The 288,358-nt window shown below is 41.6% G+C and overlaps 3 protein-coding genes and 1 long non-coding RNA gene across 6 annotated transcripts; 2 read left to right on the forward strand and 2 right to left on the reverse strand.

Annotated features, from left to right (window-relative positions):
• The first annotated feature begins 50,192 nt into the window (after positions 1-50,192).
• On the forward strand, positions 50,193-126,311 carry fbxo25 (F-box protein 25). Of its 2 annotated transcripts, XM_063038639.1 has the most exons (10): positions 50,193-50,472; positions 74,274-74,368; positions 77,366-77,415; positions 77,502-77,594; positions 92,323-92,416; positions 105,334-105,518; positions 106,962-107,144; positions 109,845-109,988; positions 124,375-124,401; positions 125,669-126,311. In XM_063038639.1, the coding sequence occupies exons 1-10, from the start codon at positions 50,348-50,350 to the stop codon at positions 125,756-125,758; spliced, it is 1,086 nt and encodes a 361-aa protein (XP_062894709.1). In that variant the 5' UTR covers positions 50,193-50,347; the 3' UTR covers positions 125,759-126,311. The 2 variants fall into 2 exon arrangements, with proteins under 2 accessions (XP_062894709.1, XP_062894711.1); XM_063038641.1 differs by lacking the exon at positions 124,375-124,401.
• Positions 126,312-128,348: 2,037 nt separating this feature from the next.
• LOC134340989 (testis development-related protein-like) lies at positions 128,349-214,146 on the reverse strand. 2 transcript variants are annotated; one of them, XM_063038655.1, is made up of 4 exons: positions 213,870-214,146; positions 212,979-213,038; positions 147,324-147,418; positions 128,349-131,259 (listed from the first exon to the last, which is right to left on the reverse strand). In XM_063038655.1, exons 1-4 carry the CDS (start codon positions 213,939-213,941, stop codon positions 130,923-130,925), a joined length of 564 nt encoding a protein of 187 aa, XP_062894725.1. In that variant the 5' UTR covers positions 213,942-214,146; the 3' UTR covers positions 128,349-130,922. The 2 variants fall into 2 exon arrangements, with proteins under 2 accessions (XP_062894725.1, XP_062894730.1); XM_063038660.1 differs by lacking the exon at positions 213,870-214,146 and adding an exon at positions 213,675-213,741.
• LOC134340985 (uncharacterized) lies at positions 213,983-240,476 on the forward strand. The gene is made up of 3 exons (XM_063038644.1): positions 213,983-214,485; positions 214,928-215,063; positions 239,931-240,476. Exons 1-3 carry the CDS (start codon positions 213,983-213,985, stop codon positions 240,045-240,047), a joined length of 756 nt encoding a protein of 251 aa, XP_062894714.1. The 3' UTR covers positions 240,048-240,476.
• Positions 240,477-267,256: 26,780 nt separating this feature from the next.
• On the reverse strand, positions 267,257-276,893 carry LOC134340996 (uncharacterized). The gene is made up of 2 exons (XR_010016695.1): positions 273,509-276,893; positions 267,257-268,058 (listed from the first exon to the last, which is right to left on the reverse strand). It is a non-coding gene; the product is annotated as an uncharacterized LOC134340996 (long non-coding RNA).
• Positions 276,894-288,358: the final 11,465 nt, after the last annotated feature.

Raw genomic sequence — 288,358 nt, forward strand, 5'->3', positions numbered from 1 at the left:
AAGCTGTCTTATCCCCCAGTATGAAGGCTGCGTTCTGATCTTTCAGCCGTGCTCAGACCTCTGCTGTCAGCCATGGCTTCTGATTTGCCCTAACATGGATGAGTTTAATAACAGTGACATCCTCATTGCACTTCTCTATATAGCCAGTCACAGATCTCGTACATCATCGAGATGATGTACTAGGTAGGTAGGTAGTCACCTCCCTGAACATGTTCCAGTCCATATTTTCAAAGCAGTTCTGCAATGCTGAGGTTGCTCCTTCTGGCCACACCTATATCTGCCTTTGAACTTGTTTAACTCTTTTACTCAGTGGGCGGTATGCAGGAATTAGCATAACAGATAACCCATGATAAACCATAGCCTTCTTGTCTTTGACACTCCCATCATGGAAAAAGAAAGTATTGCTATCTATCCAATCCATTCCTTTCATAGTTTTTTTTTAATATATTCGGTCACCTCTAGGCCTTCTCAGCTCCAGCAAAAGCAAACACAGCTATCTATTCTCTCCCTATAACTAAAGTCCTCAATGAAGTGGAAATGCAGACAATAATTGCTTTGAGACAGAGCTGGACAGTGTGTTCGCAGAAGTAAGTCGAGAACATGCATATGCTAATATCTCATATAACGCATGGATCTTGTGATGTTGTGATCCAGCAGGCGGCGCGGCACGGCCTTTCAGATCTGGTGCTACTTTAATTTAGTTTTTTTATTTAATTTTAAGGCACAATTAGGGTTTAGGGCAATGGATAACAGAGCGACTATCTACCATTGCCAGGTACGGCTACAATACAGAGACCGCTCAAAAACAAACCTTCATGAAGATCTGCTGGTTAAATTGTGCGACCTCGGCTTGCTGAGGGAATCGGGCCCACAGTCCTCGGAGTCGCCTGATGCCGGTGGCTAGAGGTGGGGACTTCGTAAGCGGTGTGCGAGGCGAGCGGGCAGGAGTCCGCGCCAGGAAAAAAGTAAGCCCTAGCTGGCTGGCTCTCCTGTCCATTCTCCTCTCTAATGTCCGCTTGCTGAGGGAATCGGGTCTGCAGTCCTTGGAGTGGCCTGATGCCAGTGGCCGGAGGTGGGGACGTCGTAAGTGGTGTGCGAGGCGAGCGGGCAGGAGTCCGCGCCAGGAAAAAAGCAAGCCCTAGATGGCCGGCTCTCCCGTCCATTCTGCTCTCCAATGGACATTAAATTGGAGTACATCCGACTCCAACGAAACACTCGGCGGGAGTACAGCTGTTTATTTATGTAATAGTTTTTCCCTCAAGCCATCAGACTACCAACCTACTGCCCTCTGCTGTGCCTATTATCTTGTTTATTATTTATTGTAATGCCTGCACTGTTCTGTGTACTTTATGCAGTCCTGGGTAGGTCTGTAGTCTAGTGTAGTTTTTGTGTTGTTTTACGTAGTTCAGTGTAGTTTTTGTATTGTTTCATGTAGCACCATGGTCCTGAAAAACGTTGTCTCATTTTTACTGGGTACTGTACCAGCAATTATGGTCGAAATGACAATAAAAAGTGACTTGACTTGACTTGACTTGACTTGTTATATTAAAGAAACTGAACCAAGATACACTGGATAGTTTGAGCAAACATGTAATTCAGATCAGATTCAAATTGTGCAGGAGGGGTTTGAATAGAAACCAGTGTGGGATGTGCCGGAGCCTACATCGGCATCCTGGGGTAAGATGATTTGATTTCCAATATCACACTTACCTTATTTTGTGCGAGATATGATGCTGGTTAGTGGAGACTATTTCCTGGCCATGACCTAATTCTCATTTCATCCAAATGACCTGCATTTTACTGACCAAATGGTCATTAACTTATCAGTCAGGTTGTTTCTCAAGCTTATTGAGCCAATTGAAATACCTTCAGCCTAAATATTCTCAATTTAGCTTCCTTGTGCGCTTGGAAATATCATACAGTCTCTAATATTTAGAGTAATGTATCAGAGAAGAATGGCGGAACTTACTCTTTCCATACGGATTTCAATAACTCACTGTCTCAAAGATATATTCCTGATCATCTTTATGAAGAAAGAAACTGCTACTCCTCCTTTTTAAAATTCTCCCCATTCACTTTGAACCTATGCATCCAGCTCAAGGTTCCACTGACATGGCTAAATGACTCTGACTATCTATCCTATCTCTGTCCTCAGAATTTTATAAATCTCGAAAAGATCAATACTCCAGCCCTCTACTTTCCATTAAGAAAAACCCCAGCCTTTCTAATCTTTCCTTTTAACAATAACATTCCAATGCAGGCAACATGCATCTAAGCGGATGAGCTTAGAGCATGGATCAGTAATTGGAGCTATGATGTTGTGGGCATAACAGAATCTTGGATGGCTCAGGGGCAGGAATGGCTACTTAGAGTGCCAGGCATTAGATGTTTCAGAAAGGACAGGAAGGGAGGATAAAGAGGTGGGGGCATGCCACTGCTGATCAGAGATAGTGTCATGGCTGCAGAAAAAGAGGAGGTCATGGAAGGATTGTCTACTGAGTCTCTGTGGATGGAAGTTAGAAACAGGAAGGGGTCAAAAACTCTACCGGGTGTTTTTCATAGACCATTCAATAGTAACAGGGACATCGAGGAGCAGATAGGGAGACAGATTCTGGCACGGTGCAGTACTAACAGGGTTGTTGTGATGGGGGGTTTTAATTTCCCCAATATTGATTGGCATCTCCCTAGAGTGAGGGGTTTAGATGGGGTGGAGTTTGTTAGGTGTCATCAGGAAGGTTTCCTGACACAATATGTAGATAAGCCTACAAGAGGAGAGGTTGCAATTCATCTGGTATTGGGAAATGAACCTGGTCAGGTGTCAGGTCTCTCAGTGGGAGAGCATTTTGGAGATAGTGATCGTAATTCTATCTCCCTTACCATAGCATTGGAGAGGGATAGGAACGGACAAGTTAGGAAAGTGTTTAATTGGAGTAAGGGGAAATATGAAGCTATCAGGCAGGAACTTGGAAGCATAAATTGGGAGCAGATGTTTTCAGGTAAATATATGGAAGAAATGTGGCAAATATTCAGGGGATATTTGCATGGCGTTCTGCACAGATCTAGAAAATTAGAAGGCTAGCAGGAAGCAGCACGAGAATGAAATTAGGCGAGCCAGAAGGGGCCATGAGAAGGCCTTGGCAAGCAGGATTAAGGAAAAACCCAAGGTATTCTACAAGCATGAGAAGAGCAAGAGGATAAGACTTGAGGGAATAGGACCAATCAAGTGTGACAGTGGAAAAGTGTGAACAGAACCGAAGGAGGTAGTGGAGGTACTTAATTAATACTTTGCTTCAGTATTCACTACGGAAAAGGACCTAGGCGATTGCAGGGATGACTTACAGTGGACTGAAAAGCTTGAGCACATAGACATTAAGAAGGAAGATGTGCTAGATCTTTTGCAAAGCATCAAGTTGGATAAGTCACCAGGGCCAGACAAAATATATCCCAGACTACTGTGGGAGACTCGGGAGGAGATTGCTAAACCTCTGGCAATGATCTTTGCAATCATCAATAGGGACAGGAGAGGTTCCGGGGGATTGGAGGGTGGCAAATGTTGTTCCCTTATTCAAGAAAGGGGGTAGAGATAGCCCAGGAAATTATAGACCAGTGAGTCTTACTACAGTGGTTGGTATGTTGATGGAGAAGATACTGAGAGGCAGGATTTATGAATATTTGGAGAGGTATAACATGATTAGGAATAGTCAGCATGGCAGGTTGTGCCTTATGAGCCTGACTGAATTTTCTGAGGTTGTGACTAAACACGTTGAAGAAGGTAGAGCAGTAGATGTAGTGTATGTGGATTTCAGCAAGGCATTTGATAAGGTACCCCATGCAAGGCTTATTGGGAAAGGAAGGAGGCATGGGATCCAAGGGGACATTGCTTTGTGGATCTAGAACTGGCTTGCACACAGAAAGCAAAAAAGTGGTTGTAGACGGGTCATATTCTGCATGGAGTTTGGTATCCAGTGATGTGCCTCAGGGATCTGTTCTGGGACCCCTTCTCTTCATGATTTTTATAAATGACCTGGATGAGGAAGTGGAGGAATGGGCTAGTAAATTTGCTGATGACACAAAGGTTGGGGGTGTCGTGGATAGTGTGGAGGGCTGTCAAAGAATACAGCAGGACATCGATAGGGTACAAAACTGAGCTGACAAGTGGCAGATGGAGCTCAACCCAGATAAAAGTGAGGTGGTTCATTTTGGTAGGTCAAGTATGATGGCAGAACACAGTATTAATGGTAAGACTCTTGGCAGTGTGGAGGATCAGAGGGATCTTGGGGTCCAGGTCCATTGGACGCTCAAAGCCACATGGTCCTGCCATGTTTTGTCACCCTGCAACCTTATCCTTCAATCTCTTTGAATTATGGAGGACAGCATGTGTATAAATGTCTCTCTCCAGCAGGCTTCATCATGATCATTATGACTCCAGTATTTCTACTATTTTTTAATGTTTCTTAATTGTATATATGATTTGTTTGTGTTCTATCACTGAGCAGCAGTGAACCATCTGATTGGCCTATCAGAGTCCTCTTTGGGAACTAGTTGACTTGATCAGCATTTCTGATCTGGCTATTGTTCATGATTGCACTTAATAATGAAAAAAAGCAGCTGCGCAGGTTGACTCTGTGGTTAAGAAGGCATACGGTGCATTGGCCTTCATCAATTGTGAGACTGAGTTCAAGAGCCGAGAGGTAATGTTACAGCTATAAAGGACCCTGGTCAGACCCCACTTGGAGTACCGTGCTCAGTTCTCGTCACCTCACTACAGGAAGGATGTGGAAACTATAGAAAGGGGGCAGAGGAGATTTACAAGGATGTTGCCTGGATTGGTGAGTATGCCTTATGAGAATAGGTTGAGTGAACTCGGCCTTTTCTCCTTGGAGCGACGGAGGATGAGAGGTGACCTGATAGAGGTGTATAAGATGATGAGAGGCATTGATAGTCGGAGGCTTTTTCCTAGAGCTAAAATGGCTAACACAAGAGGGCACATTTTTAAGCTGCTTGGAAGTAGGTACAGAAGAGATGCCAGGGGTAAGTTTTTTACACAGAGAGTGGTGAGTGTGTGGAATGGGCTGCCTCCGACGGTGCTGGAGGTGGATACAATTGGGTCTTTTAAGAGACTTCCCAGATAGATACATGGAGCTCAGAAGAATAAAGTGCTATGGGTAACCTGAGGTAATTTCTAACGTAAGTACATGTTCGGCACAGCATTATGGGCCAAAGGGCCTGTATTGTGCTATAGGTTTTCTATGTTCCTTTGTTTCTAACATCTTGGTGAACCTCTTCTGCACTCTCTCTTTTGCGATCTTCTGCCATCATTAATTGTCTTGGCTTCCTGCTTAAAAAGCTTAATCTGATTTGTGAGATATGATCTGCCCTGCACAAAGCCAAAATGACTACTCCTAATCACTCCTGCCTTTCTAGGTGAACATAAATCATGTCCCTCAAACCTTTTCTGAAACTTCCCTTCCACTGATATTATTGTGTTAAATAAAATCAGATCACACTTTGAGGGTCACTTCTTCCCAGACACTGCTTTGAGTTCTTTGTTGATGCCGTGATGCTTAGAGTGCTCTTTCCTTTCAGTTCAGCTGATAATTTCAGGCAATTCTAAAGTACTTTCGGCCTTTGTTGGTGCCTCAGCTTGCATTTAGTACTTTCAGAGTGGCAGAAGTTCACAACACTTGCATCGGATCTTACATAATACTTGACAGTAATGAAATCCATGATTTGTACAATTTTGCTTCCAGTTGATAGTGGAAAGAAATAAATAATGTCCTTTGTGGTTAAATTTAGACTCTTTTCTCTCATTCATATCCTTACTTTAGCTGCTCTTGCATGAAACTGTCTGCAAATCTTCCTGGAGTTATCCTTCAGGACACTGAGAAACTCAAGTGCAAAGAGTTGGAAGCCCATGTGCTACCAGCCCTAAAATTTATACAGAGAGCAGAAAAAAGAGCTGTCCTCTCTTACTTAAGGCAAATGACAAGTCCAGCACATGGTTGCCCAGGAAGCATGTCCAGGGATGCTTGGGCAATGTGTTGTGACTCCATGAATTTACAAAGAGATTAGATGGAAAATTTCTTAGCGGCTATGGGCCTGTACAGATCAATTAAATGTAATGAGATGTGAATGACTAGAATTAGAGGAGTACATATTTCCCAGAGGGTTTTATGACTGAAAGATAAGAAGGCAAATCTATATAAGTACATATCACATGACAGAACATGTGTATAAATATAGGAGAGAAAACATTTTTCTTTTCTGACCACTCTTTCTAGAAAGATCCTTTATTGCTTTTTTTCATATAATGAATAACTCAAATTAACAGAATAAACATGGAGTTGATGTTTTCCCTGTCAGGATGTCGAAATACAGAAATCACAATTGCAAATCATGGAGTTAGCAATTCTGCTTAAAGATAAGAAAAACAATCTCTTCACTTAATGGTAGTGAACCTTTGTAACCTCATGGTGATAAAAAGAAAATGGAATCCCAGCCCCTGAGAAGATTCAAGGCAGACAGCAAAAGATTTTCAGATATTAAATTGCTCAAGGGAAATGGGGATGGTGCAGGAAAGTTATGTTGATTAGCCACAATCTTATTGAAATGTGAAGAAGGCACAAGGGGATGATTGGACTCTATCTGCTTCCCTTTCTTACATTCTTGTTTTGTTAACAGGCTTACATCATGTCTTTCAAAGCAGTACAGAATCTCAAGTCTTGTATTCTTTGTTTCACAGCTTCCTGCAGGCACTCTATACCCGTCATATCTCAGGGTATTCATATTCTTTTGTTTCAGCCTTTCAATAAGAGTTGGCTTACAAAGGTCAAAGCACTGCATATCAACTATCAACTTATAAATATTTTTTGACATTTCTGGGCACAAGGATATAAAACAACATTCAGACAGCTTGTAATTTTTAACAGTCGTCGTTCTGCTAAAGAGAAGCAACTCAGTTTAAATAAAATTGCATTTATGTCTTGAAGTAAACACAAAAGTTAATAGCATCCATAAAATTGATTTCAGGGAAAGGGAAATATTAGAAACTGATGACATATAAATTAGCAAACAGGTTCTTTAAAGTTAATCTTGCAGGCACAGTGCAGTGAATATGCATTGAGTATACGCTTATGAAATTAGTCCTAAGGCAGAAGGGAAAATAAATGATTTGATTGACTCCATCTCAAAACAACGACATCTGTAATCACAAAACTTCAGACAAAATCAAACTTCAAAACTATATTTCAAAACTAGTTAAATCATGCTGACAGCACGAGGTAAATTAACACAAATCCCCAGCTGAAAGAGAAGAAAATTCTGAGGACACTGGAGAAGGTGAAGCAAAAGTCGAGGCCCCAAACTGGAGATTGTGGGAATGTCTTTATGAATACTTCATATCCTATTCTCTTATATCTACACTGATCAATTCCTCTGTCAGTCTTCTGACTGCAGGCTACACATGAAGGCTGCCTAAAAAGAGATCATTGTAATCTCTTTTTCTCTGGGCGTCTCACTGAAAGTTAAGCCAAAGACATTACATTCAACCATGTAAGACTTACCCAGCACACGCTTCAAGATACACCCTATCCCACACAGCAGCCAGCTCCGATATATTCACTTCAGAGGATTCACATCCTGCAAAAGAGGAGAAGGTAAACACAAGAGATTCTGCAGATACAGAATCAAAACTTCAAAACTGTAAAGGGTGACAAATACAAGATTGAAGGTGTTTTATTTCAATGCACGCTGTATAAAATGTAAGGTAGATGATTTTATAGTGCAGATAGAGATTGACATTTATGACATTGTGGGTGTCACAGAGTAATGGCTGAAAGAAGATTGTTGTTAGGAGCTTACTATCTAAGTATATACAATCTATCCAGAGGACAGACAGGTAGCAGAGGAGGAGGAGTGATTCTGCTGGTAAAAATGAAATCAAATCTTTAGAAAGCAGTGACATGAGTTTGGACGATGTTAGATACTTGTTGCTAGAGTAAAGAACCAGATGGAGTTATTTACAGGCCTCCATAAAGTAGCCAGGATGTGGTCTACAAATTAAAACACAAGTTAGAAAAATCATGTCAAAAAGGCGATGTTACATTAGACATGGGAGATTTTAAAATGCAGATTGATTTGGAAAATTAAGTTGTTGCTGGACCCCAAGAGAGAGCATTTATGGAATACCCCTGAGATGGCTTTTTCGAGCAACTGGTTGTTGACCTCATGAGGAGATCAGTAATTCTGAATTAGGTGTTGTGTAATGAACCGGCTATAATTAGGAAGCTTAAGACAATGGAACATGTAGATAATAGTGATCATAATATGAAAGAATTCACCCAGCATTTTGAGAGGGAGAAGCTAAAGTCAAATGTATCAGTATTTCAGTGGAGTAAAGGGAATTACAGCAGCATTAGAGAGGAGCTGACCAAAGCTGATTGCAAGAGGACACTAGCAGGGATGACGGCATAGAGCTAATGGCTGGAGTTTCTAACAGCAACTCGGGAGGCACAGAATAGATGCATTCCAAATAAGAGAAAGTATTCTAAAGTCAGGATGATGCAACCGTGGCCAAGAAGGGAAACAAAGCCAATACAAAAGGGAGGGAATATAATAGAACAAAAATTAGTGGAAAGATAGAGCATTAGGAAATTTTTAAAAACCACCAGGCAACTAAAATGTCATAATGAAGGAAAAGATGGAATATGAAGGAAAGCTAGCCAATAATATCAAATAAGATAACAGAGGTTTTTTTTAAAAGATATATAGAGTATAAGAGAGGTAGATATTGGACCACTGGAAAATAATGCTGGATATATAGTAATGGGGGGACGAGTAAATGACAGACAAAATGAATATGTATTTTGCATCAGTCTTCACTGTGGAAGACTAGTAGTATGCCAGAAGTTTGAGAGTATCAAGGGGCAGAAGAGAGTGCACTTGCCATTACCAGGCAGCTAGTACATGGGGAATTGAAAGGTCTACAGGGAGATATGTTAGCTGGACCTGATAGACTACACCCCAGGGTTCCAAAAGAGGTAACTGTAGAGATTGTGGAGGCATTAGTAATGATAATTCAGTAATCAAATGAGTCTGGCATGGTTCCGAGGACTGGAAGATTGCAAATGTCACTCCATTCTTCAGGAAGGGAGGGAGGCAGAAGAAACGAAATTATAGGCCAATTAGCCTACTCTCCATCTCTGTTTTGAATGGATGCCCCTCTATCCTGAGGCTGTGCCCTCTTGTCCTAGACTCTCCCATCATGGGAAACATCCTTTCCACATCTACTCTGTCTAAGACTTTCAACATTTGAAAGGTTTCAATGAGATCCCCCCTCATCCTTCTAAATTATAGCATGTACAGACCTAGAGCCATCAAATGTTCCTCGTATGATAACACTTACATTCCTGGAATCATCTTTGTGAATCTCCTCTGGACCCTCTCCAATGCCACAACATCTTTTCTAAGATGAGGAGCCCAAAACTGTTCACAATACTGAAGGTGAGGCCTCACCAGTGCCTTATAAAGCCTCAGCATCAGATCCCTGCTCTTGTATTCTAGACCTCTCGAAATGAATGCTAACATTGCATTGGCCTTCCTCACCACCAACTCAACTTGCAAGCTAACCTGCACAAGGACTCCCAAGTCCCATTGCATCTCAGATTTTTGGATTTTATTCCCCATTTGGAAAATAATCTGCACATTTATTTCTACTACCAAAATGCATGTCCATGCATTTTCTAACATTATATTTCATTTGTCACTTTCTTGTCCATTGGCCTAATCTGTTTAAGTCCTTCTGCATCCTACCTGTTTCCCCAAGAGTACCTGCCCCTCCACCAATCTTTGTATCATCAGCAAACATGGCAACAAAGCCATCTATTTCATCATCTAAATCATCTAAAAGCATAGATTATTTTCTAAATAGGGAGAAAATTCAAAAATCCAAGGTGCAAAGGAGGAATTGTGCAGGATGATTAGAATATAAAAACAAGGATGTAATGATGAGCAACCAACACAAAATGCTGGAGGAACTCAGCAGGCCAGGTAGTATGTATGGAAAAGAGCGAACAGTCGACTTTTCAGGCTGAGACCCTTCATCAAGACTGGAGAAAAAAAGATAAGAGGTCAAACCAAGAGGTGGGGGGAGGGCAGGAAGAAATACAAGGTGATAGGTGAAACCAGGAGTGGGGGATGGTGAAGTAAAGAGCTGGGCTGTCGATTGGAGAAAAAGATAAAGGGTTGTAGAAGGGGGAATCTGAGTTCCTCCAGCAGTTTTGTGTGTGTTGCTTGGATTTCAAGCATCTGCAGATTTTCTCTAGTTTGTAATGTAATGCTGAGGCTGTGTAAGACACTGGTGAGGCCTCAGTTGGGGTATTGTGAGCAGTTTTGGGCTCCGTAGATAAGAAGGTATGCGTTGAGAGGGTTGAGGTGGCTTCTGCTGCTGTTAGTGCTCGTCACCTGATGTCTAATCAAAAGCAGCATCAGTCGTGCTCATGATGATGTGGAGAAACCTCTCAAAGTATAAAAAGTCAATTCTCAGTGGAACCCCCACTATCCAGAAGATGCTCCCTTCTCACTGCACCCATCAGGAAGAAAGTACAAGAGCCTCAGGATTCACACTATCAGGTTCAGGAACAGTTACTTCCCCTCAACCATCAAGCTCTTGAACCCAAGGGGATAACTTTACTCATCTTCACTTGTCCCATCATTGAAATGTTCCAACCATCAATGGACTCATTTTCAAGGACTCTTCATCTCATGTTCGACAGTTATTGATTATTTATTTATTATTATTATTTCTTTCTTTTTGTATTTGCAGAGTTTGTTCTCTTCAGCACACTGATTCAACACCTAAGTTGGAGGGAATTTCATTGATTCTGTTATGAGTATTATTCTATTGTAGATTTATTGAGTATGTCCGCAAAAAAACAAATCTCAGGGTGTATATGATGACATATATATACATTGATGATAAATTTACTTTGAACTTTGATGTTTTGAACTTTGAAATTTGAATTAGCAAAACAAGATCTCTGCATAAAACCATGCTGAGACCTAATCAGACCCAACCTTTCCAAGCAAAGATAATCAGAATTTTCTCAACAATGTCCTTACCACTTATGTAAGGCTCAGTTCTAATTTATTGCCTTTCAACTAATGGTGATTTTCAGAAGTAACAATTTTCAAACATAGAAATGATTATTGTAATAAAAGCGTTTCCACGTGTTTATGATTGAAACATTACGAGGCCTTACATTGATCGTGGTTGACCATGGATGTCATGCCCTAGCTGCCTACATGATACACAAGCCAGAGCAGAGCTATATGGAGAGCAAACCATTGCTCACGTAGAATGCAGCAGATGAATCAAAAGGAACGGCAGAGACTGATACAGTTTGGCACCAATGCCATCGCAGGAGTTGTCAGTCACCAGTGAACTCAACGTAGGATTGCCTTAGGGAATTCAGCTCCGAATTTCTCCGTGGGGTTTACTCCCGAAGTCTTCCCTATGAGTGGGTATAGCTGCAAGGCAGCGGAGGTTGGAGATCTGAGTTTTCTTTCTCCTGGATGAACTGCCAGCCACAACTGACAAGACCAATCTGCCCAGAGTGACTGGTTTTAAGATGCCAGTAACTCACCTTTGCCTCTTCTCCTGTCAGTAGAAATGGTTCTGTTGGGCTTAGTAGCCAAGTCACACATAATGGCCAGGAGCTGTACTTGGTTGTCAGAGGCTGTTTGAGACACACACCATTGGGAGCATTTAATAAGTAGTGGGAGCTTATCCCCACTACCATTTCCAGCCATAACAACTTTAAGGAATCTTGAAACATTAATATATGAATTAAAACTGTGTTATGGTAAGGCCGTGTAGATAGTGGAATGGATCCTATTGATTAGCATCAATCTCCAGTGTAATTAATGCCAATCCAAATAAAATACTTTTCTGAGATATTATTCTTCTCATATCCGTGTTTTAGTCAGAATTCCTTTACTCGCACGTTAGAAGAAATCAATGTGTACATAATACATGAGTCAATCTGCAAATCGATACAAATACAATAGAAGCTTAGAAAAGGCTATGTTTTGCATAACTGATTTATGGATCAAGGGCAGAATTTAACTGACCAGCATTTACAAGTATATTTAAAGTACCAAATTCCAGTGGATGATTAGTAGATTTTTTTGTCAAATTCAATTAACAGGAAGAACTAAAAGGAAAGATTCACAAAAAATTTAATGAGTTTGTATTGAATTGTAGAAAACTTCCACAGAAGGCCAGTGGGCACTGCCAAAGCTGAAGGAGTACTAGATTAAGTGAATTTACCATAAAAGTTAATATATAAGCAGAGATTTCCAGCAGAACCACAAGGAAAGTATTGATTTTATCAGCCACGGGAGAGGTGCAGCAGAGAACTGTTCACCCACTAGCAGACAGCCAATATCTCATGAAAAACGTGACAAGCCTTATGACGTACTGCTGTTCAGATGTAGTGAGGAACCTCAGGCTCTTCTTGTATATTCTGTATCATATGCACTGATTCCTGGAATGCAGCTAGTTGTGAATTGCAACTATTAGACAATGACCAGGAGGTGGCTTCTGCTGCTGTTAGTGCTCTTCACCTGATGTCTAATCAAAAGCAGCATCAGTCGTGCTCATGATAATGTGGAGAAACCTCTCAAAGTATAGAAAGTCAATTCTCACTGGAACCTTTTACCACAAGCAAGTAAGCCAGTAGCTGTAGTATTGAGTGGTTTCCATGCAACCTACCATCTTAAATCAACGGACTGGAGCCAGTTTTGCAATATGCGGCCAGTTTTCCACTTTTGAGCTCTACCCTATCCATCCTTAATACACAAATCTCTCAATACTAAAGTTCATCTGCTTGGCTTATGGCGGACCTGTAGATGGAGCCAATTTTTTCTTCTTAAGCAATCTTTCGGAGCCATGGATTACCTGTTTATATTCTATTTCTGAAGAATGAGAAATGAGTTTTCATGAATTCTTACAATACAGGGAGGCTATCGCACACCAGCCACCATACGACACTAGCAAAGCAAAGTATTTTTCCATTAACAAGGATGTCCATAAGAGTTTAAGACATCAAAGCAGAATTGGGCCATTCGGACCATTGAGTCTGCTCTGCTATTTAATCATGGCTGATTTATTTTCCCTTTGAACTCCATTCCTTTGCCTTCTCTGTAACATTTGACACCCTTACTAATCAAGAACCTGTCAACCTCTGTTTAAAACATATCCAATGACTTAGCCTCCATGGCCATATGTGGTAATGAATTGCACAGATTCACCACCCTGTGGCTAAAGAAATTCCTCCTCATCTCAGTTCTAAAGGGACATCCTTGTATTCTGAGGCTGTGCCATCTGATCCTTGTCTCTACCCCAATATTGGAAACATCCTTTCAACATCGACTCTACATTCACCTTTCAATATTTAGTAGGTTTCAATGAGATTTCTCTCATTCTTCTAAGCTGCAGCTAGTACAATTCTAAAGCCACCAAATGCTCTTCATATGTTAACCCTTTCATTCCAGGATCATTCTCATAAGTCTCCTCTGGACCATTTCCAATACTCCGAACAATTTAATGTCTTGCCAAACTCTGACAACATCAAAGCATGCATATTTGATAAACAAGGCACGATGAATGCACTGCTGGAGCAAATTCAAGCCCATTGTTTCAAAAGCATCCAATACTAAGTGACTTCTTTTATTGTTCAAGCGACATTTGCAATCCAGTATTCTTAATTCCCCAATTCCTTTGTCCGTAACTTAACATTTATTTATCAGATTAGCTGCTAAACCATTTATTCATTGGTAAGGCCCAGAGTTTGAACAGCTTTTAGTAGTTTCAGCAGTTTCAGTAACCAGCCGAGGTTGCTGGCCGTAACTGCGACTTGTAGCAACCCCGATGCAGAGATGGAACTGTCTGTTGTTCTTCAATGTTTGTCTCTTCTTGTCCTCACCTCTGTTGGGTAAGTCAGGCCATTCTGCGGTTGCCCTGTGGGGGGACCTGTCTTGTCTTGTCTTTGCTTCTGTTGGGTAAGTCAGGCCATTCTGCCGTTACCCAATGGATGGACCTGTCCCATCTTGGTGTGGAGATAAAGTTGAGTCCCGGATTGTCTAAGGATAAGTCCCGGCTCTCTGTCTCATGTTAGTGTTGTGTTAAAGATGAGTCCCGGCTCTTCGAAGGATAAGTCCCGGCGCTATATTGATGTACAGTTCCCAGTCTGTCTCTGAGCTCCAGCCTTCAAGTTATCAGCCTCCGCATTCCAAGACCCCAGCCTGCAGCGTCAAGCCTCAAGACCCCAGCCTCGTCCAGTCCTGTAGCCATGTCATGTCCTTGCCTAGTTCTGGTGTCCGAGCCCAAGGCAAGACCCGGGTTCTGGGTCCTTGTCCAGTCTCTGGCTTGGAGTCCAAGCCCAGGCTCCTAGTCCTGTTCCTAGTTCCTCATCCAGGTCCTACTTTCCTGGTCAAGTCCTAGCCCAAGTCTGCGTTCTTGTCCCTGCTCCTTGTCTGTATCCTGTCACATCCCTGCTCTAGTCAAGTCCTATTCTTAGTACTTCAGTGTCTGTGTCTTGCACTTGGGTCCATCCCCAACGCTCCCCCTTTGTGACAGAGCGATTGTCTACCGAGTCAGTCTTTGAACAATCACTGTATTGGGAGTGTACTATAGATTCCCCCAATAGCTACTGAAAAGCACATCAGAAGGCAGATTTTGGAGAGGTACAAAAATATCAGGGTTATTGTCATGGGTGATATCAATTTCTCTAAAATTGATTGGCACCTCCATAGTGCAAAAGCTTTAGGTGGAGCAGAATGTGTTAGGTGTGTTCAGGAAGGATTCCTGATACAATTTCTGGAAAGGCCAACTAAAGGAGTAGCCACACTATCACTAGCAAAAAGCAATGAATCTGGTAAAGTGACAGATCTCGGTCGGTGAGCACTTCAGAGACTGATCACAGATTACTAATATTTAGTATAGCCTTGAACTGGGCTAAGAGTGATGCTATGGGAAAGTATTTAAGAGGCAGTGGGTGAATCATAATGCTCCTAGACAGGAAATGGGGAGTGTAAATTTGAAATAGATGCAACTCATGGAAATCCATAACAAAAATGTTGAGGTTGTTTAGGAAGCACCTGCATGAGGTTCTGGATAGGTTGGCATTACAGGGAAGAGATGGCATGATGTAGGAACCTTCTGAACAAGAGAAGTGGAACATTTAGTCAAGGGGAAGACTGGGATTGCCTTAATATCTTTTTCATCCAAGTTTCCCTAATCTTGCCATCTTTTCCTTCCATCTTTACCAGAACATGCTGACCTTCAACTCTTTCTAAAGTTCTTTTCATAGAATCCCGCTTGTTAACTATTATTTCAATCATGAGTATTGACTCCTAATCTATAAGACCACAAGGTATAGGAGCAGAATTAGGCCATTTGGTCCATCAAGTCTGCTCCAAAATACTTCATAGCTGATCCAATTTTCCTCTCAGCCCCAATTTCCCCTTATCCCTTCATGCCCTGACCAATCAAGAAACTATCAATCTCTGCCTTAAATATACATAAAGGCTTGGGATCCATGGCTGCCTGTGGCAAAGAATTCCACAGAATCACCACTTTCTGACTAAAAAAAATCCTCCTCATGTCTGTTCTAAAAGGATGCCCCTCTATTCTGTGGCTGTGTCCTCTGGTCTTAGACTTTCCCACCAGAGGAAACATCCTCTCCACATCCACTCTACCAAGGCCTTTCACCATTCAATAAGTTTCAATGTCACTTCTAAACTCTAATGACTACAGGCCCAGAGGTATCAAATGCTCTTCAAATGACAAGCCATTCAATCCTGGAATCATTTTCGTGAACCTTCTTTGAACCTTTTCCAGTTTTGGCACATCCTTTTGAAGATAAGGGAGCCAAAACTGCTCACAACACTCCGTGAGACCTCACTAGTGCTTTATAAAGTCTCAACATTACATCTTGGCTTTTATATTCTAGTCCTCTTGAAATGAATGCTAACATTGCACTTGCCTTCCTCACCACAGAATCAAACTGTGAATCAACTTCTAGGAAATCCTGCAAAAGAACTCCAAGTCCCAGTACACCTCAGTTTTTTGTATTTTCTCTCTATTTAGAAAATAGTCAACTCTTTTATTTCTTCTACCAAAGTGCATGACCATACATGTCATGACACTATATTCCATCTACCATTTCTTTGTCCATTCTCCTAATCTGTCTAATTCCATCTGTAGCCTCTCTTCTGTCTCAAAACCACCTATCTGCATATCACCTGGAAGATTTGCTACAAAGCTATCAATTCCATCATCCAAATCATTGACATATAACATAAGAAGACTTGGTCCCAACACAGACCCCTGTGGAACACCACTAGTCATGGGCAGCCGATCAGAAAAGACTCCATTTATTCCCACTCTTTGTCTCCTGCCAATCAACCACTGCTTTACCCATGCTAGAATCTTTCCATTAATACCATGGTATTGTAGCTTGTTAAGCAGCCTCATGTGTGGCACCTTCTCAAAGGCCTTCTGAAAATCCAAGTACACAACATCAACCGATTCTCCTTTGTCTATCTTGCTTGTTATTTCTTCAAAGAAATCCAACAGATTTGTCGGGCAAGATTTTCCCTTGAAGAAACCATGCTGACTACGGCCTATTTAATCATGTGCGTCCAAGTACCCTGAGACCTCATCCTTAATAATCAACCAATATCTTCCCAACCACTGAGGTGAGACTAACTAACTTTTTGTTTTCTTTCTTCTGCCTCTCCCTCCTTGAAGAGCAGAGTAACAACTGCGATTTTCCAGTCTTCTGGAACCATTCCAGAATCTAGTGATTCTTGAAAGATCATTACTAATGCCTCCACAATCTCTTCAGCACCTCCTTGAGAACCCTGGGGTGTACACCATCTGGTCCAGATGGCTTATCTACTTCCAGTTTCACAAGAACCTTCTCTCTAGTTATGGTAACTTCACACACTTCATGACCCCTGACACCTGGAACTTCCACCATACTCCTAGTGTCTTCCATAGTGAAGACTGATGCAAGATACTTATTCACTTCATCTACCATTTTGTTTCGTTGTCCCCCATTACTACCTCTCCAGCATCATTTTACAGCAGTCCAATATGCACACTCACCTCTCTTTTACACTTTGTATATCTGAAGAAACTTTTGGTATCCAATTTAATGTTACTGGCTAGCTTACGTTTGTGTTCAATCTTTACCTTCTCAACTACTTTTTTAATTAGCTTCTGTTTTTTTTAAAGCTTTCCTATCCTCTCCCCACTAATTTTTGCTCTATTATATGTCCTCTCTTTGGCTTTTATGTTGGCTTTCACAGGGTAGTGTCATCTTTCCTTTAAAATACTGCTTCCTCTTTGGGATGTATATATCCTGTGCCTTCTGAATTGCTTCCAGAAATTCCAATCACTTCTGATCTGCCATCACTCCTGCTAGTATGCTTTTCCAATCTAACCAACGCCTCTCTCATGCCTCTGCTATTCCCTTTACTTCACTGTAATACTGATATATCGGACTTTAGCTTCTCCTTCTCAGATTTCAGGGTGAATTCGATTATAGTATGATCACTTGCCCTGAAGAGTTCTTTTACCTTAGGCTCTCCAATCAATTCTGCTTCCTTGCAGAACTCCCAATGCAGAATAGCTGATACTCTAGTGGGATCAGCCACAACCTGCTCTAAAAAGGCATCTCGTAGGCACTCTAGAAACTCCCCCTCCTGTAATCCAGCACCAACCTGAGTTTCCCGATCTACCTGCATCTTGAAGACCCCATAATTATTGTAACATTGCCCTTTTGCTATGCATTTTCTACCTCCAATTGTAATTTGTAGGTCACATCCTTACTACTGTTTGGGGGCCTGTAGACAACTCCTATCAGGGTCTTTTTACACTTGCAGTTCCTTAGCTCCATCCACAATGAATCAACACCTTCCTTCTGATGTCACCTCTTTCGAATGATTTGATTTCATTTTTTACCAATAGAGTACAGCTGCCCCCTCTGCCTTCCAGCCTGTCCTTTTGATACAGTATGTATCTTTGGTTATTAAGCTCCCAGCTATATTCTTCCTTCTGCCATGATTTAGTGATGCCTGCAACATCATACCTGCCAATCTGCAGTTGTGCTACAAGTTCATCCACCATATACTATATACTGCACACATTCAATTACAGCACCTTCAGTCCTGTATTCACCCTTTTAAATTTTTCCCCCTTATACTTTGCAACTCATCCTGTTGTCTGCAATTTTGCCCTACCAAAGGCTCTACTCACTACATATTGCCTCTGTTTGTAAACTAGCTACTTCATCTTCTGCACTATCATCCACCTTTCATATGATACTTCTTGATTTGGAATATATGTAGTTCAGGACACTAGTCGCACCATGTTCAACCTTTTGATTCCTAACTTTGTCTGAGGTCTTACCAACATTTGCCTCCACAACTCTCCACTAACTGCTATGGCTCTCTGGTTACCATCCCCCTGCAACTCTAGTTTAAACCCCACTGTGCAGCATTAACAAACCTTCCCACTTGGTCCACCTCCAGTTCAGGTGTAAACTGTCCCTTCTTTACAGATCTCACCTTCCCTGGAAGAGAGGAGAATGATCCAAAAATGTTATTCCCTCCCTCCTACACTAACTCCTTAGCCACATATTAAGCTGTATAATCTTCCTAGTTCTGGCTTCACTAGAATGTGGCATGGGTAGCAATCCTGAGAACACAACCCTTGAGGTCCTACCATTTAACTTAGCACCTAACTCCCCGAACTCCCTGTGCAGAATCTCATCACTCGTCCAAACCATGTCATTGGTACCTACATGGACCACGACTTTTGACTGTTCATCCTCCCACTTAAGAATGCTGAGGACTTGATTCAAGATATCCCTGGCTCCCAGAAGGAAACATACCATCCAGGAATCTCATTCTTGTCCACAGAACCTCCTGTCTGTTCCCTTAACTAACAAATCCCCCATCACTACAACTCTTCTCCCCCTTTCCTTTTACCGTCCTCTCCAAGACTATTTAAATTAGCCTTCCACCAATTCAATATCTTAACTTGAGGACCAACCTTATACCTTTCCATAACAATGTTGAAATTTACAGAATAATGGCCACTTTTCACAAATTGTCTCTCCACCAATACTTCCAACAACTTCCAGTTTCATTTCCCAAGATTAGGTCAAGTACAACACCATCAGTGGTAGAGTGATCTAGACATTATCTACAAAACATTTTTGGACACACTAAACAAATCTTGCCCCACCTAAGCCCTGTGCAATAAGGGAATCCTAGTCAATATTGAGAAAGTTAAAATCCCCCACTACTACACAGTACCCCATTGCTCTTCTAAATTGTTACTTGCATATTCCTGCCTCCTGCTAATTATTAAAACTCTATAACCCTTGCAATATCGTCACTCCTACTCATTCCTCTGATTATAACAGCAAATAGCAGACCAAGATGGCATCAGTGAACCATGGCAACATGCTGAGGGCTGCTCACAAAATTTCTAAATATACCTCTTTTGAATTGTTTTTACTGCAATCTGCAGCATGTAATTTCCCTTTAAGCAATGCATGTTTGAACCATCTATTTCACTAGCTATTTCACGATCTTCTGAAAGACTCAGCAGACATAACCCTCAAGCATGTAGGTACAGCACCCTTATGCAGACAAAGATACATCACCGTGGCTGTAGAGAGGAAGGAGGGCCGGACTTCAAGCCATGCTGAAACGCAAAGGGGTGAGACGCCCTCCACCCAGCATTTTGTTTTCAAATGTACAGTCACTGGAAATCAAGACTGAAGACCTAAGGTAAGATGGCTGTATTGGAGGGAAGTGAGAAATTGCTGCATTCTGTGTTTCATGGAGACATAGCTCACTCAGAACACACTGGATGTGGTGATCAGACCTGAGGAATTCTCAGTACACAGGATGGACTGAACTACTGATTCACAGAAGGACAAAGGTGGGGGTCTGTGTTTCATGATGAACTCAGACCGAAGCTAAGAGCAAAAGAGCAAAGCTCCAAAGATACGGAAACAAAGATGGGTACTGGAGGCAGAGGAGGGCTATGGAACTGCTTCAGTTCGGTGAAAAGGGCTATGTTCCAGGATTCATCAGAGGATCTGAATGAATGCACCACAATTGTCATAAACTGTATAAAAATAGTACTAGACAAATCTATCCTCAGAGTCTTCTCCAACCAGAAGCCCTGGATGAACCATGAGATCCACATTCTTCTGAGAGCCAGATCAGTGTCATGCAGGTCTGGAGACCAAGAAAGATACAAAAGGTTCAGCTACAACCTTTGGAAAGCCATATCATGAGTGAAGTGGCAATTCTGAACTAAACTTGAATCACTGAAGGATGCTTGACAGCTGTAGTGGGGCTTGATTGCCATTAGTTCCTATAAAGTTAAACCAAGCGACATGGGTGACATCAAGGCTTTGCTTCCAGACGAGCACAATGCCTTCTATAAACAAGAAGAAGTCTGCAGATGCTGGAAATCCAAGCAACACACACAAAGTGCTGGAGGAACTCAGCAGGCCAGGCAGCATCTATGGAAAAAAGCACAGTCGACATTTCAGCCCAAAACATGGACTGCACTTTTTTCCACAGATGCTGCCTGGCCTGCTGAGTTCTTCCAACATTTTGTGTGTGTTGCTCAATGCCTTCTATGCTTGCTTTGACCATCAAAACCTTCAGGAACTTTCACGAACTTCACAGCCCCCAATGACCCTGTGATTTAAATCTCTGAGGTCAACATGAGAACATCCTTTAGGACAGTAAACCCACAGAAAACTTCCAGCCTAGATGGGGTTCCTGGTCGAGTACCAAGGACCTGTGCTGATCAATTGACTGTGGTATTCCTTAACCTCACACTTCAGCAGTCTGAGGTACCCACCTGCTTCAAGCAGGGTTCAATTAGACCAGTACATAAAAAGGAAGTGGGAACCTGCCTCAATGACTATCAGAATCAGAATCAGGTTTATTGTGACATGAAATTTGTTAACTTAGCAGCAGCATTTCAATGCAATACATAATCTAGCAGAGAGAGAAAAAAATAATAATAATAAATAAAATAAAAAATAATAAATAAACAAGTAAATCAATTACGTATATTGAATAGAATTTAAAATGTACAAAAACAGAAATACTGTATATTAAAAAAGTGAGGTAGTGTCCAAAGCTCCAATGTCCATTAAGGAATCGTATGGCAGATGGAAAGAAGCTGTTCCTGAATCACTGAGTGTGTGCCTTCAGGTTTCTGTATCTCCTACCTGATGGTAACAGTGAGAAAAGAGCATGCCTGAGTGCTGGAAGTCCTTAATAATGGACACTGCCTTTCTGAGACACCGCTCCTTAAAGATGTCTTGGGTACTTTGTAGGCTAGTGCCCAAGATGGAGCTGACAAGATTTATAACGTTCTGCAGCTTCTTGAGGTCCTGTGCAGTAGCCCCTCCACACCAGACAGTGATGTAGCCTGTCAGAATGCTCTCCATGGTACAACTATATAAGCTTTTGAGTGTATTTGTTGACATGCCAAATCTCTTCAAACTCCTAATAAAGTATAGCCATTGTCTTGCCTTCTTTATGACTACATTGATACGCTGGGACCAGTTTTGATCCTCAGAGATCTTGACACTGAGGAACTTGAAGCTGCTCACTCTCTCCACTTCTGATCCCTCTATGAGGATTGGTATGTGCTCCTTCGTCTTACCCTTCCTGAAGTCCACAGTCAGCTCTTTCGTCTTACCGACATTAAGTGCCAGGTTGATGCTGCAGCACCACTCCACTAGTTGGCATATCTCACTCCTGCACACCTTCTCATCACCACCTGAGATTCTACCAACAATAGTTGTATCATCAGCAAATTTGTAGATGGTATTTGAGCTATGCCTAGCTACACAGTCAGGTGTATACACAGAGTAGAGCAGTGGGATAAGCACAGACTCTTGAGGTGCGCTAGTGTTGATCGTCAGCGAAGAGGATATGTTATCACCAATCTGCACAGATTGTGGTCTTCTGGTTATAAGTTGAGGATCCAATTGCAGAGGGAGGTACAAAGGCCCAGGTTCTGCAACTTCACAATCAGGACTGTGGGTATAATGGTATTAAATGCTGAGCTATAGTCGATGAACAGTACCCTGATGTAGGTGTTTGTGTTGTCTAGGTGGTCTAAAGCCATGTGCAGAGCCATTGAGATTGTGTCTGCCATTGATATATTGTGGCAATAGGCAAATTGCTATGGGTCCAGGTATTGTCCAGTAGCACTTACATCCACTGTGATGAAATGCTTTGAGAGGTTGGTGATGAAATATATCAACTCCTGCCTGAGAAACAACTTGTATCTGCTCCAATTTCCCTACCATCACAACAAGATGCGAATTCATTGGTTTTTCACTCAACCCTGGAACATCTGGATGGCAAAGATGCATATATGAAGATGCCCTTTATCAATTACAGCTTGGCATTCAATACTATCACTCCATGAAAGTTAATCAAAACTTCAAAAGCTTGGCCGGAAGAGCTCCTTGTGCAATTGGATCCACAATTTCCTCACTTGCAGACTCCAGTTAGTTTGGATTGGCAACAACATCTCCTCCACAATCTCCATCAGCACAAGGCTATGTGCTTAGTCCCCTGCTCTACTCACTTTACACTTATGACTGTGTGGCTAAGTACAGGTCCAATGCCATACTTAAGTTTGCTGACAACACTACAGTTGTTAGCCAAAGCAAAGGTGGTGATGAATCAGCATATAGGAGGGAAATTGAAGAATTGGCTCAGTGGTGCCACAACAAAAACCCTTCATTCAATCAACACACACAAAATGCTGGAGGAACTCAGCAGGCCAGGCAGCATCTATAGAAAAACGTACAGTCGATGTTTCAGGCCAAAACTCTTCGGCAGACTTTCACTGAATGTCTGCAAGACCAAGGTGCAGATTATTGACTACAGGAGGAGGAAACCAGAGGTCCATGAGCCAGTCCTCTTCAGGGGATAAAAGTGGAGAGGGTTAGCAACTTTAAATTCCATCTGTGTTATAATTTCAGAGGATCTGCCCTGGGCCCAGCGCATAAGTGCATTTATAAAAATGGTACAGCAGCACCTCTGCTTCCTCAGAAGTTTGCAAAGATCCAGCATGACATCTAAAACTTTGACAAACTTTTACAGATGTGTGGTGGAGAATATATTGACTGGTTGCATCATGGCCTAGTATGGAAACACCAATGCAAATGAAAAATCCTATAAAAAGTAGTGGATATGGCCCAGTCCATCATGAGTAAAGCCCTCTCACCATTGACTGCATCTACATGGAGCAATGGTGCAGCAAAGCAGCATCCAGCATGGAGGATCCCCACAATCCAGTCCATGCTCTCTGCTCACTGCTGCCATCAGGAAGAAGGTACAGGATCCTCAGGACCCTCACCACAAGGTTCAAAAACAGTTATTACTCCTCAACCATCAGGGTCTTGAACCAGCAGGGATAACTTCACTCACCTCATCACTGAACTGTTCCCACAAACTGTTAACTCACTTTCAAGGACACCTAATTGCTTATTTATTTATTATTATTATTATTACTTCCCTTTTCCTTTGTATTTGCACAGCTTGTGGTCTTTTGCAAATTGGTTCTTCATCTGTCCTGTTGGATGGTGTCTTTCATATTGTGCTTCTTGGATTTAATGATCATGCCCGCAAGAAAACAAATCTCAGGTTTGTATATGGTGACATATAGTTTATACTTCAAAAATAAATTTACTTTGAACTTTGAACCTTGAAATGGTCATTCCTCTTATGTTTTACCCTAATGACCAAAATATAGATGGTACCTCCAGGATATCCTCTCCAATTACTGCTGCTATGTTCTTCTTAATTCATGGACTGATACCTCCTTCCTCTTAGATATTCTGCTCTGTCATCTCTGAAACGTCTGTATGCTGGAACATTAAGCTGCCAGAACTGTCTCAACCTTGCTTACATGATTCAGTAGTACCAGAATTCCAAATACTGTTCCATGCCTTTATCTCATCATTGTGAATTCATCGGCAGCTCCAACTATTCCTTGTGGACTGACAAAAGCTCCAGCTGGGCTCACTTCCTGCAGGTATGGGCAGCAGGGATACTGGAAATGTATCTGATCAGCCTCACTCTGCAGGAGTATACCACTGCCTTAGCTTCCATATCCTTTATCTCCCCAATTCCCTTCTGCTGAGAAAGAGGGATAAAATACATAGACACTGTTCACCTTCGGCATCAAAGTCTGACATTCACCATAGCCCACACTTGGACTTCAAAGTTGCTGTCATCATATTACCTGCATCTCTTTTGATATCCCTCATTTATTTTGATCATGCAAGTACTGCAGAAGCAACCTTATCTCACTTACTCAGCTGCTTATTAAGTATGGTGAATTATAATAATAAATTCTAGACAAATCTAGCTCTGCTCCTATCTCCAATCACCAATTTCTGGAAAAAGGATGTAGAGGAGTTGGATTGAAAAATCAAGAAAAGACTTATTATAAAGTATTGCAGCAGTGTGATGATGTGATAGTCATCTAATCCACAAAATGCATATTAATCTTATTTTGTGAGTATCACATCATTGCTGTCTATTGGAAACAAGATGGTTTTTGTCCAGAAATCTAAGTGCAACAGTCAGAAGGTTCAACTGTTATATTTCAAGTACAATGGTTGCATTGCTACAATTGTGGATGTTACATCAATATTTATACACATCACAAAACTCTGATTTCCCTTTTCCATGAAATGAAGCCAGTGCCGTATATAGAAGGTAGACTTTTGCCCTAATGTATTCAATTGAATACACTATTATTTTCAAAGCCAAGGAAGTCGAGACGACTGCAGTCATCTTCTAGCATCAGGGATGACTACTGATGAAGGAGTACAGAGTCAACCACAGATGATTAGTACACCAAGACTGTGAGAACAGTCCAAATTAGACAGTGAATGCCTCTTTGAATGGCTCAGTTGGAGGTCAGACAGTATTTCCAAGACAGATCTCTTGCATAATTGAAAGGTTTTAAGTAATGTTAAATTATATGAGGAAGGGAAGGAGAAATTTGTAATGTATACAACTTAGGTAGTAATATATTTAACTGAATGTACTCCAAGATACCTAATTTGTTTCACAAATGGCAGCTGGGGAAAAATTCGACATTTGCACTCTATAATTCTGCAATCCAATATTCTTCTCTTCAGTGGTCATCCAATGTGAACTTCATCATTATTCTATGCCAGGTAACTGCAAAGGCAGATTTAGCTTACAACAGTGCAAAAATGCTTTCATTTACAAAATAACACACTTTTTCTGATAATTCCAATGTGTTCAGAGGAAGCTTTCGCAAGTAGCTGACAAAATAGTACAGATATTTTACATGACAGTGTCTTTCACAGTTAAATTGGTGCCTAGGAAGTTTGTTTGAATATACAATAGCGCTGTGAATGTAACAAACCCTGTGCATTGCCCTCAGAAATGAATACCCATATTGGAGGACCAAGGAAGTTCCAGTTCTAACAAACTCTGAGGAATCTGTGGCAAATTGGCCATAGAATCGTACAAAAGAAAAGCAAATTTTTCATACCACCATGTCCCTGCTGCCCATCAAGTACATATCTCATCCCATTTACCAGCACTTGGTCTGTAGCTTTGGAAATTCAAGTGATTATTCAGGTACTTCTCAATTCTTGTATTCACACTTATTCCCAACATATGATTATAAGCTAGTACAAGGGGGAGAATTAAGTCAACAATCCCAGATGAAGCCAATGAAGGATAGAGACCTTACTCAGCAGGAGTAATCACTAATGCAGGCAGAACTTGTAACTTCCCCTAGTTTCACTGAACTTCCGAGATTAAAATTGAACAGGTTGCTTAGAACACTAATAACGCATTTCCTTGACATATGTTGTCAACAGAACTATCTCGTACCATGCATTGCCTATTTAAAAATCAAAACAAAAGAAGAAAAAGGGTTGTACCACCCTCTTGTGGTGACTGACAGTGATGACAATATTGACCATTGCAAATTCAAAGCTACCAACCAGCAATTCATTGAATTAACACACAGAAAATGCTGGTGGAATGCAGCAGGCTAGACATCATCCATAGGAAGAAGCACAGTCGACATTTTGGGCCAAGACATAGTCAGGATGAAGGGTCTCGGCCCGAAATGTCAACTGTGCTTCTTCCTATGTATGGTGTCTGGTCTGCTGTGTTCCACCAGCAGTTTGTGTGTATTGCTTGAATTTCCAGCATCGGCAGATTTCCTCGTGTTTGCATTTTTAAATTCATTGAATTGTTGCTTTGTCTACATAAAACCAACTCTGATAGCATGATTTTGAAATTGTCCCCAGTCGAACTGAGACACATTTTTATGAAATGTTATTTTATACTGTGATAGGAACAAGTCAATATCTTGCTATCGCCCAGTAGCGCTCATATCAACAGTGATGAAATGCTTTGAGAGGTTGGTCATGACTAGACTGCTGCCTCAGCAAGGACCTGGACCCATTGCAATTTGCCCATTGCCAAAATAGGTCAACGGCACCTGGACAACACAACACAATCAACTATGGCTCAGCATTTAATACCATCATTCCCACAATCCTGATTGAGAAGTTGCAGAACCTGGGCCTCTGTCCCTCCCTCTGCAATTAGATTCTCGGCTTCCTAACTGGAAGACCACAATCTGTGTGGATTGGGGATAACATCTCCTCACTGACAATCAACACTGGAGCACCTCAGGGGTGTGTGCTTAGCCCACTGCTCTGCTCTCTATAAGCACATGTCTGTGTGGCTAGGCATAGCTCAAGTACCATCTAAAAATTTGCTGATGATACGACCATTGTTGGTAGAATCTCAGGTGGTTACAAGAGGGCGTACAGGAGTGAGATATGCCAACTAGTGGAGTGGTGTCACAGCAGCAACCGGGCACTCAACGTCAGTAAGATGAAAGAGCTGATTGTGGATTTCAGGAAGGGTAAGACGAAGGAACACATACCAGTCCTCTTAGAGATATCAGAAGTGGAGAAAGTGAGCAGTTTCAAGTTCCTGGGTGTCAAAATCTCTGACGATCTAACCTGGTCCCAATATATCGATGTAGTTATAAAGAAGGCAAGACAGCGGCTATACTTCATTAGGAGTTTGAAGAGATTTGGCATGTCAACAAATACACTCAAAAATGTCTATAGATGTACTGTAGAGAGCATTCTGACAGGCTGCATCAGGTCTGGTGTGGGGGGGGGGGGGTGCTACTGCACAGGACCGAAAGAAGCTACAGAGGGTTGTAAATCTAGTCAGCTCCATCTTGGGTACTAGCCTACAAAGTACTCAGGACATCTTCAGGGAGCAGTGTCGCAGAAAAGCAGTGTCCATTATTAAGGACCTCCAGCACTCAAGGCATGCCCTTTTCTCACTGTTACCATCAGATAGGAGGTACGGAAGCTTGAAGGTACAGACTCAGTGATTCAGGAACGGCTTCTTTCCCTTTGCCATCTGATTCCTTAATGGACATTGAACCCTTGGACACTACCTCACTTTTTTTAATATACAGTATTTCTGTTTTTTGCAGGTTTTTTAATGTATTCAATATACGTATACTGCAATTGATTTACTTTTTTAAAAATTTTTATTTTTTTCTCTTCTATATTTTGTATTGCATTGAACTGCTGCTGCTAAATTAACAAATTTCACGTCACATGCCAATGATAATAAACATGATTCTGATTCTGAAATAAAGTATTCAAATATTAATATTACTATCAACCTGAAACTTGAAACTCGGCATCTATTCCGAGCATACGTTACCTGACTTGCTGAATATTTCCAGCATTTTCTCTTTTTTGTTTTATATTTCCAGCATCTGCATTCCTTTTTATTTTCATTTGTATTAGTCCACATGATTTGTAGCCCTCTGTGTGATAACAACTTAAGTGCTGTGTGGATCAATATTAAGTGATGAGAAGATACCTGACTCTGCAGCCCTCCAAGGCTATATGCTCCTGAGTCTAACCACGTATGGATAAAAAAATTCTTCCTCAGATTCCCTTCAAACCTCTTCCACTTACCCCAAGCTATGTTCTGTCATTTTAGTTATCCTTGCTTTGGACTATGGTTGGAAATTTATGTATTAACTGTTCACTGATGTAGAAGTCAAGTCAAATTAATTGTCATTCATCTACATACATGTATAAAATGTGTATATCTATATAATATATATAGAAACAAAACAACGCTTCTTTGAGCCTGTGTGTAAAGCACAGAAGTGCACATAACACATGTTAACTTATGAAGGATAAAATATACAGATGAATCACATATAAATAACAGACTGAGTGCATTGATATTAAATATTGTAAGGTACGGAACAGATTAGCCAATGACACTTGGAATAAAGTGCAGCAGGGAGTTCAGAAGCCTAATGGCCTGAGGGAAGAAACTATTTTTCATCCTGACCGTTCTTGTTTTTATGCATGGTAGTCTCCTGCTTGATGGTAGAAAGTGAAAGAGGATACTTGATGGATGAGTGGGATCATTAATAATACTTAGGGCCCTGCGTAGCCCCGCTCCTGATAAATGTCCCTGATGGATTGTAGGGAGACCCTTATGATCCTCTCAGCTGTTCTCACAGTCCTTTTTAGGGACTTCTGGTCAGATGCTCAACTGCTCCCAGGCCAGATGGAGATGCAACTTGTCAGGATGCTCTCAATGGTGCTCCTTTAGAATGCAGAGGGTGGGGTGGGGGGAGCCTTGCTTGTCTCAATCTTCTTAAAACTGAGGAACATTTATCAAACAGAATAGGCTAGAGACAGAGGCAGCCAAACAAAGCACACTGACCTAGAAATCCATTTATGCAGTGCCTTGATTATGCATGGTCTGTGATTGAATTTCTATGAAAAGCTATTAATGAAAGCTGGGAAATTACTTAGAGTCATAGAGTCATAGAAAAGTACAGCACAGAATCAGCCTGTCTGGCCCATGCTAAACCATTTAAACTGCCTACACCCATCGACCTGCACCCGACCATAGCCCTCCATCCATGTACCTATCCAAACTTACCTTAAATGTTGAAATCAAGCTCACATGTAACACTTGCATTGGCAACTCATTCCACACTCTCACGACCCTCTGAGTGAAGACTTTTCCCCTCATGTTCCCTTCGTCTTTTCACCTTTCATTCTTAACACGTGACCTCTAGCTATAGTCCTACCCAACATCAGTGGAAATATCTGCTTGCATTTACCCTATCTAGACCCCTCATAATTTAGTATACCTCTATCAATCTTACTTACATCTTTCCTGTAGGTAGGTGACCAGAACTGCAAACAATACACCAAATTAGGCCTCGCTAACGTCTTATACAACTTCAACATAACATCTCATCTCCTGTACTCAATACTTTGATTTATGAAGGTCAATGTGCCAAAAGCTTTTTTTATGACCCTATCTACCTGAGATACCACGTTCAATGAATTATGGACCTGTAATCCCAGGTCCCTATGTTCTGTCATATTCCTCAGTGTCCTACCGTTCACTGTGTAAGATCTTCCGACTGAAGTGCAACTCTATTAAATTCCATCTGCCATTTTTCAGCCCTTTTCCCACCTGGTCCAGATCCTACTGCAAGATCTGATAGTCTTCCTCACTGTCCACTACTACCCCCCTCCCCCACAATCTTGGTGTCATCTGCAACTTCTGTCGATCCGGTTAACCACATTATCATCCAGATCGTTATCTGAGATCAGAAAGTGATCTTTTGGTTTTCCCTGCATTTATCATAATATGGAGTGGTGTACAGCAATCTTGTCTGGATACCACATGTGAGATTTTCCATAGTGCATGCATAGGCCATGGACAGCACAGTTAGCAGCAAATGTAATATATGCATGATTTAAATGCAACCTTCTTGAGCAGATCCCAAGATACAAATCTAGTTCTGGAAATTTACTTCATGGGTCTCCTTTAAGATAAAAACTTAATCTACATAACAGATTTCCTTCAAGTTCCTTTGCTTTGCAACCCTCTTAGCTAGATTTCAGTCCTAATCATTGACAGGCACTGAATTGCCATAGAAAGTTCAGACCATGTGCTGGTAAGTGGGGCTAGTTTAGCTAAACTCTTAATGGTCAGCATGGATGCAGTGGACTGAAAAGTCTGTTTATGTGCTGTTTGACTATATGAAACACTCAGAATCTCACTATGCATCCCCAGAACTCCTGGATGAACCCCTTTGAGAACTGAGCTCTCTCTACACTCAAATGACTAGCACTCCAATCCTAATAACATGAGACGTAGAAGCAGGCAAAAGGGCATTCAGCACCTTGTGAATGTTCTGCCTTTGAATAATATCATGGCTGATATTTTTAGCAGTTTCCTGAACTAACCTTTCATATATTGATTCCTTGAATATTAAGGTCTCTCGTACAACCCATCACAACCTCAAGGTCTCTATATTTCTCAAATTCTTCTTATATGGCTGTACAATTGAAAAATAATCTCAAATTGTTGATGTAAAATGTTTTCACAGGCACTGAGAAATCTTTATTTCTTTCCCACAACCAGCAATTCAAACCTAAAATAAACTAATTATGAAAATCAGATTAATCTAAGATATTTGAAATAAATTTCAAATTTAGGTTAATAAGTAAAGTTAACTATAATAATACAAAACAAAATACATTAAAGAATATAAAATGTTGAACCACCACTCCCTCCCACAAAATGAGTGATTTTAATATTAAAAACACCTGCAAAATTCTTACTCTGCACAAAACAATCCTTCTCTCAGTTGTGAATTCAGCTTCAGTTTCAAACTGATGTTCCTACAAATTCTGTGTGAGAATATTTCCCTGGTTGCTTACTCTGGCCATTTCCCTCTGTAACGCTATCAGTGGGGCTAACAAAGTAGACTGTGGAGTCTAATCACTGAATACCTCAGAAAAAAAAGAAGATAATTTCAATTATTTAATTAACATAGTTATTTGACCTGCCATGATATTTATTTCTTTATATAATTTGGAGTTTATCAATTGCACTTATTTAAGCAGAGAGCATTTCTGTCAGTTTAATGTACATATCCTAAATGGTAATTTAAGCCAGAGAAATATAACGTAATAAACCTGCTAAATATCCAGGCTCAGTTGCAAAATGGCTTGATGTCTTTATTACTTTGATGACATCCCTTTTCAGCATGTCCTTAAAACAAAGTCCTCCCCACAAACTAGCCATAACAAGAAGAGAAACAATAAACTCTGCACCATCCAGAGTCTGCTGTGCATTTTGAATTTGTGTGTACTACTGTGAAATAGTTATGCTCAGAAACTCACATAGTGCAATGACAAACTTTGCATGATAGAAACTCTCAACTTCAATCAGTGGAGCCAAATTGGAATCAAACTGACTTCAAGTGATAGATGATAATGGATCAATATATGCCTCTGATGATGAATGATACATTATCCTTTCAGAAGTGGATGCCTATATCTCCCCAAGATGAGAAGGGACACATGTGGGATGGAAGATAATCAGATTCAGAATCACTTCATTGCTAATATGTGAAACATATCGGAATTGATTGTTACTTGGTACCAGGCATTAAAACAGAGGACAATACCATAGCAGACAACACAATAGCAACCAACAATTTGCGAGACAATAGTGCAAACAGCTATGAGCAATCAACAATTAGCACAGATATCAATAATCAAACTTAAGTAAATGCCAACATATGAACACACTAAATTATTATCAAAGGAACAAGGAGAACAAGAAAGACCATTTATCAGATGTTGTACAGGAACTTTGGAGATGATGTTTTGTTGAGAAGCTGGATAACTACAGGAAAGAGACTTTGGAGATGATGTGTAGTCCTGATGGTGATGGCCTTGTAGCATCCCCTGATAACAATTTGATGAATAGGTGATTGCTATGCTGGGTGGAGTCAGTAGTAATTTTTTCAGCCCTTTTCTTCACTCTGGTGATGAACAGGTCTTTTAATGTTGATAGCTGACAGCCAATGATCTTCTCCTCTTAGCGGACCGCTCACTGCAACGTGGGAGAGGGAGGAGGTGATGAGAAACCAAACAGTAATAGTGGTGATCACAACACTCTCAATGATGGCTGAGTAAAAATTCATCAGGGAACACCCTGAGATGTTAAATTTCCTAAGATGGTGCAGGAAGAACAATCTCTGCTGGGCTTTCATAGTGATGAGCATAATGTGCTTGTCCCACTTCAAAGAACTGGTAATGGTAGTCCCCACTGGGATCATTGACATTATTCCAGACTTCACTAATGCTACACTATCAACTCTTACCTTTATCTCTAACCACAGCTGGATAAAGCGTGTTCTTCTCCTCAAAGCCTATGATATTTGCTAAATCTGTATTCATATTAGGATGGTATTATTTGTGCATTGCATAAAGATGATAGAGTGCGCAGAGGATTTCATCCTAATATAAATACAGGCATACAAGAATGTTGTCAGGGCTTGAGAACCTGAGTTCGGTGGAAATGTTGAATCGGTTAGGACTTTATTCCCTGAAGTGCAGGAGAATGATGGAAGATCTTATCAAGGTATACAAAATTATGAGGAGTATAGAAAGGGTGAGTGCATAAAAGCTTTATCCCCTCAGTTTGAGTGAGAATAGAATGAGAAATCATAGATCAAGGATGAAAACTGTAATATTTCTGGGGAATCTTGGGGGGGGAGCTTCTTCATTCAGAGAGTGCTGCAAGTCTGGAATGAGCTGCCAGCAGAAGTGGTAGATGTGGGTTTATTGTAACATTTAAGAAAAGTTTAAATAGGTACATGGATGAGATGGTGCAGGTAGATGGGATTAGGTAAAAGTTCAGGGCAGTGTGGACTAGATGGGCCAAAAGACCTGTTTCTGTGCTCTCATGTACTATGACTCTATGACTATCCTCTGTACTTAAGGATGTTATGCACACTGAGCACCACGTTGCAGCTTACCAAGTGTGCAAGTCATGTAACAAACAGTCAGTTGTCTTTGGCGGCTGTTTTAGATCAACTATTGCACTGCACAATAAAACATTGATTTACTGGGTTCTTGTGTCTCTTTTTCACCTTTTAATCACTTTTGTTCATTAGTTATATAAAATAATTGGAGAAATAAGGAAAAATGTCTGTTGAGACATCTGTCTATTGAGATCAACAACGATCATGTTAAAAGGTGAGGCAAGTTTGAAGATACTGATGTGTACTCCTGTTCCTATTTTTTTTATTCCCTTATGTTTTTTGTGTTCTTAACTAAGCAGTTGTATCTGGGAGATAATGTAAAGAAACACAAATTAAATCTAGAATATACCTGCTATGTAGGCACGTGGCCAAATGGTTAAGGCATTCGGCTAGCAATCTGAAGGTCGTGAGTTCGACCCCCAGCTGAGGCAGTGTGTTGTGTCCTTGAGCAAGGCACTTAATCACACATTGCTCTGCGACAACACTGGTGCCAAGCTGTAAGGGTCCTAATGCCCTTCCCTTGGACAACATCGGTGTCGTGGAGAGGGGAGACTTGCAGCATGAGCAACTGCCAGTCTTCCATACAACCTTGCCCAGGCCTGCATCCTGGAGATTGAAAACTTTCCAGGCTCAGATCCATGGTCTCGCAAGCCTAGTGGATGCCTATACCCACTAGTAGTTGACCCAATATGGGGCAGAAACCAGCTAATGATAATATGGCCAAATGTATAATATAGAAATTGAAATTATGAGGAAATTATGACAGGAGAAGAAGAAGATGGCAGCGCGACACAGTGCGCGTGTCCTCTCCAGTGAATGATATCTGTAATCTGTCAAGTAGGGTACCGTGCACAATTCCGATTTGATGGAGACAGACATGAGAGTACGGAGGAACATCTGGAGAAACTTCTGCAATGTCCACTTCGCTGCCGCTGCTACTGTGTGGTAACCGAAATCTCCAGAACAGAAGGCCCCAAATCCTCGGCTTTGCTTGTTTCGGCAGCCAGGGCGAGGTCGAAGGTGCTCAACAGAGGATGGCGCTCGGGAGGCTGTATTGGAGGGACTGGTCGGAGGCACGAAGTTTTCAGATGGACGGACTCAGTGTCGGCTGTTGTCGGCTGCTTCCAATGCATCAACAGTTGTCGGTGCCTGGATGTTTATGGCAGGGAGTTTCTCCCTTTTGCCACCTGCTATCAGGGACTCGGGAGTCCATTGGGACTGGAGACTTTTTTTCCACTGTGCCCATGGTCTGTTCTTTATCAAATTATGGTATTGCTTTGCACTGCTGTAACTATACGTTATAATTATGTGGTTCTGTCAGTGTTGGTCTTTGGTTTGTCCTGCTCTCTGTGATATCACTCTGGAGGAACATTGTATCATTTCTTAATGCATGTATGCATTTCTAAATGACAATAAATGAGGACTGACTGTCCTCATAATTTAATCTAAATTATCTTCTAAATTTGAGTTGCCCTGACAGAGAGATACATAGATTCATAGAAATTCATATAGCTGCACAGCATTGTATAACTCTTTACATATGTGTTATTTTTTCCCCTTTTTCAAGCAATTTCTGTGTGAGGCATACTTTCCTGGATGGGTAGGTTTTCCTGGCAGAGTTTGAACTAGATTGGCAGGGGCAGTAGCATGAAGCAGATGGGAAGATGTAAATTGATATAGTATTGAATGCTAACCAGTGCACAAATTCAGAAGGTAGAGCGATCGAGAAGAAGCAAAGTGTCATGGTCAGTAAGTCTGTAAGGAAGAATAGGCAAGAGCAAGAGACAGTATATACACAATGGGACGGAAGGATTAAAGTGATTTGAATGCAAGGAGTATTAAGGGTTTGGGAGTTGAACATAGAGACTGGATCGATACTAAAGATTGGCTGAGAGACAAGAGCAGATGTTTAATGTTCCAGAGTTTCAGAATTTTAGAGGAAATAGAGAGAGACTTAAAAGGAAGAAAGACTTCTAATCAGAGAGAATATCATAGCAGCACTTAGAGGGAACATAATGGAGGGCTTTCCTACTGAGTATATGTGGACAGAACCCAAAAATAAGAAAGGTGCTATTGCTCTGATGGTATTATACCAGGGATCCCCAACCTTTTCTGCACTGCGGACCGGTTTAATATTGACATTATTCTTGCGGACCGGCCGACTGGGGGGGCGGGAGGGGTGGTGGTGTTCAAGTTTAACAGTGCGTGACCGAGAATGAGGAAAGCTGACTCATATCGTTTCATATTGCCAAATCATATCATTTCCTCGTGGCCCGGTAGCACATGCTTTGCGGCCCGTTGGTCGGGGACCACTGGATTATACCTGCAGAGGCCAACAGTTCATTGGGGTACAGATATGCAAGCAGATTAGAGAAAGGTGCAAAAACAACAAGGTTGTTTTCATGGGTGATTTCAACTTTCCCAATATACACTCAGTGGCCTTTATTAGGTAAACATTGTGATGACAAACCAAGTTATCAGAAGATTGATACTGATGACAGAGATAAGGGAGACAATGGAGAAGCGTTCAAAAAGTTAATGAGAGAGGAGAGAGAGACAATGGAAGAGAAACACAATTAAGAGTATTGTCAGACCGGTTGCTTTGAACCTGAACTGTTTGAAGTTTGATGGACAGGCGATACCCCAGCAGGGGGATAAAAAGAACACGTTCACTAAGGCACGACACACACCACGAGATCACGAGATAATGAGACCCTGGAAGAGCGGTGTGCCCCCACAAGTTGGTGTAGTTTGGAGGTCTGGTCGCGGGAACCGACTATAGACGCACAGGGTGAAAAGGGTACGATCGGTGGGAACCTGGTGTGTGTGTCTGCCCTTGCCTGGGTGCCGGGTTCACTGCGGAAGAACGGTCGTATCTGGAGCGGAGGGGTCACAGTCGGTGACACAAAAGACATAACAAAGGGTCTGCCTGAGAGCTAACTGCAAAGAATATTAAAGGTCTGTCTGAATCAGATTTGCATATTCCCTCTCTCTCTCTCTTTCCAACGGCACAACAGCCATTACTGCGAACTGTACTAAGCTGAACTGAACTCTACATCACTTGAGACTGATCATTTTACCTCTAGACTGCGATAGAGCTTGTTTGATTCATATTACCCTAGTTCTGGATACTTGGATACTTGGTAGTGTGGAGGAGCAGAGGGATCTCGGGGTACATGTCCACAGATTCCTGAAAGTTGCCTCACAGGTGGATAGGGTAGTTAAGAAAGCTTATGGGGTGTTAGCTTTCATAAGTCGAGGGATAGAGTTTAAGAGTCGCGATGTAATGATGCAGCTCTATAAAACTCTGGTTAGGTCACACTTGGAGTACTGTGTCCAGTTCTGGTCACCTCACTATAGGAAGGATGTGGAAGCATTGGAAAGGGTACAGAGGAGAGTTACCAGGATGCTGCCTGGTTTAGAAAGTATGCATTATGATCAGAGATTAAGGGAGCTAGAGCTTTACTCTTTTGAGAGAAGGAGGATGAGAGGAGACATGATAGAGGTATACAAGATAATAAGAGGAATAGATAGAATGGATAGCCAGCGCCTCTTCCCCAGGGCACCACTGCTCAATACAAGAGGACATGGCTTTAAGGAAAGGGGTGGGAAGTTCAAGGGGGATATTAGAGGAAGGTTTTTTACTGAGAGAGTGGTTGGTGCGTGGAATGCACTGCCTGAGTCAGTGGTGGAGGCAGATACACTAGTGAAGTTTAAGAGACTACTAGACAGGTATATGGAGGAATCTAAGGTGGGGGCTTATATGGGAGGCAGGGTTTGAGGGTCGGCACAACATTGTGGGCCAAAGGACCTGTACTGTGCTGTACTATTCTATGTTCTATGTTCTATGTTCTGTGTACATTGCTAACCTGTTGCATTTATATCCTTACGATTAGAGTACTGTGTTATTTATTTCTTTAATAAAACTTCATTAGTTCAGTTAAACCAGACTCCAACTAAGTGGTCCATTTCTGCTGGTTTGGCAACCCAGTTACAGGGTACGTAACAACATATACACCTGCTTGTTAATGCAAATATATAATTAGCCAATCATGTGGCAGCAACTCAGTGCATACAAGTATGCGTATATGGTCGAGAGGTTCAGTTGTTATTCAAAATCAAAATGAAGAAGAAATGTGATCAATGTGACCTTAACAGTGGAATGATGGGCTGGTTTGAGGATCTTAGAATCTGCTGATTTCCTTGATTTTCATGCACAACAGTCTCTAGAGTTTAGAGAGAATGGAGGGAGAAACAAAAAACATCCAGCAAGGGGCAGTTCTGTGGATGAAAACGCCTTGTTAATGACAGAGGTCTGAGGAGAATGCCCAGACTGATTTAAGCTGACGGGAACATGACAGTAGCTGAAATAACCACACATTACAACAGTGGTGAGTAGAAGAGCATCTCTGAACATACAGAACATCAAACCTTGAAGTGAGTAGGCTACAGGTGCGGAAGAATACACCAAGTTCCATTTCTGCACCTAATAATTAGCCCCGAATGTCGACTGTAACCCACACAAAATGCTGGGGGACTCAGCAAGCCGGGTAGCACTATTCCCTCTAAGCTGCATGGGTGTATGGCTGCACAGTAACTGAAATGCTCCCTTGCACATAGCATTTGTTGCCGCGCAGCTGGAATAGACGGGTAAGAAAAATTTTACGAAACATGAAATATTTTATTTTTTGTACTGTATTTCATTGTACTCTTCAATTAATAAATAAAAAGTGTGTTACTTTTCAATTTTTATTCTAATTACTCATAGCATGCATATTACAAAATAAACATTTAAATTGCTGTGCAGCTTTCAGGCAGTGCAGAAACTTCCTGCTCAAAACAATAGTTAATCCATGCAGCTATTAAAAAAAATGAGAGAGAACATTGCCAAGCAGCATCTATGGGGGAGGGGAGGATAAAAGGTAGTTGACTTTTCGACATGAGACCCTACACTAAGACTGGTAGGGTCAGAAGCCAGATTAAGAAGGTAGAGGAAGGGGGAAGAAGTACAAGCCGGCAGTTGTTGACGATCAGTGGTATGGATGAAAATATAGATGGAAGGATTAGCAAATTCACAGACGACAGCAAAATTTTTTACACAATGTAAAAAACTATCAAAGAACACAATGGGTTATAGATCAGTTACAGATCTGGGGCAAGAAGTGACAGATGGAATTTAATATGCATGAGCAGCCTGAAGTTATGGTACATTTTAGTACCAATGTTACAGGTAGGAAAAGGGATAAGATCCTGAAAAGAGAGCCAAAACTGAAAAACAGGAGCTCAAGTGCAGTAATCTCTGGATTGCCAGTGAGGGTAAGAATAGGATGTCTGGCTGAGGAATTATTTTACTTTTATTTGGAGATACAGTGTGGAATATTCTCTTCCAGCCCTTTGAGCCACACTGTCCCAGCAACCTCTGACAATCCCAGTTTAACCCGAACCTAATCATGGGAAAATTTACAGTGACCAATTAACCTACCTGGTATGTCTTTGGACTATGAGAGGAAACTAGAATATCCAGGGAAATCACATACATTCCAGAGGGAGGATGTACAGAGTCTCCTTGCAGGAACAAGGGTGATGAACTGACTACATGCAAATATAATATTGTGGCCAGTTCAGAGATTTGGCTTGCGCAAGGACAGGAATGTTGCTGGATGTTCCCATATTTAGATGTTTCAATAGAAACAAGGAGGGATATAAAAGAGAAGGGGAGTGTCATTGCTAATCAAGGATAGCATCATAATTGTAAAAGGGGAGGAAGACACGGAGGGATTGTCTATTGAATCAGTGTTGGTGGAAGGGAGCAATCACTGTATTGGGAGGATTCTATAGACGCCTGCTGCCCCCCATACCAACAGAGACACTAAGAAACAGATCAAGTGGCAGATTTTGGAAAGGTGCAAAAAATAACAGGGTTGTTATCTTGGGTGTCTTCAATTTCCCTAATATTGATACCTTCTTAGTGCAAAAAGTTTAGATGGGGTGGTTCACCGACACAAAAAAAATCTGTAGGTGCTGGAAATCCAAGCAACAGACTCAAAATGCTGGAGGAACTCAGTAAGGCAGGCAGCATCAATGAAAAAGTGTAAACAGTCAACATTTCGGGCCAAGACACTTCATCAGCCCTGTCCAGCATTTTGTGTGGGTTGTTTAGATGGGCAGAATTTATTAGGTTCTTGACATAATCTGTAGACAAGCCAACTGGAGGAGAGGCCACACTGGATTTGGTGCTAGACAATCAATCAGGTCAGGTGTCAGATCACTTGGTGAGTGAGCAATTCAGAGACAGAGACGATAACAACCTGACTTTTACCGTAGCCCTGCAGAGGGATAGGAGCAGAGAGTATTGGAAAGTATTTGGCTGGGGAGAAGGGAATCATGATACAATTAGGCAGAGACATAGGAATGTGTTGTTATTGAGTGTCTCACCGAGCTGGCTTGTTAGCTTGCAAATGTTTCGTTACCCAGCTAGGCATGGAAAAGGTTTGTAACTTGGGTTGAGGATGTTGTTGTTGAGTGCCTCACCGAGCTGGCTTGTTGCTGAGCTGGGTAACAAAATGTCTGCAAGCTAACAAGCCATCTCGGTGAGCCACTCAACAACAACATCCTCAACCCGAGCTACAAATCTTTTCCAACATCTTACATTGGATTGTAAATTGGGAACTTATACAGTCAAGGAAATTTACAAAACAAATGTGTGGGTTGTTTAGGGAGCAGTTGCTTTGGGTTCTGGATATCTTTGTCCCATTGAGGCAGGGTAAGTATGGTAGGATGAGGAGATGTGGAACAAGAAATGGGCAACATCTGGTCAAGTAGGATCAAGGAAAGCAACGAGGTGTTATCCACTTATGTGAAGAACAAAAGGATGGCTAGAGTGAAGGTAGAACCAATCAGTGATAGAAGAGGAAACACTTGCCTAGAGTTGAAGAAGTTAGGGGTGCTCCTTAATGAATGCTTTGCTTCAGCATTCACTAGTGAGAGAGACCTTGACGTTTGTGATGACAGGGTAAAACAGGCTGATATGCTAGAATATATTGACATTCAGAAAGATCATATGCTGGAACCTTTGAAAAACATTAGTTTAAAAAAAGGCCCCTGGGCTGGATGGGATACATCCAGGTTACTGGGGATTGCTGCACCTTTGGTGATGATATTTGCATCCTCACTGGCCACAGGAGCGGTACCAGATGATTGGAGGGTGGCAAAAAAAAGGTGTTCAAGAGTGTGAGTAGGGATAACTTAAATTTAGCAACTCCCATCGACACTGATTTACCTCTAACCCAATTACAGGTCAACTTAAAATGACCAACTAACCTGGATGTAGTGTACGCGGATTTTAGTAACGTGTAATAAGGTTCCCTCATTCGGGAATCAGGAGGCATCAGATCTAAGAAGACTTGACTATGTAGATTCAGAATTGGTTTACACATAAAGGACTATAAGACCATAAGACATAGGAGCAGAATTAGGCCGTTCAGCCCATCGAGTCTGTTCCATGGCTAATCCCGGACCCCATTCAACTCCATACACCTGCCCTCTCAGCATATCCCTTGATGCCCCGATATATCAGAAATCTATCAACTTCCACTTTGAAAATACCCATGGACTTGGCCTCCACCGCAGTCTGTGGCAAAGCACTCCACCGCAGTCTGTGGCAAAGCACTCCACAGATTCACCACTCTTTAGCGAAAAAATTCCTCCTTACTTCTGTTCTAAAAATTCGCCCCTCAATTTTGAGGCTGTGGCCTCTAGTTTTCAATACCCCCACCATAGGAAACATCCTCTTCACATCCACCTTATCTAGTCCTTTCAATATTCATTTGGTTTCAATAAAGAGTCTCATGCACTCTTCTAAATTCCAAGCACAGGCCAAAAGCTGCCAAATGCTCCTCATATGTTAACCCCTTCATTCCCAGAATCATGCTCGTGAAGCTCCTCTGGTCAAAGGGGCCCAAAACTGTGAACAATACTCCAAGTACAGCTTGACTAGTGTCTTACAAAGCTTCAGCATTATCTACTTGTTTTTATATCCTGTTTTCCTTGAAATAAATGTCAACATCACACTTGCCTTCTTTACCACAGACTCATTCTGTGAATTAATCTTCTGGAAGTCAAGCACATTGACTGCTAAGTTCTTCTGCACCTCTGATGTTCGAATTTTCGCCTCATTTAGAGAACAGTCTGCACTATTGTTCCTTTTACCATAATACATTATCGCACATTTCCCAACTCTGTATTCCATTTACTACTTTTTTGCCCATTCTTCTAATTTGTCTAAGTCCTGCAATCACATTGTTTCCTTAGCACTACCTACCCTTCCACCCAATTTCGTATCATCCACAAACTTTGCCACAAAGCCATCAAGCGATCAACAGATGACATAATATCTACTGCTCTGCATAGCATCCTTACACATCTGGAAAAGAAGGATGCTTATGTGAGAATGCATGATTTTGGACTACAGTTCAGCATTCAACAGCATAATTCCCTCCAGGCTCGACAGGAAGCTCAGAGACCTCGGCTCTGACCCTGCCTTGTGCAGCTGGAACTTGGACATCCTGTCAGATCGCCCAGCAGTTGGTAAGAGTGGCTCCCTCACCTTCACCCCACTGACTCTCAACACAGAAGCTCTTCAAGACTGTGTACTGTCCCCTCCTTTACTCCCTGTATACCCATAACTGTGTCGTCACTCAGAGTTTTAATCTGCTCATTAAATTTGCCGCAACACTGCATTGATTGGTCTAATCTCAAATAATAAAGAGGTGGCCTACGGGGAAGAAGTCATCTCTCTGACACAGTGGTGTTAAGAAAATAACCTCTCCTTCAATGTCGCAAAAACAAAGGAGCTTGTTGTGGATTACAGGAGGAATGGAGATGGGCTAACCCCTATTGACATCAATGGATCTGGGGTTGAGAGGGTAAACAGCTTTAAGTTCCTTGGCATCTGCATCACCAAGGACCTCACATGGTCTGTACATACCAGCTGTGTGGTGAAAAAGGCACAACAGCGCCTCTTTCACCTCAGACGGTTGAGGAAGTTTGGTATGGGCCCCCAAATCCTAAGAACTTTCTAAAAGGGCACAATTGAAAGCATCCTGACTGGGTGCATCACTGCCTGGTATGGGAACTGTACCGCCCCCAATCATAGGATTCTGCAGAGAGTGGTGTGGACAGCCCAGCGCATCTGTAGTTGTGAACATGATTCAGGACATTTACAAAGACAGGTGTGATAAATGGGCCTGTAGGATCATTGGGGACTCAAGTCACCCTAAGCACAATCTATTCCAGCTGCTACCATCTGGGAAACAATACCGCAGCATAAAAGCTAGGACCAACAGGCTCCGGGATAGCTTTTTCCACCAGGCCATCAGATTGATTAACTCATGCTGATTTGAGTTTATCTCTATGTTACATTGACTGTTCTATTCATTATAAGTTATTATAAAGTACTATGATTGCATATTGCACTTTTAGACGGAGACGTAACATAAAGATTTTCACTCCTCATGTATGTGAAGGATGTAAGGAATAAAGTCAAATCAATTCCACTATTTAAATCATTGACAAACAATGGGAAATGTAGTTGTCCCAATACTGACTCCTAAGGAACACCACTAGTCACTGGCAGCCAATCAGAAAAGACCCAATTTATTCCCACTCACTGCCTCCTGCCTGTCAGTCATTCCTCTATCCATGCCAGTATCTTTCCCATAACACTATAGGATTTTATATTCTTAAGCAGCCTCATGTGTGACACCTTTACAAATGCCTTCTGAAAATGAAAGTAAATGACATCCACTACCTCTCCTTTGCCCACCCTGCTTGTTACTTCCTCGAAAATTTCTAACAGATTTGTCAGGCAAGATTTCCCTTCATAGAAACCATGCTGACTTTGACTTATTTTATTGTTAGTCTCCAAAACGTCCTTCATAATGGACTCCAACACTTTCCCGGCAACTGAGGTTAGGCTAATTGGCTGATAAGTTCCTCTCATTTGTTTTCCTCCCTTCTTAAAGAATGGAGTGACATTTGCAATTTTCCAGTGCACTGGGACCATGCCAGAATCAAATGATTCTTGAAATATCATGACCAGTGCAGCAGTTATCTCTGCAGCACCCTCTTTCAGGACTCTGGGATGAAGTCTATCTGGTCCAGGTGACTTATCCACCTTAACACCTTTCAGCTTGCCTCACACTTTTTCCTTTTTAATAGCAATGGTACTCACTCCTGCTTCCTGACACTCATGGATCTCTGACATACAGCTAATGTCTTCCACAGTAAAGAATGAAGCAAAATACCCATTAAGTTCATCTGCCATTTCTTTGTTCCCCCCCACCCCATTACTACCTCATCAGCATCATTTTAAAGTGGTTCATCATCAACTCTCACCTCCCTTTTATTCATTGTTTAACTGAAAAATCTTTTAGTATACTTCTTTATATTATTGGCTAGTCTGCACTCATATTTCATAGTCTCCCTTCTTATAGCTTTTTCACTTGCCTTTTGTTGGATTTTAAAAGTTTCCCAGTCATTCAAATTTTGCTACCACTCATTTTTGCTACCTTATATAGCCTTTCCTTAGCTTTTATGTAGTTATTAACTTCCCTCGTCAGCTACAATTTCCTAGCCCTGGTACTTGAGAACAACTTCTCCTGTGGGACATATCTATCCCGTACCTTATGAACTATTCCCAGAAACCTCAGCCACCTCTGTTCTGGTGTCATCCCCCTCTAATCCACCTGGGCAAGTTCCTCCCTCATGTCTCTGAAATTCCCTTTATTCCATTGTGACACTGAAATATGTGAGTTATGCTTCTCCCTCTCAAATTGCAGAATAAATTTATTATCACTGCCTCCTAAGGGTTCCTTTAAGTTAAGCTCCCTAGGGTGGTTATAGACGGAGTCTATTCTGCCTAGAAGTCAGTAACCAGTGGTCTTCCATAGGGACACCTACTCATTGTGATTATAATAAATGACTTGGCTGCGGAAATGTTAGGGTAGGATAGTAAGTTTGCAGATGACACAAAGGTTAATAGAGTTCTCGATCATGTAGACAAATGTCTAGGTTAAAATGAGACATTTACAGGATGCAGAACTGAGCTGGGAAGTGGCAGATGGAGATCAACCAAGAAAAGTCTGAAGTCAGATTGGAAGGCAGAATACAGAGTTAATGGCAGGAATCTAAGCAGCTTGGAGGAACAGCAGGATCTTAGCTCCACGTCCTCAAAGTTGCCCTGTAAATTGATGCAGTTACTAAGAAGGTGTACATTATGCTGGCCTTCATTAGTCAGGGTAAGGAGTTCAAGTGCCATGAGGTGATCTTCCAGCTATTTATTCCCTGCTTTTTATTCACTTGGAATATTGTGTTCAGCTCTGATTGCCTCATTATAGGATTTGGAAAATGCAGAGGAGATTTACGAGGATGCTGCCTGGGTTAGTGAGCATGTCTTTTGAGGATAGTGAGCAGGGCTTTTCCCTTTGGAGTGAAGGAGAGTGAGGGATGACTTGATAGAGGTGTACAAGATGATACATAGATTGATTGGATAGCCAGAGACTTTATCCCAGGGCAGAATTGGCTAATATCAGGGACCATAATTTTAAGATGATTGGAGGAGGTATGCCAGAGGTAACTTTTTCTTTCCACAGTGTGGTTTGTGGAATGCAGATCAGAGAGGAGAGTGAACCATGGGAGAGAGGTAAGGGGGAGGTGACAGGCTGGTGAGGAGAATAGGTAAGAAGTCAGAGAGAAGAATAGAAGCGGGAGGGGGGAAAGTTATCATAAGTTGGAGAAATTGATGTTCATGCCATCAGTTTGGAGGCTACCTGAATGGAATATAGGGTGTTGCTCCTCCAAATCTGAGAATGGCCTCATCATGGCAGAAGAGGAGGCCATGATCTGACATGTCAGAATGGGAATGGAGATTGGAATTGAAATGGTTGGCCACTGAGAAATTCTGAAATGGAGCGAAGATGCTCAGGAAAGCAGTCCCACAATCTTTGTCGGATCTTACCAATGTGGAGGAAGCTGTGTCAGGGGGATCAGATACAGCAGAACCCAACAGATTCACAGGTAAAGTATTGCCTCACCTGGAAGGACTGCCAGAGGTCCGAATGGAGGTGAGGGAGGAGGTTAATGAGCAGGTGTAGCACTTCACAGTGTGAGTGATCCCTGTGGAAAGTGGAGAGTTGGGGGGTGGGGGGTGTTAAGATGTGTTTCGTGGTAGGATCCAGTTGAAGATGACGAAAGTAGCGAAGGATAATATGTTGGATGCAGAGGCTCATGGGGTGGTTAGGTGAGGACGAGGAATACAATCCCTGTTAAGGTGGGAGGAAGATGGGGTGAGTGTGGATGTCCAGGAAATGGAGGAAATGCAGGAGAGGACAGCATCACTGGTAGACAAAGGGAAACACCATTTTTTTGAAGAAAGAGGACACTTCTGATGTCCTGGAAAGCGGCATTCTGGGATCAGATATGACAGATGAAAGAACTGAGAAAAGGAAATGACATTTTACAGGAGGCGGAGTGAGAAGGGGTATAGTCGATAGCCATGGGAATCTGTAGGTTTATAAAATATGTCGGTAGACAATTTGTCCCCAGAGATCGAAACAGGGAGATTGAGAAAGGGGAGAGATGTACCAGAAAAAGAGCAAGCGAAATTAAGGACAGGTTGGAAGTTGGAGGCAAAATTGGTGAAATTGATGAGCTCATCATGGATGCATGAAGCAGCACCAATGCAGTCATCAATGTAGCGCAGAAAGAGTTGGGGAGGATTTCTGGGGAAGGCTTGGAATATGGACTATTCCACATTGCTAACAAAAAGTAGACATAGCTAGGACCCATGCAGATGCCTTTGAGAATATACCAAGTCTTCCTTAACCAGAAGCCCTGGAAGAACCAGGAGATTTGCAATGCAGTGAATGTTAAATCTGTGGCATTCAGAACTGGTAATTCAGAACTCCACAAGAAGTCAACGTATGACTTGCAAAAGGCCATTGTGAGAGCGAAAAGGCAATTACATGTGATGTGGTAGATACACAATTGTATGCACAACAGCTTTGTCAGAGGTTGCATGCTATTATTTCCTACAAGACAAAACCTAACAGCATAAATGGCTCTGTTGCTTTACTGCCCAATGACTTTTATGCACACTTTGAAAAGGAGAATAACACAACACTTGGTCGAATTCTCACAGCATCTGGAGATCCTGTGATCTCTAAATGGGGCCAACAACAGAACATCTTTAAAGAGGATGAACCGTTATAAGGCATCAGATCCTGATGGTGTGCCTGCCAGGGTACTGAAATCTATGCTGACAACCGGCTGGACGTCATAGACGTCTTCAGCCTCTCACTTGTGCGGTCTGAGGTTCCAACCTGCTTTAAAAGAGCATCAAGGATACTAATGCCCAAAAAGAGCAAGGTGACTCAACAACCATCACCCAGTAACACTCACTCTGCTGTGATGAAGTGCTTTGAGAGGCCAGTCATGGCTATAATTGGCTACTACCCGAGCAAGGACCTAGAATTACTGCAACTTGTCTACTGCCACAGTAGGTCCAACCTCACTGCTCTGTTTGTCCTTGGACCACTTAGACAGCAGCAGTACCTGCACCAGACTGCTGTTTATAGATAACGGCTCAGCATCAACATTCCCTCACTACTTTAAGCTTCAAAAACTATCCTCTGTAGAGATAGAGATTTTTAAAATTGGGGGAGGCATAGATACTTAGACCGTCAGAATCTGTTCCCCAGGGTTCAAATGTAAAACACGAGAGGACATACTTTTAGGGAGGAGTGCAGTTTAAAGGCAATGTGAGGGGCAGGTTTCAGATCAGATTATTTATCATATGTACATCGAAACAAATAGTGAAATGCGCCATTTGTGTTAACAACCAACATACCCAAGTGTGCGCTGGGGGCAGCCCACAAGTGTTGCCATACATTCCAGTGGCAACGTAGCATGCCCAAAATGCTCAGCAAAACAACCCAGAATGCAGCAAAATAGAACAAATGACAAAACAACAACGGCAAAACAAGCCCTGTTCCTCCCTTCCACCCACGCACACACAGTCCTCCAACCCCCGGACAGAACGTCTTCCACCTCCAGCCTCCACTGGACTCAGATTTGCAGATATTAGGCTTTTGATTTCCCCTGTAGACTCACAGAGACTTGCAGACTCAGGACTCCAGACACTAGGCCTCAACTACTGAACTTCCTATCAACCTTTGGATTTTGATCTTTGGTATCAACCCCAGGAATTGCTAGTGATGATGATAACTGAGAACCATGGATTAACACCCAAACTCCAGACTTGCCAGTGATGGGACCCCAAACACTAGGCTTTAAACTCCAGTCCCATTGACCCGCAAACCTGGGGTGGGTTTGTCACCAGCCCTCGTACCTACTGCCTGCACGGAACTCCAATCCATTGACTTGCCGACCTAGGGAGTCCACTAATCCTAGTCCTCACTGGTCTGCCAGCCCGATATTCAACCATGAGTATCCTTAGTCACACGTCCACATTGCTGACCTTCGAGCAAGAAGCAGAGGCCTAGACTCTGCTCTGATCTCTAACCTCCCTACATCTATGTTCCTAAACGCTAGCTGACCCCTACCCTTGCTCTCAGTCCCTAAACCATCACTATGAACCCAAAAACAACTAAACAACAACTACATCTGAGCTGCAACTTCAATACAAAGCACAGATCTGCACCATCTTGACTAGAAGATCATTACTATGGTTCATATGCCGACAGCAGTGGTTGCCTGGTATTTCAGTCTCCTACTGAAATTATTAATGCACAGGCTTAGAAATGCTTTTGCATATCAATTTTTATATTTATGTAGAAGGGAGACTATACTTACGGGAACTTCAATTGAAAACCATACTGTTGGCGGAATCAGCAGGCCAAGTATCAACTGAGGAGGCAAAGGGACGGTTGAAATTTCAGGGCACAGCCCTGCATCAGGAATGAGAGTGTAGAGAATCTATTCCTATAATGAATAGATTTATAGAATTCTAGTCAGTACAGTCAAATTTCTCCATGGCTGTCACAACAGTTACTCACTGCACATTGTACCCTAAGAGGAGGTCCAGTACTGAACCCTCCACGTATATACATTTATTGACTCAGGAAATATTCCTGGATACAGTTCACAAATTACATCCATCTGGGTCCTGAACACTGTAGGTTCTCCAATCAATACAGGGAAATTAAACTCTCCCACAAATACAGCCCTATTATTCATACAACTATGAGCAATTATTCAACAAACCTGCTCCTCAACTCCCCGTTGACAATTGGGAGCCTAGAGTGACCCTTCCCTTCTTTTTTCTAAGTTCTACCCATGTGGCCTCAGTGAATGATCCCTCAAAAGTTTAATTTCAAAGTACTGCTGATATGTCCTCCCTTATCAACGAGGCGACACTCCCTCCTTGCTAAGTTGTACCTCTCTCATGCTCATCGCATCTATAACAGGGAATATTAGGCAATCGGTCTAGTGGTTTTCTCAGCCACATTTCCAATATGGCTATAGCATCCCAGGAATGGGCATGATTAGTCAAATGGTTTTCTTTTTTGGAATATGTTTTTATGTTATCTCCTAACCAATTACTTAATTTCTTTGGAGACATCAGAGATTGAAGATGCTGGAATTCATTTGCATTTCTTCTCACCTGGCCTACCCTTTCTATCCCTTCCCATGGCTGCCTTCCTTTCATAGTTCTGTCTTTATCTCTACTTTCCACACCCCCTCTCCTTTTCTACCTCCCCTCACAAAGTCCCAGCACTGTCCTACTCTATCTGCTCATAGGTTTTTTTCTCTGTTTCCACTTGTCCCACCAGACTGGTCTTTCAGCCCTCTCCCCCTCTATCACTTGGGCCAATGTACCCTTCACCACCTACCTCACCTAGTTAATGCACTTTAAAATCTCCACCCTCTCAATCTGAACAGCAGCATGTGCAAGCCCACCATCCCTTTTCTGAAGTTGCTGACCAGCTCTTTTGTTTAGTTGGCATTGAGGGAACGATTGCTGTCATGATACCATGCCACTAAGCTCTCTCTCTCCTTCCTGTACTCACCATTATCCAGAGTGCAGCCTCAGTTGGAATTAGAACAGACTCTTACCATGGATTCAGTTGCATAGGGAGGCATTGATTCCCAGGTCTGGAATTTGATGATGAGTTTGCTTGTAATAATAGTATTGAAGGCAGAACAGTTTATTGTTTACTCCCCCCACATTTTTATTCTGGCATCTTCCCCCTTCCTTTCCATTCTGAAGAAGTGTCTCAGTCTGTAACGCTGAATATTTATTCCTTTCCATAGATGCTACCTGACCTGCTGCGTTCCTCCAGCATTTTATGTGTGTTGCTTTGGATTTCCAACATCTGCAGCCTTTCTCCTACTTACAGTTTATTGTTTATTGATTAATTTTCTGCTTCAACTTTCCCTAGTTCCTGCCTAATACTCTTGTAACTTGTCCTGCTCCAATTTAATGCTCTCCTGCAAAATCCATACCTGAGTCTATTTTAAAACTTAGGGAGCTCTGATCATTGTACCCTAAATGTTCTCCCTCTGAAAGTTCAGTCACCTGGCCACCCAGTACTAGGCCCTCTATTGTTTTCAACACGTTGATTTAAGAATCCCTCAAAGGTGCATCTAACCCCATCTAAACTTTTAGCAGTAAGGAGTCTTTATGAAGGAATTCGAACTCACCCACTACAACAAACATGTTTTTCACACCTTTCCTTTATCTGCAATTTAGTGTCCCGGTAGTTGCCGCAAATTCTACAGTATAATCTCTTTTTTACATCTTTGATACTTTCAGTCAAACTGTTTATTAGAACAGGAAATATATTTCTTTATGAGATATAATGATTTCTTCTCACAAGGCTGTTTCTCAGTTACACACAGAAAAAAAAAACACCGTACTATTAGATGAACCCGCAACTGGATAGTTTTGGGGAACAAACACATAAGGAAGGGGGAAAAGCACTCGCGTCTTCTTGACGATTGACGTTAAAATGGACCAGTGAAAGCCCTAGACATTCCGGAATAAAGAGGAGGAGCTCACTTTTCATTGGTTTCGAGTGGCTAAATGGGGGTTGGGGTGGAACTACCGCAGCGCTTCTGTCAACAAAGGCAGTGCGGAAGGTCGGGGTTGCTTGTGAAGGAACGTCGCTTGTCAGTTGTGATGTAAACATTCGAGCTGTTTGTTGGAATCACAACGGAATAAAAGCACAGTCGGAGGTGGTTGGAGTCTCTTCTGAGCTAAGGATGCCGTTCTTGGGACAGGATTGGCGCTCCCCGGGAGGGTGTTGGGTGAAATCCGAGGAAGGGTGGAAACGCTCGCAGTTTTACCGGGAAGTGGATAGTCACGGGGAAAAGCAGGTGTGCACACGGTAGGTACTCTTTGCATCCCTCCCGTCGAAACGCCAGCGAGCACAGGTTCGAGTTAGCGGTTTCGATTGTGTTGTGCTTTTGCATTTTGGGGGGTGGGGGTTGCATCTACACAGCATCCTTCCCCAAATACGTCCTCCTGGCTGCCTGAAGTCCCACTTTGCAGCCAGTGCGGGACAGTGAATGGGTGGTCAACGCTACCTCGCGGGAATATACTGTTAAAGGCAAGGTCCCTTGAAGTACAGCGGGATTATTTATTGAAAGGGAATTGTATTGCTGAGGCTATGCGGAGGTTTAGTGACGTGGCGTAGATTTGACTGTTTTTACCCAAATGGATGAATTTGCCACCGAGTTGGGATACAGGATGCTAATTCTTGGGATGAGATGAAGAGGTGAAGAGCTAAATGAAGCTTTCCTTGTACTCCTAGTCATGTCGTACAACACGAACAGAGTTCATATCTGTAGTGACCATCAAGTGATCCAATTTGCCAGCTGGTTTGTGCCCTGCCATCACCCACTATCCATCAAGCAGTGTGTTTCAATTGCCTTCTGGTATGTGTGTGTGGGGTTGGGTTGGTGTGGAGGGTAAAGTTGTCTTGTATATTGGTTTAAGTTGCCTACTGGGCAGTGAGGATTGGATTGGAAAGTGCCCACAGAGGAGATGTCTTTTGGATGATGCAAAGAAAACCAAAATTATAAAAAAACAGAAAAAAGTACATGATAATTGTGAACTCCTTATCCAAATAAAAATAAAATTTAAAGAAAAAAGAAAAAACAGAAAAATTGATAACATTAGGCAGGTTACATGGAATAATATTTATCCCCTGATATCACTTAAAGGAGATTAACTTATTTTATGGTAGGAGATCAATATTTTTTTAAAAAGTTCTTCTAAAACCAAACAAGCAAAAGATAAATTTAATGGACAAGACCAAGTAGAATAGACAGGGAAAGTATAGGAGGAAATGATTGTTTAAAGAACAGAAAACAAGTTGCCATCCAGTAAAATACTGTATATGGATCAATATAAAGTGGAAGCAGTTTCACCCTCTGGGTAATAATTCGTCGAAAGCTGGCTATTTTGTTTAAGGTCACCATTATTTATTCACAGGGCATCCTGTTAAGTAAGATACTTAGAGTAATGTTGAAATGGCAGCAATATAGAAATGACTTTATAGTCAACCATTATTTTTAAGGTTGTTAACATTTTCTGGGCCCATTTATGCTATTTTTATAAATCACAGCACTATCAGATGTAGATAACCATTGGAAGTTTGGATAATTAACCCATGTTAAATTTGTTGTTCCTTCTTGAAAATCTTGTGGTGCAGAAATATGGAATTTTGATGCAAGATATGGTGAAAAATATTGTTTGGTGCCATCCAAGCAGATTGTTCCATTTATACATACATACATTAACATCATAGGAAAAGGAACTGCAATAACAGATTGCAGAATATGGTGTTACAGTTGGAGTGAAAGTGTGGTGCTGGTAGTCAGAATGGTGCAAGGGTCATGACGTGGCAGAATGAGAGATCAGGAGTTCTTTATCATACACGAGGTAAATAGGTTTTTTATTGTCACGTGTTCTGAGGTACAGTGAAAAACTGGTCTTGCATGGGTGTCAGATCTCTTGGTGGTTAAGCGGTTCGGAGACAGTGACCACAACTCCCTGACCTTTACCATAGCTATGAAAGAGCTAGGAACTGATGGTGTGGGAAAGTGTTTAATTGGATGAGGAGGCATTATGATGCTATTAGGCAGGAGCATAAGTTGGGACCAGATGTACTCTGGGAAATGCAATGTGGAAATGTGGAAGTTAGGATAGTTTTGTCTCACTAACACAGGGAAAGAATGGTGGAGTAAAGGAACCATGGTTGCACGAGATGTAGAACATCCAGTCAAGAGGAAGAAAAAAACTTGCTTTGGGTTTAGGAATCAAGGATCAGACAAGGGTCCTGAGAGTTACAAGATAGCCAGGAAGGAGCTTAAGAATGGATCAGAGAGCTAGAAGAGGGCAGGAGAAGACCTTAGTGAGTGGGATTAAGGAAAACCCCCAAGCTGATCTACATGTATATGAAGAACAGGAGGATGACCAGCCTAAGGAAGGGACCACTCAGGGTTAGAAGAGGAAACATGCCTGAAGTCAAAGGCGGAAAGGAAAATCCATAATGAATACTTAAGTATTCCCCAGTGAGAGGGCCCTTGGCACTTATGAGGAAAATGCAAAACATTTGACTGTGCAAGAACATCTTGACATTAAGAAAAGGGATGTGCTGGAACTATTGAAAAACATTAAGATAGATAATTCCTTGGGACTAGATGGGATATGCCCCAGGTTACTATGGGAAGAGAAGGTAAAGATTGATGCTCCTTTGCATTCTCATTGGCCACAGGAATAGTACCAGATGATTGGAGGGTGACAAATTTATATTATTTTTCTCAGGAAAGGGAGTAGACATAACCCTGGATTAATAGACCACTGAGTCTTGCATCAATGTTGGAAAATTATTGGAGAAGATTATTAGAGACAGGATTTGTGAGCACTTGAAGAACTATAGCTGATTAGGGCTAGTCAGCATGGTTTTAATGACGGACAAGTCATTCTTCATGAGCCTAATTGAATTCTTAGAAGACCTGACAAAGCACATTGATGAAGGTAAAGCAGTGAAGCTGTTGTGAATGGATTTTGTAAGATGTTTGATAAAATTCCTTGTGGTAGGTTCATTCAAAAAGCATGGGATCCAGGAAAACGGCTGAATGGTTTCAGAATTGTTTTGCCCATAGAGGCAGAGTGTGGTTGCAGATGGGGTGTATTCTGCCTGGAGGTCAGGGACTAATGGAGTTCTGCAGAGACCTCTGTTCTTTGTGATTTTTATGAATGAGGGATGAGGAGGTGGCAGAGTTGGCTAGTAAGTTTGCAGATGGGCTGGAGGTTGGTAGAGTTGTGCATACTACAGAATATGGTCATAGGTTACAACGGGATACTGACGGGATGCAGGGTTGGGCTGAGAATTGGCAGATGAAGTTCAACCTGGAAAAATGTGAAGTGATTCACTTTGTAAGGACAAATTTGAAGGCAGAATACAGAGTTAGTGGAAGGATAGGGGCACCACACAGTGGCCATTAGTCAGAGGGTTGAGTCACAGCGTCATAGAACATTATAGCACATAAACAGGCCCTTTGGCCCATATAGTTAGTGCTGAGCAGTTTATTTGCCTAGTCTCATAGACATGCACCTGGACCAGAGACATTCATTCCCATCTCATCCATGTACCTATTGAAATTTCACTTCAGTATTGAAATCAAATCTGCAAAAAACACTTACACTGGCAACTTGTTCCACACCCTTTCCACCCTCTGACTGAAGAAGTTCCCCTCAAGCTCCCCTTAATCATTTCACCTTTCACCCTTAACCCATGACCTCTAGTTTGTAGTCTCACCCAACCTCAGTGAAAAAAGCTTGCTTGCATTTACCCTATCTATCGCCCTCATAATTTTGTATACCTCTATCAAATCTCCCCTTAATCTTCTAAAGTCTAGGGAATAAAGTTCTAACCTATTCAGTCTCTCCCTATAATTCAGGTGTCAAGTCTCAGCTGGATATTTGTAAATTTTTTCTGCAGTCTTTCAATTTTCTTTACCTCTTTCCCCTGATATATTTGCATCAACCTGGCATGGCCTTCCACAGACACACACCACTCTGTACAAAGAAATTACCTCTGATTTCCCCCTCCCCTTTACTTTCCCCCAATCACCTTAAAATTATGCAGCCTTGTGTTAGCCACTTCTGCCCTGGGAAAAAGTCTCTGGCTATTTAATCGATCTGTGTCTCTTATCATCTTGTATAACTTTATCAAGTAACCTCTCATTCTCCTTCATTCAAAAAAGAAAAGCTCTAGCTCATTCAGTCTATACTTATCAGAGTTGCTCCAGCAAGTTGATAAATCTTCTCTGCACACTCTCAAAAGCTTCCACATCATTACCAAACATTAGGCATCTGTAACTGAGCACAATTTCCAAGTGTGGTTTAACCATGGTTTTATAGAACTGCAATATTATCTTGGGATCTTAAGTTGAGTAGAGGAGACAGATTTTAAATGAAGTGAGCGTGGGCAATCTGAACATTTTGCACGCCACAGATTCCAAGGAGACATGGGATTGTGCATAATTATGCACTTGGTAAGATCCAATAAAAAAAAGTTAGATTTAAGCAGAGTGGCCACTTTGGGAGCAACCATTGTGTGAGTGGATCAGTGTTAGAGTGGGGAGTTGAAACTTTGGCTCATTGAGGCTTCAGCGAGGAGAGGCGTAGACCAGAGGTAGAATTTTTTTGTTATTTATTTATTCTTTCTTTCTTAATGCACATTTAGAGTAGTGGGGATGCCAGGCAGGGGAGTGGAATGCTTCTCTTGCAGGATATGGGAAAGCTGGGAGACCTCTAGTATCCTTGACAACTACATCTGCAAGAAGCGCATTTAACTGCAGCTTCTGACGGACCGTGTTAAGGAGTTAAAGTTGGAATTGGATAAACTTAAGATCATTCAGGAGGTTGAGAGGTTGATAGACAGAACATACAGGGAGGTAGTTACACCCAAGGTGCAGGACACAGGTAATGGGATGACTGTTACGAGAAGGAAAGGGGATAAGCAGTTAGTGCAGAGTACCCCTGTGGCCATTCGCTCAACAGGATACTGTTGGGGAAGGGGGGGGAGGGGAATGACCTAGCAGAGGAAAGCCACAGCAATCAGATGTCTGGCTCTGTGGTTTAGAAGGGATGGGGGGAGGGAGAAAATGAGAGCTGTAGTAATAGGGGATTTGTTGGTAGGGGAACATTAAGGAGGTTCTGTGGTTGAGAACAAGATTTCCAGATGAACAAGATGGTATGTTGCCTCCTGGGTGCCGGGGTGAGGAACATCTCAGACTGAGTCCATAGCATTCTTAAGTGGGAGGGCGTGCCGCCAGAGGTTGTGGTCCTTATCGGTACCAATGACACAGGCAGGAAGAGTGACAAGGTCCTGCATAGGGAGTTCAGGGAGTTGTGTACTAAGTTAAAGAACAGGACTTTCAGGGTTGTGATCTCAGGATTGCTACCTGTGCCATGCGCGGGTGAGGCCAGAAATGGGAAGATGGATATAAAGAATGTACAGGAGGGAAGTTTCAGATTTTGGTTTCACTGAGCTCCCTTCTAGGCAAGGTGTGATCTGTATAGAAGGGACTGTTTGCACCTGAACAAGAGGGGTACTAATATCCTAGAGGATAGGTTTGATAGTGCTGCATAGGGGTGCATGTGGGGTGGGAGTTAAGCATAAGAGCTTAAGAACATAATGAATAAGAATGGGAGTAGGCCATCTGGCCCATCAAGCCTCCTCCACCATTCAATAAGATCATGGCTGATCTGGCCATGGACTCATCTCCACTTACCTGCCCTTTCCCCATAACCTGTAATTCCCCTACTGTGCAAAAATCTATCCAACCTTGTCTTCAATATACTTACTGAGGTAGCCTCCACTACTTTATCCTGGTTAGTCCTGACGAAGGGTCTCGGCCCGAAACGTCAACTGTGCCTCTTCCTAGAGATGCTGCCTGGCTTGCTGCGTTCACCAGCAACTTTGATGTGTGTTGCTTGAAATTCCAGCATCTGCAGATTTCTTTGTGTGTGTGTTTTTAAACTCCACTGCTTCATTGGGCAGAGAATTCCACAGGTTCACCACTCTCTGGGAAAAGCAGTTCCTCCTGATCTCCATCATAGATCTATTCCCCTGATTCTTGAGGCGATGTCCCCTAGTTCTAGCCTCACCTGCCAGTGGAAACAACTTTCTTGCCTCTGTCTTATCTATCCCTTTCATAATTTTATATGTTTCTATAAGATCTCCTCTCATTCTTCTGAATTCCAGCGAGTACAGTCCCAGGCAACTCAATCTCTCCTTAAAGTCTAATCACCTCATCTCTGGAATCAACCTGCTAAACCTCCTCTGCACTGCCTTCAAAGCCAGTATATCCTCCTTCAAGTAAGGAGACCAGAACTACACGTAGTACTCTAGGTGTGGCCTCACCGGTACTCTGTACGGTTGTAGCATAACCTCCCTACTCTTAAGTTCAGTCCCTCCAGCGATGAAGGCCAATATCCCATTTGGCCTCTTGATAGCCTGCTGCACCTACAAATCAACCTTTTCTGATTCATGCATAAGCACTCCCAAGTCCCTCTGTACAGTAGTATGCTGCAATTTTTTTTACGAATTAAATAATAATCTGCTCTTTCATTTTTCCTTCCAAAGTAATGACCTCACATTTACCAACATTGTACTCCATCTGCCAGAGCCTTGTACACTGACTTAGCCTATCTATAGCTCTCTGCAGACTTTCTATATCTTCTGCACAATTTGCTTTTCCACTGACTTTAGTATCATCAGCAAACTTAAATACACTGCACTCGGTCCCCTCTTCCTGATCATCAACGTACATCATGAACAGTTGCGGGCCCAGTACCAACCCTGCGGTACACCGCTCACCACTGATTGCCAACTAGAATAACACCCGTGTATCCCAACTTACTGTTTTCTATTACTTAACGAATCCTTTATCCATGCTAATACATCACCCCCAACTCTATGCATCCTTATCTTATGGATGTCTTTTATATGGCACCTTATCAAATGCCTTCCAGAAATCCAAGTAAATAATGTCTATGTGTTCCTGTCTATCCACTGCGCTCATTATATCCTCAAAGAACTCCAGTAAGTTTGTCAAACAGGACTTGTTTTTGCTGAATCCATGCCTGAAGGATACATTTCTTTCCAGATGCCTTGCTATTTCTTCTTTAATGATAGCGAAACACCCTGGTTCGCTTGGCTGCGTAAGTCTAGGGAAGACAACCTCCAGGCCAAACTTGTGAGATTGAGGTGTGCTCAATCCCACCCCAGACCCCGGTTTGTGTGGATGCTGTGTCATTTGCTACCCTGTTACAAATTAATGGCACTAAATGACAGACAGTACACTGCATACGATTAAGGGAATTATATTTATGAATCTTAACTGAAGGGTTAGTAAAGAATAACAAAAAGAAAAGCACACATTCTAATTAAACAGTCAAATGTGTACAAGTTGCAGATCATCTTGAACTTCTCAGTCACTCACACACTGGGCCCTTGGTCAACGTGAAAGCACACACCCCTTCCGAACGTCGCTTGCAATCCATCTCGAATAAATGGGTCTCCCACCAGATCGTATGCTACAACCTGTTCTCCCCAGCTTCTTCTCTCTTCATCACCATTTAAACCAAAAACTCCAAGCCCAACCTTAGTGTCCCTCATCAGAGAAACTTCCCCTTAATCTGACCATCCTAATTGGATGGCACACATTTCTCCTCTCTTATCTTCAACGGTAACCCAAACAAGCATGAAAACTGAACAGCCTGCTCTTACAGAGCTGCCAAAATGAAATACATGCAGCATAAAAATATGAACCATGGCATTACAACAGCTTGAAGCACTTTCCCAACTACAGATGTTAAACTAACTGGCCTATAGTTACTTGCTTTTTGCCTACATCCTTTTTTTGAACAGTGATGTGACATTCGCCTTCCTCTAATCCACCGGGACCTGCCCAGAGTCCAGAGAATTTTGGTAAATTATCACCAAAGCATCTTATATAATTTCTTTATACAGAGCGTTGTGGGGGAGTGGAAGGCCATGCTAGGGGTGGTGGTAGATGTAGATATATCAGGGGCTTTTAAGAAACTTTTAGATACCCACATGGATGACAGTACATGGAGGGCTATGTAGGAGGGAATGGTTAGATTGATCATAGAGTCGGTTAAAGGGTTGGTACAACATCGTGGGTTGAAGGACCTGTACTGTGCTGTTATGTTTTATGCTGTTTATACAGTTCAATTCATTACAAGAGTGCTTTGAGATAGTACAAGGTAAAAGAATAACAATGAAGAATAAAATATTACAGTAAGGAGAAAGTCCAGTGAGTGCAGCTCAGCAGTAACTAATTCTCTATCCAGCACAGCATAGGCATTTTGAGCCACACTGCCCAGCAACCCCAATTTGACCCTAACCGTCGGACAATTTGCCATTACCAGTTAACCTACCCAGTACGTCTTTTGGACTGTGGGAGTAAACCTGAGGACTCAGAGAAAACCCACGCATCCCACAAGAAGGACTACAGAGACGCCTTACAGAGGATGCTGGGATTAAACTTTGAACTCTGACATGCTGAGCTATGTAATAGTGTTGCGCTAACCGCTACGCTTCTGTGGTGCAATATCACATTGAGGTAGATTGTGAGGTCAAGAATCCAACTTATCGTCCATTCAGGAGTCTTAGAACAGCAGGACAGAAGCTGTCCTTGAGTTGGTGGGACAAGTTCTCAAGGAATATTTATCACCAGGTGAGAGAATGACTGGAGTAGGAGAGGTACTGTATTTGTTTTTGTTGGCTACTTTCCCCATCAGTGGGAAGTGTAGACAGAATAAACAGAGGGAGGTTAGCTTTGGTGTTGAACTGAGCTGTATCTAGAAATTTCTTGTCTTCTTCCGCACAGCAGTTGTCATACCAAGATCTGTTGCTTCCAGATAGGGTGTTTTCTCTGTTGCAACCTGCTTTAAAAAAAAAATGGGGATGTGCTGAATTTTCTTGGACTTCTGAGGAAGTAGGAGTGCTGATGTGGTTTATCAGCCATACGGTCTATATAGCTGGACCAGGAAAAGTTATTGTTGATATTTATACCTAGGAACTTAAAGCTCTCAATTACCTCCACCTCAGCACCAATGATATAGAAAGGGTTTGTACTCTGCTGCACTTTCTGAAGTCCATGACCAGCTCATTTGTTTAGCTGGCGTTGAGGAAGAGGTGGTTGTCTTCACACCATGCCAATACATTCTGTATTTCCTGTCTTTACTCTGTCACATTGTAGTTTCAGTTCAGTTCGTCATAAGCTTATAAATAGAGTTCTGGAAGACTCTGTCCACACATACATGAGTGTATGGGTGTACAGTGAAGGGCTGAGGGTGCAGCCTTGAGGGGCAGCAGTGTTGCGAATAATCACGGCTGTGGAGCCTATTCTTAATGATTGTGAACACTCACAACACGCTGGAGGAACTCAGCAGGTCGGGCAGTATCCGTGGAAACAATCAGTCAACGTTTCCGGCCGGAACCTTTCGTCAGGACTGTAGAGGGAAGGGGCAGAGGCCCTATAAAGAAGGTGGGGGGATGGTGGGAAGGAGAAGGCTGGTAGGTTCCAGGTGAAAAACCAATAAGGGGAAAGAGGTCAAGCACCTCCGCTCCATCCGCCACAACAGGCAGGATCTCCCGGTAGCCACCCACTTCAGCTCTGCTTCCCATTCCCATTTGGGTATATCCATACATGGTCTCCTCTACTGCCATGATGAGGCTAAATTCAGGTTGGAGGAGCAACACCTCATATACCGTCTAGGTAGTCTCCAGCCCCTTGGTATGAACATAGAATTCTCCAACTTCCCGTAATTCCGTCCCCCTCCCTTCCCCTATCTCTATTTCACTCTGCCCCCTCCCCCAGCTGCCTATCACCTCCCTCATAGTTCCACCTCCTTCTACTCCCTATTGTGTTTTCCCCTATTCCTTCTTCACCTTTCCTGCCTATCTCCTCCCTGCTTCGCCCCCCCCACCCCTTTATCTTTCCCCTTACTGGTTTTTCACCTGGAACCTACCAGCCTTCTCCTTCCCACCCTCCCCCCACCTTCTTTATAGGGCCTCTGCCCCTTCCCTCTTCAGTCCTGACAAAGGGTTCTGGCCCGAAACGTTGACAGATCGTTTACACGGATGCTGCCTGACCTGCTGAGTTCCTCCAGTGTGTTGTGAGTGTTGCTTTGACCCCAGCATCTGCAGAGTATTTTGTGTCTTAATGATTGTGGTCTGTTGGTCAGTAAGTTAAGGATCCACGTGCAGAGTCCTATATATAGGAGTTTGGAGATGAGTTCATTTGAACTTGTGGTATAGAAAGTAGAGTTACAGTCAATAAACAGGAGTTTCATGAGCCCACCATCAACATTATCATCGCATTTTCTGCTTTCTGCAGGGATCACTCTCTTCATAATTGCTGATCAGCTCGTCCCTCCCCAGGCACTCTCCTCTAACCATAAAAGATACAATACCTGGCCTGAAAACTCCTTCCTCATCATCATCCCTTCCATAAGCCGCTCTAGTCTTTCACATCCAGCATCGTTCATTGCACTCGCTGCTCTGCTGTGGTCACCTCTACACTGGTGAGACAGGACACAAGTTGGTTGACTGCTTTGCCAAGCACATTCACCCTGCCTGCAGTTGATATGAGGATCTTGTGGTTGCCATTCATTTCAGCTCTCCTCCCATTCTAATACCGACACATCTGTCCTTCACCGAGATAAGGATAAATGCAGACTAAAGCAATAACACCTTATATTCTGCTTAGGTAGTCTATAAACTCATGGCACTAACAGTGAATTTTCCAACCAACAGTAACTGTACGCGCTCAGTCCATTTAATTATTTCTCCTCCTGATCTACTTGGCCTTCATTATCCAGTAAGACACAGGTGTAGAATCAGGCCACTTGGCACATTTGAGTCTGCTCCACGATTCCATAACGGTTTATTTATTATCCTTGTCAACTCCATTCCTCTGCCTTCTCCACATAATCTTCAACAACCTTTCTAGTCAAGAACCTAGCAACCTCCACTTTAAATATACCTAATGGCTTCACCTCCACAGCCGTCTGTGTCAATGAACTCCATAGATTCATCACCCTCTGGCTAAAGAAATTCCTCCTCATCTCTGTTCTAAAGAGATGTCCTTGTATTGTGTTGTGTCCTCTGGTCGTAGAGTTTCACATTGTAAGAAACATCTTCTCCATGCCTACTCTATCTAGGCCTTTCAATATTCGATAAGTTTCAATGAGACCCCCACTTGTTCTTTTAGACTCCATTGAGTCCAGGCCCAAACACATCAATGGGTCGTATATATAACCCTTTCATTCCTGGGATCGCTCTTCAAAACACTCTTTAAGGAAACCATGCTGACTTCGACCTATTTTATTCTGTGCCTCCCTAGTATCCTGAAACCTCATCTTTAATAATGGACTGCAATATCTTGCAAAGCACTGAATTCATATATAATTTTCCTATAATTTTCTGTAATTTTCTATCTTTTGCCTCCCTACCTCAGGTCTTACGGAGTGGGGTGGCATTTGCAATTTTCCAGTCTGCTAGAATCATTCCAGAATTTTGTGATTCTTGAAAGATCACTACTTATGCCTCCATAATTTCTTCATGCACAACTTTCAGAAGCCCTAGGTGTAGTCAGTCTCATCCAAGTGATATTCTTATTTTCAGAACTTTCAGCTTCCCAGCACCTTTCCTTAGTAATAGCAACTGCACTCACTTCTGTCCTAGCCTTTTCAAATTTCTGATATACTGCTGGTATCTTCCACAATAAAGACTGATGCAAAATACCTATTGAGTTCATCCACCACTACTTGGTCCCCTATTACTACCTCTTCAGTGTCATTTTCCAGCAGTTCAATATCCACTATTGCCTCTCTTGTACTTTTTATATATCTACCAAAAAGATTTTTCAGCCTCTTTTATATTATTGGCTAGCTTACCTTTATATTTCACCTTTTCTCTCCTTATTGCTTTTTAGTTGCCTTTTGTTGATATCTAAAAGCATCCCAATCCTGTAGCTTCCTACTAACATTTGCTATATTATGTACCCTGTCTTTTGATTTTTTGCTGTGATTGACTTCCCTTGTCAGGCACGGTTGCCACACCCTCACTTTCAAATACTTTTTTGGAATGAACCCATCCTGTGCTTTCTGAATTGCTCCCAGAAACTTCCGCCATTGCTACTCCGCCATTGTCCCTGCTAGTGTCCCCTTACAATCAGATTTGGCCAACTCTTCTCTCATGCCTCTGTAGTTCCGTTTACTACCTTGTTACATACCTCCTGGGTATCTTGTGACTGTCTTATGACCATGATGTAATTGAGTATCTTGTGGGCATGATGTAATGGTCTTGTGATGATGGGGTGATGTAATTTTCCCACCAGTGTGAGGTCATGAGATGACATGTTCTCAACAGGTATGTAACGGGAAACCCCTGTTGTTACACAGTTGATTCATTGTTTAATTCGTCAGTTACTCCGTTATGCTGCGTATTCATCTCTTGATGCAGTTTTGTTTTAAAGTAGAATTTTACTTTCTATTGTAAGTCTCGTATTGGAGAGTGAAGACCTTACTAAAGTAAGGGAACCTGAAGGATTGAGTAAAGTTGATGTCGTTTGGCAGTTTAATACAGGATCGACCTTTTTGAATCTTCGTTCAGAAATAGTGGCCTGCATCTGAGATAACCCCTGTAAGATCAGAAAGGTTTGTGCAGTGTTCATTCGCCGGGAAAAGGTCAGATCCTTTAAGCCGTTTTATTTCCTTCGTCGTGAACCCTTTGGACAGAATCAGCAGTAACGTCAGGTCTTCGAAGAAATCCGTTTCCAGAGAAGTCTCTCTTTATTGACTGTGTAAATCACATGGACTTTCAAATTTACCACTTTAAGAACTGTTCCAGAGTTGCCGTATAGCAGTTAACTTCCGGTTAAGTTAGTCGTTTGAATACTTTTTGCTATTGTTGAGCAGAGTTTAATAAAAGTTTATGGTTGTTTTTAAAACATGACTCAATTCTATATTTATTGTTGCTGGTCACGTGACACCCTGCAATACCAATGCATCTGATTATAGCTTCTCCATCTCAAACTGCAAGGTGAATTCTCTCATATTATGATCACTACATCTTAAAGGTTCCTTTACCTTAAGTTTGCTAATCAAATCTGGTTCATTATGCAAGACCCAATCCAGAATTACCTTTTCCCTTGTAGGCTCCACAACAAGCTCATCATCACAAGTCACAGGCCTCCAGCCAGAGAGTGGTTGTAGATGGTTGCCACTCTGACTGAAAGCCTATGATTAGTGGTGTACTGCAGGTACTGGTGCTGGGTCTGTTGTTGTTTGTCATCAGTATCAATGATCTGTATGATAATGTGGTAAACTGGATCAGCAAATTTGTGGATGACACCAAGACTTGGGGTGTAATGGACAGCGAGGAAGACTATCAAAACCTGCAGTGGGATTGGGACCAACTGGATAAATAGGCTAAAAAATGACAAGTTTAATAGTTGCATTTTAGAAGGATCAACCAGTGTAGGTTTTGTATGGTGACCATATAAAAGAGCGTGGTAGAACAGGGGGATTGGGCAATACATATCCATAGTCCCTTGCAAGTGATGTCATGGGTAGATGGGGTCATAAAGAAAGCTTTTGGTACATTGGCCTTCACAAACCAAAGTATTGAGTACAGGAGTTAGGATCTTATAATGAAATTGTATAAAACTTTGATGAAGCCTAATTTAGAGTATTGTGTGCAGTTTTGGTCACTTACCTACAGGAAAGATATCAGTAAGATTGAAACAGTGCAGAGAAAATTTACAAGGATGTTGCCAGGACTTGAGGAACTGAGTTATAGGGAAAAATTGAATAGGTTAGGAATTTATTCCTTAAAGCATAAGATTGAGGGGAGATTCAATTGAGATACAGTATGCAAAATTATGAGGGGTGTAGATAGAGTAAACACAATTAGATTTTTCTACTGAGGTTGGATGAGAACATGACTAGAGGTCATGGGTTAAGTGTGAAAGGTGAAATATTTATGGAAAACTTGAGGGGGATCTTCTTCACTCAGGGTTGGTGAGAATGTGGAACAAGCTGCCAGAGGAGGTAGTGGATGCGGGATCAATTTCAATATTTAAGAGAAAGTTAGATAGGTACATCGATGGGACGGATAACGAGCTCCTGGTGCAGGTCAATGGGACTGGGCAGATTAATGGTTCAGCATGGACTAGATGGGCCAAAAGGCCTGTTTCTGTGCTATTGTGTTCTGTTAATCTAACATGCTTTAAAAAGCCATCTAGTAGGCATTCTGCAAATTCCTTCTCTTGGGATCCAGCACAAACTTGATTTTTCCCAATCTATTTGCACATTGAAATCCCCTATGACCACATTAACATTGTCCTTTTTATATCGCTTTTCTTGCTCTCATTCTAATTTATATTTCACACCCTGGCTACTGTTTGGAGGCCTATATATAACTCCCATTAGGGTCTCTTTACCCTTGTAGTTTCTTAACTCCACCTAATGAGGATTTTATATCTGATCCTGTCTCACTTACTTCTAAAGATTTTATTTCATTTTTTACCAACAGAGCCATCCCACCTCCTCTGCCCACTTGCCTGACCTTTTAATTAAAATGTGTATCTTTGTGAGGTTCCACAAACACCAGATCCATTACAAACTATAACACTGTGTCATGGATTTCTTTACTTTTGCTGTGCCAATACTACTTAATGTAAGTTTACCAATTTACAGTGGATTCTGGTTAATTAAGGTAACTGTTCATTTGGGACAACTCTTAAATTGCAAAAACTAATCGAGCAAATAGCCAAGATTCTCTTTTCTTGGGATACCATGCTGCTTATTTGGGACTGGAGACTGTTGCTGAACAGTTTTTAAGCAGTGTCAGGTATGTGAACTTGTATAGCCTTAGACAGTACAGTGTGCTTAGATTGAACAGTTTAAAATAGCATCAGTTGCATGTGTTTGTATTAAAAGAACAGGGATTTTTGTCCGTGATAGTTTGTGAGAACTAAACAGTAAGGCAATTTAGAATTGTTTTGTTCACTGTAGTTTCAAGCACACAGGCTTAGAGATGCCAGAAACAGCCAGGAATGAAAATGAAACCATTTCACTTCAGCTAGGAATTACAAATAATTTGAAGGTATCGACAATCATCTTGAATGTTACAGTGAAGATGAAGGTTTGGAAAATGCAATCAAAAGTATTTTATGAAGGCAGTCTATTATCTGCACTAGGTGTCTGCGCTAATTTTATTCACTAACAGTCTATCAGACGAACACGGCAGCATATTGGTTGTCCGTCGTATCTGACAATGGCAGTGCAGGGGAGTTTTTAAAGTGGGGAAAGGTTGTTGCACTAGGATAGTTCCACTCTCTCAACCTCGGAAGTCCGGGTCTAGTGGTACAAGTAGTCATCACAAACTGGGGTTTTCCTTGGTCGCAGTGAATGACTATTCTCTGCCTTATCATGTTTGTCACTGTCCATGAAGCGTTGCAGAACTGCATTCTTGGTCTTTGGAGCTCACTGTTGATCTCATCTGCGTAGTCTGCAGGAGCTGACTTTGCATGCTAGGACAGGCCTGTCCCTGTTTCACCCATGTATGAGGCCTGCCAGCTACCCTCACCTGGTTCAGCCTGCCTGTTGAAGGGACATACTGTGATGTGGCTGCTGTCACATGCGAACAGCAACTTGGAGCCACAGGTGAGAGCTGCATGTCAGGTGGGGACCAAAGGTGAGTGGGCTGCTGCAAATTAGACCTGAGAAAACCCTTCACTAGAGGAGCCACTCCGGCTGAATGTTTCAGGGCAGAACACCAGCTGTTTACTCTTTTCTATAGATGCAGCCTGGTCTGCTGAGTTCCTCCAGCATTTTGTGTGGGTTGCTTTGGACTTCCAGCATCTGCAGATTTTCTTGTGTTTGTGAGGTGCTACACCTCCATGGACACTATGTACATGGCTGAGTATGGTGGATGAATTCCTCTGTCAATAGTTATTTGGAACTAATACACACTTCTTCAGTGCTGTGGTAGCATTCGTAGTGTTCTTCTGTATTTCATTTAAATACCTAATTTGTTACTCACTTAAACAGTAGTTTGTCTTCTAAAATGTTGAAATTATTTCCCTGAGACTTTGGCTAATTAGGGCAGCTGCTTAATTGGGCCAAAATGTACTGGTCCCAATGTGTCCTAATTAACCAGAATCTACTCTATTCACAAACCAGACTGATGCATTGTAATTTTAAGGTTCTTGTATTAAGATATAGAACAGAACAGTTTATCATAGCTCTTTGGCTCATAATGTTGTGCCAACCCTTCAATCTACTCCAAGATCAATCTACCTCTTCCCCCCCCCCCCACATACTCTTCCATTTTATATAGTTGGTGGTTGATCCCTTTTTTTGTCTCAGTTAATGGCTTTATAGTAATGGATGTTTAACAGCATTCAGTAGGACCAGTTACTTAAAAGATTAAACCATGCAAGAGCTGCTCTTCCTTTTTGGCTTTCTAAATGCATTGTTGAAGTTTCTTTTATTCTGCTATTTTCATTTTTTGGGGGGCGGATTTAGTCATCACTGCCAATATTTCTATTCTCTAACTTAATTTTAAGGTGTTGCTGGGTTAGTCTTTAATCACTGCAGTTCTTTATTGATGAAAACACTTTCAACATGCTTGAGGAAAGGATGTTCCTGGATTTGGATCCAGTGATAATGATGGAAAAGCAACACGTTTCCTATTTAGGATAGTGTCCCTCTGCATTTGTGCCCATGGCTTTCTTGATGATAGTGGTCACAGTTTGGGAGGTGCTGGCACGCTGGCCTGGTAGAGTAACGGGGTACATTTTGCAGATGATACATACTGCAGCCTTTGCTATGTTGGGGAAAATGAGCATATACGGTAGGGAGATTGATGGATGCTGATCAAGTGGGACTGCGTTTTTCTAAATGGCGCTGAGCATCTTGAGATGGTGGAGCTATACCCACCTAGACTATTGGAGAAAATTGATTTGTTGGACTGTGGAAAGGGTTTAATGTGAAGACTAGGTCACTTGCCACAGAGCCTTTGTTCTCTTCTAGTCATGCCTGTAGTTGTGTAGTGCTGTTCGGCTTTTGGTCAAAATACTGATAGACGAACCTCGTAGGGAAAAGTTATACCACTAGGAATGCTGTGACATAAAGGTGCTTAGAAAAACTCATGATAATCATGAAAAGTAAACTTAATTTTGTGAATCAGATGGTGATTGTTCAATTTTTTTGGTGTTTTTTAAAGACCATAAGATCATAATAAATAGGAGCAGAAGTAGGCCATTCGGCCCATCGAGTCTGCTCCACCATTCAATCATGGGCTAATCCAATTCTTCCAGTCATCCCCACGCCCCTGCATTCTCCCCATAACCTTTGATGCCCTGGCTTCATTCCTCTTCTCACCACCGACTCAACCTTGAGGTTAACCTTTAGGGTATCCTGCACAAGGACTCCCAAGTCCCTTTGCATCTCTGCATTTTGAATTCTCTCCCTATCTAAATAATAGTCTGCCCGTTTATTTCTTCTACCAAAGTGCATGACCATACACTTTTCAACATTGTATTTCATTTGCCACTTCTTTGCCCATTCCCCTAAACTATCTAAGTCTTTCTGTTTCTGCAACACTACCCGCTCCTCCACCTATCTTTGTATCATCGTCAAATTTAGCCACAAATCCATTAATCCCATAGTCCAAATCATTGATATACATCGTAAAAAGCAGCAGTCCCAACACTGACTCCTGTGGAACTCCACTGGCAACCGGCAGCAAGCCAGAATAGGATCCCTTTATTCCCACTCACCATTTTCTGCCAATGCTCCACCCATGCTAGTAACTCCCCAGTAATTCCATGGGCTCTTATCTTGCTAAGCAGCCTCATGTGTGGCACCTTGTCAAAGGCCTTCTGAAAATCCAAGTGCGCCACATCTACTGCATCTCCTTTGTCGACCCTGCTTGTAATTTCCTCAAAAAATTGCAGTAGGTTAGTCAGGCAGGATGTTCCTTTCAGGAAACCATGCTGGCTTTGGCCTATCTTATCATGTGCTTCCAGGTACCCTGTAATCTCATCCCTAACAATTGATTCCAACAACTTCCCAACCACTGATGTCAGGCTAACAAGTCTATAGTTTCCTTTCTGCTGCCTCCCACCCTTCTTAAATAGCGGAGTAACATTTGCAATTTTTCAGTCATCTCGTACCATGCCAGAATCTATCGATTCTTGAAAGATCATTGTTAATGCTTCCTCAATCTCTCCAGTACTAGTAATGTATTTCTCTTGCATTTCCGGAAGGCATTTTATTGCTGCTGTTTCAAAAGTTTTGGCAGAAGTGAAAAGCTTATGTTAAAACTTCATAAAAATCAGAGCATTGAGTACAGGAGTTGGGATGTTATGTTATGTTGAAGTTGTATAAGATGCTGATGAGACATAATTTAGAATATTGTATGCAGCTCTAGTCACTTACCTACAAGAAATATATCAGTAAGATTGAAACAGTGCTGAGAAAATTTACAGGAACTGAAGACCGGAGTTATAGGGAATGGTTGAATAGGTTAGTACTTTATTCCCTGGAGTGTAGAAGTGATTTGGTGGAGGTATACAAAATTATGAAAGGTATACATAGGGTAAATGCAAGGAAGGCTTTTTCCACTGAGGTTGGGTGAGACTAGAACTAGAGGGTATAGGTTAAGGGTGAAAGGTGAAATGTTTAAGGAGGCCATCTGTGGAAGCTTCTTCACTCAGACGATTGTGAGAGTGTGAAATGACCTGCCAGTGGAAGTGGGTTCAACTACAACTTCGAAAAGTGTTTTGTACATGAGTGTACAAGTGGGAAGTACATGAATGGGAGGGATATGGAGGGAAATGGTCCAAATGTGAGTCAATGGCACTTGGCAGAGTAACAGTTAAGCATGAACTAGATGGGCTGAAGGGCTCTTTTTAATGCTGTAGTGCTGTCTGACTCTGACTTATGGTTTAGCATGAAACATAATAGACAACCAGTTATGCCAATGAAAAGCATAAATGATTGTGTTGCCACAGAAACCATGCTCTGACCTCCAATTTTTTCAATTTAAGTAAGTGATTCTGAAGAGAGCTAAAGTATGGTTGCTAGTTTTTTTATATATTTGCTTGTAATATAAAGGAAGGCTCTCTGGCTTATCGCAAACAAGAGAAAATCTGCAGATGCTAAAAATCCAAGCACAAAATGCTGAAGGAACTCAACAAGCAAGGCAACATCTATGAAAAAGAGTACAGTCAATGTTTCAGGCTGAGATGGAGGGTCTTGACCCAAAACGTCAACTGTTTACTTTTTCCATAGATGCTGCCTGGCCCGCTGAATTCCTCCAGCATTTTGACACTATTTGGCCTGCTGGGTCCATATCAGCTCTCGGCGTAATCCCATTATCCTACCTATTTCCCTGTAATCTATTCTTTCAAACATGCTCATGACACAAGAGGTAATAAATTAAATCAACACATTTTTGGAATCTGTGGGGTGTGGTTGATGGGCATTGCAGACTTCCCTCTCGTGTTGAAACGGTGCAGGAGAATCATTTTCCCATCCTTTTAGGGGAAAATGAGCCTGGAGTGTCAGGACCATGACGAGCAATCCTAGAAAAAAATAACTTGAACATCATTCTGCTAGCACAGCTCAGCAAGTTGGTCATTGACATGCTGAGTTGGTGATGGTCAGTGTTAACAACATGATGGTGAGTACACCTTCCAGAGAGGCAAGCAAGTAAAGGAATGTAATCACTGAGTGAGTTTATCATTAAGAATGAGCTAGTCAGCAACTTCCCCTTAAACTAATGACCTGCATTTATGCAATCCAGAAGAGCAAGAGAACCATCACTTGTAAATATCTTTCTCAAATACACAGAATCCTGATTTGGAGCATATTTTACAATTTAATCATCATTATTGGGTGTAAAAGGATAAAGGCTGTTAATGATGGCCAACTAAATGTTGGCTTTCTAATTAAATGTTAGCGAACATGAGGAAGTAATGTTCACATTTCAATTCCAGGTATTTTCTACAATTGTAATATGCACTTAGTCAGTTATAAGATACACTAATTTTGCTTGATTGGCTTGGGTGAAACAAAATGTATCTATTGCATACTATTTTTCTTAGGAGTATCTCTGCGGGAAATCATAAATATTGTATACATTATTTTAAGTGTATGGAATGTACATTAACAGAAGTGTTCTAAGTATTTGCATATCACTTTTATTGCAATTTTGTTTGAAATTTTTAAAAAACTCTGAATTGTCATAAATCGAGGCCCTACGTTTTTATAAGACCATAAGATATAGGAGCAGAATTAGGCCATTTGGCCCTCAAGTCTGCTCCGCTATTTCATTATGGCTGATCCTTTTTGCCTCTCAGCCCCAACCTCCTGCCTTCCCAACCCCCCCCCCGTAACCCTTCATGCCCTGACCAATCCAAAATCTATCAACCTCTGCCTTAAACACACATAAAGACTTAGTCTCCACAGCTGCCTGTGGCAAGGGATTCCATAGATTCTCCACCCTAAAGCTAATGAAATCCTTCCACAACTCCATTCTGAAAGGATGCCCCTCTATTTTGAGGTTGTGTCTTCTGGTTTTAGACACTCCCACCATAACTCTGTCAAGGCCTTTCACCATTTGATAGGTTTCAATTAGGTCACCCCCCCCCCCCATTCTTCTAAGTTCCTCTGAATACTGGTCCAGAGCTATCAAATATTCTTCATATTACAAGCCATTTAATTCTGGAATCATTTTTGTGATCCCCCTTTGAGTCCTCTCCAGTTTCAACATGTCCTTTCTAATCTAAGGGGCCCAAAACTGCATGCAAATACTCCAGGTGAGGCCTTACCAGTGTTTTATAAAGTCTCGATATTGCATCCTAGGTTTTATATTCTTGTAAATACAAAATAATCTGCAGATGCTGTGATCAAAGCAACACTTTCAGTACGCCGGATGAACTCAGCAGGTCGGGCAGCATCAGTTAGAAACGATGAGTAGACGTTTCGGGCCGGAACCCTTCTTACCATTAATACTAATAATACAGTTGATGGTATATACAGTATTTGGATTTTTCAGAAGGCCGTTGACAAGGTGCCACACATGAGGTTGCCTCAGAAGCTACAGGCTCATGGTATTACAGGAAAGATGCTAGCATGGATAAAGCAGTGGCTGATTGGCAGGAGGGTTCCGGCCCGAAACGCCTACTCATCGTTTTTAACTGATGCTGCCCGATCTGCTGAGTTCATCCAGCGTACTGAAGGTGTTACTTTATATTCTAGTTCTCTTGAAATGAATGCTAACATTGCACTTACCGTCCTCACCACGGACTCAGCCTGCAAATTAACCTCTAGGAAATCCTGCATGAGGGCTCCCAAATCACTTTGTGCCTGAAATTTTTTATTTTCTCTCCATTTAGAAAATAGTCAACCTTTTCATTTCTTCTACCAAAGTGCATGACCATACACTTCCCGACACTGTATTCCGTCTGCCCCATCTTTCCCCATTCTCTTAATCAGTGTCCTTCTGTAGCCTCCCAATTTCCTCAAAACCACCTGCCCCTCCATCTATCTCTGTACCTTCTGCAAACTTTGCAACAAAGCCATCAATTTCATCATCCAAATCATTAACATACAACATAAAAAGAATCAGTCCTAACACAGACCCCTGTGGAACACCACTAGTCAATCAGAAAAGGCTCCATTTATTCCCACTCTTTCCCTCCTGCCAATCAGCCACTGCTTTATCCATGCTAGCATCTTTCCTGTAATACCATGAGCCTGTAGCTTCTGAGGCAACCTCATAGAAACATAGAAACATAGAAAATAGGTGCAGGAGTAGGCCATTCGGCCCTTCGAGCCTGCACCGCCATTTATTATGATCATGGCTGATCATCCAACTCAGAACCCCGCCCCAGCCTTCCCTCCATACCCCCTGACCCCCGTAGCCACAAGGGCCATATCTAACTCCCTCTTAAATGAACTGGCCTCAACAGTTTCCTGTGGCAGAGAATTCCACAGATTCACCACTCTCTGTGTGAAGAAGTTTTTCCTAATCTCGGTCCTAAAAGGCTTCCCCTCTATCCTCAAACTGTGACCCCTCATTCTGGACTTCCCCAACATCGGGAACAATCTTCCTGCATCTAGCCTGTCCAATCCCTTTAGGATCTTATACGTTTCAATCAGATCCCCCCTCAATCTTCTAAATTCCAACGAGTACAAGCCCAATTCATCCAGTCTTTCTTCATATGAAAGTCCTGCCATCCCAGGAATCAATCTGGTGAACCTTCTTTGTACTCCCTCTATGGCAAAGATGTCTTTCCTCAGATTAGGGGACCAAAACTGCACACAATACTCCAGGTGTGGTCTCACCAAGGCCTTGTACAACTGCAGTAGTACCTCCCTGCTCCTGTACTCGAATCCTCTCCCTATAAATGCCAGCATACCATTCGCCTTTTTCACCGCCTGCTGTACCTGCATGCCCACTTTCAATGACTGGTGTATAATGACACCCAGGTCTCGTTGCACCTCCCCTTTTCCTAATCGGCCACCATTCAGATAATAATGTTTTCCTATTTTTGCCACCAAAGTGGATAACTTCACATTTATCCACATTAAATTGCATCTGCCATGAATTTGCCCACTCACCCAACCTATCCAAGTCACCCTGTATCCTCTTAGCATCCTCCTCACTGCTAACACTGCCACCCAGCTTCGTGTCATCTGCAAACTTGGAGATGCTGCATTTAATTCCCTCATCCAAGTCATTAATATATATTGTAAACAACTGGGGCCCCAGCACTGAGCCTTGCGGTACCCCACTAGTCACCGCCTGCCATTCTGAAAAGGTCCCGTTTATTCCCACATGTGTGGCACCTTGTCAAAAGCCTTCTGAAAAATCCAAATACTGTATATACCATCAACTGTACTATTAGTATTAATGGTAAGACTCTTGGCAGTGTGAAGGATCAGAGAGATCTTGGGATCTGAGTCCATAGAACACTCAAAGCTGCTGAGCAGGTTGACTGTGTGGTTAAGAAGGCATAAAGTACATTGGCCTTTATCAATCATGGGATTGAGTTCAAGAGTCGAGAAGTAATGTTGCAGCTATATAGGACCCTGGTCAGACCCAACTTGTGTTCAATTCTGGTCACCTCATTACAGGAAGGATGTGGAAACCATAGAGTGGGTGCAGAGGATATTTACAAGGATGTTGCTTGGATTGGGGAGCATGCCTTATGAGAATAGGTTCAATGAACTTGGCCTTTTCTCCTTGGAGTGACAGAGGATGAGAGGTGACTTGATAGAGGTGTATAAGATGATTAGAGGCATTGATCATGTGGATAGTCCGAGGCTTTTTCCCAGGGCTGAAATGGCTAACACGAGAGGGCACAGTTTTAAGGTGCTTGGAAGTAGGTACAGAGGGGATCTTGGGGATAATTTTTTTACGCAGAGTGGGGAGTGCATGGAATTGGCTGCCAGCAACAGTGGTGGAGGCAGATACGATAGGGTCTTTTAAGAGACTACTGGATAGGTACATGGAGCTTAGAAAAATAGAGGGCTATGGGTAACTCTAGGTAATTTCTAAAGTAAGTACATGTTCCGCACAGCATTGTGGGCCAAAGGCCTGTGTTGTGCTGTAGGTTTCTATGTTTCTATGTTTACTTAGTGCATTTTTGCAACTTTAACATGAAATTTTAGAGTTTTCAGAAAGAATATAATTCATTTCAAATGTTTTATCAAAGGAGAAACAATCCTGCAGCAATGGATCAAGTGCTCCCTTGTTAATCTCCTTGTTTCTGTTTTGCATAATATGGCTAGTGAGCTGCTGTCAACAATATATTTCCTGTTTTAAGTGACATTTCCTGACCTTTTACATTCACTAATTATTACTCAGAAGCATTACGTGACTTTTGTATATTTTACAACCAATTCAAAAATGTTCATCTTTGCAATTTCAGATTGAATCTAATATTTTTATTCATGCAGAAATGTGTTTCCATAAAATAGTTTAACATTTTGATTGGATGTGTGTATGTTGCATTTAATACCTATTTGATTTTTTTTTGTTATTTGCCATAGATTGCAAGAACAGCTCAATGGAAATAACATTGTTGAAGACTGTGAGGTAGTAGCAAAAAAGAGGAAGAAGGATCATTTTAATATCAACACACAAAGTGAATATAAGGTTTACTACCATCAAAAAAATGAACAATTAATGTATTTTCTGGCTGAAGACTTAGTTGTTACATTGATTAGTCACAAACAGTTTATTGTTAATTTTTGCTGTGTTATTCTAGGGTATATTATCGTTCTAAGTACCCAACTACATTTGCATACATGTGCATAGGTATACAAGATAACAAGAGGAATAGATCAAGAGGGTAGTCAGTCTTTTGCTGAGGTTGAAAATGGGTACATAGTTTGAAGGTGATTGGAGGAAAGTTAGTATTTCTAGATATGGCAAACACGAGGAAATCTGCAGATGCTGGAATTTCAAGCAACACATTTAACAGTTGGTGGTGAACGCAGCAGGCCAGGCAGCATCTATAGGAAGAGGTACAGTCGACGTTTCAGGCCGAGACCCTTCGTCAGGACTAACTGAAAGAAGAGATAGTAAGAGGATATGGATGCCCTTAAGTGATACAGCATTAAAAAGGGTCATTGGGGCCATCATGGTCACCAGGCATCTAATTATATGCATTAGTGTTTCCTTATTCCCATTAATTTGCAGAGACTCAGCTACACCTTAAGTGCAATTTGCAGTTCCCAATGCACTTACCTGCTTGTGTCTTGGCATATGGAAGGAAATTAGTGCACCATGAAATCCCACACACTGACTGAGAATATGCAAACACCACAAAGACACATTTGTGAACTCTGATGAACTTGGGTTACTGGAGCTAAGGCAGCAGTTCTAGCTGCACCACTGTTCAGTCAAAATCTATTTTTTTTTAAATTACTCAATCACTACAGGATCAATTATTTTGGAAACTAACAAGTAAATCTCTTCTACTAAATCTTGCAAATTGCTTTATTAAGCAACATAATGTCCATTGATAGTTTATGACTATCAAAATGAGCCATGCTATATGGGACATTCTGACTCTGTACTATGTGTGGAAGACAATATATACATGGTCATGTTAATTGACCCTTATTAAGAATATTTATTTCTGACTTGCAGGAAAAAGTGGTTTCTGGACAGTTCTCAGGAGTGGAACACTTGCAATATCTGGGGACTATAATTTCATAATTTTAAGTATATTCTAAGGAAGCCCATTAAGCATAATTTAGAGTCATAGATTATTACAGTATAGAAACAGGCCTTTTGGCACATCTAGTCTGTACCAGCCTGGTCTACCTAGTCCCGTCTATCTGCACCTGGACTATAGCCTACCGTACCCCTTTCATCCATGTCCCTATACAGACTTCTCTTAAATGTTACAGTTGAGCCTGCATTAACAATCTCAGCTGGTAGCTTGTTTCACACTTGTACCTTGCTCTGAATGAATAAGTTTCCACTCAGATTTCACTTATCACCCTAAACCTATAACATCCCTTTTAGTCTCACCCAAGCAGAGGAGGAAATGCTTGCATGTACTTACCCTATCTATACACTTCAGAATTTTATGTACCTCTATGAGATCTCCCCTCATTCTTCTGTGCTCCAAGGAATAAAGTCCTAACTTTTTCCTATAACTGATTGGAAAAATGGGCTGAAAAATAGCAGATGGAATTTAATGCAAACAAGTATGAGGTTTTGCACTTAAGTAGAACCAACCAGGGTAGGTCTTATACAGTGAACTTAGGGCACTGAGGAGTGTAGTAGAACAGAGGTACATAATCCGTTGAAAGTGGCATCACATTGGTCATAAATCAATGTATTGAGTACAGAAGATGGGATGTTATGTTGAAGTTGCATAAGATGTTGGTGAGGCCTAATTTGGAGTATTGTGTGTAGTCTTGGTCACCTACGTAGAGGAAAGATGTAAATAATGTTGAAAGAGTGCAGAGAAAATTTACAAGGATGTTGCAGGTCTGGAGGACCTGTGTTATAAGGAAAGAGTGAATAGGTTAGATTAGATTATGAGAACAGTCGTTCCTCTTTTATTGTCATTTGGAAATGCATACATGCATTAAAAAATGATACAATGTTTCTCCGGAGTGATATCACAGAAAACAGGACAAACCAAAGACTGACACTGACAAAACCACATAATTATAATATATACGTTTGTAGTTACAGCAGTGCAAAGCAATACCATAATTTGATGAAGAACAAACCATGGGCACAGTAAATAAAGTCTCGAAAGTCCCCGAGTCGATCGACTCCCGTGTCCCCGATAGCAGGTGGCAAAAGGGAGAAATCCCCTGCCATAAACCTCCAGGCACTGTCAACTTGCCGATGTCTTGGAAGCAGCCGACCACAGTCGACACTGAGTCCATCCGTCCGAAAACTTTGAGCTTCCAACCAGCCTCTCCCATACAGCCTCCCGAGCGCTATCCTCTGCGGAGCGCCTTCGACCTCACCCCGGCCACTGAAGCAAGCAAAGCCGAGGATTTTGAGGCCTTCTGCTCCAGAGATTCCGGTTACCACACAGTAGCAGCGGCAGCGAAGCGGGCATTTCAGAAGTTTTACAGATGTTCCTCCGTACTCTCACATGCGTCTCCATCAGATCAGAATTGGCTTTATTTCTTGGAATGTAGAAGATTGAGAGGAGATTTGGTAGAGGTATACAGAATTATGAGGGGTATAGATAGGATAAATGCAAGCAGGCTTTTTCTGCTGAGGTTGGATGGGACTACAACCAGAGGTGATTGCTTACGGCTGAAAGGTAAAAAGTTTAAGGGTACATGAGGCGAAACTTTTTCACTCAAAGAGTCATGACATTGTCGAATGAGCTGCCAGTACAAGTGGTGCACGTGAGCTTGATTTCAGTGTTCAAGAGAAGTTTGGATAGGTACATGGATGGAGACCTATGGTCCAGTGCAAGTCATTGGGAGTAGCAGTTTACATGGTTTCAGCATGGACTAGATGGGCTGAAGGCCCTGTTTCTGTACTGTACTGCATTATGACTCAGGGATTCAATAATGTATCAGCTTATATTAATGTCACATCATCCAGTAATATCCTGTTTGCTTTTGGAAATGGTATTTGTTTTGTTTTCCAGACTTCTATAAGGAAAAGTGGATCTACATTCATAAAGGAAGTACTAGAGAAGTAAGTTATTTTTCTATGTGATCCCCATTAACAATTTCTTCAATTATATCTGTTTTCTTTTTAAATCTTTTGACTTCCTTTTCTAGAGACATGGTTACTGTACACTGGGAGAAGCTTTTAACCGTTTAGATTTTTCAAGTGCAATTCAAGACATGAGAAGGTTCAACTACATTGTTAAAGTAAGTAATAATCTGTGAACTCGATTAATACTGCAGAGAGAATATTTGCCTTCTGAATTGAATAGAGCACTGTAGCAATGAGATTCCAATCTGTTCAGTTGTTTTTATTTTACTGATTGTACACAGCTTGTACCACTCTGCCATCAGATTTATGAACATCAATAAACTTGTGAACACTGCTTCACTATTTTACTCTCTTTTTGCACGATTTACTTAATATGTATTTTCGTACTTAATTACTTGTTTAAAAAATATATACATATAATTGTAATTTATATTATATGTACTGTTGCCGCAAAACAACAAATTTCACGACATATGGCAGTGACGATAAACCTGATTCTGATTCTATGGAGCCTAAGCCATGCTGAGCTTGATATCTGGTCACACAGCATTATTACAGCCATGGCAGATGGATTTTCACCAGATACATTCACTTGAGTGGAGTTACCAACCTGCACAGAAAGAGCACCACATGGATATTTACCTAACACCGTGCAGTGGTGCCCTAGTGGAACTACAACACCAGAGATCCAGGTTTTATCCTGACCTTGGATGCTGGATATACAGTTTGTGTGTTCTCCCGTGATACAGAACATTGATCTGTATCAGTCATCACCAGTGGGCTGATGATTCCGCTCACGATATCGTGCTGATCTTAATGTCAATTTATACTAAATGTCCTCATTTCTTCCCCGCCCCCCCCCCCCCAATTCCCTTCACATTCATGTCCATCTAAAAGCCTCCAAACTGTTCAATTCCAGTACTGTGCTTGGTAAACAATTTCAGGCAGCTACCACTCTGCACTTAATAAAATAAAAACTTGCCCCTCATAGCACCTTTGAACATAGAACAATACAGCAAGGAAGGGTCCTTCAGCTCCTGATGTTCCATCAACCTGTATAAACAAACTACATGCTCAATATAACCCTTCCCTCCTACTAAGCACATTAATCTCGATTTCTCGTATATTCATCTGCCAATCTCAGAGTCTTCTAAATGTCCCAATGTAACAGCCTCTATCACCAGCCTCAACAGTGCATTCCAGGCACTCACCACTCTCCACTTAAGTAAAAAATAACTCCCACTGGCCTCCCTACTAAACTTTTCTCAATTCACTTGAACCAGATGTCCTCTGGATGGTATTGCTGAGCTAGAAAAAAGATGCTAGGTAATTACTCCATCTATGCCTGTTATAATCTTTTACACCTCCGTCTTCTGTTGCTCTAAAGAGAAAAGCCCTAGCTCACTCAATCTTTGAACCGTTCCCAATAAAACATGCTCTCTAATCCAGGCAGCATCCCGGTAAATCTCCTCTGCACCCTCAAAAGCTTGTCCTTCCTGTAATGAGGTGATCATAACTGAACACAATATTCTAAGTGTGGTCTAACCCGAGTTTTATAGAGCTGCGACATTATCTCTCAGCTCTTGAACTTAATCCCTCAAATAATGAAGGCCAATCAGCATATTCCTTCAGAAACACCCCATAAACTTGAGTGGCAATTTTGAGGGATCTATGGACATGAAACCCAATACCTCTCTGTTCCTCCACTCTGCTAAGAATTCTTCCATTAGTCCCGTACTCTACCTTGAAGATCAGTCTTCCAAAGTGTATCACTTCGCACTTTTCAGGATTGAACTCCATTTGCTTCTTCTCCGCCCAGCTCTGCATCTTGTCTATATCCCATTGTAACCCACGGCAGTCTTGTACGCTATCCACGGCACCTCCAACTTCCGTCTCATCTGCAAACTTACGAATTCACCCCTCCACTTCATCGTTTTTAAATATATCAAAACTCAGAGGTCCCAGAACAGATCCCTGCGGAGCACCACTAATCACTGAGCTCCAGACAGAATATGATCTATCTACAGCTACCCTCTGCTTTCTGAGGGCAAGTCAATTCTGAGTCCATGCAGGCAAGTTTCCATGAGTCCTGTACCTCATTACTTTCTGGATGAGCCTAACATGGGGAACCTTGTCAAACACTTTACTAAAATCCATATACTGTACACTACATCCACTGCTCTACCTTGGGGCCCTCAGCTTTATATGCTTTAGTGTTTGTCATTTCTGCACCGAGGAACAGATTCTGACTGTCTACCCTACCTTTGCATCTCATGAATTTAAAAATCTGTCAGTTCTTGCCTCAGCCTCTGATGCTCAACTGAGAATAACCAAAGTTTGTCCAACCCTTATTAGCAATTTAAAAGTTTGTCTACTACACCATCTCCAAAGCATCCTTCATATAATGGGCCAACCAGAAATGCATGCAATACTCCAGATGCAGTCTAACCAGGGTTTTATAAAGCGGCAACATAATTTCCTGACTTTTGTATTCATAAAGGTAGTCACACCATCTGCTTTCTTAACCATTATCAACCAGTGTAGCCACTTTCAGGGAGCTATGAACTTGGACCCCAAGATCCCTCTGCTCATCAACACTGTTAATAGCCTTGGCCTTAACAGCACACTATCTCTCTACATTTGACCTACCAAGGTGTAACATTTGGCCAGGTTAAACTCCACCTGTCATTTCTCCACCCATGTCTGTAACTGTAAATGATATATTCTTTGTCAGTCATCTATTCTTTCTGTAGTACTAACACCACTGGTCTTAGTATTACACTACCAATTCCTGTGATTCTGTGACTGCAAGTATATCAGTTTTTGAGAAGCCTGTGAAAGCCAGTCCCCAGATATTTGACAGCACTGTACAAGGCCAGTTGTTTTCAGAGCACCATTGCTATGTTCATATCCAGTACTGGCATCAATATCAGGTGATCTGTTCAGTTTTATTCATCCTGCTTAACCGTAGCTGTAATGGTTACCCTAGAAGATAGGTTGGCCACTTCAGAAAGTATTTAAGAGTCAGCTAGGTGTGAGTCTTGTAGTTGCAAGTAATTGCAGATTGGATACGGATGGCAGAATTCTACTGCTAAAGGGCATTAGTGAACCTGATGGTTTTATACGATGCTGGTAGTTTTTAATGGTCTTTATTTTGAAGACTAGTTTGTGCTTTATTTCCAAATTCTGGATTATTCTATGGTACAAAAAAGATTGCTCTGCACATTGGGGATCACTAGGATGTTGCCTGGGATGGAGTGCCTCATTTACTGTCTGAGGAGAAGCTGGATAAGTTGGATTTACTTCTTTGTCTGTACTTGCTGGCTCAGTAAATGAGCCACAGCCAGCAAAATCAAAGATCCTACCCACCCTGGACGTTCTCTCCTCTCCCCTCTTCCATCAGCCAGAAATTACAAAGGCCTGAAAGCATTTACCATCAGACTGAGGGACAGCTTCTGCCCTGTTAGTATAAGATTATTAAATGGTCCCTTATTACAAAAAGATTGTGAGGTCAAGACTTGTTATGAGCCTGCCCTTTCTTATTTACCTGAATTAATCTTTCTCTGTATCTTTTCACTTTATTCTGAATTTTTATTGTTTTACTTGTTCTACGTCAATGCATTGTGTAATAATCGTGATTTCCATGATCTCTGTGCACGACAGCTTTTCACTGTCTTAGTATAACTGGCAATAATAAACCATTCCCAATTCAGAACCAGTACATATATCATAAAATATGCTGTTTTGTGGCAGCAGTACATTGCAATACATAATAATAAACTATAAATTACAGTAAGAAATATACTGTATACAGTAAATTCTGGTTAATTGGGACACATCAGGACCAGTCCATTTTGGCCTAGTTAAGTGGCTGCCCTAATTAGCTGAAGTTTGACGGAAATACTTAAAAGGTGTTTTAAAAAATGAGCTATTGTTTAACTGAATAACAATTTATGTATTTAAATGAAATACAGAATAAATTGGAACACTACCAATACCACTACAGTACTATAAAATTGCATTGGTTCTTAATAGTTATCAACAGAGGTATTCATCCAGTTTATGCTGCTGTGTTCTTTTGACTGTAAACGAGTTAAGTCAGCGCAGACACCGAGTGCAGATAATGTACAGTCTTCATTGCCTTCCTGCATAATGTCAAAATAAAAAAAGCCAAAATTACCAAAAAGCACTACTTTTTGAATCGGTGTCCATCGGCCCAAGTGGGTAAACATACCACAAGCACACACAACTGACACTATTTAAAATCTGTTTGCTCTGTACTGTCTAATGGCCACACAAGTGCACGTGACTGTTGCTAGTTAGAAACTGTTCAGCAACAATCTCCTGTCCCAATTAAGCAGCATTGTATTCAACATAAATGAAGGGGATCCTGTCTATTTTCTCAATTAGTTTTTGTTCTATAAGAGTTGTCTCAAATAAGCAGCTGTCCTGATTAACTGACGGTGATATGTGCGTGCCTCACTTAAAGTAAACTTGGAAGTTCGACCTGCATTCCTGGACTCTCATGTCTTCCTTTGATTTAGTTTAATGTTTTGAAGTTAGAAAACACAACAGAAGTACCCATGGCTGTGACTGTGGATTTCAGCTGGTCTACTTAATGACTCCCATCAGAGCTGCATGCAGAGTCTCTACTTATTGGCGCCATCTTTCCATCCATTTCCAATTTTTTTAAAAACATTTTTCCATGACATAACCAGAGGTCATAAGTTTAAAGTAAGGAGTAAATGTAAATGAGTCATTTGTATTTTGTTACGTACCCTGTAACTGGGTTGCCAAACCAGCAGAAATGGATCACTCAGTTGGAGTCTGGAGTACTAGAACTAAGGAAGTTTTATTAAAGAAACAAGCAACACAGTAATCGAAAGGATAATAAATGCAACAGTTCAGCGATGATAGACACACATGTGCACAGAATTAAGATAACAGCATCAATCAAGCTCTATCGTTGTCTAGGGGTAAATGACCAAATTTCAAAGTGACTCAAAGTTCAGTCCAGTTTAGTAGTTCAGTTCGCAGTAATCGTTGCCATGGATGGACAATGTGGGGGAAGAGAGAGAGAACAGGAACAACTATTCATACACGACTTCACTCACAGACCGGCGAGATGGCTCACAAGCAACTTTTTGGGCGGGTCCTTGGTGATGTCACCGGAGGTCACCGACTGTGACCCCTCCTCCAGATGCAGTCGATCCTCTGCAGTGAACCCGGCACCCAGGCAAGGGCGGACACACACCGGGTTCCCGCTGATCGTACCTTTCCACCCTGGCCGTTGTCTGGTACTTCCCACCGACTCGTGAGAAGCGTACCGCTTCCAGGATCTCGTTACCTCGGGTGGCGTGTGTCCTGCCTTAGCGAACCGGTCCCTTTTTATCCCCCTGCTGGGGTATCGCCTGTCCATCACTTCAAACAGTTCAAGGTTCAAAGGGGGGATCCGCTCCAGACAGCTCTCTCTCCCCCGTCCCTTCATTACACATCTCCAGACGCTGCTCCATTGTTCCTTATCTCTCCTTCCCCTGAGGGCAGGTGGCAGACCACTTGCTAATGTCACTGATGCTAACCCAGGCCAGCAAACATCTTAATTTTATGTGTATTCTCGTCACACTTCCCCCCTTTAAGGATTTTTACCGGGAGGTAAAAATTACAAACATGAATACATTATTTGATACATACACAAATATTCATCTTTATCAGCTATTTGGCTAACACAGCGAGTTTGAAGCTGTCAACACCTTGACAGACAGTCATCACATTTTCTGTTCCTTTTACACGTGCTATTAATAATCCCTTAGACCAGGCTCCAACTCAGCAAACTTCATAGTGGCCAAAAACACTGATGAATTGCGACCAATGTAACCTCTCATTTGGTTTTGTCCCGGACCACAATAACAAGGGTCGTCCCATTCCGACTCAGTTTCCTCTCGCAAGGGCTTAGTAGGAGGGGGACGGGTATTGACCGCAGAGTTATTGCAAAACTTCCTGCAGTACCCCACCATCTCCAAGAGCCTTCTGAGGGCCCTCTTGTCTGTCGGGGTTGGGAGGTCAGCGATAGCCTGCACTGTAGCTTGCATCGCTGCCAGCTGCCCCTGTGTCACCACAATTCCCAGGTAAGTGACCCTCGTGTGGCCGAATTCATTTTTTTCAAGGTTCACTACCAAGCTGGCTTCAGACAGCCGTATTAAATTGCCAATACACACCTCTGTGTTCATCAGCCCTTTAGTCACTGAATTACTCAATATATATGAGTGTTCTTTACTAGGCTGCCCTATTGTAACAGACATCACCCAACGTCCCAGTTCTTTGCATTTCCTCGGGACAATCAAACACGCGGGTGCGAGTCGTTTAATTACTTCTAAAGATTCGCTTTGTTCGGGGATTAAGGGAGAGACCTTATCAGTAGACCTGGCCAAAACAATAGCCTTCTCCCATCTGACTGATCCCATACTAATCTTTTCAAAATGGTTTTTTTCTCTTAGCAGGGGGCCCCTAGCTTCATTGATTTCCACGCTAACACCGACTAGGTTTGTTAGCATATCAAAAGCCGGTGACCGTCTCAGTTCGCGTCGGTCATGATCAATAACATTCTTCCCCCTGGGCAGCCGGTAAATCTCTTTCATGATTCCACCAACTATTTCCTCCAGCACCGCAAAATGTCCACCGGGGGGTACCTCGTGGGCCATGTTAAAAACCTCATCCCCATAACTCTTTTGCACCACCCCCCATTCCTCATCTGCGGGTACTGTCCTTGATTTCCCTTTCTTCCTTAGCACTTCCTCATCCGCACAATAGCCTACTAGTTCCCTTGTTAAAGCTGTGTCAGAGAGAGCTGTCTCTGCAAAAACCATCAGCCCCTCGTCTCGCTCCTGCGTCTGCACAAGTTCTTTCCTGGCTACTGCTACGTCCGTCCCAGCTCCCTCACTGCCTCTTGTCTCACTACCCTCTTTCTTTCCATTTTCTACCCCCTTCTCGTACAAGGTTGGCAGAAATGTTTCAGCTAAATTTACCACCACAGCTAAATTCACTACCGCAGCCCCATGATGAACCCGTGAGTCCATGGGCGGGGCCTCACTGTTGGCATGCTGACCTGTCAATCTCACGACTGGGAACACGATTCCCCAGGCGATGTCATTACCGAGCAAGACTTCCTCGTCTTTCATCGGTAATTCGGACCTCACCCCGATCGTGACTAGTCCAGAGACCAGGTTGCTCTGTAAGTGTATCTGGTGCAAAGGGACTGACTCTGCCCCTTCCCCTACACCTTTGACCTCTACCTCCCCAGTCTGGGTCTCTGAGCTAAACTCTAATACACTCTTCAGTATTAGTGACTGACACGCTCCCGTGTCTCTCCAGATCCGCACTGGAACTGGTTTTAACCTCTCCTTCACTGACACCAGTCCGGCCGAGATAAACCTCTCGCGCCCTTCCTGGACTTTTTCAGACCTGTCCTTCCCTAGCGGTTCGCTTAACAGCTTGATACAGCCATTCCAAATTTCCGCTTTTCCTTTCCCCATCTCCTTCCTTGGGGCAAAGCACCTGGACGCAAAGTGTCCGGCTTTCCCACAATTATAACAGACGACCCCAGGAGACTTCCTACCAGACTGCTCCCGGTCTACCTTATCCTTTTCACTAGTCCCCGGCTTACTTTCTGACTTTTCCGGCGGACTCTCCCCGCCGTCCTGACTACCCTTCTGGTAGCCTTTACTCGGGGCAAACTTCATTTTATGCGTCAACGCATACTCATCCGCTAACTTAGCAGTTGCGGCTAACGTGGCTGCCTCTTTCTCATCGAGGTAGGGTCTCATACCCTCAGGGACACAACCTTTAAACTGCTCAATCAGAATCAGCTGCAGCAGTCTGTCATAATCCCCCTCTACCCCTTTCGAGGCGCACCAACGCTCACAATATGTTTGCATTTCACGGGCAAACTCCAAATATGGTGCGGTCCCACTGCTTCCTCGCATTCCAGAACCTCTGCCGGTATGCCTCCGGGACCAACTCATAAATCCTGAGGATGGCCTCTTTCACTACCTCATACCTCTGGGCATCTTCCACGGACAAAGCTGAGTAAGCTTCTTGGGCCTTCCCTTTCAGTACACTCTGAAGTAAAACAACCCACTTACCCTCAGCCATTCCTGACTTATAGCCACTTTTTCGAAGTGGAGAAAGTACCGATCCACGTCGGTATCGTCAAATGGGGGAACCAGCCTAACCTCCTGGGTCGCCCGGAACCCTCCACCTTGGTTCGGCACGAGCCCCTGCTCGGCCCTTATCTTTAACTTCTCCAGCTCAAATTCCCTTTCCCTCTGTTTCTCCTGTCTCTCCAACTGTCTGTCCCTCTCTTTCTCTTTCTCCTGCCTTTCTAACTCTCTCTCTTCGTGTTCTAGCTGCCGTACCCGGAACTCGTGCTCGAGTCTGTTTTTCAAGCTGTACCTGTACCGCGTCTCCAGCAGGTTTTTCAATAGACACCACCCCCAGCTCACCTTGGGGAAACACACCTTTAGATACATAGTGCTCTACAATAGCTCTGTGTATCTTCTCTCTCCTCATTGTCGACTTCACCTTAGCAAGATTCAACCGTTTTGCCACAGCTATCAATTCCGATTTCCTGGCATCCTCTAATGCCTCCAAGGTCGGCGCCTTTATAAATTCCTCAGCCTCCATTTCTGCTGTTTGTCTTTTCTTTCTTTCGGAAATTTTAACCTAATCAATTTACTCCATCCCAAATTTAGCGTTCAAAATCCCGGACGAGCCCCCACTTATGTTACGTACCCCGTAACTGGGTTGCCAAACCAGCAGAAATGGATCACTCAGTTGGAGTCTGGAGTACTAGAACTAAGAAAGTTTTATTAAAGAAACAAGCAACACAGTAATTGAAAGGATAATAAATGCAACAGTTCAGCGATGATAGACACACATGTGCACAGAATTAAGATAACAGCATCAATCAAGCTCTATCGTTGTCTAGGGGTAAATGACCAAATTTCAAAGTGACTCAAAGTTCAGTCCAGTTTAGTAGTTCAGTTCGCAGTAATCGTTGCCATGGATGGACAACGTGGGGGAAGAGAGAGAGAGAACAGGAACAACTATTCATACACGACTTCACTCACAGACCGGCGAGATGGCTCACAAGCAACTTTTGGGCGGGTCCTTGGTGATGTCACCGGAGGTCACCGACTGTGACCACTCCTCCAGATGCAGTCGATTCTCTGCAGTGAACCCGGCACCCAGGCAAGGGCGGACACACACCAGGTTCCCGCTGATCGTACCTTTCCACCCTGGCTGTTGTCTGATACCTCTCACCGACTCGTGAGAAGCGTACCGCTTCCAGGGTCTCGTTACCTCGGGTGGCGTGTGTCCTGCCTTAGCGAACCGGTCCCTTTTTATCCCCCTGCTGGGGTATCGCCTGTCCATCACTTCAAACAGTTCAAGGTTCAAAGGGGGGAGCCGCTCCAGACAGCTCTCTCTCCCCCGTCCCTTCATTACACATCTCCAGACGCTGCTCCATTGTTCCTTATCTCTCCTTCCCCTGAGGGCAGGTGGCAGACCACTTGCTAATGTCACTGATGCTAACCCAGGCCAGCAAACATCTTAATTTTATGTGTATTCTCGTCACAATTTGTAATGCTCTCATTGGTGTGGGGGGGGGGGCATGGTAGGGACAGAGACTTCCAATATTTAACAAGTACCTATTCAAACATTGGAACATAGAACACTACAGACAAGTGCTGATAAATAGGGTTGGATGCAGTGGATGTTGTATATTTGGATTTTCAGAAGGCCTTTGACAAGGTGCCACCCATGAGGCTGCTTAACAAGATAGGAGCCCATGGATTTATGGGAAAGTTACATACATGGATAGAGCGTTGGCTGATTGGCAGGAAACAGAGAGTGGAAATAAAGGGATCCCATTCTGGTTGGCTGCCGGTTACCAGTGGTGTTCCACAGGGATCTATGTGGGGCCGCTTCTTTTTACATTGTACATCAACGTTTTGGATTATGGAATAGATGGCCTTGTGGCTAAGTTTGCTGATGATACGAAGATAGGTGGAGGGGCCTGTAGTGCTGAGGAAACGGAGAGTCTGCAGAGAGACTTGGATAGATTGGAAGAATGGGCAAAGAAGTGGCAAATTAAATACAATGTTGGAAAGTGTATGGTTATGCACTTTGGCAGAAGAAATAAATGGGCAGACTATTATTTAAATGGGGAAAGAATTCAAAGTTCTGAGATGCAACGGGACTTGGGAGTCCTCGTACAGGATACCCTTAAGGTTAACCTCCAGGTTGAGTCGGTGGTGAAGAAGGCGAATGCGATGTTGGCATTCATTTCCAGAGGAATAGAGTATAGGAGCAGGGATGTGATGTTGAGGCTCTAAAAGGTGTTGGTGACACCTCACTTGGAGTACTGTGGGCAGTTTTGGTCTCCTTATTTAAGAAAGGATGTGCTGACGTTGGAGATGGTACAGAGAAGATTCACTAGAATGATTCTGGGAATGAGAGGGTTAACATATGAGGAACATTTGTCCACTCTTGGACTGTATTCCTTGGAGTTTAGAAGAATGAGGGGAAACCTCATGGAAACATTTTGAATGTTGAAAGGCATGGGCAGAGTGGATGTGGCAAAGTTGTTTCCCATGATGGTGGAGTCTAGTACGAGAGGGCATGCCTTAAGGATTGAAGGGCACCCATTCAGAACAGAAATGCGAAGAAATTTTTTTAGCCAGAGGGTGGTGAATCTATGGAATTTGTTGCCACGGGCAGCTGTGGAGGCCAAGTCATTGGGTGTATTTAAGGCAGAGATTGATAGGTATCTGAGTAGCCAGGGCATCAAAGGTTATGGTGAGAAGGCGGGGGAGTGGGACTAAATGGGAGAATGGATCAGCTGATGATAAAATGGCGGAGCGGACTAGATGGGCCGAATGGCCGACTTATGCTCCTTTGTCTTATGGTCTTCTGGTATAAATGGTCAGCCATTTAACACATTCTAAGCTAAATATGCACAGCATATGAACAGGTGAGGAGGTTCCAGAACAAGGAGCAGGTTTCTCTGCTCACGACTCCATTGTTAATTGGTTTCAAATTCTCCAACAGTCATTGGGTTTTCCCTGGTGTTTTTTTTTAATTGATATACAAAGGAAAATGACCTTAGATTGTTTCTACTTTCTTCTGAGCACTTCTGATGGATGTATTCATTTATAGAAATAAAAGCTCCACTTATTCTGTCTGCTCAATATCCCACTTCACATTTTACGTTGTAGTTCTTTTTTGCCACTGTTAGTGTATTTGTGAAGTATATTTCAATTGAGCTAATGTACCACATAAGCAGCTGAATATTTTTAAAATACTTTCTGGGAAATGCATTTGAGAATTCTATCCTTCAGCTCACTTTGTGCTTGAGTGCTAATGGGCATCAAAGCCATTAAAATACATTTTACAAATTTCTAAAATAATTTTCTGAAAATAGTGAGGAAATGCTGTGGGATATTAAGCTCAATGGCCAACATTTTGTAAAATAGACCATGTTAACTTTGTCTACTTAAATCTCATGTGATAACTCCCCCCCCCCACAAAAAAGGCAGCCTCAAAATGTGTTAGTACTTTAAGACAGTAAATTTATATTTATCTTAGTCTGATAGAATCTCCGTTCAGTGTATGCTCCACTTGAAATCCTAAATTGAACCAAGGTATTACATATTTCTTTAATCTTGTGTATTGGTATTGGATGATATTGGCATTTACTGAGACATTGGCAAGCCAGTTAGGACTAGTTTGTCCTGTTGATGCAGGATAGTGCAATGCTCCTCTTGCGAGATGTGGGAAGGCAGTATCCGTGACCACTACAACTGCAAGAAGTGCATCCGGCTGCAGCTTCTAGCAAACCATGTTAAGGAGTTGGAGCTGGAACTGGATGAACTCTGGTTCATCCGGGAGTCCGAAGGTGAGATAGATAGGACTTTTAGAGAGGGAGTTTACACCCAAGGTGCAGGACACAGGAAACTGGATAACAGGAGGTAGAAAAGGGTTAATTAGCGAGTGCAGAGTATCCCAGTGGCCATTTCCCTCAAAAACAGGTATATTACTTTAGAACAGTGGTCGGCATATTACTTTAGACTCTGTCGGGGGAGTGGGGCAGTTGACCTATCAGAGGAAAGTCACAGTGGTCGGGTCTCTGGCATGGAGTCTGCCTCCATGACTCAGAAGGGAAGGGGTAAAGAAGAGGCATGCTGTGATGATAGGGGATATGTTAGGGGAATAGGCAGGAGGTTCTGCAGACAAGAACGCAAATCCCAGATAGTATGTTGCCTCCTGGGTGCCAGAGTCCAGGGTATCTTGGATCGAATCCTCAGCATTCTTAAGTGGAAGGGTGAACAGCCAGAAGTTATGGTTCCAATGACATGGGTAGGACTAGTGACGAGGCTGTGCATGGGGGTTCAGGGAGTTAGATGCTAAGTTAAAGGGCAGGACCTCCAGAGTTGTGATCTCAGGATTGCTACCCATGCCACATGCCACATGCTAGTGAGGCTAGAACTAGGAAGATTATACAGTTTAATTTGTGGCTAAGGGGTTGGTGTAGGAGGGAGTGCATAAGATTTCTGGATCATTGGGCTGTCTTCCAGGGAAGGTGGGGTCTGTACAGAAGGGACAGTTTGCACCTGAACTGGAGGGGAATTAATATCCTAGTTTGTTAATGCTATACGGTAGGGTTTTACCACATATAAGTCCAATGTGGCATGTTGGTTGTTGTATTTCACTGTTACTTACAAATGTCATTAAAACAGGAGTTATCTTTTCTCCAGTACAAGTTCTTAGTTGGATATCTGCAGGCTTTAGTTCAATATCTTTGCAATGCCATTCAAACTCATGTTGTGGAATGACTGAAACTGCTGAGGTAGTGTCCAATTCAAATTTAATTTGCTGTTCACTTCTAGTATAAACTATATTGCTTTATTCATGTTAGTTTTCACATGAAAATCTTAAGGCTACTCAGTCCTTAGTCACCCCAGTCATTATCAGATTTTTTGGAACTGCTTTATCTCTTCCATTTAGTTTTCTGTGCCCATCATGTTCTTTGATGTGGCCTACTTTGTTGCATTTTCTGCAAGTTTGGCCTTTAAGCCTGCATGGTTCTGGTGTACACGAGCCCCTGCCACAATGGTGATACAATTTGCTCAGCCAGGCAGGTTTCTGTTTGGATGTTCCAATTTTGTTCGTGCTCAGTTTCATTCATGACTCCAAGTCAACTGTGTCTCTATCTGCTGTTTCCATTGATGCAGTCATTTTAACTGCTCTTTTAAATGTGACTTGTCCTTCTGTTAGGAGCCATTTTGAATGCTTTTTTTGTAAGATTCCACAAACTAAATAATCTCTCAGTGTACCATTAGATCCTTCACTAAACTGTCAGTGCTTGAACAGTCTCTTCAATTCAGCTACGTATGCTGAGATGGACTCCTCTTCCTCTTGATTCCACTTACACCTAAAGCATTCTGCAATCAACAATGGTTTTGGTTCTAAATTTTCCTGCATTACGTTCACAATATCAGAAAAGCTCATTTCAGCTAGTTCCACTGTATGCCTTTCCACCCAATGCACTCCGCAACAGTGGCACTTACTATTGGCTATTTCATTTGCTTCAAAATATTGCTCAATTTGCTCAGTATACAAAATCCAGATATGTGTTGTGCAATGAAATGCGTCTGACTTTCTGATGTAGTCAGCCATTTCTGCTTTATTAAAATGTATTATCATTATTACCTGGTACTCGTTGTTTATGAACCCATGAATTTCATTCATTTTCTGCCTTTATGTTAACACGACCATTTTCTCCTCTTAAAAAGAAAGCACACTTCCTTTTTTTAGACTGGAATATCTCGCTGCAGTTCAACAAATAGGGAGTTGTCTTGGGTTCATTTTAAAACTTGCTGGTCACCACTGTTCTATAATTTTAATTCCAAAACACAAAACTAATTGAGAGAAAAACACAGATTCAGGGATAGTATGTCTAGTCTTATCTTACTTTTAGCAGGGCACATACATATAACCTGGTGACATAAATGACATATGCCATTCATGTACTTTGGCATATAACCCATAATGAATTATCTAAACAACATTGAACAATATACTTACAATATTACTGAGATATTAAATTCAGAAAAACATCTATCTGAATATTCAGGAGAATCATCAATCATTGTCCATCAACAGATATGTAATATTTATGCAGCTTTATTTTCATTATCCTCTAGATTCCCAAATGCAAGGTATGGATTCATTTTAGTGTTGAACACTAAAACATATTGCTTGCAAAATAGTTTCATGGCATAGCCTCTTTGGTGTTCTGGAACCTCCTCTCCTGTTCATATGTTGGGTATAATTGTCTTTAAATGTGTTTAATCTGTTTAAATTTAATGAAGTGTTCTTGCGCAAAATTCTTTTGAATGTGGGACTACATCTGATAATTTTACTAAGGGAAAGAAAAAGGAGTAGTTCTGGTTCATTGACTAAAATGGTGCTAGATTCTACAAGTGATTTTTGCGACATGCAGACACTACCATATAATCCTTTCAGAGCAGCTGATCTCCAGTACAAGTCTAAAGGTATGAAGTGCTTATGAATTGCCCTAAGTGGCATTTGAGATGTAATAACTCCCTTTTTCACTTGCAGTTCAACATATAAAGCACTATTTACTATCATTGCCGCAAAGCACATTGTCTCCTGTATTGAGTATTGGTGTACATTTATTGCATAATTCATTATGCTAAGACATGAACCTTGAAGTGGAAGGATTTCGCTATGTAATTTTATATGTGCACACTTTGATTAACCTGCAGGGAAGCACAATTCATTGATTTTTTTTTAATTTAACAGCTTCTGCAGCTTGTGGCAAACTCACAGCTAACCTCTTTGAGTGGAGTTGCACAGAAGAATTACTTCAATATTTTGGAAAAGATTGTTCGGAAAGGTACATTTTGTTATCTTTTAAAATAAAAAAAAAACGTGAACTTTAAAATAACTATACTAAATTCCTATTTGCCAAGAAAAACATCAATTTTATATTCCAAAGTGTTAAGTATGATTTGATTATATTTGATTTTTGGTTATTTTACAGTGTAAGCTTAACGTATCTTTATCCCCACCAAATAGAATTGTGGCAACCTGGTATTTAGAAGAGATTAGAGATCAGAAGGCTGAGATGGCAGCAGGACAACTAATCACTTGGGACCTTGTATAGATGTGCAGTTAAAAGCATTTTAACATGCTGCATCCCTCCGGAAAGCTATCTTACGCGAGAAGTAGCAATTCCTAACCAAACCTGAATCACTGAAAGATGCTCGACAGCAGTGGCAGGGCTTGAACGCTATTACCGAAACCAAGTGGCTGAGAGATTGCATCGTTGGGGGTTTAAGACTGCTTTCAGGTCAGCAAGAGCTGCATTTTCCCATGCCATCAGGAAGGCACAGTAGGATTACTTACAGAGAATAAACGGCCATTTCTGTGGCACCAGAGACTTGCGGCACATGTGGCAAGGCATTCAGGTTATAACGGACGACAAGTTTCATCCTGTGCATAAATAACAGTGACACTTCTCTTCCTGATTGACTAAATATCTTCTACGCATGGTTTTATGCACAGAGAATGTGCTGGTGAGGAAGGTCCCCCTTCCTGCCCCGAGGAGCAGGCACTCTATCTGGCCACAGCTGATGTGAGGAATACCCTAACGTAAAGCTGTGGGGCCTGGTAACGGACCTGGTCAGGTGCTGAGGGACTGTGCAGCCAATTAACGGAGATTCTAACAGATTTCGTCAGCATCTCTTTAGGGCAGTCCACTATCCCCTCAAGCTTCCAGATGTCCACCATCATCCTGATGCCCAAGAAGGTGAAATTAACCTGCCTCAGTGACTACTGTACAGTGGCACTGACCTCAACAATAATGAAGTGCTTTGAGCTGCTGGTCATGGATCACATTAAATCCCATCTTCCTGCTACGTTGGACCCTTTCCAGTTTGCTTTTCACTCAAATGATTCCACTGATGATGCCATTGCTTCTGCACACCACTCTGTCCTGTCCCACCCGGAAATTCAAGTTCAGGTTTATTGTCATCTGACTTTACATATATACAACCAAACGAAACAATGCACCCACACAGATATATCATTACACTATAAATAAGTTAACAAAATATAATACAAAATCCATGTAGTAAAGAGCAGCACAGGTAAATAGGACAGCAAACAGCTCGCTATCCTGGTGATGAGACCTCGGTGCGGACAGGGTATTCATTAGTCCCACAGCCTGAGGGAAGAAGCTGCTACCCAGTCTGGCATTTCTAGTCCTGGTGCTTCTGTACATTCTTCCTGATGATAGTGGGTGAAAGAGATTGTGGGATGAGTGGTAAGACCAAGGTAACATGCCTGAATGACTGGCGGGCCTGTCACATTCACCTCAATAATAAGCAAATGCTTTGAGAGGCTGGTCAAGGATTACACTTGCTGCTTGCTACCACCCAAACTGGTCCCCGACAATTCACCTACCGACACAACCGATCGACAGATAATGCAATAGCCACTGCTCTACCTACCGTCCTTACACATCTGGAGGAGAAAGGTGCTTATGTGAGAATGCTGTTCTTGGACTACAGTTCAGCATTTAATGCCATAATTCCATCCAGGCTGGACAGAAAGCTCAGAGACCTCGGCCTTGACCCTGCCTTGTGCAGCTGGATCCTGGAGTTCCTGACAGATCACCAGCAGGTGGTACGAGTGGGCTCCCTCACCTCCACCCCTCTGATTCTCAACACAGGTGCCCCTCAGGGCTGTGTACTAAGTCCCTTCCTTTACTCCGTATATACTCATGGCTGTGTCACCACCCACAGCTAATTACATTGATTGGCCTAACCTCAAACAATAATGAGGTGGCCTACAGGGAAGAAGTCATCTCTCTGACACAGTGGTGTGAAGAAAACAACTTCTCCCTCAATGTTGCAAAAACAAAGGAGCTGGTTGTAGATTACAGGAGGAATGGCGATGGGCTAATCCCTATTGACATCAATGGATCTGGGGTTGAAAAGGTAAACAGCTTTTAAGTTCCTCAGCATCCACATCACCGAAGACCTCACATGGTCTGTACACACCGGCTGTGTGGTGAAAAAGGCACAACAGCGCCTCTTTCACCTCAGACGGTTGAGGAAGTTTGGTATGGGCCCCCAACTCCTAAGAACTTTCTACAGTGGAACAATTGAGAGCATCCTGACTGGTTGCATCACTGCCTGGTATGGGAACTGTACCTCTGTTAATCGCAGGATTCTGCAGAGAGTGGTGCGGACAGCCCAGCACATCTGTAGATGTGAACATCCCATGGTTCAGGACATTTACAAAGGGCCTGAAGGATCATTGGAGACCCAAGTCACCCTAACCACAATCTATTCCAGCAGCTATCATCCAGGAAATGGTACTGCAGCATAAAAGCCAGGACCAACAGGCTCCGGGACAGCTTCTTCCACCAACTCAGGCTGGCTGGAGTCTTTGATTGTTGAAGCCAGTGCCCCTGGGCAGTAATCATTTAGGCCAGTTACCGTTGTTCTCTTGGGCAGTGGAATGATAGTGGCTGCCTTGAATCCTGGAGGGACAGTGGATGTTAAGGAAGTCCATTAAGACCTCTGTTTGTGGGGTTACACAGCCCCTCAGCAGCTGACCGGGTACATTGACTGACACTGCAGCTTTGCATGGTTTTACCCTGGCTAGAGTCTTCCTCACATTGGTTGTGGCTGGACAGGGTGTCTGTTCCTCAGGAAGAAAGGGGCCTTTCTTCAATGTCATATCATTCAATTGGTCATACTGCATAGAAAACATTCAGCCCATCGGGAAGAGAGGTGTTGCTGTCAATGATGTGATGGACATGTAATCGGTTATGGTTTGTATACCTTTCCACATGTGCCGCAGATACTTGGTGTCACAAAGGTGTCTGTGGATTTTCTGTGCATCCTCACACTTCGACTTCCTGATGGGATGAGAGAGTGTGCTCTTGCTGAGCGTAGAGTCATCCTGTCCTCCAACCTAAAGGCAGTGGCCCAATCCCTAAGCATTGCCTCATATGCCAGAATACTGGTTATCGACTTCAACTTGGTGTTTAATACAATAATCTCCAAGAAGCTGGTGGGTAAACTAGAGAAAATCTGCAGATAGTGGAAATTCAAGCAACACACATAAAATGCTAGAGGATCTCAGCAGGCCAGGCAGCACCTATGGAAAAGAGTACAGTTGACATTTCGGGCCAAGTCCCTTCAGCAGGATTGGAGAGGGTCTCGGCCCAAAATATCAACTGTACTCTTTTTCACAGATGTACCTGGCCTGCTGAGTTTCTCCAGCATTCTGGTGGGTAAACTGTCTTCATTGGGTCTCACCCCAACTGCTTGTGACTCTATTTTGGACTTCTTGACAGAAAGGCCACAGTCTGTCCATGTTGGCTGAAACACCTCCCACTCCATCACCCCTGAGCTATGGCACTCCCCAGGGCTGTGTGCTCAGCCTGCTGCTGTTCACACAGCTGATATATCTGCCCTGCAAGATCCCGTTCAAACCAAATCATCAAGTTCGCCGATGACACAACAGTGGGTGACCTCATCAACAATGACATTGAGATGGCATACAGAGAGGCGGTAGAGTGACTGGTAGAATTTGTGCGAGCACAACAATGTGTGTCTCAACCTAGATTAGACCAAAGAAATGACTGTGGACTTCAGGACTTTAGGCTGATCACACTTCACCGCACATACATGGATCCTCCAAGAAGCTAGAGTTAGTAGCACCAAGTTTCTGCAAGTGCACATAGTGGATGATCTCACCTTGTCCCTCAACACCACCTCTTTGACATGAAAGCACCGCAGTGTTTCCACTTGCTGAGGAGAGTGAAGGGAGTGAGCCCCCCCCCTCCCCTCCCACTTTACGCAGTTTTTACAGGAGCATCATCGTGAATATCCTGACCAACTGCATCACACTCTGGTACAGGAATTACAAGGTATCTGACTGCAAATACCTACAAAGAATTGTGAGGACTGCTGAGAGGATCACTGGGGTCTCTCTAGAACACAACACAGATATTTATCAGGAAGGTTGTGTACGCAGGACCTTAGCATTATCAAGGATCTCTTTGACTGCCTTAACATGAAATAGGAGTTATGGTAGCATTAGGCCAATAACTGTTAGGATGGGAAACAGCTTCTTGCCCCAGGCTGCAAGACTACTGAACTCTCTGCACCATCCAGGTCACATGACAAAGCATATCTAGTCCTGCCTGAGAAGTGACTTTGATCTGCTCCAATTTGCCTACCGTCACAACAGGTCAACATCAAATACCATTTTATTAGCTCTCTACTCAATTCTGGAACATCTGGACAGTGAAGATGCATACTTCATTGACTACAGTTCTGCATTCAATATTATCATCGTCTCAAAACTAATCAATAAGCTCCAAGACCTAGGCCTCAATACCTCTTTGTGCAACTGGATCTTTGATTTCTTCACTTGTAACCAGTCAGTTCAGCCTGCAGTCTTTTTGGGTAAGTCTCTATTAGCTTTGCACAACATGATGGAGCAAGATTTTCCCATTCATCAAGCAGTGCCAGGTTAGTTGGGGACTGGCATTGGACAGCAATCTTGAGGTCTTGTCAGAAATGCATGATCAGGTTAAGGTCAGGACTCTGACTGGGCCACTCAAGGACATCAATTTTCTTCATTTGAACACATGCCTTGGTTGCTTGGACACAGTGTTTTGGGTCAATGTCCTGCGAAAAGATGAACTTCCTCCCCTGTTTAAACTTTTTGGCAGAGGCTGGCAGGTTTTTATCCAGGATCTCTCTGTATTTAGCAGCATTCATTTTCAGATCAATCCTGATCAAATTTCTGATCCTTGCATCCCCATAGCATGATGCTACTTCCCTCATACAGTAGGGTTGGTGTTACATGTGGCAAATGTTCAGGGGATATTTGTGTGGAGTTCTGCACAGGTACATTCCAATGAGACAGGGAAGTTATGGTAGGATACACGAACCGTGGTGTACAAAGGCTGTAGTAAATCTAGTCAAGAAGAAAAGAAAAGCTTACAAAAGGTTCAGCGAGCTAGGTAATTTTAGAGATCTAGAAGATTATAAGGCTAATAGGAAGGAGCTCAAGAAGGAAATTAGGAGAGCCAGAAGGGGCCATGAGAAGGCCTTGGCAGGCAGGATTAAGGTAAATCCCAAGGCATTCTACAAGTATGTGAAGAGCAAGAGGATAAGATGTGAAAGAATAGGACCTATCAAGTGTGACAGTGGGAAAGTGTATATGGAACTGGAGGAAATAGCAGAGGTACTTAATGAATACTTCACTTCAGTATTCACAATGGAAAAGGATCTTAGTGATTGTAGTGATGATTCGCAGCAGACTAAAAAGCTTGAGCATGTAGATATTAAGAAAAAGGATGTGCTGGAGCTTTTGGAAAGCATCAAGTTGAATAAGTCGCCAGGACCAGATGAGATGTACCCCCGGCTTCTGTGGGAGGCGAGGGAGGAGATTGCTGAGCCTCTGGAGATGATCTTTGCATCATCAATGGGGAAGGGAGACGTTCCGGAGGATTGGAGGGTTGAGGGTGTTGTTCCCTTATTCAAGAAAGGGAGTAGAGATAGCCCAGGAAATTATAGACCAGTGAGTCTTACTCCAGTGGTTGGTAAGTTGATGGAGAAGATCCTGAGAGGATTTATGAACATTTGGAGAAGTATAATATGATTAGGAATAGTCAGCATGGCTTTGTCAAAGACAGGTCGTGCCCTACGAGCCTGATTGAATTTTTTGTGGATGTGACAAAACACATTGCAGGTAGAGCATGATGTAGTATATATGGATTTCAGCAAGGCATTTGATAAGGTACCCCATGCAAGGCTTATTGAGAAAGTAAGGAGGCATGGGATCCAAGGGGACATTGCTTTGTGGATCCAGAAATGGCTTGCCCACAGAAGGCAAAGAGTGATTGTAGTTGGGTCACATTCTGCATGGAGGTCAGTGACCAGTGGTGTGCCTCAGGGATCTGTTCTGGGACCCTTACTCTTCGTGATTTTTATAAATGACCTGGATGAGGAAGTGGAGAGATGGGTTAGTAAGTTTGTTGATGACACAAAGGTTGGGGGTGTTGTGGATAGTGTAGAGGGCTGTCAAAAGTTGCAGCGGCCATTGATAGGATGCAAAACTGGGCTGGGAAGTGGCAGATGGAGTTCAACCCAGTTAAGTGTGAAGTGATTCATTTTGGTTGGTCAAATATGATGGCAGAATATAGTATTATTGGTAAGACTTGGCAGTGTGGAGGATCAGAGGGATCTTGGGGTCCGAGTCCAGAGGATGCTCAAAGCAGCTGCGCAGGTTGACTGTCATTAAGAAGGCCTATGGTGTATTGGCCTTCATCATTCGTGTGATTGAATTTAGGAGCCGAGAGGTAATGTTGCAGCTATATAGGACTCTAGTCAGACCCCACTTGGGGTACTGTGCTCAGTTCTGGTCGCCTCACTACAAGAAGGATGTGGAAACCATAGAAAGGCTGCAGAGGAGACTTACAAGGATGTTGCCTGGATTGGGGAGCATGACTTATGAAAACAGGTTGAGTGAACTCAGCCTTTTCACCTTGGAGCAACGGAGGATGAGCGGTGACCTGATACAGGTGTATAAGATGATGAGAGGCATTGATCATGTGGATAGTCAGAGGCTTTTTCCCAGGGCTGAAATGGCTGCCACAAGAGGGCACAGGTTTAAGGTACTTGGGAGTAGGTACAGAAAAGATATCAGGGGTAAGTTTTTTTTACTCAGAGTGGTGAGTGCATGGAATGGGCTGCCGGCAACAGTGGTGGAGGCGGATACGATAGGGTCTTTTAAGAGACTTTTGGATAGGTACATGGAGCTTAGAAAAATAGAGGGCTATGGGTAACCCTAGTAATTTTTAAGGTAGGGACATGTTCAGCACAGCTTTGTGGGCCGAAGGGCCTGTATTGTGCTCTAGGTTTTCCATGCTTCTATGTTTACATGGCTGATGCACAATATTAGCTTTACATTGCACTTACCACTTAGTGTTGAGGGCAAAAAATTCCACTTTCGTCTCATCTGACCCCAAGGCTTTCATCCACACCTTTACAGTATCTTCCAAGTTACACTTTGCAAAATCTTTACAGGCAAGAAATGTTTTTTTCTAATATAGCCAGGGCTTCTTCCTTCCCATTCTACCATAAATAACCTTTTTGGTTAAGGTCTTGGAGATTGTGCAGCCATGAACTTCATCTCCATTTGCATCCACTGACTTTGGCAGCTCACTCAGAGTGACTGTTGGTGTCACAGTAGTCTTACAAATGCCATTCTTCTCCAATGACTAAGTTTAGAGGGGCAGCCTGACCTACAAGGTGTGGTATTTTTTCCCGCTTTTTCGTAATGGATTGTATTGAGTTCTGAGGTATGTTCAGTGCATTTGAGATGACCTTGTACCTCTTGTCAGATTTGTGCTTCTCTGTTATCTTGCCTTGAATGTTCTTTTGTCGTCATCTTAGTTTGGCCTCTTGAAAATTTACCATATTGTTGGACCTTACAGAGAGGGGAGGTAGTTATTCATAAGAATGACTTAATTGAAAACAGGTAATCCTCCAATTTCCTACTTCAACAAATTGGGTAATACCAAAGGGGATGAATACTTTTACAGCCTCACAATCCTGGTTTTTTACTTCTAGTAAATTGTTGACTGGTTTTGGATTTTTTTCTTTTGATATGATATGATGCACAATGTTTTGTAGATTATCTCAAAAAAATCCTTCTTCAATATATTTTAAATTTAGAAAATGACAGTAAAATGTGAAAATAGTTGTGGGGGCTGAATAGTTTTGAATACAACGGTGGCAGGGAAGAGAAGTGTGCGTATTCATAATTACGACAGAGAAAGTACTCAGGAAGCTGAATAGTCTAAGGGTAGATAAGTCTCCCAGATCAGATGGAATGCACCCGCGTGTTCTGAAGGAAGAAGCTGTGGAGATTGTGGAGGCATTAGCGATGATCTTTCAAAAGTTGATAGATTCTGGCATGGTTCCGGAGGACTGGAAGATTGCAAATGTCACTCTGCTATTTAAGAAGGGGGCAAGGAAGCAAAAAAGAAATTACAGACCTGTTAGCTTGACATCGGTGGTTGGGAAGTTGTTGGAGTCCATTGTCAAGGATGAGGTTACAGAGTACCTGGAGGCATATGACAAGATAGGCAGAACTTAGCATGGATTCCTTAAAGGAAAATCCTGCCTGACAAACCTATTACAATTTTTTGAGGAAATTACTAGTAGGCTAGACAAGGGAGATGCAGTGGATGTTGTATATTTGGATTTTCAGAAGGACTTTGACATGGTGCCACACATGAGGCGACTTAACTAGATAAGAGCCCATGGAATTACGGGAAAGTTACATACGTGGATAGAGCGTTGGCTCATTGGCAGGAAACAGAGAGTGGGAATAAAGGGATCCTATTCTGGTTGGCTGCCAGTTACCAGTGGTATTACACAGGGGTCTGTGTGGGGCTGCTTCTTTTTACATTGTACATCATCAATTTGGATTATGGAATAGATTGCTTTGTGGCTAAGTTTGCTGATGATACAAAGATAGGTGGAGAGGCCGGTAGTGCTGAGGAAACGGAGAGTCTGCAGAGAGACTTGGATAGATTGGAAGAATGGGCAGAGAAGTGGCAAATGAAGTACAGTGTTGGAAAGTGTATGGTTATGCACTTTGGCAGAAATAATAAACGGAAAGTTTATCCCCCTTGTTCAATCCCTTCCTAGCTATGTTCGTGACACTTCTCACGCCCTTAAACTTTTCGATGATTTTAAGTTCCCTGGCCCCCACCGCTTTATTTTCACCATGGATATCCAGTCCCTATATACTTCCATCCCCCATCAGGAAGGTCTCAAAGCTCTCTGCTTCTTTTTGGATTCCAGACCTAATCAGTTCCCCTCGACCACCACTCTGCTCTGTCTAGTGGAATTAGTCCTTACTCTTAATAATTCCTCCTTTGCCTCCTCCCACTTCCTCCAAACTAAAGGTGTAGCTATGGGTACCCGTATGGGTCCTAGCTATGCGTGCCTTTTTGTTGGCTTTGTGGAACAATCTATGTTCCGTACCTATTCTGGTATCTGTCCCCCACTATTCCTTCGCTACATCGATGACTGCATTGGCGCTGCTTCCTGCACGCATGCTGAGCTCGTTGACTGTATTAACTTTGCCTCCAACTTTCACCCTGCCCTCAAGTTTACCTGGTCCATTTCCGACACCTCCCTCCCCTTTCTAGATCTTTCTGTCTCTGTCTCTGGAGACAGCTTATCCACTGATGTCTACTATAAGCCGACTGACTCTCCCAGCTATCTGGACTGTTCCTCTTCTCACCCTGTCTCTTGCAAAAATGCCATCCCCTTCTCACAATTCCTCCATCTCCGCCGCATCTGCTCTCAGGATGAGGCTTTTCATTCCAGGACGAGGGAGATGTCCTCCTTTTTTAAAGAAAGGGGCTTCCCTTCTTCCACCATCAACTCTGCTCTCAAACGCATCTTTCCCATTTCTCGCACATCTGCTCTCACTCCATCCTCCCGCCACCCCAGTAGGAATAGGGTTCCCCTGGTCCTCACCTACCACCCCACCAGTCTCCGGGTCCAACATATTATTCTCCGTAACTTCCGCCACCTCCAACGGGATCCCACCACTAAGCACATCTTTCCCTACCCCTCCTCTCTGCTTTCCGCAGGGATCGCTCCCTATGTGACTCCCTTGTCCATTCGTCCCCCCCATCCCTCCCCACTGATCTCCCTCCCGGCACTTAGCCTTGTAAGCGGAGTAAGTGCTACACATGCCCTTACACGTCCTCCCTTACCACCATTCAGGGCCCCAGACAGTCCTTCTAGGTGAGGCGACACTTCACCTGTGAGTCGGCTGGGGTGATATACTGTGTCCGGTGCTCCCGGTGTGGCCTTTTATATATTGGCGAGACCTGACGCAGACTGGGAGACCGCTTTGCTGAACACCTACGCTCTGTCCGCCAGAGAAAGCAGGATCTCCCAGTGGCCACACATTTTAATTCCACATCCCATTCCCATTCTGACATGTCTATCCATGGCCTCCTCTACTGTAAAGATGAAGCCACACTCAGGTTGGAGGAACAACACCTTATATTCCGTCTGGGTAGCCTCCAACCTGATGGCATGAACATCGACTTCTCTAACTTCCTCTAATGCCCCACCTCCCCCTCGTACTCCATCCGTTATTTATTTTTATACACACATTCTTTCTCTCACTCTCCTTTTTCTCCCTCTGTCCCTCTGACTGACTATACCCCTTGCCCATCGTCTGGGTTCCCCCCCCTTGTCTTTCTCCCTGGGCCTCCTGTCCCATGACATACCCCCTTTGCCAATCACCTGTCCAGCTTTTGGCTCCATCCCTCCCCCTCCTGTCTTCTCCTATCATTTTGGATCTCCCCCTCCCCCTCCCACTTTCAAATCTCTTACTAACTCTTCCTTCAGTTAGTCCTGACAAAGGGTCTCGGCCTGAAACGTCGACTGTACCTCTTCCTATAGAAGCTGCCTGGCCTGTCGCGTTCACCAGCAACTCTGATGTGTGTCACCCTAAACTTGTTGAGATTAAATTCCATCTGCCAACACTCTGCACAACGTTTTACCTGATACATCCTTCTATAGCCTTTGATGGTCTTCCTCACAATTTAAAACTGCATTAACTTCTCATCGTCCTCAAAAATGTTAATTATACTATACCTCCTATATTTCCATCCAAGCCATTAATATAGATTATAAACAACACTGATCTTAACACCAAACCCTATAGAACACCACTGCTCACAGATGCCTGTTCAGAGAAGTGTTCTTGCTCCTGTAGCCTTTGCCTCCTCTCACCAAGTCAGTTTTGGATCCATTAAGCCAGCTTGCCTTGGATGCTATGTGTCTTGATCTTCTGGACTAGCCTACTATGTTTCTTCATCAAATGTCTTAAAAACCTAAAAGACAACATTCATGATCCTGCCTTCAGTCTTAAGTAAGCCTCATTCAAATTCATGAAGCAGCATTTGCCCCACAGCAAGTCATCACCAATCAGCTACAACCTTTCTAAAAGTACTTTAGCAGTTTGCTAGTCTTCTGGCACATTCCCTGTGGATAATGAAGCTGCAGACATATCCATTAGGGCCCCAGATAGCATTTCCACTACTTCCCAGAGCAACCTGTATTGAATGTTGTTCTTTGAAGGCAATATTTTATTTCCTATTCATTCTATCAAGACTGCTTTGCAGGGAACCATTTTCAAAATAGGGAGGGGACTGTCCAATTGTTTGGTGTGGTCAGCAGATATTTCATCCCTACCTGCTTCCTGGGCCTATGATTCTATTCTTTCCTAGTTTTGAAGGTCATGAAGGATCAATGCAATATTAATCATGTGTAGCCTAGTTATTATTTTAACATCCCCAGTTATGTGTTATACATTTTGTAGAACCATCATGTGGAGCTAAATATAATTAACACTATGTCGGCTCAGAGTATTAAATCCTTACAAAATTATTGCCATCAAGATTTACCAAAAAAACTCAAAAATACATATATTTGCCATTCTGACACAAGTTTGCTTTTGAACAAGGACAACCTGTTATATCTGAAATTTCAAAATTATTATTTATATTAATTTAATAGTCTGTTCTATTTGTGACTCCTGACCTACCAATGAGGTTGATTTAATTACCCTTTTACTGAAGGATGAGCAGGAAATCCCAGCTTTGTCAACCGCATCCACATCCTGTGAATGACCAAATAACATCTGACTTCTCTGAGTATTGGGTTTGATGTGATGTGAAAGCTTGCAGAATTAGCAGTGATTGATTTTGTTTGTTCCATTTTCTAAAAAAGTGTTAGCCTTCAGTATTGGTACCTGTAAATTCTTTGGCAATATTGGTACATTCTAGCATCTGCATATTTTCTCATGTTTGGGACATTGTTTTGGATTCTGATTTGTTGAAATTTTGTAGAAAATGTACAGTATGCATCCATATATTTTCTTTTCTTTCTTTAATACAACTGTACAGTTGTCAATTTACCCTGTTGGTTATTTGTGTTCTCAAAGTGCGGCTTTAAAATGTTGCCAAACTAATTTACAGGATAGTTTTTTCTTTCAGATACATTGTGTTTGCAAAAACACTGAGGAATATTTGAAAACTTAATACTTTGATCATTTTATTTGGCAATTGGATAATCAAAGAACAACCTATTTTAACTTGGGATTCTAACTACTACAAAAATATTAAACTTTAAATCCAACACAAATAATTAAACAAGGGTGGTGAAATAGTATTTGGAATAATTTGTTGCATTGCAATAATCTTACCTCTGGGACATCTGAATGTCTTCATTAAAATTTCTGTACTGATCATGAGGGGAGGGAGAGGTCTGCCATTACATGGGAATCTTCACCCCAGTGGAATTGCACACCAATGTTACATTAGGCTAGTTTCATAGAACATAGAATATTTAAACAGGAAATACCTTTTAGATGAGCTTTATGGTGAGTACCTTTTTTGCTGCCTTGATCTTTTCAGAAGATGGCCCATGAATTTAAAGCTTATTCTAAACTTCCAAGAGTTTTATAGCACCCCAGATTTTGCAGGTAAAATTTCTCCTGCAGATAGAATTAACCAATTTAAGAAAATAAATTATACTTCTCAATATTAACTTCAAATAACCCCAAAGCTGAAAAGATCATTTGTAATTCTGATGTGCTTTTAAGTCTACTTAAATTCTAATCCAAGCTTTACATTATTGTGAAGATTGATATATATACCTTCTTCTTGTGTAACAGTGATTGAGGACCAACAGAATCCTCGACTTATCAAAAATCTTCTGCAGGATCTGGCTTCTGCTCTCTGTATCCTAATCCGTGAAGTGGGAAGGTGTGTCCTAGTTGGGAACATTAATATCTGGGTTTACCGCTTGGAAACCATCCTGAATTGGCAACATCAGCTAAATAATCTGAAGATTACCAGGGTAGGAAGAATAAAGCTACTCTGTTGGTTGCTACCTTTTGTTTTAACTTCCTTGTTGTTAAGGCAATTATAGCTGATCAATATGAATTAAAGGGTTTGATTTATCTATAATGCCCTAGTTTTTTTAACTGGATAAAGTTTTCAACTTGACCATAATGAATTTGTTTACTGTATATGATTTTATATTTTTGATTTTTCTTATTGGAAAAGTGTAATCATATGTAGCTATATTGTGGTTCATCTATGGTTCAATAATTCTGATGCATATAACAAAAAATATAGATTTTAGCCAGTATGAGAATATCTACTAAAGTGGGTTGAAGGTGTCACTTACCAATTTTTTTACCCCCTGACCATCACTTTGGACATTAATCCATCTAAATTATTGGAACATCAAAGTTAGATGGTGCATAGTTGAATATAATGGGTAGACTTCTGAAGAACTTATCTAAAATTGTGCAAAATTTATTTGAGGCAGACTCCAGAGGAGATGGAAGGAAAAGATGCAGGGGAGAAGGGTGGGAAGAATGAGGTAAAGGGAAGTGTGGGTTGGAATGAGGATCTTATACTCCAAGAATAGGTGAATTAAATTTAAAAATTTTTTTTTTCAGTTCAAGCCTACACTTGCAGTCTGTAAAAGAGCAAGCAATTGTTTTGCTTTCAGGAGGCAAGTTGACTGTAGAATAGATTTCTAACTGGAAGTCCTATTTCTTGGGACTTCCGGAGTCCCAGCAGATGAAAGATGCTGGAGGTCTAATTAAAGATTAGCTTTATTTGTAATTTGTACATTGAAAGTCGAAACTTGTAGTGAAATGCATCACTTGCGTCAACATCCAACATAGTCCAAAGGGTGTGCTGGATGCAACTTGTTGGAGTCACCATGCTTCTGGTGCCAACTTAACACACCACAACTGACTAAGCCGTAGTCTTTTGGAATGAGGGTGGAAAATGGATCACCTGCAGGAAACCTCTGCAGTCATAGGGAAGCGTAATATCTCCTTACAGACAGCGGCAGGAATTGAACCCTGATTCAGTAAAGCATTACACCTTTAATTACAGTAATTGCTAATTAATTACAATAATTATTGCAGGCCATAAGCAACAGGAATATTTCCACAGGCTCGAGGGTGGGTCAAATTATTAAACACGGATTAGCTTTCAACTCCTTGATCCCTTGGATAGAACTTGAATTTATTGAATTGTCTGACTCTTGTATCCTGGCTGCTTTCCATAATGGTGGAAAAAACTGTTGAAAAATCATACTGTCCTGCAGTTCAATTTTAGCAGGACAGCTAGGTGCTGAATTTCCAAACTTAAGTGCTTTTTTTTAAGGAGTTATAATTGAATTGTGTTGTAACTTTGGCAAAATTATAAAAGTTCCTGGAATATTTTAGTCTTATTTAGATAAAGCTAATGGCATGTATGCTTTTTCTTGTATGTACAGAGAATATGTAGTGGTGTGACACTGAGTGACCTTCCACTTCACATGCAGAGAAGCATTCTGCACAGGTTTTCTGATGGCCTGGACATTATCAGTTTGGGACAGGTGACTTCCACTTTGCATATGCTTAGTGAAGATAGATATCTGTGGAAAAAACTTTGCCAGTACCATTTTCCGGAAAAGCAGGCAAGTATATCAGGTGAAGCTTAATAAAAATAAAACAGCCAGGTTATGAAGAGAAGTTAAATTTGTGTCCATTTACATATATAAAATATAGACGAGTATTGCCTTTCCTTATCCTGTGCTTTTCTAGTTTGCCTTTGTATTTATTACTTGCTTCCCTATTATTTGGTAAAGATCACCGAAAGCAAGACTCCTACTTTTAGGCTGTATAACTAAGCTGGTTATTTAATATTTAAATAACCAGTTGTCCTATACTCCTTGCTGAGGAACATACATATATGCATTCTTCCATAGAGTCATAGTTATATAGCATCAAAAAGGGTTCTTCAATCCACCCCAACTTTGCTGACCAAGATGCCAACCCAAACTGGTTCCATTTGGCCCATATCCCTTCAAACTTTTCCCTTCCATGTATCCTCCTAAATGTCTTAAACATTGTAATTACCCCAACCTCTATCACTTCCTGTTGCAGCTCATTCCATGTACCCAGCAGTCTCTATGTGGAGAAACCTGTCTCTCTGGTCGCCATTAAGTCTTTCCCATCTCAGATCTGGGTGGTTTAATTTTAGACTCCATAATGTTGGGACAAAGTCCATGAGCATCCTGCTTAACTATACCCCTCATGATTTTATAGACCTCTAGGATTACCCCTTATCCTCCATGCTCCATGGGAAAATCAACAGTCTTTCTGGTTTCTCCTTGTAACTCAAGTCTTTCACTGCAGGCAACATCCTTGTGGATCTTTTCTGCACCGTTTCCACCTCCATAACATCATTCCTTTTAGTACAGCAACCAGAATTGCACACAATGTCTTGTACAGCAGTAAAATGATTTTACAGTGCTTGTACGCGGTGCCATGGCTGATGAAGGCAAGCATGCCAAATACTGCTTTGACCTCTCTGAGTTGTCACTTTCAGGGAACTCTGTACCTCTCAGTCTCTCTGTTCTTCAATAGCCTTTTCAGAGCCTACTGTTTACTGCATTAGTCCTCCCCTGGTTTAACTTCCCTATATGCGGTTTGGCCCTTTTCAGAGTTAATTTTTCTCAGCTATTCCTTGGTGCACCTATCCACGTGATCTAGATCCTGAAATAATGCTGTTGTAAACTTGGATAACCTTCTTCACTGTTCAGTATGCACCCAATCTACAAACTTACTTACTAACTATGCTATCTACATTCTCATCCAAATTTGGATGACAAATAACAGGAGATTCAGTATAAATTCTTGTGGCAGACCCTGCTCAGAGGTCTCTTTATATAAAAAAAATAATAAAATGACCCTCTACATCCACTTTGACTCCTTCCAGTCTAAGATAAAAAATATTGCCTATTTTCTGGTTCATAGAACATTACAGCACAGTACAGGCTCTTCAGCCCATGATGTTGTACCAGACTTTTAACCTACTCTAAGATCAATCTAACCTTTCCCTCATACATAACCTTCTATTTTTCTAGCATCCATTGTCTACCTAAGAATTTATTTAATGCCCCTAATGTATCTTTTTCTCCCAACTCCACTGACAGAGTGTTCTGCGCACCCTTCACACTCTGACATCATTTTAATCCAATAGTGTTGATACTTGCTCCGGTTTTGTGTGATACTTGCCATCGTTATTGTAGATTCTTACCCTGTTGAATCATTACCTGCACATACCCATGCCAACTTTGTTTAGTAAGTCCAGATTTTGCTTGAAGTTTGGAAAAGTGAAAACAACTAAACTGTGACCTCTTAATAGAGATGCATTTTGATTTCTTGCACATTATTTATTGATTTCTCATTTCACCTCCTGTCCCAGGTTATGAAAACTTAAGTTATATATACCTGTACACATGAGCAAACTCCCAGAATATTGTTAAATTCAAAACTCCAATGAATGTTCCTTCCAATGAACAGCAGAACTAGTCTTTTCTCTCTGATATTAGCAATTGTTCTTCATTATCAGTCTTTTGTGCTTTTGATGCCAGTCATTACAGTACTATGGAGTATCACAGCATAATCAAACAAATTTGCGTATTTTCATCTTGTAGCCAAAATCAACTGATGTACATCTGCATAAAAAAAGGAAAACTAGTTGTAACCTGGGGACAGTGCAAATGCAGACGAGTGGAACACTTTTCTTTGTGAATCTTGGTATTTAATTGTCCAATATTTCTCTTTTGCCTCCAAGGATTGAACAAGCTTCAAAGTGATTGAGGAATCAGTTTACACAACAATATTGGTCATAGTACCACAACACAATTTAATAGAAATTGAGCTAAATATCACATTGCTACCAGAAATAATCAACTGCAATATACCAAGCTATCTCAAAATATTACTCAAGAATGCCAGACACCATAGAGCATGTTTAAAGCACAGGAATTCCCTTGGCACATGAGTTTCTGAAAGTAATATTATGGAACTTACAGTAGTTGCATGATATGAAAATTGAAGGAGGAGTTAATGCAACCACACGAGCCTGATGTAATTTGGATTCAAGCATTAAAATGGGAAAAAAAATAGTTTTGGTAGACTATCAATGCATTCCTTGTTATTCTCTTCTTTATCATCTTAAATTTGAAATTTCAGTATTGTTTTGAAGCATTACAAGATGTGATGTTATGTTCATTTTCTGAATATCTTCTGAATTCTGAATAATTTTACTTCTGAACAAAATAGTGGAAGTTGAGTTATGAAAAAATAATATGCATCTGTTATTCTAGTTTTGTAGACACTTGATTTTGACCGAGAACGGTTGTGTTGATTGGAAGCTGATGTATTTCACACTTCAGAAGTACTGTCCGAAAAAGGAGCAATATGGAGATGCCCTTCAATTCTGTCGCCATTGCAGTATTTTGTTCTGGAAGGTAATGGGCAATATTTCTGAGTTTTGTTGAATCGTTTCTTATTTTGTGATTATTGCTGAGAGTGCATCTGTGACTGTTGCCTTCAATAATATATATACCACTTTGGATAAAGTTGGCGGTGGGGGAGTGGTGAAATACCAGGGGAAAGCCACAGTGACCAGGTCTCTGGCACTAAGCCCAGCTCTGTGCTTCAGAAAGGAAGGGAGGGAAGAGGAGTGCAGTAGTGATAGGAGATTAATGGTGATAATTAGAGGAGAATACAGGAGATTCTGTGGAGTGAAAAACCCAATGAGATGGCATGTTGCCTCCCAGATACCAGTGTCCAGAATGTCTCAGATAGAGTCCACAGCTTTCTAAAGGAGGATGATGAGCAGCCAGGAATTATGCTATATATTAATGCCAACGACATAGGTAAGATGAAGTCCTGAACAGAAAATATAAGGGAACTAGGTGAAAATCTGAGAAGCGGGACCACAAGGGTAGTTTTCCCTGGATTGCTGCCTTAAACTGCATGCCATTGAGGGTAAGAATAGGATGATTTGATGAAGGGGCAGAGTTTCAGACTTCTGCATCACTGAGATCCCTTGTGGGCAGGTATGACCTGTACAAAAAGGCCTAGATACACCTGAACTTGAGAAGGGCCAATATCCTTGTGGCAGATTTGCTACAGCTGTTGGGGAGGGTTTAAACAAGTTTGGTAGGTGGATAGGAATCAGAGTGATAGGTCTGAGGATGAGTCAAGTTAAGTCAAGTTGCTTTTTATTGTAATTTCAACCATAAACTGCTGGTACAGTACACAGTAAAAATGAAACAACGTTCCTCACGTTACTACATGAAACAACAAAACTACACTAGACTAAGTGAGACAACACAAGGCTACACTAGACTACATAAGGCAACACAAAAACTACACTAGACTACAGACCTACACAGGACTATAGAAAGTGCACAAAACAGTGCAGGGCAGTACAATAAATAATAAACAAGACAATAGGTACAGTAGAGGAGAAATTACAATATAATAAATGATGTAGATGTCAGTCTAGTCTCTGGGTATTAAGAAGTCTGATGGCTTGGGGGAAGAAACTGTTGCACAGTCTGGTCGTGAGAGCCCGAATGCTTCGGTATCTTTTGCCAGATGGCAGGAGGGAGAAGAGTTTGTATGAGGGGCACGTGGGGTCCTTCATAATACTGTTGGCTTTATGAGTGTAGCGTGTAGTGTAAATGTCTGTAATGATGAGAAGAAAGACCCTGATGATCTTCTCAGCTGACCTTACTATCTGCTGCAGGGTCTTGCAATCGGAGATGGTGCAATTTCCGAACCAGGCAGTGATGCAGCTGCTCAGGATGCTCTCGATACATCCTCTGTAGAATGTGGTGAGGATGTGGGGGTGGGGGGATGGACTTTTCTCAGCCTTGGCAGAAAGTAGAGACGCTGCTGTGCTTTCTTGGCTATGGAGCTGGTGTTGTGGGACCAGGTGAGATTCTCCGCCAGGTGAACACCAAGAAATTTGGTGCTCTTAACGATCTCAATGGAGGAGCCATCAATGTTCAGTGGAGATGCTCTCCTGAGGTTGAAAACCATCTCTTTTGTTTTGATCACATTCAGAGACAGGTTGTTGGCTCTGCACCAGTCCGTTAGCTGCTGCATCTCCACTCTGTATGCTGACTCATTGCTCTTGCTGATGAGACCTACCACGGTCGTGTCATTGGTGAACTTGATGATGTGGTTCGAGCTGTGTGTTGCAGCACAGTCGTGGGTCAGCAGAGTGAACAGCAGTGGACTGAGCACACAGCACTGGGGGGCCCCGTGCTCAGTGTGATGGTGTTGGAGATGCTGCTCCCGATCTGGACTGATTGAGTTCTCCCAGTCAGGAAGTCTAGAATCCAGTTGCAGAGGGAGGTGTTCAGGCCCAGCAATTTCAGCTTTCCAGTCAGGTGCTGAGGAATGATTGTGTTGAATGCTGAACTGAGGTCTATAAACAGCATTCCAACGTACGTGTCTTTTTTGTCCAGCTGGGTGAGGGCCAGGTGGAGGATGCTGGCAATGGCGTCGTTTATTGAGCGGTTGGGACGATACGCGAACTGCAGGGGGTCTAGTGAGGGGGGGGCAGCAGGGTCTTGATGTGCCTCATGACAAGCCTCTCGAAACATTTCATGATGATGGATGTGAGTGCAACAGAACGGTAGTTGTTGAAGCAGGACACCGAAGACGTCTTTGGTACGGGGACGATGGTGGCGGTCTTGAAGCATGTTGGAATGACAGCGCTGCTCAGGGAGGTGTTGAAGATATCAGTGAGAACATCTGCCAGCTGGTCTGCAAATCCTCTGAGCACCCTGCCAGGAATATTGTCTGGTCCAGCAGCCTTCCGTGGGTTGACCCTGCGTAGAGTTTTCCTCACATCGGCCACGGTAAGACACAGCACCTGGTCATTAGGGGGAGGAGGAGTGGTCTTCCTTGCCACCACATCATTTACCGCCTCGAAACGAGCTCAGAAGTTCTTCAATGCATCTGGGAGGGGGGCATCACCAACACAGGTAGATGATGTTGTCCTGTAATTGGTGATGTCCTGAATGCTGCGTGTGGCCGCGTGAGGCAGTTGGTGCAGAGATAGATGTGGTAAGTTGAATGTCTTTGAGAAAGTATAAACAGTTATTGGGTCAAAATTGCAGTTTGTGTGATGGGTTGAAGTTAATGTAATTGAATATAAGAAATATCGGGAACTAAGCTATTTTATCAGGAACTAATGTATTTTACTATAAGAAATATCAGGAACTTATAGCATGGGTCTACATGTTGTGACCATTATAGAGAGTTGGCTGTCACGGGTAGGAATGGTTGCGGGATGCTTTGAAGTTTAGATGTTTCAAAAGGAATGGGTAGAGACAAAGGAGGTGGGAGAATGACATTGCTTCTCAGGGATAGTATCACAGCTGCAGAAAGGGAGGACAACACTGAGGCAAAGAGGGTGGAGGTCATCAATTGGAAGGGTGCAATCACTCTATTGAGAGTATTCTATAAAACTCCCGGCAGCAACGGAGACACCAAGGGACAGATTCGGATGTGCATTTTGGAAAAGTGCAAAAATAACAGGCTTGTTGTCATGGGGGACTTCAACTTCCCTAGTGTTGATTGGCATCCCCTTCATGCAAAAGGTTTGAATGAGGCAAAATTTGTTAGGTTTGTTTTTAGGAAGGATTCCTGATACAAGATGTGGACAGGCCGACTATAGGAGAGGCCATACTGCCTCTAGTATGAAGCAATGAAGTTGGTCAGGTGCCAAATCTTTCAGTGGGAGAGCATTTCAGTGACAGTGATCACAATTACCTGACTTTTACTATGGCACTGGAGAGGGAATTGGGGAAGGGAAAATTATAATGCTATCAGATAGAAACTGCAGATCATAAACTAGGAACAGAAATATTCAGTACTCAGGAACAGAAAATACAGAACGGAAATGTGGAAGTTGTTTAGGGAGCACTTGCTGGGGTACTGGATAGATTTATCCCATTGGGAAAGAGAAAGGATGGTAGGGTGAAGGAACAATGGTTGACAAGAGAGATGGCACATCTAGTCAAGCAGAAGAAAGAAGCTTACTTAAACATTTAGAAAGCGAAGATCAGATAGAGTTCTAGAGAGTGACAAAAACATCAGGAAGGAGCTGAAGAATGGACTTAGTAGAGATAGAAGAGGGCATGAGAAGACCTAGGTGAGCAGGATTAAGGAAAACATCAAGGTGTTCTTCACGTATGTGAAGAACAGGAGGATGGCCAGTGTGAGGGCAGGTCTGAACAGGGTTAGTAGAGGAATCATGTAACTGGAGTCAGAGGAGGTAGTGGTGGAACAGTTTCCTTGAGTATTCACCAGTAATAGGGACATTGACAATTGTGAGGAGAGCATAAAATAGACTGATATGCATGAACATGTCGATGTCTAGAGCTTTATTAAAACATTAGGATAGATAAGTCCCCAGGGCCAGACTGGATATACCCCCGGTTGCTATGGGAAGTGGGAGAAGAGATTTTTGCACCCTTGGCAATTATCTTTGAATCCTCACTGGCCATAGGAGTGGTACCAGATGAATGGAGGATGGCAAATGCCATTCCTTTGTTCAACAAAGGGAGTAGGGATAACCCTGGTATTATAGAACAGTAAGTCTTACTTCAGTGGTGGGCAAATTATTGGAGAAGCTTAGGCACAGAACTTAAGTATTTGAGGAAGCATATTTTGATTAGAGAGATCCTAGAAACATAGAAAACCTACAGAACTATACAGGCCCTTCGGCCAAACATGTCCTTACCTGAGAAATTACTAGGGTTACCCATAGCCCTCTATTTTTCTCAGCTTCATGTACCTGTCCAGGATTCTCTTAAAAGACCCTATCGTGTCTGCCTCCACCACCGTTGCCGGAAGCCCCGTCCACACACTCACTACTCTCTGCATTTTATTGAAAAAAAACTTACCCCTGAAATCTCCTCTGTACCTACTTTCAAGCATCTTAAAACTGTGCCCTCTCATGCTAACTATTTCAGCCCTGGGAAAAAGCCTCTGACTATCCACATGATCAATGCTTCTCATCATCTTATACACCTCTATCAGGTCACCTCTCATCCTCCATCGCTCCAACGAAAAAAGGCTTAGTTCACTCAACCTATTCTCATAAGGCATGCTCCCCAATCCAGGCAAGATCCTTGTAAATTTCCTCTGCACCCTTTCTATAGTTTCCACATCCTCCGTATAGTGAAGCGATCAGAACTGAGGACAGTACCCGAAGTGGGGTCTGAGCAGGGTCCTATATAGCTGCAACATTACCCCTCAGCTCCTCAACTCAATCCCACAATTGATGAAGGCCAATGCACCGTATGCCTTCTTAACCACAGAGTCAACCTGCACAGCTGCCTTAGGTGTCCTGTGGACTCTGACCCCAAGATCCCTCTGATCCTCCACACTGCCAAGAGTCTTACAATTAATACTATATCATATTTGACCTACCAAAATGAACCACCTCATACTCATCTGGGTTGAACTCCATCTGCCACTTCTCAGCCCAGTTTTGCATCCTATCAATGTCCCGCTGTAACCTCTGACAGCCCTCCACACTATCAACAACACCTCCAACCTTTGTGTCATCAGCAAATTTACTAACCCATCCCTCCACGTCCTCATCCAGGTCATATATAAAAATCACGAAGAGTAGAGGTCCCAGAACAGATCCCTGAGGCACACCACTGGTGACTGACCTCCATGCAGAATATGACCCGTCTACAACCACTCTTTGCCTTCTGTGGGCAAACCAGTTCTGGATCCACAAAGCAATTTCCCTTTGGATCCCATGCCTCCTTACTTTTTCAATAAGCCTTGCATGGGGTACCTTGTCAAATGTCTTGCTGAAATCCATATACACTACATCTACTGCTCTACCTTCATCAATGTGCTTAGTCACATCCTCAAAAAGTTCAATCAGCCTCGTAAGACATGACCTTCCTTTCACAAAGCCATGCTGACTATTCCTAATTATATTATGCCTCTCAGGATCTTCTCTATCAATTTACCAACCACTGAAGTAAGACTCACTGGTCTGTAATTTCCTGGGCTATCTCTACTCCCTTTCTTGAATAATGGAACAACATCCGCAATCCTCCAATACTCCAGAACCTCTCCCTTCCCCATTGATGATGCAAAGATCATTGCCAGAGGCTCAGCAATCTCCTGCCTTGCCTCCCACAGTAGCCTGGGGTACATCTCGTCCGGTCCCGGTGACCTATCCAACTTGATGCTTTCCAAAAGCTCCTGTACATCCTCTTTCTTAATATCTACATGCTCAAGCTTTTCGGTCCCCTGTAAGTCATCCCTACAATTGCCAAGATCCTTTTCCATAGTGAATACTAAAGTACTCCTTAAGTACCTTTGCCATCTCCTCCGGTTCCATACACACTTTTCCACTGTCACATTTGGTTGGTCCTATTCCCTCACGTCTTATCCTCGTGCTCTTCACGTACTCGTAGAATGTCTTGGGGTTTTCCTTAACCCTGTCCGTCAAGGCCTTCTCATGGCTCCTTCTGGCTCTCCTAATTTCTTTCTTGAGTTGCTTCCTACTTGTCTTATAATCTTCTAGCTCTCTATCATTACCTAGCTTTTTGAACCTTTTGTAAGCACTTCTTTTCTCCTTGACTAGATGTACAATAGCCTTTGTACACGACGTTCCTGTACCTCACTATCCTTCCCCATCTCATCGGAACATACCTATGTAGAACTCCATGCAAGTATCCCCTGAACATTTGCCACATTTTTTCCATACATTTCCCTGAGAACATCTGTTCACAATTAATGCTTCCAAGTTCCTGATCTTGGCGGATGTGGCAAAACATTGTTGAAGGTAGAGCAAGGCATATGGATTTTAGTGAGTCCTTTGATGCGATTCACTGTATTAGACTCATTCAGGAAGTCAGGAGACATGAGATCCAGGGAACCTTGGCTGTGTGGACACACAATTGGCTTGCCCGTAGAAGGCAGAGGATTGTAGAAGATGAGGAGTATCCTTCCACAGGAATCTGTTCTGGGACCCCTGCTCTTTGTGATTTTCATGAGACTTGGATGAGGAAGTGAAAGAGAGAATTAGTAAGTTTGCAGGTGACACGGAGGTTGGTGGACTTTTGAATCACGTGGAAAGTTGTTGTAGGTTGCAGTGGAACATTGACAGAATGCGGAACTGGGCTAAAAATTTGAAAATGGAACAGGAAAATTAATGATGCAATGATTCAACTTGAAATCAGAATACAGGGTTAATGGAAGGATTATTATGGGTATAGAGGAATAGAGACTTTTTGGGGTCCACATCCATGGATTCCTCAAAGTTGCCTTGCAATTTGATAGGTTTGTTAAGATGGCATATGGTGTTTTGGCTTTCATTAGTCAGGGGATTGTGTTTAAGACCCGCAAGGTAACATTGTAGCTTGGAAAATCCTGGTTAAACCAGACTTGAAATATTGTGTTTAGTTCAGGTCACCTCAGTAAAGGAAGATGTGGAAACTTTACAAAGGGTGCAGTGGAGATTTACTGGAATACTGCCTGGACTAGAAGGCATGTCGGATGAAGATAGGTTGAGCGAGCTCAGGCTTTTCTCTTTGAAGTAAAGGAGGATCTGATAGAGTTGTTGAAGGTGATAAGAGGCAGAGATAGAGTGGACAGCCAGCACCTTTTTCCCAGGGTGACAATGACAAATACAAGAGGGCATAATATTAAGGTGATTGGAGGAAAATATAAGGCAGATTTCAGAGGTAATTCTTCACACAAAGAGGGGTGGTTGCATGGAATGCCCTATGAGGCATGGTGATAGAGACAGAGACATAAGTACCATTTAAGAAACTTAAAGAGGAACATGGATAATAGATAAATGGAGGGTTATGTAGAAGGAAAGAGTTAGATTGATCTTAGAGTAGGTTAAAGTTTGGCACAACATCATAGATCGAAGCACCTGTACTGTGCTGTAAAGTTCTATGTTCTTTTGGTAATTCAATAAATTCAATTTAACCTCGAGTGGCCCATTTCAATTTCTAATAGGAGCTCTATTCAGTTTTTTCAGAGTCTAGTGGTTAACTGCAGAAAAGCCTTACAGGATGCTTGCACTGGATTTATCCACTGTCCTAGATGTGTAACAAAGAAGCATTACTTTAAATATCATTGGACTTGATCAATACATTTTAATTAGGTCAACAACCCAATCAAATCTATTTGTATGTGGTTCATGTACTTGAAGGGGGTATAGTGAAGGAATGATGCCAACCATACTTCAATATTGAAACTGAAAAGTGACCTCAATGACTGCAGACGTTTTTTGGGACAATGGGACTAGCTTGAGTCCAGGAGAAGACAAATATTGAAACAGGCCCTTCATGCCAGATCGTTCATGTCAACCAAGATGCCCCATCCAAGCTGGTCATATTTTCTGGAGTTTGGCTCATGACTTTCTCAACCTTTCTAATTAGTCTAACTGTCCAACTATCTTTTAAAATTTGTTATTGTACCTGCCTCAACCACTTCCTCTGGTAGCTTACTCCACATTGATACCACCCTTTGTGTACAAAAGAAATAGTCGCCCCTTAAACTCCTGTTAAATGTTTCAACTCTCACCTTAAACCTAAGCCCTCTAGTCTTTGATTCCGAACTCCAGGGAAGAAAAAGATTGAGTCTTTCTATGCCTCTCATGATTTTATACCCCTCAATATAATCACCTTTCTGTCTCCTACAGTCTAAGGAATAAAATCCTAGCCTATCCAACCTCTCCTTATGACTCAGTCTCTCAAGTTCTGACATCATCCTTGTAAATATTTTCAGTACTCCTTCTAGTTTAATAATATCTTTCCTATATCACGGTGACCTAAACTGATATGAAAGTCAGCATGTCAAAAGGCTTTCTTACTAACCTGTGTACCTGTGACTCCTCTTTCAGGGATCCAAGTCCTTGTACTCTAATGTCCCTCTGTTATACAGCATTCCCAAAGCCATGCTGTTTACCTCCAACATGCAAATCATTGCCATATAACAGGAAAAGAAGAGGTATTTCAAAGTACATTATCGAACAGTGCATACTGTATACAACTTTGAGATTTGCCTTCTTGTAGACAGCCACAAAACAAGGAAACACAATGGAACCCTTTAAAAAGAACACGCACACCACAGATCTCCAAACACCCAACATAGAAAACAAGAAAGTGTTCAAACAATAAAAAAGTAAACAAATAACACACAGAATATGAACTGCAGAGTCCCTGAAAGTGAGGACACAGCCATGAAGCCAATTCAGGGCTAAGGCAGTGAACTATCCAAGCTGGTGTCTTTCCTGTATTATGATAAGGTTTTATCTTGTTAAGCAACTTCATGTATGGCATCTTCTCAAAGGGCTTCTGAAAATGCAAGTAAACATCAACTACTGACTCTCCTTTGTCTATCCTGCCTGTTGTATCCTCAAAGAACTCCAACAGATTTGTTGAACAAGATTTCCCCTAAAGGAAAGCAGGCTGACTCTGGCCTACTTTCTTATGTGCCTCCAAGTACCCTAAGACCTCATCCTTAACATTGGACTCACAACTTCTTGTCCAGGTGACTTATTTACCTTCTCACTTTTCAGCTTCCCAAGCACCTTCTCCTTAATAACATCAACTGTACACACTTCTGTCCCATGATTCTCGAATGTCTGGCATACTGCTAGTGTGTTTCACAGAGAAGACTGACAGAAAATACTTAATAAATTCATCCACCAATTCTTTTTTCCCCATTACTACTTCTCCAAAGTCATTTTCCAGCGGGCTGATATCTACTCTCACAAACAACAGGAATTCTGCAGATGCAGGAAATTCAAGCAACACACATCAAAGTTGCTGGTGAATGCAGCAGGACAGGCAGCATCTCTAGGAAGAGGTACAGTTGACGTTTCAGGCCTGCAACTTTGTGTGTTGCCTGATATCTACTCTCACCTCTTTTACTCTCTCTCTCATATATAGAGAAAAAAAACTTTTGTTATTCCCTTCTATATTATTGGCTAGTGCACTTTCATATTTCAACTTTTCTCTCCTTGAGGCACCTTCTCTTGGTATTTAAAAGCTTCCCAGTCCTCTAACTTTCCACTAATTCTTGCTCTATTATAGGCTCTCCCTTTTCCTTTTATGCTGTGTTTGCCTTACCTTATCAGCCGTGGTTGCCTCATCCTCCCTTTAGAATACTTCTTCATCTTTGGCATGCATCTATCCTACACCTTCCTTTTCAAATCTTTTTATTTTTTTTTCCAAAATAAACACGAGTACATCGAAGTAAACAACACTTACAATGTCTCAAGAAAAAAAAATTATATAAAGATTGAAAAAATTTTGTGATGGAAAAAAAATCCCCTACTAAGCAAGAAAAGTGGGGAAAAAAGAAAAATCCCATTAGATGTTCAACCCTAGAGCCATGCGTCATACATAAAGCTTCTGAAGATGAACATCAAACCGCCAGCAAAAAAAAAGTACCAAAAATTTACAGTTAGATCGTGGAGAATCCATCAATTAACTCAAATGATAATAACGAGCAAATGAACCCCATCTTTTCTCAAAATCAAACATAGGTTCAAAGGTTCGACTTCTAATTTTCTCCAAACTAGGACATAGCATCACTTGAGAGAACCATCGTGATAAAGTGGGAGCCGTTGTATTCTTCCACTTCAACAAAATGGCCCTCTTAGCTATCAATGTAACAAATACCAATAACATGTTCGTCAGGCACAGAGATACCATGGATATTTTGAAAAATTATTCCAAAAGCACAGTTAATTTGTTAGGTTGTAAATTAATTTTAAGTGCTTTAGAAATTGTCGAAAACGTGTGTGTCAGTGTAGCTGACAGTGTAGCTGTCTCAGTTTTACATCTATCACAATAACTATCAACATTAGGGAATATTTTACACAATCTCTCCTTTGTCAAATGGTAACAATATACAATTTTAAATTGAATCAGTGAATGACTAGCACAGATCGAAGAAGAGTTAACCAGTTTCAGAATCCGCATCCTGCACCTTCCAAATTGCTCCCAGAAGCTCTGGTAATTACTGTTTGGCCATCATCCCTGTCCTCTTCCAATCAACTTTGGCCAGCTCCTCCTTTATCCTCTCTAATACCCTTCACTCCTCTGTAACCTGACTTTATCTTCTTCCTCTCAAACTGCAGGATGAATTCTATCATATTATAATCACTTCCTTTTAAGTGTACCTTTACCTTAAGCTCCCTAATCAAATCTGGTTCATTACACAATAACCTTTCCCCTCGTTGGCTCAACTACAAGCTGCTCTAAAAAGCCATTTGATAGGCATTCTACAAATTACCTCTCACCAATCTGACTTTCCCAATCCACCTGCATATTGAAATCACCCTTGACTGTCATGACATTACCATTTTTTTTATGCGTTTTCTATCTCCTTTTCTAATTTGTATCCCACATCCTGGCTATTATTTGGAGACCTGTCTGTAACTCAAATCAGGGCCTTTTTGCCCTTGCATTTTCTTAACTCTGCCCACAAGGACTCTACGTCTCTGGATCCTATGTCACCTCTGTCTAAGGGTTTGATTTCATTTTTTTCCCAACAGAACCATCTCAACTACTCTGTCTATCTGCCTGTCCTTTCAATACATTGTGTATTCCTGGACAGTATGTTCCCAGATATAATCTTCTTTCGGCTACAACACAGTGATGCCCACAGGATCATACCCACCTATCACTAACTGCACTACAAGATCATCTACATACTGTGTGCATTCAAATGTAACACCTTCAGTCCTGCATTCATCACCCTTTTCGATTTTGTCCCAATTTTATACTTCAACTCCGCCCACTGACTACATTTACCCAATCATCTGTCTATCCTTCCTCACAATCTCATTACACACTGCATTTACTTGTATACCGTTGTATTTCAGTGATACAATTTCTCAGCCAGGTCTCCCCAGTTTCTTCTCAAGCCTCCTGCAATGTTCTTCCATATTTACACACAGACCCTGGAGATCTGTCTACTTTCACATCTTTCACTTTATCCCACACATCCACATCCTAGTTTTTTTATGTCTTTCACCATAGAAGTAACGTACTTATTAGCAACACACACAAAAAGTTAGAGGAATTAAGCAAGTCGAGCAGCATTAATGGAGAGAAGTGAATTCAATATTCCAGGTCAAGACCCTTTATCAGGACTCCAAAGGAGAAAGGCAGATGCCAGAATTAAAGGGGAGAGCAAAGGAGCAGGAATTGATGGGTAAATCCATGTGAGACAGGGAAGATGTGGAGTGGGAATGGAAGGAGATACTGGGAGATCATGGGTAGGGGTTTGTGGAAAGAGATCAGAGGAATAAGGGAAAAGAAAGGTGGGGGCATGGAAACAGAGGGAAGTTAGAGAAATAATTGTTGATGCTGTCAGATTGGAGAATACCAGGGCAGAATATGAGGTGTTGTTTCTCAAATCTGTGTCTAGCCTGTATTCGGCAGTACGGACAACCATTGACACACATCAATGTAAGAATGGGAAGTGGGATTTAAATAGCAAGTCTAAGAAGATCACAGTTGCTGCAGCAGGAGTAAAGGTGTTCAGAAAAGTGATCCTCCAATCTGTATCAATACATTGATGTTGCTTTCTGCACCAATGTAGAGCTCATCAATTTCATCAACTTTCACATCTCCACAAACTCAAGTGGTCCATCCCCAACACGTCTTTTCCCTTTCCTGATCTCTTTATCTTCTGACATCTTTTACATACTTCTGATTCCCATGGTAACATTGACTACAGCTCTTTGTACCCTGTCACTTGCAACGATGTTATTCCCTCCTCTCAATTTCTCCACCTCTGCCATAGCTATTCTCATGTTTTCCATTCCACAACCGCTGAGATGTCCTGTTCTTTGCTCAGAAAAGATTTTCCATTCTATTGCTATCAATGAAGCACACCCGTATCTCCTCCATTTTCCACAGGTCTGTGCTCTTCCCATCCCCCCACCCAAAATTACAGGGATAGGGATCCGCTTGTCCTCACCTTCCACCACTGCATCACTCTGCAACTTCTGCCATCTCCATTAGGATCCCATTGCAAGGCAGCTCCAATCTGCTAATTAAATTTGCTGATGACACTACATTGATTGGCCAAGTCTCAAACAATAATGAAGTGGCCTACAGGGAAAAAGTCATCTCTCTGACACAGTGGTGTCAAGAAAACAACCTCTCCCTCAATGTCGCAAAAACAAAAGAGCTGGTTGTGGATTACAGAAGGAATGGAGATGGGCTAACCCCTATTGACATCATTGGATCTGGGGTTGAGAGGGTAAACAGCTTCAAGTTCCTTAGCATCCACATCACCCACAACCTCATGTGGTCTGTACGGAAGAGCTATGTAGTGAAAAAGGCATAACAGTGCCTCTTTCACCTCGGACGGTTGAGGAAGTTTAGTATGGGCCCCCAAATTCTAAGAACTTTCTATAGGGGCACAATTGAGAGCATCCTGACTGGCTGCATCACTGCCTGGTATGGGAACTGTACTTCCCTCAATTGCAGCACTCTGCAGAGAGTGGTGCAGACAGCCCAGTGCATCTGTAGTTGTGAACTTCCCATGATTCAGGACATTTACAAGGACTGGTGTGTAGCCATCCCAACCACAATCTATTCCAGCTGCTACCATCCGGGAAGTGGTACCGCAGCATAAAAGCTAGGACCAGCAGGCTCCGGGACAGCTTCTTCCACCAGGCCATCAGACTGATGAACCTACGCTGACTTGAATGTATTCTATATTACATTAACTGTTCTATTAATTATAAATTGCTATGATTGCACATTTAGATGGAGATGTAACGTAAAGATTTTTACTCATATATTTGAAGGATGTAAGAAATACAGTCAATTCAATTCAATTGCAACTTACCTACTTGTTCCTCCCAACCAATCTGTCTCGAGGCACTTAGCACTGCAACAGTGCCAAGTGTTACATCTGCTCTATTGCCTGCTGCCTCACCATTATTCAGGGCCCCAAACTATTTTTCCATGTTAAGCAGCATTTCAGATGTGATTCAGTTGTGTCCTTATTGCAACCAATTCTCCCAGTTCAAACGTTGACTGGACAGGTGGTCGCTTTAACTTTAGTAAAGCTTTTGACAAATTCCCACATTAGAGACTGTTTCAAATTTCGTGCCAATAAGAAACTGGATCCAAAATCAGCTTGGCAATAGGAGACAGGGTGATGGTAGAAGATCGGTTTTGCAATTCGATATCTGTGACTAGAAGTGTCCCACAAGGATCGGTGCTGGGACAGTGGATGATTACAAACTGATGAGACTATTGAAGTTGACAGAATTTGGCGTTGGTTTCAATATTGTCTTGAAGTTGCAAGCTTGCCTCAGGTCAAAGCTGATGTAATAACACAATCTAACTTCTAGATTTGCATATGTTGTCATATATACTTTTCTGCTTCTGGAGCAAAATGTGAATTGTGAACAGATTTAAAACATTTACTTACATGCCAATGTGATGGTGATGGTCAGTTGCCTTTCTACAAATTAAATAACAATTTGGAATTTAATCTCTGAAATTTTTTTATTGTTCATTTTGTCAGTTAAGGTGTGGAATATTAAATATTTAATTGTCTCTTGGCACAGTACCTTATTTGTTTAGTTAGCTCAATATTCCGTGCAAAATATTACTTTTGACTTGTAACTGTATATTTAGTGTTGTATCTGTAATTTCACAAAGACTTTAAAAGTCCAGTGGAAAGGATCTGGTGAATCTGTTCTTTTAATTTCTTTATTTCTATTTGTTCTTTCCTCCTCATCCCTTTCCCTTTATGCCTGCACCCACCTCCCCTGCTCCTCCTTCCTTGATCTCAAAGGACTACTGCCTTGCTTTACTATTCAAGGTATTTTCAAATATTTGTGTTCTTGAATACCATCTAGTATGTATCTGTCCAATCTCTGCAGGCCAGTCAACTTCTTGATGTCTTAGACTTGTACAAAAAATGATTGTGTACTATTTCTCTTAAAGGTATATAATCTCGTTTGAGAAAATGAAAGCATGCTGCAGTTAGCAATTATAGGTTGAGTACCCCTTATCCACAATTCAAAAATCTGAAAATCTCTAAAATCCAAACTTTTTTTGAGTGCTAACATGATGTCACCAAATGGAAAATTCCACAAGGCGCTGTGAAGGTCCCCAGAAGCTGTCCAGGTATCTGTGCACTATAGACACACACACACACACACAGTTCTGAGAAGTGACCTCACATATGTAATGAACAGAAGTTAATGAAAAATAGAAAAATACATTGCATAAATTGAAAAATGAAGATGTTGATCATGTATCATTCATTAAGAAGTGAACATTTGCCACTTAACAGTACGCTGACCATGAAACAAGCAAAGATCTATCATGATGAATGAAATATTGAAGACAATTGTGAATATTCAACAGGCTAATTGCACAAATTTAAGAAAAAGCATGGCATTAAAATTTTAAAGCATCTGCTGATCACAGAAATCTAGCAGCAGAACAAGTCTACGATGCTGATTGTTTTCAGAGCTTGCATAACGGTCTTAAATTTTTAAAGCACTGCAGATGGAAATCTTAACACCAGAGCAAGTCTGCAATGCTGATTGTTTTTATACCTTACGTAAAACTTAAAAACAACAAATACAAATATGTACATTGTACTGTAACATTTTAAATCAGAGAATAATAATCATAGGTAAAGACTGAAAGCCTGATGTTTATTGTCACAAAGGAGAAGATCTGCAATGCTGTAAATCCAAGCAACACACACAAAGTGCTGCCTGGCCTGTTGAGTTCATCCAGCATTTTGTGTGTGTTGCATTGTTTATTGTTGTTCAATAGGTGATTCAAATATTCTCCTGATGCTGCTGTGCTGCTTTTGTTACCCTGCATACACTACATTTAGTACTGAGTACATGTGTGTAATGAAAAAGTGTAAGCCAAAGACTACTTACTGGCAGCACATAAATTCCAAGTCAGAAATGATGACAATCCCAAGCTATCTCATTATATATTCTAAAATCCAAAAACAAATTCAAAATCCAATACCCCAAGCATTTCAGATAAGGGGTACTCAACCTGTACCTTCATAATGTTAACAGTAAAAGCTAAAACTTCTTCATTATATTTTCCACTAGGATACAGGCCATCCCTGTACAGCCAACAATCCTGAAAGTTGCTGTACACCAGTGTCGCCTCAGCACTTCATAGATCTCTTTAAGTTTTAAGTGGAACTACTGATGCTTTAAGGCTTTTATGTTCGATAGCCTTGATCATTTCTCATACGAGAGCAACCAATTTGCTTCCTTTTCTTCTGCAATATGTTTTTCATTAATTTTTTTAATATCCATATACTACCAAAATTAAATGAAACTAATGTAGGACATTTCCAATATCTGCATGTTTTGATTCCTGATTTGCATTAATAAAGTTAGAATTCATTTTCAACATTTTTGTGCACAATTATCATATTTCAGGCTAAATGTAAAAGCGAAACATTGTTTTAGCTATTTTTAGCAAAAACAAATACATGCTATCATTTTCACCCACAGCACACCTTTTGGATAAAGCATTGGACCCTAAACAGCATTTTTGTATGAATAATATTTTTTTAAGTTGCAGTTGTATGAGTAAAACTGTTCCTGCTTATGATTCATTGTGTATTTAATATATTTTTTAAAAAGTATAATGTAATGAAGTGCATTATTTTGTTATGTCACTCCTGCTGCTTGTAATTTTGCAGATTTTGGTGATCCAAGTACAACATTGTAACACGTTTGAGATGCAAATTAATTTTTAATAAAATCTTTAAATTTATAATATTTTGCACCACTGGTTACGTACTGTCAGAACTCTGCCATGTAGATATTTTGGAAGTGTGAAGTTTTTGATTAGATTGAAGATATTAAGATTGGACTCTTGATCTGCCTTATAAATATTACAGCTCATTACAGGTATTTTAAATCTTTAAATCAAAGTGGTTTCTTCTGTCATAAAAGGCATTAGGGCTGAGATTGATCCTAGCTGAATGCAGATTAGCGACAGCTATTCTTCACCATTAAATATTCCTAATCTTTCTATTAGTTAAACACTACATTCTGGTGTTTTTTTTAAAATTTCTATTGTGGAAATTGCAGCATGGATTAAAATGGTGTGTTAACAGAGCAGTATGCAGACACTTTGTGCAGTCTTCCTATGTGTGGAAGTTCACTAAGGTAACAGTCAAGATGATAAGCTTACAGAAACAGTATGCAGACATAGTGCAGTCACCTAGCCTGAATATGGCCCTTGAAAGTCTAACCCTTATACAAACTTTCTTTTCAAGCCTGTGAACCAAGATCACCAATAATATCAAGGCAAAATAAAGATGTGAACAAACTATTCTTGGGCAACACTTAATTTTAGACAGTTATTTTACTAATTCTCAAGTATTATTGGACTTTAACACAGACTTAATTGCTTATTAACACCCAAAATATGTTATGATTATAAATAGGAAAATATTGGGATTCAGTAGTGCATAAAGTTTCTATTGGGTCAATTGAAATACCTATCCAATTTTCTCACATTTGACAGATTTCCTTCTTATCCTTTCCTATCTACCTAACTGTCCAAATGATTTTCAGATGCTGTGATTAAACTTAGCCAGTTTTTATGGCCAGCACTGGATGACCAAAATGCTTCATTTCAGACTTGTCAGGATTGAATTCCACCTGCTACTGTTCCACCCAAACCTTCAGTTGATCTATGCCCCACTCTATCCTTTGCTATTGTCCTGACCTGACCAATGTGTTTTGTACAGATGTTACATCACATCACAACTGTTGTATTAAAGATGCCCTCTCTGAGTTCACACTCTGCCTGTATTGCACCTGTACCCATTGGAAATATCATATTGAGCTTCTGGGAAGTCAACCTGCATAATGTGATTGGCCTAGATGGAATCTATGGCTGTGTCATCAGATTCAGCATAGACCATCTGTCATGTATATTCACAGATATCTTGGACCTTTCCCTACTCCAATCTGAGGCTGTTACCTACTTTAAGACCGTTTTCATCCTGGAACTTAAGAAAAATGAGATAATACACCTTATTGACTACTTCCTGCTGGCATTAACATCCAACATCATGAAGAGGCTGATCATGACATACATCTACTCCAGCCTCCCAGATAACCTTGACACACTACAATTTACCTACCACTAAAACTGGTCCATGACGGAGAGTATACGCAGGCCATACACTCATACCTGGAACACCTGTACAGATGAAACACCTACATTAGACTACTGTTTATTGATTACAGCCCTGCCCTCAACACCATAATTCCAAACGGTTCTCCAAATTCCTGGACTTGGGACTCAACACCTACCTTTGAAACAGGATCCTTGACTTCCAGGCAATCTGAAGGCAGGTGACAGTACTTCCTCTATTATCATCCTCAACTCTAGTGCCCTGCAAGGTTCTGTCTTCAGCCTCTTCACTATATAGCCAATTCCAGATTTAACTCCATATAGAAGTTCTCAGATAACAACACTGAAGTGGGCCGGAACTCTAACAACAATGACACTAAATTCAGAAAGGAGAGCGCGTATGGGCATGATGTCATAACAACCTTTCCCACAATGTCAGTAAAAGAAGCTGATCATTGATTTTAGAAGGCCTGGCATTACTGGTGCTGTGGTAGAAATGGCTCAGAACTTCAAGTACCTCGGTGTAACTATCAGCAACAATTTTTTCCTGATCCAGCCACATTAACGCCGTGTAAAAGAAAGCAGATAAATGTCTTTACTTCATCAGTTAATTATTTCCAATTAAATGAAAAGCAAAACTTTTGTCTTAACACTTTATTGATGTGAAGCAGCATTGTCTGGCAAATTATACAAAGAAAAGCGAGTTTTAAAGTCAACTCTAAATATTAAAAAAATTATCTGTCACATCACATTGAAATCAAAAGGTTGACTACTGTGCATACAGTACAAAGTAAGAATTCGGTAGTAAAATATGTGAATGGGAAATGCTTATTGGTTTTAAAATACAATTGCAGTATTTAAAAATGTTCTTACTAAACCATTTATCAAGAAAATTCTTCCAAACTTTTAATCTATTAACATGAAGTGCTACCACAGCTTTTGTACAGTTGCATTATCTACATTTGTAAATCATTCACAAATGAACAAGTGAGCTTTCTATACTAGGTAATTTCAGTCTGCAAGGATTAATTAAATACTTTGGCAGCATTTCTGATAATAACAGCAGCCAGCAAAAATAGATCTGTGGTACAAAACAAAATTAATTTTGCAGTAAGCAAATTCACTAAACCAATGATGATCCATTCAGAAATTAGCAATAACTGCTGACATAAAGCTTTTTAAATACAATTGTCTAATCACCCTGAGATGCAATTTAATAAAAGTAATCATGTACTGCTGTATCATTTGACAATCATGTTATTGCTAAATAACAAAACTCTCGTATTTAATTTCTCTTCACTATTGGATGCTGGATTTGGGTTAGAGTTGAAGTATTAACTGTTCCTGTTGCTTAATTGAATTTCCCACAATGGCTGGGTGCTTTTTGTTCCTTCCCAACGTAGAATCATTGTAACTGCTTAATTCTAATTCTAAGAACGTTACTACCAACAAAACAAAAATAACCTTTAAATTGTTTCATCACAAAAGACCAAGCCTTTGATGAATGAAGATAACTTTTGTGAAGGTTACAATTCAAGGTTTAATGTTAAAAGCAGTATGGAAACTTTGAAGTGTACAGAAAGTGCTTCATGAGGCAACTGATTCAAGTTAAATTATACAATCAATATCAATTATTTGATGACTGAAACACCCTGACTACTGGTAATCTGTCAGCTGTTCTTAAGATTGCTTAATAGGTCATCTTAGAACCTTTAACACAAAGTATTATGAAGTAGTGTGAAAGCCAATGGAATCCTTCTGGAGAAAGGAGAATGCAGATGCTGGAATTTGGACCAACACACAAACTGCTGGAGGCACTCAGCAGGACAGACAGCCTGTGTTGGGGAAAAGCAACTCCTTTCCTCCTACCAATGCTGCGCCGCCCAGAGTTCTTACAGCAGATTGCTTATTGCAATACAAACCTACTGCTTGAAAGAGTATGATTTTTTTCCAGCCCCTCCTTTACTGGACAATAATTCCAACAGTTTCATAGGGCGTGGAAACTGATAATATTCCCACTCTTTACAAATGAAGCTGAAGGTCCAGACTTGGACAAGACATAGTCATCTAGCATGGCACTCTCCCAAGAAAACTGCTCAGTAAATTATTGTGCCTACTGTTTTACCAATTGCACTTTAGCTAGTCACTGTTATGATTTAGGTCACCAAATATATTGATACTACACTAAAGAACTTGGATACAACAGCCAAAGTAAACTTTGTGTTTAAAAGGTGAGTAAAGCCAGAGAAGATTCCTGAGAAATTTCTTGAGTAGTCCTTCATTAATTGATTCCCATAGTTAAAAAGCTCATTGAGCAGTTTCACAGTGGGTACTATTACTACGTCAGAGCATGTCACGACAGAATCAGTGATATCAATCCCCCAGTTGATGAATTAAGGCTTACTGAAAACAAAGCTGTTGGATCAGTTTTTGCTGAAAATACTTGGCTTTCTGTGAAATAAAAAAAACATACAAGACATTCAGACAAAAACAACTTCACACAACTTTTATCCAGCGATGGTAAGACACTGGATTCCAAACCAATGCTAACTGTTTAACAGATGTTCAAATTCAGTTCACCAGAATCTTTTTCTCATCATTCAGCATACATGAAGGAGAAGCTGAGCTTTCTTTTTCCACAACTGTAACAGCCCTTGTAATACATGTAATCCAACCACCCATCTTTATTAAGTCAAGAAAAGGGCAAAGGTGAAGAAACTAGTCTATGGTCACTAACAGTAAACACATGCAAAGTAAATCTACTGCCTGTACCTCCTATTCTGTTCCACTGTGGTCTCTAGTACCCAATATGTGCAGTGGAGTAGTAGCCAAAATAAGCATGCATATATACTGATGCTCATAAACAAGTACAGTATACCTAATGTTCAAAAGAATGAGGTATCAATAAATAGTTATATTTAGGCACTCAATAAAGCTGATGACAAGCAGTCACAAATAAAGAATGCTGATGGGACAATTTAAAATGAGCTCATCCAAATGGAAAAGGTGCTAATACATTTATTGAAGAATTGGCACAAAAGAAAGAAGGTTGGCGATTTTAGCTTAGTGCTCAACAGACTTCACATGCATAAAATTACACAGAGGCAAAGAATCCACAGAAAACCCGACAGAAGAACTGAAAATGGTGAGAACTGTGCAACTAATTTTTGGACTATCATTAAAGCAGATAGCGAAGTATCACTCGAGTTCTTCCCAGCAGTCAGTCAGATTTCCTTTGCTGCGTCTTCGGATTCCAGGCAGTTTCCCTGCCGTTATGATTCCCCACCTGGAACCACTCACATTTGTTTCACTCTCCAGGGTGGTATATTTTGAACTGCTGCTACTCTCACTTGCCCAGTCAGACCAGACACAGGAGTCAGTCAAATTGCTATAAGGATTCTCCGTTGTAACTTGTGGTTCCCAAGTTCCTCCTTCTGTGGGACTCTTGCTGGCTGAATTCTGTTTAATTCCCAAGGTGTCCCAGAAACTGGGTTTCTTTTCCATTTTTACATCTTCTTTTACTTTCACAGTTGTCCTGCAGAGATAAAAGGGGCATGAAAAAAATTACTGCATATATTGTTTTCAAATACGTGCATTCATCGGATGTGGGTGATGAGGCCAACCTAATGATATTCATTATTTGGTTCTTAGACTTAACATCACATGGGACAATTAACAATAAATCTATTTTTTTTATTTTACTTTTCACAATTAGTTTTACAGCTAACAAAATAAAAGCATGTGGTTACCCAAAGGTATATGGTTGGGAAAAGGCAATTGACTCCTGATGTGTTAGTTTATTTTAGTTAACATGCTGATTGGTCTGGGATCACTGGATTTTGGAATAACAACAGATACTTGCAAGAAGAACACAGTAAATTACATCATCAACCCCCAACTGACTTTGGCTCAACCACAAAACTTAGCTATAATAGAGTGAAGGAGACTAAAATGATTAGCAGCAACAAACATAAAAAAAAATTCATGAGACTGGGAGTCTAATGTTTTGAGGATGGGAAGCAGAGCTAGACATGAGCTTTAAGAAGGTATCTGGGAAACAGCAAATCTGCAAGGAAAGCAAGGGATGGATAAGGGTTTTTTCCTTGGATTGAAAAGTCAGTCACTAGAGGGCATGGATTTGTACTGAGAACGGGAGATTTATACAGCAAGTTTTGTTTTACAGAGAGTGAGTGGGAGCACACCGTCAGGAGACATGGTGAAAGTAGATGTGATGACAACATTTAAGAGGGATTCAAGGAGACACAGGGATAGAGGGTTATAGATAATATGCAAGCAGATGGGATTAGTATAAACAGGCATCATGATCTGCACAGACATTGTGTACCAAAGGGATTGTTGTTTGTGCTGTACTGTCTAGGTTCTGTATGGACGGGGTGTTGTCTGTGCTGTACTGTCTAGGTTCTGTATGGATGGAGTGTTGTCTGTGCTGTACTGTCTAGGTTCTGTATGGATGGGGTGTTGTCTGTGCTGTACTGTCTAGGTTCTGTAAGGACGGGGTGTTGTCTGTGCTGTACTGTCTAGGTTCTGTATGGACGGGGTGCTGTCCATGTTGTACTGTCTAGGTTCTGTATGGATGGGGTGTTGTCTGTGCTGTACTGTCTAGGTTCTGTAAGGACGGGGTGTTGTCTGTGAGTGTACTGTCTAGGTTCTGTAGGGGGTGGAAGATAAATTTTGCAAACTAGCTTCAGAGTTAAGCGCAGGAGACGTGACATGTAATGAAAGCATTCAGTCAACCATATTATAAAACTGCTTAAACCCTAGGTAGTCAATTACATGGGAATTGGAGGGGGTGCCATTTTCCCCTTATGTTTTAGAGATCTGATGAGTCCCATAGTTTAGTCTGTAGTCTGTGCAAGATGACATATAGTAATAAAATCAGAATCAGATTTATTATCACCGGCATGTGACTTGAACTTAGTAACAGCAGTTCAATGCAATAAATAATATAAAAGAAGAAAAATAATAATAATAATAATAAATAAATCTTATTCAGTATACTTTATACAGTATATATATATTGAATAGATTAAAAATTGTGCAGAAAAACAGAAATACTATATATTAAAAAAAAAGTGAATTAGTGTCCAAGGGTTCAACGTCCATTTAGGAATCGGTTGGCAGAGGGGAAGAAGCTGTTCCTGAATAACCGAGTGTGTGCCTTCAGGCTTCTGTACCTCCAATCTGATGGTAACAGTGAGAAAAGGTCATGCCCTGAGTGCTGGAGGTCCTTAATAATGGACGCTGTCTTTCAGAGACACCTCTCCTTGAAGATGTCCTGGGTACATTGTAGGCTAGTACCCAAAACGGAGCTGACTATATTTACAACCCTCTACAGCTTCTCTTAGTCCTGTGCAGTAGCCCCCCCACCCCCCATACCAGACAGTGATACAGCCTGTCAGAATGCTCGCCATGGTACATCTATAGAAGCTTTTGAGTGTACTTGCTGACATACCAAATCTCTTCAAACTCCCACTTAAGTATAGTCACTGTCTTGCCTTCTTTAATAATTGCATCGATATGTTGAGACCAGATTAGATCCTCAGAGATTTTGACATCCAGGAACTTGAAACTGCTCACTCTCTCCGCTTCTGATCCCTCTGTGAGGATTGGTATGTGCTCCCTCGTCTTACTGTTCCGGAAGTCCACAATCAGCTCTTTCGTCTTTCTGACGTTGAGGGCCAGGTTGCTGCTGTGACACCACTCCACTAGTTGGCATATCTCACTCCTGTACACCCTTCCGTCATCACCTGAGATTCTACCAACAATGGTTATACCGTAAGCAAATTTAAAACAACTGCAGCCTGCACCATTTTTGTTGCCTGTTGTCAGTGATGATGGAGACTAACAGTCTCTCTGAAGAACAACCAGCTGATCGATGTGGCCAATTGCTAATAAATGTACCTAACTTTTAACTGTTTACTCACCAGCTGGAGTCTAACGACTTGAAGTACATCAACAATAGCTCTGAGCACCTCAGACATCAACTATTTGTGCACAACTAAGTTCTTGAGTTGTACATTTGGAATCATCATGTGAGACCAGGTGTTTGACCATCATCATCTTCCTTAGCGTGCAAGAGAGAGAGGGTGATCAAGTCTGGGACAGCTACACCAGCTGTTGCGTAGGAGAGACAGAAAAGGCAAATAGATCCCTTTTACCTCCTGTAGGAATGTAACACCCCTCTTCTATATCTCTTCAACCAAGTTCTCCAGTACGGCAGTATGTCTTCTATTATGATTCTAAGCATCCTGGAATGCAAGTCTGCCAGTACTGTCTACACCATCAGTGCATGTCGATTTCTGAAGCTCACATATATAGTTCACGGAGGAAAAAAAATCACATAGAATTAAAAGCTAAAACTGCAGGCAAACCTAAATTATGATAATCAGGAAAAGAGAGCCAAAAATCACATTCTAACATTGGACTTTCAAATGCCATCTTGTTAGCATGATATATTTTCATCTGTATTACATTGTTTTGCATGGTTAGCAACTGTGAAGAGTTTCAAGTCAGATAGCTTGGGAGCTTCAACATTCTGAAGCTGCTGCAACAAAAATCAGATGACCCATTAGTTCCAAGTTACAAGATTTGCTGAATTATAATGCACTTAATCTCCTAAGGTTTAGTCACGTTACTTAATAGTAATTTTTAAACTACTTTCTATTACCAATTAACTACTTTCGCATACCGTCTGCTCCTATCCTAGTCCCAGACTGTGGCAAAGGTCAGTGAGTTGTCGTCACTGTTTCTGAAAGGCTCATCCAATGAGAAGGCTGACACCTGACTTGGTTCATTGCTGAACACCAGATCAAGTGTTACCCCTTCTGTCTCCTCTAACCTTTCCAGGATATAACAAACAAATTATATCCCAACTAAATCTTTCATACTGAGAAGGTGGCATTCACTAATAGGGAAGCTGAAGTCACTCATGAAACACTGAGATTTATAGATTGGACTATAATTCATATTGGCCTCTTTCAGTTCTATGTTTTATATTGTGTTCGAGCCTATTCTTTCTTGTTGCCAATTGACAGGCTGGGGGTTTGGGTGATCTGTTAGTTTTTGTGCAAGGGAGAGGTTGGGGGTGTTTGGGGTTTGGGAATTTTTGTTTGATTTTCTTTTCATGCAGGGGGCAGGGATTCATGTCTTTCTTTCAACCAATATAGTTTTCTGTATGGCTATCTAGAGAAGAGACAACAAATTTCAGAATTGTATTCTGCATACAATTGATAATAAAATGAACCTTTGACCCTAATTTTGAACCTTAAGAAAGCTGTGAACCTATTCTGTAGCATCCCTGACCCTGGCACCTGGGAGTCTCTGTCCACAAAATCTCCTGTTTGTTCTCTTAACTAATGAATCCTTTATTACTGCGGCTCCCCTTCATCAACACTGCACTCCTCTTCTCCCTTCCCTTCTAAGCCAAAGAGAGACAGAATCAATCTCAAAGACATGGCTGCTGTGACTTTCCTCTGCTAGGTCTTCAGCCCCCACCCCAACATTACACCTGTTAGGAAGGAGGACAGCTACAGGGATACACTGCACTGTCTGTGTATCACTTCTTCTCCTTCTGATGGTCACCATGTTACTTGGGTCCTGCACCTTAGATGCAACTACTTCCCTGTATTTCTTGTCAACCAACCTCACAGCCTCCTGAATGATCCTGAGTATATCCAACTCCGGTTCCCTAGCATGGTCTGTAAGATGTTACAGCTGGGTGCACTTCTTGCAGTTGTACTTGTCAAGGACACTGGAGTTCTCAGTTTTCTCACATCCTGCAAGAGGAGCATTCCACAGACCTGACTGGCATCCCCATTCTCTAACTGTACAATAAGAAAGAAAATTTCTTACCCTGTTCTCTGTCTCTTCTCATAAACGTTTTTAGAGCCAAAGCCTCAAAGCTCCCCACTCTAAGCCTGGTCCATTTCTACAACGGCCACTCCAACAATGGTTGCTCCTCTTAAACCCAACTTCTTTTTATTGGCCCTTGCCAAGTTCCTACCTGCCCAATGACCTCAACCCCTTTGAAAGGTTCTAACAGACCTCACTCACTTTTAAAATCTCACGTTCACTCTCCACAAGCAATGGCTCATGCACCCTCAAACCTGTCAAAAAGTCTTAACAGCCGCTCTTGCTTTTGAAATATCACACTTACTCAGCTGTTTTGGGAAAATGAGCGAGACCCGGCAACAGACCTGGCAATGCATGAACATTTGGGTCTAAACTCTACAACTCATAATGTTTTCAGATAATTATGAGTAAGGATAAAATTGGAACTTGTGAACAGTACTAAATTGGGGGGAAGGAAAATCATGACCGGAAAAGGCAGGTGCTAAAATATATTGATTAGAGCAGCTACTGTCGGGACAAGTCCATGTACGACATGTGGGACTTGTTTATAAAGATCACTTGATTAGAGTTCAGAATCGACAGATATTGGTAAGGAATGAGGACAAAGTCGGTAAGGTAAAGTAACCTAGTATGACCTGTGAGTTCTGAAATTTAGTCAGGAAGAAAAAGGAAATATATGTAAGGCTTACAAAGCTAAAATCAGATTGGGCCCTTATAAAGGTAGTAGGGAAGTGTTTAAGCAGGAAACTAAGGTGAAAGGAGATCTTGAGACATCCTTGGTAAGCAAGGTCAAGGATGAGCGTTTAAAACTTACATTAAGAAAAAAAGGATAACTATATCAATGATCAGTGGTGACAATGTGGTAAACTGATTAAGCACATTTATGGACTGGGGGATAGTGGACAGTGCGGAAGGCCATTCCAGTGGGAAAATGGAACTTAATGTTCTATTCACCCAGGGAGTTATCATCCATGATCCTCACTGGAGTTTACATGCCACCAGCGGCTGACTATAATCAGATGCTTGGGATACTGCATGATGCCGTCACCCAACAAGAAACAGTCCATCCTGACACACTTCAACCAGGCATGTTTGAAGAAAACCCAGCCCAATTACCATCAGCATATAATCTGTAGCACCAGAGGCTCCAATGCACTAGACCACTGTTATATTAACATAAAGGAATGCCTACCATTCTATGCGCTGACCGCATTTTGGGAAATCTGATCACGAGGCTGTCCTTCTGCTAAATGCAAGCAGAAGCTAAAGAGCAAGGCTCCAGAGATTAGGACAGCAAACAGGTAGTCGCTGGAGTCACGTAGAGGCTACGGAATTGCTTCAAGTCAGTGAACTGGGCCATATTCAAGGACTCATCTGTGGATGTGAATGAATACACTATTGTTGTCACAGACTTTATACAAACAGTTGTAAATGAGTTTGTCCCTACAAAATCAGTGAGAGTTTTCCCCAACCATGAGATCGACAATAATGAGTGCATTAAAGGCGACCAAGAAAGTTACAAGAGGTCCAGGTACAATCCCCAGAAAACTATCTCATGGGCGAAGTGGCAACTCTGAACTAAACTTGAATCAACAAAAGATGCTCGACAGCTGTGGCAGAGCTTAAATGCTATCACAAAGTACAATCAACTGACATGGGCGACAGCAGGGTTTCACTTTCAGATGAGCTCAACGCCTTCTACGCTGGCTTTGAACATCAAGACACCGAGGAACTGTCACAAACTCCCACAGGCCCAATGATTCTATGATTTCAGTATCTGAGGCCAGTGTGAGCATTCTTCAGGAAGGTGAACTCAAGAAAAGCATCCGGCCCAAGGAGGATACCTGGCCAAGTATTAAAGACTATGCTGATCAACTGGCTGGAGTGTTCACTGAGATCGTTAACCTCTCGCTTCGGCAGTCTGAGTTTCCCACCTGCTTCATTTATTCTGGTGCCTAAGAAGAATGTGTCAACGTCCTTCAATGACTATTGTACAGTAGTGCTTACGTCCACAGTGATGAAATGTTTTCAGAAGTTAGTGATGAAACATATCAACCCTTGTCTGAGAAGTGACTTGGATCCACTTCAATTTGCCTGCTGTAGCTACAGTTGCATAGCAGACGCCATCTCCTTGACTCTTCACTTAACCCTGGAACATCTGGACAGCAAAGACACATACATCAGAATGCTTATTATTGACTACAGCTCAGCATTCAATACCATCTTCCCCTCAAAACTAATCAGTAAGCTTCAAGACCTTGGCCTCAAGACTGCCTTGTGCAAATAGATGCTTGATTTCCTCATTTGCAGGCCCCAGTCAGTTCAGATTGGCAACATCTCCACAATCTCATCAGCACAGGTGAACCACAAAGCTGTGTGCTCAGCCCTCTGCACTATTCGCTCTACACTTATGACTGTGTGGCTAAGCATAGCAATGCCATATTCAAGTTTGCTGTTGACACCAATGTCAAATCAAAGATGGTGATGAATCAGCATAAAGGAGGGAGATTGAAAATCTGGCTGAGTAGTGCCACAACAACACCTCTTCAGCAAGACTAAGGAGCTGATTATTGACTTCAGGAGGAGGAAATCAGAGGTCCATAAACCAGTCCTCATTGAAGGATCAGAGGTGCAGAGGGTCAGCAACATTAAATTTCTTGGTGTTATCATTTCAGAGGACCTGTCCCGGGCCATCACGCAAGTGTAATTAAGAAAGCATGACAGCACCCCGACTTTCTTAGGAGTTTGCAAAGATTCGGTATGACATCTAAAACTTTGACAAACTTCTATGGATGTGTGCTGGAGAGTATATTGACTGGCTCCATCACACCAGTGCCCTTGAACATAAAATCATACAAAAAGTAGTGGATACTGCCAGTCCATCATGAGTAAAATCCCTCCCACCATCAAGCACATCTACACGAAGCATTGTTGCAGGAATGTACCACCCAGAACATGTATTCTTCTCACTACTGCCACCAGGAAAGTGGTACAGGAGCCTCAGGACACACACCATCAGGTTTAGGAACAGCTAGTACCCCTCAATTATCAGACTCTTGAACCAAAGGGGGTAACTTCACTGAACTTCACTTGCCCCGTCACTGAAATATTCCCACAGGTTATGGATCCACTTTCAAGCACTCTTCATCTCAGATTCTTGATATCTATTGCTTATTTATTATTTCTTTCTTTTTGTATTTGCATGGTTTGTTGTCTTTTGCACACCGGTTGAACACCCCGTTGATGCAGTCTTTCATTAATTCTATTATGTTTATTGAATTTATTGAGTAAGCCTGCACAAAAGTGAATGAACCTCAGGGTTGTACATGATGACATGCATGTACTTCGAAAGTGAATTTACTTTGCATTTGAACCTATCCCAATCTACACCTGCTAAGTCTCTTCTGAAACCATCAAAATTGGCCTTTCTTTAACTTAGAATCACAACCCGAGGACCAGCCCTATCCTTCTCAATAATTATCTTGAAACTTATGGAATTATGTTCACTGGATCCAAAGTGTTGCCCCACATAACTTCTGTCACCTGCCCTTTCTCATTCTCTAACAGCAGATTCAGTATCGTGCTCTCTGAAGTTGCAACCTGCAAACATTAATGGAAACTTCCCTGAACACATTTGACAAACTCCATCCTAGCCAGTCCTTTTGCAGTATGGGAGTCCCAGTCACTATGAGGAAAGTTACATTCACTATCATAACCTTGTTTTTTTTTCTTACAACTGTCTCCTACCTCTTTACAAATTTGCTCCTCTGAATCACACTGACTTTTGCGAAAGTCCATAATATACACCCTTGAACACGGTCATGTCTTTTTTGTTCCTCAGTTCCACCATACTGCCTCTGCAAATGAGCCCTCCAGTCTGTCTTATCTGAACAATGTCGTCACATATTCTTGATGAGTAATGCCACCACTCTATTTTTAATCCCTTCCTTCTATTATGTCTAAAACAATGGAATCTTGGAACAGGCCAGCTCTGCCCCTTCTGCAACCAAGTCGGACTAATTAGATTAGATTAGATTCAACTTTATTGTCATTGTGCCGAGTACAGATACAAAGCCAATGAAATGCAATTAGCATCTGACCAGAAGTGCAAAAGAATAGTATTACTTACAAAATAACTGCGAATAAAAATTAAGTGCTAGAGCATACAAATATAAAAGTACTGAGACAGTCCAATGTGGGTGCAATACTGCTTAGCGCTGTGATGTGAGGTTCAGCCGGGTCACAACCTCAGGGAATAAGCTCTTCCTGAGCCTGATGGTGCGGGAGCGGAGGCTCCTGTAGTGCCTACCGGATGGGAGGAGAGTAAAAAGTCCATGTTTAGGGTGAGATACAACCTTGATAATGCTTTTCGCCCTGCCCAGGCAGCGTTTATGGTAGATGTTCTCAATGGTGGGCAATTGGGTGCCGATAATCCACTGGGCAGTTTTCACCACACGCTGGAGTGCTCTGCGGTTCGATATGGGACAATTGCCATACCACACTGAGATGCAGTTGGTGAGTATGCTCTCAATGGTACAGCAGTAAAAGTCCGTCAGTATCCTGGGACAGAGGTGAGGTTTCTTGATGCTCCGCAGGAAATAAAGGCGCTGTTGTGCCTTTTTGATCAGGATGGAGGAGTTCAGGGACCAGGTGAGATCAGCGGAAATGTGGATAGCAAGGAATTTGAAGCTTGATACATGCTCCTCTACAGCTCCATTGATGTAGATGGAGACATGAGTGTGGCTCCTAGCATGCCTGAAGTCCACAATAATCTCCTTGGTCTTCTGGGTGTTAAGGGCCAGGTTGTTATCGGCACACCATGCGGCCAGGTGCTGGACCTCGTCCCTGTAGGCTGTCTCGTCATCCCCTCTGATCAGGCCAACCATGGCTTCAATGTCATAATTCAATATGCTTATCCAAGTCCTAAGCTCATTTGCCTTACCTACAATGCTCTTTGCACTGAAACAGACTCAACTCAGAATACGAGTTCCACCATGGTCAGCCACTCGTCATAGTCTCTCCACTTGCAGACCTGCTGCTCCGGCTCCCACCTCCTGCAACTCTAGTTTCTTCCCCAGAGCAGCACTGGCAAACATTCCCCTTCCAGTTCAGAGGCAAACTATCTCATTTGTACAGGTAAACAACAGGAATTCTGCAGATGCTGGAAATTCAAGCAACACACATCAAAGTTGCTGGTGAACGCAGCAGGCCAAGCAGCATCTATAGGAAGAGGATCATTTGTACAGGTACTCAAAATACCCCGGTATTCTCTCATTACCCCCCACCTCCAATCAGGCAAAAGATACAAAAACTTGAGAACACCTACCACCAAGCTTAATGATAGCATTTACTCCACAGTTATAAAATTCTTGAATGGACACCTCCTATGATATAGGTGAACTCTTCATCCCTCAGTATACCTTATCACGGCTCTGGCACTTCATTTGTCTACCTGCGGTGCACATTCTATGTAACTGTAAAATTATGTATTCTGTTATTGTTTTTCTATTTACTTCCTGTTTGGATGGTGTGCAAACAAAACTCTTCACTGTATCTCAATATGTGTGACTATAAATAACAAATTACCAAGATGTCCTTATTATGATTCTTATGTAAGTTGACTTCCTGGGAATTTTTGAACAAGAACCTGTGCTCGGGTGCAACTTTTACATCAAGTAACATTGGTTAAAATTTCACAAACTTTGGTTGAAATAACAGCTTAAATTGCATTGATCATTCTGCATCAGTTGTTTAATACTGCTCCCCTTTCCATCCTCTCTCACGACCTTCACTATCAATAGTGAAGGCACATGGTACTGTACTGATACATTCCGCAGATCCTCACAGGCTGTGAAAAAACCACATTTCAGGTGTGCCCTACACGGTTTTGAACTCAGTACAGCTACAAATCTAAAAAAATATACAGAGCCACTCATCTGAATATACACCTCTGTTTGTGAAGATCATCTTTGTTCACAGCAATACATAACATCAACAATTATGCTGAGTCATTCATTGCACTTTAGCAGCAAAAATAATAAAAGGCATTACTGTATTACTGTTGCACAGATGTAGCTGAAATGCAGGACAAACTTACTTCTCCCAACACCTTTTCTTAAAACATATTTTGCCCACTCATACCACTGTCAGGGTTCATATTTGGAATACCAGCAAACAATCACAGCATAAAAAGCAAGATAACTTTTTCATTATGCTTGTAGAAAAGCTCACTGCAAGCCAAGATGACAAATTATTTCTTGTTAATCAGTAATCATTTGTTTTAACAGTAACTTCTGATAACTGGACTAAACTTAAAGTAAACTAAACTAAACTGCCCTTACATTGCAACCACCATTGTGTGTGGTCACCTGCGGAGTGGAATACAGAGCTGTCTGTCCAGAGTTATGTTAACTGCCTTCACCCACTGAAAAACATTCTTAAACACAAGCTCACGCCATTAATTCTTAATGTTGGGAGAAAACCATATCCTTTTTTGGAGAACAAGTTTTAAAGTCCTCAAATTGGGTTTTAATATGCAGCCTTCATGAGACTGAATTTAGGTTATAAGACAAGGCTTCACATTACTTGGATCCAGTGACTAAACTCAACTGTAAAATAGCGCAGCAAATTACATGATTATATCTTAAGTCCATTCAAATCAATGCAATTATTACAACTTCATGCTGAATAATGTATCATAAGTGTCAAATTAAACCATCTTAACCAAACAAAAATTCTGTTCTTATGTAACAATTATTTAACCCAGATTTCTCATGCAAAACTAAGCTTCCAATCCAGTTTTTTGAAGCTTGTAACTACTCTAAGACTGCAAGATGTCAGAACTTTTACAGTGCAACTCAGGAGGCATGTTTACTGGAGTCTGAACATTGGGAATCTTTATTGAAGTCAAAAGGAAATTACTTAAATGAATCATTCAAAACAAAATATCAGTGTAAAGCATTTTTATGCCGCTGAGATGTTAAGTAATGCTCAACCTTCTGATAGGTTTTCCCTTGCATTGAAAGAAAATGTTGAGTACATCTGAAAATACCAGATTGTCAGTGTGAACCTTTAGCAATAGAGACCATTTCAAGTGTCATCTCAGCAATTCTGCTCTGTACAAGCTGCACTCTAGTCGAGGACAATGAAGGGAATCTGCAGCAGGAAAACTACTGTTACATCACACAATGAGCTTGATGTCAAATGTGTTTCAACATGAATGATTCTAATTTAAGCTGCCAATGGCAGAATGGACAAAACTACTAAACACCTGCAATACGAACACAAGAGATTCTGCAGAGTCGGGAAATCTGGAATAATGCACAAAAAATGCTTAAGGAACTCAGCAGGTCAGACAGCATCTATGGAGAGGAATAAAGAGACCATTTTTCAGGCCAAGACCCTTCATCAGGTCTTGATGAAAGGTCTCAGCCCGAATCTCCCAGACAACCTTGACAATTCACCTGCAATTCACCTGCTGTCGAAATAGCTCTGCAGTGGACACAGCTCCCTGGTCCTACATTCATCCCTGGAACATAGGGACAGTAAAGACACCTAACACCAGCCTATCATCTATTGACAATAGCTCTGCCTCCAATGCTAATATTCCAAGGAAAATTGCCACGAAACCCCAACATCTTGCTTTGCAACCAGATCCTTGGCTTTCTGACCAACAGACTGTAAGGATAGACAGCAATTTCTCCACCACGACTATTCTCAACACTGGTGCCCTACAAGGCTGCAGCCTCAACTCCCTACTCATGCCCTACACACTCATGTTCGCACGGCCAAATTTTGCTTTAACTCCATCTACAAGTTTACAGATGACACCACCATATTGTGCCATATCTCAAGTAACAATGAGTCAGAATACAGAAAGAGTATATAGACCCTGGTGAAAAGGTGTCATGACAATAACTTTCCCTCAATATCAGCAAAACAAAAGAACTGGTCATTGACTTCAAGGGATTGGTGCACATGCTCCTGTTACATTAATGATGCTAATGTTGAGGGGGTCGACAGCTTCAAGTTCCTAGGAGTAAATATCACCAATTGTCTCTACTGGTGCAATCATGTTGACGTCATAGACAAGAAAGCTTACCAGCACCTCTGCTTCCCCAGGAAGCCACAGAAATTTGGCACGTTCCTTTGACCCTCATCAATTTTTATCAAATGTACCATAGAAAGCATCCTATCCAGATGCACCACCATTTGCACAGCAACTACTCTATACAAGACCACAAGAAACTACAGAGAGTTGTGGACACAATGCAGCACATTACAGAAACCAGCCTTACCTCCATCGACTGCCTACATTTCTTTTTGGCTTGGTAAAGAAGCTGATATAATCAAAGATCCTACCTTCCTCATTCTTCTCCCCTCTTCCATCACACAGAAGCCTGAAGGCATGCATCACCAAGCTCAAGGACAGCTTCCATTCTACCTATTAGAAGACTATTGAAAGCTTCTCTTGCATGATATAATGGACGTGTAACCTCACAATCTACCTCATTATGACGTTGCAACTTACTTTCTCCCTGCATTACACTTTGTACAGGTGTCCCTCGCTTTACCAACGTTCGCTTTACGCCACTTTGCTTTTACGAAAGACCTACATCAGTACCTGCTTTTGCTAACCGAAAGAGGATTTTCGCTTTTATGAAAAAAGACGCCCGCTTTAAAGAAAAAAGACGCCCGCTTTAAACTTGTGTTTACCCCGAGAAAAACTACCATGACAGTGAAGCCTTGCGCGGGCAGGTGTGTGCGCATGCGTGTACGTGCCGATTTTTTTTTACAAATCGGTTTTAGCTAAATCTTCCCAATTCTGTTAAGTGAAACTACAGTGTACATACATTATTTCTACTTTATATAGGCTGTGTATTTATCATATCATTCCTGCTTTTACTATATGTTAGTGCTATTTTAGGTTTTATGAGCTTTTTGGTATGATTTGGTAGGTTATTTTTTGGGTCTGGAAACACTCAAAAATTTTTCCCATATAAATTAATGGTAATTGCTTCTTTGCTTTCCGTCATTTTGGCTTACGAACGGTTTCATAGGAACGCTCTACTTTCGGATAGCGGGGGAAACCTGTAACTGTAAGAAGGCGTTCTGCATTTTACCGTGAACTACCTCATAAAATGTATTAATTACTCATAAAATGTGACCTGATCTTCATCCAAGTCACAATAGTAGACAAACACAATCTGCCTAAGCTAATATCAAACAAAGAACTTTACTTCTCATCAATACTGAGTGTATTATTTAAACAATCACATTCTACATTCAAAAAAGCATGTGAACCTCTGGGGTAATGTCTTTTACAAAAGCTGTTTGTAGTCAGGTGTTCCAGTCAACGAGATGAGATTGAAGGGGTAAAGGTGCCCTACCCTATAAAAAAAGACACACAAAGTCAGGTTACTGACAGAGCCTACTCTTTTCAAGATAGATCTGTTTATGTGCACCATGCCTTGATTAAAACTTGCAGAGGACCTTAGAAGAATTGTAGAGTTGCATGAAACTGGGAAAAGCTACAAAAGTATTTCTACAGACCAGAGTGTTCATCAGTCCATAGTAAGAGAAACTGTCTACAAATGGAGAAAATTCAGTACCGTTGGTTCTCTCCCTTGGAGTGGGTGTGCTACAAAGATCACAGCGAGAGCACAATGTGCAATGCTGAAGGATGTGAAAAAGAACCCAAGAGACCTGCAGAAATCTCTAGAACTTGCTAAAGTCTCTGTCCATGTGAGGACACCATGGAGGAAATCACTGCTCTCCAAAAAAAATATGTCTCAAGTTTTGCAAAAGACCGCCTGGATGTTGCACAACACTTCTGGGTCAATGTTCTGTGGCCAGACGAGAGAAAAGTTGAACTTTTTGGCAGAAATGCACATCTCTACGTGTGGAGGAAAATGGGCACTGCACACCAATACCAAAACCTCATTCCAACTGTGAAGCATGGTGGAAGGAGCATCATGGTTTGGGGCTGCTTTGCAGGGTCTGGACAGGTTGGAATCATTGAGGAAACAATAAATTCAAAACTGTATCAAGACATTTTACAAGAGAATGTCAGGGTAATGGTCCATCACCTGAAAATTAATAGAAGTTGGATGATGCAACAAGTCAATGATCTGAAACACAACAGTAAATCAACAACAGAATGGTTTATAAAGAACAGAATGGTTTTGCAATAGCCAAGTTAGAGTCCCGATCTTAACCCAATTGAGCTTTTGCGGCATAATCTGAAGAGGGCTGTTCATACAAGGTATCCCTGAAATACTGATGAACTGAAACAGTTCTGTATGTCGGAATGGTCTAAATTTCTTCCCTTACCATTGTGCAAGTCTGATCAGCAGCTACAGGAAACATTTGGTGGAAGTTATTGCACCAGGTTAAACCAGTTGTTAAGTACAAGGGTACACATACTTTTTCCAGCCTGGACCGTGAATGATTAAACAATGTGTTCAATAAAGACATGAAAAGTATCATTGCTTGTGTGTTATTAGTTTAGGCAGATTGTGTTTTTCAATTATTGTGACTTAAATGAAGATCAGACCACAGTGTATGAGGAATTAATGCAGAAGACCAAATAATTGCATAGGGTTCACAAACTTTTTCTTGCAACTGTATGCAGGATACGACAGAGATTCATCCTCTCCAAATAGCCATGAATCAAAGAAAACCATCGAAGTTGTTCAAAGGAAAACATCAAATGTACACCCCACCACAAAAAAAGACCATCAACACAATCATCAACCCCAACAAAAAACTAACAAAGTGCCAAATGGCAACAAGAACATTGAACCCAAAACCCCTCCCCAACAAAAAAAACTAACAAAATACCAAACGGCAACAAGACCATCAACCAACTCCTCCCCCTCAACCGCACAAAAAAAACTGATAAATTACTGCAGTAAGAATGAGCAAAAACACAGAATCTGAAATACAAGTTAAGGCTACGAAAAAAGAGCTTGATTTTTTGTTTGCTGCTCTTAGTCGAATCTTCTGTTAATGGTGCTTCAGCAGAGGAACAATAAAAGGGAGTTTCCTGATCCTCCAATACATCATATCTGATGGGTTTCTTCATAACCCAAATTGAGGCGATTGAATCCACTCAAATATCTGGACAGGGAATTACATAGAAATAGAAGAGTAGAGCATTGAGCAGGTCATGCATCCCATGGCATCGTGTAGATTTTGATGCCAACTGATACCAAGTGTCCTTCTACAGCGTATCATCTACATCACTCCATTCCCTTCACATTCATGTGTTTATCTAAAAGCCACTTAACCTCCACCAAACTGCCTGTCTCCATTACTACCTCCAGTAACATATTCCAGGCACCTACCACTTTGTATATAAAAAAAATACATCACCTTTGACATTTCCCCCTCGAACCTTGAAAATACATCCTCTAAAGTTTGACATTTCTAAGTAGGGAAGAGATTCTGACTGTCTACATTATTTACACCTCTCATAATTTTAAAATGCACCATCAGTTCTCCCCTCAGCCACTGACCTTCCACAGGGAACAACCCAATTTATCCAGATCTTTCCTTATAGCTCATACCTTCTAATCCAGGCAGCGTACTGGTAAAAAAAATTATTTTACTTATTTAGAGATACAGCGCAGAATAATCCCCTGTGGCCACATTGCCCAACAACCCCTTACAACCTCCATTTAACCCTAACCTAATCACGGGACAACTTACGATGACCATACTCACCTCTTAGGTTCATTGTCAGTCAGCAGTTTGTGCTCATCATCTTTATTGAAAAGTGAGGCTACTTCCTTCCAACTTTTTAGACTTGCTCCTTGAACCTAAATCAAGCAAAAAGTTTATTAAAGTAACAATAGCTACAATGCAAAGCATGTAATAACAAGGGCATTTTCAGGATTCCTTCAATCGCTCTGTACATGAGCAGGGAATCACACAGATTGGAACAGTTTTATTTTAGATTTATTCCAGATCTGGACAGTTTTTACCAATTCCAGGAGCAGCAAATGCAGGCATTGTAACGGATCTCAGAACTTGAGGAGCAGTTAGCAGGAAAAACAATTCCAGTCAGTGCTGCCATCTCATAGTTTGCTATCTGGGTTCAATCCTGACTTCAGATAGTGTCTGGGTAGAATCTGCATGCTCGATATGTGTGCACCAATTTCTTCCTAAAAGGTACTGATAGGTTAGCTGACCATTGTAAATTATCCCTCGTCATAGACTAATGGCAAAAGGAATCAAGACAGATTTTTCTGGATGTTTGTCAAAGGAATATTTTACAAAGATAAGGAAAAATAATGAAAGGGGAAATGGGAGTTGCAAAGGAGATAATCGGCCACAGGGACTTCTCCTGTGTTGTTCCAAGTGTAAGAGCTGTCTAGTGATAGAATATATGCTGAACTAAGCTTTGACCAATATTCTTCTCAACTGAATAGTCTGTTAATTGATAAAGAAAAGCACAGAAAGTAGAAGAAAACCTTACAAGATATTAAAATGAGAAGTGAAGAGTTAATGGTATTAGTTTTATTGTGCACTTGTGCACTGGGGACAGATGGCATTGGCAATATGGCCATTTATTCCCCATCCCCAATTCCACTTTAACTAAGGGAAATAAATGGCTCTAGAGCCATAGTTCAGACCAGCAAATTTTCTTCCCTGAATATCAGTAAACCAAATCAGTTTTTGCAACCATCAGATTACAATTATGCTAATGATAAAAGAAACATAATTCCAGTAATTTAATAAATTTGAAATCTAAATTCTCCAGCTTCTATTATGAGATTTGAACTCATGACTGTTCATCTGGAACATTGGTTGCTAGTAGTAACATAACCACTACTGCATCATAATCATTTGAAGGAGCAATTCAATTCAGAACACACCTAGGTAAGTTGCAAAATCAAATTTGGGAAATCTCTGTGCCTTCTTTTCAACTTAAGACAATCTTGCTCTTCTTTTTCCACCTTTATGATCTTGACAAGATCATAATCCATAAGAGCAGAATTAGGCGATTTGGCCCATTGAGTCTTCTCTACCAATTCATCATAGTTAATCCAGTTTTCCACTCAGCCCCAATCTCCTACTTTCTTCCCCATATCCCCTCATGCCCTAACTAATCAAGAATCTATTGACCTCTGCCTTAAATATACATAAAGACTTGGCCTCCACAGCTGCCTGTGGCACAGATTCACCACTCTCTGGCTAAAGAAATTCCTCCTGATCTCTGTTTTATAAGAATGCCCCTTTATTCTGAGACCATGTCCTGCGGTCCCACAGTCACCCACCATAGGAAACATACTCTCCACATCCACTCTGTGAAGGCCTTTCAGCATTCTACAGGTTTCAATAAGGTCACCTTCTGAATCCCTGTGCATACAGGCCCAGAGCCAAACACTTTTCATATGACAAGCCATTCAATTCTGGAATCATTTTTGAACCGACTCCAGTTTCAGGACACAAGGGGTCCAAAACTGCTCACAATGCTCCAAATGAGCCTCAATAGTGCTTTATAAAGTCTCAACATTACATCCTTGCTTTTATAAATGTCTTTTTGAAATGAATGATAATGTTACATTTGCCTTTCTCACGACACAACCTGCAAATTAACCTTTAAGGGATCCTGCACAAGCACTCCCAAGTCCCTTTGCACCTCAATATTTTGTATTTTCTCTCCATTTAAAAAACAGTCAACCCTTTCATTTCTTCTATCAAAATGCATGACCATACTTCTTAATCTGCCCAAGTCCTTCTGTAGCCTCTCTACTTCCTCAAAGCTGCCTGCCCCTCCACCTACCTTCATATCATCTGCAAACTTTGCAACAAAGCCATCAATTTCATCATCAAAATCATTAACATATCACATAAAAAGAATCGGTCACAACACAAACCCCTGTGGAACACCACTAGTCACTGGCAGCCAACCAGAAAAGGCTCAATTTATTCCCACTCTGCATCCTGCCAGTTACCCACTGCTTTATCCCTGATAGAATCTTTCCTGTAATACCATGGGCTTGTAGCTTGTTAAAACAGCCTCATTGTGGCACCTTGTCAAAGGCCTTCTGAAAATCCAAGTACACAATAGCAACTGATTCTCCTTTGTCTATCCTGCCTGTTATTTTTTCAAAGAATTCCAACAGATTTGTCGGGCGAGATTTTCCCTTGAACAAACCATGCTGACAAAGGCTTATTTTATCATGTGCCTCCAAGTACCCTGAGATCTCATCCTTAACAATCGACTCCAATATCTTTCCAACCACTGAGGTTAGACTAACTGGCCAATTTCTTTGCTTCAGCCTCTCTCCCTTCTTTAAGAGTGGAGTGACATTTGCAATTTTCCAGTCTTTTGGAACCATTCCGGACACTAGTGATTCTTGGAAGATCATTAATCCATGATCCATGATCTCTTCAGCCATCTCTTTCAGAACTCTGGGATGTACACTATCTGGTCCAGGTGACTTACAGACCTTTTAGTTTCCCAAGAACTTTCTCCCTGGTTATGGTAACTTCAGACGCTTCATGAACCCTGACACTTGGAACTTCTACCACATTGCTAATGTCTTCCACAGTGAAAACTGATATAAAATACATTCAGTTGTTCTACCATTTCCCTGTCCCCCATCAATACCTCTCCAGCTTCATTTTCCAGTGGTCCAATATCCACTCTCGCCTCTCATTTACACTTTATATATCTGAAAAAAACTTTTGGTATCTTCTTTAATATTATTGATGAACTTACTTTTGTATTCCATTTTTACCTTCTTAAGTTGCCTTCTGTTGGTATTTGAAAGCTTCCCAATCCCTTAACTTCCCACTAATTTTTCCTTTTATATGACCTCTCTTTGGCTTTTATGTTGGCATTGACTTCTCTTGTTAGCCATGGTTGTGTCATCTTGCCTTTAGAATGCTTCTTCCTCTTTGGGATGTATATATCCTGTGACTTTTGAATTGCTTCCAGAAATTTCAGCCATTGCCTCTCTGCCATTAGCCCTGCCAGTGTTATGTTCCAATCAATTCTGGCCAACTTTTCTCTCATGCCTCTATCATTCCCTTTACGGTAATAGTGCTACATCTGACTTTACCTTTCCCTTCTCAAAATTCAAGGCGAATTCATTCATATTATGATCACATTTCCCCTAAGGGTTCTTTTATCTTAAGCTTTCTAATCAATTCTAGATCATTGCATAACACTCAGTGTAGAATAGCTGATCCCCTAGTGGGCTCAACCACGAGCTTCTCTAAAAAGTTCCAATGTTCTTCAAATGAAAATATTATCTCAGTTGCTCTTTCCACACATATTCACTCTTCGGTATTTTTAAATTTATGTAGGATTTCCTGTTGACTTCACTGCCACTTCTTCAAAGTTGGCATTCCTCAAACAGAAGTTCTCTTCTTGCCTCTTACAAGGCCTTGACCAAAATGTGCTTTCAAAGTCTGTGTTCTGGCACAAGTATCTGCTGTTTTGTTTTCTTCATCAGGGAATCTGATCATTTGCAGGTTTCAAGAATGACAGATGCACACATCTTTTGATAGCAACACAAAAATAAAATACTGTGGATTTTGTAAGTCAGAAATAAAAACAAAGCGCTCAGCACAACATCTGTAGAGAGGGAAACATATCATTTTTCGGACTGATGACATTTCACCATGGATATTCACTGACTCAAATGGATGCTGTTCTACGTGCAAACAATTAATGTCATACATGGAATAACTGTTCCCATTCCTAATTTGTCAGAACTATAGTTCATCCTTTACTGCACACTATTCTGAGATGTCTTAATAAACTACATTGTAGAAGAACAATCAGTTATATTTTGAGAAACAAATATTGGAAATAAATGCAGGCTTCCCAATATCATCTCCTTGACAGTCTAAAGATTTGTTGGAAACACTTGGACAATGGAGGATTTTCATGGAATTTCACATTTCCATTGTGCCATGTTATAAATCAGAATTGAAACACAAGATAAAGATGTTAGATTCTATTTAGCTCTTGTCCATTTGCTGTCAATGATTTGAAATAGACTTCTGAACAATGAGATTTTCCTGGTGCTTTTGTGAAATCTTCAAAATCATTAGCAAATTTATTCAAGAAATGACCTCTGGATTCTATTTAAAAAGATAGCATACAGTGATACTTTATCGTACCAAATACCTTGATAGAAATTCACAAGACAAAGGGAAGGACGGAGCAGCAACAGCGATTTAGAGACGAGTCAGAGAGAATACATGTGAGTTATATTAATTGTGCATTTAGTCATAGCCATACTTTATTGATCCCCGGGGAAATTGGTTAAATGTTAAATATATGGCAAATCTTTCTCCTCTGGGTCTTTGCCACAAAACTCTCCAACACAATGACTGAAAATCCATGTACTCTCTCCTATGGTAAAGTTATTATGAAAACCGGTGGCCATTTGCTAACCAGCATACTTGTGTCAGTTTTGGAGTTAACAAGGTTTCCATCAGAGCAAACTTCCATGTGCTTAAACCATGATGCTCACTGATGAGCCAAGAATTGTGCATTGAATCTCCAACTTCCATACTCCTTAGAAAAACATAAACTTTTGGCTCCTGTTATTCCTTGGCCAACTTAACTCAATATTTTCTTTACAAAGTTCAAAGAAAAATTTATCAGAGTAATATACGTCACCACATACAATCCTGAGATTCTTTTACCTACAGGAATACTCAGCAAATCTATAGAATAGTAAGTATAAATAGGATCAATGAAAGAGCAAGTAGAGCATAGAAGGCAGCAATCTATGCAAATGCAAATATAAATAAATAGCAATAAATAACAAGAATGTGAATTAACAAGATAAGAGTCCTTAAAGTGAGATCACTGGTTATGGGAACACCTCAATAGATCCTCTTTCTTCAAGAACCTGATGGCTCAGGGGTAATAACTGTTTTTGAAACTGGTGGTGCAAGTCCTGAGGCACCTGTACCTTCTACCTGATGGCAGCAGCGAAAAAGGAGCATGGCCTGGGTGGTGAGGATCTTTGACAATGGATGCTGCTCTCCTCCAACAGTGTTCCATGGAGATGTGTTCAATAGTTGGGAGGGTTTTACCTGTGATGTACTGGGCCAAATACACCTCCTTTTATCGGATTTTCCTTGGACTGTGTGGGAAATACAGTCCAATTTGCAAACAAATTTTATTTCTACTGCTTTACATGAAACCATAAAGTTCAGATATGCAAATAACAATTAAAAGCCACAAAGGAAATGTTATAACTTCATTCAATTAATGTTCATATCTTGAAGTAAATTAATGTAAAATGCATCCGTACAGAACTCGATTCAAATATGCTTGCACAACTAAATCATTATACTGTCCAGCTAAAACAAAAGAAATGTAACACTCAAGTCACACAATACTCAAAGAATTTCCTATGGCTTTCTAGTCTGCAACATACTGCAGTTAACAAAACCAAAATGTGCAGTGCACTCTGCAAAACACCTGGGAGATGTGAACACCAGATAAGTAACAAGATTTCTTCTTAAAGTTTAAAACTGATTATTGAACAGCATAATGTCTGAATCAAGAACTGCTGGTTGGAATAGTTAATTAGCATCACTACTGAACAATAAAAAGTAAACATGAAATCTGAAAATGTTTCAAGTTGATTGCAAGTTTAATTATCCTGAAATATAAAAATTAAATCACAAAATTTTGTTTTAAACTGAGTTTAATGAACTGCTCATTTTCAATTTTAAATTATACACATTTAAAGATGTTGTTGAGTTTTAATATTTGCTTATATATTTTAGAATGATTGTATTGATACCAGCTGAGTCTTCTGCAGAGGTTTAACAAAGCTCTTGCTAAGGAGTCAGGAAGCTGGGGTTGAGGGTGCTGCAGATGCAAACAAGAAGTGGGTTACTGACAAGTGCAAGTGATTTCTTTTGATCAGCAAATTCTGCCATTGTTTTGTTAGTATATGCAATTATGTATTAATTCATACAACTATCACTTTCATTACAATGTAAAATTAATTGACAGATTTAGATAGCCAAGCAGAGTAGTCACAAGGTAGTAACAAGTGTTAAACAGTAATACACAGAAACTTGCTCTTAAGACAGCATTTATATACAACATGCTCACCTAAGTGCCTTTTGAATATTGATGTCATATTTGCCTCTACTACCTCCGAGGCAGCATGTTCCTGACACCTCTAACTCTGTGTAAAAAAAACACTTGCACCAGAAAAGTCCTTTAAACTTGCCCCATTTCAGGTTAAACCTACAAACGCGGTATCTGACATTTCATGTAATGGAGGCTAGGGCAATGGTCTGCTCCTCCTGCAGGATGTAGAGTCTCGTGCGGTTCTTGACAGACAACTGAGAGCAGATGGATTTGTTATGGAATTACTGGGATGGGGAAAATGTATTAGACAGCATGTTTACTGAGGTGAACACTCCACAGCACAGAAAGGGATGTAACTACCAGGAAAAAGTTAAAAGCTCCCTGTGGTCATCCCCTCGCCAATAAATATACTGTACCACGTTGGATAATGTTTTTCTTCAGTGGTGGCGAGCTAACCTCCCAAGTGAGAGCAGCACCACTGTACAGGTCACAGTACAAAATGTTGTAGGACTGGGAAAGCTACAATGGTAGGGGCACTTCTGTGGTCACAAAAGAGACTGCAGGCCTCTCTGTGCAAGGGTAAAGGATGACTCACTGCAGCTCCACTGCCATAAGATACTGAATCTAGGAATAGAAGGACAGGTCAGATGAAGGGATGATGCAGGAAATGGACTTCAGACTCCTAAATTAGTTTACCATTGCTATTGAAAAAGGTTTAATCTCAATCTGCAGAGAAAGGAGCTCAGAGTAAAGTTAGTCAAAGATGACTTTACTTTAATACTAACGAAGATAATGTTCTGATTTTCTTCCACTAAACTGACCTACTATATGTCCACTGCATGGGTGGCATTTCAAATGTTTCTTGATATTTTAACCCCTTGTGTCCCATTCTATCTTATTTAACTGCTAAATGTACTGTCTGGCAGACAGATAACCTAGAAGGCTCTTCAAATGAAGCCATTATGGGTCGAGATTAGAAATGAAAAGGGTATTATTGCCTTTCTAGACCTGTAAAACAGACCTCCCAATACTCAACAAAAGATAGAGCAATACGTAGAAACATGAGTAGGCAGATATTAGGGAGATGCAATAAAATTAGTGCTATCGTGCTGAGGAACTTCAATTTCCATTCTATAACAGGATATTAAAGGCTCACAATGGGTGGAAATTTGAGGTGTCCAAAAGAGATTTTTGACACAGTATGCAAATAGACCAATGAGGGAAGGAACTGGTTTTATCTTGGGGAATGTGTATGATTAAGTGCAAGGTGGATATCTCAGTCAGAGATAATGACATAACCTTATATATTTTAAAGCTGTAATGAAAAAGGATGGGCTTGGAACAGTAATAAAGGTAACATCAATGAAGATTGGGAGCACCTATTTGCAAGCAAGTCTATACCTGCTATTTCTCCTTGGAATGCTTCCCAATGTGTAAGATATCAGGCCAACATTTATTGTCTGAGGAAAAAAATGAAAGCAAAGGACAGGTACAAGGAACAAATGATAGGGGCACCTGTCAGGAGTGGAATGAAGAACTAAGGAAGGAAATTGTGAAGGCAAGGAGATATCCCACACAATATAAAATCACTAGCACAGGATTAAAGCAATTCCAAAAGCATATTATAAATATATTAAGGGCAAGTGACGGTCACAGAGGTGAACATATCAAGGTGATCGAGGTATGTGTTGGGGAGCACTTCGGGTCCAGTGATCACAAAACCATTAGTTTCAATATTATTATGGAGAAGGATAGGACTGAACCGAGGGTTGAGATTTTTATTGGAAAAAGGCTAACTTTGAGGAGATGTGAAAGGATTTAGAAGGAGTGGATTGGGACAATTTGTTTTATGGGAAGGATGTAATAGAGAAATGGAGGTCATTTAAAGGTGTAATTTTGAGGGTACAGGATCTTTATGTTCCTGTCAGGTTGAAAGGAAAAGTTAAAAGTTTGAGAGAGCCATGGTTTTCAAGGGATATTGGAAACTTGGTTCAGAAAAAGAGAGGGATCTACAATAAATACAGGCAGCTTGGAGTAAATGAGGTGCTCAAGGAATATAAACAATGTAAAAAGAACCTTAAGAAAGAAATTAGAAAAGCTAAATAAAGATATGAGGCTGCTTTGGCAAGTAAGGTGAAAATAAATCCAAAGGGTTTCTACAATTATATTAATAGCAAAAGGATAGTGAGGAATTAAATTGATCCCTTAGAGAATCACAGTGGACAGCTATGTGTGGAGCCAAAAGAGATAGGGGAGATTTTAAACAATTTATTTTCTTCAGTATTCACTAAGGAGAAGGATAATGAATTGTGTAAGGTAAGGGAAACAAGAAGGGTAGTTATAGAAAGTATGACAATTAAATAAGAGGAAGTACTGGCGCTTTTAAGGAATATAAAAGTGGATAAGTCTCCACGTCCGGACAGGATATTCCCTAGGACCTTGAGGGAAGTTAGTGTGGAAATAGCAGGGACTTTGACAGAAATATTTCAAATGTCATTAAAAATGGGGATGGTGCCGGAGGATCGGCATATTGCTCATGTTGTTCCATTGTTTAAAAAGGGTTCTAAGAGTAAACCTAGCAATTATCGGCCTGTGAGTCTGACGTCAGTGGTGGGTAAATTGATGGGAAGTATTCTTAGAGATGGTATATATAATTATCTGGATAGACAGGGTCTGATTAGGAACAGTCAACATGGATTTGTGTGTGGAAGGCCATGTCTGACAAACCTTATTGAATTTTTTCATGAGGTTACTAAGAAAGTTGACGAGGGTAAAGCGGTTGATGTTGTCTATATGGACTTTAGTCAGGCCTTTGACAAGGCTCCACATGGAAGGCTAGTTAGGAAGGTTCAATCGTTAGGTATTAATATTGAAGCAGTGAAATGGATTCAGCAGTGGCTGGATGGGAGACGCCAGAGAGTAGTGGTGGATAACTGTGTGTCAGATTGGAGGCCGGTGTCTAGTGGTGTGCCTCAGGGATCTGTACTGGGCCCAATGCTGTTTGTCATATATATTAATGATCTGGATGATGGGGTGGTAAATTGGATTAGTAAGTATGCAGATGATACTAAGATAGATGGAGTTGTGGGTAATGAAGTAGGTTTTCAAAGCTTGCAGAGAGATTTAGGCCAGTTAGAAGAGTGGGCTGAAAGATAGCGCATGGAGTTTAATGCTGATAAATGTGAGGTACTACATTTTGGTAGGACTAATCAAAATAGGACATGCATCGTAAATGGTAGGGCATTGAAGAATGCAGTAGAACAGAGGGATCTAGGAATAATGGTGCATAGTTCTCTGAAGGTAGAATCTCATGTGGATAGGGTGGTGAAGAAAGCTATTTGTATGCTGGCCTTTATTAATCAGAACACTGAGTATAGGAGTTGGGATGTAATGTTGGAATTGTATAAGGCATTGGTAAAGCCAAATTTGGAGTATTGTGTATAGTTCTGGTCACTAAATTATAGGAAGGATGTCAACAAAATAGGGAGAGTACAGAGGAGATTTACTAGAATGTTGCCTGGGTTTCATCTCCTAAGTTACAGAGAAAGGTTGAACAAGTTGGGTCTTTATTCTTTGGAGCATAGAAGGTTGAGGGGGGACTTGATAGAGGTATTTAAAATTATGAGGGGGATGGATAGAGTTGATGTGGACAGGCCTTTTCCATTGAGAGTGGGGGAGATTCAAACAAGAGGACATGAGTTGAGAGTTAAGGGGCAAAAGTTTAGGGCAACACGAGGGAGAACTTCTTTACTCAGAGAGTGGTAGCTGTGTGGAATGAGCTTCCAGCAGAAGTGGTTGAGGCAGGTTCAATGTTGTCATTTGAAGTTAAATTGGATAGATATATGGACAGGAAAGGAATGGAGGGTTATGGGCTGAGTGCAGGTCAGTGGGACTAGGTGAGAGTAAGAGTTCCGCATGGACTAGAAGGGCCAAGATGGCCTGTTTCCGTGCTTTAATTGTTATGTGGTTATATGGTTAAGTCAGGCCCATTAAATGATAACACGTGCAGTCTGTGCCTGGAATTGGAAGATATAGCTACGCAATAGTATCAAAATGTCTTATGGGATATTGGGCGATATCCGACCGGCTGCTTTTAGTTAAACTAAGGGGTAACCCTTTTAACATTAGCATAATCCAAGCCTATGCGCCAACAAATGATGCGGATGAAGAGGAGATCAACAAGTTTTATGAAGATCTCGACAGTGCTTATGAGCAATGTAAATCTCAGAATATAAAACTAGTCATGGGAGATTTTAACTCCAAAGTTGGACAGGAAAGGGTTGATAACATCAAAGGACCTTTTGGATTAGGAGAGAAAAATGAAAATGGAGAAAGGTTTACTGATTGGTCTGTCAGAAACAACCAAGTGATCACCAATACTTGGTATAAAAACCATCCACGTAGATTGTGTCCTTGGATTAACCCTGGAGATAGAACAAGGAATCAAATAGATTTCAGTACCATCAATGAAAGCTTTAGAAATAATATCACAAATTCTAAAGCCTACCCAGGAGCAGACTGTGGTTCAGATCACCATACAGTAATAGCTACCATCAAAACAAATTAAAGGAAGTGAAACACTGAAAAAAGAGAAAGTAGACTGTATGTTGGGAGAACTTAAAAATGATGGCATACTTAAGCAACAATTCAAAACAGCTGTAGAAGAACACCTCAATGAAAATGTAACAGCACCTATTTGGGACAGATTTAAATATGCTATACTGCAATCAGCAGAGGAGATAATCACAGTACAAGAAATCCAACACAATAACAAGGGGTGGATAACCCAAGATATTCTAGATCCGATGGAACAAAGATGGTTAGTGAAGAATAATGAAGTGCAATACAGACAGCGTGACAGACAGATCAGACAATTGTGCAATATTGCAAAGGAAGAATAGCTGAATCAAAAATGCAATGAAGTAGAAAGCCATATTAACAACAGCAAAGAAATGCACAAGAAAATTAAGGAAATTACTAGAATTAAGAAAACCTCCTCTACAGGATGCATAAGATCAGCAGACGGATCCATACTAACAGATCCAGGTAAAGTATGAGAGAGGTAGATTCAGTATATAGAGCAGCTTTTTGAAGATAATAGAGGGGAACCCCCAGATATTAAACACCCTACTACTGGCCCACCTATTACCAAAGAAGAAATAACTAAAGCAATGAAAAGCATGAAACATGGTAAAGCCACTAGACCTGATGAAATTTCAGTGGAAATGATACAAGCCCTAGAAGATCTGGGCATAGATTTTTTTTTTAACTGTTTAATGGCATATATGAGTCTGGTGTATTGCCTGACAATCTCTTGAAATCAGTATTTATAACTGTCAAAAAATTCCTGGAACTATTGACTGCGAAAATTATAGAACAATCAGTCTTATGAGTCACATCATGAAGATTTTGTTGAGAGTTGTTCTGAGTCGAATTAAAAACAAGGCCAGAAACTTCTAAACTGCAATATGGGTTTACTGAGGATAAAGGAACTAGGAACACAATTTTCATACTACGTATGCTTTCAGAAAGGGCAATTGAATATGAAAATGATGTCTTTTTACGTTTTATTGATTTCACTAAAGCATTCGACAAAGTGCAACATGAAAAATTATTTCAAATTCTCGCTAAACTAAACATTAACGGAAGGAACTAACAACTGCTTCAAAATTTATATTGGAATCAAACAGTGGCGGTAAAAATTGATGATAATATAAGCAGTTGGACTAAAATTCAAAGAGGAGTTAGACAGGGATGCACTGCCTCACTGGAATTATTTACTATCTATAGTGAAATGATTCTCAGAGAAATAGAAGACCTAGATGGGATAAAAACTGTTGGTGTTAACATCAACGATATGAGATATGCAGATGATACATAGTCATAGTCATACTTTATTAATCCTGGGGGAAACTGGTTTTTGTTACAGTTGCTCCATAAATAATAAATAGTAATAGAACCATAAAGAGTTAATAGTAATATGTAAATTATGAAGTAAGTCCAGGACCAGCCTATTGGCTCAGGATGTCTGACCCTCCAAGGGAGGAGTTGTAAAGTTTGATGGCCACAGGCAGGAATGACTTCCTATGACGCTCACTGCTGCATCTCGGTGGAATGAGTCTCTGGCTGAATGTACTCCTGTGCCCACCCAGTACATTATGGGAGACATTGACCAAGATGGCATGCAACTTAGACAGCATCCTCTTTTCAGACACCACCGTCAGAGAGTCCAGTTCCATCCCCACAACATCACTGGCCTTACGAATGAGTTTGTTTATTCTGTTGGTGTCTGCCACCCTCAGCCTGATGCCCCAGCACACAACAGCAAACATGATCGCACTGGCCACCACAGACTCGTAGAACATCCTCAGCATTGTCCAGCAGATGTTAAAGGACCTCAGTCTCCTCAGGAAATAGAGACGGCTCTGACCCTTCTTGTAGACAGCCTCAGTGTTCTTTGACCAGTCCAGTTTATTGTCAATTCGTATCCCCAGGTATTTGTAATCCTCCACCAGGTCCACACTGACCCCCTGGATGGAAACAGGGGTCACCGGTACCTTAGCTCTCCTCAGGTCTACCACCAGCTCCTTAGTCTTTTTCCACATTAAGCTGCAGATAATTCTGCTCACACCATGTGACAAAGTTTCCTACCGTAGCCCTGTACTCAGCCTCATCTCCCTTGATGTTGCATCCAACTATGGCAGAGTCATCCGAAAACTTCTGAAGATGACAAGACTCTGTGGAGTAGTTGAAGTCCGAGGTGTAAATGGTGAAGAGAAAGGGAGACAAGACAGTTCCCTGTGGAGCCCCAGTGCTGCTGATCACTCTGTCGGACACACAGTGTTGCAAGCACACGTACTGTGGTCTGCCAGTCAGGTAATCAAGAATCCATGATACCAGTGAAGCATCCACCTGCATCGCTGTCAGCTTCTCCCCCAGCAGAGCAGGGCGGATGGTGTTGAACGCACTGGAGAAGTCAAAAAACACGACCCTCACAGTGCTCGCTGGCTTGTCCAGGTGGGCGTAGACACGGTTCAGCAGGAAGACGATGGCATTCTCAACTCCTAGTCGGGGCTGATACCCCCTAACAGCAAGTGCTGCAGAAGACCTACAAATCCTCCCAGACAAAGTAGTACAAACAAGTGCAGATTTTGGTCTAACCGTCAACTGTAAAAAAAATGTATGGTTATATCGAAACAGCAGGATACTCCCAACTGCCGATTTTACATCGGTAACCAAGAGATTGAACAAAAGACCAGCTTTAATTACCTTGGTAGCTTTATATCACAAGATGCTAGAAGTAAAATAGAAATAAAAAGAAGAATTGCCATTGCCAAAACCAACTTCCAAAAAAATGAAACCCATTTTTACCAACAGACACATTTCTATAACAGCAAGGCTTAGGCTACAAAAATGTTACATCTGGTCAATCTTGCTGTATGCTTCTGAAACACGGACTATAACACCAGAACTCCAAATAAAGTTAGAAGCACCAGAAATGTGGTTTCTTAGAAGAATGCTGAAAATATCATATAGAGATAGGTTAACTAATGAGACAGTACTCCAACGTGCCCATACAAAAAGATCTTTAATGAGAACATTAAATGAGAGGAAACTTAAATTCCTGGGCCATGTAATCAGAAAGAGAGAAACAGAATGCCTTACATTACAAGGCCGTATGCCTGGGAAATGCAGAAGAGAAAGGCAAAGAAGAAAATATATGGGCACTGTGAAAGAACTAACAGATCTAAGTGTGCGAGATATCATTGACGCTGCGAGGGATCGTTCGATGTGGAAAGCCATGATCGCCCAATACGCAAGGCACATGAAGAAGAAGGTGGTACGCACTGTGGCCACTTTATTAGGTACACCTGTTTATTAATGTAAATATCTAATCAGCACAACATGCCGCAGCAACTTTATGCATAAAAGCACGCAGACGTAGTCAGAAGATTCAGTCGTTGTTCTAAGTAACTGAACGTATAACATGTCAAATCTTGAAGTGGATGGGCTATAGTAGCAGAAGACCATGAACATATTTTCAGTGGCCACTTTATTAGTTATAGGAAGTACCTATCAAAGTGGCCGTGGAGTGTATTTTTCCATCAGTATTCACAGAAGGAAGATTTTGCCGTTGAACAACTTGGTGAAAGTCAAGACCAGGGGTTCCTAACCTGAGGTCCACAGAACCCTTGCTTAATGGTATTGGTTCATGGCATAAAAATGGTTAGGATCCCCTCATTTAGAGCAAGTATCCATAAATTAAAAAATAGATTACTCAACAATCTCCCTCAAAAGATAATTGAACTACGCCCTTTATCTGAGGAGCTCAATACCTAAAACTATAAAGGGATGCAGACACAGTTGACACTTCTAAATGCAAGAGCTGGACTGCATTCTCTGGGAGAGAGGTTGAAACTGGGTCACTGACAACAGGTAAGAAGCAGATGAACGCATGTATGTCTTGGGCATAGAAGGATATGGACCAAATGCTGAGAGATGGGTTTAATGCAGAAGGGTGCCCAATACTTGATATAGAACAATGGTCTATTTCCAAGTTGTATGATACTATAACTTCTATTGCCATCTTCAAAGGTAAGGATATTTCAAGTGGTCAACAAACACTGACTTGCTGCTCAATCTTTTTGCTCTCATCTTGGAAGATGAGATTGTCCGAGTTATTCTATGACACAGGAACTGATGCTCAAGTACATTTTTGATGTCAGGTCACTTGTCTGAGCGCTACTGGTACCATGTAACACAGTACTACCTGTCGCATGGTCAGGTGGTCGGCAACTAAACTGGCTCCCCCACCAGGCTTGCCTGGTGAGGAGGGTGGCTAGACACCCTGCAGGATGAAAAACAAGACCTGTCAAAGGGCAGATGAACCCTCTCGTAGGTTCAATGGCCAGCTAGCAAACACATACCATGAAGTGCGGAAAGGGCATCCCTTGTATCGAAACTTGGTCTGTCCATTCACTGCAACAGAACTTCCCCCAGCCGTCTTATACCTCACCATGCCGCTGGATCCGGGAGGGGATGTCGAGAGGGTGGGTCTGGACCTGTGCAACCCCCTACTCACCTAAAATCCATTCACGCACACGCTGTTCCTTTTAGAAAACTGAAAGGAAACAACATCATCATCCTATGGGATGGGGGGGGGGGAGAGATAGAGAGATAGATAGAGATAGATAGAGATAGATAGAGATAGATAGAGAGAGATAGAGAGAGATAGAGAGAGATAGAGAGAGATAGAGAGAGATAGAGAGAGATAGAGAGAGATAGAGAGAGATAGAGAGAGATAGAGAGAGATAGAGAGAGATAGAGAGAGATAGAGAGAGATAGAGAGAGATAGAGAGAGATAGAGAGAGATAGAGAGAGAGAGAGAGAGAGAGAGAGAGAGAGAGAGAGAGAGAGAGAGAGAGAGAGAGAGAGAGAGATAGAGAGATAGAGAGATAGAGAGATAGAGAGATAGAGAGATAGAGAGATAGAGAGATAGAGAGATAGAGAGATAGAGAGATAGAGAGATAGAGAGATAGAGAGATAGAGAGATAGAGAGATAGAGAGATAGAGAGATAGAGAGATAGAGAGATAGAGAGATAGAGATAGAGAGAGAGATAGAGATAGAGATAGAGATAGAGAGAGAGATAGAGATAGAGATAGAGATAGAGATAGAGATAGAGAGAGAGAGAGAGATAGAGATAGAGATAGAGAGATAGAGATAGAGAGAGAGACACATTTGAGAAAACAAAATGCTGTCTAGGATTGCCCTAATTTCTAAACATTCAATCATCAACTTATTTCATTGATGATGACATATTAAAGAGCAAATTCAGGAATAGGAAATATTGATGGAGCTGAGAAAACTAAGGTGGCTCTTTCCAGGGGTTCTTCTTTGGAAATGATCTAATTTAACTCAACAATTAATTTAGCTGGTCAAATGGAAAGTGAAATGGGCTGTGTACTTGTATCACAAATACTTAGAGGGTATAATCAAGTACAAACACCAACAGGAAATTTGCATTCCAAACTTTACAGAATAAAGCTGAAGAAAAATAACTTATATATGCTAATAAAAGAAAAAGAAGGAAAAAAGAGAACCTCAACTAACTAAGAAAAACCCACTAACTACAAAACAAAAAAATAGAGGAAAAAAACCCATTAGGAACCAACTCTTGGAGCAATACGTCTTACAATCATTTATATGTATAAAAGAAGAAAAAGAAAACAACAACCGCCAAATCACATTTATATAACATAAAATTGGAAGGAAACCATGTAAACTAATTCAAATTAAATGATAATATTTAGCAAAAGAGCCCCACCTTCTCTCAAAATCAAATCCGGGATCAAAAGTTCTACTTCTAATTTTTTCCAAACTAAGACATAACATTACTTGGGAAAACCATTGAAATAGTGTAGGAGCAGAGGTATCTTTCCACTTCAATAAAATAGCTCTTCTTGCTAACAATGTAACAAATGCAATTACATGTTGGTTTGAAAATGAAATATCCTGAATATGATGCGGAACTATTCTGAATAGAACAGTCAATGTATTAGGTTGTAAATTAATTTTCAAAGCTTCAGAGATTGTAGAAAATAAAGATTTCCAAAAAGATTTCAATGAGGGACATGAACAGAACGTATAGTCGCTACTTCATTTTTGCACCTATCACAATAATTATCTATATTAGGAAATATTTTGGATAGCCTCTCCTTTGTTAAATAATAACAGTGAGAAAGCAAGTCAATACCGATGTCATCTGCTGGCATACTGAGTTTTAAATACAAATATCAAATCAAGCTATCAGCTTTATACTTTTACATTTCTGTCACCTCGCCGTCAGGTGGTAAGAGTGGGCTCCCTCGCCTCTGCCCTTCTGACCCTCAACACAGGTGCCCCTCAGGGCTGTGTACTAAGCCCCCTCCTTTTCTCTCTGTATACCCATGACTGTGTCGCCACTCACAGCTCCAATCTACTAATTAAATTTGCTGACAACAGTACACTGATTGGCCTAATCTCAGATAATAATGAGGCAGCCTACAGAGAAGAAGTCACCTCGCTGACACAGTGGTGTCAGGAAAACAACCTCTCCTTCAGTATCGCAAAAACAAAGGAGCTGGTTGTGGACTACAGGAGCAATGGAGACAGGCTAACCCCTACAGACATCAATGGATCTGGGGTTGAGAGGAGGGTGAACAGCTTTAAGTTCCTCAGTATAAACAACACCAAGGATCTCACGTACATACCGGCAGTGTGGTGAAAAAGGCACAATAGCACCTCTTTCACCTCAGACGGTTGAAGAAGTTTGGTATAGGCCCCCAAATTCTAAAAACTTTCTATAGGGAGACAAGTGAGAGCATCCTGACTGGCTGCATCACTGCCTGGTATGGGAATACTTCCCTCAATCGCAGGGTTCTGCAGAGAGTGGCGCAAACAGGCCAGCGCATCTGTAGATGTAAATTTCCCACTATTCAGGACATTTACAAAGACAGGTGTGTAAAAAGGGCCCCAAAGGATCATTGGGGAGCCGAGTCACCCCAATCACAAACTGTTCCAGCTGCTACCATCCGGGAAATGGTACCACAGCATAAAAGCCAGGACCAAAAGGCTCTGGGACAGTTTCTTCCACCAGGCAATCAGACTGATTAATTCATGCTGACACAACTGTATTTCAATGTTATATTGACTGTTCTGTTGAACATAATATTTATTATAAATTACTATAAATTGCACATTGCATATTTAGACAGAGACATAACGTAAAGATTTTTACTCATGTATATGAAGGATACAAGTAATAAAGTCAATTCCATTCATTTCAATTCATTTGAAAACAATTTATAATTGATCAAGGATGTTCTATTTTACCATCACAGCAATAAACCAAAGGTGATTTTATCTGGTACAACAGTGTGCCCCCTATATTTACATATGTTGAGCTTGAGGTGTCAGCACAACTAAGGAACTTTAGGGACAGCACAGTGAGGCAGCAGGTAGTAGTGGTCAGCGCCAATGACCTGGATTTGATCCCACTCTACCCGCAAGTGTAACTGAATGTAAGGAAACTTCGGCATAATAAATGGGCATGTAAGAGAGAATAGGTTACGACAAAATGAGCGATAGAAGCTATTAAAATTAGGTGAATAAATTTCCCTAGTTTGCATCGTGGGATTATGAGGAGCTCTCTTGAAACAGGTACCAGCAGAAATCAATTTTGGAAATAAGCACTTTCAAACTTTGTAAACCTGAAAGAGAAGGCATTTGAAAGAGCTCAACAAGTAATGGTCTCTCCTGCTTGGATAATCAACCCACCATCCTGCCTTCCCAGGGCTACACAGTCCCTGACTACATCTGTCTTGGCCCTGGGACATGGCCTTTAAGTCTTTTGCCTATCTGCCATCATCCTAAGTGACCATCGATTGAAATTGGTTGAAGACAAGTTAATCAGGCCTAGTTCTTAACCTTACATAAGCCTTTCCACTGTTGCTGCTGAATGGTCTATCAGCTCACTTAGCTGCGCTCCTGGTTCGGAATGTATTTTTGCTTTAGTTGTACAAGGAATCACTACATGAAGGTGATGGCCTTCAACAGTGGGAAAGGACATCATAATAAAGGGTGTGGACATGCAGAAATATGGAGTCATAACCTTGAGGTCCTTGTCTTGACAGGGAGGGAGGCAAAAAGAGGTGAGGGCGTGGCACTGTTGATCAGAGATAGTGTCACAGCTACAGAAAAGGAGGAAGACATGGAGGGATTGTCTACATAGTCTCTGGGTGGAAGACAGGAACAGGAAGGGGTCAATAACTCTACTGGGTGTTTTTTATAGAATACCCAATAGTAACAGGGACATCAAGGAGCAGATAGGGAGACAGATTCTGGAAAGGCGTAATAATAACAGGGATTTTGTGGTGGGAGATTTTAATTTCCCAAATATCGATTGGCACGTCCCTAGAGCGAGGGGTTTAGATGGGATGAAGTTTGTGAGGTGTATTCAAGAAGGTTTCTTGACACAATATGTAGATAAGCCAATAAGAGGAGAGGCTATACTTGATCTGGTATTGGGAGATGAACTTGGTCAGGTGTCAGATCTCTCAGTGGGAGACATTTTGGAGATAGTGATCACAATTCTATCTCCTTTACCATAGTATTGGAGAGGGGTAGGAACAGACAAGTTAGGAAAGCATTTAATTGGAGTAAGGGGAAATATGAAGCCATCAGGCAAGAACTTGGAAGCATAAACTGGGAATAGATGTTCTCAGAGAAATGTACAGAAGAAATGTGGCAAATGTTCAGGGGATACTTGCGTGGAGTTCTACATAGGTACATTCCAATGAGACGGAAAGGAAGGTAGGGTACAGGCACCATGGTGTACAAAGGCTGTTTTAAATCTAGTCAAGAAGAAAAGAAGAGCTTACGAAAGGTTCAAAAAAACTAGGCAATGATAGAGATCTAGAAGATTATAAGGCTAGCAGGAAGGAGCTTAAGAAAAAAAAATTATGAGAGCCAGAAGGGGCCACGAGAATGTATTGGCGGACAGGATTAAGGAAAACCCCAAGGCATTCTACAAGTACGTGAAGAGCAAGAGGATAAGATGTGAGAGAATAGGACCAATCAAGTGTGACAGTGGAAAACTGTGTATGGAACTGGAGGAGATAGCAGAGGTACTTCATGAGTACTTTGCTTCAGTATTCACTAAGGAAAAGGATCTTGGTGATTGTAGGGTTGACCTACGGCAGACTGAAAAGCTTGAGCATGTAGATATTAAGAAAGAGGATGTGCTGAAGATCCTGAGAGGCAGGATTTATGAACATTTGAAGAGGCATATGATTAAGAATAGTCAGCATGGCTTTGTGAGGGGCATGTCGTGCCTTACGAGCCTGATTGAATTTTTTGAGGATGTGACTAAACACATTGATGAAGGTAGAGCAATAGATGTGGTGTATATGGATTTCAGTAAGGCATTTGACAAGGTATCCCATGCAGGGCTTATTGAGAAAATAAGGAGACGTGGGATCCAAGGGGACATTGCTTTGTGGATCCAGAACTGGCTTGCCCACAGAAGGCAAAGAGTCGACGCGTCATATTCTGCATGGATGTTGGTCACCAGTGGTGTGCCTCAGGGATCTGTTCTGGGACCACTACTCTTCGTGATTTTTATAAATGACCTGGATGATGAAGCAGAGGGATGGGTTAGTAAATTTGCTGATGACACAAAGGGCTGTCAGAGGTTACAGCAGGACATTTGTAGGATGCAAAACTGGACTCAGAAGTGGCAGATAGAGTTCAACCCAGATAAGTGTGAGGTGGTTCATTTTGGTAAGTCAATTATGATGACAGAATATAGTATTAATGGTAAGACTTGGCAGTGTGGCAGATCAGAGTGACCTTGAGGGCCTAGTCCACAAGACACTCAAAGCTGCCGCGCAGGTTGACTCTGTGGTTAAGAAAGCATACGGTGCATTGGCCTTTATCAATTGTGGGATTGAGTTTAGGAGCTGAGAGGTAATGTTGCAGCTATATAGGACCCTGGTCAGACCCACTTGGAGTACTGAGCTCAGTTCTGGTCGCCTCATTATAGGAAGAATGTGGAATCCATAGAAAGGGTGCAGAGGAGATTTACAAGGATGTAAATTGGGGAGCATGTCTTATGAGAAAAGGTTGAGTGCACTCGGCCTTTTTTCCTTGGAGCAATGGAGGATTAGAGGCGACCTGATGAGGTGTACAAGATGATGAGAGGCATTGATTGTGTGGATAGTGTTACGAGAATACACATAAAATTAAGATGTTTGCTGGCCTGGGCTAGCATCAGTGGCATCAGCAGTTGGTCTGCCACCTGCCCTCAGGGGAAGGAGAGATAAGGAACAATGGAGCAGCGTCTGGAGATGTGTAATGAAGGGATGTGGGAGAGAGAGCTGTCTGGAGCGGCTCCCCCCTTTGAACCTTGAACTGTTTGAAGTGATGGACAGGCGATACCCCAGCAGGGGGATAAAAAGGGACAGGTTCGCTAAGGCGACACACACGCCACCCGAGGTAACGAGACCCTGGAAGCGGTGCGCCTCTCACGAGTGGGTGAGAAGTGCCAGACAACGACAAGGGTGGAAAGGTACGATCAGCGGGAACCCGGTGTGTGTCCGCCCTTGCCTGGGTGCCGGGTTCACTGCAGAGGATCGACCGCATCTGGAGGAGGGGTCACAGTCGGTGACCTCAGGTGACATCACCAAGGACCCGCCCAAATGCTGTTTGTGAGCCATCTCGCTGGTCTGTGAGTGAAGCCGTTCTGAATGATCAGTTGTTCCTATTCTATGTCTCTCTTCCCCCACCTTGTCCATCGCCATGGCAACGATTACTGCGAACTGGACTACTAACTGCACTGAACTTTGAGTCATTTTGAAATTGGTCATTTACCCCTAGACAACGATAGAGCTTGATTGATGCTGTTATCTTAATTCTGTGCACATGTGTGGTTATCATTGTTGAATTGTTGCATTTATTATCCTTTCGATTACTGTGTTGCTTGTTTCTTTAATAAAACTTTCTTAGTTCTAGTACTCCAGACTCCAACTGAGTGATCCATTTCTGCTGGTTTGGCAACCCAGTTACGGGGTACGTAACAATAGTCAGAGGCATTTTCCCCCAGGGCTGATATCATTAGCATGAGAGAGCACAGTTTTAAGGTGCTTGGAAGTAGGTACAGAGGAGATGTCAAGGGTAAGTTTTTTACTCAGAGAGTGTTGAGTGCGTGGAGTGGGCTGCCGGCGACAGTGGTGGAGGCGGATACAATAGGGTCTTTTCAGAGACTCCAGGATAGGTACATGCTGAGAAAAATAGAGGGCTATGGGTAACCCTAGGTAATTTCTAAAGTAAAGACATGTTCGGCACAGTTTCGTGGGCCGAAGGGCCGATATTGTGCTGTAGGTTTTCTATACTTCTATGCCTAATTGTGATACAGTGCCTTTAAAAAAGTATTTAGCCCCCAATCAATTTTTGTATTTTTGTGTCTCATTGTCTAAGTTTAAAATATATTGAAGTAGCATTTTTGAGCTAATCTACAAAACAATATGCATCATGTCAAATTAAAGGAAAAATTCCAAAACCTGTCAACGATTTACTAAAATTTAAAAGCCAAAATTATGAGGCTGGAAAAGGATTTATCTCCTTTGTAATGACTACACTAACTTTCCTCAGGTGCAATGTATTACCTTACCAACTCACCCAATTTGTTGATGTAGAAAATTGGAGGATCAGCGGTCTTCAATGAATTCATAAAAATAGTGCTCTCTCTAGGTTCCAAAAGTATTGTCGATTTCCAACAGAACAAACCAAAGTGAAGACAAAAGAGCATTCAAAACAAGTCACGGAAATGATAACAGAAGCACAGGTCTTGGGAAGAGTACAAGACCATCCCAAAGGCATAGAATATATCTCAGAGCTCAGAGCAGTCCATTGTGAAAAAGTGTAAAAATTATGAAACCAGAGCCACACTGCTTATGGCAGGCTATCCCTCTAAACTTAATCGCCAGAGAAGAATGACATTCAAAAAAAGTTTACTGTGACTTCAACAGTCACTCTAAGTGAGCTGCTGAAGTCCATGGCTGCAACTGGAGATGAAGTTTATGGCTCCACAATCTCCAAGACCTTGCACAAAAAGGATATTTATGGAATACTGGTAAAGCAGCAGACCGAGCTAAAAAAAAAAGCATATCCTTGCCTGTAAGAAGTTTGCAAAGCATCACTTAGAAGATGCTATAAAGATATGGAAGAGGTCTTGCAGTCGGATGAGATAAAGTGGACCTTAACGGCCTCAACACTAAGTAGTACATTGGCGTAAATCTAATACTGCACATCAGCCAGGTATCACTATCACTACTGTAAGTAAAGTGGCAGTAGCATCATGCTATGGGGATGCTGGTCAGGATTGATGGGAAGATGAATGCTGCTAAGTACAGAGAGTTCCTGGATAAAAACCTGCTAGCCTCTGTCAGAAAGCTTAAACTAGGGAGGAAATTTGTTTTTCAGCAGTACAATGACCCTAAAGCACATTGCTTGAGAAACCATGGAGTGGCTTCAACTGAAGAAAACTGATGTCCTTTATTGGCCCAGTCAGAGTCCTGACCTTAACCCAATCAAACATATCTGGCAAGACCTCAAGATTGTTATCCACTGCCACTCCCCAACTAATCTGTCATAGCTTGAGCAATTTTGCAAGGAGGAATGGGAAACTCTTCAGAAGGTTCAAAGGTTCATTTATTATCTGAGGAGGATAAATACTTTGGAACTGCAGACATTTCAGGTTTTGAATTTTTAGCTTTTCATGTGTGATGGGGTCCTGAATTACCCCTATGAACCGTGCTTTTGGAAAAGAGAGAGAGAGAGGTGCCTAACACAGACACCTTGTTAAAAAGAGAAAGAGGTGAAATCTGCTCACAGTTTGTTGATACTTTCTACAAGGACGCTGCCTGCTTGTAAGTTCTTACAGAGAGAGAAGGGAGGAGCTACTTGAGAGACCGTTGGTATTCAGCACGGTGAGATAAATAGAAGGTCAGATGATAGACACACAGACACATGGTTTTGGACACTGAATGAGCTTTGTTGTGCCCACAGAAAAGGTGGGTTTTGGAGGATCAATCAGACGGATCGATCAGCCGCTCTCGCAGTGTGAAAAAGGGAGTGACTGGTGGGGAGTTATTTGTGTGCCCAACCCTCACCTGGGTTGATAATTCCACCATAGAAGAATGGTCCTCTTTGTTGTGGTCACAGTCGGTGACTTCTAAAGGAATTCGGAGGACAGGAAGATCGACGGCATCAGCTCACCTGAAGACTCAAATCTCTCCCTCTCTCTCTCTCCATCACTACACAACTTAATACCACAAACCGAACTGAACTTTACTCATCATCATAAGACTATCTATTTACCCCTAGACGTGAAGAAGCTTGGCTTTCATATATTTCCACACGTATACATATCTAATCATTGCTAACCTGTTTGATTTATCTGCATTTATATTACTGTATTGCAGTTTCTAATATATACCATTAGTTAATAGCAATACTGGACTACAAAGTGTTTTCCATTTCTGCTGGATCTTTAACCTGTCACGGGGTACGTGACACATGCTTTACAATTTTCCCTGCTTTTTTAGGCTCTATTGTGGAAAAAAAAGCACGTGATTCACAAACAAAAATTCTCAGTTAAACTGATCAAAATCCCTGGACGTAATACTCATTTATGTGAACGAAGAGCTGGGAGCTGAATACTAACAAGGCACTGTATTTCTTTTCCAAATTCTTGTTCTTTTATATAGTTGGATATGGCACTCCCTCCTTTTCACCTTCATCCATTTTGAGATCCGTGATATATAAACTCTGGTCAGATCACATACAAGTATTTACATGGTGCTGGCTCCAGAAAAATAATTAAGGATTTTATTCTTCATCAGCTTATTGCATTGAGCCTTCAGAATCAGCTTTCTGCTTGGAAGTGTCTTTTCCAGCCTAGTAATTTTCAAACACATCAAAAGCTGCCTGTGGAATGAAGTAACAAGTTGGAAGTTGAATTAGTGTCATGTATTTGGATGAACTTTTGAGCTGTTTATATATAATCTGATTTAAGAATTTAGGGAGGATTTTGAACACTTTCCAGAGAATACGTGATTTATTTTTAAAACATTCCACAGTGCATAACAGTTTGTTTTTATTAGATTCTTTCTAATGGCTTAACTGAGTTTGCATATCTTGTTACTGTTAGGATGTGTTCTACTTTATTGTTGTGGTAGAAAGAGAGGGCATTGAAAGATCTGGAATACTGTCAGCAACTCAGCTTCAAATACTCTCAGGCAGTGCATTCTAGGGACTTGCCACTGTCTGGTCCCCTCATATCCCTCCTAAATCTTTTCTCCATTACTTTAAACATGTTTCCTTAAGGTTTATTTACCTCTGATATGGGGAAAAGTTTTCTACAGCCTACTCTGTCTATACCCCTCATTACTTTATTAATCACAATCACATCTCCTCTTAACCTTCAAGGTCCCACTGCTCCTCAATACACCCCAAGATCCTGAAATTCATGTGAATCGTCTACTAAAGGCGCTCCAAGAGTGGGCACCAGCATGCCTGTCTGCCTGGCAGGGTCCAGCTCATACCCCTGTCAGCACATCCCCTCCTATGCCAGCTGCTAGTGCGGACCAGTCTGGTGTTCCAGCTGATTATGCTGACCTTCTTGAAGTCTTCAGTATGGAAGCAGCCAACTCCCTGCCTTCAAACCGGCCATACTACTGTGCCGAAGTCCTTGTACCCGGTTCTAGTCCTCACCCCGACTGGGGAAAACCTGGCAAGGGAAGCAAACATCAAGGAGGCATAGGCTGTCAAGCTAGCCAGGAGGGGTGGGCTTTTTTTTTAATATGAGCAAGGATGGGAAGCTCCATCCCTGCACTGATTATAGGCCCCTCAACAACATTATGGTGAAGAACTGCTACCCTCTTCCCCTGCTTGTTTCTGCATTTAAACATCTCCAGGGAGCAACCACATTTTCCAAAATAGATCTGTGCAATGCTTACAATCTGCTTCACATCCAAGAAGGAGGAGTGGAAGACAGCATCCAACACCTCCAATGGCCACTATGAGTACCCTGTGATGTCATTTGGTCTGGCCATTGCCTTTGCTGTCTTACAGGTCTTTAGCAACAATGTGCTCTGGGACAAGTTGAATCAGTTTGTTTTTCTATATTTGGACGACATTCTTATCTATTTCCACTCTTGCCAGGAATGTGCCCAGCCTCCTCCAGAACAAACTTAATGCCAAGCCAGAAAAGTAAGTTTCGCAAAGAGCAGGTTTCATTCTTGGGTTACGTCCTCACCCCTCACAGTATTTAAATAGACACATGTAAAGTTCAGGCAGTCACAGTGGCCCAAACCATTTATAGTCAAACAAGGAGGCCCTTTATGAGGTTTGCAAATTTTTAATGGCTCCTTCACCAGAAACTTCAATTCCATCACAACTCCCTTAAATACAGTCACCAAGAAGACATCTGCAGGATTCCTATTTGCAAGTGAAGCAAACCAAACATTCTCAGAACTAAAGTCACGATTTACCACTGCCCCAGTGCTGCAACATCCAGACCTATCCTGTCCATTCATTGTTGTGGTTGATGCCAGAAGTCAGCATTAGATCTGTACTCTCCCAGTGCTTTTCTGTAGCTAATCGGATGCAGCCCTGTGCTTTTCTTTCCCATCACTTGACTCCTGCAGACCTAATTATGATGCTAGGTACTGAGAAGTTCTGGCTGTTAAGGAGGCATGGCAACGTTGGCCAGAGGGGCCAGAGCAGCCCTTCCTGGTATGGACATATCACAAAAACCTCTCCAATATTCATGACACCAAGAGAATAAACTCCCGTCAAGCCCATTGGACTCTCTCCTTCACCCAGTTTAATTTCACCCAAGCCTACTGTCCTGGCAACAAGAATACCAAGGCCAATGTTCTCTCCTACCATGTCTGATGACAATGCAATCCAGAATCCATCCTTCCTCACTTGTGCATAGCCACCTCTGTGATTTTGGGAACAGAAGCATGGTGAGGGCTGCCCATCTGTCAGATCCAAGCCCAGGTGGGGGACCTCCCAACTGGCTGCTTGTCTCTGCCGCTGTGTGCCCCAGAGTGATGGAGTGGGTTCACTCTTCCCATCTAGTTGCCCATCTGGGAATTCAGTGGACACTGGTGTTTATAGAGACAATTTTGCGGGGCCGTCTATATGCCAAAATGTCCATGTCTTGTTTCTGCCAATCTCACTTTTGCCCAGAACATGGCATGACGTCAGGGCCTTGTCAGTCTGCTCTGTCCACTGCCTGTGCCTCACTACCCCTGGTCCCACCTCTCAGCCGATTTCAGCACTGGTCTCCCTCCTTCAGATGGAAACACTACCATTCTGATAGTTGTAGACCAGTTCCCCAAAGCAGCCCACTTCATTGCTGTTCCAAAGCACTCGTCGGCTCGTGGAACTGCCACCCTCAGGGTTCAGGCTTTCTTCAGGACTAGTGCCTGATCAAGGATCACAGTTTACATTGTATTTTTGGAAAGCTTACTGTTCTCTTTTGGGAGCCACAACCAGCCTCTCATCTAGTTTCCACCCCACCGCCCCCCAGCTAATAGCCAGGCTGAGAAAGTGAATCAGGAGCTGGAGACAATCCTGCACTGCACTGTCTCTTCCAACCCCACAGCCTGGAGCTCACAACTGGTTTAAGCAGAGATTATCCACACTATCCTCCAGTCATCCTCCTCTGGCATGTCCTCCTTTGAATGCCAAAGGGGATTCCATGACTCTGAACACAATATTGATATGGGAGTTCCTCATGCTGAATGTGTGGTCTGACACTATAAGCGCATATGGAGACAGGCCAGGGCTTCTCTTCTGCGCACTCAGAAACCATATGCCCTGCAGGCTGATCGGATCCACTGACGGGTGAGGCCTCTCACAACAGGGGGAAAAGTTTGGCTAGCGTCTAGAGATCTTCCTTGGAAATTTGAGAGCCGCAAGAAGGCCCCATTCACTGAGGGCAGACCATCAACAGAGCCTCCTATAGACTGTGCCTACCATTATCTATGAAGGTTCACCCAGGGTTCCATGTTTCACTTCCTCCAGTCAACTCTCTTTCCATGATTGGTGGATAGGTCCCTGGTCTATTCTATGCAGTACCTCCTGAGATCTCACTGGAAGTAGGGCAGGGTCCATTACCTCATAGATTGGGAGAGATATGGCCCAGAGGTATATTCTTGGGTTCCAGCTCATGACATCCTGGATAAGTCTCTCATCTGTGACTTCCAACAGGCACAGGTTTCTGACGCCTCGGGAGCTGCACCTAGGGAGGGGTCCTGTCACAAACACGGAGTCTGCCACAGAGATTGGGCCCCCACGCAGGCGGGCAGCTGAAAGGGGTCAGCAATCCCGCTCATGAGAATGCACATTCCAGCCAATTTGGATGTTTTTGTGGTTGTACTTAAATCTTTTCCTTTTGCTTCAGTCTTGACTGAAGCACACGAAGGCAATACTCTCCACTTGCCTTAGTCCAAGTTCAGGGAAAGAAGACTGCAATTTAGATTGACACTTTAAAGGAATGATATTAATTTAGTATTAAGTTACTGCCTCTGAACCACAGTGTTCGTGTTAAGCTTTAGTTAGTGGAGCTGTTGGTCTGGTGTTATCATTTTCCTGTTGTTCAGCTCAGTTCTTATTAAAACTCAGTGAACTGTTCATTCTGCTTCAATGTTTCTCCCTCTGCACTCGGGCCATCACCAGATAGTATCAGAAAGTAGTGTCACAGGTAGAATGGGTACTGATGATGAGTGTAGAAACTGGGAAGTCATGCTACAATTACACAAGATATTGGCGAAGTCAGAGTTTGTACAGTTTTGGCCATCTTATTATTAAAAAAAAGGTGTTATTAATCCAGAAAGAGTGTAGGAAAAGTTTACCAAGACGTTGCCTACACCTGGGGAGGTCTCAGTAACAAGGAGAGATTGTACAGACTAGGGTTTTACTTCCTGTAACGTAGGAAACTGAGGGGTGACATGGGAGAGTATACAAGATCATGAGGGATATAAACAAGGTAAAAGCACATAGTCATTCTCCCAGAAAGGGTGTGCTAATAAAGAGGCAAGAGATTTAAAAGGGACATCAAGAGCAACTTCTTCATGCAAAGATTTGTGCACATTTGGAATGAGCTGCCAGAAAGAGTAGTGGAGGCAGGCACATTAAAAACATTTAAGTTCCATCAAGTACGTGGATTGGAGGTGTTTAAGGATCAGTGGGCCAAACGAGGCTGGTGGACTAACATGCTGAGCTACACAATATTATAATCATGAATGGATAAATAAACCCAAAGGGTTTGTCTCCATACTGTGTGACTCTGACTCTACTACACACTGAAAGACCTCCCATTTGGCTCCTTTCCCTGCAAACAAGCTCACCCATACAAGATCCCACCTAATGGCTCCAAAATTATGCTCTGCCCTAGATCAGGACCATAACTTGTGAACCAGTCAGATTTTTCTCTGTAACTATTTTGAAATTAATAAAGTTGTGATCACTAGACCTAAAGTGCTCACCCCAAGACACTTCTGCCACTTGCCCTACCTTACTTTCCATGTGTAGATCCAGTGTTACACCCTGTCGAGTAGGTCCCTCTATATATTAATAATGGAATTTTCTTTGATTTGTAATGCTCTAGTTAGTACATGTTTTATTATATTCCTACCGCTACGGTGTGAGGTACTTTTATTTTTAGCAGTTTTTTGCAAACGCAGTGTGTTTAGTTAGTTAAGCTTCATAGTGTTTTGGGTTCAGCTGAGATAAGGAGCGTTTGCTTAACTTTGGAATGTTGTGTCAGCCAATTGGGTTTGTTTGCAATTGTGCTGTAACATTCTGTCCAGTGGGATGCCATGGAATATTCGAAAGAGCTGGGCAGGATCAGATTTCTGAAGAACAGTGGTCTGGTTTTGGGATTTTTTTTTGTTAGGAGATGCGGAGAAGAACACAAGGGAACATGCTCAGGAGATCCCACCCGAAGGAGAGACCCTATTGTGCAGACAAATGGTTCCAAGGAGGAAGTGTCAATACTCCAGAGCAAGCCAGTTCATTTGAAATGGTCTGCGAAGGAAGTTCAAACTGTAGCTGGGGTCTTTCACGCAGAACATGGGTTCACCACATGGTAATCAAAGCGAAGCATCCCAGATACTCCAGAAATGAGCTCCACTGTTTATGTGACCATTTAGACTGGTTTAACTGTAGTGCCCTTTTCTTTTGGGATGCTTTGCAATTTTGTAATTTCCTTTGGGATCAATAAAGTATCTATCTATCCTTTACCCCTCCTATTAACTGTTTGTTAAAGTTGAAATACCTGTAAGTATACTTTCACTTTAATGTGAGGTTATTTCCTGGTGAATGATAACCCTGCGTGGGGCAGCATTTATACAGCATTTACCACAATGTTTGTTCCCTCATTGGAACATTCCAACTTTCCTGTTTGGTTGAATCTGATTCATGCCGACCATAGACGTGTGTTGCTTATTGAAGTTGAAGTTGGCCTTCTCCATGCAATGCTGACTCACGTAGCTATTAGCCAGAGTTAACCAACAAGCCAAGTTTGTTCCAAGCCACAGTGAGAGGATTACAGACACATTTCACAAATTCCACTTTGTCCAACCTGTGGCAGATCCAGTCAATATTAGGGAAGTTAAAAATTCCCACTAATCCTACCCTATTTTGTTTATAACTAACTGAAATCTCTACATATCTGCTCCTCCAATTCTTGCTGGTGTGTGTGTGTGTGTGTGTGTGTGTGTGTGTGTGTGTGTGTGTGTGTGTTTATGTGTGTGTGTGGGGGGGGGGGGTCCAATAATGCAACCTCATCTGAGTGACCATCTCCTATATGTTTATAAATTCTACCCATATGTCCTCACTGGATGATCTCCAAGTAATTGCCTCTCAAGTTATGTCCTCTTTCATCACAAGAAGGCAGCTCTCCCCCCCATCCTACCTGCACCTCTAATATGACTGTAGCATCCATGTCCTGCCCTTCTCTCAGCTGTGTTTTCAGCTATGGCTATGATATCCCTGTTCCCAGGGCCAATATATGCCTTGGGTTCTTTCTCCTTACTCCTCAGATATCTTGCAATAAAACAAATGCAGCTCAAACCAATGATCTTTCTCTCTCCCCCCACCCCCACTGTTTACTGTGTTCCAGTCTATCCTGATGACTAAATTTGCTCGCACTGGCTACAGAATTATCCTGATTTCTCATCAGCCACTCTTCTGCTCCGGGCCGCACCCCACTTCCACTCTAGTTTGAACTCTCCCAAAGATCATAAGCTGGGATGTTACCCCTCCCCCTCCAGTCAGGCACAATCCATCTCTTATACTGGTCATCCCAATCCTTTAGGAGATCCCAGTCATCTCAGAACATGAATCTCTGCCCCGTGCACCAGCTCCTAAATCACACATTCATCTGAACTGTATTTAAATTTCTACCCATGCTTGGCACATGGCACTAGGAGTAATCCAGTTTGCTACCCTTGAGGTCCTGTTTTTTTTTGTTTCTTTTTATATAAAAGATTCTCTCCTAACTCACAATATTCACTGCAGAGGTCCTCATTTCTATTTTTCTACCTATCCCATTGGAACCAATATCTCTGGCTACTCACCCTCTGTCTTGAGAATATTTTGCAGTTGCTCCAAAACATCCCTGATCCTGGCACCCAGGAGGCAACACACCATCCCGGTGTCTCTTGTGGCCACTGAACAATCAAGTCTCCTATCAAAAGTTGGCGGGAGGAGAGAGCACAGTGCGCCGTGCGCGTGAGCCTTCCGGTAAAAATGATATTGTATCCGTTAAATAGGGGCCGTGGGCAATTCTGATTTGATGGAGACAGACGTAAAAGCACAGAGGAACATCTGGAGAAATTTCTGAAACGCCAGTTCGCTGCTGTTGTTACTGTATGATAGAGAATCTTCCGAAGGGAAGGCCTCAAAATCCCCAGCTTTGCCTGCTGCTGGCGACCGAGATTGAGGTTGAATCGTTCGGATAGAGATGGCACTCGGTATCAGAGGCTGGTCGAAGGCTCGAAGTTTTCGGACGACTCAGAGTCGGACTGTGGTCGGGCATGGTAGGGAGAGTTTTCTTCCTTCTCCCGTCTGCGTGAGATGTGGGACATTTGAGAGACTTTGAACTTTTTACTGTATTCATGGACTGTTCTTCATCAAGGTATGGTATTGTTGCACTGTTGTAACTATATGTTATAATTATGTGGTTTTGTTAGTTTTTTCAGTCTTGGTCTGTCCTGTGTTTTGTGATATCACACCGGAGGAAATATTGCATCATTTCTTAATGCATGCATTACTAAATGACAATAAAAGAGGACTGCGTGTCATAATCTAATCTAATTAAAGCCTGCCTGATCTTTCTCCTATTCGCTAAGCCTCAGAGCTTGCTACTGTTGCTGTGCCCAGAAAGATCATGCACCCCCACACCAGGGGGTATCTGTTGCTGAGCGAAATGCCACAGAAGGACACTGCGCTGTCTGTTGCATCCCCGTACTTGTCCTGGTTACCCAACTACCTGCAGCCTGCACCTGAAATGTGACCACCTCAGTATAGTTTGTCTATGATATTCCCAGCTAGCATTCTGACTGGCTGCATCGCTGTCTAGAATGGGGAGCTACTGCATAGGATCAAAGTAAGCTGCAGAGAGTTGTCAACTTAGTCAGCTCCTTCATGGCCACTAGCCTCTGTAGTATCCAGAACATCTTCAAGGAGCATTGCCTCAAAAAGGCAGCGTCCATCAGTTAGGACCGCCATCATACAGGATCTCATTGCTGCCATCAGGAAGGAAATACAGAAGCCTGAAGGCACACACACAATGATTTGGGAACAGTTTCTTCCCTTCTGCCATCCAATTTCTGAAGGGATGTTGAACTCGTGGACACTACCTCAATACTTTTTTTTAAAACATAGACCAGTGCAGCACAGGAACAGGCCATTCAGCTCACAATGTTGTGCCGAACCATCTAAAAAACAAATCAAAAACATCCAAACACTAAACCCTCCAACCTACACCATGTCCATATCCCTCCATCTTCCTTACATCCAGGTACCTATCCAAACATCCCATAAAAGCCTCTAATGTATTTGCCTCTACCACCATACCAGGCAGTGCATTACAGGCTTCCACTGCTCTGAGGAAACAACTTACCCCTCACATCCCTCCTTAACCTACCCCTTCTCCCCTTTGATGCATGCCCTCTGGTATTAAGACATGTTTATCTCTATTTTTGCATTACTTATTTAATTTAACAAGTATATATATTTTCTGTAATTCATTTTTCCCTATTATGTATTGCATTGTACTACTGCTGCAAAGTTAACAAATTTCATGACATATGGCAGTCATATTAACTCTATTCTGATCTTCAGTATGTCCAAGTCCAGCTCCTGCTCCTTAATATGATGAATCAGGAACGGTACTGAACACACTTCCCACAGGTGCAGTCCCCAAAGACACTGGGGGTCTCTCTGAACTCCCACATCCTGCAGGAGGAGCATTATCACTGACACCTTAACTACACTCACTATAAAGAGTAAAGTTAAAAAAGGACTTACCAGACCTCACTTGATTCCCTCCTCTGCTCAGGTACCTCTTGCCAAACTCTCTTGAGGAACACAATTATTCTCATGGAATAACCATTATAATTTGATCACCTCAAACTGGTACAAGTACCAAGTCACTGCACTTTATTCTTCAGTAAGTCTTAAGACTTACAATTTTTATATTTTTCAAGGGAATGCTGTTTTACTGATGCTTTGTGCCTGCGATGCTGCTGCAAGTAGGAGTTGCACTGCACCTGTGCATACATGTGCTTGTGTATAAACTTGATTTTAAGAGATACAACAGGCTCACTGGCAGACCAAGTTCATGTTCATCATCAAACGCATGCAGAACTCGTTGACTTTATTAACTTTGACTCCAGCACGCATGCAGAACTCATTGACTTTATTAACTTTGCCTCCAGCACGCATGCAGAACTCGTTGACTTTATTAACTTTGCCTCCAGCACGCATGCAGAACTCGTTGACTTTATTAACTTTGCCTCCACCTCCCACTTCCTCCAAACTAAAGGTGTAGCTATGGGCACCCGTATGGGTCCTAGCTATGCCTGCCTTTTTGTTGGGTTTGTGGAACAATCTATGTTCCGTGCCTATTCTGGCATCTGTCCCCCACTTTTCCTTCGCTACATCGACGACTGCATTGGCGCTGCTTCCTGCACGCATGCAGAACTCGTTGACTTTATTAACTTTGCCTCCAACTTTCACCCTGCCCTCAAGTTTACCTGGTCCATTTCCGACACCTCCCTCCCCTTTCTAGATCTTTCTGTCTCTCTCTCTGGAGACAGCTTATCCACTGATGTCTACTATAAGCCTACTGACTCTCACAGCTATCTGGACTATTCCTCTTCTCACCCTGTCTCTTGCAAAAACGCCATCCCCTTCTCGCAATTCCTCCGTCTCCGCCGCATCTGCTCTCAGGATGAAGCTTTTCATTCTAGGATGAGGGAGATGTCTTCCTTTTTTAAAGAAAGGGGCTTCCCTTCCTCCACTTCAACTCTGCTCTTAAACGCATCTCCCCCATTTCACGTACATCTGCTCTCACTCCATCCTCCCGCCACCCCACTAGGAATAGGGTTCCCCTGGTCCTCACCTACCACCCCACCAGCCTCCGGGTCCAACATATTATTCTCCGTAACTTCTGCCACCTCCAACGGGATCCCACTACTAAGAACATCTTTCCCTCCCCCCCCTCTGCATTCCGCAGGGATCGCTCCCTACGCAACTCGCTTGTCCATTCGTCCCCCCCCATTCCTCCCCACTGAGCTCCCTCCTGGTACTTATCCATGTAAGCGGAACAAGTGCTACACATGCCCTTACACTTCCTCCCTTACCACCATTCAGGGCCCCAAACAGTCCTTCCAGGTGAGGCAACACTTCACCTGTGAGTCGACTGGGGTGATATACTGCGTCTGGTGCTCCCGATGTGGCCTTTTATATATTGGTGAGACCCGATGCAGACTGGGAGACGCTTTGCTGAACATCTACGCTCTGTCCGCCAGAGAAAGCAGGATCTCCCAGTGGCCACACATTTTAATTCCACATCCCATTCCCATTCTGACATGTCTATCCACGGCCTCCTCTACCGTAAAGATGAAGCCACACTCAGGTTGGAGGAACAACACCTTATATTCCGTCTGGGTAGCCTCCAACCTGATGGCATGAACATCGACTTCTCTAACTTCTGCTAAGGCCCCACCTCCCCCTCGTACCCCATCTGTTACTTATTTTTATGCACACATTCTTCCTCTCACTCTCCTTTTTCTCCCTCTGTCCCTCTGAATATACCTCTTGCCCATCCTCTGGGTCACCCCCACCCCCGTCTTTCTTCCCGGACCTCCTGTCCCATGATCCTCTCGTACCCCCTTTTGCCTATCACCTGTCCAGCTCTTGGCTCTATCCCTCCCCCTCCTGTCTTCTCCTATCATTTTGCATCTCCCCCTCCCCCTCCAACTTTCAAATCCCTTACTCACTCTTCCTTCAGTTAGTCCTGACGAAGGGTCTCGGCCTGAAACGTCGACTGCACCTCTTCCTACAGATGCTGCCTGGCCTGCTGCGTTCACCAGCAACTTTGATGTGTGTTTCATGTTCATCAGCAGCCATCCACTTAAACAATACAATTAATGTTGGGTTATTGATTATTCATCCCACACTCAGTTCTCATGAGATTCTACCACTCAACTGCACCCAAGGGACAATTTACAAAGATTAATGCAGTGACCAAGCCAATGGTTGATCAGATGTTGGAGGAAGCAGGACCACCTGGGTGGAAACTCATACAGTAACAAGGAAAACAAGCCAACAGCATACAAATCACACCTGAGATCAGGACAAATTCAGGTATGATTCAGCAGTTGATGAGCTGCCCCACTGAGTTAGCCCAAAGGCTTGGAGGTCCATAAGGCACATAAAGGCATATATTGAGCATAGTGCAAATTTAGTCGAATTATATCAAGGATAATGGAACTGAAGGGTTGAAATTAAACTTGCATTCCCTTTTGTATAGAATAAAATGAATATTCATTCTGTATCTCACGGTGTTTTCACTGTTGCTAGCAAATAATTCATTAGCAGTATAGAAGGGTGTGTGATCAGTTCAATGCAGAGTTAAAGTAATCTTTAGTGAGGCAATCAGAACAGAGATCCAGAATCTTAAAATTAAATGGAGGACATTCAAGTGTTTTTCTCCCACACACAAAGTAAAGAAAAATCAGACACACACTGCAAAAGGCTGCTGATTCCAGGTCCATTGAAATTTAAGATTAAGATTGATGAGATTATTATTGGACAAAGACACTAATGTATATGGATCAACAGCAGGTTAATGCAGTTTAAGGTAGTGATCAGTCGTAAACTAATTAAACAGCGAGAAACCCCCACACATATGCTTCTTCAGGCATTTCTCAAAATTACTCATCCAGTTAGTGTAGCTGCATGGTAGCAGTATATTCCTCCTGCCACATATGAAAGATCAGGGAAACTTCAAGTGTTGAAACTTCCTCATGACTTCTGTGGCTACTGGGTCCGTGGCAATTCCTAACTCTCTGCATTAAGGAACAGGAGATGGAGCATTACAGATGAGAGTTTACTGAGGTAGTCATACCTAAGGTGCACACGGCTGGGTGATCACTAGGAAAAGTACAGAGGATAGACAGATGGAGCAAGTATATAATTTTGGATACGGTTAAGGAGAAAGTGGCAGCAACTAGTTCTTAGGCTAGATTGGAGACTCAGTGGAGCAGGGTAAAGGTAGACAGCACTATAGTGATAGGACACTGCAAATGGAACTCTGATAGTGTGTTGCCTGCCTAGTGCCAGGGTCAAGAATGTCTCTCAGGATTTGCAGAACCTTCTCACAGGGGGTCCAAGCAGATTGAAGTCACCATGCATATTAGAATAAATGATATAAGCAGAAAAGTGGATGATATCCTGCAGAGTGAATACAGTACCATGAGGTAGGAAAACTGTCAAAAAGCAGGATATCAGTGCAGTAATTCTGGATTACTCACAGTTATAAATGCTAATGAGTCCAAAGATGGGAGAATACAGCTCATAAATATACTTTCATGAGATTCTGGATAGGATTGCCCTATTGAGTTAGGGTAAGGATGGCAGAGTGAAGAAACCATGGTTGAAAAGAAATGTGAAACATCTAGTCAAGAGGAAGAAAGAAGCGTTCTTAAGATTTAGGAAGCAAGGATCAGACAGGGTTCTAGTAAATTACAAGGTAGCTGGGAAGGATTTTAAAAATGGACAGAAAAACTAGAATAGGGCATGAAAGAGCCTCGTCAAGTAGGATTAAGAAAAACTCCCAAGCCGTTCTTCACGTATGTGAAGAACAAGAAGATAATTGGAGTGAGGGCAAGACCGATCGGAAATAAAAAGAAAGGAAACGTGCATGGAGTTTGAGTTGGTAGGGTAGGTCCTTAATGAATACTTTGCTTTAGTATTCACCAGTAAGAGGGACCTTGATGAATATGAGGTCATAGTGGAACATGCTGATATGCTGGAATATTTTAATGTTGAGAAGGAGGACGTGCTGTATCTTCTGAAAAACAGGATAGTTAAGTCCCGAGAACAAGATGGGATATATCACAGATTACAACAGGACAAATGGGAACAGATTGCTATACCTTGGTATGATCTTTGCATCCTCACTATCCACAGAGGTAGTGTCAGAGAAGTGGATGATGGCAAGTGTTATTCCTTTGTTGGAGAAAGGTAACAGGGAAAACCCTGGGAATTATAGACCAAAGTGTCTTGCATCAGTGGTGGGAAAACTATTGGAGAGGAATCTTAGAGACAGGATTTACAAGCATTTGGAGAAGCATAGTCTGATTAGGGATAGTCAACATGGCTTTGTGAGGGGCAAATCATGCCTCATGAGCCTGACTGAATTCACTGAGGAGGTGACAAAACATACATCTGAAGGCAGAGCAGTGGGTGAGGTGTATATGGATTTTAGTGTGTTCCCTATGGTAGGCTCATTCAGAAAGTAAGGAAGCATATGACCCATGGAAACTTAGCAAAATTGGCTTGCCTACCATAAGCAAGGGTGGTAGTAGCTGAAGTACATCTTGCTTGGAGGTTGGTGACAGTGGTGTTCTGCCAGTATCTGCTTGGAAATCCTGCTCTCTATAAATGACTAGGATGAAAAAGTGGAAGGGTGGGTTGGTAAGTTTACTAATGACGAGGTTTGGTGGTTTTGTGGAAACAGGCAAGTGCAATGTTAGCATTCATTTCGAGAGGTCTAGAACATAAAGCAAGGTTGCAATCCTGAGGTTTTGTAAGGCATTGGTCAAACTGGACTTGGAGTAATGTAAGCCATGTTTCTGTAATGATGAGAATTGCTAGTCTATTGCAATCTATGCCTAGAATTCATCCCCTTACTAATTAGGCCATTTATATTGAAATAAATGCAATTTCATCAGACTTGCCTTTCTCCCTGCCGTACTGCTGTCTGTCTTGTCTACTGACCTTACTATCCATGATTTCTGGATGAATTTCTAGCCTCCCATCTTGCCACATTTCTGTTTTCGATTCCACCCCTCTGTCAATTTAGTTTAAAGCTGCCCTAGCAAATTTACCCACAAGGATATCAGTCACACTCCAGTTAAGATTCAATCTGTACCCTCTTGTGCAGGTCAGCTGTCCCAGAATTGGCCTCAAGAATCCCAAACCTGAACCCTTGTCCTGCACCAACTCTTCAACCACACTAACTCTTCATCTGCCATATCTTGCGATTAGCACACTAACTAGCATTTGGCACTGGGAATAATCTAGAGATTTCTACCCTTGCAATTTTTAATCCCAATTTTTAACCAAACAGGCAGGTCCTTGGCAAGTAGGATTAAAGAAAATTCCAAGACACTTTGTACTCATTTTAAGAGCAAGAGGATAAGCAAGGAGAGAATAGGATCACTCAATGACGAAGGAGAATGAAGGAGGGAAAACATGCTTGGAATCTGCAGCTGTGGGTGAGGTCTGAAATGAGTACTTTGCATTACACGAAGGGTACTGAGATCAGTCTGAGGCATGTTAACGTGCTAGGGCATTTTGAGATAAAGAAAGGGGTTGTGTTGGGTCTCTTGAAAAACATACTAGCTTGAAAAGGTGATGAAGTAATCAACAATGGTAGAGCAGCTGACATTGTCTACATAGCATTTGACAAAGTCTCTCATGGTAGGCTCATCCAGAAGATTAAAGAATCCAGGGTAACTCGGCCATTCTAATTCAGATTTCATTCAGCCAGAGAAGAGGACAAAGTTGGATGGATTTTGTTCTGGCTGGAGGTCTATGGTGTTTTTATACAGGATTCATATAGGGCAGCTGCTATTTGTGATATTTGCCAATGACTTAGTTGGATGAGTTAATAATTTGGAAAGATTGTGGATAGTGTAAAAGATTGTCAAAGGAGAGAACAATATATAGATCAGTTGCAGATATGGGTGAAGAAATAGAATATTGAGTTTAATTGGAGCAATTGTAGTATTGCACTTCAGGAGCTCAAAAGTAAAAATAAGAAGTCAAAAGTAAAATGGCAAGATCCTAAACAGTAATGATGCACAGAGGAGTCTTAAGTTCAAGTCAATAGTTCCCTGAAAGTGACTGCATACGTTGATAGTGCAGTAAAGGCAGTTTATGATACGTTGCCTTTATTATAAAATGCACAGATGAATCTTGAGGTCAAGTATACAAAGGCATTGAGCTTTGATGTTGCAGCTTTATCAAATTCTGGTTAAGCCACATTTGGAATATTGCATTCAATTCTGGAATTATAGGAAATCCATTACAGGAAGGAGATGGAGGCTTTAAAGAGGGTTGAGGAGGTCGTTTACCAGAATGCCCGGTTTTGCGGACATGTGCAATATCAGACTGGACGAACTATGTTTATTTTCTCAGAAGCTGTGGAGGCTGAGAGGAGACTTGGTAGAAGTTCATTCTGTGAAGATGCATAGATGGAGTGTTCAGCTAGTATCTTGTTCCTAGGGCCAAAATGTTTAATACCAAAGGGCATGCATTAAAGATAAGAGGGAAAAATTCAAAGGTAATGTGCAGGGCAAGCATTTATTAAAACAAAAGGTGGTAGGTGCCTGGAATGCACAACCATGGCGATGGAAGCAGGTATGTTTGAGGTGTTTAAGAGGCTCTTGGGTAGGCACATGATCATATGGGGAATACAGGGATATGGACCATGTGCAAACAGAAGAATGAGTTTTATTAGCTGTTAATAACTTAATTAGTTTGGCACAACATCACAGGCTGAAAGGCCTTTACCTATGCTTTATTGTTCTAGGTTATCATGAGAAACACTTTAAAATACAGTGTACTTCAACTTTATCAACAGGGAGTTGGTACATGAGCCTGAAGACACACACTTAATGTTTCAGGAACAGAGTATTCCCCTCTGGAATCAGATTTCTGAACAAACCCATGAAAACCATTGTTTTTTGCTTTCTTCTTCCACTGGGAGTTCTTGTCCCCTCTTCCCTTCCGAGCCACAGAGCCAGACTCACAAACATATACATACATACATACACACACACACACACACATATATATATATTTCTTAATGCAATGTGTAGTTCTTTTATTGCACTGTACTGCTGCTACAAAACAACAAATTTCACAACATACTCAGTGCCAGTGATATTAAACCTAATTCTGATCCAACAAAATTATCGTGAAAGCATTGGATTGGAGGAGGTTAAGCTAACACTACAAGTACTTCTATCTTTGGCCTGTGCCTTTAACCTAAAAAGGCAGGTCTTTATTATGTGCCTCTTTGATCTGCTGGTGGTTTTATAAATCTCCTTATGTACAGAGCCTATAAAATGCATTCAACCTCTTTGGAAGTTTTCATGTTTGATTGTTTTCCAACATTGAATTGCAGTGGATTTAATTTGGCGTTTTTGACACTGATCAACATTGCCCAGAATTGCCACAATTTTCTGTAAGGTCCTTTGTTCTACCACAGACTCCAGTGTATCCAGTTTGACTCCTAAACCTTCTAGGACTTCTATAAGTTATATGGCATCAAATACGTAGCAGCAGAGGTGTCAAATGTACACACTTTCTTTGGACACATGGATTTCGTCCAGCTTTCCCTCCACATTTCAAAGATGTGGATTTAGTAAAATCATTTGCCTCTGTAAATTGTCCCTATTTTGCAATGAGTTATAGAAAGTGCCAGGAATTGAGGGGAACATGGGGAAACAAAAACGGATTGATACAAATAGGTTTTTGATGATTGTCTCAGATCAATGGGCTGAAAGGCCTGGTAAATTGGTTTATTATCAGTGCAAAACTTCTTTTGTATGTTGTCCATGCAGATTCCGGTCAAGATGGCACCTGCGCACAACACTCCTTCAGTCGACATCTTCAAGAACCTCATGGCAAGACAACTGTGGGATGGAGTGCAAATAGATGTTTGACTCCATTTCACCAATTAAAGCTTCTACTGTTCGTCGATTAAAGCGATGAGGGAGATGAAACATCCACGTGAATCCCGGTGAGCGCCAGCTGCCTGCCTTTTTATTGTTGGGGGCTTACTCTGCTGCCAAAGAGAGATCGCTGGTGAGATCGCACTGCTACAGAGAGGGGAGACTGCCTTTTGATCGCTTGGGAGGGGTGGGGGGAAATCAGTTGCTGCCGAAGAGGGAAAGGCCTGCCGTAGTGTCCAGAGAATGTTACCGAGGTTTTGTGCATTTTGGATATGGACTTGGACTATAGACCTTTTCTTTCAGTTTTATAGTTTTTTTTTTAATCTGTGTTTTTCACCCAATCTTTCTTGTTTTTTGTGTGCAGGGGAGGGGGATTTGGGAGTCGATACGCCTGCTCCGTTTGTGTTCGCTTTTTGTGCAGTGATGAGGGATTTGGTGGTTGATGTCAGTGCTACTGTTCTTTTCTTTCTTGGTTTTGTGGCTATCTGGAGAAGAATAATTTCAGAGTTGTATACTTTGATAATAAATGAACCTTTCAACCTTTTTTTTGAAACTTTACGTAATTTCATTACAACAGTGCACTGAGTTTGTGCAAGGAAAAACAATAAGAGGATGCAAAGTAAAGTGTTTCAGTTACAGAGAGTGTAGTGCAGGTAAACAAGAAGGTGCAAGGTCATAGTGAGGTAGATTATGAAGTGAAAAGTCCATTTTATTGTACCCGGAGACCATCTGACAATCTTCAAATGTTCTTGAGTCTGGTGGTACATGCTTTGGGGCTTTTGTATTTTCTGCCTTAATGGAGAGTTGAGAGCACAGAATGCACAGAGTGGGTGGCATCTTTGATTATGCTGGCTGCTTCAGAAACAAACAGGATACATCACTATTCATTCCAGCTACCTTGTCCTACAGACCATCTGTGTGCTTTTGCACTGAGATGCGTAGTAATCAAACAGCCTCATGATCATCTACAAAGATGTGAACTGAGAAGTAGCTACATATCTCAACAATCATAAAATTATGTAGATCATAATCTTCAATTGTGTGTGCAGTTCTTGTCACTTCACTGTGGGAAAGATGTGACTCTGCTGCAAAGAGAGCACAGGAGATTCATCAGGATGTTTCCTGGACTGGAAGACTGTAATTATATGGAGAGATTGGATAGGCTGGCCTTTTCCCTCTAGAACGAAGGAGTCTGAGAGGTGATCTGATGTAGGAATATAAAGTTGAGAAGCACAGGTAGGGCAGATCGACAAAACTTTTCCCATGGTCAGAGTATCAAAAGCAAGAGGGTGTAGGTTTAAGGTGAGAAGAGTTTAAGAGGTTCTGAGGGGACACAGAGCAAGCTTTATACCTGGACCACACGAAAAATAAAGGAATGAAATCAGATAGAATCAAACTTCACAGGCATTTAGAAAGACAGGATATTAAAGGATACAGACCCAATGCAGGTAAATAGGCAAAAGTATCGGTGCAGACATGGTGGGTCAAAGGTGATTGGAGCATACATTCTCTCTTGACTTTCAGTGATCGCTGATGTAGCAGAGACAAGGCAGACAACGGTAGCCTGGAATAATCCCAAAATCAAAATAAAATCAGCAAAAGTTCAAGGTATGTGAGTAGCTATGTCTGAGGTCACAGGAATTCACATCTCCTAAGGTTTTCAGGAGATCTGATATAAGTAAAGCAAGTACATAGAGTCGGCACAATAGAGCCTATGCTGACCAGCGTGCCCACCAAGCTGTGTTGCAGTGTATTAAAGTGTTGTGAAATATTGGACGAAAATCTGAACAGTGCCAAGTGACACTTTAACTCTTTGTGAGCTCCCAGCATGCAAGGTGTCAAGGTGTCTGTACAAGTTAAACGCTGTAGGATTGTTAATGTTTAATGTTTGCAGATGGTGGCTGGAGTCTTCCTTGGCCTCAAGGCACAAATGGCATGAGGATGTCTGTCCATGAACACGAGTTGTTTGAATGGAAGAAACCATGCTGAGTTAGTGCCATGAGAATAAAACACCAAAGAGTTTATCTGTCTCTGCGTGTCTCTCAATGCTTGAGGATTGAACTCGTTTTTAAAACACTTTTCCCTCTGTCCTTGGGACTTCACTGAGACCGAAAATCAAGTGGAAACTCAGAATCGTGAGCCCCAAAATCTTTCTTACTACATAGTATTTACTGTGGTTTATTTTGGCTTTCTGTTTCATAAATTAAGCTTAGTTACTTTGTTCTGCTTGTAACCACATTTCCTACACACTGGAATCATTTGGGTCTTTTGAGTCTGATCAACCCAGCCCATTATACAAAGTTAGTCTAAACTTCCGGTGTTCAGCTTGTATCTCTAAGCCCCCCCCCCATCCAAGTACTCCAAAGTGTTGCTTAAATGATACTATTGTGATACCTGCCTCAACCACTTCCTCTGTCAGCTCATTCTTTCCACTCAACACTTGGGGTGGAACAAATTACCTCTCAGGTCCCTTTTAAATCTCTCCCCCTCCTTCTAAATTTATGCATACCAGACAACTCCCCTACCCTAGGGGAAAAAAATATCAAACTTATCTACGCCTCTCATAACTTTAAACACTTCTATAAGGTTGCAAACAAGAGAAAATCTGCAGATCTGCAAATCTGAGCAACACACACAAAATGCTGGAGGAAGTCAGCAGGCCAGACAGTATCTACAGAAAAAAGTACAGTCGGTGTTTTGGGTTGTCCTACCAAAGGGTCTTGACCCAAAACATTGACTCTACTTTTTTCCCCCCACAGATACTGCCTGGCCTACTGAGTTCCTCCAGCATTTTGTGTCTATAAGGTTACCATTGATTCTCATGCACACCAAGGAACAAAGACATAGTCTGATTAATTTCTTTCTGTAAATCAGGTCTTCCACTCCTGGCAACATCCTCAAATATTTTCTACTCTTTACAGTTTAACTACATCTTTCCTATAATGGGGCAACCAAAACTTTATAAGTTGGTTTCATGACCAACTTATACAATTGCAACATTACATCTCAACTTCTATATTTGATGACCTGATTGATGGAAGCCTGCATGCTAAACAACAATTTCACCAGCTTATCTACCTGCAACACCACTTTAGACCACAAGACATAGAAGCAAAGTTAGGCCATTCAGCCCATCAAGTATGCTCTGCCATTCCATCACGGCAGATCCCGGATGCCTTGCAACCCCATACACCTACCTTCTCACCATAACCTTTGATGCCCTGACCAATCAGGAACCTATCAATATTTGCTTCAATATACACACGGAGATGGCCTCCACAGCTGTCTATGGCATAGTATTCCACAGATTCACTATCTACTGGCTAAAATATTCCTCCTCAACTCTGTTCTAAATGGTCGTCCCTCAATTTGAGAAATGCTGTCTAGTTCTGAATGACCCCACCATAGAAACGTCCTCTCCACACTCACCTTATCTACTCCTTTCAACATTCGGAAGGTTCCATGAGATACCGCCCCCCCCCACTCCCAAACACATTCTTCCAAACTCCAGTGAGTACAGACCCAGAGCTGCCAAATGCTCCTCATATGTCAACCTCTTCTTTCCCAGAATCATTCTCATGAACCTCCTCCGGACTTCCTCCAATGACAACACATTCTTTCTGAAATATGAGGCCCAAAATTGTTGACAATACCCCAAGTGCATCCTGACTAGTTTCTTCTAAAGCCTTGGCATTATCTCATTTTTAAATTCTGTTCCCCTTGAAATAAATGCCAACATTGCATTTGCCTTCTTTACCATAGACTCTACCTGTAAATTAACCTTCCGGGCGCCTTGCACAGGGACTTCCAAGTTCCCTTGCACCTCTGATGTTTGAATTTTCTCCCCATTCAGATAATAATCAGCACCTCTGTTCCTTTTACCAAAATGCATTATCATACATTTCCCAACACTGTACTCCATCTGCCACTATTTTGCCCATTCTTCCAATTTATCCAAGTCCTCCTATAATCGCTTGTTTCCTCAGGACTATCTACCCCTCCATCTATCTTTGCATCATCTACAAATATTAACCATAAAGTCATCAATTCCATTATCTAAATCAATGATAAACAATGTGAACATTTGCAGTCCCAATACTGCCCGCTATGGAACACCAATAGTCACCAGCAGCCAACCAGAAAAGGCCCCTTTTATTCCCATTCACTGCCTCCTGCCTATCAGCTATTCCTCCATTCATGCCAGTTTCTTGCCTGTAATGTCATTTGATTTTATGTTGTTAAGCAACCTTAGGTGTGGCACCTTATCAAATGCCTTCTGAAAATAGTAAATGACACTCACTGGCTCTCCTATGTCCACCCTGCTTCCTCAAGGAACTCTTAACAGATTTGTCAGGCAAAATTTCCCTTTACAGAAACCATGCTGACTTTGATTTATTTGATCATTAGTCTGCAAGTATCCTGAAACCTCATCCGTAATAACAGACTCCAACACTTTCCCAAAAACTGAGGTTAGGCTAACTGGCCTATACTTTCCTTTCTTTTGCCTTCCTCCCTTCCTGCCTTCTTGAAGAGTGAAGTGACATCTGCAATTTTCCAGTCCTCTGGAATCATGCCAGAATCAAGATTCTTCAAATATCATAACCAATACATCTGCTATCTCTTCAGCAACCTCTATCCGAAATCTAGGATGTAGTCCATCTGGTCTACATACGATTCCCATAATGTTTTTTTAAATCCACCTTAAGATTTTTCAGTTTGCCTAGCACTTTCTCCCCTTGTAATAGTAATGGCACTCACTCCTGCTAGTTTGTCCTCATTTCATCATTTCCCTTCTTATGGCTTTTTTAGATGCCTTTTGTTGGACTTTTAAAATTTCCCAATCACCAATAAAACTTCCCACTATCCTGCACCTTGTGAAGTGTTTCCCGAAACTTCAGCCACCTCTGCTCAGCCGTCATCCCTGGCAGTATCACCCTCCAAACCAACTGGGCAAGCTCCTCTCTCATGCCTCGGTAATTCCCTTTATTCCATTGATACATATGACTTATGCTTCTCCCTCTCAAATTGCAGCATGAATTAGTCAATATTTCAGATTAAGACTTTCCATCTGGTCCAGAGAAAACTCATGAAAGCAGAAGGAACAAGCATTTCACAAAATAGCCACCCATCCATCTCATCAACCATTACGTCCCCACTACAGAAAAATATTAAATTCCTAAATTGGCTGCCTCAGAACTCCTAAACCTGTGCTTCACGTCAATCATATTCGATCCCAAAAGACTGCCCAGAAGAAAGAGGAACAGAATTAGTAAAACCTACTAGTTTTGAGTAAATGAGAACACTTGCTTTTCAACTGATGAGACTAAAACTCTCATTTAAAAGACAATTCTGAGCTATACTTAACTGTTGAAATTATTTGAGGAAAACCTTATATTCAAGTTTTCAAGAGTTAAATTTCCCAGCAGGCACAAGGATAGCCAGAAATGTGTCTAAAATTACTTTACTCTAAATAAAACTAACTGCACCATGCTTCTTGCTTGGAATTCTGAAAATTAATTTTGAGTCAAACACAACTACAGGTTGTGCACCCCATATCCAAAATTCGAAAAATCCAAAAACCAGCAAAATAATAACTTTTGAGTGCTGATATGATGTCATAAATGGAAAATTACAAAGGCACTGGGAAGGTTCCCAAGCAACGTGCAGTTCTCTGCACATCACAGATAGCTATGAGAAGTGACCTCATGTAAATAGTTAATGAACATAGTTAATGAAAATACAGAAAAACAATGCATAAAGTAAAAAATGAAGATCTCAATCATGTACTGAAAGAGTGGATTTGTCAGCATCGAAGTGAAACGAGCAAAGATCTATCACGACAAACTGAAATTTGAAGGTAATTGTGAATATTCAGCAGGCTAGTTTCAGAAATTTAAGAAAAGGTGTGCATTAAATGTTTAAAGATTTGTGCTGATAAAGCGTCTGATGATCATGAAGCAGCAGTGAAATTCATTGATGAATGTGCCAAGATCTTTGCTGATAAAAATCTAACACACTGAACAGCTGCATCAGTACATATAGTATGTGTGATGAACAAGTGTAAAACAAAGACTGCTAATACACAAACTCAGAGTCGAAAATGCTGAAGATCCCAAGCTATCTTATTATATGTTACAGAATCTGAAAAAATCCAAAATCCAAAACACATCCAGCCCCAAACATTTCAGATTAGGGGAAATCAACCTGTATTGAATTTTCAAGAGACAAACAAACTTTTGCTACAGCTTTTGAGATTTGAGCGATCATGGACTTTTCATGACCATGATTGTTCTTGGCAATTTTTTTTCCCTACAGAAGTGCTTTGCCATTGACTTCTTCTGGGCAGTGTCTTTACAAGATACATGACCCCAGTCATCATTAATACTCTTCAGAGACTTCTGTCTGACATCAGTGGTCGCATAACCAGGACATGAAGTGCATCAGTTGTTCATACAACCATCCACCACCTGCTCCCATGGCTTTCTGGGACCTTGATTTGGGGCTTAAGGCTGATTTATACTTCTGCATGGGCTCTACGCTGTAGCCTACACAAGTGGCCTACGCCATTGTGAGTATTTATATTTGTGCGTTGGTGTGTCTACATCGCTCTGCAATGGGGCTGGTGGTGGGATTTCTATGCCACCGTGTTGAGTTTCTTCATGTGCTTCAAACAGTGGCAACTGAAATTGAGCACATCATGTTGGAGTTGGAACTAATAAACGTTGAACAAGGGTTACTTTTATTGAAATTACTGCAATGCAGAAAAGAGAGAAGGCGTCAGAGGAGATGGCGTGTACGACCATTGAACGAATTGAGGCAGAAGGAGGGTAAATTTTCTGTGCTTGTCCGGCCACTGGGAGACATGGACGAGGAAATGCATTTCAAATGTTTTCAGATGTCGTCAGGTAGATTTGATGATTTGACGAGAAGAAGCAACCAGAAAAGTGAAGGAGGAAATGCAGTGCTATCAAGCGGACCAATCACAGTTGTTGCAGTCTGCGACGCGTAGTTACATTTTTGGGGAGGTGAGCGCCAGGCTACAGTGTAGGGTATGCAGCTACGCTGTACCTATGGCATAGATTCGATGCAGAAGTATAAATTGGCCTTTAAGCAGCTGCTACACCTTACACAAGGATGACCTGAAAGCTAGCAGAGGGAGGGAGCGCCTTACATCCCCTTTCATAGTTACGTATCTCTACCCCACCACCCATATCTGGGAGATATTAATAATAAGTTTCAAAGAGATGGCTTCAGACACCCACACATAATTTTACCTTGCTTCTTATTACATGGTGTATTCAAAGTCACGGTGTCCTACACCACAGAAACAGACCCTTCAGTCCACTAAGTCCATGCCAATTTATTTGCCAAACTACACAAATCAGTTTTGCCTGCATTAGGACCAAATCTTTCTCTATCTTGCTTAATTAAGTTTCTAAATGCGTCCTTATGAAGCATAACTACAAGCCATCTGGTGCTACTCATGGATCAGCTGTTCTGTGGCATTCCAGCAATAGACAAACAACCCAATGCCTTGATTAAAAAATAGCAACAATCTTAACATGTAACAGCACACAGAAAAGGCTGGAAGACCTCAGCAAGTCTGTATCACCTATGAAGGGGAATAACAGTCGATGTTTCAGGCCAAGACCCTTCATCAGGACTGGAACGAAAGGAGGCAGAAGCCAGAATAAAAAGACTGATTAGAGGACTGGTGGCATATTCCAGCCTTGCAACCTCTCTAGCTTTGTTACCACCATTCCTCACCATATGCCGAACTTACAAATGTAAAATGGGCAACTTGTCTCATTTCCAGTTACTTTGGTCCAATTGTCTCAAGCCCTGCCCAGTAAGCATGCTCATCATGAAAATTAGAGCATTTTTATAATTCTTAGCTTTTTTTTTTGCCTTTTTAGGAATTTACCGGGAAAGGTGATGAAGGCAAGGCAGTGGTTGTTGTCCACATGAACTTTAGCAAGGCCTTTGACAAGGTGCTGGATGGGGGTTTTGGCCAAGAAGGTTCAGTCACTTGGCATTCAGGATGAGATAGTAAATGAAATTCAACGTGGCTTCACAGGAGAAGCCAGAGAATGGTAGCAAATGGTTCTCTCTCTGACTGAGGTCTGTGACTAGTGGAGTGTCACAGGGATCATTGCTGGGTCCACTGATGTTTGTCACCTATATCAAAGATCTGGATGAGAATGTGGTAAACTGGATCAGCAAGTTTGCAGATGACACCAAGACTGAGGGTGTAGACAACGAGGAAGGCTTGTAGTGGGATCTGGACCAGGTAGTAAAATGGAGTGAAAAATAGCAAATGCAATTTAATGCAGGCAATTGTGAGGTGTTGCACTTAGGAAGGACAAACCAGGGTACAACTTACACGGTGAACAGTAGGACACTGAGTAGTGCGGTAGAACAAAGGGATCTGGGAATACACATCCATAATTCCTTGAAAGATATGTCTCAGGTACATAGGGTTGTAAAGACAGCTTTTGGCACATTAGCCTTCATAAATTAAAGTACTGAGTACAGGAGTTGGGATGTTACCTTGAAGTTCTTTAAGACATTGGTGAGGCCTAATTTGGAGTATTGTGCCCAGTTTTGGTCACCTACCTACAAGAAAAATATCAATAAGAATGAAAGAGGGCTGAGAAAATCACAAGGATATTGCCAAGACTTGAGGACATGAGTTATAGTGAAAAATTGAATAGCTTATAAAACTTTATTCCCTAGAGCAAAAGGGAATGAGGGGAGATTTGATAGAAGCATACAAAATTATGAGGAGCATCAATAGGGTGATTGCAAGCAGGTATTTTCTACTGAGGATGAGTGAGAATAGAACTACAAGTCATCGGTTAAGGGTGAAACATAAGAGGGAACTTCTTCACTCAGAGGGTGGAAGAAGTGTGGAATGAGCTGCCACCAGAATTGGTGGATATGGGGTTGATTTTAACATTAGAGAAATTGGATAGCTGCAGTACATGGATGGGAGGGGTAACGGAGGGCTGTGCTGCGGGTTCACGTTGATGCAACTAGACAGGTTAATAGTTCAGCATGGACTAGATTGGCCAAAGGGCCTGTTTCTGTGCTGTAGCACTCTATGACCTGATAATTGAAAAAGAGTGAATTGAGAACTGTTCAAATGGATTCCACTTTAAAAACTCCAAGTCATTTTAATTTTTGTTGAAACATAACTTTATTTCAATCATAGAACTGCACAGCACAGAAACAGACCTGCTCACGTCTATATGCCTCTTAAATGCTGCTGCTTTGTCCATCTCCCCAGGCAACATGTTTCAGGCATTTACTGTTCTCCATGTAAAAACAAAACATTTATACTCGATGTCCCAACCAATGAAGGCAAGTATGCCATATGCCCTTCTTACCATCATACAAAGTTGTTTAGCAACTTCTGGGGAGTTACTAACTTGCTCTCCCTGATCTGCGCTCTCATGGGTCCTGTAGACTTTGCTCTTGTACATTCTCTCCCAAGTGCAACACCCAACACTTGTCCAGATTAATCTCCTACCACTTCTTCACCCATATTTTCTACTAATCTATATCTTTTGGTAAAATGTTTAACTGATATTGAAATAGTCACTTTTTATAATCACAGAACTAATTTCTCCCATGAGAATCTTCCATTCTTCCTTTCCTTCATCAGCTTCCACCCTCAAACACCCAAAACATAAACAAATTTCTCAGATGACAGCTAGTGCAGACACAACAGCAATTAACATCCGGCCACATTCAGACATTCGTGGTTTAGCAGCCAGCACTTACTGGGTTTTATCTCAGGTGATCTGAGTAAAGTGGATAAATTACATTTTTTTTTTAATCAAACCACATTCATTGTACAACTGCGGTGTTTTCAATATTTTCTTTAATCAGAGTGATATTTTACCCACTTCACAGTTCTATTGATGGACAGACACAAACACAGCCACACCAAAGCACAGAATGACTGCAACAATTTGGAACAATTTCCATCCATCTAGTTGCAGCACTTTCAATGTCCCAAGGCACTTCAGATAAGTTCAAAACCTATACCTTCTGATTCAACAACACTTTGATAATATTAGAGTTATTTTCTTACTCCAATCCATTTAAACAATGCAAATTGTCATCCTGAACAACCTCTTCATGGGGGGGGGAAAAAATCACAAGCCTCGTATATCATTCCCAGGATTAGTACTAAATGCACTGCATTCAACATTGTAATTCACTCCAATAAGTTCAATTTATGACTGAACAATATAGTTTGCTTAGCATTACTGAATGGGAATGGGTCTAGGGAGCAAGGTTTTTCATTAAGAGATGTGGCTTTGCTGACTGTCAGGATCTAATTGCCCTTAGGGTGGTGGTGATGAGGGATGGATATACCAATAATGCTGTTTGGGAGGGTTACAGGATTTTCTTCAATCATGGAGATGTATTGTATATGATATGTGGATTGAAGGGCAACTTCCATAAGGTAGCATTTGTTGCCCTTGTCCTTCTAGCTGGTGGAGGCTGTAGGATTGGAAGGTGCTGTCCAAGGAGACTAGTCAAGTTGCTACAGTGCATACTGTAAATGATATAAACTGCTGCTCCTCTGCTTCAGTGATGTAACAAGTAAAAGTAGGCTGCTGGTTCTGTGTGCTGTAATGTTTCTTCAACACTGCTAGAGCTGCACACATCGTGGCAAGTGGAGGGTGTTTCTTCACTGGCTTGACTCCTAACTTAAGCCCTTAGATGGTAGGCAGGAGTTAGCTGTGTGCCAGCCATGATATTATAGATGTTATAAAATATATATGCATATATTTTATAAAATGTATATATTATGTGTGTGTGTATATATATAAAAATCACACACACATGCATATACACTAATGACTTGGATGAGATGCAGGTGGCATAATTAGTTTGCAGATGAAATCAAACTTTGTGGTATACTGAGCAATGAAGGCAGCTGTATAAGATTATAACATAATATTGATCAACTGGGAAAGTGTGAAAAGGAATGGCAGATGGAAGCCACTCAAGACAAGTACAAAGTGCCGTATTTTGGGAAGTTAAACCAGGTCAGAACTAACACAAAGAATGGCAGGACCCTGGGGAATAGAAACCTGAGGAACAAGGATGTACTACCATGAAAACCATAGTACAGTTCAGACACTGTGGTGAAAAATCACGCTCACCTTCATCAGACTTTGTACTGACAGTGCAAGAGTTGGGACATAATTTTATACTTGCACAAAACTTTGGGTATCATGTGCAGTTCTGGTTTCCAAGCTTTCCTGTAATGTGGCAAGTTTTATGGATGACAATCATCTTTCCTGGTGATAGGTATGATTACAGCCAGCAAAATCCAATAACTGTCATCAACATGGCCATGTGTTTTTCTACTTCATATTATTTGTCACAATAATTCACCACAAATCCAGAATATATTGTAAAACTGTATTCTCCCCCAGTACTAATCCCTTTCCATCAGCATGGTATTTTACTCTCATATCCTTTCTTTCACCTTCTAATCCTCGCCTGACTGCCATGCCCTCATTAAACATTTTGGTCATTTTCTGCCCATTTCAAAAACGCTTCTAATTTTCAAGTATATTACTCCTTGTTCCAACATTACAAGCCTCAACTTGAGCATACTTAATCTCTATCATTATAAAATATTGCTACGCAACTTGTTGATGCCAAAATAAAAATTATGAAGAAAAAAATAAAATACAGATTTTATCATTGCTACCTCCAAGTGTAATAAACTTTGACCTGTAATTTTCTCAAATAGCAGTCGCGTATGAGACAGCTGGATAGCCAACTCCATGCTGACCAAAGGGAAGTAAAGGAAGTGTGTCAATGCTTTTAAAGAAATCTCATCTAGGGTACAGATAACCAAGAACAGGTTTCATTGCAAACAAAGTGAAGATGAAAGTGTGGCATATAGGATGCATAATCTCTTCCCAGGAGTAATATCCCCCAAACCCACTCCTCCATCCCCTGGAGAAGCCCCAAGAATGCCCTGTTGGTCAGCTACAACCAGCATTCACAAATTCAGGGGCCAGTGAATATACTTATCAACTCAGAGAAACCGATTGATAAGGATGTTCTTCTACACAAAAAAAAAGGGAGGCTTCTTTAAATTAACATTATATCGTAGAGAGGAGTACTGTAAACTATTACTCACTACAGATTTCATTGTTTCAATAAGCTGTGAACATTGTTGACGTCAGCAAATGCAGCAGCAGGTGAAACTTGTTTTTTTAGGGAAAGTAACACTTAGTGACACCTGGTCCAATATCCAAAAGGGCAGGACTTCCTCTGAAAATGGACACCAACACTTGAAGATAGCCCATTTCCGCTGGTACCACTGCCTCTTGGGTTATTCAGTCTCTCTTGATCTCTACCTTATCACAGCACACTCATTCCCTTTGAGCCTAAAACAGGTTTGATTTCTCATATCTCAGTTCAACTGAATGATCACCAACTTAAAATATTACCTGTTTCTCACAGTCTGGGGTCTTGGCCAAGTGGTAACCACCTCGATCTTAGCTGGATCTCCATACCGTGAGACCATGTGCCCAACATAGCTAACACGACGTTTGGCAGAACTGGCACTTGTCCAGGGAATGTTTTAACCTTTCAACAGCCTCGCTTCATGTTCTTCCAAGGTGGATCCAAATACTATGAGGTCATCCAGATTTACCAATACTCAGCAAGTTCATAACTCCCACCGTCTTCACCATGACCCACTGGAAGGTTGTAGGAGCCCCTGAGATGCTCCGGGGCATCCTTTTGAACTGAAAAAATCTCAGGGGATATATAAATGCCATTTTCTCTTTGTCGACCTCACTCATGGGGATCTGGTAATATCCACTCCTCAAGTCCAGCACACTGAACCACTTCACACCACTCAGGCAGGCCAGTGCATCTTCAATCCTCGGGTCAGTATACTGGTCAGGGATGGTCCGTCTGTTCAGAGTTCTATAGTCCACACACATCCATACCTTCCCATCCTTCTTTCAGGCCACTACTATTAGGGACGCATAGGGGCTTCAGGACTCGGTGATGATCCCAGCTTCCTTCAACTTACATAAATGCTGTCGAACGCCCTCCACCTCTGCAGGCAACCTTTCTCTGAACGGGATATCCTCAGTCACCCGGATAGTGTGACGTGTGCTCTTGGAACAACCCACATCAAACTCGTTAGTGGAAAAGACACCTTCCAGCTTCAACATCTTCTCCACGAACCCCCTCTTCCAACCTGAAGGAACTGGGGTGTCCCTGAAGTTGAATGACTCAGCAACCAACTTTTCCCCCTTTTCCAAAAGTTTCTCCCCATCGTGCCTCATGGGGGCACTAGACATTACTGTCACCAGGAACAGATGTGCCACAGGCATCCCCCACTTGAAGGTGACCTCCTTCTTTGTAGTGTTCCTGACAGTCACTGCCAATTTGCTTGCCTGCACAACTGAGGGCTTCTGCAATTCGGGCCTCACCAGGACCCCAGTAGGAAATTCCAACTTCCCTTCGTGGTTTTCCGGAGCGTCCACTGAGGGCTTTGCCCTCAGGGATTCCAGGAAATATGGGGGTCCTCATCACTCTTGCTACTTCCCCGGGCCGTACTACTATTGGCTTCGATTGGGTAAACCAAGAGTCCCTCGTCTTTTTCACCCAGAGAGTGGTGGATATATGGAATGCTCTGCCCCAGAAGGCTGTGGAGGCCAAGTCTCTGGATGCTTTCAAGAAAGAAATGGATAGAGCTCTCAAAGATAGCGGATTCAAAGGCTATGGGCATAAGGCAGAAACTGGATACTGATTGTGGATGATCAGCCATGATCAATGGCGGTGAATGGCGGTGCTGGCTCGAAGGGTCGAATGGCCTACTCCTGCACCTATTGTCTAGATTCGGTATCCAGCCTAATGCAGCCATGTACTTCCTCAAAAGCAGCTCGAAACACCAGGTGCACGGACAACGTTCACTGGGTGCACGGACAACGTTCCCAGAAAGCTTTCGCCAGCCTTCTCCTTGCAGTCCCCCATGAGCCTCCTCACAAAAGGAGTGTTTGTCCCACCAGAAATGAAACGCCACCCTTCTCAACATGGTCTGGACAAACCAGCACGAATGTATCAAGGACCTCAATCACTCCCACATCGACCTCCGAGAACTCCAACTTCACTGACAAATAACTGCTGTACAGATAATCACTAGCACCAAGCCCTCAGGTCTCCAGTGCCCTGAATGGTGTCAAGGGTAAATGCTTCAGATACCAGTTGTAGAATGAACGGTACAACATGACCTGTGATCCGGTGCAGAGTATGGCTTTAGCATAAATACCCTCTATCCCTAGCGACACACTGGAGCATGGTCCCACTAAGCCTTCAGGAATAGGGTCTTTCACTTTCTGGGGTTCCTTGGTACATTGCTGGGAATGACCTCACTGGGTCTCCTCTAAGTTTTCCCAACGACCTTCTCTACCTAGGTACCCGGAGGCTCACTCTCCTGGCGTGACACCTGGGGGAGCTGACTCCCATCAGCTCTATCATATGGTGGGGGGGGGGGTCACACCCGCCGACATATCTCCGTTCTCAACTCTGCTACAGTCTCCTCTATTGCTCCCAGGGTAGGCTAACTGTGGTCACTTCACCGCAGGGGACTACTACCGAGGACTGTACCCTGCTGACGGAGCCCTCCCACGCCTCCAATGCGTTCTCCTCTTCCTGTACCTCTCTGATCAGCTCAAAAAAAGATGGAGAGTGGAGCGTCTTACGAGACTGTCGGAGACCCAAAGCAATCACTCCTGGGACTGGGTACCCCTGGCTATCTGGTCCATTCTTAACTGATCCACCTCAGCTGCCTGAATGACCCTTCTGCACTGCAGCAATTTAACTGCCTCTCTAGCTGAAAAATAAAAGCAGTAAGCTTTTCCCCCTTCTTCTGGCACATATTCTGAAACCCCACGAGCTCCATGGGGCTTCCTGTCAGGCCAAAAGTATTGTCCCGTGCTTGCATGTAATTGCCAGCTGTCGCTACGGGATACCACTACCTGATGGCTCTCACAACGTCAGCGGCCCGCCCACTCAAACTCTCAACCAATCTCGGTCGCTTTACATCATCAGAGCACTGCCACTCAACTAACAACTGAGAGGTCTGCTCTGTCCAATTCTCATACTCCTCCTCCCCTTTAGGGGTAGGCGTTATTCCAGAGAATAGGCGGAGCCTACCATAGCAGGGACATGGACCCTGATTTTTTCATTTATTCGCCAGAGGGGCAAGGGCAGATACTAACTCAGAATTCTCACTCTTCACTGGAGGACGTGAACTAATTAGACATTCCAAATCTGACTACTCCTTCCCCCTCAATCCTCAGAAATGATAGAACCTTGTCTTTGAAATCACCGCCCACAGCTACTGTTACATCAGCGCTGGTCTGCATTAAAACGAGAGCTGCGCCCGCCATTTCATCAAACCTCTGCTCACAATCGCAACTTTAACAATACTTAACAGGCGAATTAACAATTCATCCGGAGTATGAATATCTACCACACTCAGGGTAATCACACAGCATCCAACGGAATCAAGCCCGGATGAGCCCCACAATTGTAACTCTCACTCCAGCTAGCGGCTCAATATAGGGGATGATAGCCCCTCGGCCTGGCCAAACTTAAGAAATCTTGTTTGGGTAGATGCTGTGCAATGTGTCCACTGTTACAAATTAGTATTACAAAATAACATCAACAGTACACAATCTGCGATAAAACGACTGAGCTTTATAATTCTAAATTTGCCTATATGGTTAGTAAAGAAAACAAAAGAAAAAGGGTCCATTCTCACGAAACAGTCTAATGCACAACGTTGGAGCTCACTGATAAGGCCGTTCGTTCACTATCAACCTCCTCTGATTGTCGCTGACCATCAGACACTCATTCCACGTCCACTCCGTCCGGCGGTCTACCAACTCTCTCCATTCGCGTCTTCTCTCCTCATCGCTCCCCGGCAAAAGACCGCAAATTCCCAGCTCCCAGACACTCAAGGAAGAACAACATCCCGCTCATTGGCTAACATGCCCCGTTATCTCTAGTCATAACCCAAACATTTCTGCTACAGAGAAACCATTACCTCAGCAGTGGAATATTACAGAGAAGCCATTACATTAGCAGTGAAACCTTACCGCATGTTACACCTATTCTAGAAACTGCTTAGAATTAAACTACTGCATAGCCCTCTATTTATCTAAACTCCATGTACCTATCTAAGAGTCACCTAAAAGACCCTACTGTATCTTCCTCCAACACCATCGCCAGTAGTGCATTCCACACACCAACCAATCTCCATTTGAAAAACTTACCCCTGGCATCCCCTCTGTACCTACTTCCAAGCACCTTAAAACTACGCCCCCTTGTGCTAGCCATTTCAGCCCTGGGTAAAAGCCTCTGGCTGTCCACATGATCAATGCCCCTGATCATCTTATACACCACTATCAGGTCACCTCTCATCTTCCATCGCTCCAAGGAGAAAAGATGAAGTTCACTCACCCTATTCTCATAAAGCACACTTTCCAATCCAAGCAACATCCTTGTAAATCTCCCCTGCACTCTTTCTATGCTTTCTATGTATGGCATATGTATGCTTCATCAGAAATGGAAGTTTATGAAGAGGTTCTCTTTTGTAAAAAGTTAAAACAAATATCAACGGAGAATCAATCTAAGACAAGATCAAAATGTATATTGAGGATTAAAAGTATTCTGATTAGGAGCATGATTTCTTGTGCAACAGATAGAGCATCATATATGCCATTCTGGTTTAATGGTATTTATGAAAAAAGAAATCCCAAGTCTGTTGCAATCCGTTGCGTAATTTATCGTCAACATCTTGTAGCCAAAAACACTCAGCCAGCGACTTTTTTCAAGTATGACTCCTGTAGTATCTGCTATCAACAAAATTAAAGTCCATCCATTAAATATAATATTTTGCCAGTAATGGCAAGATAACGGTGAAGAGCTTGAATGCTTGCTTCTTCACACTGGTGTGTTGGCTATCAAAAGGCTGCTGCTTAAAACGTTTCTTTGATTTTTTTGACACTGTGTTGAATTTTTGCTTAAAGTCAACAAAAGCTTAGGAAACAAGATTGAACTTCTACGTGGAGGTACGGTATTCCTAGCCAATCTGTATGACAAAATGAATATTCTCAATATGAAACTGCAAGGTGAGAATTTCAAGTTAATCCACACAAAAAGTGTACTGTTCACTTTCATCAAAAAATTATAAATATATAAACCAAAATATTAGGAGAAGAATGTTCTTGCAGTGTCCCTTTATGGAAGGTATGGCACTCTCTTTTATAAATGGCTATACAGAAGAAGGATTTTCAGAATCGATTTAATAATTTAAACAATCTGGAAATTCCGGACTGGGTAATTAACCCATTTCTTTGCAAGGTGGAAGATCAGGAAGAGAGCTTGCAAGAAGAACTTAACAAAAATTCAGAATGATGAAGAAACAAAAATGCTTTTCAAAAATGTCGGCTTTTGTGGTACGTGGTTATGTTGCCATACGAGGTTTCCTGGTCTTTGGAGAAGAGCCAAACTGCCCCTCATTGCTTTTCCATTCTCCTACCTTGTTCAAAGGGATGTCAGTGCAGTGAACCACATACTCACAAAAAAGATACCACTTGGACATTGTTACACGTAAGGACTTAAGGCTTTTGCTGTCACAATTTGAATTAAATATTTCAATGCTTGCTAAAAACCACCAAGCTCAAGGTTTACATTGATACTGAAGCTGCTCTACAGTGCACAGTTACTGTGTAAGCTAGGCTTAAAGACAAATACAAATTTAAAACAGAATCATTTTGCTCATGTTAGCATATGGTAGACATGTTTTCACACTATGGGGGTGCTAGAAAGTACACTGTGCCTAAGAGGGACACTGGCAAGAATGAAGGTGCTTTGGGGGGGCATTTGCAAGTATGAAAGTGCTTTAGGGGACATTGGGCTAAAAAGTAGTAGGGAAATATTGATCTAAACTTATGACCTCTAACTCTAGTTTCACCCAACTTGAGGGGAAAAACCTCCAAAAAAAAATCACTATCCATCACCACCTATCCTCTACAATTTTGTATACCTCTGTAAGATCTCCCCTCATTCACCTACACTCCAGTGAATAAAATCCTAACCTATTCAGCCTTTCCCTGTAACTGATGTCCTTGAGTCACAGCATGATCTAACTTTTACTTGATATAATTTTTCTCACAATGCTCTGAAAGGAACATTGTTTGTGGAATGCTGCAAACCCCTGCACTACTGATGCATGTTGATTCAATTCCCAAAGGAATCTCACAATCAAATTTCAAGAGTGGTGCAGTATGACTGGCTATATTTCTACTCCATAAAACACATTATACTAAAAAAGAAAACACAATAGTAAAAAAAAATTCTGAATTTCAAGTCTGGTCTTTTCTAATGTTAGATACCACACAGTGTGTTACTACAAAATAATATCTTTTGTAATGCATTTGGTATTGGATGTAGGAAATATGCCAGCTATTTTGTGCACAGCAAGCTTCACCACAAAGTGAAATTATAATGATCTGGTCAGTCGTTTCTTCTGTTGTTCATTGAGATATAAGCATTTCCCAGTATACATGGGATAAAATCCTTGCTCTTCTTATTGAAGAGTGTACCAAAGGGACAACTTCTTCATGCAGTGGGTGACATGCATAGGGAATGAGCTGCCAAAGGAACAGGGGTGTAATAACGGAAAATAGCGCCTATGGCAAGCAATGAAATTGCGCCCCTGTCCAAACATCTGACACCCATCTTTTAGATAACTTTACCATAATATCAGCTCAAAAATACAAGTCAAGCTCGTTAATCTTTTAATTAACAAATTATGGCACTACATGAAAATTATAACTGCACCTTCCTTGCTTTCACTGATGCAAATCGGTCTATGATGTGATCAAAGTCAGCTTTTTCAAGTTTCTTCTCTTTCTACACTCAGCACTGCAATATCACAGAGTCTACCTTAACCCATGGAGGCTCTAAAGTATGAAAGTATTAGTTTTAACTTGCTGAATGATCTCTCACAGCTGGCGATGGAAACTGCAATGGTTAGCAATATCTGAATAGCAATGCGAAGATTGGGGAAGACGCTCTCATCTCTATACTGAACAATAAATTCAAGAAGCTTTTCAGGTCTTGATATTTTCATGTTGACCCCTCTTGATAGCAACATTCTGCAATCCAAAATTTCTTCATATAGCTGCTATCCATCAAAATCAGAGTTGTACAATTCGCCCAAATTTTTGCACTTGAGATCGAGATGGAACCCAAGCTTGGCGTCAGTGTCATGCAAACAAGCGAACCTTTCGTCCATTTCTCTGTGAAGACGGTCGAGTGTTCCCTTCATGACTCTTTCCATTTCCTCCTTAGCTGTTAACCCAGTGTCTTGAGTTCTCATCAGCCATTTGCTTTTTTCGTCTCTGACACCTTTCAACTTTAATATTCCATTCGTGACAGAGACAGACTCCTTCTTCAAGTGACTCACTGACCAACACTTCTCTTTCGTCATATAAATGATCTCGGAGGGCTTTCAAATCCAGGGCAGCATTGTGGAAGTTCATGCGGATCCTGCAGCCTTTGAATACCGTCAATGCAAATGAGTACTTTGTTCCAAAATCCTAGCAAAATCAGAAAACCGTAACTCAACATGCGGTTGTACAGCTGCCTTGCGTCGCTTCTCATTTCACTGGTCTCATTTTCATTGTCTATCTTGTGTCCTGGAGAACTTGAAGTATCTCCTCAAGGTACCTGTTGACGGGCTTCATTGCTTCTGTCCCTGCACTCCACCTGGTTTCGGACTCCGACTTAACAACCACAGGGATGCTTTCCCAGTGCTGTGTTGAACAATAGAAAAACACGTTGAGCTTCGATAGTTCCAATAAACGTGACCATCATTGTATCCTGCTTGGCTGCATGTACACCCACCAAGCTGAGTGAGTGATTGTTGCACACACAACACTTATTCTTTGATGAACACCACTTCTGTGTCCAGCCATCACCGCAGCATTGTCATAGCACTATGACCGACGATCTTGTAGCTCCATTTCGTCCTTCTCTAGCTGTTTCAAGATGTCTTCAACCAAGCTCTCAGGATCCTTCTGGCTTATCTGGATAAAACCAAGGAAGGACTCTCTAACACGGACTGTTTTCCTCTGAAAATCAACTTCCACATACCTCACTACTTCTGACGTCTGCTCATCATGTGGATGAATTCGTTCTGGACACCCAGTGAAAGATAAGACGTGGATCCAGGATGACTTTCTAAATGAGTGAGGTGTTCTTTTATGACAGGGTCAAAGATGGCCAGTAGTTTCAGTAAGCCAAGGGAATTTCCTGCGTTGGAGTCATCGTCTAGCTGAAGTGACTCGCTATGTCCTCGCAAAGTCAGGTTCTGAGTTTCAAGGAATTTTATGCAATGAAGGAGTCTCGTCAAGATATCACACCACTTCTGCTTTTTCTTCTCAATCTGTGACTGAAATATCGTGTCAATAACTCCTCTGTTTCCAGCTAATTTTCTTTCCATTTCTTTCCACTGTGTGAAGCATTCCCGATGATTCTTGGCATTTTCATGAACACAAATCCTTTCAGGTGCTTTCCACAGGTTGAATCCATGTTCTTGCTCCTTTGAGGATTGATGGCCTGACCGGGAATAGAGAAGACAACAGATACAAAATGCAGACTTTTTAGAAGGGGAATAGATCAGCCATGAGCGAGTCACTTCCTCACCACGACCATTTCCCAATTTCCTCTTGAATCAAGTTTTGTTCACTGAGCAGTTATTTGTTGGTAGGAAAGGCCCCTCATTGTTCTGAAAATACTTTGAACCCAGCTTTATTATTTCTGTTCTCAATGCGTCAGGCAGAATTGCTTTTCCAGTATCCTTGTCGAACTTCAGAAGCCCAACGTCATGCTGTTCAATCGCTTCTGGTATGACAGTTCGAGGCTCTTCGACACCATCCAGTTCACTAGGTTCAGTGTTGTCAGGTTCAATCTCGTCAGGTAACATCTCGTCAATAAACTCAACATCACCACCACCACCATCATCTTCCCTCCTGTCATGTCCACGTTTTCTGTGGCAGCCTCACTCTTAATCTCATCATACACGGATTTATCTGACTTGACTTCCTCCTCGGCTTGTGATGCATTTGTACTTGATCCACCTTCAGATTCTAACAATCTTGTAGCAGGTGCAAGCCACTCCATGGAATGTGTCCAACTACTTGTTCGGGGCTTTTCAAAGAAGGGCATGAAGAACTTGCTCGACTTCTTGGCTTCCTCCGCCTCCAACTTTCGTCTCTATCGTCCTTCAGCTCCACTTTCGTTCTTCTTCATGAAGAAATGTTTCATGGTCTTCTTACACAATGCTCTAAAATAAGGCCATCCTAGTGCTTCTCACCCAATATAATCAAAGACAGATAATACATCTGAAGAAAATTATTTTTTCACTATCCGAGGATGACTTGTCTGACTTCAATAGAAACTGCTCAGTGGCACCCCCTTCAAGTGGCGCCCAGGGCACGTGCCATACCTTAGATACGCCACTGCAAAGGAAGTAGTTGAGACAGGAACAATAAACACATTTAAAAGGCACTTGGACATTTAACCAGAGAGCAAACATGAGAAAATCTGCAGATGCTGGAAATCCAAAGCAAAATCTAAACCTGGTCTGCTGAGCTCCTCCAGCATTGAGTGTGTTGCTACGTACATGGATAGGAAAGGTTCAGAAGTATGTGAGCCAAACTCAGATAAATGGGACTAACTTAGATGAGTATCCTAGCTGGCATGGACAAATTTCTAAATAGAACTTTGTTTTACTCCCACCTGCAACAGTAGATAGAGCCTCAGTTCAACTTTTCATTTGAAAGAAAGAACCTCCAAATATGTACCATTCTTTAGCATTGCAGTGGATCGTCTGCCTGGATTTTTTTTTGGTTTATATCATTGACTGGGGTTTGACCTCACACCTCAAGCCCTAAACCCACAAAATCCAGATACCAGGAATAGGTAAATAAACAGATCATCAGTGAAAAAGTAACTTAATTCATTATGAACCACTGCTGTTTCCAGATATCAGAAAGCAATTTTAATCCAATGTTCTTAATTGGTTCAAGATCAAAAATTTCATGTTATAAAAAAGCTTCTCTCTCTTAGCTTTTCATGGAGTTGCCATTATTCAAATAAGGGGCGGCACAGTAGCGCAGTGGTTAGTGTAATGATACTAGAGTGCCAACAACCCGGGTTCAATTCCTCTGCTATTTGTAAGGAGCTTGCACATTCTCCGCATGACCACGTGCTGCTCCAGTTGGCTGACACATTCCAAAGTTGTATGGTTTAGTAGATTAACTGGTCACATCGGTGCAACTGGGTGGCACAGGCTCATTGAGCTGGAAGGGGCTGTTATCATGCTGGATGACTAAACAAATAGATAAATAAATACTATTATCTCAAGCCCCAGACTGCTCTCTCTGATGGACATAAAACATCCCCAGGCATTATTCTGAAAGAGTGGTGCTATTTTTAGAGAATGTTTTCCATTATGTAGACTCTATGACATAATTGATATTATCAAAACGAATCGTCTAGTCATTTTTCACAAGACTGTTGTGGAAGCTTGCACTGGGTCAATTAGCTTCCACATTAAAAGCAGCTATACTTCAAAAGTTCTTGTTGGCAGTAAAATAAAATGAGATGTCGTAAGATCACTGAAGGCATTAACAGGACTGCACCTTTTTGTTTATTTCTCTACTTCAGAGGGAAAAATTTACATTGTGTGGTGTATGAATTAATTACAGGTTTTTCGCATTCTTGGAGTTTGCTTAGAAGTGATGGATGTAGACTCAATAATAACTTTCAAATAGTAAACTGAGTTAGAATCGGTCATAGTGCAACACAACAAAGACATGAATCCTTCAGCTTAACCAGTTCACACTAACTATGGTGCACATCGAACCAGTCTCAATTTCCTTTGCTTGGTTCATATCTCTATAAACCATGCCCCTCCAAGTCCCTATTCAAGTGCTTCTTAAAAAATATTATTGTAGCCACCTCAATGACTTCCTCTCTGTTCCTCCTCAGGTCCCCTTTAAATCTTTCTCTTCTCACCCTAAACATCTTCAGGTAATCCTATACCCTGGGGAGAATACTGTTACCATTCACCTCATCAATGCTTCTCATTATTTTAAACACATCTACAGGATTCAATGGTTCATTTTTAAAGGCTCAAAGGTTATCAAATTATGTACGCAGAATATAACTCTGAGATTCATCTTCTCCAGATAGCCATGAAATACAGAAGAAAGGAAGGAAGTCATTGAAAGTAAAGACAACAACCCCGTCCCCCACACAAAAAAGAAAAAGAAACAAAACTCAGAAACTCTAAACACCCCAACCTCTCCCTTGCACAAGAACTAACAGATTGCCCACCCAGAAAACAGCAGCTAAAACATCAAACCCCTAACCCCCCACGCAAAAGAAACAAACAGCAATAACATCAAACCCCCCAACCTCCTCGCTCGCACACAAGCGAATTCAGATTGTCCGCACAGAAAAACACCAGCAAGAACATCAGACCCCAAATTCCCAACCCCACTCTTGCACATAAACTAACATGTCACCACCCAGCAAACGGCAACAAGAAAGAAAACACAGAAAACTGAAGGAGGCCATATAAACTACAGACTTTATACTGTATATGAAGATTGTCTCTCATTCTCCCATGGTCCAAGAAATAAACATCAGCCAGCCTCTCCCTGTAACTCAGGCCCTCTCATCCAGCTAACAGCCCATTCTTGAATAATTCAATGAGAAAATATGTAAGAAAAGATTTGCAGCAAAATGCAACAGGTACTACAAATATTCTACAGGGATTCGTCTATTCTACATTATCATTACTAATTCATAATATTGACCCTGTCATTATTAATTTATCACGTTGTTCAGTCTCCTCATAGCCTATTTCAACTGAGCCACTTGAGCACATAGATGAAATGAGCAACGTTTTTTTTTACTAATTACTAAAGTTAAAACTTGTTCCGCTTAAGTAAGACTCGGCTTTAGCTGCAAAGACATAAGCCACAGACACAGAAAACTTCAGAGCAATCAATTCAAAGCGAAAATAGTACTGAGTGAAAACAGATTCCTACCTTTGTAGCGAGCTGCGAGACAGAACTTGTAGCCTCTTCAGGAAGCAATGGATCCTTGCTCTGAAACAGGTCATGAAACAGATATTTCAACTATGTTACTGCTCACTGAAGAAGGCAATAGGCTCTCAACTGAATTAAGTACAAAAACTGAAAATCATCTGTAGCCAGATCTTAATAGTTAAAACAATGTTATTGCATCGGAAGGAAAAAAAAAGAACAAATGCAATAAATAGTAAGCATCTAAAGCGTGCTAACGTTGCAGCTGTTTTTTTGGATATTTCATCTTTGTTTCACAGTATTTAGCTAGATAAAATGCTGAAGCAAAAATGCGCCGACTTTAACATTGATCTGCATGCAACCGAAAGACGACCGGCTTAAGATCCTCGAAGATGCGATAGGAAACAGCAATTGCGTCTTTTAATCGAATTCAATAAAGTACACTGTTCCTGTTAGTATCTATCCCTTTCACTACCAGATATCCTATACCAATATTGGCACTCTCCGACTCGTCGGTCAAGTCACAAAGCTGCATCGAATATTGCAGCCCAGTGGATACTTCTGCAGTGGGTTTCTCCCCTGGGGAACACTGGAGTGAGAGATCCCACCTCTCTGAGCTGGCGGAGTTCAAGGATACAACTGTTCTTCGCATCGAGTGGCAATACGCATTCAACAACTTTCAATTATAATTGTCTTCACCTCATAGACACTACTCATAGGCCATTGCCTACACTGATCGTGATAGCTATACAAGGCCGGGCTGCACAAAGTTAGCCGGCATTTTCACAGCCGCCTTATAACGGACTTGCAGTCGGTGCCTTTTGGTGTGGGTAGCGCCCATAGTGGAGTACACAGGAAAGAGCTAATGTCCTCCGCATTCCTGAGAAAACGTACCTTCGATACCTCCTGTGGTTTGTCGTCCTCGCAGTAAGAATCCTTTAGTCCTCTGTGCTTAATTTTCCACATTATTGGGCAGATCCTTTGGAGGAGAAGCAGACTGCTGAGTAATGGGGCGCGTGGGCTTTTTCTCGTTCCCTCTTCCTCTCCTGCACACCGGAGGCTACATCGAGTTCAAACTCCCAAAACAAAATACAGGAGGACGGGCAGCACCTTCCGAGACTCCGACAGACAGAAACCCGCCAGCCAGGAGCCAGCAGTTCAACGCTGCTCCCCAGCACTCTGCCTATCCGTCACGTGATTCACCGATGACAGTGTTTAGGAGGATTAGTTCGACCAATCGCCGCAAGATCAAGGGCGATCTTTGCTGCCAGCTTGCAGCCTCCAGGCTCCTGAGGGGGTGGGAGAGAAATCAAAGGGAAAATCTGGAAATAGCAGAGTTTCCCCTCTCCCATCCTCTCCTTTCCTTCCGCTGCCTCCCCTTTTCTCACGCTCCCCCCCCCAGCTTTTTTTTAACTCTCCACTCTCTTCTCGTCCCTCCTTTCTTACCTTTCGTCTTCCTCGCACTTTCACTAACCGTGGGGACTGATTCAGCAAATACTGTTAGCAACGGGTATTTTAACTGAAGTTAAAGCGAACTTTTATTATTTTGTCTTTTGTCCTGGTAGCCACGGGTATTCTTTTTAATTATTAAAGAATTTGCCAAATTTAAAACGAGATGACCAGCTAAAGTAGAAAAAGCAGTACTCCTTAGCGGTGAACTAGCCCAAAACAAAATATTATTGTTTGGAAGTGGCACATTAAAGTTGCAGACTAAAAACACCTGTGACGTTCTTTTGTTTCGTTGGAATCTCCGAAAGAGCAAGAATGTATTATGCTTGTTAACTTCGACTACTTGTGCTCACTACCTGATCTTTTTCAGTGATATGCTCAGGCCAGAGTTCCTCCATAACACTTGTTTTGATACCGTGTTTGCTGGAAAAAAAGGGGAGGAGAATTATAACTGCTGGTGGTGTTGGAGACTGTTATATAACTAATCTTGATCTTTTCCACAGCAGCCGTTCAGAAGATGGGTTGGGCATACAGTTAGCAGCTTCAGGATATCCGAGCAGGATGAAGATAAGATCGGAGAACCATAGCGATGAATCAGATGATCAGAGTGTACCTGTTTATCCAAAGAACGTAGGGCAGGTTTGTTTCACCCAGACATTTTTGCGAATTAATTATACCCACAGACCAAAAAAGCAATTGGACTCAAAACTTTTATGGCACAATAAGTAAATCTGTTTACTTTTTAAAAATTGATTATTTTTTGAAAATCCAATTGTGAAATTGACTCAAGCATTTATTCTGTTGTTTTGCTGCCAAACTAATGAAAGAACTGGAATTCAGCTGAACCAAAATTGAATAAAAGTCCCATTATCTTGCCAGTGGTTCTCACAAGCTGTGTCTCAAAGTTAGTACATCTGTCAATTGAACTGTTTTCCTGTCAATGTAGTTTCATACTGATTTCTACATTAGCTAAATATAATAACTATTAATGGACTGGAAAGTGCTATAGTTCTATTCCGTGCAATGTTGGATAACTAAAATATTTGAATAACTGAAATATTTGAATAATATGTGAACATTCCAGAAGAAATAGCGCATGACCTAATATTATCAATAATCTAAAGCATCTTCTATTGTGTGAGTAATCGGCATTATTCATGAAAAGATGAGTTAGAGTATATGTATTGGATTTGTATTTCTGATGCACCCGAATGAATTATGTTGAAACAGCAGGTTGGAAGTCAATCTTTTTAGAAATTTCAAAAGTTTGTGAGGTTAAGTACATTTTTTAAGCTATCACCCAAGCATTTTATTTTAGAAAAGCTAATGTTGTCAGAATTCATTGCCCATCTCTTAACTGCTCTAACAAGCTAGAAGCTGAGGAATGGCTGTCAGAAGAACCAGGACATCTTAATTGAAGATCCCACCTCCATTATGGTTGAGAGGACCCTCAGATCTCTGGTCTCCATCTTTTACAGTTCTATAGACCCACTGTTCCTTTCTTCCTAGAAAAATGCTGAAGTCCCCATATGCCCAGTTCTCATTCAGGCATTCAAACACCATTTCTAGCACCTCCAGCATGATGTCACCTTCAAATATACCTTCTACTCCAAAGAGAACAAACACAATTGGTGGATTCCTGCATCATCCCCGCACACACATTCCTACTAGACAACACTTTCCCATGCAAACACAAAGAAAAATACAATATATGCCTCCTTTCTTCTCAAAACACGGGCCAGAAATATATTTTTTGGGTAAAAGAGAGATTATGAAACAGCAACTGGTATTTTGCATTTACTGCTCACAATTTGTTTGACTCTACATTGGAACAGCCAAGACAGATTTGGTGACCACTTTAAAGAACATCTGAGTTCAACATTCACTACTGAAGTTACCTCACTGTCAACAGCTTTTCCTACATCCTACCGTGAAGTATAATGTAAAACTAAGGCACAATGCCTCATCTTTCACCTAAACACATTCCATACATAGCACTGAGTTCAGCAATTCAGGTAATAATCCACTATTCTCGTTCACAGTTGCTCAGCAGAAACAGATGGAAATATGAAGGATGCAACAAAAAACACTGAAAAAACTCAGAAGAGAGTATCTGTGGAGTGAAGAATAAACAGTAAAAAAACTTACAGTCAAAGACATTTCACCAGAGCAAATCTTCTGCTTTCATTTTTCTGTTTCAGTTTATTTGACCTATTACTATTCCCTCTTGCCTTTCACCATCATTTTGTCAATACATCTTTTTGCCTTAACTACATAAAAGCATCTCAAGATAGTCACAGACCCTATAAAAAGTATTCTTCCCCTTGAAAGTTTTCATGTTTTATTGTTTTACACCATTGTATCACAATGGATATAATTTGGCTTTAAACAGAAAAAAACTCTTTCATGTCAAAGTGAAAACATATTACTACAAAGTGATCTAAATTAATTACAAATATAAAAGATAAAATAACTGAATGCATATGTATTTAGCCTCTGCACGTCAGTATTTAGTAGATGCACCTTTGGCAGCAAGTGCAGCCTTGAGTCTGTGTGGATAGGTCTCTATCAGCTTTGCACATCTGGGCACTGAGATTTTTCTGCATTATTCTTTACAAAACTGCTCAAGCTCTCTCAGATTGCATGAGGATCATGAGTGAAGAACCCTTTTCGAGTGCAGCCACAAATACTCAATTGAATTGAGGTCTGACCTCTGACTTGGCCATTCCAGGTCATTTACCTTTGTCATGGTCATTTTACCCTCTACCTTCACAAAGACCTCCAGGGCTTGCTGCAGTGAAACATTCCCACAGCATCATGCAGCATGCAGCACCACTATGCTTCAGAGTAGGGATGGTGTGCTTTTGATGATGTGCAGTGCTTGGCTTATGCCAAACATAGTGATCAGTCCGATGGCCAAAAAGCTTAATTTTGGTTCCATCAGAACATAAAGCCTTCTTCCAACTGACTTTAGAGTCTCCTACATGCCTCCTGGCAAACTCTAGATGAGTTTGTGTGTGTGTTTTTTTTCAAACAGTGGCTTTCTCTTTGCCACTCTCCCATAAAGCTGTGACTGGAGAAGCACCCAGGCAACGATTGTTGTATGCGCAGTCTCTCCCATCTCAGCCACTGAAGTTTGTAACTCCTCCGCAATTATCATAGGTCTCTTGGTGACCTCCCTCACCAGTCTCCTTCTTGCACAGTCATTCAGTTTTTGAAGATGGCCTGTTCCACAGATTTACAGCTCTGCCGTATTCTTTCCATTGCTTCATGACTGACTGAACTGCACTCCAAGGAATATTCTGTGACTTGGAAATTTCTTGTATCCATCTCTTGACTTGTGCTTTTCAATAACATTTTTCCAGAGTTGCTTGGAGTGTTCTTTTCTCTTCATGGTGTAGTTTTTGCCAGAATACTAGCTCACCAGCAGTTCGACTTTCCAGATGCGGGTGTATTTTTACGACAATCAATTGAACCACCTTGACTGCACATAGGTCTCCAAAACCAGATCTCCATTTTATTCATTTATGTAACTTCTAAAACTAATTGGTTGCATCAGTGTTGATTTGGTGTGTCATATCAAAGGGGGACAAATGCTTATCCAATCAATAATTTTGTGTTTTATATTTCTCATTAATTTTGATCACTCTGTAGAGATCTGTTTTCACTTTGACACAGAAGTGCCTTTTTCTGTAGATTAGTGTCAAAAAAGCCAAATTAAATCCACTGTGATTCAATGTTGTAAAACAATAAAATATGAAAACTTCCGAGAGGTGGGGGTGAATATTTTTATAGGCACTGTATAAATCAAATATTTGCTAGTTCTGGAGTAGTTTATAGATCAGAGAACATGGAGCAGCACAGCATAAGAACTGGTCACATGGCCCTTGATGTCTGTGCTGGCCATGATGCCAATTTAAACTGACGTGAGTTTGCATGTAATTCATAATTCCTCAGTGCTGTGCCTGTTCATGTGTCTATCTAAATGTTTGTTAAAGTTTGCTAGTTTGTCTGTTTCTACCACATCTCTTGACAGCACATTCAAGGCATCTACCATGCTCCATGTAAAATCTTACAATGCAAATTTCCTTCAAATTTTCATCTTTTCACCTCAAACCTATGCCCTCAATTATTTGACAGTTTAATCCCAAGAAATACTCTATCGACCCTACCTATACCTCTTGAAATTATATACATTCCTATCAGGTCACTTTTTAGCCTCCAACGTTCTGGAGAAAACAATTCAAGTTACGTCAATAAGGCTGAAAAGATTGGCAGGCATGGTCAAGCTAATGAGCACAGTGGTCTGAAGTGTGTTTACTTTAATACAAGGACTATCACAGATAAAGCAGACAATTTAGGGCCCAGATTATTGCATGGGATTTTGTTGTTGCCATTACAGAAACTTGTTTGGATATCATAGAAGACTGGGAAAGAATACAATGGGATATACAGTACATCAGTTGCAGATATGGGTGGAGAAATGGCAGATAGACTTTAATCTGGCCAAATGTTAAAGATTGCAACTTGGCTGGTCAAAAGCAAAGAGACAGTACACTGTTAAATGCAAGATACTTAATAGTGTTGATGAGCAGCGGGATCTCGGGTCCAAGTTCAAAGCTCCCTGAAAGTGGCTACACAGGTTGATAGGGTGGTTAAGAAGGCATATGGCATGCTTGCCTTTATTAATCGAGGCATTGAGTTCAAAAGCCAGGAAATTATGTTACAGCTTTATACAACTCTAGGTCACATCTGGATATTGCATATGGTTTTGGATGCCCCAATATAGGAAGTATGTTGAGGTTTTGAACAGGGTGTAGAAGGGGTTTACTAGGATGCTGCCTGGATTAGAAGGCATGTTCTATAATGAAAATTTGGATAAACCTGTGTTGCTTTCTCTGGAGTTCCAGTGGCTGAGGGGAGATCTGAGAGAGGTTTATAAGATTATGAGAGAAATAGGTAGAGTAGACAGCAATATCTTATTCCAAGATTTTAAACATATTATATCAGAATTGTGCATTTAAGGTGAGAGGGGATAATTCTAAAGGAGAAGTGAGGAGCAAGTTTTTACACAGATAGTGGTAAGTGCCTAGGTTGTGTCACCTGGGGTGGCGGTACAGGCAGAAACAGTAGAGCCATTTAAGAGACATTTAGAAAAGTGCAGGACTGGCAGCTCAGTGTTACATGATTCAGATGTTTCAGACTCAGTAGAAAAAAAAATCAAAAAACTGGGGACAAGCACTAGTGATCAGGGTAAATGTCACCATAGCACTCAGAGAGAACGTACTGGAAGACTCCTCTAGTGAGATAATATAGCTAGTGATAAATGTACTTTCTTATTCCTGAGCTCAAAGATTGGACTATACTATCCAATCATGATTGCTCTTGGCAAATTTTTCCTCAGAAGTGGTTTGCCATTGCCTTCTTATGGACAGTCTCTTTACAAGAAGGGTGACCCAAGACATTATTAATACTTTTCAGAGATTATCTACCTGGCGTGGGGGAGAAAGGATCAACCATGATTGAATGGTGGAACAGACTTGGTGGCCCAAATGGTCTAATTATGCTCCTACGTCTTATGGTCTTATCGTCTAATGAGGTGGCCACTGAGTGTAGCTGGATCACAGCATGAAAGTAAAAGTGAACAACTAATAAATTGACAACAATGAAAGAATACTTTTCCTTTTATAACTTACACCATGGAAGAATACAATGTAATACATTATAAAACTTGTGGACTGTTGGTTAATTGGAAAATATTCTTTAATAGAAGCTGGATAAATTAGCCTTATTTATGCAGAAGAAAATGGAAGCTGAATGGGGTAGAAGGGAATCTGTTGAGATAGGAAAAAGACATTAACAGTAGGATTGCACTTATCAGGAGCACTGCATAGCCAGGGCCCCTGCCGCCACCCAGGTCTTATCAAGTTTGAAGCGGCAGTAGCATTAAAATGTTTACTTTTAAACATGCGTTGTACATACACTATTATTTGTTAACTTATTTGTTGTCATGTTACTTTATGTGTTGTGCATCTGAGATATATGTAGTGTGTTGTTCAACTTGGTTCGGAGGGACGTTGTCTCATTTGGCTGTACGAGTATACAGTTGAATGACTAAAACTTCAACTTGAACTTAATAAAGTGGCCACTGAATGTACTTCAAGCAATAAAGGAAAGAAGGTTGGAAGCTGTGCAGTAATTGTCCACCAAACCAACAGACAACACACTGCTGACCCACTCCTTGCTCATAATATTCTTGTTCCTCATTTCAAGTTAAGACAACATATGTCTGAAACATATCCCTCCCACCATGATTGTCTGCTCCCTGTTATTGAACTTCCAGAAAGAAGTAAGTGAAGGAAGGAAGTTGAAAGAGATCAATAGAGGAGAAAGCATACTAGTGTGAAGAGACTTTGAAGGAAATAATAATAAAGTATGAGCAGATGTGACACGCTTTAATAGGAGCAGCATGATGTGCAATGAATAGCTTCAGTGATCATAGGAGAGTGCTGATAAATAAGACAAGTAATCAAGATTGGCATTCAAAGAAACTTATAATTTAGGAGGGTTATTGTCTCTATCCTTGTAAAGGTATTGTATTTCCTCAAGCTATAACCATGTCCGGCTGTGATATATATGGTACTGTCCTATTTGGTTACCTCTGCCCATTTGCACTGGGCAGCAAGCTAATACATCAATATGGCATCTTTATTCAAGTAAGTGATTACAAGCCAGTGATTCTGACTTAAGTAGTAGAAAAAATAACAGTAAAAGCCCTGAGGGACAATACTAGTCTATACCTGGAAAGGCAATAATTGATCAGTTATAGTCAGAATTGCTTCATTGATCAGAGATCCTGTCTGACTAATTTAACTGAGTTTTTTTAGGAAGGTAGCAGAATGTATTAATGAGATCATAAGACATAGGAGCAGAATTAGGCCATTTGGCCCATTGAGTCTGCTCCGCCATTCAATCATGGCTGATCCTTTTTTTTTCTCCTCCTCAACCCCAGATCTCAGCCTTTTTCCCTGTAACATTCAATGCCATGTCCGATCAAGAACCTATCAATCTCTGCCTTTAGTACCCCCAACGACCTGGCTGCCACAGCTGCATGTGGCAACAAGGTCCACAAATCCACCACTCTCTGGCTAAAGAAATTTCTCTGCATCTCTGTTTTGAATAGACGCCCCTCTATCCTGTGGCTGTGCCCTCTTGTCCTAGACTTTCCCACCATGGGAAGCCCCTTTCCACATCTACTCTGTCTAGGCCTTTCAACATTAGAAAAATTTCAATGAGATTCCCCCCCGCCATCCTGCTAAATTCCAGTGAGTACAGACCCAAAGCCATCAAAATTTCCTTGTATGATAACCCTTTCATTCCTGGAATCATCCTTGTGAACCTCCTCTGAACCCTCTCCAATGTCAGCTCATCTCTTCTAAGATGAGGAGCCCAAAACTGCTCACAATATTCAAGGTGAGGTCTCGCCAGTGCCTTAAAAAGCCTCAGCATCATGTCCCTGGTCTTGTCTTCTAGACCTCTTGAAATGATTGCTAACATTGCATTTGCCTTCCTCATCTCCAACTCAACCTGTAAGTTAACCTTTAGGGTGTTCTGCACAAAGACTCCTAAGTCCCTTTGCATCCCAGATTTTTGGTTTTCCTCCCCATTTAGGAAATAGTCGGCACATTTATTTCTACTACCAAAGTACATGACCATGCATTTTCCAACATTATATTTCATTTGCCACTTTCTTGCCCATTCTCCTAATCTGTCTAAGTCCTTCTGCATCCTACCTGTTTCCTCAAAACTACCTGTCCCTCCACCAATCTTCATATCATTAGCAAACTTGGCAACAAAGCCATTTATTCCATCATCTAAATCATTTATATACAGCATAAAAAGAAGTGGTCCCAACTCCAATCCCTGCGGAGCACCACTAGGCACTGGGAGCCAACCAGACAAGGATCTTTCCAATCTATCCACGTTAGTAATTTTCCTGTAATACCATGGGCTCTTAACTTGGTAAACAGCCTCATCTGTGGCACCTTGTCAAAGGCCATCTGAAAGTCCAAATATACAACATCTACTACATCCCCTTTATCTACCCTACTTGTAATCTCCTCAAAGAATTCCAACAGGTTCATCAAGAAGGATTTTCCCTTAAGGAAATCATACTGACTTTGTCCTGTCTTGTACTGTGTCACCTCATCCTTAATAATTGATTCTAACATCTTCCAAACCAGTGGGCAAGTGTGGTTACATGAATGTCAGCAAGGTCTTTCACAAGGTTCCACATAAAAAGCCTGTCCAAGAGGTTAGAGCCTGTGGATCCAAACAAGGCAGTCAGCGGAGTGTCAGATATGGGAGACCGGGAAGCAGACAAGTGTCCCTGATGACTATATTTGAAAGAAGAATGTCCAGCTGATGACATTTGTAGGAATTAACTCAGTTGGGGTGGTAGTTGGACACACTGAGGATGATACAGGAGACAGAGAGTGACATACATAGTGACTTCAGAAAGCTTGTCACACCAAAGGATCTGTCAGATAAATGGGTAACCAACAGGAGAGGTAGCCACATCTGATTTTCTCTCAAACAAGTGTACCAGTTTCATGTACTCTCGATGGAGACTCTCTCTTGAAAGAAAATAGCAGCAACAGTCAGATAAGTAGCACCATAACTGGCTCTTCAATAAATTAGTTTAAGGTAAAATCAAGGAGTGCAAAGATATAAAGAACCTTTATAGTCAGGGCACAGACAGGTGTTTCTATGGCCACAAGCAAGATTTCTAGGTATTACGTTGTCTCTGTGGTGTTAGGTTCAAGGATGTTTCTGAGTAGGCACAGATCACTCTGAAAGGCAAAGGTTGTGTCCATATTGGTACCAATATCACAAGCAGGAAGGGAGATGTCCCCCTTCAAAGGGAAGTTACTGAGTTAGGTAGTTATGAAACAAGATCTCTAAGGTTGCATTCTCCGGATTACTCCCCATGCAAAAAGCTAATGAGGCAGGAAATAGAAAGATAGTTGAGCTAAATGAATGGCTATGAAGCTGCTGAAGAAGGCATCAGGTACATGGATTATTGGGATCTATTCCAGGGCAGGAAGGAGCTGTGCAAGATGAACCGGAGAGAGAAAAATATGCTGCTGGGAGATTTGCTCATGCTACTTGGGAGGGTTTAAAGAGGAGGGATCCAAAACAATAGTGTATAGATGGGCTGGTTGAAGCAAATATTAAGTCTTAGCTTCATGGAACAGTACAGCACAGAAGCAAGCTCTTTGGCCCATCTAATCTATGCAGAAGCATTAATCTGCTTAGTCCCATCAACCTGCACCTGGACCATAGTCCTCTCTACCATGTACCTATCCAAACTTCTCTTAATCATTGAAATCAACCATGCATCCACCACGTGTGCTGGCAACACATTCCACACTCTCGCCATCCTCCTAGTAAAGATATTCTCCCCCATGTTCCCCTTAAACATTTCACCTTTCACCCTTAACTCATGACATCTGTTTGTAGTCTCACCTAACCTCAGTGGAAAAAGTCTGCTTATCTTTACCCTATCTATACCCCTCATAATTTTGTATACCTCTATCAAATCGCTTTTCAATTTTTTATATTCTAGGGAATAAAGATTTAACCTATTGAACCTTTCCCTATAATTCATGACTTCAAATCCTGGCAACATCCTTGTAAATTTTCTCTTCACTGTTTTAATCTCATTTACATCTTTCCTGCAGATAGGCTACCAAAACTGTGCACAATATTCCAAATTAGGCCACACCAACATCTTACACAATTTTAACATAAAATCCTGATTTCTGTACTCAATACATTAATTTATGAAGGGCAATGCACCAAAAACTTTTGTTGTAACCCTATCAACCTGTGATGCCACTTTCTAAGAATTATGCATCTATATTTCCAAATCTCTCTGATCTATCACACTGCTTTATGCCTTACTGTTTGTGTAAGATCTACCTTGGTTGTTCCTCCGAGTACAACACCTCACACTTGTTGGCATTAAATTTCATCTGCCATTTTTTAGCCCATATTTCCAGCTGGTTCAGATCCCACTGGATCCAAGACCGATCCCTGCGGCACACCACTAGTCACTGTCCTCCAGTCAAAGAAGCAACCATCTTCCATCATTCTTTCGCTTCTCCTGCAAAGCCAGTTTCTAATCCAATTTACTACCTCAACTTGAACGCCAAGCGACTGAACCTTCTTCACCAACTTCCCATGTGGGGCCTTTCAAAAGACCTTTCTAAAGTATATGTAGACAACACCCACTGCCTTGCCTTTATCAACGTTCCTGGTAACTTCCTCAAGAAACTCTATAAGATTGGCTAGACATGACTTACTATGCACAAAACCATTTTGACTATCCCTAATCAGTCCCTGTCTGTCAAAATAGTTATATATCCAGTCCCTTAGACTATCTTCCAATAACTTTCCCACTACTAATGTCAGGCTCACCAGCCTAAAATTTCCTGGCTTATTCTTAAAACCTTCCTTAAACAATGGAACAACATTAAATATCTTCCAATCCTCCAGTACCTCACCTGCAGCAAATGAAATTTAAATAACTCTGCTAGAGCCCCTGCAATTTCTGCATTTGCCTCCCATAGGGTTCAAGGGAACACTTTGTCAGGCCCTGGGGATTTATCCAATTTGCTTCAAGACTGCAAACACCTCCTTCTCTGTAATCTGTATCAGGTCCATGGATCTTGCTGCTGCATTACCTCACATCCAAAGACTCATCAGTGGATAGCAATCCTGAGATCACAACCCTGGAGGTCCTGTCTTTTAACTTAGCACTCAACTCCCTGCGTTCTCTTTGCAATAGTTCATCATCCATACGACCCATGGCATTGGTACCGATATGGACCATGAATCTCTTGCTGCTCACCTTCCCATTTAAGAATGCTGTGGACTTGATTCAAGGTGCCCCCGACCCTGGTACCCAGGAGGCAACAAACTTTCTCTTCCCCTAAACAACAAATCCCCTACCATTACAGCTCACCCCTTCCCCCTTCTCTTCTGAGCCACAGATCCAGACTCAGTGCAGAAACCTGCTTGCTGCAGCTTCTCCCTGGAAAGCCATTTCCCCTCCCCCCACCTCCTCCCTGTAGCTCCTACTTATCACTTCCTCATTCTCCTGTGTGAGCTGAAGGTCGTCGAGCTCCAGTTCCTTAACACGGTCTCCAAGGAGGTGCAGCCCAGTGTGCTTCATGCAAATGTAATTATCAGGGAGACTGGAGGTCATCCAAAGCTTCGACATCTTACACAAGGAACATAGCACTAACTCTGAACCCATTTGCAGCTCGCTAGCTATGTATCAGCAGAAAACAAAACCTACTTAGAGCCTATATCTGTGCTTGCCCAGGACTGTCACTGCCTAAGCCCGTTGAGCCAAAGCCAGAACACTCCATAACACTCATTAAACTTTCCAAACACTGTCTTAGTTATGCAAATACAGGAAATTCTTGCATTTCAAGGATTGCCGATGTAAAACATGCAACTTACTTCTGAGACATTCTGAGATGACTATGGATTTTCTCTATCAACAGAAACAGAATTATCACTCATCTATGCTCTTGAGATATTATTTATGCTTTTCCCTATTTTAATCAAAGCTGAGAGCTAAGGGTGGAGTACTTGGTAGACAACTTATGTACAGAAATAGAACAGGTACAGACACAAAAACCGGGTAAAACTAAATGCATTGTCATTTATGAGTTTTATCACATCATGTGATGAAATAAGCTGTTACACCATCAGAGAGAACACAATGAATTATTTGAGGATTTTTTTTCTGGAGATTAGTGTTAAGTCTTTAGAGATGGTTACATTGTGCAAAGAATTTAGGAATACAAGTTTTCAGCTGAAATAGAATACACATTTTAGAAACATAGAAACATAGAAACCCTACAGCACAATACAGGTCCTTCGGCCCACAAAGCTGTGCCAAACATGTCCTTATCTTAGAAATTACCTTGGGTTACTCATAGCCCTCTATTTTTCTGAGCTTCATGTACCTGTCCAGGAGTCTCTTAAAAGCAGACATCCCACCTCTCCCGGAAGTTCCAGGAGCCTCCCACATATTAATAGTGACTCCCTGATCCCCACAAATTATATACAATATCCCGGAAATCAATTTTTTTGAGAGCGCGAGAGAGAGAACGAGAGAGAGAGCACGAAAGAGAGAGAGAGAGCGTGAGACCGAGCGCGCGCGAGAGAGAGAGCACACCATGGGAGAGTGTTCCAAAAAAAGAAAATATAAAACGTACATCACCCCAGACTACCCTAAAGTGTACCCCTGCCTAATAGGGGTCAAAAATTATGATAGTGTTGCTCGCTGCACTGTTTGCAACAGTGACTATTCTATTGCCCATGGTGGGTTAAGACTGTAAAAGACATGTTGAGGTGAGTTTATCAGGTGTCATTCATTCATTAGCATAGCTAACGTTATTTAAACTAGCTGGCTAGCTGCTAAGGAGCTACTGTATTGCAGACATCTCACCTCTCCCGGAAGTTCCGGGAGTCTCCCACAAATTGATGATGCTACCTCCCTGAATTGAGTTTTTGCGGGGTGGGATGTCTGTAAGAGACCCTATTGTATCGGCCTCCACCACCGTCACTGGCAGCCCATTCCACGCCCTCACCACTCTCTACGTAAAAAACTTGCACCTGACATCTCCTCTGTACCTACTTCCAAGCACCTTAAAACTGTGCCCTCTTGTGCTAGCTATTTCAGCCCTAGGAAGCAGCATCTGACTATCCACATGATCAATGCCTCTCATCATCTTATACACCTCTGTCAGGACACCTCTCATGCTCCGTCACTCCAAGGGAAAAAGGCCGGGTTCACTCAACCTATTCTCATAAGGCATGCTCCCCAATCCGGGCAACATCCTTGTAAATCTCCTCTAAACCCTTTCTATGGTTTCCACATCCTTCCTATAGTGAGGCGACCAGATCTGAGCACAGTATTCCAAGTGGGGTCTGACCAGGGTCCTATAGAGCTGCAACATTACCTCGCAGCTCCTAAATGATTGTTGAAGGCCAATGCACCGTATGCCTTCTTAACCACAGAGTCAACCTGCACAGCAGCTTTCAGTGTCCTATGGACTCGGACCCCAAGAGCCCTCTGATCCTCCACACTGCCAAGAGTCTTACCATTAATTATATATTCTGTCATCATATTTGACCTACAAATATTTTGTGTTCAAGAAGTCCATATACCATGTAAAATTACAAGTTAGTTACGCATATCAAAACCATTCAAGATGGAAAGTTGTTCTCCTGACCTTGGCCTATCACCTACAGAACAGCTGCAAAGAAAACCTGAAGGAAGCAATTTAAAAAAAAATTCAGAATGAAAATACAAACTTTCTAAATCTCACCAAGATTAAGAAATTGTAAAAACATTTTCACTTCCTAGAATACGAGGCTCTCCGTTGGTTGGCGCTGAGATTGGATATTGCGTCCTAACCGTCTATGTGATATGCAAGCTAGTTTGAAAGCCTGGACAGTATGATATGGAGAGAATGCTGTTGCCTATACAGCAGGCTCCCCCTCTCCATGCAGCTGATGAATACAAAGGAATGGAAGAGACCAATACAGTTTGGTACCGGCGGCATTGCAGGAGTGTCCAGTCAGACTTCAGCTCAACGGGGGATTGCCTTCAGGACTCCAGCTCCGGATTTTTCCTTGGAGTTTACTCCTGAAGCCTTTCCTACGAGTGAGTATTGTTGCAAGTCAGTGGAGATATGAGATCAGCATTTTCCTTCTCCTGGATGAGCTGCCAACTATGGCTAATGAGCTCCATCTGCCAAAAGTAACTGGTTTTAAGGCACCAATAACCTGCCTTTTCCCCTTCTCCTGTCAGTAGAAATGATTCCTCCAAGTTTAGTAGCTAAATCACAGGTGAAGGAGCTTATAGAATGGTATTCATATGAAACATACACCAGAGAAAGTACTTAAATCTATCTGACGATTTGTTGAAGAGAGTTAAATATTAGAAAAGGATGATGAATTAATGGTTCTACTTACTTTTATTTCTGGTGAGAAAAGGGAAGAATTTCTTTGCTACAACTGGTACTCAATCAATAAATCACAAAATTATCCTAATTCCAATATTGTCAATTGCAAAAATATTGCATAATTCCATCCATCTATTCCTAATTATCAACATACTGGTGGAAGGTGTCATCAATGGCACTAACAGGTGACTCTTTCTCACCAGTAATCTTTTTATACATGCTCAATTAAGTTTCACAGGTTCATATGGCTACACAGATAGCCTTGGTCCAAGCAAGGATAGAAGATAATTCCAACAGTGAAGAAATTCTTCAAACTGATGGCAGCTTCAATTTTGAAACTTCAAAATTGAAATCTGGGAATCTGAGCATTCTTTTGCAAGGGTATTCAACTCCTTTCCTTTTCTATGATGCCGCTGTTTGCACCCATCAAGAGAAAATTGTTTCCATGTAGAAACTAGTAATGAAGACCTGAGAGTTGACTGCATAGTTTGTAAATTAGTGAGGGTGAAATGGGATTCAATTAATGTTCTGGGGAAAGAGGAAGTTGTTCAAGTTTCATTAGAACCATATTGGTACTAGTCAATCAAGCAACTAGCGGATAGGAACATACAGTATATCATGAGGAACAGACTCCAGCAATCTATGCTATCTTTGCATCTTATAATATTATACATCCCCTTTATGTGTCCTTTGGCCTCCCTTGCTACAGGGAAAACAGTCCCAGTGTATCTAATGTTGTCTTATAACTGAAGTCCTGCAAATTTGGCAACATGCCTCTGAATCTTGTTTGAGCTTAATGACATCTTTCCAGGAGTGTGACAAAAAAAATGCATAAAATACTGTGGTCAAGCTGAACAACTATAACATGATGTCCCAACTCTGCAAACTTACCAATCCTGCCATCTACACTTTCATCCAAAGGGAGGGAGAGAGACAGCAGATTGGTCCAAATTCATTTGGGGTCAGGGTAGAAGTTTGTAATGAAGGTGATAAAGGTTGATGATTGACACATTTCTATTTCCCATACTCCTGCCCCACCCACAACTCTAAATTTCCCTTGTTACTCACCTTTTACCCTATCAGTTTTTGCATATGGCACATCTTCCTTCAATGTTTCTACCAAATGCAACAAAAGCCCACCACTACTCAGAGGTTCCACCACTCCACCTTTTACTTTCGCAGGGATCACCTCTCCATGACTCCCCAGTTCTCTTATCCTTACTGCCCCCCACCCCTCCTTATTCCCTGGCACTTTCACCTATAACTATGGGAAATGCAACACTTAACATACATCTCGTGCCTTCCTGCCATCCACAAACCCAGAAAGCCCATCCACATCAGACAAAGATTCAGATGCCCATTCTCCAATCTTGAATATCCTATTCATTTCTTTTGACATGACCTCCTCTACAATGGCGAGACAAGATTTCTATTTTGTGGGATACTATGTTCTGTTCACAATCACCATTTTGAGCTCACAGTACTGTGACATTATAGTTTCCTTCACATTTCTAGAAAAAAAAATCAGTCCTCAGCCTTCTCCCTTACCATGGTGAAGACAACACAAACTGAAAAGTGTAGCATCTCAGGTTAGTCTCGGTAGTCTATAACCCAATGGTCCAAGCATGGAATTTTTTACTTACAGGTAACCCAACACTCACTGTGCTCTTCTCTCTCTCCTTTTGTTTCCTTATCTCCCTCATGCTCCACCCCACCCACTTTCATTTTCCAACTCACCCCCCCATTTCATCTGCCTATCACACTATCCTTCAACTTTCTTCATCTGCCCATTATCCTTACCTTATCTGATTCCTCTCATCACGGAGTCAGGGACATACAGCACAGAAACAGCCCCTTTAGCCCAACTGGTCCACGTCAACCCAGATTCCTATCGAAGCTAGTACCAATTCCCTGTGTTTGGCACGTATTCCTGTCATCACCTTCCTTATCAGATTCCAACCTCTGCCCATGAGTCCACTTTTCACTCAACCATAAGGCTTATGAGCTGAATTAAACCATTCAGCCCATTAAGTTTGTTCTGCTATTCCATCATGGATGATTTATTATCCCTCTCAACTTCATTCTCTTGTCTTCCCCATATAACTTTTGACACCATTACTAATCAAGAACTTCTGCTTTAAATATACCCAATGGCTTGGCCTCCACAGTAGCCTGTGGCAATGAATACCACAGAATCATCACACTTCAGCTAAAAATTTCCTCCTCATCTCTGTTCTAAATGGACATCCCTTTGTTCTTAGGCCGTGCCTTCTGGCCCTAGTCTCACCCACTGTAGGAAACACCTTCTCCACATCCACTCTATCTAGGCCTTTCAATATTTGAAAAGTTTCAATGAGATCAACCCTCATTCGTCTAAATGCCAGTGAGTACAGTCCCAGAGCTATCAAACACTCCATGTTCATTAACCCATTCATTGCCAGAATAATTCTCATGAACCTCCTCTCCAATGCCAACACATCTTTTCTTAGATTAGTGGCCCAAAACTTCTTACAATGCTCCAAATGTAGTCCGACCAATACTTTATAAAGCCTGAGCACATCCTTACTCTTATATTGTAGTCCTCATGAAATGAATGTTAACATTGCATTTGCCTTCTTTACCACTGACTCAAACTGCAAGTTAACATTTAGGGAATCCAGTGCGAGGTCTCTTCATTTAAAAAATAGTCTATGCCATTATTCCTTCCACCAAAGTGCATGACAATACACTTAACAATACTGTATTCCATCTGCCAATCCTGTGCCCATTTTCCCAATGTGTTTAAGTCCTTCTGCAGACTCCCAGCTTCATCAATATTAACTGCCTCTCCACCTATCTTTGAATCATCTGCAAGCTTGGCCACTAAGTCATCAATTCTATCTGCAAACCCTTAGACATATAGCGTAAAATGAATTGATCCCAATACCGACCTTTATGGAGCGATACTAGCCACTGGCAACCAACCTTTATACCCACTCTTTGCCTCCTGTCAGTAATTCAATTATCTTCTTTCGATGTTAGTATCTTTCATGTAATATTATGGGTCCTTATCTTGTTTAGCAGCCTCATGTGCGGAACCTTGTCGAAGGACTTCTGAAAATCCAACTAAACAACATCCACTAACATTCCTTTGTCTATCTTGCCCGTTATTTTCTCAAAGAATTCCAATAGATTTGTCAGGCAATATTTCCCCTAATGGAGACCATGCTGACTTTAGCCTATATTATCATGTGCCTTAAATGACCTGAAAACTCAACATTAATAATAGACACCGACATTTTACCAACCACCAAAGTCAGACTAACTCACCTATAATTTCCTGTCTTTTGCCTTCTTCCCTTCTGAAAGAATGGTATTTGCAATTTTCCAGTCCTCCAGAACCATTCCATCATCTAGTGATTCTTGTAAGATCTCCCGACAATCCCTTCAGCTACCTCTTTCAGAACTGTGGGGTGTAGTCCATCTGGTCCTGGTGACTTACCTACCTTCACTTCTCCCAGTTTCCCAAGCAGTAGCAACTACAATAATTTCTGCCCCCAAAACTCTCAAATTTCTGGCATTTGGCCAAGCTATTTGATGCTAAGTTAGACCCATTTGTCTGCATTTGGCCTATAACACTTTTCACTGTTCCCGTCCGTGAGTACATCCAAATGTCTTTTAAACATTGTAATTTTTCCAACCTCTACCACTTATTCTGAAGTTCATTCCACATATGCACCATGCTCTGTATGTAAGATTTTGCCAGGAATGTCCACTTTCAATTTTTCCGCTCTCACCTTTAAATCTGCACCTTCTAACTGTCACCTTATAACTGTTACTTTGCCATGACTATTCACATTATCTATGCTTCTCAAAAATTTCTATAAGGTCTCCCCTTAGCCTCCAACACTCCAGGGAAATAAGCCCGGCATATCCTGTTTCTCTTTCTAACTCAAGCCCTCGAATCTCAGTAAAATTATTATGAACCTTCTCTGCACCCATTCTGCTAATAACAAAAGTCCTCTAGCCAGGCAAACAGACCGGCACACAATATTTCAAGTATGGTGTCAGCAATATCTTGTACAGTTGTAATAGATTCCAGTTGTTGTACTTAGTGCCCCAGTGGATGACAGACCTGCCTCACAGGATCCCCTCTAGTAACTTCCCCGCCACTGATTTTCAGCTTATTGGCTGCAGTCATCTGGCTTATAATTGTAGATCTTCAAGGCACAAATTCAAGACTTCCAATATCTTGCCCATAGTTAAGTAATAGATTTTTTGTTTGATACAGTGCCTGTTCACCTCCCTTGAAAGTTTTTGTGTTTTATTATTTTACAACATTGAATCATAGTGGATTTAATTTGACTTTTTTGACACTGATCAACAGAAAAAGATTCTTTTGTGTCAAAGTGAAAACTGATCTCTACAGAGTGATTGAAATTAATTACAAATATAAAGCACAAAATAATTGATTACATAAGTAAAATGACACACCAAATCATCACCAGTGCAGCCAATGAGTTTAAGAAATCACATAATTACTTAAATGGAGATCTCCTGTCTGCAGTCAAGGTGTTTCAATTGACTCTAACAAAAATACACCTGTATCTGGGAAGTCCAACTGCTGGTGAGTCAGTATCCTGGCAAAAACTACACCATGAAGAGAAAAGAACACTCCAACCAACTCTGTGAAAAGGTTATTGAAAAGCACAAGTCAGGAGATGGATTTAAGAAAATTTTGAAGTCACTGAATATCCTTTGGAGTAGAGTGAAGTCTATCATTAAGAAATGGAAAGAATATGGCACAGATGTAAATCTGCCGTGAACAGGCTATCCTCAAAAACTGAGTGACCGTGCAAGAAGGGGACTAGTGAGGGAGGCCACCGAGAGACCTATGACTACTCTAGAAGAGTTACAGGCTTCAATGGCTGAGATGGTAGAAACTGTGTGTACAACAACTGTTGCCTGGGTGCTTCACCAGTCACAGCTTTATGGGAGAGTGGAAAAGAGAAAGCCATTGTTTGAGAAAAAACTCTCACAAAGTCTCAGCTGGAGTTTGCCAGATGGCATGTGGGAGACTCTGTGGTCAGCTGGAAGGAGGTGCTATGGTCTGGTGAAACTAAAATTGAACTTTTGGTCATCAGACTAAAATCTATGTTTGGTGTAAGCCAAACACTGCACATCATCAAAAACACACCATCCCTACTATGAAGCATGATGGTGGCTGAATCATGCTGTGGGGGTGCTTCACTGCAGCAGGCCCTGGAAGGCCTGCGAAGACAGAGCACAAAATGAATGTAGCAAAATACAGGGAAATCCTGATGCAGTCTGCAAGAGATCTGCGACTTGGGAGAAGATTTGTTTTCCAGCAAGACAATGACACTAAGCATGAAGCCAAAGCTACATAGGAATGGCTTAAAAACAACAAAGTTAATGTCCTGGGGTGGCCAAGTCAGAGTCCAGATCTCAATCCATTTGAGAGTTTGTGGCTCAAGTTGAAAAGGGCTGTTCACTCATAATCCCCATGCAATCTGAGAGCCTTAGCAATTTTGTAAAGAAGAATAGGGAAAAATGGCAGTGTCCAGATGTGCAAAGCTGATAGAGACCGATCCACACAGGCTCAAAGCTGTAATTGCTGCCAAAGGTTAATCTACTGAATTTGAAGGGTGTAAATGCTTATGCAATCAGTTATTTTGTGTCTTATGTTTGTAATTAATTTAGATCACCTTGTAAAGATCTGTTTTCACTGTTTTCACTTTCTCTTGATCAATGTCAAAAAAAAGCCAAATTAAATTAACTGTGATTCAATATTGTAAAACAATAAAATATGAAAACTTCCAAGGGAGGGGTATTACTTTTTATGGGCTCTGTATGTATCAAAATCATGGAGCCACATTTATATAAGACTTTTACAAACAAAAATTCCTCAAATCTAGCGAAACTTAATAATAAAAAGTTAAGTACGGGCTTTGCGTCTGTTGGACCCTAAAGGAAGGTATCTTATGTCCATTAACCGGGAAGAAAAATAAAAATCCAGTCCATTGCAGTACTAAATCTAAAAAGTGAGAACATTAATAATGGACAACAAAAGCCATAAATTGAAAAAAAATCAATATGAAGCCTTTGATATAATTTATCAGCATCCCTTGTGATAACAGACATTTGATCAATGGAATTACAGAAGCAATTTCCAGGGCTGTTACTAGAAAATCAATCTGCTTGAATAATTTTTCACTCAGGTCTTAATAAACTGAATATGCATAGTACAGTAATGAGAGAATAAAGAACATCAAAGGAAACAGTGAATATGTTTACATTCATTGTTATAATAATATCCCGGGGGATGGCAATCAGAGTTATAGGGCTGAGGATGAAGCAATTGGTAAACAAGTCAATGCAATGTGTAGTGAGATTGTGAAGCATGACAGGCAGATGATAGTGCAAAATTACTTTCAGTGGGATGAGTTGAAATGTAACATGGGTGCAGAATCAAAAAGGCTGGTGAATACAGGACTGAAGGTGCTAGACTTCAATGCATGCAGTTTACAGAATAAGGTGGATGACTTTGTAGCGCAGTTAGAGGTTGGAAGGTATGAAGTATGGCATCACTGAGTCATAGCCGAAAGAAGATAATAGTTGGGAGTTTAACATTCAAGGATAGACATTGTATCAAAAGGACAGGCAGGTAGGCAGAGGGGTTGGGGTTGCTCTTGCTAAAATTTGAAGCAAATCCTTAGAAAGAAGTGACATAGATGTAGCGTCCTTATGGGTACAGTTAAGAAACTGCAAGGGTAAAAAGCCCCTGATAGGAGCTACATATAGACCTCCAAACAGTAGCCAGGACGTGGGATACAAATTACATCAGAAGATTGAAAAGGCATTTAATAAGGGTAATATTACAATAGTCATGGGGGATTTCAATTTGCAGGGAGATTGGGAAAATCAAGTTGATGCTGTATCCCAAGAGAAAGAATGTCTCTGAGGTGGCTTTTTAGAGCAACTTGTGGTTGAGCCCACTGGAGATCAGAAATTCTGGATTGTGTGCAGTGTAATGAAACCGATATGAGTAGGGAGCTTAAGGTAAAGGAACACTTAGGAAACAGTGATCATAATATGATAGAATTCACCATGCAATTTGAGAGGGATAAGGTCAAGTCAGGAGTATCAGTACTACAGTGGAGTAAAGGGGATTAGAGAGGCGCGTGGGAAGAGCTGGCCAAAGTTGATTAGAAGGGGACATAAGCAGAGATGATGGCGGAGCAGCAATGACTGGAGTTTCTGGGAGCAACTTGGAAGGCACAAAATAGATACATCCCAAAGAAATGAAGAATTCTAAAGGCTAAATGATTCGTCTGTGACTGACAAGAGAACTTAAAGTCAAAGCCAACATAAAAGTAAAAGAGAGAGCATATAATATAGCAAAAATTAGTGGATTTTTAAAAAACCAACAGAAGGCAACTACTGTATAAAAAACCTTAAGGGGAGAAAAGATGAAATATGAAGGCAAGCTATCCAATAATATCAAAAATGATACCAAGATCTTTTCAGATATATAAAGAGCAAAAAAGAGGCAAAAGTAGATATTGGGTCACTAGAAAATGATGCTGGAGAGATAGTAACAGGGGACAGGAAATGGAGGACGAACTGAATAAGTATTTTACATCAGTCTTCATTGTGGAAGACACTAGTAGAATGCTAGAAGTTCAAGAGTGTCAGGGGGCAGAATTGAGTGCAGTTGCTAATAACGAAGAGATGGTGCTTGGGAAACTGAAAGATCTGAAGGTAAGTAAGTCACCTGGACCCAGTGGACTACACCCCAGGGTTCTTAAAGAGGCAGCTGAATAGATTATGGAGGCATTAACAATGATCTTTCAAGAATCAATAGATATGGCCATGGCTTCAGACGAATGGAAAATTACAAATGTCACTCCACTCTTCAAAAAAGGAGAGAGAGAAGAAAGGAAATTGTAGTCCAGTTAGCCAAACTCAATGGTAAGGAAGATGTTGGAGTCGACTGTTAAGAATATGGTTTAGGGGTACTTGGAAGCACATGATAAAATAGGCCAGAGTCAGAATGGTTTTCTTAAAGGAAAATCTTGCCTGAGAAATCTATTGGAATTCTTTGAAGAAATAATAAGCAGGACTGTCAAAGGGGAACTGGTGAATGTTGTGTTCTTGGATTTTCAGAAGAGCTTTGACAAGGTGACACTCATGAAACAACTAAAGAATATAAGAACCCAGGATATTACAAGGAAGATTAGAATTAGAATTTAGAATTTATTCAAATCTTATATCAATCCTACAACATGAGGAGTAAAAATCTTTGCATTATGACTCAGTTGCAATGTACAGACTTGTGAATTTAAAAGTCTAATGGATTGTAGAAAGAAGCTGTCCCACAGCCTTTTGGTCCTCAGCCCTCAGTGGAGGGAAATTCACATCCACAGATGGGCCGAGCTGTCCATACCACTCTCTGCAGTGCCCAGTGATCAAGGTTAGTGCATTTCCTGTACCAGGTGGTGATACAGCCAGTCAGTATGCTCTCAATGGTGCCCCTGTAGGTGGTCTTGAGGATTTGGGGGCCCATGCTGAACTTCTTCAGTCACCTGAGGTGGAACACAGCCAGTATGTACAGTCCAGGTGAGATCATTGGTGAGGTGTATACCGAGAAACTTGAAGCTACTCACCTTCTCACCTTCAGATCCATTGATGTTGATTGTGGTGAGCCTGTCTCCGTTCCTCCTGTAATCCACTATAAGTTCTTTTATTCTCATTAAAATCTATTGTGCATTGATAGAGTGGATGTGGAGAGGATGTTTCCTGTAATGAGTGAGTCTAGGTCCAGAGAGCGGAGCCTCAAAATAGAGGAATATCCACTTCGAATAGAGGTGAGGAGGAACTTCTTTTGCCAGAGAGTAGTGAATCTGTGGATGTTTAAAGTGGATATTGATAAGTTCTTGATTAGTCAGGTGTCAAAGTTTATGGGGAGAAGATAAGAGAGTAGAGTTGAAAGGAAAAATAAATCAGCCATGTTGGAATGACAGAATGACTTGATGGGCTGAATGGCCTAATTCTTCTTCTATGTCTTAAGTTCTTACATCTATGATACTGAACTTGAGAGATTTGAGAACTTCAAATTCCTAGGAGTGAATGTTACCAATAACCTGTCCTACTTCAACCACATAGACAACATGGCTAAAAGCTCACCAAAACTCCTATCTCCTCAGGATCTTAAAGATGTCCACAAACAATTTCTATCAATGCACCATAGAAAGCATTTTACCTAAATGCATTATGGCTTGGTATGGCAACTACCCTGCCCACAATTACAAGAAATTGCAGAGAGATGTTGATACAGCTCAGCAAAACCCCAAAACAGTTTCCCTTCCATGGACTTGTGAATACTTATTGCCTCCTCAGCAAAGCAGCCAGCATAATCAAGGACCTCAGACATTCTCTTTGCTCCACTCTTTCATTGGGCAGAAGTTACAAAAGCCTGATGTCACGTACCACTAGATTCAAGGATCTCACTTCTACACTGTTTAGAGACTATCATATTGTTCCCTAATATGGTAAGGTGGACCTCACAATCAGCCTTGCTACGATTTTGCACCTTATTGTTCACCTCCACTGTACTTTTTCGGTAGCTGTTACAGCTTATTCTTCATTGTTATTGTTTAACATCAGACTAACTCAATACACTATGCAATAATCTGATCTGTTTGAACAATATGCCAGAGAAGCTTTTCATAGTATTCCAGTATGTGACAATTAATAAACCAATTCCAATGATTTACATTGTTCAATGTAAATTTTAGATTTATTTGCCATTTTCAGAGGTTGGAACTTTGTAACTAAAAAGGATTAACTGCTATAATGAAAGAAATGTTTCCTGGTGACACAGTATTTTTTCCATAGTAGTTTACAACCAATTACACTGGACAGCAATTTTTTTTTCAAAAGTGTTGCTTCCTCAGAAATCTTTTGTAGTTTGACTGCTTGAAGCTGAACAGAAATATAATTTCAGGAATTTAGAAAAAACAAGAAATTAACTTTTATTGAATATAATGTGTTTAATTGCACAAGGGTGCTGGCACTTTGCAATAGATCAACTAAGCTATAAATGTTTTGTTGATGATTTTCATTTGTATTCAGAGTTTGAGGCTTCTTGCTTAAGTATCCAACAATAACCAGCCAGCACTGATGAACTCTAGTTGTGATACAAACAAAACACACTCATAAAGTGTCTCAGCCCCAAACATCAACTGTTTACTCTTTTCCATAAATGCTCTCTGGCCCACTGAGTTCCTCCAGCATTTTGTGTGTATTACTTTGATTTCCAGCATCTGCAGAGTTTCTCTTGTTTATGGATTCCAGTTGCCCTGATATTATTTCTCCATGACTGCAATGTCCTGGTGAAACTTTTAACCATGCTCTTCACTGACAGCACCAGGATTTGCAGGGAAGAAGTCTAAATGGGAATGCAGAAAATAAATCTTTAGTGATATGTTGCACTTCATGGTTCTGTATGCTTGAAGCATGTTGTCAGCCAGTTGAACGTAGATTGGTGCTCTGTAGTTGCCAAGAAAAATTTCAAAAACATCCTTGAATGCCTCCCATGTGATTTTCTCTGGTCCCACTAGAAATTCTTTGAATTGCCCATCATTGATTAGCAGTTTGATTTGTGGATCAACAAAAATGCCTTCCTTAATCTCGGCATCAATTATTCTGGGAAACATCTGTCTCAAATATCAAAATCCTTCATGGAAATTTTTGTGCCCAGTGACAGCAGATTCCATCCTTGTATTCTTGAACACAGTAATCCTGCTTTAGCCTTTGACAAACTAATTCTCTGACCAGGTCATTTAACTTAGACTGAGTTATCAGGTGAGGCTCACTTGATATAAATAGTTCAAAATCTCTGTCAGGCTCGGTGTCATTTTCCACTCCTTGCTTGTGTGTCATGGCACCTTAATCTGCCTCCTCCAGACTCCATGTCTCTGGTGGCTTCAGTACTGGAAGACTATTGTCATGCGGGACAGATCTCATGGCTGAAGGGAGATGGGGTATTCAAGGGATTTCTTGTTTTTAAGCAGATAAACTAGACACACTGGTCGGACACAAGTAGCAGTCTGTCACATGATCCTTCTGCTCTCACCATATCATTGTGACAGCAAACAGCATTGACTTCCGAGTACCTCTGAGCCCAGTTCTAAGGTTGACAGTACATGTTGTGCAATAAATGTGATAGCCCAAGCTTTCTCTTGGCCACCAATTTTACAGCAAAAGTAGAGCTCTTAAGCTTTCTTAATAAGCAGAGTCCTGCTCCGTCTTTGAGACCTAAGCATATACGCACCACAAATATAACAGAAGGCGGAGCTTAGGAGGGATAATGGTGCCTAATGGCGACTCCTTTGCTTACATCTTCAGAAACAGCTCTATTTCTACCTTTAATATCTTTATTTTTCCCTTTCAGGATTCTTTTGAAGACCTTGACCTGGAGTTACACGCAAGCTTCGGTTCTTTGCGGGAATGGGACCTGTTCTCGGGGTTCCATAAGTGGCCGCTATTTGATATGCCAAATTTGGCCTGAGAGTCTTGATTGTGAAAGCCTAAGATCTCGGGGCTCCGGGGATGGGCGGATCAAGGGTCAGAGTCACGGCAGGAGACTCGTGTGTCATCAGGGAGGCTGGAAAATCTTTCGCTGTGGGCCCGAAGACCAGAGGTCCTTGCAATCTTCTGACACAGAGCTTGAAAAAGGGGATGAAACTGACTTTTAACATTATAAACCAGCGGGTTGTGTTCTATCTCCCGTTCACTGTGAAAATGGGGGGCACCTCCCTCTCCCTTGCCAGGGGAAGAGAGAGCCTGTGGTTTGTCGAGTGTCAGATGAAATGTAAAGCCTTTGGGGTAACTTTGGTCTGTATCTTTGCTATTGCTTAGCACATGCTTGGGCTCGGTGACGGTACTGATGTGCTTTTTTTGCTGTTGGGGGGAGGGGGGATTGTTGCTTGCTGCCACTTAATGCGCAGGAGAGGAGAACTGGGGAGGGACTTTGGGGTTCTCATGTTTGACTATCATTCATTCTTTGGGGCACTTCTCTGTTTTCATGGATGTTTCTGAAGAAAAAGCATTTCAGGATGTATATTGTATGCATTTCTCTGACATTAAATTCAACCTTTGAAACTTTGAACCTTTGAAAGTATTGCAGCTGTTGTAATATTAGTGAGACATTTTACTGTCACAAATACTCCTGAAAATACAATTACTTTATTATAGTGAGTAGACACAGTATGCTGTACACGCAAAGCATGTGCATCAATGTGATCACAAACCGATATACGTGTAAACGCAATGCATAGAACAGTGTGTGCGTGAGGCTTTCATAGCCTTTCTGAAACCTGTCCTGCATACACAGGCATGCCTGGACAAGGTAGAAAATTTTCAGCGTAGATTGTTGGTAATGTTTTAATTGACTTGAATTATGAATTGAAATAACAAATATAGGCTATTTCTAAAAAAAAGTATGGTGCATAATAGGGAACTTCCATAGTCAGTAGTCCAAAATTCATAAGATACACCCAAAAGTATTTAGGAAGCAAAATCTTTGTTGTCCAGTGTTATTTACCCATAGATTTGATTCTGAGATAAGGGTCCTGAATGTAAAAGAGCAGATCTAAAGATTAGTTATTTGGTTCATTTTGGTCGGTCATATATGATGGCAGAATATAGTATTAATGGTAAGACTCTTGGCAGTGTGGAGGATCAAAGGGATCTTGGGGTCCAAGTCCATAGGACACTCAAAGCAGCTGCACAGGTTGACTCTATGGTTAAGAAAGCATACGGTGCATTGGGCCTCATCAATCGTGGGACTGAGTTTAGAATCCGAGAATTAATGTTGCAGCTATATAGGACCCTGGTCAGACCCCACCTGGAGTACTGTGCTCAGTTCCGGTCACCTCACTATAGGAAGGATGTGGAAACCATAGAAGGGGTGCAGAGGAGATTTACAAGGATATTGCCTGGATTGGGGAGCATGCCTTATGAGAGTAGGTTAAGTGAACTTGGCCTTTTTTCCTTGGAGCGATGGAGGATGAGAGGTGACCAGATAGAGGTGTATAAGATGATGTGAGTCATTGATCGTGTGGATAGTCAGAGGCTTTTTCCCAGGGCTGAAATGGCTAGCACAAGAGGGCCAGTTTTGAGGTGCTTGGAAGTAGGTACAGAGGAGATGTCAAGGGTGAGTTGCTTTTTTTAACGCAGAAAGTGGTGAGTGCATGTAATGGGCTGCTGGTAACGGTGGTGGAGGAGGATATGATGGGATCTTTTAAGAGACTCCTGGACAGGTACATGGAGCTCAGTAAAATAGACTATGGATAACCCTATGTAATTTCTCAGGATAGGACATGTTCAGCACAGCTTTGTGGGCCAAAGGGTCTGTATTGTGCTGTAGGTTTTCTATGTTTCTATGTTTAGTTCAGTGTTGACTTTAAGAGACTGAGAAATCAAACATTCCTATCTAGTGCTTAAAAATAAAGAAAATGTGCCTCAACCTGGATATGAAAATTGAGGATAAGTTAAGTCTAAGGAGCAAAAGTGTAGAGGGCAAGCAAAGCTAGAAAATAAGATTGGATGCATTTAGAATTTAATGGCAGGCAATGTGATGCATTACAGAAGTAGTTATAGATCACAGAACATTATCGCACTAGACAAGCTATTCAGCTCAAAATGTGCTGACCTGTTAACAGTTTATTCTAATATCCTTCCCCTGTGTATCATCCAAATCCCTCCATTCCGCTCTTACTCATATGTCTGTCTAAAAGACTCTAAACTTCACCAAACTGCCTGCTTCAATGACCTGCCATGCCCTTCATGTCGTCCCTTTTGACTATCTGTCACCTGACTCTCCTCTCTCCCCCCACCCCTCAGTGACCCTTCTAATATTCTAATATTAATCGCATTTCCATTGGTGTTTAACATTTCGGCCCTGGGAAATAGATTCAGGCCCATCTATGCCACTCATAATAACAGAATATACCAAGTTTGTCCAACCTGTTCTTATAGCTTGTTGCTTCTAATGCAGTCAACATCTGGTAAATTTATTCTGTGCCTTCTTCACAGTCTTCACATCCTTCCTATAATGGAATAACTAGAAATGCATGCAATACTCCATGCCGTCTGAATAAAGTTTTATATAGTTGCAACATGACTTTCTTACCCTTATACTTAACATCATTACCAATGAAGGCAAGCATGCAATATACCTTCTCCAACACCTTATTCATTTGTGTGGCCACTTTCAGTCAAATATGGATTTGGACCCCAATATCCCTCTGTACCATAGAAACCATAGAAACTGCAGCACAGAAACAGGCCTTTTGGCCCTTCTTGGCTGTGCCGAACCATTTTATGCCTAGTCCCACTGACCTGCACACGGACCATATCCCTCCATAAACCTCTCATCCATGTATCTGTCCAATTTATTTTTAAATGTTAAAAAAGAACCCGCATTTACCACCTCGTCTGGCAGCTCATTCCATACTCCCACCACTTTCTGTGTGAAGAAGCCCCCCACTAATGTTCCCTTTAAACTTTTCCCCCCTCACCCTTAACCCATATCCTCTGGTTTTCTTCTCCCCTTGCCTCAGTGGAAAAAGCCTGTTTGCATTCACTCTATCTATACCCATCTAATTTTATATACCTCTATCAAATCTCTCCTCATTTTTCTACGCTCCAGGGAATAAAGTCCTAACCTATTCAACCTTTCTCTGTAACTGAGTTTCTCAAGTCCCGGCAACATCCTTGTAAACCTTCTCTGCACTCTTTCAACCTTATTTATATCCTTCCTGTAATTTGGTGACCAAAACTGAACACAATACTCCAGATTCGGCCTCACCAATGCTTTATACAACCTCATCATAACATTCCAGCTCTTATACTTAATACTTTGATTAATAAAGGCCAATGTACCAAAAGCTCTCTTTACGACCCTATCTACCTGTGACGCCACTTTTCGGGAATTTTGTATCTGTATTCCCAGATCCCTCTGTTCCACTGCACTCCTCGGTGTCTTACCATTAACCCTGTATGTTCTACCTTGGTTTGTCCTTCCAACGTGCAATACCTCACACTTGTCTGTATTAAACTCCATCTGCCATTTTTCAGCCCATTTTTCCAGCTGGTCCAAGTCCCTCTGCAGGCTCTGAAAACCTTCCTCACTGTCTACTACACCTCCAATCTTTGTATCATCAGCAAATTTGCTGATCCAATTTACCATATATCATCCAGATCATTGATATAGATGACAAATAACAATGGACCCAGCACTGATCCTTGTGGCACACCACTAGTCACAGGCCTCCACTCGGAGAAGCAATTCTCTACTACCACTCTTTGGCTTCTTCCATTGAGCCAATGTCTAATCCAATTTACCACCTCTCCATGTATACCTAGCGACTGAATTTTCCTAACTAACCTCCCATGCGGGACCTTGTCAAAGGCCTTACTGAAGTCCATGTAGACAATATCCACTGCCTTCCCTTCATCCACTTTCTTGGTAACCTCCTCAAAAAACTCCAATAGATTGGTAAAACATGACCTACCACGCACAAAGTCATGTTGACTCTCCCTAATAAGTCCCTGTCTATCCAAATGCTTGTAGATTCTGTCTCTTAGTACTCCCTCCAATAACTTACCTACTACCGATGTTAAACTTACCGGCCTATAATTTCCCGGATTACTTTTCGATCCTTTTTTAAACAACGGAACAACATGAGCCACTCTCCAATCCTCCGGCACCTCACCTGTAGACAGCGACATTTTAAATATTCTGCCAGGGCCCCTGCAATTTCAACACTAGTCCCCTTCAAGGTCCGAGGGAACACCCTGTCAGGTCCCGGGGATTTATCCACTTTAATTTTCCTCAAGACAGCAAGCACCTCCTGCTTTTCAATCTGTACAGTTTCCATGATCTCACTACTTGATTCCCTTAATTCCATAGACTTCATGCCAGTTTCCTTAATAAATACAGACGCAAAAAACCTATTTAAGGTCTCCCCCATTTCCTTTGGTTCCGCACATAGCTGACCACTCTGATCTTCAAGAGGACCGACTTTATCCCTTACAATCCTTTTGCTCTTAATATACCTGTAAAAGCTCTTTGGATTATCCTTCACTTTGACTGCCAAGGCAACCTCATGTCTTCTGTTAGCCCTCCTGATTACTTTCTTAAGTATTTTCTTGCACTTCTTATACTCCTCAAGCACCTGATTTACTCCCTGTTTCCTATACATTTCATACAACTCCCTCTTCTTCTTTATCAGAGTTGCAATATCCCTTGAGAACCAAGGTTCCTTATTCCAATTCACTTTGCCTTTACTCCTGACAGGAACATACAAACTCTGCACTCTCAAAATTTCTCTTTTGAAGGCTTCCCACCTACCGATCACATCTTTGCCAGAGAACAACCTGTCCCAATCCACGTTTTTTAGATCCTTTCTCATTTCTTCAAATTTGGCCTTCTTCCAGTTCAGAACCTCAAGCCTAGGACCAGATCTGTCCTTGTCCATGATCAAATTGAAACTAATGGTGTTATGATCACTGGTACCAAAGTGCTCCCCTACACAGACTTCCGTCACTTGTCCTAACTCATTTCCCAACAGGAGATCCAATATTGCATCCCCTCTAGTTGGTCTCTCTATATATTGATCTAGAAAACTTTCCTGAACACATTTTACAAACTCTAAACCATCTAGACCCCTAACAGTATGGGAGTCCCAATCAATATATGGAAAATTAAAATGCCCTACCACCACAACTTTATGTTTCCTGCAGTTGCCTGCTATCTCTCTGCAGATTTGCTCTTCCAAGTCTCGTTGACTATTGGGTGGCCTGTAATACAATCCCACTATTGTGGCCATACCTTTCCTGTTTCTCAGCTCCACCCATAAAGACTCAGTAGACAAGCCCTCTAATCTGTCCTGCCTGAGCACTGCTGTAATATTTTCCCTAACAAGCAATGCTACTCCCCCTCCTTTCATTCCTCTGCCTCGATCACATCTGATACATCGGAACCCTGGAATATTAAGCTGCCAGTCCTGCCCCTCCTGTAGCCAAGTTTCACTAATTGCTATAACGTCATAATTCCACGTGTCAATCCACCCCCTCAACTCATCCGCCTGCCCCGCAATACTCCTAGCATTGAAATATATACACCTCAGAAGATTTTTACCACCACTCACAACCTTTCTGTCAGCGGATTTGCTTGAACTTTTAACATCATCCATTTTCACCCCAGCCACACTGTCAGCTCTGGCACTCTGGTTCCCATTCCCCTGCAAATCTAGTTTAAAGCCTCCCCAATAGCACTAACAAACCTTCCTAAAAGGATATTGGTCCCCCTGTAGTTCAAGTGTAACCCGTCTCTCTTGTACAGGTCCCACCTGCCCCAGAAGAGGTCCCAATGATCCTGAAATCTGAAACCCTGCCCCCTACACCAGTTCCTCAGCCTTTTGTTCATCCTCCAGAGCATCCTATTCCTACCCTCACTGGCATGTAGCACAGGTAGCAATCCTGAGATTACCACCCTTGAGATGCTGCTTTTCAACTTCCTACCAAGCTCTCTATACTCACTCTCCAGGACCTCCTCACTCTTCCTTACTATGTCATTGGTACCGATGTGCACCACGACATCCGGCTGGTCACCCTTCCACTTCGGAATGTCATGCAAGCGATCAGAGACATCTTTGACCCTGGCACCCGGGAGGCAACAAACCATCCTGGATTCTCTGTCATGACCACAGAACCTCCTATCTGCACCTCTATCGAGTCCCCTGTCACTACCTCAATACACTCTCTCCCTTCCTCAATACACTCTCTCCCTTCTTTTGACTTCTAAAATGCAAGAACTCATATTTATCTGGATTAAACACCATCTGCTATTTTGCCCATATCTGTAACAGATCTGCAGTATATCTCATTGTATTCTTTTATAGTCCTTGACACTGTCTGCTACTGTTCCAATATCACTGTAAACTTACTAATCCACCCATCTATATTTTCATCTAAGTCATTGAACTATATCATAGACAGAGGTCCCAGCATCAATCCTTGCAGAACACTTCTGGTCATGGAACTCAAACTGGAATAATACCTTTTTGCAACACACATCAAAGTTGCTGGTGAACGCAGCAGGCCAGGCAGCATCTATAGGAAGAGGCGCAGTCGACGTTTCAGGCCGAGACCCGTCTCGGCCTGAAACGTCGACTGCGCCTCTTCCTATAGATGCTGCCTGGCCTGCTGCGTTCACCAGCAACTTTGATGTGTGTTGCTTGAATTTCCAGCATCTGCAGAATTCCTGTTGTTTGCGTTTAATACCTTTTTGCCCCTACTTTTTGTTTTCTCTGGGCAAGCCAGTTTGAAACCAGACTTGCAATTCACCCTAGTTCCCATAAGAATTTATCTTTTGAGTTAATCTATCATGAGCAACCTTGTCAAATGCCATTACTGAAGTCCATCTATTACATTCCCGTCATCTAGCTTTGCCATGTCTTCAACAAATTCAAACAAGTTTTCAAGGCACGATGTACCCGGCACAAAACCATGCTGCCTGTCTCTAAGCAGGTCATAACTTTCCAAATTCACACAAATCAATAACTTTCCTATCACTGACATGAGGCTCATGTCCTCAAATTACCTGGATCATTGCCACTTCCTTCTGCTTCTTTCCAGTCCTCCAGCACCTTTCCTGATGCTAATGAGGACACAAAGATCTTTGTCAAAGCTCCAGTAGTCTCCTCACTTATTCTTTTCAATATTCTGGGATATATGACCTTGAGGACGTATTCACCTTAATGCTTTTCAGAAAATCAGCACACAATCCTGAATCTCAGAATGGCCCAGCACGTTATCTTGCCCACTCTGCTTTCACTATTCTTCAAATCCTTTTACTCTGCAGATACTGATGCAAAGTACTCTGCCATCTGTTCTGACTTCGAGAACAAATTCCTGTCTTTATTCTTGAGTTTACCTACCCTCTACTTGGTTGTCTTTTTCTTGATACAAGGACCCCGCCTCATTATGAAGTTCAAAGTTCAAAGTAAAATTTATTATTAGAGTATATACAGGTCACCACATACAATCCTGAGATTCGTTTTCTGCAAGCATACTTAGCAAATCGATCGAACTGTAATTGTAAACAATGTACAACAAACTGTGAATGCAGATATAAATAAATGGCAATAAGGAACAAGCCTGAAGTAACAAGATAAAGGAGTCCTTAAATGAGTGTAGTTATTCCCTTTTGTTCGAGAGCCTGATGGTTGAGAGTCAGTCAATGTTCTTGAGCCTGGTGGTGTGAGTCCTGAGGCACTTGTACCTTCCGTCTGATGGCAGCAGTGAGAAAAGTGTATGATTTGGGTGGTAAGGATCTTTGATGATGGAAGGGTAGATGAAAAAAGAAAGATATGGAAGCCTCTGAGGGGGTGCAAAGGAGATTTGCCAGTATGCTGCCTGGATTAGAAAGTGGGTCTTATGAGAATAGGTTCAGCAAGCTGAGGTTTTAGGATTTTTTCCTCTTTTGAGTGAAAGAGGATGAGAGGTGACTTGATAGAGGTGTACAAGATGATAAGAGACATAGATCAAGTAGATTATCAGGGACATTTTTATAGGGCAAAATATCTAATATAAGGGGCCTAATTTTAAGGTGATTTGAACAAAATATAGGGAGGAAGTCAAAGGTAATATCTTTTTCTTATACACAGGGAGTGTGCATGCATAGAACATTCTGCCAGAGGTGGTGGTAGAAGCAGATACTCCAGGGACATTTAAGAAACTCTGAGACAGACACATAGATGATAGAAAAATGAAGGTCTTATGTGGGAGGGAAGGGTTAGATTAATGTTAGAGTAGGTTAAAAGATCAGTATTATCATAATCTGGCCTCCCCCAGTTTAGTATCTTCCCAGAAGATCCATTTTAACTTTACTTATACATGTAACTAACTTCACGCATAATGAGAAACACATACAAGTTGTTGGAGGAATTCAGCAGGTGAGGCAGCATCTATGGAGGGGAATAAACAGTTGATGTTTTGGGTCAAGATTCTTCATCAGCACTGGAAAGGAAGGAAAAAGAAGCCAGACTAAGCAGGTGGGAGGAGGGGAAGGAGCACAAGCTGACAGGTGATAGGTGAAAGTAGGTGAGAAGGTGGAGGAGAGAGATGAAGTAAGAATCTGGAAGGTGATAGGGCTGAGGCCCTTCATCAGGTCAGGAAAGAAAAGAAGAAGAAGCCAGATTAAGAACGCAGGGAAAAGGGGAAGCAGGACAAGCTAGAAGGTGGCAGCTGAAGCCAGGTGAGTGAGAAAGACAGAGGGCTGGAGAAGAGGGAGCTGGTAGGAGAGGAAAGTGGACCATGGGAGAACAGGAAGGAGGGGCACCAGCATGAGGTGATAGGCAGGTGAGGAGAAGAAAAGAGATAAGAGTGGAGCTAGAATGGGGAAATGAAGAGGGGAAGGGGAGGGGAAACATTATTGGAAGTTAGAGAAATTGATGTTCATGCCACAAGGTTGGAGGCTACCAAGTTACTATATGAGGTGTTGCTACTCAGAATGGCCTCATCATAGCAGTAGAGGAGGCCATGGACCGACATACTGGAACGGGAATGGGGATTGGAATTAAAATGGCTGGTCAACAGGAAATTCTGCTTTTGGTGGATGGAATGAAGGTGCTCAACAAAGCAGTCCCTCAATCTATATCAGATCTCACCATCTCAGGCCACGTCGGGAGCACCAGATTCAGTATACAACCCCAAGAGATTTACAGGTTAAGTGTTTCCTCATCTGGAAGAACTGTTTGGGGCTTAGAATGGAGGTGAATGAGGAGCAAAATGGGCAGGTGTAGCACTTTTGCTTCTTGCAGGGGTAGGTGCCAGGAGGGAGATTAGTGGAGAGGGGTTAATAGACAGGGGAATCACTGAAGCAGTGATCCATAAAACCATAAGCCATAGGAGCAGTATTAGGCCATATGGCCCGTCGAGTCTGCTCTGCCATTCCATCATGCCTGATTTATTATCCCTCTCAACCCTATTCTCCTGTCTTCTTTTTATAATCTTTGATGCCCTGAGTAATCACGAACCTATCAACCTCTGCTTTAACTATACATAATGACTTGGTCTACAAAGCCATTGATGGCAATGAATTCCCCAGATTCACCACCTTCTGGCTAAAGAAATTCCTCCTCATCTCTGGTTCTAAGTGGATATCCCTCTACCTGGTGCTGTGCCCCCTGAATCTAGACTCACTCACTAGGAAATATCTGCTTCACATCCACTCTATCTAGGCCTTTCAATATTTGATAGGTTTCAATGAGATCCTCTCCCACCTCATTCTTCAGAACTCCAGTGAGTACAAGACCTGAGCCATCAAATGCTTCTCATGCGTTACCCCTTTCATTCCCGGAATTATGCTTGTGATCCTCATCTGGATCCTCTCCAAGACCAGCATATCTTTTCTTTGATAAGGAGCCAAAAATTGCTCACAATATTCGAAGTGCAGTCTGACCAATGGCTTATAAAAGCTTCACATCACACCCCTGTGGGACATGGAGAGTACAAGGGAGGTAAAAATATGTTTGGTGGTAGGATCCTGTTGAAGATGACGGAAGTTGAGGAGAATGATGTGTTTGATGTCCAGACTCATGGGGTGGTAGGTGAGGACAAGAGGAACTCTAGCCCGTTAAGGCAGTGGGAAGATGGAATGACAGCAGATATCCAGGAAATAGAGAAAATTCTGGTGAGGGCAGCGTCGATGGCGAAGGAAGGTAAACCTCATTCTTTGAAGAAGGAGGACATTCCTGATGTTCTGGAAAGGAAAGCATCCTGTGAATAGATGCATAGGAGATGAAGAAATTGAGCAAAGGGAATGACAGTTTTACAGGACGCAGTATGAGAAGGTTCAAGGTAGCTATGGGAGTAGGTAGGTTTATAAAAGATATCAGTGGACAGTTTGTCTCCTGATATGGAGACAGAGATCAGGAAAGAGAAGAGAGGTGTAAGAAATGGACCAAGTGAATTTAAGACTTGTGCATTTAATATTTCAGTAGTATTTAAGTAATATTATATATATGTTGTTTAAATTATTCATTACAGATATCAGCTGTCTCAACTTCAGCACTCCTCTCTTTTTTGAACCTAAACCCCTCTGAGTGCATTGCCTTCCCCAACTCTCTACTTTCTGCAGGGAATGCTCCCTCCATGGTTTCCTTGTCCATTTGCCCCTCCTCACTAATCTCTCTCCTGCCACTTAAACCTAAAAGTACAAGAAGTGTAACACCTGCTTGTTCATCTCCTCCCTCACCTCCATTCAGGGCCCCAAACTATCCTTCCAGGTGAGGCATGACTTCATTTGTTGGGGTCATCTACTGTATCTGATATTCCTGATGCAGCCTCCGCTTTATTGGTGAGATCTAATGAAGACTGAAGGATCGTTTTGTCAAGCGCTTTCACTCCATTTGCACAAAGCAGGATTAATTCCAATCCCCATTCCCATATGACATTTTGGTCCATGCCTCCTCGACTGCCATGATGACACCACTCTCAGGTTGGAGGAGCAACACCTCATATTCCAATCACAAACAAGAGAAAATCTACAGATGCTGGACTTTCTTCTCTCCTATCAGATTCTTTCTTCTCCAGTCCTTTACCTTTTTCACATATCGCCTCTCAGCTCCTCACTTCGTCCCACTTCCATGCACATCTGGCTTTATTGATCACTTTCTGGTTCGTGCTCATTCCTCTTCTCCAACCCTCTTATTCTGGCTTCTTCCTCCTTCCTTTCTAGTCCTGAAGAAGGTCTCAGCCCAAAATGCCAATTGTTCATTCATTTCCATAGATGCTGCCTAACCTGCTGAGTTCCTCCAGCATTTTGTGTGTGTTGCTATTGATAATGTACCTGCATCTACCATGGGTGGTTGTAAAGGCATATACAATTAGGAACTTTTAAAAACCTCTTTGGTAGTGTCGGGTTGGATTTTGATGTTTTTCATCCAAGGTTCTTTCAGAAGTTTAGGAAAGAGGCATAAAACTTGTTTCACGATTATTTTGTTAAGTGCAAAGAGAGTTGGAAGTGTAGCATTGCAAAAGTCGAGTAAATTTGTAGTTTCGTGGCAACAGTACAAAAAACCAGGTGTGCTGTTTTGTGACAGCTGACCGTGGTGCCCAGCTCCTCCAGTGCCTGCTTGACGTTGGCTGGAGGAGGATTGTACATCACTACCAGGATGACAGTGGAAACCTCCCTTCATTGTTGCAAACAGCAATATTTGTGAAGTCTGCTTTGCCCAAAACTATTCACAGTTAGGTCTGACTTAAATCTGATCTGCTTGTTATGGGATTACTTCAAAGTTCAAATTTCAAGGTAACTTCATTATCAAAGTGTGTATCTGTTACCACAGGTTACCTGCAGATTCATTTTCTTGCAGGCACTTACAAGAAATAAAAAAAACAATAGAATTGACAAAAAAAAAACTATGCATAAACAAAGATTGACAAACAACCAACATACAAGAAAATAACAAACTGTGCAAATAAAAAAGCAATACTGAGAACACGAGTTGTGAGTGTACGTGCTCACTTTCAGCCTACATACTCGAAAGTGAGAGTGTTGGTTGTGGATTCAGTTCAGAGTTGTGATTGAAGACATTGACATTGGGTCAGAAACCTGATGACTGTAGGGTAATAATTGTTCCTGAACCTGCTGGTGTGTACCTCCTCCCCGAAGAGAGTAGCAAGGAGAGGGCGTGGCCTGGGGTGTTTGGTGATAGATGCTGGTTTCTTGTGGCAGCACTTTGTGAACTGTATAAGGAGTTGGGATGTTGTACTGAATTTGCATAGCACATTGGTGAAGCCTGCTTTAGGGTATTGTGTGCAGTTCCGGTTGCCCACCTACAGGAAAGATATCAATAAAATTGAAAGAGTACAGAGAAATGTACAAGGATGTTGCTGGGTATTTAGGATTTGAGTTATAGGGAAAGGCTGAATAGGTTAGGATATTTTCCATGGAGTGCAGAAGATGAAAAGAGATTTGATAGAAGTAACCAAAATAATGAGGGGTACAGATGGAGTAAATGCAGATAGAGGTTAGACCATAAGACCACAAGACATAGAAGCAGAATTAGACTATCTGGCCCATTGAGTCTTTTAATCATGGCTGATCCTTCTCTTTTCTCCTTCTCAACCCCAGTTCCCAACCTTCTCCCCGTAACGTTTGATACCATGTCCAATCAAGAAGCTATCAATCTCTGCCTTAAGTACACCCAAAGACTTGGCCTCCACAGCTGAATGTGGCAAAAAATTCCACAAATTCTCTACCCTTTGGCTAAAGAAATTTATCTACATCTGTTTTGGAAGGGCATCCAGTCTATCCTCAGGCTGTGCCCTCTTGTCCTAGACTCTCCCACCATGGGAAAAATGCTTTTCACATCTACTCTGTCCAGGTCTTTCAATATTCAAAAGGTTTCAATGACATCCCCCTCATCTTTCTGAGTTCCAGCAAGTACATGTCACAAAGGGGGGCATTGTGGACAGACCCAAATGCAAGACACAGACACTGAAGTACTAGGAACAGGACTAGGATGCAGGACTTGGGCTAGGACATGGACAGGAAACAGGGACCCCAGACAAGGAACTATGAACTGGGAGCCTGGGCTTGGACTCCAAGCCAGAGACTGGACAAGGACCCAGAAACTGGGTCTTGCCTCAGGCTCGGACCCCAGAACTAGGCAAGGACATGACATGGCTACAGGACTGGACAGGGCTGGAGGCTTGGGTTCCCAGAGAACAGGTGAAGACGTGGCAAGGCAAGGGTACTTCGAGGCAACGCCTGGGCAGGACAGGAAGGGACAGACCCAACCGCAGGGTAACAGCAAACAGACTGGCTTACCCAAAAGAGGCAAGGGACAGGAAGGGAGCTAGGTCTGGGGTGGCTCCAAGGCTCAAGGTGGCCAGTAACCTCAGCAGGCTACAGAACAGCCAAATCCATATCTTGATGGCTGCACTAGCTTTGCACCAGTGGGTTGCTCCAAGGGAAGACCAACAAGACAAACCAACAACCACACTCAACCCCAGGGCCACTTATATTCCCAGCCCCAAGATGAGCATCAGGTGCTTATGGTTAAGTCAACCAAAACAAGGGACAGCCGGAAGACCCGGAGTCCGGATTCCATGGACCGGACGATGACAGTACAGACCAAGAACCATCAAACGTTTCTTGTATGATAATCCTTTCATCCCTGGCACCATCCTTGTGAGCCTCCTCTGAACCCTCTCCAATGTCAGCGCATCTTTTCTAAGATGAGGGGCCCAAGACTGTTCACAATATTCAATGTGAGGCCACAGCAGTGCCTTACAATGCCTCAGCATCACCTCCTTGCTCTTGTATTCTAGACCTCTTGAAATGAATGCTAACATGGGATTTGCCTTCCTCACCACTGACTCAACTTGCAAATTAACCTTCAGGGGGTTCTGCACAAGGACTCCCAAGTCCCTTTGCATGCCAGATTTTCGGATTCTCCCCTGTTCAGAAAATAGTCCACACATTTATTTCTACTACCAAAGTGTATGACCATGCTTTTTCCAGCATTGTATTTCATTTGCCACTTTCTTGCCCATTCTCCTAATCTGTCTAAGTCCTTCTGCATCCTACCTGTTTCCTCAACACTACCTGCCCCTCCACCAATCTTCGTATCATCTGCAAACTTGGCAACAAAGCTATCTATTCCATCATCTCAGACATTTATATACAGCATAAAAAGAAGTGGTCCCAACACTGACCCCTGCGGAACACCACTAGTCACTGGCAGTCAACCAGACAAGGATCCTTTTATTCTCACTCACTGCCTCCTACCAATCAGCCAATGCTCTAACCATGTTATTAACTTTCCTGTAATACCATGGGCTCTTAACTTGATCAGCAGCTTCATGTGTGGCACCTTGTCAAAGGCCTTCTGAAAGTCCAAATACACAACATCCACTATATCCCCTTTATCTATCCTACTTGTAATCTCTTCAAAGAATTCCAACAGGTTCATCAGGCAGGATTTTCCCTGAGAGTGGAGTGACATTTGCAATTTTCCAGTCCTCTGGCACCATACCAGAGATCAATGATTTTTGAAAGATCATTTCTCATGCCACTGCAATCTCTAACGCTACCTCTTTCAGAACCCAAGGGTGCAGTTCATTGGATTTGGGTGACTTATGTACCTTTAGGTCTTTTAGCTTTTTGAACACCTTCTCTCCTGTAATAGTAACTGCACGCACTTCTCTTCCTTCACACACTACAACATCAGGCATATTGCTAGTGTCTTCCACAGTGAAGACTGTTGCAAAATACTCATTTAGTTCATCAGACATCTCCTTGTCCTGTTATTATTTCTCCTGCCTCATTGTCTAACGGTCCTATCTCCACTCTCATTTCTCTTTTATTTTTAACGTACTTGAAAAAACTTCGACTATCCACTTTGATATTTTTTGCTAGCTTTCATATTTCATCTTTTCCCTTCTAATGATTTTTTTTTAGTTGCTCTCTGTAGGTTTTTAAACACTTCCCAATCCTCTATCTTCCCATTAATTTTTGCTTTGTTGTATGGCTTTTCTTTCCCTTTTACTACAGCTTTAACTTCCCTTTCAGCCATAGTTGTAATATTTTACCATATGTTCTGCACCTTCCTCATTTTTCCCAGAAATGCATGCCATTGCTGATCTGCTGACATCCCTGCCAGCAGCTCCTTCCAATTTACTTTGGTCAACTCCTCTCTCATACCACTGTAATTTCCCTTACTCCACTGAAATGGGTTGGGTGAGACTAGAATTGGAGGTCATGGATTAAGGGTGAAAGATGAAATGTTTAAGAGGAGCATGAGGGGAACTTTTTCGTTCAGAGGGTGGAACGAACTGCCAGTGGAAGTGGTGGATATGAGTTCAATTTCAATATTTATGAGAAGTTTGGATAAATACATGGATGGGGGTGGTATGGAGTGATATGATCCAGGTGTGGGTCATTGTAAATTATCCTGTGATATGGTACACAAGAAAGAAAATGAAAGTCAAGCTTACTCAGCTCTAATTTTTACAGGAACAAGAGTACAAGATGATTAACCACTGGTGTTGAAACTACCATATCAAGAGGTTAACCCACAGCCACTATTAATTAAGGTGGACACAGTTAGTTTTTTTTTATTAACTGTCAACAACTCAACAAATATTGCTCAGGTGCCCAAATGTAACTGTAGAAGTAACATGAGACATGCAATGATATCAAAATCAATAAGGAGTATATGTCAGGGCCATGGAGCCAGGTGTAACAAATCATCATACTTTATCAGAAAATACCTCAAACAAGAAATTCAGGCCTAGTGCTTTTAGATAGAGGCATGATGTTTTTGACAGACTTTAACAAGGTGAAACATTAAAATGAAAAAAAAAAGTACAATCAAATACCCAATTGTCTCAGCTAATTATAAAAGGAAGGGAGATGAGGTTGTAGGCAGCAGCAAGAACAATTCCAGCAGGAAACTCGGGTGAGACTCGGTGTTCAAATACCCAAACCCAAGAGCAAACACTGGAAATTAAATTGGTCAATACTCATCAGAAAGAGTCATGCTATGCAAACAATTAATCCTCAATATATTTCCCACCCATGTGAAAATTCCCTTCCTCCCAGCTTCCCAGCCAATAATAAATGAATACTACCCTAAGATACACACATTTTTAATATACATACTGGCCACTAATCATCGCACTTGGACTTGATTCAAAATCTAAATAGAAGTACTTAGTCTAGTTCACTAAAACTTTATCCTTAACATCCAAATAGCCAGTTTCCTAATACCCAAGGATATTCAGACTCAACGTAATCTTTCCAGAATGCCACAATTCAAACATATTATACCCTCCTTCTCATGCTTAGATCATACCTTCAATGTCAATATACCACCAAAAAAAAAACATTCCCAACCACTATGGAGCTGCATGACCATATAAAACCTGCAATTTCAACAAATCCATACATTTAAAGAATGCACAATATTACTACAAATCAAAAGCTGGGATAAATCTCCCAAATTCAAAAACCTCCCAAGAGAGATGAGTCCCAGACTAGATCAAGAGAAATAGACAAGGTGCAATTGAAACAAGCCAGGTAGTTGTTTTACAAAATAAACTCAAGTAATGTAAACTAGGTGTGCAAGATGGGCAGTCCCATTTTCCTAATTACCTAAGTTTTTGAAATTCCAATGAAGATGACCAAGTCACCAAATACCAAAAAAGAGGTAGGTACAATTGCAAGATTTGAAAGAAATTTGAACAAATATATGCACAGGAAATGCTTAGAGGGATATAAGCTAAATGCAGTCAGTTGGGACAAGCTCAGGTCTGAAATGTGGTTGGTTTGGATGGGCTGGAATAAAGTATTAATTTGTACTGACTAAATAATTAAAACTTCAGCTTTAAATGTCCAAGGGGGAAAATAAAATAAACTGCTTATTGAACTGAATTCTGTGAACTTAGTTGCAAGTGGTATTAAATGAAATGAATGAAGACACAGGTCACACCATATCTCATTTACTACGGAAGCAAATATTCTAGGAAAACAAGGTAACAATTGCTCTTTTTCCCACAAGGTTCCCCCACCCCCCCACCAATCCATTCAGAGAGCTAACTACAGAACCATAGCAAGACTGCTTCAGAAACTGACAAGACAATTCATCTAGAAAACTTGTATAAAGAGATTTGATTTAATAATTGGCATCTATTAATACAATTAAGATTTTTCTGAGCATGTAACTAGCCATTAGTCATTGAACATCCTAATATTTGTACCTTTATAACATAGAGGAACACAGTAGTTAAATAGGTTGATTGATGGTGTGACGGAGAGTGCTCGGTATATGCACTCCTTATACATGTGCATTTTACACACACACACAAACACTGCCTTGTCATTCTGCTGTCATTGCACGGAGAATCCACACTTCAGTGTCTTCCCTCTGGTATATTCTACTAATGGGTCCTGAAGGGTTTGCTTTATGGTACCTTTCCCACCATGCATTTCAGAATACTCCATTTTGTTAGGAATGAGGATGTGTAAATGTGTATATATTGCTTTGTGTGCTCTATTTAAGGTAGATACTTCTGTTTGTTTTGTAATAGGATTGTAATTACATTGTGAGGTGCATCATATTTCAATTCATGTATAGTCTTAAGTTAACTTTGTGGGCGACTAAAGATGGTATGCCCTAGTGCCTAATAAACGGGATTCATTGTTCTCAGTGAGATAGAGTGATTGAGCTGTCAGGAGCTCATACTGGACAAAGTACAGGGCTGGTATTGTGTAACATTGACAGTTTTCTTTTCACTATTTTTGAAGCTTTATTTTTGACAAAGTCCACAAAAGTGCTAAGCGACTCCAACTATTTATTTCTTTGGTCATAACCCAATTGTGTAACAGTTGGGATGACATCATCAGGGAAGTTTCCAAACTGGCAGTTGTGCCTCTTGCCAGTTGTGTAAATCAACATTTGCACCTTTTTGTATCTGGAAAGCTGGCCCTCACAAGACTGAAATAAAATAGGAAGATTTTAGTGTCCCAATTCCCAAAGAGACTTGAATATTCAGAGTTTTTCTTGTCAGGTAAGATGGGAACCCCTCTGTTATGGTGTAATTCCATGGAACCATTTGTCTACTCTTAAAATATTAAAGTAATATATGCAATTGCTATCTTTAATTTGTATTGAATCACTGTTATTATATTTGGAGTTAAGTAACAAAATCCGATGCACTTTGATTGGACTATAAGATGTAAGCTCATAAGAATTAGGCTATTTGGCCTATTGAGTCTGCTCTGTTATTCAATCATGGCGGATCCTTTTTCCCCTCCTCAGCCCCAGTATTTTCCCCATAACCTTTGATGCTGTGGCCAATCAAGAACCTATCAATTTTTGCCTTAAATACACCCAATGACCTGGCCTCCACAGCTGCCTGTGATAACAAATTCACCACCCTCTGGCTAAAGAAATTTTTCCACATCTCTGTTTTAAATGGATGTCCCTCTATTCAGAGGCTGTGCCCTCTTGTCCTAGACTCCCTCACCATGGGAAACATTCTTTCCACACCTACTCTGTCTAGGTCTTTCAACATTTGAAAGGTTTCAGTGAGACCCTTCTAAATTCCAGTGAACACAGGCTTGGAGCCATCAAACATTTCTCCTATGATAACCTTTCATTCCTGGAATCATCCTTGAGAACCTTGTCCAAATCCTCTCTAATGCCAGCACATTGTATCTTAGATAAGAAACTCAAAACTGTTCACAATTCTCAAGGTGAAGCTTCACCAGTGCCTTATAAAGCCTCAGCATCACATCCCTGCTCTTGTATTCTAGACTTCTTGAAACGAAGTACTAATATTGCATTTGCCTTCCTCACCACCAACTCAGCCTGCAAGTTAACCTCTAGGGGTTTTCTCCCCATTTAGAAAATAGCCTGCACATTTATTTCTACTACCAATGTGTATGACCATGCATTTTCCAACATTGTATTTCATTTGCCACTTTCTTGCCCATTCTCCTAATTTGTCTAAGCCCTCTTCCGCCTTCCTGTTTCTTTAACACTCCCTACCCCTCCACCAATCTTTGTATCATCAGCAAACTTGGCAACAAAGCTACCTAATCCATCACTAAGTCATGTATATACAGCGTAAAATGAAGTAGTCCCAAGCCCTGTGGAACATCACTAGTCACTGGCAGCCACCCAGAAAAGGGTTCTTTTATTCCCACTCACTTCCTCCTACCAATCAGCTAATGTTCCAACCATGTCAATAACTTTTTTATAATACCATGGGCTCTTAACTTGGTAAGCAGCCTCATGTGCAGCACCTTGTCAAAGGCCTGCCGTAAATCTAAATATACTACATCCACTGCATCCCCTTTATCTTTCCTACTTGTAATCCTGCTCAAAGAATTTTACATAGAGATCCAAACAATAGCTTCTCCCATCGAGATCATATTAAGGAACTGCAGCTAGAATTGGATGTACTTCGGATTGTCTAGGATGCTGAAAGATCATGGGCAGGAGTTTTAGCAAGGTGGTCACACCTAAGTACAGGCAACAGATGAGCGGCCATCAAGAAAGGAAGATCACGCGGTCTGACAATGCGCCTGCAGCCATTGACTTCAGCAACATTTATACCCTTTTGGATATAGTTGTTAGTGGGGTGGAGTGATCTATTAGGGTACAGCAGCAGCAGCTGGGTCTGTGGCAACATTGACATTTCTGAGGCTCAGCAGGGAAGGGTAAAGTCAGGTAAAGCAACAGGAATCAGAGACTCAATAGTTATGGCAATAGACAGGAGGTTCTGTGTTTGTAAAGGTTTGTTATGTTGCCTCCAAGGTGCTAAGGTCAGTTGTGGCCACTATAAAGACTTGGTTGAGTGAGGGACAGGAATGGGCACTTAATGTCCAGTGTTTTGATGTTTTAGAAAAGATAAAGAGGGAGGTAGGTAAAAAAAAAGGGGAGGAGAGAGTTGCACTACTAATCAGGGAAAATATCACAGCTACACTCAGAGGGAACATAATAGAAGGTTCATACACTAAGTCTATATGGATAGAGCTCAAAATTAGGAAGGGTGCGATCATTCTGATGGGGTTGTACTACAGACTCCTCAATAGACTGGGACATTAGGGAACAGATGTAGGTAGATTAAGGAATGGTATTAAAACAATAGGTTATATTACTATCAGGGCAATGTTCACCTTGTTCATGCTTCATGGTCTTTCAATTTCCTCTTTTAATTCAGAAAATTTATGGTGTTTCTCACTTATTGATTTCTGCAAGGTATGTGCGTTTGGAATGGCTATATCTATTAAGTAAGTTGTTCTTGCTTGTTTATCCCATAATATATATCTGAAAGTTTATTATGGATTATCGTATCTGTAATAACGGAGCGGTTGTAATATAATTTGTGGGAATCTGACTCTAAAACTGGATCAGGCTTGTACTTATAGTAAGGTATGGCTTCACTTATGAGGTTGTATTTTATAGCAAACTTTTGGTGAATGATACTTGCCACTTGATTGTGCCTGTGTAAGTAATCAGATTGATCTAATCTGGTGGAGGATACTGCAATGTGTTAGATTGTTTCTGTTTTTTCTTGGCATTTTCTACATTTATCATCTCAAATTTGTTGGTCTTTTATTATGTACTTTTGATACATAAGAGCTGGAGATAACTCATGTACATTTAGTTATTTACTTTAAGTGAGGTGCACATGTATCACATAATGGTGTGATGACGTATGCCATTTACGTACTTTTACAGATAATATGTATTATATAAACAACAAAGGATGGTTAATCAAACAATATATTTTCAATATTACTCAAATGTTACTGATATATTAAATACACAACACTCCTCCCTGCTTTGCTATAAACTTCAACTCAATATAGAGTGCATCTCAACACTGTATACTATGTAATACAACTACTATACAGACTTACACAGCATAGTAAATTTTAAATGATTCCATTCAGTCCTAAAGGTTTAATCACTGTGGAGGCTTTCTTATTCTTGTGGGATAACACTTTTCCTAACAAGGGAGTCTCACTCTGTTTGGCAGGTGAGATTTGTGGCTGTGAAATGCCTCTGTAGTGGTTGTAGGGTGATTCTGAGAGTGCAGGAGGGTGTTCTGATGCTCTGGACATCCCTCTTCTCCTTTTCTTGGTTTTTCTCTTTATTTCTTCTCTCCTTTACAACTCATTTTCTTTCTTTTCCTCACCTTCCTTTTTCTTCTAGTTTCTTGCGAGTATCTCTGAATTTGCTTATTTCTCAGTTAGGTTTTGCTTATCCTCTTCCATTTCCATAGCACGTATGTCATCCTTCTCTTTCTTTTCTTTTTTTTCTTCTTTCCAGGACGTGCATCTTGTTCTTAGGAAAGTGCATTTAGTTCACTGGAATATTATCTTATTAATCCTTCTACTGTTCCCTTTATGATCTGATCTCCTTTCCTGATTTCCTGGTTTCCTGATCAACAAGATCTTCTGATTAATCCTCTGTTTTCATATCTCCATTGGCGCCTTTCATTTTGGCTTTCCATTCATCCAGCAGGGCTTTGTTCGTTGCATCTACTTTTACAAGCAGCTTTTGTCTCTCACTTGAAGTTCTTGTTATAACACTAATACACACAGAGTTATTTATCATCACAAAAACCGAATGCTTCCAATTTTTTTGAAGCTCCTTGAACTCTTTTTCAGCTTAAAACCAAGCCACATTTTATATGTAACTGCCTGATTAACAGGTCAGAAGCTTTACATTGCCTACAAAAACTGTTGTATCAGACCAGTGCTTTTGTTGCTTCCATGATTCCTCTGTGCACCATAGTCCATCCTTGATGCAATATGCTTTCCATCCGGAGGTTGGCACCAATACCTGTTTGCCTTCTGTTGGACAGGGTATCACGGTGTACAGCATGGAGACAGTTGTGGCACCATCCAGTACTTTTCTTAATTCACTTTCAGTTGATGCTATTACAGTGAATGTGGCAAATGGTTGCTGGATCTCCTAACAAGTTATAATTGTCTCAGCCAGTCGTGCTTCCACAATGCTGGCACTCCTGTTTTTACCAGACACAAGCTCAATGTGGCTTGCTCATTGTTGTATTTCACTTTTACAAATGCCATTCCCACAGGAGTTATATAAGTTCTTATTTCGATATCTGTAGGCTTCAGTTCAGCATCTTCTGAATGCTGTTCAAAATCATTTTGTGGAATGCCTGAAAGAGCCAAGCCAGTGTCTAATTCCATTTTAATTAATTTGTTATTCACTTCTAGTGTAAACCTTATCACTTGTGTACTGTTAGTTTTTACATTTTAAATCTCAAGGCTACTCAGTCCTGTGTCACTCACGTCATTATCAGCATGCAGATTAGTGCTCTTTTTGAAACTGCAACTTGACTTTTTATCTTTTTCTCTTCCCTGTGCAGTTCATTTATTTTTGTCTGCCTGATATGTTCTTTGTACTTTGTTGCATTTTCTGCAAGTTTTGCCTTTAAGCCTACATTGGTCTGGCGGATGTAAGCCCCTACCATAATGGTAACGCAATTTGTTCAGCCAAGCCAGTGTCTGTTTAGACATCGCAATTTTGTTCATGTTCACTTTCATTCCTTACCACAACTCAGTTACGTCTCTGTTTCTTGTTTCCATTGATGCAGCTATTTCAACTGCTCTTTTACATGTGAGTCGTGCTTTTATTAGCTGTTTTTGAATACTTCCTTGTAAGATTCCACAAACTAAACAATCTCTCAGTGCATCATTTAGCCCATTACCAAACTGACAACAAATGCTCAGACAATCTCTTCAAATTAGCCATGTATGCCGAAATGGACTCCCTTTATTTTTGATTCCACTTATAAAACCTAAATCATTCTGCAATTGACAATAGCTTCAGTTCTAAATGACCATGCATTCCTGTGGCCAATTAGAGATTGGGAGTGAGAGAAAAGGTGACTCACACAGGTTGGTAAGTGTGTATTAAAAGCAGTGCTTTGTGGGATTTTTGGCTTTTGAACAGCAGACAATCAGCGAGCAAGAGAAGATGTGACTTACACAGTTCGGCGAGTGTGCATTAAAAAGTAGCACTTTGCAAGACTTTCAGCATTTGAACAGCAAAGATTGGGATTCATCAGCATAGGGAAATAAAAATAAGACAGGGGCAAGTGGAGTGGCTTGTGTTGGAGTGAACAGTGCTAGAGTGGAGATTTGAGGCTTAAGCTCTTCAAGGTTTCAGAGAGGAGAGGATTGAGTGAGAGAAGACTAAAAGCCGCAGATAGTTTTTTTTCCAACTTATTTATTGTTTCCTTCTTTATAATTGCACAGTTAGAGTAGTAGGTATGCCAGGTATGATAGTTGAATGCTCCTCTTACAGGATGTGGGAAAGCAGGGAGACCTCCAGTGCCCCTGACAACTTCACCTGCAAGAAATGCATCTAGCTGCATGTTCTAATACTCCATGTTAAGGAAATGGAGCTGGAACTGGATGAACTCTGGCTGAGGGAGTGATAGACAGGACATATAGAGAGGTAGTTATGTCCAAGGTACAGGACACAGGAAACTGGGTGACAGTGAGGAAGAAGAAAGGGATTAAAAAGACCATTCAGGGTACCATTGTGGCAATCCCCTCAACAACAGATATATCACTGTATACTTTTGAGGTAGCAGAGGAAAGTCACAGTGGTCAGGTCTCTGGCACTGAGTCTGGCTCTGTGGCTTAGAAAGGGAGAGAAGAGGTGAGCTGCAGTGATAGGGGATTTGTTAGTTAGGGGAACAGAAAGGAGGTTCTGTGGACGAACACAAGATTCCTAGATGGTATGTTGCCTCCCGGGTGCCTAGGTCCAGGACATCTCGGATCACGTCTTCAGCATTCTTAAGTGGGAAGGGAGAGTAGCCAGAGGTCATGGTCCATGTAGGTGCCAGTGACATGGGTGGGAAGAGGAATAAGGTTCTGTAGAGTTCAGGCAGATAGGTGCTAAGTTAAAAGACAGGACCTATATGGTTGTGATTTCAGGAATGCTACCCATGCCACCTGCTAATGTTCTGAGTCACATAAATTTCAATTCAAGAAGTATTGTAGGAAAGGTAGATGAGCTCAGGGCATGGATCAACACATGGAATTATGATATTGTTCCCATTAGAGAGACCTGGTGGCAGGAGGGTCAGGATTGGCAGTTCAATATTCCAGGGTTCCAAGAGACCTAAGTGAGGTCTAAACAGGGTTTTATAGAGTTGCAACATTGTGTCACAGCTCTGAACCTCAATTTCCTGACAATGAAGACCAACACACCATACACCTTCTTAACCACCCTATCAACTTGCGAACAACTTTGAGGGATCTATTGACATTGGCCTAATATCCCTCTGTTTCTCTACACTTCTAATGTTTCTGACATTAACTTTGTGCTCTGCCATCTAGTTCAATCTTCTACAGTGTCTCACTTCTTGCTCTTCTGGGTTGATGCATTTTATGAAATCATCTTTGTGACTACTTGACCAAATTGATTCATTCATCTTTGTGCAAGTTAAATTCTCCCATGACAACTTATGTTCCATTCTTACAGACATTAGATATTTCTTAGTTTATTTCCTGTGCCACAGTAACGTTGTTATTTGACAGCCTATATACAACTCCCAGCAGTGATTTTTCCCCTTTTACTATTCTTAATGTCACCCAGATGAATTTAACATTCAGCTGCTTAGATCTTGTATCATCTCTCACTATCGCCCTGATCTCATCTTTAAATAAGAGCACTATTCTGCCTCTCTTACCTTTTTGCCCATCCTTGGATATTTAATTCCCAAAAATCCCCATCATGGAACTATGTTTCTGTAATGGTCACTAAATCATATCTGATTTGTACTGATTTATGCCAGAAGTTCTCTGACCATGTCTCAAATACTATAGGCATTCAGATAAAGTGCAATTACAGGACTTAAACAGTAGGGCCCTTAAAAGTGTGCAACAGGGTGACCAAAGGAATAAAGCTACATAGTCCCCTGACCAATCAATGTAGACAAGGTAGGTAGCGTGGTAAACAACACACTTGGCGTGCATGTCTTCATCAGTCAGGACACTGAAAGCAAGAGTTTGGATGGCATGATACAGCTGTATTTGACTTTGGTGAGACTACACTTTGAATACCGTATGCAGTGCTGGTTACCTGGGTTTAGGAAGGGTGTCATTAAGCAGAAAAGGGCAAAGCAAAGATTCACAAGCATATGACCAGGACTGGAGAATTTGAGCTAAGAAGAGACTTAATAAACTGTGACATATTTCTCAGGATGTAGGAGCCTGATTGATGACTTTATAGAGGTTATATAAAACCATGAGATGAATGGTCACAGTCTTTATCCCAGGGTAGAGGGATCTGAGAGAAATGTACAGTGGATGGTGGGACATGGAATGAGTTGCGAGAGGAAGTCGTAGAGGTGGGTACAATTACAGTGTTTAATAACCATTTAGCCAGATATGTGGATAGGAAATGTCGAGAGACATGAGCCAAATGGAGACTAGCTCAGGGAAAAAATTGACATGTGAATGGACTGTTTCCATGCTGTATAGTTCTATGACTCTAAGCTGCACAAAGGACAGGAAAGTTTAAAGACGGTAAAGAAGGTACCTAATGAGCAAATAGGTAAATTAAATTAACAAGGGACTTGCCAATGGAACTCACGTCTATTAATCATGAATTGTAACAACACTCTCATCTCGTAATATTTCAATGGGATGTTTGATGTAATATTTATATTACAATGTGTCACAAGAAAGAAAAAAATGGACTTCATTTTTTCCCATGTGGGTTTAAGTTTTGGTATGATTTTTCAATGAGTATTGGGGGCAAAGATGATAAAATTAGAGTATGGATCATGAAAAATGATGTTTTGGTGATTATAGAGATTTGCTCAAGAGAGGGACAGGAATGGATGCTTCATGTTCCAGGTTTTCAATGGTTTAGTAAAGATAGAGAGGAAGGTAACACAGGAAGCTGTACGATTAATCAAGGACAAAATTACAGCTGTGCTCAGAGGGGGCATCCTCTGAATCTATATGGGTAAAATTCAAAAACAAGAAATGTGCCATCACTTTCATTGGCAGATTCTACAGACACCTCCCTGCCCTGCACCACACCAGTAGACACCAGGACATTGAGGAACAGACTTGCAGGCAGTTTAGGGAACATTATTGTTGTGGGTGACTTCAATATAGTCTGGGACCTCCTTACTGCAAAATGTTTAGATAAGGCAGAATTTGTTATAGATGCATCCAGGAGAGATTCTTAAATCAATATGTAAATAGCTTAACAAGAGGAGGAGCCATTCAGGACTTGGTTTTCAATAATGAACTTGGTAAGGGGACTGACCTTTCCATGGGAGAACAGTTAAGGAACAGTCACTACAATTTCTTAAGTTTTAAGATAGCTATAGATAAGGATAAATATGGGCAACACACATCAAAGTTGCTGGTGAACGCAGCAGGCCAGGCAGCATCTCTAGGAAGAGATACAGTCGACGTTTCAGACCGAGACCCTTCGTCAGGACGAAGGGTCTCAGTCTGAAACGTCGACTGTACCCCTTCCTAGAGATGCTGCCTGGCCTGCTGTGTTCACCAGCAACTTTGATGTGTGTTACTTGAATTTCCAGCATCTGCAGAGTTCCTGTTGTTTGCGAGGATAAATATGGACCTGGTTGGAGAGTACTCAATGGGAGCAGGGCAAATAAGTATTTTATTAAGCAGAACTTGTCTTGGGGCAAGTCCGCATCTGACATGTGCAGGGTGTTTAAAGAATTAAGTGTAGGCAGATGGGATTAATTTTGTTAGGCATTTAATTACTAGGTTAAATGGTGGGCTGAAGGGCCTTTTCCTGCACTATACAGTTCTACGTTCCATATTCTACCCCACTTTGCTTCGTTCAGTTACCAGTATCACTTGGATACAATAGGTTTCTTTTAAGAGACTCCTAGATAGGTACATGGAGCTTAGAAAAATAGAGGGCTATGTGGTAGGGAAATTCTAGGCAGTTTTTAGAGTAGGTTACATTGTCAGCACAACAATGTAGATTTCTATGTTCTATGTTTTTGTATTTAGACTCAATATATTCTCCGAGGCATATGTGGTAGTGATAATTCACTTGCTAAGGTGGTCTTGGTTGCTTTTGATATGTAGTTGTTAACTGGCTTAAACAAAGATCATTACTGAAATAACGATCAAATAAATAATAATTCATTGGATTATTTATTTTTGTTCATTTTCAATGGTTCTATTGATCCTTGACAGAAAATTAAGATAAACCTGATGAGACAACAAACCGTGGAAGCCTCAACTTAATCCAACATTTTCAAGCCTTAATAAAAGTTAATGTTTTGATTCCTTTAGATACATTTATCTTTTTGGTGCATTTATCTCAATCTTTCTCCTATCACGCTCATTTTCATCCATAAAAGGAAGATACAATAATCAATTAGTTAGCTTAGTTTGCATTCATTTTTCAGATTACTGTAGTCCTTTGAGAAGAGAGCAATAGAATCTTTTGAATGGATTTCAAACAGGTGATACAGTGTGCATTACAGTCTATGGCAGCACTGCACGTCACATTATCTGTTTCTTCCACACCCTACTTCAGCATAGCTTATCCTAAATTCTCATCTCAGGTAAGTAATTACAAACAGCAGAATTTCTCAGAATACAAACACTCTGCACTGGTGACGCCAATTCCTTTTGCAAGGACAAATTATTGCTCTCATAGTGTATTTGCATTTTGAATATCGAGCCATTGCGCATAGTAAGATATGCAGTCTGATGACATCCATCACCATGTCAACTTCATTGTTCAACTCTGAACAGGCAGCATTGACCTCATCAGTGTCCGACTTCAACATTTCAGGCTGACTTCTGCTGGAGGTGCATTTGCCATGTACTGTAATAATTCATGCTGAAGCCTAACATGCCAAGAAACAAGGCTGAGCGTTGCATCAGTGCGTCTGTCCTACATGGAGGCAATTTTCCAGGAGCCTTAGCCTAAAAAGCAAAATACAAATATGTTGCTTTGAATGAACCAAAATTATACACTTTTAATTAGAATATATTCAATAAAAATAGGCTCATTTGTATTTCAGATGACCAGTTTAAGTAAGTATTTTTTGTCCAGAATAGTACAAAGCTCAAAAGTTTTGCTCTTGCCAACCTATCAGTTCAAGGAAAAGAGCAGGCTCTTTGGACTGATATTCTGCTTAATTTTAAAGAAACAAGGGATTGCTGGAAAAAAGATCCATCTTATTGCATACTGTATATCAAGTTTTTCCCAAAATTGCAAGAGTGATTTTATTTGGCTTGTGTTGCTTAATCATACACAAATGGCATTGTTTAATTTTTGCACTCAATACAACTCAGCTTTTGTTGTGCATTTTAAGCACACACTTGAATTCTCCATAGGAATCCACTATATTAATTGTATATATTTAAAAATATGTATTAATATATTTAGCCTCATGGTGGTGTGCTGCTTAAATTACCAAGCTAGTAACTCATAGACCTGACCTCAATTCGGATAAATGTGGTCAAATCCCACTGTAAATTCAGTTTGGTAATTATGAGTATGAAACTACTGGATTATAGTAAAGCAACATACATCAAAGTTGCTGGTGAACGCAGCAGGCCAAGCAGCATCTATAGGAAGAGGTGCAGTCGACGTTTCAGGCCCAGACCCTTCGTCAGGACTAACTGAAGGAAGAGTGAGTAAGGGATTTGAAAGCTGGAGGGGGAGGGGGAGATGCAAAATGATAGGAGAAGACAGGAGGGGGAGGGATAGAGCCGAGAGCTGGACAGGTGATAGGCAAAAGGGGATACGAGAGGATCATGGGACAGGAGGTCCGGGAAGAAAGACAAGGGGGCGGGGGTGACCCAGAGGATGGGCAAGAGGTATATTCAGAGGGACAGAGGGAGAAAAAGGAGAGTGAGAGAAAGAATGTGTGCATAAAAATGAGTAACAGATGGGGTACGAGGGGGAGGTGGGGCCTTAGCGGAAGTTAGAGAAGTCGATGTTCATGCCATCAGGTTGGAGGCTACCCAGACGGATTATAAGGTGTTGTTCCTCCAACCTGAGTGTGGCTTCATCTTTACAGTAGAGGAGGCCGTGGATAGACATGTCAGAATGGGAATGGGATGTGGATTCCCATTCTGACATGTCTATCCACGGCCTCCTCTACTGTAAAGATGAAGCCACACTCAGGTTGGAGGAACAACACCTTATAATCCGTCTGGGTAGCCTCCAACCTGATGGCATGAACATCGACTTCTCTAACTTCCGCTAAGGCCCCACCTCCCCCTCGTACCCCATCTGTTACTCATTTTTATGCACACATTCTTTCTCTCACTCTCCTTTTTCTCCCTCTGTCCCTCTGAATATACCTCTTGCCCATCCTCTGGGTCACCCCCGCCCCCTTGTCTTTCTTCCCGGACCTCCTGTCCCATGATCCTCTCGTATCCCCTTTTGCCTATCACCTGTCCAGCTCTCGGCTCTATCCCTCCCCCTCCTGTCTTCTCCTATCATTTTGCATCTCCCCCTCCCCCTCCAGCTTTCAAATCCCTTACTCACTCTTCCTTCAGTTAGTCCTGACGAAGGGTCTCGGCCTGAAACGTCGACTGCACCTCTTCCTATAGATGCTGCTTGGCCTGCTGCGTTCACCAGCAACTTTGATGTATGTTGCTTGAATTTCCAGCATCTGCAGAATTCCTGTTGTTTGGATTATAGTAAAAACTAGTTCACTAATGTTCTTTGGTGGAAGACATCTGCTATGGCACCTTTTCTGATGTGACTTAATGCCTGAACACTGAAGGGTACTTAACTCTTAATTTCCCTCTAAAATGGCCGTACAAACCTGTGAATGTATTATAACAATGTTAAAGCTGATAATGGATGAAACAGATGACCCAGGCACAGAATTGTGACATGGCTCATCTAGATAAGTTCGGCTCCAATAATACAAAGAAGCGCAATATTATCCTGGACAAAACGACCCAGCTGAGTGACAAATCATTCACCATTCACCACTGGAGTACTGGGTATCATTCATACCATCTGCAAAATCCGTGTCGATTTTTTGGGTTTTATTTGTAGATTTTATTCAGATACTCATGCAGGATACTCCAAAGACATATAACAAAACCATGATTGCTACCACCAGAAGGACAAGGAAGATGGGAAGATCACAAAACTGCTGCAGGTTTCCCTCTAAATTGTACACTTATATTGTTCTTCCCTCATTATTACTGGATCCCTGAAGCTCATTCTTCCCCAACAACATCGTGGAAGTACCTTGATTTGGGTGGCATTTTCAGGAACACCCATACCCCAAAAATATCCAATAAAAACGTACAGTGCCATAATAAAACATTTATTTATTTATTTAGATAAACAGGTATGGTACATTCATCTGAATTACTGATTCTCCCCTTCCAATAACAAAACAAGTTATATTAATTTACCAAACAAACGTAAGACTGTAAGGAACAGAAGCATTGTAGTGAGGTTTCTAATCGTTTCACTACTAAAACTAGTGAAAGATAAATTCCATACTCCTGGCCTATTTCCATAACTCCGGTATCCCTTAATGTCCAAAAATTTATTAACTCATGACATCTACCTACCTGCCTTTGCTAACTTATCAATAAACAGCATTTAAAGAGAATTGCCTACTCGTTAAATGCTGTTCATTGAAAGAGAGCGTATTGTTTGGGAATTTTACAAAGTAAGCTCTTGCCTGTAACATAGCCCATGCATTTTTCAGCACAGAAGAGGTTAAAGGTCAGGATGTCACTGCTGACCATTTGGAAAATTCCAGGTTATGTTGTAACCATTCCTTTTGTTTGCCTTATTCTGTCTACTCTGTTTACTTTTTGATTTGACCATTGATTGGACTGTATGATTGGTCAGTCATGATCAGGTGACTAAGAAGTCACCGAAAACTTAGTCCGATATTGCATTTGTATTATTGCCTGGTGCTGGTACTTTGATCACTTGTGAAATACATTAAAGAGAGAAAGAGTCAGGCAGTAATGATTGAAAAACAATATTTGTTTTAACAAACTGTGGAATTCTGTGCCCAAAATAATGTATGAGTGGTCCAACAAAAGGAGTAAATAACCTCCAGCAACAGAAAATCAGTGGTGAAAAAGTGTATTTCTCGGGTTCTTATACAAAGCTGAAATTTTGGTGTGTTTTTTTTCCTTATGCTTTCCCCAGAACCCAGCAGGTACCGCAGTACTCCTGAGAAGTGTGCAAGATGTCACGCAAAGAAGGTGAGTTCAATGCATCTATAAAAATGTAATATGCGACTTAAAAAACATCATGATATTATCAATTGTTATTGGTCTAGAGTAGAAAACAGGTTACACTATGTTCCATATGAGAGGAGATATGATTATTAAGTATGCAGAGATTGTGGTGATGTAAATCATAAGTCACCAAAATGACCAAACACTTAATAATCATATACTATACTACTATGTGGTAGTAAACAGTTTTGTGTTGTTATTAGGTTCCCAACAACAAATGTACTTCTTCCTGGGTGTGCATAGACTACATATTCTTATAAAAATTAAATTCAATGGTTTAGAAGGAGAGTGTAATAATAATTGCATGAATAATTCTTCATTTTTTTCTCCTGTCTTTCACTTCAATGCTAATGACTACATTACATTTAAAGAACAATGAGCTCTTCTGTGGTCTGGTTCCTATTTTTATTCCTTCAAAGATCTGAGGAAATTATTATCATTTTATATTTTTAGTTGGGCCGGCTGGTGGTGTAGTGGCATCAGCGCTTGGACTGCGGGGCGGAGGTTGCGAATTCGAACCCAGCCGGCTCCCCGGCACGCTTTCCATCTGTGTGGGGTTAAGAGCTGGTTATCTCTTTGAAAAAAAAACTCACCTGGCAGAAAGCAATGGCAAATCACTACTATAACTTGCCTAGTATGCGATTTCCCACTACGTTAGAGCGGCGTGCAAGGAAGTTGACTGCTACCCGGAAAAATTCCGGATGCAACCTTCATTATTATTATTATTATTATTTTTAGTTAGTGAAATCTTGCTATATGAAAAATCCCAGTTGTAGCTGGCAAACAGAAGAAAATGTGTGGTTTGTGAGGTACTTCGGGAAATTTCTCAATTATACAATGCAGTAAATGCACCACCTAATGAAAGATAAATTAATATTGAAAAGGGTTTTAATTTTACTGAGCAGTCTAGGGTCAACTCTAATTTATCTCAAAACCAGTGTTGAAAATTCATAATCCAAAATGTTTTAGTAACTTGTTAATGGGATTTACAAACTGCTACAAGCAGTTAAAGTTTTTCAAATGAGTGTTAATGTAAAATTTGCTTTAAAAACATCCCCAGAACAGGGATCCATCAGTTTTGCTTTTCAGTGCAAAATGGATTGATACACATTTCTTACCATCTTCCAATCCTATTTCAAATATTTCACTTTATAGTATTAAATTTTAATTTCACCCTGGTTGTGAATGTTTAATAAATTCAGATTCTTAATTTAAATATATTGTTTTCATATCTCACTTCAATGCAACAGAGTGCCAGTTACTTGTCAATAATATCTGAACATTAAAATAATTAGCTCAAAAGATACCACATACATTTGAATTATTTAGAATTGTAATTATTGCAGACTGTATTCCTGAATGCTACAAATTAAGCAGTAGACGTTGGAAGCTGTCTTGATGCTTCTTACAAGGATGAACTTAATTTTATGTCTATCGCAAAATAATCCCAAATTAATTCCCCCCTCCCTCTCTCTCTCTCTCTCTCTCTCTCTCTGTCATATTGTGCAATGATTATTCCCAGTCATTATACATTTACTGTAATTTAATGTCAATGGTTATAATATATCTAGCAAACAGATATTATTTGATTTAGATTTCAATATTGAAAGCTGTGTGAATTTTATGTTTGCCATGTTACTAGGAATGAGGAAGTTTCTAACAAAATCAATGGTAAATAATTTCAAGATCTCTGTCAATACTGTGAATTTGATGACTTGATAAATTACTCTGGAATAACTCATAGGATTTAGGGCACATTTTAAACAGCTTCACATTTCACAGAACGTGCATTGGTGTCTATGGTTTCAATGTTCATATTTCATAATCACTTTATAGTGTCAGAAGTAACTTTCTGAAGGACTAGATTATCAAACTACAATGAAAATTTTATACTTAAGTAAAACACTGTTTTCTACTCTATTTATAATTCAGGTAATTGCAGGCATTTCCTCCATCTCCCATCAAATGTGGTCTCAGGGATAATAATTGTTTTTTTTATCATCTTTAATTCCTTTAGTATATTGCAATTTCTTGAGCTAGATGGTTAAATATAATGTAATGCATATTTTTTGTTCATACTATCTTAAAATTTAGCTAAGTTTCTCTCACTCAAAACATCACTTCTTAATGCTCACCTTCAGTATTCTGATATATCCAGGTATCATTCTTTGCAGTGGGTTAAGCATTGTTGAACAAGTATCTTGTATAGAGATGGATGATTTAAGTAAAATTATCTCTTCACTGGATCCCTTTTTTTAAAAAATCTTGATGTTTTTGACAAGGTGGTAGTTAGCAACTCTCATAGCCAATGTTTTTGTGAGCTCTTTATATACAAGCTTCAAGGAAGGATAGACTGGATAAGTTGCACGAGTTGTCACGTGTTATCAATCTGGGGTGTCTATGTGTTGCCAGAGAGCTTTAAACAAGAAGCCCATAGGCTAAGGCTGTCTGCAATATATTAACTAAAGAGGCTCAGCTCTATCTGATTTTGCACTCCTTTAAAATATGAGACATTGTGGGCTGAAAATTGGATTGCATCAATTCAACCAGTGGAGAGTACACTATTTGAAAGCATGCATATTGTGAGCAGTACCTTCGTTCTCAATCATTATGAGATACAGTCATCTTCTGCAACAATGAAGATGAACAATGAACAATAACGAGATGTGGGAACAGCAATTAAGAAATTTAAATGAGGAGGCTAATGCTAACTATCATCAAGTCATTGAAATACAGAATCATAAATGGTATACTGCACACAAGACCATTCAGCCCATTATTTCAATGTTGGCATCATACCAAACCAAGTCACTACTTCCAGCCATGAGCCTTTTTTCTTTATGAGTTTGACATAAAGTTATAGGAGTTACACAGCTCAGATACAAGCCCTTCAGACCACTACATCCATGGCAAACATTTTGCCCATATACACTAATTCCATTTTCCTGCACCCTTCTGTGCCTTGCCTGTCCAATACCACTTAAACACTGTAACCCTAACTGATTCCACCACCTCCTATGGTAGCCAATTTCAGCTATGTAAAAGACTTTCCCTTCAGATCCCCATTAAAACACTTCCTTCTCACTTAAACCTATGCCTTAAACCATAAATATTGCTTTTGGTGTCCTACCATAGGAAAAAAAATGCTGATTACTCTGTCTATACTTCTTATCATTTTATATACCTCCATTAAGTTATTCTTCAGCCTTCTTCACTCGAAGGAAAACCATCGCAGTGTATCCAAACTCTTCCCATATCTAAAGTCCTTGAATCCAAGCAGCATCCTGGCAACTTTTCTCTGTGTTCTCCGCTATGCAATCATATTTGTGTGGGACCATAAGATATAGCAGCAGAATTAGGCCATTTGGCCTATTGAGTCTGCTCTGCCATATCGTCATGGCTGATCCAATTTTTCTCTAAGCCCCAGTCTCCTGCCTTCTCTCCGTATTCCTTCATGCACTGACCAGTCAAGAATCTATCAACCTCTGCCTTAAATATACATAAAGACTTAGCCTCCACAGCTGCCTGTGGCAAATAATTCCACAGATTCACCACCATCTGGCTAAAGAAATTCCTCCTCACCTCCATTCTAAAAGGACGCTTCTCTGTTCTGAGGCTGTGTCCTCTGGACTTAGACTCTTTGATCATAGGAACACCCTTTCCATATCCACTCTATCAAGGTCTTCCACCATTCAATAGGTTTAAATAAGGTCACCCCTCATTCTTCCAAATTCTAGTGAACACAGCCCCAGAGCCATCAAATGCTCTTCTTGAGACAAACCTTTCAATCCTGGAATCATTTTTGTGAACCTCCTTTGAAACCTCTCCAGTTTCAGTACATCCTTCCTAAGATAAGGGGTCCAAAACCTGCTTACAATACTCCAAGTGAGGCCTCACCGGTGCTTTACAAAGTTTCAACCTTACATCCTTGCTTTTATATGCTAGTCCTCCTGAAATGAATTTGAACTTTGCCTTCCTCACCATGGACTCAACCTGCAAATTAACCTTTAGGGAATCCTGCACAAGGACTTCCAAATCCCTTTGCACCTCAGATTTTTGTATTTTCTCTCCATTTAGACAATAGTCAATACTTTGATTTCTTCTATCACACTTCCCAACACTATATTCCACCCGCCATTTCTTTGCCCGTTCTCCTAATCTGTCTAAGTCCTTCTGTAGACTTACTTCCTCAAAACTGGTGTCTGGGGAATATCTGATAGAGGTTGAGTGGCATAGGTGGAGTACATAGATAGTATATTTTTTATAGTGTTGTAATGTCTAATACCAGAGGTCCTGCATTTAAGGTGAGGGGGGTAAGTTTAAAGGAGGTCAAGGAGGTGGATGCTTGGAACGCGCTACCTGGGGTGGTGGTAGAGGAAGGTATGTCTGGGACTTTTAAGAGATTTCTAGATAGGCACATGAATGTGAAGGAAATAGAAGGATATGGACATTGTGTAGGCAGAGGAAATTAGCTTATTGGCCATTTGTTTACTAATTTAATTGCTACGGCACAGCACTGTGGGCCAATTGGCCGGTTCGTGTGTTCTAAGTTCTAACTCATAGTTCTTCTGTGCAATTCTAATCACGATATCATATGAAAAATACAATTGCCCTGGAGAGGAGGTTCACCACCCTTTGCCTCCACAGATGCTTCCTGACCTGATGAATTATTCCAACTGTTTGGTTTTTGCTCCAGATCTGCCCTCTTTGATGTCTCTGTTCACCAGGATGTTGCCTGAGTTGGAATGTTTTATTCACAGAGAGTTAAATAGATTTGTTTTCCTTGGAGTGAAAGAGGCTGAGATGTGATGTGATAGAAGCATATCTGATTATGAGAAACATTGATAGACTAGATGGTATTTTTTTGCGATAGTAAGGGTATCAAAAAGCAAAGGGGAAACTTTTAAGCTGAGAGAAAGATGTTTTAACAGGGATCTAAGCGGTAGATTTTTTTTACACTAAGTGATCAATATCTGGAACCTGCTGCCAGGTGGTAGAAACAAATACAATGCTATGTTTCAGATTCATTTAGACAAACATGTTAGTAGGCAAGGTCAAGAAAGTATTGACTCCGATATCCCCCAGCAGAATGAATACACTCTTTTTATTTCTGATATGATCTCATTTGAAAAGCCTAATGAGGCAACATTACTCATTCCATGGCAGCGTATTCATTATTCATTTTTAAAAAGTCAACTCCTCTTCGAGGCCTGCGTGTCAAGCTTTAAAATTCTGCACCCTGGATTGTTGAGTTGCCAGTCTCACTCCACTTTCTGTCCTGTCTCTCTCTGATCATATGTAGACGTAAATGGGATTAGTGTAGATGGGCAGAAAGGTCAGCTTGCACATGATGGTACAACTCCATGATTCTATGATATTTTATGTCCCCTTTTAATTTATTTCTTAATAAGTACCACACACTTTCTATGACCTATACACACCTCCCCTGCTTTCAGTTCTCTAACTACCACAAGCTGCTTTTTGTCCCTTTATTCAATTCTAAATTTTCTTCCCATACACAGTTGTGCAGCTTAGCTTTCTCCCCTTATGTCCCAGATTTTGGAGGCTTCACTTTTGAATGACTCGTACTTGAACAATGAAATGCCTGCTGAGACTATCTGCTTCGAAACTTATCTTTTGATAAGCGACGCAACGGACTTCTAACTTTGTGAGTGAAGCAAGTTGTTTGTTATGTCTCCTCTCTCACTATGAAACGCAGACACCTCTCTCTCCCTTATTGGGGAAAGAGAGAGCCTGCGGTATGTCGAATACTGAGTGAATGAGTAGTCTTTGGGGTACCGCAAGTCTGTGTCTTTGCTGTCACTTTGCTCACACTTAAGTGCTCCGTGATGGGCGCTGATGCTTTTTTTTGCCGGTAGGGGGAGGGGGCATCGTTTCTTGCTGCCACTTACACGCCGGAGGGAGGGAAGCTGGGGGATACTTTGGGGTTCTAACATTTAACTGTCATTCATTCGTTGGGGGCACTCCTCTGTTTTCATGAATGGTTGCAAAGAAGAAGCATTTCAGAATATATATTGTATGCATTTCTCTGACATTAAATGTGCCTTTGAAACCTTTGATATTTCGCTTCATGAGTTAAATTTCTGCATCATCCTATGCCTTCATAAATATCTTGAAAACTGTGAGATATGGTCCCCACTTCTAAACTGATGTCCCACTGGCATATCAATTAATGTCAAGATGCATTTCAATAGACAATAGAGAATAGGTGCAGGAGTAGGCCATTCGGCCCTTCGAGCCAGCACCACCATTCACTGTGATCATGGCTGATCATCCACAATCAGTATCCAGTTCCTGCCTAATCCCCATAACCTTTGATTCCGCTATCTTTAAGAGCTCTATCCATCTCTTTCTTGAAAGCATTCAGAGACTTGGCCTCCACAGCCTTCTGGGGCAGAGCGTTCCATATATCCACCATCTCTGGGTGAAAAAGATTTTCCTCAACTCTGTTCTAAATGGCCTACCCCTAATTCTTAAACTGTGGCCTCTGGTTCTGGACTCACCCATCAGCGGGAACATGCTTCCTGCCTCCAGCGTGTCCAATCCCTTAATAATCTTATATGTTTCAATAAGATCCACTCTCAGCCTTCTAAATTCCAGAGTATACAAGCCCAGTCGCTCCAACCTTTCGACATATGACAGACCCGCCATCCCGGGAATTAACCTTGTGAACCTATGCTGCACTCCCTCAATAGCAAGAATGTCCTTCCTCAAATTTGGAGACCAAAACTGCACACAGTACTCCAGGTGTGGTCTCACCAGGACCCTGTACAACTGCAGAAGGACCTCTTTGCTCTTATACTCAATTCCCCTTGTTATGAAGGCCAGCATGCCATTAGCTTTCTTCACTGCCTGCTGTACTTGCATGCTTGCTTTCAGTAACTAATGTACAAGAACATCTAGATCTCGTTGTACTTCCCCTTTTCCTAACTTGACTCCATTTAGATAATAATCTGCCTTCCTGTTCTTACCACCAAAGTGGATAACCTCACAATTATCCACATTAAACTGCATCTGCCCACTCACCCAGCCTGTCCAAGTCACCCTGCATTCTCATAACATCCTCCTCACATTGCACACTGCCACCCAGCTTTGTGTCAACAGCAAATTTGCTAATGTTACTTTTAATTCCCTCATCTAAGTCATTAATATATATTGTAAACAGCTGCGGTCCCAGCACTGAACCCTGCGGTACCCCACTGGTCACCGCCTGCCATTCCGAGAGGGACCCATTAATCGCTACTAACAACAGGAATTCTGCAGATGCTGGAAATTCAAGCAACACACATCAAAGTTGCTGATGAACGCAGCAGGCCAGGCAGCATCTATAGGAAGAGGCGCAGTCGACGTTTCAGGCCGAGACCCTTCGTCAGGACGAAGGGTCTCGGCCTGAAACGTCGACTGCGCCTCTTCCTATAGATGCTGCCTGGCCTGCTGCGTTCACCAGCAACTTTGATGTGTGTTGCATTAATCGCTACTCTTTGTTTTCTGTCAGCCAGCCAATTTTCAATCCATGTCAGTACTCTGCCCCCAATACCATGTGCCCTAATTTTGCCCACTAGTCTCCTATGTGGGACTTTATCAAAGGCTTTCTGAAAGTCCAGGTACACTACATCCACTGGCTCTTCCTTGTCCATTTTCATAGTTACATCCTCAAAAAATTCCAGAAGATTAGTCAAGCACGATTTCCCCTTTGTAAATCCATCTTACTTCCGCTAAGATAACAGCGTGCTCAGATGTAGTGGCTTCTACGAAGCCAACCAGAAGTGTTATTGTCTTTGTTACAATCACAAGATCCTGCTGGACATTAAGAACTTAAAGTAATGCAGGTGAACCCCATCAGTTTCTTCAATCTATTGTTGGTGAAAAAACTGAAGGAGCTGAACTTGTTGCAGATCGTGCTGCTGCCTGCGTCTGAGAGGCGTCAGTGCGTGAAGGCGGCGTGCAATCTAACAGCGAGTGATTGTCTTTGCTGCTTTTCTCTGATGGCAAGACCCTGTTAGACAGGTGTATTGTGGAATGCTGCAAATTGGATTCACTATTTTCTTGGTGGACAGAGGGAGAGCTGCATGGCTACGGTCATAGTGAGAACTAGACCTCAAATTGTGGTGCAGGCTGTTTGCAGCCGCCCGTTAGGAGTCGGTACAATCCATCAGTGGCAGTGTGGTGTGGTGTCCATGCTGGAGTTGGTACTCCCCTCCAGTGTTCACCTGGCAGAAGACAAGATGCATTGTGTTCAGCTGCAGATTGCTCAACACTCATAGTATTCAGGGACCTGGGCTGTAGTTGCTTGTGTGACTGTATTTTGCTGCTGTCCTATATGAGCTATGTGTGCCTTGTACTGTGAATGACTGTTGGTACTGTTTTGCACCTCGGCACCAGAGTAATTTGTTTCTTTTGGCTGTGTTCACGGGTATTCATGTATGGTTGAGTGATAAATAAACTTGAACTTGAACATTAGATCCAGGACTGCTATTTATTTGGTACAACTATCAACATACTGGCTGAAAGTACTCTCCTGGATGTGCTTTGAAAACAATCCTCTCTTCATCTTTCACATATGTGTCCCAGTAAATATTCATTCATTCAGGTGCCTTGCCATTCTGCGAGGGTGATCATGTCTCTTCATCTATCACGGTCTCTGACCCTCCGAATTGTAGTTGTTGCCTTCCCTGTTTCTAACCATGATGTTATTCCATCTATCATTTTCATTCTCTGTCTGCCTCTGTTTCTTTTACCTTCCAGCTTTCCAGTTGTAACTAAATGTTCTAATGTCTCTCTTCGCATGATGTTCCAAAGAATTTTGATTGCTGTTTTCTGATTTTTTTTAAGGAATGTACGTTTTGTTTTCGTTCTCTGTAGAACTTCTTCATTGGTTGTCCTGTCTGTATATGATATGCATAGCATTCTTCTGAGGAACCACATCTCTGCTGCATTGATTCTTTCTTCCATTGCATTTGTGATGGTCCATGACTTGCAGCCATACATCAATGTGGGAAGAATGTAGCAGTAAATATTAGCAAAGTTGAAAACCCATAGCTTTTTAATTGGTCCACATATTTGCTAAACTACCTCCCACTAAAAACAAGAAGGCCTAGTGTACCCCCAGCAGAGTGATTACACCCTTTTAATTTCTAAGTTTGACCTATATGTTCTCTGAGATATCGTCCCTCATTTCCACATTAATGGATTCCTTAATCAGATTTACAAAGCAAACCCTTCTGGGAGCAGCTCCTTACAGTGTTAGGGAATTAGGGAATTAGATCACTGCCTCATTGTCCCCTATCAGCTCATAGAGGAGAATGAGGAGGTGATAGGTAAGAACACCAGGGAGATAGCCACATCTAAGTTGCAGGGGGCGGGTAGCTGGGTTACGGTCAGCTGAAGGAGAGGGAATAGACAGCAGAGAGTGCAGATTACCCCATGGTCATTCTCCTCGAAAATAAGTAAATAAGTGTATCACTTTGGATACTGTTTGGGGGAGGGGATGAATTAACAGGGGAAAGCCATAGGTCTCTGGCACTGAGTCTGGCTCTGTGGTTCAAAAGGGAAGGATGCAGGAGAGTGGTATTGAAGAGCAGTTCTGATAGGGGATTCAATAGTTGTGAAACAGACAGGAGATTATCTATTTATTGAGATACATTGTGGAATAGGTCTTCGAGCCAGGCTGCCCAGCAATCCCACAATTTAATCTTGGCCTAATCGTGGGACACTTTACAGTAGTGATCACCAACCTTTTTAAGCCCAAGATCCCCTACCTCGACCTTAGTGAAAGGCAAGATCTACCTACTAAATCGTTTAGAGAAAAAACAGCTCAGATTGTACTGCCAATTTGAGGCTTTTGCTAATTGTATTTGAATTACACGAAATACTCTTTAAGAATATTACAATACTTCACAACTTTAATTCTAAGTTTCATTATTTAATTTTATTGCAACACGAAAAATAAATGAATAAAAATTGACTGTTGCACTCAGTGTGATGACTGGGGCTGAATACTTATTGCTAGTTCCCTGAAATTTGGCTCATAACTACAGACAGCCAGTCTGAGACGGTCTGTGAGATGTCTGTCAGTAAGACAGCTCCTGTACTTAGATTTAATAATTTTCATCTGTGAAAATGCAATTTCACATACATAAGTTGACCCAAAGTAGGCACTGACTTTTAGTGCTATAAAACCAACGCGCACACTGCACATTGCTGGGGCCCCATCAGTAGTAATTGCCACCAGTTTATGAATGTGGTTGTCATTTTCACGGACATATTTTTTAAACTCTTTGTAAATATCCTCACTTCTCATTCTCTCCTTTAATTGCAAAAGAGTGAGGAAGTCCTCCTTTGTTGTAAAATTCTGGAAAGCCATTCTGACAAATACAACAAGCTGAGCTGTTTGCATTACATTCAGAGATTCATCGAATTGTAGTGAAAAATATCCACGTCCTCTGACAGTGACTGTACCCTCCTTGTCACTGTTGCAGAGCCAAGCGGTATATTATGTATTGTGGTTGTGACGTCGTTTTTGTCTTTAAAGTCATTAAAAACAGTCTCTGCGGTAATGGCCATTGCTTCCTTAAATAAATCGCCATCTGTAAAAAGCTTCTTGTGTTTAGCCAAAAGGTGACTTACACAAAATGATGCTTCAGTAGCAGCCTTATTTTGAGCAGCATGTTTTGTGAAAAACGATTGCTGAGCCTTCAACCCTGATTTCAGCTCCTCAACTTTCCTGGCACGTAAATGTCAGCCCAGATCAGAGGCGACACAATTGGCAATTGCCTCTGATCTGGGCCGATATTAACATGCCAGGCGGCACCTAATTAATTAGCTTGATTATTTCGGCTTTTTTTCTTAAAGATGTGCTGGGTGCGTTCCGACTACCGCTGTACCGCTGCATTCTTCGCGGCCCGGTGGTTGGGGACCACTGTGTATCTAATCTAATTGGTCACTTTGATGCAGCACAAGCTGCGCTGAAAACACGGTGCATGGCGGGGAGCTACACACATGCGCACTGGGCAGAAAGAACGGAACTAAAACCCCGCAACCCGGAAACAATCTCTCTTTACAAACAGCTTTGTAGCAAAAGTATTGCTATATTACCATTATCCTAATTAGTATTACTTATTTTTATAATACTCACATTACAACAGTATTTGTGTACTTATTTTTGATTTTTTTCGGGATCTACTGGGAAAGTCTCAAAGATCGACAGGTCGATCGTGATCGACCGGTTGGCGACCCCTTCTTTACAGTGACCAATTAACCTACCAACCAGTCACCTTTGAACTGTGGGAGGAAACTGGAGCACACAGAAGAAAACCCACACAGTCAGGGGAAGAACATACAAACTCCTTACAGGCAATGGCAGCAATTGAACCTGAGTTGCTGGTACTGTAAAGCATTTTGATGCAAGGGGATGGGAAACAAAGTGACAGTTGTTGTAAATGTAGAGGCAGACTGCAGAGAGACTGTGAGGAAGGATAATCAGTGGAAAGGACATAACGGCAGTCAGTTTCATGGATTGAAATGTGTTTATTTTGATGCAAGAAGCATCAGGAACAGGGTGATAAACTATGATATGTAGCCATTACAGTGACTTGACTAACACCAGGACAGGAATGGCTGCTAGAAGTTCTGGGATTTAGATGGCTAAATAGGCACAGGGAGGGAGCTAGAAGATGTGGGGGAATGGCATTGCTAATCAGGGACACTATCACAGATGTAGAAAGGGAGGATACCTTGGAGGGATTGTCTACTGAGTCAGTATGGGAGGAAGTAAGAAACAGGAAGGAAGCAATCATCCTGTTGTCGACACTCCCAATAGCAAGAGACACTGAGGTGTCAAACAAGAGGCAGGTTTCAGAAAAATAACAGGGTTATTGTCATAGGTGACTTCAACTTCCCGAGTATTGATTGGCATCTCCTCAGTGTGACAGATTTAGATGGGGCAAAATTTATTAGGAGTGTTCACGAAGGATTCCTGAAACATCAGACAGACAGACCAATTAGAGGAGAGGCAGTACTGCATCTGCTGCTAGGCAATTAACCAGTTCATGTGTCGGATTTCTCAGTGAGAGAGCATTTCTGACACAGCAACCACAAATCCCTGATCTTTACTGTAGCTTTGGAGAAGGATAGCAGCAGACAATGTGGGAATGTATTTAGTTGGGTGAGGGGAATTACAATGTTATCAGGCAGAAAAATGGGAGTGTAAATTAATAATGGATATACTCAAGGAAATGTGCAACAAAAATGTGGAGGTTGTTTAAGGAGCTCTTCCATGGGGTTTTGGATAAATTTTCCCCATTGAGATAGGGAAAAGATGGCAGGGTGAAGGACCCTGGTTGACAATAGATGTGGAACATTCAGTCAAGAGGAAGAAAGAAATCTATTCGATGTTTAAGATTCCAGAGAGTTAAAAGATAGCCAGGAAAGAGCATAGACTGAACCTTACAGTCTGATTAGGGATAGTCAGCTTGGCTTTGTGCAGGAAAGGTCATGCTTCATGAGCCTGATTGAATACTCTGAGGAAGTGACAGTTCAAATTGATGAATGCTGAGCAGTGCATGTGATGTATATTGATTTTAGTAAGACATTTCTCAAGATTCCCCGTGGTAGGCTCATTCAGAAAGTTAGGAGATATGGGATCCAGGCAAATTTGGCATGTGAATTCAGAATTATCCTGCCCATAGAAGGCAAAGGGTGATAGTAGATGGAATGTTTTCTGCCTGGAGGTCACTAACCATTGGTTTTTTACAGTGATTTATTAAAGGATCCCTGCTGTTTGTGATTTCTAGAAATGACTTGGATGAGGAAGTGGAAGGGAGAGTTAGTAAGTTTGTAGCTGACATGAAGATTAGTGGTGTTGTAGATAGTGTTGAAGGTTGTCACCTTGGAAGGGCAAACTTGAAGGCAGAATACAGAGTATTCTGAATGGCAGGTTTGTTAACAGTTTGCAGGAACAGAGAGATCTTGGATTTCATATTCATAGATCACTCAAAGTTACTGCACATGATAGAGTGGTTCAAAAGGCATATGATGTGTCAAACTTTATTAGTCCTGGAATTGAGTTCAAGAGCCATGAGGTAATGCTGCACCTCTCTAAAACACTGGTTAGGCCACACTTGGTGGATCATGATCAGTTCTGGTTATAGGAATATATAGGAATCATTATAGGAAGGATGTGGAAACTTTAGAGAATATGAGGAAATTTACCAAAATACGGACTGGATAACAAAGTGTGTCTTATGAGATAGGTTGAGGGAGCTAAAGCTTTTCTCTTTGGAGAGCAGGATGTTGAAAGGTGACATTTGATTTGGCCATCATTGTTGACTGAATGAGATGTTATGACAAATTTGTATATAGAAGGGAGATAGAAAATCTGGTTTAACAAGTCAGTCCTCATTCAGGGACTGAAGATGGATAGGGCATTTTGGAAGATCTGTTCTGGAACCAACACTTAAATACCATCACAACGAAAGCACAACAGTGCCTCTACTTTCATAGAAGTTTATGTAGATTTGGCATGTAATCTAAAGCTTTGACAAACTTGCAAAGATTTACAATGGAGAGTATCCTGACATGGCCTGGCATGGAAACACCAATGCCCAGGAACAAAAAAGTCTTCAAAATGTGTAGATACAGCCCAGTCCATAACAGGCAAAACCCTCCCCACCATTGAGCACATTTAAAAGGAGCACTGCATAAGAAAGCAGCATCAATAATCAAGGAGCTCCACCATCCGGGCCATGCTCTTTTGTCACCACTACCATCAAGCAGGAGGTACAGGAGACTTGGGTTTCACACCATCAGGTTTTGGAACTGTTATTAGCCTGCTACCATTATACACCTGAACCAGCATGGATAATTTCACTCACCTCAATACTGAACTGATTCCACAAGCTACGGACTCACTTTCAAGGACTCGACAACTCATGCTCTCAGAATTATTTATCTGTCTATTTACTTTTTATCTATCTACTTACTTATTTACACTTTCTTGCATAATTTGTCTTCTGTTGCACATTGGTTGTGAAATGATAAGAGGAAAATTGATTATCTTATTTTATATTATATATATTAGATTAATACTATGTATAACATTGATAATGTTTATTTTATCTTTTATATGTATTGTTATCGATATAGATATTTGAGATAATTCTCCTCTTGTTTCTATATATGTACTTTTTTTAAATTAATAAAAAGATTGATAAAGAAAGCAAGAAAGGGCCATAAATTTAAGCTGTTTGGAAGAAAGTATCAGGGGAAATGTTAGAGGTAGTATTTTTACACAGAGAATGTTGGGTGCATAGAACTGCTGCCAAGGGTGATGATAGATGTAGATACATTAAGAATATTTAAGAGTCTCTTAAATAGGTACATGTCACAATGGGGTGCTGGAAACAGACCCAAATGCAAGACACGGACACCGAAGTACAAGGAACAGGACTTGACCAGAGTAGGGACGTGACATGATACAGACAAGAATGCAGACTGGGGCTTGGACCCCAAGCCAGAGACTGGACAAGGACCCAGAACATAGAATAGTACAGCACAGTACAGGCCCTTCAGCCCACAATGTTGTGCCGACCATCAAACCCTGCCTCTCATATACGCCCCCAACTTACATTCCTCCATATACCTGTCCAGTAGTCTCTTAAACTTCACGAGTGTATCTGCCTCCGCCACTGACTCAGGCAGTGCATTCCACAGACCAACCACTCTCTGAGTAAAAAACCTTCCTCTAATATCCCCCTTGAACTTCCCACCCCTTACCTTAAAGCCATGTCCTCTTGTATTGACCAGTGGTGCCCTGGGGAAGAGGCGCTGGCTATCCACTCTATCTATTCCTCTTATTATCTTGTACACCTCTATCATGTCTCCTCTCATCCTCCTTCTCTCCAAAGAGTAAAGCCCTAGCTCCCTTAATCTCTGATCATAATACATACTCTCTAAACCAGGCAGTATCCTGGTAAATCTCCTCTGTACCCTTTCCAATGCTTCCACATCCTTCCTATAGTGAGGTGACCAGAACTGGACACAGTACTCCAAGTGTGGCCTAACCAGAGTTTTACAGAGCTGCATCATTACATTGCGACTCTTAAACTCTATCCCTCGACTTATGAAAGCTAACACCCCATAAGTTTTCTTAACTATCCTATCCACCTGTGAGGCAACTTTCAGGGATCTGTGGACATGTACCCCCAGATCCCTCTGCTCCTCCTCACTACCAAGTATCCTTCCATTTACTTTGTACTCTACCTTGGAGTTTGTCTTTCCAAAGTGTACCACCTCACACTTCTCCGGGTTGAACTCTATCTGCCACTTCTCTGCCACACTTCTGCATCCTATCAATGTCTCTCTGCAATCTTCGACAATCCTCTACACTATCTACAACACCACCAACCTTTGTGTCGTCTGCAAACTTGCCAACCCACCCCTCTACCCCCACATGCAGGTCATTAATAAAAATCACGAAAAGAAGAGGTCCCAGAACAGATCCTTGTGGGACACCACTAGTCACAATCTTCCAATCTGAATGTACTCCCTCCACCATGACCCTCTGCCTTCTACAGGCAAGCCAATTCTGAATCCACCTGGCCAAACTTCCCTGGATCCCATGCCTTCTGACTGACTGAATAAGCCTACCATGTGGAACCTTGTCAAATGCCTTACTAAAATCCATATAGATCACATCCACTGCACTACCCTCATCTATATGCCTGGTCACCTCCTCGAAGAACTCTATCAGGTTTGTTAGACACGATCTACCCTTCACAAAGCCATGCTGACTGTCCGTGATCAGACCATGATTCTCTAAATGCCCAGAGATCCTATCTCTAAGAACCTTTTCCAACAGCTTTCCCACCACAGACGCAAGGCTCACTGGTCTATAATTACTCGGACTATCCCTACTACCTTTTTTGAACAAGGGGACAACATTCGTCTCCCTCCAATCCTCCGGTACCATTCCTGTGGACAACGAGCACATAAAGATCCTAGCCAGAGGCTCAGCAATCTCTTCCCTCGCCTTGTGGAGCAGCCTGGGGAATATTCCGTCAGGCCCCGGGGACTTATCCATCCTAATGTATTTTAACAACTCCAACACCTCCTCTTCCTTAATATCAACATGCTCCAGAACATCAAGCTCACTCATATTGTCCTCACCATCATCAAGTTCCCTCTCATTGGTGAATACCGAAGAGAAGTATTCATTGAGGACCTCGCTCACTTCCACAGCCTCCGGGCCCATCTTCCCACCCTTATCTCTAATCGGTCCTACCTTCACTCCTGTCATCCTTTTGTTCTTCACATAATTGAAGAATGCCTTGGGATTCTCCTTTACCCTACTCACCAAGTCCTTCTCATGCCCCCTTCTTGCTCTTCTCAGCCCCTTCTTAAGCTCCTTTCTTGCTTCCCTATATTCCTCAATAGACCCATCTGATCCTTGCTTCCTCAACCTCATGCATGCAGCTTTCTTCCACCTGACTAGATTTTCCACCTCACTTGTCACCCATGGTTCCTTCACCATACCATTCTTTGTCTTCCTCACCAGGACAAATTTATCCCTAACATCCTGCAAGAGATCTCTATCGACCGCATGTCCATAGTACATTTCCCTGCAAAAACATCATCCCAATTCACACCCGCAAGTTCTAGACTTATAGCCTCATAATTTACCCTTCCCCAATTAAAAATTTTCCTGTCCTCTCTGATTCTATCCTTTTCCATGATAATGGTAAAGGCCAGGAAGCAGTGGTCACTGTCCCCCAGATGCTCACCCACTGAGAGATCTGTGACCTGACCCGATTCATTACCTAGTACTAGATCTAGTATGGCATTCCCTCTGGTCGGCCTGTCCACATACTGTGACAGGAATACGTCCTGGACACACTTAACAAACTCTGCCCCATCTAAACCCTTGGAACTAATCAGGTGCTAATCAATATTAGGGAAGTTAAAGTCAC

Source organism: Mobula hypostoma, chromosome 2 (assembly GCF_963921235.1).
Source record: "Mobula hypostoma chromosome 2, sMobHyp1.1, whole genome shotgun sequence".
Classification (NCBI taxonomy): Eukaryota; Metazoa; Chordata; class Chondrichthyes; order Myliobatiformes; family Myliobatidae; genus Mobula; species Mobula hypostoma.

Bases quoted from the DNA above. Each gene is read 5' to 3' on its own strand.
- fbxo25 (XM_063038639.1), top strand. From the start codon at position 50,348: ATGCCGTTCTTGGGACAGGATTGGCGCTCCCCGGGAGGGTGTTGGGTG. The intron at 77,595-92,322 runs GTAAGTAATAAT...TTAATTTAACAG, and splicing joins GGTTCAACTACATTGTTAAA to CTTCTGCAGCTTGTGGCAAA. The intron at 107,145-109,844 runs GCAAGTATATCA...CTGTTATTCTAG, and splicing joins ACCATTTTCCGGAAAAGCAG to TTTTGTAGACACTTGATTTT.
- LOC134340989 (XM_063038655.1), bottom strand. From the start codon at position 213,941: ATGTGGAAAATTAAGCACAGAGGACTAAAGGATTCTTACTGCGAGGAC. The intron at 147,419-212,978 runs GTAGGAATCTGT...TGCTTGATTTAG, and splicing joins TCTCGCAGCTCGCTACAAAG to GTTCAAGGAGCAAGTCTAAA. The intron at 131,260-147,323 runs GTGAGTATGGTC...TTATCTCTGCAG, and splicing joins ACTGACAATGAACCTAAGAG to GACAACTGTGAAAGTAAAAG.
- LOC134340985 (XM_063038644.1), top strand. From the start codon at position 213,983: ATGGGGCGCGTGGGCTTTTTCTCGTTCCCTCTTCCTCTCCTGCACACC. The intron at 214,486-214,927 runs GTATTTTAACTG...TCTTTTCCACAG, and splicing joins GCAAATACTGTTAGCAACGG to CAGCCGTTCAGAAGATGGGT. The intron at 215,064-239,930 runs GTTTGTTTCACC...TTTCCCTTTCAG, and splicing joins ATCCAAAGAACGTAGGGCAG to GATTCTTTTGAAGACCTTGA.